Source organism: Clytia hemisphaerica, unplaced genomic scaffold (genome assembly GCF_902728285.1).
Source record: "Clytia hemisphaerica strain Z4C2 unplaced genomic scaffold, Clytia hemisphaerica genome assembly, whole genome shotgun sequence".
Taxonomy (NCBI): Eukaryota; Metazoa; Cnidaria; class Hydrozoa; order Leptothecata; family Clytiidae; genus Clytia; species Clytia hemisphaerica.
In genome coordinates, this window is record NW_027103354.1 from 45,089 (window position 1) to 333,446 (window position 288,358).

The following is a 288,358-nucleotide window of genomic DNA, read 5'->3' on the forward strand; positions in this document are numbered from 1 at the left end:
AAAGTTGAATTTGTCCAAAGCAGACATAGATGTGATAGATTATTTTTTAATGTCTTAAACCTGTTGCTCTTTATTCTCTGAGAAAGTATCCGAGGCGGCCGCTTTATAAAATGTTCACTGCGGCTTTCATCACTTTTTGTTCATTTTTGGCATTTTTATGTTGATTTATTTATTTTTTCTCCAGTCAAGGCCGCCCCTCGTATATAGCTGAGTGTGCACGGCTCCCGGAGGGGGGGGGGCATTGACCTTGACGACCAACAGGGACGGTGCCGCTGGAGTTCGAAATTTGTACCCTGTCAGATATATGAATTTTTGGCAAAATTAGGACCCTGTCTGAACAAAAAATTGAAAATTTTTCCCATTTTCGCTCTGAAAATAAAAGTAGACAAAAATTTGAAAGATTTTCTGTTTTCCACCCTGAATATTGTCCAAAATAATAAAAAATCGACCCTGTCAGATACACACGCCTAAAAAAGGAACCCTGACAAGCGGCACGTCCCCGTACCCAATTTTGCCTAAGTGCCTCCCCCGGGCACGGTTAGCTGTCTAGTATAATCACTTGAAAAGAACCCAGCTGGCACACAACGTTGTTTCGAAGTTCATCTAACGTTATATGGATGTTGTGAACGTTAGATAAACGTTGAAACAACGTTGTGTGCCAGCTGGGAATAGTCAATTGATTCAAATTGATTTAAATGGCGTGTTTAACCTAGTATATGTGAATGAATACACGTTTTTCTTTTATATAAGGAACCTTAACTTTGCTCTGAGCCTGGAGTTCCTTATTTTTACAGAAAATTTCAGCCTCAAAGTTCCTTTTGAGTTCCTTATTTACATAGCTAGTTCAAGTGAAAACTCTTACTTTTACTGTTCCTTAGAACTTGGACAACTTGTTTTCTTATTCTTAGCCTGAGCAGTTCCTTAACAATTCCTTATTTTTTGGACTACTTTCAGCCTCAAGTTCCTTATAAACGTGTTCCCTATAAAAAAAAAACGTGTAGGGCATTTTATATTGAGGGAGCTCCCTGCTTAGGAAATTCCGTCCAGTTTCGATAACTCAATCAAAAGTTATGACGATTCTAAGTTTATGTTACGCCACACTTTGACGTTCCTTTCCTTACACACACAAAAACGAACCAATCATAAAAAACTTTCTTTTACACTCTCTATTTATTTACAATGCAATAGCTTCTTTCAATTTATTGAATACACAAAAAAATAGCGTTCTTTTATTATTATGCGCAAATCTTTTAATGAAGTTATGTGTTTCTTTTCTCTTCCAAGAAAAAATATTTTTCGCGCCAAAGTTTTCCCGATAGCTTGTTTTCCGAAAATAATCCGAAAACGGAATTATAAGTTGAGTCTTGTTAAACGAAGAAAAAAATCGTGAAAGAGATTTGAAGGGTCACCGGGGCTGACCAATTATCTTCCAAGATTATGGCGCCCTTTTAGATCTTTTGTTATGGCCATCTAAAATGGTGGAAAGAGTTGCGGAAAGACAGGGGCGCCCGCTAGCTTCGAGGGTGGTAACGCCAAAACGCCTAATATGATCTTCCAACAAAAGGCAAGTTATTTACCGCGCGAGTTACGTCATACACTCCACCGCAGCACACAACGAACGGTGTTTCAGTGAATATCAATAATTATAAGAATATTTTATGTGCTTAAATTCAGTAAACTTTGAGTTCTTCATAGCCTGGATATCCAGGCTGTAAATTATTTCACAGTCTAGTTTTAGATATTTTATGTTCTGATTTACAGCCTGGTCTCCCTAGAGCGATTTGCATTCTCATATGAGAATGCAGTCCGCTTGCTTGCGCTCACTTCGCTAAAACCGTAAGGGCCAATCTACACGGCGTTGAGCAATTCTGAAGCAAAAAAAGGATAGTCCTCCAGTTGCTAGTGAAGATAGGGCTTTCTGTTACATGAAAACATGAAAAAGAAGAAAACAGAGGCAAGTTCATTTTCCAAGAAAACATGGTTGGTCATGGTAATGCATGCAAACTTTTTTATGGACTTTGGTGTAATCTTTGGATGTTTTAAATAGTTTTAGATCTTGTAAGGCTGCTTTTTATTAATTTCTGTTTTGCTGCCCTGGGTTGGCTAAGAAACATGGGTTTTCACTTTCATTCTCTAGGGAGACCAAGCTCTATAATTTAAGAACTTTGTATGTTGAGGAAAATTTTGTTTTTTCTTAAATTTTGAGCTTGGATATCCAGGCTAGTAACGTACCAGCCAAGCACAGGAAAATTACACGTACAGACAATTAAATGGAAAACTTACAGAAAACAGAAAAGTACTTACACTTTTAATAGTTAAGATGTCATAACCTCAAAACAATGACACATTGGTGCATAATTATTATTATAAGTGTATTATTATAACTAAGTATTTCAGTCTGTCGAATGAAAAATGTAACATCTGTCATGTACAAATTTAATTTGTGAAAAATTGAAATTTGCAGAATTTAGTGCTGTGATAAGATAGCTCTGATAGAAAATCCAGAGTTTATATGGTGACAGAAAAGTTTTTGGGTACACGTATTCATGATTTTAGAAAAATGCAGTATTTTTGTCATGAGAAAGAGAATTATTGTAAATTCTGACCTTTTTCTATAGACTGTGGCTATGTGCTGAAGAATTTTCTTGTCACACCAAAAATGCTGAAAAATTAACCTTACACTTTAAGATTTATGGCTAAATTTTTTTGGGAGTTTTCTTGCCACACTAATTTTACAATTTAATATATTGTATACAGTATACTTATCCGACGGTACATTTGTTAGACCGGTTGTTTGACAGTTATTAGTTCGACACCCATTTGCTCGACTGCATGGTTGTTAGACGACCACTTGTTCGACACTCTTCTCTCAAACAACTGGTCTGTTGACAGGTTGAACAACTATATAGATTGTCGAACAAGTGGATTGTCAATCAACTGGGTTGTCGATCATTTTGGCACCCATTTGTTCCACAACCCACTTGTTCGACATTCAATTTGACAAGAATTTGTTGAACAAGTAAGCTGTGGAAAAAAAATGGGTTGTTGAACATGTGACATATATACTTATCACCCATTTTTCTGTAAATTGTAAGTATGTGTACTATAAAATTAACTTCACACTTGAAGATTTATGGCTGAATGAAAAAAATGAGTTTTCTTGCCACACTAATCTGGCAATTTAAAAATATGTAAATGTTTAAAGTTATAGTAGGTACTATGTGTGACAGTACGTTTAGAGAAATTTTTGTTGCCAAACTGAGAATTCTTAATTTTCTCCATAAATTCTGCTAAATTTCCCTCTACGTAAGTATATATAAGTTTTGGAAAAAATACTAGAATTGAGTAAAACATAAGCATGGCGAAAAAATTTAATCATTTTTAGATGTAAGAAGACTTTTAATATTTCATAATTTGAAAGAAAATATTTTTTGGAGAAATTTGTCAGTGCCGCTTTACCATAACTTTATTTCTACTCAAAACTGTGTAATTTTATCATAGGGATAGATACAGTACGTATTAAACTCAAAACAACTAGGGATAACCAGGTAGATATTCACAAAAGTTTGTAGCACTTCCAATACACACGACATATTGTGTCAGTGTCGTGTAGTAGTCTCTGGTAGTCCAACAACCATATATTTTTGACTTGTGAGTCCTGGAAAATTAAAACGTCTTATGTGTTTGAATGTCAGTAAATAATTGTTAGCTACTGTACCTGGGTTATCCCTTTGATTACCACCTGCAAACCTAGGAAAAAGAAAGCTGAAATGAAAAAAAAACTCACAGTCCATAGTGTTTGCAATTTGAATACTCCATTCCTAAAATTGAATGAGTTATGAATAGGAAAAGATAACAAGTCAACAAGTTCTGATAACTGATGTTACAAGATTTTCCATCTTCTCTTGCCTCTCAAATCAAAACAAAAAACAATCAAAAATGAGCCAAAGAATTTTGCATGCAGAGAACCATGAAGAAAAGCCACATACTGACATATACACAAAGAAGAGACTCATCAATAAGAAACAAGAAACAAAACAAAATCTTTTCAAATAAAAATTTCCACTAGAAGTCAGCCATTATTTTTTCCAATCACTCCCTCCTCAAAAATCAAAACAACACGATCTGCGACTTTGACGGAAGTTTTCATTTCTCATTTCACGAATTTCTCAAAGTTCATTCATTTCTACAACGCCGAAATCTGGCGTTGTAAGATTGGGGCTTCAGCTTAGCCGTTTTTTCCTTCCTGGGGTTTCGCTCCAGTCGGGCTTTCAGCCCTCGCCGCCGACAAAATTTCTTCCTACGCTTACCTAACTCCTACGATCACTTTTCCCGCGTGATACCGTTCCAGCCCGACTGGCGTTATCTGATATTCCGATGGCGGATTGGCGGCCGCCCACGCTAAAGCTCTAAAGGGAGCGGGCCAATTTTGAAAATTTTCCCGGCCTTTAGAGCTTTAGCGTGTCGGATGAAAATTTCACCATCTGGGTGCCAGATAAGACTGGCGTGCCAGTCTACCTCATCCACTGCGCCACGGATTCATGCCAGGATAGCGTTTAAGACGGCTATTTATATTGTACAAACTGCAGACCAGACTGTATTAAGAAAAAATCACAAAAAAGTGCTTGTTTCGAGCTCCAACCCTAACCCTAACTGATAATAACCCAATTCCTAGCCAATCTGATACGTAACCACACCCAAACCACACCCATACCCAACCCTACCAAGTCGCCTGCAGATCCTGACACTATTCCCGCATACCGGATCCGAAAAATAGATACATGTCTTTCGTCTTTACGAAGAAGCCTTCACCAAATCAAAGATGGCGGCTGGAAGAGGTTCGACCTATGGCTAAATCTTCATGATGCACCGACAAGCACGGGGACTTAGAAAATTCATGGAAAATTTTATGAAACTTTTCAATACTTTACCCCGGTTCGAACCTACATGTTTCCGATTACGAAACACGTAGTCCATACCACTGGGCCACGACGGCTGCTAATTTTCCGAAATTCAAGGTTATTTATAGAGTGACGTATATAGTATATACGGGTGAACAGACCTCACCGGGAGGGTGCACAGCCGTCTGGGTGCATGTTAGAGATGAGCAGCAGGCTGGCTTCGCCAGCCTGCTGCCTATCCCTAACAAAACGCCTGTGCGCTACAATATTTTGCCCGCGCGCACCCGCGCGGTGTACTTGCAAGGCCNAAAAACAATCAAAAATGGGCCAAAGAATTTTGCATGCAGAGAACCATGAAGAAAAGCCACATATACACAAAGAAGAGACTCATCAATAAGAAACAAGAAACAAAACAAAATCTTTTCAAATAAAAATTTCCACTAGAAGTCAGCCATTATTTTTTCCAATCACTCCCTCCTCAAAAATCAAAACAACACGATCTGCGACTTTGACGGAAGTTTTCATTTCTCATTTCACGAATTTCTCAAAGTTCATTCATTTCTACGATGGCCCAGAAGTTATCTGATATTCCGATGGCGTATTGGCGGCCGCCCACGCTAAAGCTCTAAAGGAGCGGGCCAATATACCATCGGAGACCTATAGTAGTCATCGTTTGATGTACCGCATCACAGTCGTGTCTAGCCGTCCTTACACTTTTTGCTTGACTATCGGTTGCACCCGACTGAATTTAGCATGAAAATCTCTGCTGCCTGAGAAGGCTTGAGAAATATTCAAACCTTCGATTGTTGGCTGTTTTTGGTTTATTTTGGTGGATTTATTGAAACTTGACAGTTTCATTACTTTTTCAGTATTATATTTAGTACCTAGTGTAATTTCTTAGTAAGTGCACCAAGTTAAAAATGCTTGACATTGCATGATTATTGTCTTTTGTTATTTATTTGTTTTTGGTGTGGTTGACTGGTTATATTTTCAAAGGCCAAATCAAAGAAAGCATATCAGGTATGTTTTGTTTAGTTTTACCAATAATTTTTATGCTGGAATTTTAAACTGCTGCATTCCAATTTAGACCTTTAGAGCCTGTCGACCGCCCTCCATGCTCCATGCAGAGCAGCGGACCGCCCAACCTCAACCGACATCAACAAACTTGTTTATCATGACCTAGTGTGTTGTTTATTTAGAAAAGCCAGAATCCTCCTTCACCAATAACAAAGTTGGAGGGAGGTTCCCATATATTGTATCAGTATCTTGGGGAAAAAGCTTTTATTTTTTGGTAATAGGACCATCTTTGCCTGTTTCGCCAAACTCTATTTTTAGAGGCTGACATGCATATTTCAGGTAGTGAAAGATCTAGTGCAGGTGTAATTTTCATTTGGTGTGTTGAGGCAAGCTTAGTGATTTTGGAAATAGCAAAAAGTTCACATATTGCTGTATAAATTGGACTAGATTGAGGGAAATTTGGCTCATGGCCACTCTCTTCTAATTATTTGGTTCGTGACATTGCTTGTTTACTTTTTTTTAGGCAGTAAAAGATCTTGAATAGGTGAAATTGTCATTCGATGTGAGGAGACAAACTTATTTATTCTAGTAGCAGCAAAGAATTCGCATTTTATTGCTATAAATTGAACTGTAATTGGGTTTGGGTTTAGAGCCACTCTCAATAAATTTTTAGTTCCCGTCCTGCTTTGTTTACATTTTTCAGTTCGGAGCACTATTTAGAAATCGCACGGGAAATTTTTTTTGCATGTGTACTCTTAGTTCGGGGCACTAGTAACTTTTTACCGTCCCCAGACTCTTTCTAAATTTTACGAACGCGGTCAGGAGTAATTCCGTAATCCAAAGGTTCCAGATGTTTATAATTTTCCCGACCTTCAGAGCTTTAGCGTGTCGGAAGAAAATTTCTACATCGAGTACCAGATAAGCCCAGAAGGCTCATTAATGCTGCGCGCGAGAACATGACTGTGCGCGAGAAATATGCTGTGCGCGCAAGAAATATGTTGTGCGAGGGGGAAATATGTTGTGCGAGCGAGAAATATGTTGTGCGAGGGGAAAATATGTTGTGCGAGCGAGAAATATGTTGTGCGTGCGAAATGCCAGGCGAAATGTATGTTGTGCGCGCGAGAAGATGTTATCGTGCGCGAGAGAATATAGTCTAGTGTAAAAGCAAAGGAGACATATATTACCAAAGAAGATATAGTTTAACTTCCAAAAATAATGATTCGGTCCTGAAATCGTGTAGCTGGTAATTTCATTCGGGTCCTCAAAATGTATACAAAGATAAACAATCATATCCAAAATGATAGACATAGTCGCGCTAAATGTTAATAAAAGTAGTTGTTGCAGTTTTGTGGTCATGGTCATGCTGCTGGTTGGCTGTGGTCCATGATTGATTGGCAAACTAAACAATCATCATTGGCTATATATTCATCATTCATTCTGGTTGAAAACCTTTTCCCGAATAATGCCTCTACCAAATTACATTCCTTGTATTGTTGGGGGTGAAGAATCCAATAACAGAAAGTCTTTCATCGTACAATACTTCAACCAAGGCTGTTCAAATTTTGACATTTTGGGTTTTTTATTGTTACATCATAACATACAAATCAGCTTGTCCACTCTTAAAAGAGATTTAGTTGCACTTGGCCTATCCAGGCGACATCTTGCGACTGCTGAAAACCCTAATGAAATTCGTCAGTTAATCGAAGAAGAATTGGCTGGAAGTGGTGTCAATTTGGGTGAGTAAAAAAGAAGCGTGTGTCAGGACCCTTGGAATTCACGGGACATCCGGCCACATCCGGTGTTACTTTTCTGTGGGAAAATATTGAACCTGATCGACATCACTTTTTATTTTGAGGCCATTGCAGTCCTGTTGAGTGTTGAAATGGACAGAGACGTCAATCAATAAAAACGCAAACTTGTAAAAAAAGCTATTGACCAACAGAGTGATCGATCAAAAACCGTGTGATGGGCTAGTATAGGCTAAAATTTCAGCTGCTTTTAGAATATATGTTTCACCATAATTAATGATGGAGGGACTAAACAACACGGCTAATGGCTTGGTTTAAGTTTCAAGATATTCAAAAATTAGATTCTTAATCTTTCCATTTTACGGTGACAGTAGGTCAGACTAAAAGTTAAGCTATCCTATTATGGTCATAGTCTTACCGTAACTTGGTCTAATGTTGACACCCATCCTCTAATTCTCCGACACCCTTTTTATCAGCTGAAATTTATATAGAAAGGTTGAAACTGTTTTTCTTTGCTTAGTGGTCAGAGAGGAATAATCCTTTTTCAATCAGTGATCCAAGCTTTCATATTATTCCTTTCTCTAAAGGAGGGTGTGGGAATTAGACGAGGGATGTTGATATTAGACCAACTTACGGTATTGTGGCCACCCCCTTTTAAAAAGGTGTGGTTAACACCTATCATGATAAAAATTTCTCCAGTTAATAATGCTATTGTAATCTATTAGTAGATATCAAATTTACTTTGAATTTTTTTTTTACTTTTTCAAAAGTTCAAAGGTGATGAAAAATTACCCCTAAAAATCTAGAAATTAAATTTGCTGACCCAACTGCCAAGCCTTCTCAGAAGACAAAGACAAATCATTGTTACTTCTACTTTTTACAGAGCCTAACTATACTGTTGGACTACTAGTTGATTATACTTTCAATGAAAAATATTTTTTCTAAAGGGCGAGACCATCCATGTTCTGACAATGCTACCTCAAACCTATTATGGCCATGTAAGATATTTTCATTAAAATTTTGAAAAATATTTCTTTTACACAAATGAATTGACCATAATACTGGGCTACTACCCTCAAAAGAACGTCAAAATAAAATGCAGATAAATGATCTTATAGTCATAAAATGCCAAAATAGCCCAAACACGCCCTAAAGCCTGCCACACCCAACATGAAGCACAATTTGGAATTGAAAAGTTTATTGTACTGTAGAACTTGACTCATATAAGATTGTTACAAGAGTAACTCAAAAAGGTCTGAAAGCATGGTTTTCTTACATTTTTAGCTGAGGTGGCCATAATAGGACTGGGATGGCCATAATAATAATAGGTTCAGACAAACCCTTTTTTTAAACTTTTCTTTTTCATCTTCATCAACTTAAATTTTAATTATTCTTGTTTTATCATGTAAAGCAATGATGTAGCTTTGCAAAACACAAAGATTTATGAAAAAATATATTTTGTTCCCCTAAGAGGTAGGTAGGTACCCTTAAATCTATCATTTACAACTAAAATGAAATTCTTTACTTTTTTTTATAGGATATCGAAAAATCTGGAAGATTATCCAAAGCAAGGGCATTCCTGCAAAACGTCAGACTGTTATGGAGATATTACGAGAGGTGGACCCAGAGGGTGTTCAAGCACGAAAAAAAAAACGTCTGCGAAGACGAATTTACTCTGTTCCTGGACCAGACCATCTCTGGCATATTGATGGATATGATAAACTAAAACCTTACGGTTTTAGTATTCATGGCTGCATAGATGGCTTTTCTCGAAGATTGATTTGGCTAGAGGTTTGTCCATCAAATAAAAATCCACGCGTCATTGCCAAATTCTTTATTGATGCAGCTAAACAACTAAGAGGCATTCCCTTGAGAATCAGATGCGATGATGGGACGGAGAATAGCATAATAGAACCAATACAAGTAGCGTTAAGGTCAGCTGATGATGACGAATTCAGTGGTGAAGGAAGTTTTTTAATTGGAACCTCCCCAGCGAATCAAAGGATTGAATGCTTTTGGTCCCAGTTTAATAAAGAACGTCCAATGTGGTGGAGGATTTTTTTTTAAAGATTTGAGCGATAATGGTTTACTTGATATTGCCGTTCCTGCAGTAGCAGAATGTGTGCGTTACTGCTTCATGGATATTTTGAGGGCAGAGCTGACAGATGTTGCCCTTCGTTGGAACCAACATATCATTTCACCCAGTCAAAATGTATCTCTTCCCAGAGGTCGTCCTGACTCCCTGTACTTTTTACCTCAGCTTTATGAGAGTCGCTCCTACAGAAAAGAAATTAATATCGATGAACTTTCTGTTTTTGAGGACCCAGAAGTCATTATTCAACCAGAGGATAACAGTCCAGAATTTTTGGAATTTGTTTCCCAAGCGGTAGAACTGAAAGGAATAGAGAACTTTTCAAAACCTAAAACAACAAAAGACGCATTAGAACTATATTTTATTTTATTAGAACTTATTCAAGAGTTTATGTAGTTTGGATGTGATGAACGATGATCTTTCTATTTTTGCTAGATAGTCTAGTTGAAATACCCACAGTGGTCAATCATTGTTTGAAGTACCCCTTTGTAATTTGAATCAATGTTCAGAACAAGGTCAGAACAGCTATTTGAAACTAGTACAGTTGGTCTGAAAAAAAAACTGAACAGAATTTATATAAAACCCTTATACTGTAATTCATCTCACTTTATTTTACTAGGTACTTTGTTTTGTGAGAACATAAAAGGATTGAGGATTTTAATTCATACATGATTTTCATTTAAAGACTCTTTAGTGTGCACTGTTTTTTGGACCTACCTCCGGGTACCCCGGTGGAGGTCCTTTAAATTAACCCATGTCCGTTCGTTCGTTCGTTCGTTCGTCTGTTGCCAGCTTTTCTCGGGATTAGCTCATTAGTTTTTTCTGATTTTTTGCACAATGATGCAAAATGGCAATATGCCCAAAATGTGACGGAGCCCGATTTTCGGAAAAAAAAATTTTCCGGCCGGAAATATGCCGGAAAAACCTTTTTTGTTGGCATTTTCTCGAGATTTTATCATTAGTTTTTTCTGATTTTTTGCTCAAAGATGCGTATTAACAATGCCCAAAACATGGCCGAGTCAGATTTTTGAGAGCAAATTTTTTACGGCCGAAAATGCCGTAAATCGCCGTTTTTCTGGATTTCCATTGGACTTTTTCCTTATAATTCGTTGTTTTTTCATTCAAAAACATTATTAATAGCAATGCCCACCATCATGCATGTTGCAATTTTCAATGAAATTGATTTTTGAAGCCAGAACTATTCAAAAATCGCCGGAACAACCTATTTTCGCCGGAAAGACAGTATTTCTTGAATTTTTCGAGCTGTACTTTATATTTTTTTATGAAATTTTGCACACTGATGCAAAATGACAATACCTAAAATGTGACGGAGCCCGATTTTCGAAAAACATTTTTTTCCGGCCGAAAATGCCGGAAATATGCCAGAAAAACCGTTTTTTTTTTTACATTTTCTCAAATTTTCATCCTTATTTTTCTCTGAATTTTTGCAGAGTGATGCGTATTCGCAATGCTTAAAACATGACCGCGAGTTCGATTTTTGTGAAAATGTTTTTTCCGGCCAAAAAAGCCGGAAATTTCCGTTTTTGCAGATTTTCATTGGATTTTTTCGTTTCATGTCTTTGTTTTTTTCAAACAAAAACATCATTTATGAGAATGTCCACGATTAAGCATAGTTCAATTTTCAATGAAACTGATTTTGGTACAGGAACTTTCTAAAAATCGCCAGAACAGCCGAGAATCGCCGGATTCCATGAATTTCTCGAGTTGTTCTCGTATTATTCTGCATTCTCATACTATTGTTCTCATTTTTCAATTGTCTTATTACATCAATCTTCAGGTAGGTCCATTCAGCATGTAGCTTTTTTTTTTTTTTTTTTCCATGCCCATTTCTTTAGGAGTGCTCCAATTAGCCTCCGTCTCGGAAGAGGACTGGGCCCGAATTTGCGGACGTTTTCACAGTTTCACTTTCGTTTTCGGCTATACGACAGCGTTTTAAAGCAGAAAGCAGAGGAAATCTGTGAAATTATGGCAGGGAATGCTAACCTATTTTTCCAGTGTTTCTCGAGATTGGAGCAAGATTATTGTTCTAGAAAGTTCATAAAGGCCTAATAGTTTCAGATTAGTATGATTTCATCAGAAAAAACATTTACACCAAAGCTCCTTATTGATATGTGAAGGCTACCAAAAATAGCAATGTCCTCCATCAGAACAACTTTAACATAAGGGACAAGGACAGTCAAGAAGTCTACTTTGCTGAAAATTTGCACAAAATACTTAGAGAAAATGGTACTATGGAGGCCCATTCTATACTCCTAAATGATAGTTGAAAAATCAGCAGTTGAGAGGGTTGATTAAAATAGAACTCAAAGCACACAATAAAGTATACATATATATTTGTCCAGAAAGAACTGGCATGTTGTTTGCTTTGTTTTGGTGTTTAAAAATATGTACTTATCAGTCCTAAAAAAATACAAATTCGAATATAATGAGGGCAATGAGTCTGGTTAAATATTACTATATTTACAAGAAAGGATTACTGAAAAAATACTACTGTATGTACTACTGATGAACTAAACTCAAAAACTAAAACTTTACCATAAATTTACATGACGACAATTTAAAAATCTATTCTTTAATAGCAACAAAGAAAAAAACATGGCTCAAAGTTTTTAAAACAGAGCTAGTCAGAGCTTCAATTCAGTAGGTATAGAGCTTTCAAAATTTGAAAACAGACACTGCATTGGTTACTACCTACAAGACATACTATCCACACGGTTTTTTCGATTCATGAAAAAAATAAAGTATTTATCAAAAAAAGGTTCTCTTTTTTTGGTACTGTAATCAATTCCAACAAACAACAATCAATATAACAGTTTTTTGAAAACCATCCCACAGTGTAAACATTATCAACCAACTAAACCCACACCGCCTGACCGCCAAATTTGTAAAAATAAGTCAATATAATTTCTATCAACAATTTCTCGTAAAATCTTTTTTTCCAACATTCTGATACCAATCATGGCTGGAGACATCATGTGTAGAGTGACTGTGTGGCATTTCATTGCTTTTAATGATCACGATACCAAACAAAACTGCTGACGCCAAACCAAGCCAAATCTGTCGATTAAAAATTTCCATGAAAATTATAATTGAAACTCATCTCGTAAAATGCTTTTTTCAACATTCTGGAGGTGTTCAAAGTTAGAGGTATCATGTGTAGAACCAAGCAATACATGAAAAGTCATTTGCTATCCCATTTGCCATGAGATATATGAGTCAACAAATCAAACAAAAACCAACAAATCATGTCTCTTCACTTTCATGTCACATCGTGTTTATATGGGGTATCAGAAAGCCAATCCACAAGAAGAGCCATCTTCCTTTATTTGGAGTGTTCCAAAACTATTGGTAGGTTGTTTGGAAGTAAAGAAACCCACACAGTTTGTTTTATTTTGAAGATTTAACTTGAAAACAAACTGCATCTTTCCAGCAGAAACTCATGTTTCAACCTGCTACATAACATTGGTCAGTCGGGTCTGCTACTAACATGTAATAGTTTTATTATAGCCGAGCTTGAGAATCCGTAGGCAAAACTTGTAACATGTATTATGTGTATAATTATGTCAGTCGACTTGAATCATGATACATTACTCACATTTCACTGGATGCATTTTCGCTGTGAAATTATCCGCAAAATTTTCTGACCGCGTTCTGAGACGGAGGCTAATTTAAGTAAATTTTGTACCACCGTTGGAAATATAACAATGAACAGAACTTCAATTTGAAATGAAATTTCACAGGAGTAAAACTTTAATCTTTGAAAGTTATCATGACGTGAAAAAAAAAAAGTTTGATTCTATTAAACCAAAAGAAACTAAAAACATACGTCAATGAGCTGAAGTTTTGCTATCGTGTGTGCGTACCTTTAACTTTCCATTCTTTCAACTATCTATAAGGCAGGAGATGGGAAAAAACGTTTAGTATCTCCGAGTCGCGCGACAATGAATATTAAGGGGATAAAACTTGCACGATATTCCCTGAAATGATCGAGAAAATTATCTCCACTATATTAAATTTGACATATTCGAATTTAAAACTCCGTGTATGACTACATGGCTCGTATTCAATCGAGCTCCGAGCGAGAGAACAGTAGAGTGGCTTTTTTTGAGACGGACAACGTTATTTTTAAAGACACGTCTCGGCAAAACATCCCTGCGGTGCTCTATTCTCCTTGCAGATCGGGGAACGTCGCCCAGTTCAGAAGGGTATTGATGATCAGACCATATACTGAACGAAATTTTGTTCACATTGATTGAGTTTTATTCCTGTGAAAATGGTAGTTTTTACGCTATTCTTGAAGAAGTCGTTCCAAAAATTATTCCACTCACTCATTTCCAACAGTACCAATTTATTCAAATTGGAGCATTTGTTAATAATAAATGACAAGAAGGGGGCGTTTATTAAGTAATTTGCATTTAAGACCCCTTTTTCAGATTTCCCAGCTCAAATTCAGCCAAAAAAAATTTTTCCCGAAAATCGGGCTCCGTCACATTTTCGGCATTGCCATTTTGCATCATTGTGCAAAAAATCAGAAAAAACTAATGAGCCAATCTCGAGAAAAGCTGGTAACTAACGGACGGACGGACAGAGGTTAATTCATAGGACCTCCACCCCTCCCGGGGTAGGTCCAAAAACTAGTGAGCCAATCTCGAGAAAAGCTGGTAACAGACGGACGGACGAACGAACGGACAAGGGTTTAATTTAAAGGACTACCTTAGAGTAGGTCCAAAGAGAAGAAGAAAAAAAAGCAAAATCCAGAAAATAGGTTCAAGAAAGTGCCAATTGCTCCTAGTCTACTTCACTTTACAGAAGTTTTATCATAGTATCAAGAAGCAAAGTTCAGCCGAAGGAGAATCTAGTCTAGTCAACTTCTTAAAATAGGTCATGGTCATTTTGCCGATGATAGAGAAAAAACCATTATAAACACGATTAAAGGTTTTTTTTTTCTCAAAGCAATATTTACAAAGTCTTTACTTTAAAAAAGACAGTTGTGCTGATAAAATGAATAAGCTACACCAGGAAAAAAATAGATGCTAAGATACTATGTCATAAATTGTCGCAATATTTTGCCTATTTTTAACAGAATATAACGAAACATTTCATTTTCTCGGGGCAAAAAAACTTGAAAAAAGCAAGTTAAAAACTTTAATGTTTCAACGTAATAAATACAAGTAACAATTGAAAACTGCCTTCTGGGATAAATAGCGGTAATTTGATTTCGCAAATCAAGGAGTAACTTGCGAATTTTCTGTAACTGTAACTTATAGCACGAGGCCCGGAAATCCAGAGTTAATTTTTTCGATTTAAGAAAAACCCGAGTTATAGCGTCATTTTTCATAAATTTTGTCTTGATTTTGACGTCATCATCAATTTGGTACGATTATTTTTTTGCTTCCTTTAATTTTTCAAGTTGTTCTTAGAATTTTGACTCAAAAAATTTAGCTTTCCCTAGTTTTTCGAGTTGTTTTTTTTGTAGTTAACTCGGTTCTTTTAAATGTTAGAGTTATTTTTTCCTTTAACTTTTGGAGTTATTCCTATTTCACAACTCGGATCTTTATTTTTTCGAGTTATTCCTACACAATTTACGAAGAATGACGTCATAGCTCGGTTTTTTCGTAACTCTAAAATATAGATCGAAAAAAATAACTCGGGATTTCCAGGCCTCCTTATGACATGTCCCAAAATACCATAAGTTTCGCGCTAAAAACTGATGGCATTAGACTTGAAAAATGCTGATTTTGGACGAAAAATGATAACATCAGCACTTAATTTTTTTCAGAAACATTCACTCCGATTTACTCACAATAGGGCAAGAGATAATCTTAATAACAGCGATTTCTGGATTCTACATCCCAATACGCTTCTTTTGATATATAAATGATCATGTCTGAGGCCTCCAATATTTTGCGCTCTTATAAGTCAAATAAATACAAACAATAAATCTCTTACGAAAAAATAAAAATAAAAATAAAATCACCACCATATCTTTAAAGAATACTAACAAAATGAATAAACTAAAGGGTTTATTTAGCTTTCTTGAGGAATGAAAATCTTTTTTCAATAAGATCTGCATGAATTTATAGTCGTCAGGTTGTGCAGGGAGTCAATTTATTCTTTTGAAAACGACTCTTAATTTTAAAGTACGATGTCATCATAATTTTCTTTCAAAATGCTCCTTATTTTGATATCAAATTTTCAAAATCATTGCATGGTATCCTCAGGGTCTCAACTACCCCCTAAGAATTTCTTGTTCCCCCACATGAGCTTCCCCCCCTTTGGGGTAGAGCCATGCCTGATAAGTCCAAGTCCCCCCTAAGTTAAATTTTAACTCATCCCTTAAGACCCAGTAAACCAATGAGTGGTCCGGCCACTAATTTAGGACTACAGATCGAGAAGAATTTTTGGTAAAATTTAGACCCTGAAGAGCTATTATGGAAATGATGAAAAATCTTTGGTTGAAAGGTTTCTAGGCAACCTTGATTAACGCAAATCTGAAAATGCTGCCCCTACAGAATCTTTTACATATTCTCCCATTTTCTCAAATTTCCAACTCCCCACAAAATATGGGATAAAAAATTCGTTTGTCCCCCCGACACCATGCATTGTCGTTGAGAAGATATTCAATTTTGATCATCAGCAAACTTTGCAATCCAGGAAGAGAGGTTTTCTGGAAAATGATACCAAGTACTTAACAGTTATCCGAAAGTCTCAAGGAAAAAACCTACTAAAAATGTCTCCCCCATGAGTATACCAAAAGCCTGACCTCACTGACAAGCCATTAGAAAATGACTAAGGTGTAAAGTGAATAAAATCAATAACAATAAACTATGAATATAATAACAAAATCTCAATAGGCAAAAGAAAATGTACAAGGGCTCTCTAATTTAAGTCAACTGTGTTTTCCACACGAACAAGCGATCAGAAAATGACTCTGACTGTCTTGTATAAAGGGTTTATGACTATGACGTGGAAATGGAACTTTTGATACAATCTATAAATCTCTTAAATCGGCTCAGTCAAGAAAGTTTACCTGCAATGAAATGAGTATTTCTTTATACAATGGAACCTCTAATTAGCGGACACCATCGGAGAGACATCTTGGTGTCCGCTAAACAGGTGTCCAATCCCCTTTTGGAGGTTCTACTGTACTAAAAAGTCAGCCAAATTCAAAAGTCAAATTGGTAGATAGAGTCCCTTTTGGCAGCACAATATATTAGAATAAAAAAAATGTTAAAAATGTTAAAAAGTTCAAAACGTTTAATCTCAAAACCAGATTACAAAGAAGTATCACGTTAATTAAAAGCAAGTTCAATCGCAACAAATAAAAAGGTGACAAAAAAATTATCTTCCAGGAAAATTGATCATCATCAATATCAACAGTAGCTAAAAAATGAACTAAAGTGTGAACGTGTAAAAATCAATTTAATCATTACATTAAGTTGTTCATGCGTTACCAAATCCAGGCGAACATAACACGTCTTCAATGAAGTTGTCCGAAAACATTTCTCCAGTGTACCTTTCACTTAAGGGAAAAACAACTTCTGGTAAACAGGTAGACACGGATAAACGTCGCGTTGATTTGTCGTTAAATTTTACAGGTATTTGCAGGGATGGTTGGAGAAACCTTGATCCTGTAAAAAACATTAAAATATCTGCGAGTCTGAATTTCAGGTTTCGCTTTTTCTCGTCAGCAACGATTCCTTCTTCCACTTCGTCGAAGGTGAATGCCGACACGTTTTTAAACTTCTTGGAAGAAATTTCGTCAATCAGATTGTAAAGGTTGAAAATAACATTTTGTTCCGACTCATTTTGTTGTTTGCAAACGAAAGATTTTTTCAATGCAACAGGTGAAACTTCGTTCTCAAATAATAACAGTTTCTTTCCCTCAATTGGAAATTGTCTAAGCAAATCCAGGATTCCAAAGGTAGCTAGTCCATCCATAAACTGTTGTATCTCTTCGAGTTTTGAAGATACAGTAAAACTGTGAGCAACAGCTTGTATGAGCTTACTCTTATCAAGAAATTTGGGGTTGAATTCATTATAACCCAAATCGAACCTCTCAGGGAAATTGTCAACGGCTTCGGAAAATTCAGATTCAGATGCATCAATGATCTTCTTAAGCTTTTGGCATAAATCTGGGTCTACGATATCCCCTATGGTACAAGAGCAGCTTTGACTTCCTATAACAAAATCAATAAAAAAATTAGAAACTATTTGGTCATATATTTGAACCCCTTTCTGGTTGTCAAACGTGCGCAACAGACTGGGTTCAACTTTAATAACTTTCAAATTAAGCACTTGAGGCCTGAGAATAATTGAATTTTAATTGTTCAATTGAGTTTGATTAAAAAATCTGTTTAATTAGTTCGGGTAAACAGGTTCGGGGTGTAGAGCAACAAATATACAGTGTGTCTATAATAATGACTTACCATCAATAATATATTCAACCAAGCCTTTGGAAAATTGTTTCGGTGTGTCAAGTCCTTGCAGGATGCATAGCGAAACAAATTTCCCAAAGTAGAAGTAATCTTCTCTTTTCAATACTGCAGAATCATGGATGAGCACCTGAGTAAAAACAATGCAAATTCAAACAAAATCCTTTTTCTAGATCAGATACATGTTTTTTTTTTATAAGCAAGTGTCTGCCCCTACATCAGGCTCGCATTATGCTTAGCATTCTATTGTTCTCAAACAATAGAGCCATTGTTTAGGTACCAAAAACTGAGCCTGCATATGCTTATAAACGTTATGCTTATAAAAGAAAAAACATGTAAAAGACAAATTCAATTTAGGGAGTATTTTATTAGTATTGAGAGTATTTTCCAGATACCTTCAAAAGCAGAAAGCTATTCTTGTAAAACGACTTAACGACTAAAAATTTCGTCTGAAACACTTCCTTTTTTCAATAGTCGAACGTGCGCAATCGGCGCAATGCACTGGGCTCAACTTCAGTATTGTCTGAATCATTCGTAGGCCCAATTATAAAATTGATAAAAAAAGTTTAATCAATAAAATCTGAGGGTTCTTTAAGTTTAATTGGCTAAAATATTTCAACTTTTTTGACAATAGGCTCATCCCAGAAAATGAAAAAAAGAAACCCCAGATATTCAAAATTTCAGCCAAATCCAACCATTTATGAAGTCTCCAGGCTGCCCCAAATTTTTTTAGTCAAATTAGCTCGTTTTGCCTGTAAAAACCTATCCCCAAGCCCCAAAAATGAAAATTTTCAAAAAATTGAGAAAAAAACACCCCCAGGTATTTATCCAAGGACCAAGCGTACAAAATTTCAGTCAAATATGACCATTTTAGAAGTCTCCAGACTGTCCCAAAGTTTTTGGTGGACACACAGACATTCTCTGATTTGGCTCTTCCAGAAAAAAAATTGTATTTGGGGGGGGGGCTGGAGGATATATGACAATTTTCTGCAAATTACCCCCAGGACAAAGTAACTTTTGACCCCCCGGACAACAGGTTTTACCCCCCTGGACAACCACCTACTGACCCCCAAACACTTAAATTTACCCCTGGACAGAGCAAATTTACCCCTGGACAAAGAGAATTTTGACGATTTTTCACTACCCCCCAGACAATATATCATCCACCCACCTAGAAACTCTTACTGGAAAGTAATTATGACTTTACAGCATCTGTTCTTCAAAATAGTTTTGTTAACAGAGTCCAAGCTTGGAATGCATACAATTGAAAATTGTCAAAGGTTATGTAGAGGGAGTAATTTGTAGGGGGAGCTCTGATAACCACAGGCTCAAAATGCATAGAAAATGGTCTAAACATACTTGATTATTGGGTGGTCCTTGAGTTAGAACTCCATTTATCTTCTCATAAAACATTGTAACCAATTCTTTCATTGGCCCGCCATCATCGACAGCTGCCTCAGTACTTCCACAACTTAAAAAAGTTGCCTTAACAGGTTCAAGTGGTTTATCTTGAAAAAAGATTTTCATCTTTGTTAAAACATCTTTAACAACAAAACGTCGTCTAATTGAAAATTCCTTGTGTTCCCATTCAGAGCTCTTGAACTTGCTTCTGATCACTGCTAAGTTCTCATCATAGCTATCGTTTGGTGCACCTTTGAAGAAAGACAAACGTTTTTGTCTAATGTCACCAATTCCAAGACTTTCCCTTGTTTCATCTGTATTTTGTAAGTTGTGAATTTCATTGTTCTCTAACTTTCCTTGGTGGTTCTCCTGGTTCTCTTTTTCTTTTAACTGATCTGTATTCAAAGATTCTTTAAATGCTTGGTCCTGATCACAGCGAAGACAAAAGTCTAAATAAGTCCCACTACATGTGCTACAAATCTTTCTTTTGCTAGATCCTGAAATTTGGTCGATGGGTCTCAACGGGAAAGGAGCCAGTTTGTTGTCACCATCGTCATCATTATCATAATCATCTGACAAATCTTTTGTTTCAAATACAAAGTATGTCTTTGATGGGAAACATCCGTTTTCATCTAAGTATTCTCTAATCTTTTGATTGTTAGGAATCCTCTGTCCACCAGCAGAGAGAATCTTACAAACTGCATTTTCTAACTTTTCTTCAAACCCGTTTTCCCCATTTGGGTAGTAATATGATTGACCTTTGCTTAAAAGTTCAAGGAAAGTAGGGTCGTCTTGGTCGCCAAATTGGACATACCTTTGCCCACCTCCATATTCAGTTTTCACAAAAGCTTCTTCCCCTCTCTTTTGCCACCTGATTTGAATCTTTATTGATTTAAAGTCACTTGATTTGTTCTTAGACTTGTTTCCTTTTGAATTAACAGTAGCAAGCAATTTACTCATTCTATTTAATGTACGCTGCTTTTTCTTGGGTTGGGCTGGCTTAGGTTGAGTAGGAGAATCATCTTTCACAAGAATTGGTTTATCATCATTAATTCCATTTATTGCTTTCGTTACTTCTTCAACTACAACCTTCCTGATCATTGATTCCATTGTGAATGACCTTAAAGTAAATAAATAAACACAATTAAAGTAATACTGTATAATTTCCAAATAAAATATGACACAATAAATATTTTGAGTGAAAACTGATTTATTCGTCACATTTTCAAAATCTCTAGACAAACATTTCCGATATTGTATGAGTGATACTGTTTTATTTATCCTAAACTTCATTTTTTTCACACATGTTAGTTTTCCTTTCAAGGGGGTTGGTACTCAAAATTCAATGTCACATTGTCTAATATCATGGTGTATCTGTACGTAACATAATTCTTGTATAAAACTTTAACTCAATTTTTCTAAAAAATTTTTATTCACCATTTATTAGGTTCTCAAAGTTGAAATACTCTTCTTCGCAAAAGTTGTAATTTCTTTTTTATGAAATTTTTTCCTTGAGATTTTCCGATGCACAAGTATTTTTTCCAACAGAATAACTCTCTACATCATGTACAAATTGACATTAAGTGCATGCCAAATTATGAAAATTTGCCATGGTCAGAGCCCTTAAATAGGCAAAAGGATAAGAAGACACGTAGTCATGGCAGAAATTTGGTGGTCATTTCTGGTAAACTAAAACAGGAAAAAATTTGTCTCGAAAATCAAATTACATCAGATTACATCACCATTTTAAGCACTTTTGTGCGAAAATTTAAAAAATCTAATGGCACAATATTGAGAAAATCTAAAAAAACACTTTTCATTCTGGCATATCTGACAAGAATCTATTAAATCTATTAAAAGTTAAGTGATTTTGAATGAAAACCAATCCTAACATCATAGAATTCAAGAAAATCTCAACTTCAATGTCTAAACATCAATATATCTTTCATAAACACATACTCTTTTACACGCAAAAACCGGTGTTTAAAAGACCCCCTTTTTGTTTAAAATTTCTTCTAATCTCTCTTTTGTGTGACCTCATTTGCTCCAGAAAGAATCTTTTTTAAACGACTTTGTAGTAGAAAAGAGCTGTATCATAACTGATCAAAACTTTTTTCAACCCCTGATTTTTTCAATATTTCGTTACTTGATGTTTTATACGGTCTAACCATACTAGAATCCAAAACCTTGTTTTTTTTAAATAGAAATACAATGGTAGCCACAATATCTAGGTATGTGAAAGAATCTTTGTGTAAGTTTTGGACTTCTTTCCATGTGAAGAGGCCGTAAGTAAAGTTATAGTTATGAAACACGAAAGACAAGAGATATAAAAATTGTATTTAGACCATTCCTCGCTCTTTAAAGAGAAAAATGTTGTTAAATAATTCCTATTTCATGACAAGTCAACGTTAGTGAGTTAATGCTAACGTACGTACGTAACGTACTATATCTAAAGGCTAGAACTTGTTTTTACCAGTAGGTTTTTCTAAAAGCTAGCTAATCCAGTGGGAAATTGAAGTCTGAAAGCAACTGGGTCAAATGTATATTTTTCTAAATTCTAGGAGAAGTAAAGGAAGAAGAATCTTCAAGGGAACTTTTGAATCTCGCACAGTAAAGTCAAAATCAAAATAATGTCAATTCTTTTTTTCTCGATGGAATCATTTTCAGCCACAAAATTCAAGTGGCATTAGCGATTTACCCAATCGGGATGAGGACTATTCGTGGACACATTTTCCTCTGGAGAGCTGAAGCTTTTTCCGCATCTACAAATCTAGCATTTACGGTTGCTTCATCAAACTAAAATTATCACAAAAGGTCAAGGACTTACTAATCTTGTAGCTAGAAAGAATGAGAAAGTATAGGATCGAAGAAACGTGAAGAAATCTTGAAAAAAAACGAATAATTTATGTCTAGCCAGGTCTAGCAGAATCTCTTTACAAAACACTGTTTATCAGTACAGATTTTGTTTAAAAGAAAAATTTCTGTTCGTCTTTTGGAGCAAATTACATCAGAACAAATGCTTGTGCCATTCCTCTTTAAAAAACGCGTTCTCTTTAAAAACTCACTTTTATTGCAAAAAAGAGGGAGCTATACGTCGTAGAAAAAATTTTCCAACAAATAAAAAGTAACCTGAGGCACATGATATTGTCATATAATGACGATAACAGCAAAAAATGGGTACCCTAGAAATTACTTAACTTCCCCTTTAAGGGAACTAATTTACGCAAGAAGTAATTTTCACCGAACTTATTTTTGCGCTACAAGGGTTTGAAATATTTATATTTCATGGAACCAATTTTTGCACTTGACACCTTAAATTTTTCTATTTAGTTCCCTCTCACGAAAATCAGTTCCCGAAGAAACTAGTTCCCTTATGATATCTATTAATTTTATTGATTTGTTTATGAATCGATGGCTAATCTATAATTAGGTAGTCGATAGATTGTTGTAATAGATAATACAGTAATCAATACACAGAATTTTTTAGACCTTAATTATCTATTGATCACCACCTGCAACGGACAGTTCTGCAGAAAAAAACCATAACCCCCCCTGTGGACAACAGGAGTTTTGGAATTTTTTTTTCACTTGGAACTCCTGAAAAATTTGAAAAAGGTTTCGGAAATTGCAGGATTTTTTCTCGTTATTTTGTCAAAATTATCAGAAAATGCATAAAAGTTGCTTTATTTTGAGATAAGGTATCGTAAAATCCAAGGTATTTCCCTAAAAAATATCAAAAGTTACGGAAATCCTAAAAAAGTAAATTGTTGCCGAAAATCCATGTCTTCCACAGGGGGGGAGTAACAGACTATAACTGGAACTGCCCAATTGATATGTAATCAATTGATTATCTATCGATTTGGGATTACTGATCAATCGATCGATTATCTATCAATTATTGATTGCTTACAATCGATTAAAATCAGTTTTATCCAGACCCATTTATTCAAACTCATCGAACCGATTTTCTAAGCGAACACATCGAACTTCAAACCTAATTCGATGTGTTTTACTAATCAAACTTTTCAACTTTTTGTAATTAGTTCGAATCGATCAAGTTCGAGAAGGTTCAATTACATTCAATTAGTTTGATTGAAGTCATGTTCGATTAGTTCGATGTATTGATATGATTAGTTTGATGATTTCTTAGTTCCTACCCTAATAAGCACCACCCTTCAAAGAGCACGTGGTACGAAGTTCAATTAGTTCAATGACATTGATACGGTTTGATTCGTGATATTCAGAAAGTAATCTTTTATACTTAAATGGCAGTGTATGATAGTAAGCTGAATATCTATTTGCTAAGAACCAGCTGGTATGCAGACATAAACAAAAGAAAGCAATTATCAAAACAAAAGAAAATCCTTCAAACCCAAATATTTCAAGACTGCAACCATGGGTAACATGGGTTGCTATGTTAACTTCTCAGATGAAAGATCAATGTTCAAGGAAGACCACCCATAGTTGCAATGTGAAGAAAATGAAGAATGTGCTTATAAAAAAAACACCTCAAGCAGCTAAATTTTTTAAGTTTGACCTTGACAATGCCTGGTTTACATGACCAATCATTTAAAAATGGTGTCACTTGATTAGGAATGGAAACCAGACTAGTATCATGGCACATGAATTGGACACTAATGATGTCATTTCAAAACAACAAGTGAGCATGATCACACCTTCTTTACTTCTGTAATGATGACATGATCAAACAGTGACAAGATATGTTGTCTGAAGTGTTCTAAAGTGAGCCTCTTATTTTAACCAAATTACGGAAGCACCCGAAAAAGCCAACCTAGTGGCGAAGTTAAACAAAAGACTAGTGGGTAATTTTGCCACTAGTTCTAGGTTACCAGTCAGGTTTGCGTGATATCGCGGAAGTTAGGTTAGTGGGAGAGGAAAAAAATTTGGCGGCGGGGGTTGAAAACAGCGAAATATCCTTGCTCTCCAATCAATGTAGCTCTCTTTTAACGCCCCACCTGTCCTTTATATTGCTGCCCTCTGAGACAATTAATTAACAGGCTATTCAAAGGGTTATAAAAATCACCCTGTGCTTGAAAACCAAGAACTACTCTTAGGTTCCAAATAAACGGGCCCCCCCGCTTGTTAATTTTTCGAAAATTTTCCAACCCCCCCGGACCTTATTAGGACCCCCCGTTTATTAATCTCTAAGAATATTTTCAGCTGTCAAGGGGAAGGCCTCTTATTTTTGCTCTAAATAGCCTGATTTTAGCCTATTTTTACCTTATTTTTGGGTTTCAGAAGTACAATTTCCAACCCCCCCGGCAATTAGGTCCCCCCCGTTTATTAAAATCTAGAAAATTTTCCAACCCCCCCGTTTATTTGGAACCTGAGAGTAATCGAACACTGAACACATCCATTCCAAACTAATCAAACTAATGATTGAACTCATCCATCTCGAACTAATCGAACCACACTTCTACCGAAAATTGTGAGAGTTCAATTAGGTTTGATGTGGTTCGGCCATTGAACTCTAATCGTTCGATTACATTGGATGAAGTTTGATGAGTTCTGTCAGAAAATAGGTTTGATGAGTGCAGATAAATGGGTCTGGTTTTATCTGCATCATCCGTCTGCAGTCTGGGAAAAGATAGCCGAAGACATTCCCAGACGATCTCAATCGAACGGAATTGACGATCGAACCAGTCGAACCAAATCGAACTCAATCGAATATTACTGCTATTCTCAGATTCGATTGATATTCGATTGCATTCGATTGATGTTCGATTGCGTTTGATCATCAATTCATTGACCCCTGGATTGTTCATCGCATAATTTCTGCGGGAAATCATAAGTAATTTCATTCGGCTTGTGATGTTTGAGAGCTTGGATGTTGGGAAGCTGCAAGAATAAAGCCAGACAATCTCAATCGAACGGAATTGACGATCTAACCAGTCGAACACCAATCAAACCAATCGAATATTACTCAGAATTTTGACGTTCGATTGAGATTCGATTGCGTTCGACAATCGAATTTCAATCGGTCGATTGCGTTTGATTTGGTTAGACTGGTTCGATCGTCGATTCCGTTCGATTGAGTTCGTCTGGACATCAGTTCAAATGAATGAAGTCAAGACAAAGATTAAGGACCTCCAGATACCCTCAAATAGGCAAACACGAATTATTTGAGGGTGACTCGAAACACCAGACAGAACACCACAATGAAATCTTTCAAAACTTGAACCATTCAGCACCACAACTCCACAACCATCACAAAAAATGGGCCATTCCAGAAAAAAAAAATTACCCCCTAATGGATGACATTAATTTTTGAATTAAATTGTGGCACGGAATTCCAGGCAAACTTTAAAGAGAAAGTATCGGAATTCCATGAATTTTACTTAATTTTGTACTAAAGTATTGGAATTCCATGATTTTTTTAGATTACAGTAACGGAATTCCACTGTTTTGATAGGTATTTTGTAAATTTGTTACGGAAATTCCGGACTTTCTTGAAAGCAATTTGCTACGGAAATTCTATGGCAAGCGATAATCATAAATTCAAGAAAAACTAGGTTTTTCTGCAGAAAACCTGGGTTTTCGGGTGAAAAACCTTGTTTTTCTGTAGAAAACCTAGGTTTTCCCGGTTTTCCCGGAGCTTATAAATTTTCAAGAGAAAACTCAGGTTTGTCAATCGCGCTTTTAAATAATCGCTTTTAATATCGAAAAATCGTCTGCCGTAAAATTCGAATAAGTAACTTAGATTTTCTGAAAAGAAGCGTATATTGGTCTTTTTTCCAGAAATTCATGGTTATGTTTGTCTATTGCTCATTCCGACATTTTAAATTTTCCGGGGGTTTTGTTGTTTGGAATTGCTTAGGTCAGGGTTGCTAGTAACGGCTTGTCACTGTGCCGGGTGCATATATATTATAATAACATTACCCCGTCTTTTTTGTCATTCTATAAGTATTTCCAAATCTTATCGTCAACCGAGATTTCTTGTCTTTTAGTAATTCATCAAAACAACATTGACCAAAGGAGACATGTTCTATCAAAAAAATTGAATTTTCTGAGATCTTGTGTCTTCTTTAGAAAACCTAGGTTTTCTACAGAAAAACTAGGTTTTTCACCCGAAAACCCAGGTTTTCTGCAGAAAAACCTAGTTTTTCTCGAAATTGTGATTTTCGCTTGCCATAAAATTCCATGTCGTCCATTGGGGGGTAATGAATAAAAACTGGAATGGCCCAATGGTAGAGTGGTACATACGGAATCCCGGTACATACAGGTCCATTATGTACATCGACAAGAAGTGAAAAGCTTTCCATTTCATATGACAATAACACTAATTAATAATACCTACCACTTTCCACTTTTTCCTCAGCTCAAGCTAAGCCACCATCAGGAAACGATCACTCAAAGGACAGAAGGATGGAATCTTGTTAAGCTGAAATCGGTCAAAAATCATGTGTTTTGAGGGCATGTATTCTACAGACTTGAATCATAAATTCCAGACTCGAATTACAGGGGGAGGGCGGAAAGGGCGGAATTAATATAATCAAACATCTACTTTGATTTTTGTTCTCGCGCACACAGTATTTTTTTCTCGCACACAATTTCCAACTTGTGTGCGCGCACACATACTTCTTGCGCGCATAATATGTTTCTCATGCGCACAACATACTTCTTGCGCGCACAATATACTTTTCTCGCTCGCACAGCATATTTCTCGCGCACAGTCATGTCCTCACGCGCAGCAATAATGAGCCTTCTGGGCCATCGTAAATTTCTTATGTCTTTTTGAGAAAATTTTATCCAACCTAAAAATTCTTTTTTTTCGGCTAAAAAGACATAGGAGGATTTTTCGAACATTAGAAACTTAACTAGCTAACAAAACTAACTTTGAAAAAAAACAAAACATTACATACTTTCAGCAATCTCATCCCTTTTTCTCTCTGCGTCCACTAAAGCAGCCCTCAAACTCAATATCAAAATCAACTTCAGAAGGATCCAGATTAAGTCTAAGGTCCTCATTAATACAAAAATTGTGAAGTGTACACATCGCAATTATGAATTCATTCAAAGGCTCTAAGTTTCTAAGCTCCGAGCCTCCTTTGAGCCTACAAAAACGACCTTTCAACAAACCAAAGGCTCATTCAATTACCATTCGGGTAGCGGAATGTTTGTAGTTGTACCGGCTTTTCGTTCGATTCATATTACCTGTATCCTTATAGGGTACCATCATGTATGTTTCCAATTTATATGCTTAATCACCCAGTATGATTGATCCCTCAGGAACCATCGATACTGGGTCAGCAATAATTCTGCGTCGAATTGTAGAATTTTCGTAAACCCTTGCATCGTGAGTTGACCCCGTAAAACAATCCGTGAACCGTAAAACATGATCACAACAGCCTTGTAGTACAACAGACTCAAAATGTTTTCTATTTACATAAACTTTGTTGTCTTCTGTTCTTTCACTAATTGGTATGTGACTACCATCAATGGCACCAATGACGTTTTCAATGCCTTTCATTGCTTGAAAACCACGAGCTACAACTTTCCGACGATTGCCAGTTGGCCACACAATTTCCTGTTTCGTCATGATAGCAGAAATAGCCTTCGTCACTCTATCCACAACACGACCAACACTCGAATATGTGACACCAAATCTAAAGGAAAATTAAATAAATAAAGTTGTTGAAAATATTGACTATATAAATAATTAGCTAGAGCCAAAGGGCGAAGATGAAGGAACGGTTAAAACTAGTAAAATAACAATACCAAAGCTCGATAAAAAATTCGGAAATCGTTGACACATACATACCGGCTAGAAATACTTCTATTTGTTTCTTTGGTGGATGAAAACTACAAATACATACATAACTTCTTTGCCAGTTTGATCTCCTCTCTACCACCTTTCTGTCCCTTTTGCAAATATTCTGACGTGCAAAGTCTTTGACACAAAATCTCAAGGGATTCACGTCGCAACCTACAAATGATGTCAAATAAATTTTATTAATTCATTTCCTTGAACCTTCATTCCCCTCTACTCTATCAGAAATCACAAAAATTGCCTCCACCTATTCTAAAATGCTTATATCTCTGTCCTTTTATATTATAAGTAGGCAATTATGACGTAGCATTTTGCAGAAGAGAGTTTCTGAATCTTGGTAATGAGGCGAGGAGTGAGTGAAAAGTATTTATTTTACCTGAAGTGAGACTTGAAGTCGATATCTTCGTCGCCACTGCTATCATCCATATCACTATCTTCCATTGCCACAAAGAGTGACAATAACACTTTTCTCTTTCTCTCATCCGCCATATTTGTTTATGTTTACAAAAAAAATTTTCCGTGGTAATTTATGGAAACGTGGTAATTTATGCATTCGAAATCGCTGGATTAAGTACCAGTCCATTTTGCGCGAAATCAATTATTCCAAAATGGTAACCAAGAAGGACCGGTGTTTACAAACTTTGAAAACTGAACCATTCGTGACCAAAAGTGTTTTCTGCAAACCAGGTAAGCAATGTGTTTTTAAAAACATGAAAGGTTCAGGCTCAAAGACAAAACATCCCATCGGACGAGAAGTGCGTGAAGACGTTCTACTGCAAGGTCCACTTCCAACGGTCGAAAACATAATATTTGACGTCATCGACGAAAAGATGGTGTATGAAGCAGCGAAGATCACACGTGGTGGTTCGGGTCCATCTGGAATGGATGCTGATGGGTGGAGACCGATCCTAATGTCTCGCGACTATGGAGATGTTGGCTCCGATCTTAGAAAAGCGATTGCAGAGCTGATCAAGACGATTTGCATCAAAGAAGTCGACGACACATCATTGTCACCATTGATGGCATCAAGACTAGTCCCGCTTGACAAAAATCCGGGCCTACGATCAATTGGAGTCGGAGAGGTCCTGAGGCGAATTATCGGGAAGGTTGTCATGTCAGCTTTCTCCAAAGACGTCGTCAAAGCAACCAACAATAAAGCGCAGATGTGCGGGCGTCAATCAGGAAGTGAAGCTGCAATACACGCAATGCGGAAGATATATTCCAACGAAAATACAGATGCAGTAATTCTGGTGGACGCAGCAAACGCGTTCAACAATCTTAATGGAGGTGTGCTATTACATAACATCAAGTACATCTGCCCTGAGATCGCTACATACACCACCAACTGCTACACCAATCCTGCAAGATTGTTTGTCATCGGAGGGTTGGAACTCAAATCCAGAGAAGGCACAACTCAAGGCGATCCTCTTGGTATGGCCATCTACGCTTTGGGTATAACCCCCATGATGAATATCATGCTGATGGCGATTGCCGACAAACACAACAAGATGGTGGGTTTTGCAGACGATATCACCGCAGCAGGAGACATCCAGTCACTCAAAGCAAATACAGCATATTGTGAAAATCAGATGAAACGATAATGATACAATGACTTTAAGCGCATATTATGCAGTATCGGTGTCGGTGATTGTATCGAATGTTGGTGATTGTAATGAAAATTTTCAAAGCCATTCGACTCTTTGTTGATAAAGACTGAAAATGACGACAATTTACGATATTTTGAGATTCAATGAATTTAAGCTGCTTTAGGATAAGCGATTACATCAATTGTAATAATTCCAAAATAGAAATACGTATATCCACTTATATCACTATTTAACGTTTAAATAATTGTCCTTATGATATCAACCAAAATGTACACATATATAGATGAATCAATTCACTTGCAATGCACTTCCATATTTTTTCATTCCACATTTTTCCACATTGTTTATTTCTTAAATAGGAATAGATAATATAAAAATAGGAATAAATAATACAATAAATAAAATAATACATTAAATGCCATATCCCTAGGTATGTAAGTTTCCTGACGAGATAGTAATCAAAAATGAATTAATGAATGGCATCTTTAAACTAATTGTCCTTTGTCTATAGATTTTTTTTCTACCATAGACCATCCATAAAAGACACTCACACATATTTGACCCATTTCTTACACCCTCCCAACTTCACCTGCAAATGTCAAATTCAACAGAGCCCTCCTTTTGGTTAATGCAGAAAAAAAGCCTTCCTCCCCAAAGAATAAATGTCTTTTAAGAATAGTCTTTAAACGTCAGAAAACTTACATAAGAATGGACGGGGTGGTGGGATGACCTTAATTGCATATTTCCAACAGAGTTAAGCTTCAATCCTTAATGGCCTTAATTACAAAATTCATTTTATCCAGAATCAAACCTGTACTGATATCATATTAACAGATAACTTGATTGCTTTAAAGAGTATTCCTAGTTTACTCAGTCTATCACAAAAAATTTCCTTTGATCAATTCAAACTGTTCATAAAGAAGCACCTATGACAACATAAGCAAATGTATCTGAATCGTTGGCTAATTCTCTGATGATTAATTTTTAAGTTAGGTAGAATTTGCTGTAGGAGAAAAGGGATACTATACCCTTTTTATTTGAGATAATTTCTTTACTTCCTGCAATTTTGACCACTCAAAACTAATCATCAGAACGTTGAGATCATCCACCACCCCAGTTTCCAACCCCCAAACCCCCTTGTCCCGCCGGGAATCGCCTCTGACGGGTATTCTATAGCTAGCAAAGTCAGCGATAATTTGATTCCATCATGATCGGATAAGTTCATACATCTACGAATAACTTCAATACCATATTCGTGCACCAATTCCTTATGTGTCCAAATTTGATCAAGCATTTTCCCATCGATATGTGTTGGAAAGTTCGGAACTAAATCATAATCTTGGAGAATGTCAGCCAACAATTGATCATGCTCCATTTCAAAGCCGTCCATGTTGAAGTCTCCTACAATATGATATCAATTGTGTATCTTTCAATAAATTGAGCAAGATTGTAACAAAACACATCACGTTGAATTCTTGAACTTTTATAGAGAACCAAAACACAAAATTCCTTTTCAGTAAATTCAGCTTTTCTAAATTTTACAAGAGAAAAGCATGATGAATGATCATACTCATCAATGTCAATAAAAGAAGGAGAATGACAGACAGTAACACTGTTGAATTTATGCTGGTCAATATTATGACTAGAATATAAGAGGCCTCCCAGCGGATCCTCAATTCACGCAATCACGCAATTTTATTTCGAAATTCACGCAATAACCCGATTTTTCAGAAATCGGAAAGTTTTTTTGTGAAAAATCGGGGAAACATTCGAAAATCGGGAAAAATGCACATAATTGGTGGAAAAAAGGGGAAATTCACATATTCACGCACAAAATAGCCCAGATTCACGCATTCACGCAATCAAAAAGTACATTTTCACGTTCACGCAAGTTTTTTTAATTCACATATTCACGCATTTTTTTTCAATTTTCACGCATTCACGCAGCCAAAAATGCCCATTCACGCAATCACGCAAACCGCTGGGGGCCCCATATAATAAGGAAGCTTTTCATGAATACTTTGTTTGTCTTCCTCAGAATGCTCATAACTCATCTGTGTCAGACAAATCATTTCATACAAAAATCTGTCCTTTTGAATATCAACTGCATGTCGTTTTAAAGATCTTACATTCAATAGGCAAACATTTAAATTACAACTGCACCTCATCATATCTGCAACTCTTTCAACTTTGTTCTGACGGAATCGTGTGTATTCTTCACTAACTTTATCACTACAGACAAAAGCACTACGTCGATATTGACCAGTAAAGCACAAACCATTTAAATCTTTCACTCTGCTCATTGCAACATACATTTAACCAGCATTGAACTTTCTTTGCCTTGCAAGGTCAAAACTAACGACTACTGAATCCAAAGTCAATCCTTGAACTTTGTGCACTGTGCAAGCATAAGCTAGCTTAAGAGGAAATTGTGTCCGAGAAATGATAGGTGAAGTGTATTGGTTTTTTGTCAAAGGGAAAATTTACCTCACTCTTTTCAATGGGAACAGTTTCAGTGGCCTTAGCATATTAGTCTTTACTTTGAGCTTTTATTCCAGCCGTCTTATCATCTAGTTTAACATAAAATAGCTCTGCTTTATTGTTTCTGAATTTTACGTCAGTGACGGTTCCAAATTGACCATTGATCAACCTATCCTCTATATCAATATTACTAATTAGCATTACTCTTGCTCCTATTTTCAAATCAAATAGAACTGATAAGCCACCTGTATCGTTAAGTGGCAGGTTCTTAACCTTGGTAATTTGAGATTCAGTAACACCCCTTGGATAAACGTCGATAGCTTCTACACTTATTGTTTCCGAAGACAGAGTATCTAATCTTTGAATATTGTGAAGATGGAGTGAAGCATTTTCTGCAAACAAATGCAATGATTCTATTGGATAATCAGGGTGTTCTCGTGTTAACAGTCTAGATTTAATCATACTTTCATCATTACTATCCAATTCACCTACTCTTACATTGTTCAAGAGATCAATGAAGTCAGAGTCATCCTTTTGACGCATAATCACATCTAATTCAGCTAGTTTGAATAGGTGCCATAATTTGAATGCACCAATAATAGGTCCCTCAGTTGAAAATACTGGACTTTGAAATATTGGGGGTAATTGAAAGAGGTCTCCCCAAACAAAGATACTTTTCCCTGCGAATGGTGTGTTGTCATTTACACCAAAAATTTCACATAATCTTGTATGGATGTTCAAAAGCTGTTGCGATGAAATCATAGATATTTCAACAATTATTATCAATTTTACATGATGTAAATTATTTCTAATGGTAGTCCTTTGTTTGTCAGCCATATTTCTGAATTTTCCAACTGGAATACTCAATCCTGTGTGTACTGTGGTGCCAGATATATTGAAAGCTGCTATACCAGTTGGAGCCAATTTAATAATACGTGGCTTCTCTAGCTCGTCACTTTTATATGCTAGGACTTTTGAAAAACAATTGTAAATACATTTAATTAGATGAGATTTTCCTACGCCCGCACCACCTGTTAAAAATATTCTCAATGGTTCTAGTAGTAAAGGATTATTGGACTTGGAATTTTGCACATACATTTCCCCCAATTTAGTACTACATCAAAAATATCTCTTTGCTTAGAATTTAAAGATCTTATATATGGGTATTGATTTGGTCATCAGTTTGCAAGCCATGCACTGTTTGAGTAAATGGTGCAAAGTTTTGCTTGATATCATGACTTTCATCATCATTTTCACTGTCTGATGAGTTGCTCATTAAATCTTGCACTTCATCATTTTCTTGTTGAGCAAAGGCATCTTGATTATGCATAAGGTCATTGCGATAGTTTTGAAGTACTAAATCAACAAGATGACTATCATGTTCAAAAGTTTGCTTGTTCTGGTGTACAACTGCATTGACTTCGTCTAAATTGAGCTTCAGTACATATGAACCATCAAGTTTCAAATCATTTTCTTCTGATCTAAATGGGTAAAACAACATGAGAATATTGTGGGAAAATTTTTCTGGCTGTTTATTTTTGTTAGGAGTGTAGTACATCAAAACCTTTGGAACTTTACGAAGCTTGAGTTTTTCCTTACTGTTGAGTAATTTGGCTGATTTTGGAAGTGTTTGGGGTTCTTCATGATTCACTGCACTTGTTGAATCATCTAGTACAGTAGGCTGCCAATCATTTTCATCATTTGTATTTTTTCTTGTGTCTAATGTATAGTTTGAACAGAATGTGGCATAACACATAGTATTAAATTTTCCTGTGTTTGGGCGGTCAATATATCTGTTTAACATATTTCGTTTGAAAAGATCATCAGAATCCTCAGGCAATTCCTCAATTTCTTCTTTTGACTTGAAAATTCTGTACCTTTGATCAGGTAAGTTAGTGTTTACGAATGAAATAGCAGGAAAGCATTTTCTAAGCCACAGTTCAGGCATTGTTAAGTAAACTGCTTCCTGGATTGAGCATTCTCTATTAGAGTTGTAAACTTTGGCAATTTTAGACATTTGCTCAAACTGACTGTCATTTGAATCTTTGGCCTGCTTCAATGCTTCTTGCATTGCAGTTGAACACTTATCTTCACTTTTTGAAAAATAGTCGAACGTGCGCAACGCACTGGGCTCAACTTCAGTGCCTTCAAACTATTCATAGGCCCAATTGTAGAACCCCAGATATTCACCCAAGGAACAAGTGTGCAAAATTTCAGCCAAATCGAACAATTTTTGAAGTCTCCAGGCTGCCCCAAAGTTTTAGCCTCGTTTTGGCGAAAAACTCGTCCCCAGGCCCCAAAAATCAAAATTTTCAAAAAATGAAAAAATCTCCCTAGATATTCACCCAAGGAACAAGTGTGCAAAATTTCAGCCAAATCGAACAATTTTTGAAGTCTCCAGGCTGCCCCAAAGTTTTAGCCTCGTTTTGACGAAAAACTCGCCCCTAGGCCCCAAAAATCAAAATTTTCAAAAAATAAAAAAAATACCCCCAGATATTCACCGAAGGAACAAGTGTGCCAAATTTCAGCCAAATCTGACCATTTCTAAAGTCTCCAGGCTTCCCCAAAGTTTTAGCCTCGTTTTGACGAAAAACTCGTCCCAGGCCCCAAAAATCAAAATTTTTAAAAAATGAAAATAACACCCCCAGATATTCACCCAAGGAACAAGTGTGCCAAATTTCAGCCAAATCGAAGCATTTTTGAAGTCTCCAGGCTGCCCTAAAGTTTTTGTGACAGACAGACACACACACACAGACAGACACACAGACATTGTCAGATTGTAGCTCAACTGACGAAAGCATCCAGCGAGGACCTTTTTTTAAACATCTGTTTCCCAGACATAGCCTTCCTGGAAAATTTGATCTGTTGGCCAAAAGTTTCAAAATTCTTATTCCTAAAAATGAAGATCTGTTTCTCCTCAAAACCTAAATTTTTAATCTCAAAGTATCTTCCCTAGAAAATTTGGTCTGTTTCCACAATTTTCAGAATTAAAATTTTGATCTGTTCTCCCAACCTTATAAGGATAGGATATCTGTTTTCCTCTCCTGGAAATTTCTATCTGTTTCCCTTGGTTTTTGTGATTGATATCTGTTTTCCCCCAGAAAATTTAATCTGTTTCCAATGCAATATCATCTTTTTTGGAAACAGATATCTGTTTCCCAATTTATTATTTCATCTCCTAGAAATATTGATCTGTTTCTCTCTAATGACGTCATCAGCTGGAGCGGGGAAACAGATAGTTTTAAAGAAAAAGTTTTTCCTAGAAAATCGGATCTGTTTCCCCATTTTACAAAAAACACTCTCTCCTGGAAAAGGGAACAGATATTTCAGGAAAATGGGCTCGTTGGCTGCTTCTGAACTGAAGTTGAGAATAGGCACACATGTATGTAACTGCCCTGTATGCATTAAACACTGGTTGGATATCGATGTTGGCCTCCCATGCTAGGAGGCCTTCTGCAAAATAATTGTCGACAAAACAAGAATATGGGTCACGTTTTAGAAACAAATGCTGATCTTTGTCTGGTGAGATTGATAAGTAATATTCATACGTTTCATAATTTAACCCTAAAGAAGACAAAATTGTATCAATAGATCCAATTTCAATATACTCAGGCTTATCAGGATCCAAAATGTTTCTCTTTTTAGGATTCAAATTTATATCTATAAATTCTTGAACAGTTTGGATCACATTATTTCTAGCAACCAAAATGTCATGTTTTTCAGTTTCAGGTAACCCTTCAGGAAGCGGTTCAGACAAAATAGTACGCTTGCAGAAAAGTTTTCCAAATTGAAATCGGCATTCATTTTTGCGATATTTACTACACAATCTTGAATGGGAGTTTATTTGATATTTATTGACTAAATTCCATAACTCAGGACTTTCTTCTCTATCAGGAACATTAGCAGAAATAACACTATCTATGTGATCAATATACTTTTCTTTTCCGTTCTTCAAGTTTTGGGACATCTTTAGCATATAGTATGAAATTTTTCCAAGTTGGCCGTCCATTATAATCTCTTTGAAAAACAACTCTTTTCTATATTGATATTGACGCACAAGCACAACAGGATTGCTATTAAGTAGGGCACATCTAGATTGGTAATCAAGAAGTTCATGATCAGTATCAGCATCCCCGCTTAATTGTCTGATAATGGTAACAAATTCCTCCCATCGTAAATCTGCACAAGAGAGAGTCATAAAGTATGCTGGGACACCAAGTTGTTTAACCATTGCAAGAACATCAGATAAAATATGTTGCCAGTATGCAGGGGTTACTTTTATAGTACTTATAAACTTGTATGCATTATCAGATGCTACACAATTTTGAATTGTATCATTAAAATTATTTGTTAACAGTTCTGCAGTCAAGTTGGAATTTGAAATTCTCATTGCAATATTGATCTTACTTCTAAGATTAAGCTGCAGTAAAGTTTTGTGAGCAAAAAAATGTTATCTGAATCCAAAGCAAACTTTTGAGTGTAATTTAAAAGACGCTAATTAAAGTACTTTGTTGGCGACAATTTTATATCTCGCTCTACGTTATAACCAAATTTCCCAGTAGGAAAAAGATGAGGATAGGCTAGCTCTTCACAGAACTCATCTTGTGTTAATGAATTGGGGGTTTGACCTTTACCTGGAGCTAAAATTGCATTTTCGTCATCTAAAATAATGTTTGGCACTTCTGATACAATAACCGTTTCACATGTTGGTGTTCGATACACACTGAGTGGATCATCAGAATCAAATTCATTCTCTAATTGCTCTTCAAAAGGCTTAATTAAAGTAACTGTTGTATCATCAACAAATCTTATATCATTGGAAGAAGCGCTTGATACGGAATTATTATTTGATGAAACCCTTTCAACATATTCATCATTAGTTACTTGGTCGATGATTGACATATCAATATCTATATCATGATACAAAGGATTATTATTCACTAAAAAGTCCAAAGTTTCAAAAACTTTTTGTCGTCTTGCTTGCTGAGAAATAACAGGGTTTTTGTAGCTAGGATATCTTTCTTTTTAATTCAACATTTATTACACCACTACTATCACTTCCTCTAGGAAGTACTTTGCATACACCTGGTGTTTCAATGGGGACATTGCATATTACACCTTGCAATTTAGGGAATTCTCCTTTACGCATTATCATAACTTTAGAAAATAAAATTCTTTGAGCCACTAAAATTCTTTTCAGTTTTCGTATATCATTTAGAAGTTTTAGATTATCTGGGAGATCAAAAATTTGAAGCTTGTTAGTAATAGACTGACATGGGATTTCTCCCTTCATTAATTTTCTATGACAGGTTGTGCATACATGGAAGTTACCATCGAACGAGGTTACAGGATTAAAATTTTCTATTTCTTCAAAGTTGATCAATGAGTACTTTTGTTCATAAAAACCAGACACAGATTTTTTAAACATACTGCGGTTACACATTACACAGATGTAAGAAGGACCCTCCTGTTTTTTCTGCTTGAAGTTCTCAACCCTTTTTCCTGAATTAAGTTTTTTGTTGTTAATGTAAGAGGATTTTGCAACTTGCCGCATCTTTTCTTTTTGCTGTTCATGTTTTTCTGATCCTTTATTCAATTCACGTAAAGATTTTGCAGTTTTGCGCATCGTTTCTTTTTGGTGTTCGTGTTTTTCACTACCTCTAAGTTCTTCAAACCTTCTTTTACGCGAAGCTTTTTTTGCCAACATAGTACATCTTTAGAAATCACCCTTTTGGTATTTTCGTATGCGTGAAAATTGGTTTTCAAATAAATGACATTAAACAAATTTGCCCTATACTCAGATCTTATGTAATTCTTTATTTCAGTAATATTTCCAAACTGCAAAAGTACTGACGCACCGATTTCACCAGGAACTTGAGGGCCCTTTACATCTCTACTATGGTAATCAAAAACAAAATATTTTTCATTGTAATGGAGCACACCTAAACAATTTCCAGCTATTACTAAGACGGCACCAGAATGTTGCAACAAAAGTTCTTCATTAACAAAATTTACTGAAATACCTTCGTTTTCCAAATATCCTTCAACGATATTGAAATCTAGTGAACAGATATTTCCAACTGCAATAACTTTCTGGAATTCTTCAATTAATGGTGATTGTCTAGTGATGCCAAGATTTTAAAAATTTAGATCCCCTTGATTTAAAACATAATCCAAATCATGAGTCTTCCAAAGTGATAATTTTCTAAGCTGTGCATAGCAAATGGCAAAAAAACAATTGCCCGAACATTGTATACCAGCAGTCTGGCCAAACTTTGAATTTCCTTGATGAAAAGAACCTTAAATACTTTTTATCTCTTCCTGTGGTGGACCTGGATTAAGTTCTATATCACCTGACAATAGTAATGTATAGTTGACTTTAAAAGTAAACAGAACTGGCTCTGGTAAATTATACCCTAGATTTGGATACTGAACAAACATTCCATTCTTTGAAAAATGCACGAGGTTAAGAGGTGTTTGAATTTCAATTGTTTCGTAAGACTTAGGGATTGCAAAAACTAAAAGTGTAAAAAGTGCTATGAATCTAACGGGTTTCAATGATCGAGAAAAAGCATTTTTAGAAAATTTGGAGCCGATAAAAATGGACTTAGAAATTGACTTCACATTTCTCTGAGCTATGTAGGCAAAGCCTCCTATCGACACACGGTATGATTCAATGGATATCATTTCAAAACTAAAAGACTATATGTAAATCTCTGAGACTGAAATATTTTCTAATGTATCTAAATAAGATATTTGTAAGAGCTGACAATGCAGTTTGGTATTGTAATCACTGACAATGCAAGTGAGTTTCTTTAAAGCTGGTCGATACGTACACAACTGATGCCTCAACAGAATTCAGTGGCCCGTAGTGCATAAATCCGAAGGGCAAAAAAAAAAAAGCAAAAAAAATGCCACAATCAAATTCAGTGCAATTAATGAGTATGAAGGGGCAAAACAGGCTTTAAACAGTTCTGAGGAGCAGAGCTGCTAAGCAAATATGAAAGTAAATACTTACTATTTCTTCTTTAATTTAAAATGATCTTAATTTCACAAGAACTATGGACACGACTGGACTGGTACTTCACTGGAAGATTTTAATGTTAGCAGCTTTGAGCTACCATATTTGGCATATGTGAGAAAAAAAACTACCTGGATGTGGGATTGTGAGCATTGATTGGCTAAACAGAATGTTTTGATCACGTGTTCACGGAACACAGAACACCCGAAAAAACGCCCACACGCCATTATTTATGGTTGCGAGCTGACTTTCGACCCTGCCCCTCGGACCATTTGCAGAATAAAGAGGAGAAGAAACAAGGGAAATTATGTGAATTTTAATTCACTTTTTGGGACTAATTTGACCAAAATTCTATCTTTCTGGGAACAAAAATTTGAAATTTTCCTATTTTTCCGATTCTTAGTGGGACTGAAGTTTGATTTTCCGATTTTTCAAACTGTTTCAAACAAAGGCACCCTTAAGGCCGGCACATACCCATACCCTTCTCTTGCCTAAGTACCCCCTCCCCCCCCCCGGCTGCCTTTCTTCGACGAATCGCGTGTCATGTCTATTATTTCATTCCGCTTATCTTGACATCAAAGTTTTGCTAAACATCAAGAACTACGGCAAATGTAACGCGAGCGAAGCGAGAAAAAAAATCTAATTGCAGAGCCGTCTCGGACGTTGCTGGTCGCTGGTATGGTGTAATTTGGGAATGACGCCCTTTCTGCTTTCTCATTATTTTTGCCACACAAATCTTTTTCAAAATATAATAAAAGATACATCACCCAGGAGGGATGGAGTCAAACTTTGAAGAGAATCCTTCCCTTTAATTTCGATTTCATCGTGTTTAAGCCACCTTTCCAACAACCAAAGGACTTTAAATGCGTTCAGCAAACAGCTAAACCGGCGTCCGACGCCGGGTACCGGTTAGTTTCCCTATAATAATAAGAGGCAATATTTTTTGTCTGTGACTAAAGGCTTTGGGACACGAGAAGTTTTTTTCGCGTTGGTGCAATGCAACATGCATCCCACCATATTCTATCGATCGTGAACATTTGTATGATTAATGTTAGGACAATAAGAAGTGATTGAAATTGATTATATAAACATTATATTTAACAAAATCAGTTTTTGTTGATGCTCAAAATCCTACTTTCCTAATTTTTCTTGCGATACCTGTCGAAATTTCATAAGCTTATTTCGAATTAACAAATGCAACAAAATACAAACTTACTTTATTGTTATAACGTCGACAGGGAACTTCCCTGTGAACCACAAGTGGTTATTAAGCGCATAACGAATTGTCTCTCTGATTCACAAGCTGCTACAAGCTTGAACGCGCTTAGTTCAGCAAAAAGCTATCTATTGATTTGCTTGGGCCGTCATAGGATGCGTTATTCTGAATCGCAGACCTCTACAAAACCCCATGTAGTATAGGTCTGCTTAATGATCCTCTATAAGGAGCACAAATCCGTTAGTGGATGCCAGAAGCCTAAGAATGCGTGGGGAAAATTCGATTCTACTGCGACCGTGGCTTTCTTGCTCCGGATAAAATCCAAGATGGCGCCTGAAATTCACGTTTTGGCTGTTAGTCAATGTTTTGATTATTTTATGGATTTTGAGACTTTAAAAGGAAAAGTTCAATGTTTCAAATGTTGTTTAATTAGTTAAGTGTAGCCTGGGTATCCAGACTCAAAATTTTAGAAAAAAAACACTTTTACCTCAACATACAAAGTTTCTAAAATTATAGAGTCTGGTGCAACTAAAAAAGTCTGGTACAGTTTTGAATGACACAGTCTGTGAGTGAACCCTTGTTGACAGAATCTCAAAACTGTGGAAACCCAGGCAGACACACATAATCACTTACCATAAAACCTCTTTTACAAACTCAATAAACTTTCAAAACTACTTTAAACTATATCCAAACGTAAGCCACATTCATTAAGGCTCCTTTCCATCAGCCATTTTGTTTAGAAATGAACCTGCGTTTTCATTTTCATTTTGTTTATCTTTTTTTGCAAGGTCAGCTTTTTCCATAAATTATGCGCGCGCATCGAAAAATATCACAAACCCCGCGAAAATTCTGCTCAGTGACTGGGCGCGTACTGACCAATTAGCGACACTCGCATATGCAGGGACAGATATCCCTGCAGACGAGTTACTTGAACCAGACCGTAAACCTGAGACAAAATATTAAAAAAACTAGACGGTGAAATAGTTTACGGTCTGGATATCCAGGCTAAGTTAAGTGTAGCTTCGACTTACACCAACAGAAGTGACTGTTCATACTTATTGACTTAAAATCTTTGAAAGACTGTTTTGAAAGTTGCATTTTTTCACACAGATTTTGCTTGGATGTTTTCTCAATTTTGTTCAAGATGAAAGGCCCCGTACTAGGGCGAAATGAGTTACGGGGATGCAGTACGGCAGTCCCAACCTCGTCCCCATGACGATTTGCTTTTTATATAGGATGTAGCAAATCGCCCTGCGAAAAACATTAGTATTCCCTTTGATCTGTTGTTATTCGCCGACACGGGAAATTATGGCTGAGTCGGCATTTTCTTAAAAATGGTAGCCTTCGTCTTCTATATGTTTATATACATGAAGTTCTAAGCGATTTCGCAACTTCAATATAGTTTTAAATGTCTGGGCATTTGGAATGACAGTCAGAATGATTGGTACAATACCAGATTGGATCACTTTTGGGTAGAAGTAAGAACATGTATTTTCTCAAATTTCTTATTATATTGTGGTTATTTTTTTGTCTTTCATCGTAGCTCTGAACCACTGGACACCTATAAGATTAGTTATCTAAAGCAAAAGTTTAAACAAAAAAAATCTGTTTATTCCCAAGGAACTGTAATCAATTTGCAATTTCGTCATGCAATTTCATGCAATGGCAGTTAAAGTCAAGAGTAACGTACATTTGCACTGCAAATAATTGCAGTATAAAAATAATTCTACCTAAATTGAGGGAGTTTTTTGACTGTTAGTTATTGGTTCATATAGTGCGGAAAGGGGTCTGATGAAAATAAAATGACCCCTCCTTCTTGGCATCCCTACTAACCTTGAAAAATGCCTATCCCCCAAAGGATTTTGAACAAAACTAGACGTTACTAATCGATAAAATCGATAATTAATCGATTGATTAAATATTGATTAAAAACATATATAATCCATATCGATTAGCTAATCGATACTCACAATTTTTTAGCACTCAATTAAATTATCACCATAAATTTTTAATCGATAATATCGATTACAGTGTTAATAATTGACAATAACAATTAACATTAATATCGATATAATCGATAACGTCAACTGCTCTAACTTGGGACTATCTGACAAAACATGGGACGACAATTCGGCCAACATTTCACCGAACCTTCAAAGTCATTTGATTTGAGTTAATGAACGGCGTATTAAAAAATACACAATTTCTCTTTTGCACCCAGTAGGTGCATGAGTGTAATATCAATGAAACTCGGCTTAATTATCTAATTGATATAATCGGTATCTTATATCTGATTGATATAATTGATACTCGCAATTTTCTAGGCGCCAATTATTTATCGATTATCGCTTTTAATCGATGTTTAATCAATTAATTAATTATCGATTAGCTATATTGATTTTAGTCGATAATCGATTATATCGATTAGTAACGTCTGGTCAAAAATAGCTAACAAATATACAGTATGTGATGTGAAATATATTCTTTAGACAGAGTCAGAGAAAGTGAAATAATAAACTTCTTTCTTCTTTTTAACTCAGACTACTGTAACAGTTTAACAGAAAACTTCCTTTCATGAAGACCAAATTTCATAACAGTGCTTGAAAATAATCTACAATATATATGTAGTACATAAGCCATCCCCCTCCCTTTTTATCCCCCCTTTTTGATGAAAATTTCTGACTCCCCCTTCTTCATGCTAAATTTAACTATTTGTGAACTGGAGATCAATTTCAACTTTTTAAATGGTGAAAAATTCGTCGTAGACCCTAAAAAATCAAAAAAGTTTAGGGTTTCAGGATCTGGGGTCGCTGAGTTTTGGACGTCCTGCACCTGTCGCGAGTTGGGACTCCAGATTACATTTTATTTTTATTGGGCTATCGCAGAGGTTTTTAAAAGAGTTTGTATTTTTGTGATCGTTGTGCTTATATTTCTAACTATCTATTGGTTTGTTGGTTCTCCTTTTTTCACATAAAATTCTCATTTCTTGACAGAATTTAGGATTACTGTAGTTTATTACCGTGAGTATCACAGCGCGAATAAATCCGAGCTGTGAAGACAAAGTTTTTTTTTAATACAAGATCTTGTATAAAAACGCTCGCAAAGTAGATATATTTCACAGTTTGGATTCGTTTGGCTTAGAGGAGGTTGCGGATCATGTCTAATTTGCTTTTTCAGAAAAATTGTGAGAAATGAAAGGCGGAACGATTATGTCAGTAGGGAACTTTGCGATAGCTTGCTAACTCAACTAGATTTTCCTTGCAACTGTACCTAACTGACGTACGGGTCAGATCAGTGAGGGCAATTTTTCAGTCCCTTTTGATAACATTTTCATACTTTATGATAAAGACAAAAGACCCCGAGATACCAGGCTCTTTTAAACCACAAACAAGAAAAACCTTTTTATCGTTTTATACTCCTTCTCTTCATAAAAAATATCTCCAGATTATCTTTCAAGGATGAAGAGTGAACCGTCCCTATTTTTCATTTTTTTAAATGAACAGCATAAGTTTAAAGAAACAATTTTACTATGAAGCAAGATGGAGCACACTCATTGGATTTTAAATTTAGCACGAGTTGTTGCGATAAACAGACTGTACCTTTAAAAGGTTGGTGAGTTAAGTCAAACACAGATTTGATCTGCAGCGTCACGCTTCACCTTGTCTTAATAGATGAGTCAAATTGAAACAACTATCGCAAAACAAACTCTCTGGTAGTTTTTCTTAACTTTAGAAAAGAAAATACCCTATTATGGCACACAAATTGAGTGTTTTATTCCCTAGGAATGGGGCCCATAGAAATTCTTCAAACGGAGAAAAGTTTCATTCAATTTGTGATAAAAAAAGCTGGGCGATTTTATTCATTCATGCCTGCTGTAATTCTAAAATATTAAACGACTTACCCTTTTTTGCAAGACTTCATCGTTGAATGAATGGATCACTATTACTGGAAGTAAATATTCTAACTTCTTTATCGCAAACTGTACTGTATGTAGTAGTGTCAAGTGTAATAAGTTTGGAATCGAATCTAAAACATTTCCTCTCCAACTCCTCCAGGTCCAAAGCAAATTTTGAGTATTTGGATCGAGTGAAACATTTGCATCAGGGCTATGGGTGTCATTAGAAGTATTCACCCTCCTCAAAGATTTAGATTTTCTCAACTTCCACAACAAAATATCCAGCTAAATATTTTTGTCTAGCACTAGCAGCACAGCAGAACTTCAGCAACTGACTGCACTCGAGAAAAAAAACAGCTTTACAGTAGCTATTCTTCTATTGATAGATCCAATATTTCGGATCAGCCAGGATAGATATATGACAAAAAAACTTTTTAATCAGTTTGATCATATCATCACGTCCCTATCTCACTTTATTTTTTTCACTTGAAATTCTTTTGTTTTGATTCGATTTCTGTGTTATTTTTCTTTCTTTCGTGACGTAATTGTGTTCTGCGTTTTAAAAACAAAATTCGATGGACTATTTTCGAACGTTTTGCAATGCAGCGCCTTCCGATTAGAAAACCCAACCTCGTCCTCAGAGGTTAATATTTTCTCTTTGAAAACTTGACCTCTGATACTCAGGGTAGTAGTTTATATATTTAGAAAAATTCAAAAAATAGAAAAACTGTATGGTTAAAATATCTCTTTTTATGTTTTATTCTTTATTTTAATATTTTTACTGTTACAGTAGTCTGTTTTGCTATGTATATTGGTATATACCCTAATTTTGCTTGTTCTATAAAAGGCCAAGTGTTTTACAAAGTTTGATGTGAATTTTTTTAAATTGGTAGTTTTGTCTTTTTTATCTATACTGTATATTTTATGTTTATATAGTCAGATGGGGTAAAAAAGGATTGAGTAGTTTTGCTCATTGCTAATTGGTTTAATGCATTGAGTATCAAAAACTAAATTTGCTATCAGTCTATATCATTGACTTATTTTGAAAGAATTTTTGTATTTTTGAAAATGAGATGATGAACACTTACATTTTCATTTTTTGGATTTAACAGATATAGAAAAAACCCTATAATATACAGTATTATGTTTTTATATTATAACTTCATCTTATTTTATTTGATATGATAATTTCTTTTCTTATTACCCCCTGCTGTGTTAAGCTTTTATTGCTTTGGACAGTTGGGTCTATAAGAAAATCTTCTGTTTTTTGTAGGTGTCATTTTATAATACAATCATAATATAATCTATATAATATAATAGATAATATATATATTATAATCCAATCTTACTAAATGTAAATTTTTACTTTATTCAGAAAGTAATAATAATAATAGAGATGTAATTCTTGAGCCAGGAAATTCCTTGACTGATTTGGTAAATCAGATAATTTTCAGCTATTTTTTTCCTTTTTATTTGAATTGAAAGTATTAATATGTATAGGCAGTGGTGCATCTAGGGTAACCTCCCATACTCATGATTGTTTTTTAAGAATTTTTTTAAAGGACCAATACGAAAAAAACAAGAGATACCAAAATAGAAATAAAAATGTCAGAAGTAAAAAAAACACCAGATACTCCAGTTAAAATAACACTAAGGACTCCAAAGGACGTTTGCAGGTTATGTAAGGAACCTAACAAACAGTTCCAAAAATTATTCTCCAAAATAGGAGAATCGAAGAACCTATCAGTTATGATTAGGAGCATTGTAGGGATTGAAGTGACGAAAGATGACCTATTACCACTACAAATTTGTAAGACCTGTGAAGTTTTTCTACAAAAAGTTTGGAATTACTCCAATTCTGTCAAAGAAAACCAATATGAACTGCAGCAATCACTGTTAATCAAAAGAGGTATGGTATCTTCTCCATCAACTCAAAAGCCAAACAAAAAGATCTGACCTTCAAGTCGAAAGTCGCTAATTTACATCAGTAATATGTCCCAAAACGACAAAAATAACATTGATTCCGTCACCAACGACTCGTCTCTTTCTCAAGGCAACAATAACGCCGATTCCATTGAAAATGAATTATCCTTGAACGACAACGACATTGGTTCCAACACCGATAACGTACTCTTAGATAGCAACAACGTTGACATCGATTTCGTTAATAACGACATTTTGAATAGTGATTATAGCAAAATCATGAGCGACATAGATAGATTCATCATGCCAAAAACTGTGTAACATGACTACACCTTCCGTTTTATACAACAAAGAATTTAGTGGCATGAAAGATTTCGATACTGAACCTATCTGGGAGGAAATGAAGAAACACCCGCTGCTCATTGACGTTTTGATAGCTGCTTGTGGAAAACAAGAAAACAGTAGTAACATTAAATTAAAACTGTGCTTCATCTATTCCATCCTTATGCAGACTAGATAGCATAAGTTGATTCTGTATCAAAGGGTCAAAACTATTCAGATGGCAAGAGGAAAATGTAGCAAAGAGGTATTTTGCCGCATTTCATTTTTATTTTTGAACATATTGCGCTAGTTCCTTAAATCAATAAACAAATGTGTTATGGTAATCTGTCTCAAAAAATTCTCTTTCTTGTGTCTTGTGCAACATCACTACTGAAATCGGAACAGACCGATTTTCAGTAAAAGACATTGACAGTAAGTATTATTGTTTTTCAAATATTAAACGCTAGCTTAAAAATCAAGTTTTAATTTTTTTAGCTGCAGAATACCTTCAACAAACTCGGCGTATGCTTGTGTCATCAGATGAAAAGCAAATTGCTTGATCTGATTGGTGGGCATTTCAGTGACAAGGCCGTTGAAGTCATCAAGAACAAGGGGCGACTTCGTGGTACGTCTGACAACTGGGATATGAAGATCATAGTAGCAACGCGAAAACTCCATAAAAATGTGGATCTTCATTTGATGGCATCTAACCTAATTGCAGACAGAGTCAATTCTGATCATCTTGACAACACCAAACCAATTCACGACGACATTCGTAAACTAAGCCGTAGCGTTTTTTCCTTAACTCAAAATGACTGGAAAAAATACAAAGAAACAGCTTCGATCCTCATTGGAAGACTATTCGTAAAATATTTTCCCAAATTCGCTCCTATGAAAAAGGCTCTTCCAGATCACATCAAGCATGACCATAGTGAAGAAATGTGCCAAAAGTCGATTATCGTGAACATGCCAATCATCGACGCGAACGAAGCTAAATATTCTGATTGTGTAAAAGCATTACGTCAGTTTGAGAAGTGGAACGCTGAGGTTTACCATAGAGCCGGTAAATTAGAAACAATTCCAGAAACTACCGAAGTTGATATCCAGGAAAACCCATCTGCGAACCCTGGACAAACATATGCTCACACCGTTTTTACTTCTGATGATCCTATGAAAGATATGAAAATGTGCTATTCTGGTGACCAACTAACACGAGTCCGTTTTGCTGGTGCAAAGGATCTGTTGAAAGGAGCTCATACACCCACAGACAGACTGGAACATGCATCACCCTTTAAGCCAGTAATGTGGCATACCAAAGCATCTCTTTTACAATACGCTTATGCTAAGCTCTACGAAGCAGACTCCATTGATCAAATTGGCACTTTAAAGTTTTTTCGTGACAAATTGAACCGAAAGAATGCAACTCCAAATAAATAATAATAATAAATAATAATGCTATACAAGTTCGCAGGCCACCGTGCGAGCACATGGGCCTCTATGAACCGCTCTTTGTTCGGTTTACAATTTTCTTAAAATAGAGTTTTTTCCTAGGGCTCCCCCTGACTTTGAATTTAAAGTTTGCATCCTTTAGTGACGTGTTCATTTCTTTGGCTTTCATACACCACTCTTTGATTATCTTCCTTTCACTTTTCGTAAGATCTTCTGTCACACGGAAGGGCAATCTTTCTCCTTTAGTGATTGCTCTTAACACTGTATTTTTGTCTTCTTCGTTTGCAAATCGGACTCTTATTGGTCGATAGCGTTTTTCATCTTCCTTTTCCTTCGAAGATTTTCCGATTCTTTGAGTTTCTTCAATCTTTATATTCCTTAAGCTTAGTTTCTTAGGTAAGACTGTTTCATTTAGATATTCTTCGTCGTAGATTTTTGTTGACTCCTCTGAATCTTCAGTGGATTCGCCAACACCATGAAGAATTAGATTGCACGCCGTGGATTGAATCTGTCGTTCCTCCTGTTTTTCCCTTCGAAGTACGTTTTCTATGTTTTTCTCGATTTGCCTCGACGCGACTGCTGCGTAGCTTTGTGATCTATTTTCTCCTTTCTTCTCAACGATGTCTTCCATCTTCTTTTCGATCGTTGCCATTCTGGTCTCAAAGCTATCCTTTATTTCGCTGATCATTGTATTAACGTCTTTGGACTTCAGTTGAGTGATTTCTACGTCCTGGGCTTTCATTATATTTTCGCAAGCTTTTATCTCCTTTCGGAATCCTGAAACTGTTGATGTTTCACATGAATTGACCCGTTCCAATAGATCAGGGGTGATCACGACACAGTTTTGACAGACAAAAGCTCTCGATTTGTATGTTAGACATAACTGGATTTGATAGACGGGGAGCTTTGAACAAATGTAGTGTACGATTCGATTGCACTTTTTACATTCAAGTGTGCCTTTGGATCTTCCTTCTTCACTTGTAACACATTCAGATGGGCTGCAAAGGTCGTAAATTGATGCTGAATTCGGTTGTTTTCGTAGATTTTCCTGAATTTTCTTCGCCATCTTTACATCTTTTAACAACACATGAATTACTAAATAAAGTACTTGACTCGTATGAAGGTTCGGAGGAGCTTTTTCTGACCGTTGGTAAGGGCTATATTTTAACTGCCGCGCTTGACTTCTTTGGGATGGAATCAATAAAAGACACTCCAACAAAAAATAGATTTCCAGAGAATTTTCAAAGCTCAAAAGAAGATTAACGAAGAATATTTTATTGACGTACTGGGCAAATTTACAGACGTGTATATTATGCAGAAAGATTATATTAGGGGTGACCGTTCGAAAGATTATTCATATTTCCTTATGTTTATCACGGTAATGATTTTGCAGATGAAAGATACTGCAAAAGAAGGCGATGGAGAGAGAAATTACATTCACCAAAAGCTATTGCTCGTTGTCTTTCGATCATTGGGAGCCTTTAGCAGATACGCAATCGAGATGTTTTTGGCTATTGCTCAGCAAGAATGCTTATTAACTGAAAGGCTTGCTTTTGAATTTAAGTGGAGCTATTTTGTCAATTGGAGAGGTGGCGCTGGCCACAACATGGAGGAAGATTTGGCACAGGAAATTTCCAATAAAATCGGGAAAGAAATGGTTAGATCCATGGGGCCGAACAGACCATCCCTTCAATCAGCAGAGTGTGCAAAGCTGTCAATGGGGTGAAAGAAATTGTTGAAAACTTCGAAAAATTATGTGGCCAGAAGCCATCATCAGTCCAACACTCCAAAGTCAACGAGGATGACGATTTAATGGAAGTTATGGAAGATGTCATAAAAGTTGATGCATTCTCCCATTCCAACGGAAGACAACATTCCAGCTTTCCCGAAATTCGTGCATCACCTCAAAGATACCTCAGTCTCATCGAACACAACAAGTGGTTAGAAAAAAAGAAACATGAATATTACGTTCCGACGTCCATTTAGGAATATGTGCTATTATTATTTGATTTTTTCGGACCGTTCTCATAAGGATATCATCTATATTTAGGAATAAATATCATTTTAATTCGCAGAAAAACTTTTAACCCTTTGCATCCTCTAGAAAACTTTTGTCTAAACGCTCTAAAGAAAGCTTTTAATCCTTTTTGAAATTAAACATTCCAGTTGAGTTAATGTCATGACCATTACATTTTTGGAATTTCGTATTTTTTCGAAAACTTTGAGTGGGCTTAAAAAATCTGATATGATATCTAAAAAAATTAATAAATTTTTTTCATGGAGCTTGGTTAGCAATCAATGGAGCGTACTTTTCAATCTCTTTGTAAATATTTCCTGCTAAATTCTCGTCCCAAATGTTGTAATCCATCAATAAATCTATTTCAGATTGAACTTTTTCTATTGACAACAGTAATTCTTCCACCAATACATCGTTAAAATCTGGTTTATCTTGTAGAAAATAAGGCGAAAGACTTTCATATTCCTTCCACTCTTCAAAGATTTCATTGATTCTTAATGCAAGTTCTTGCATATTTTCGTCAGTCAACTCTCTGTAGATTGCATCAGTTTGCTCACAATCAATCGCAATGTCGACGATTCCATCATCTAACCTTTCGGAACAAACTGAACAGCACGAGTCTTGTGATTCAAAAGGATACCCAAAGTATTGAAGAAGGGTTTTTCTTAAACAAACTTGATCATTTTTACAGTAATCTCTCATTGCTTCGTCCAATTTTGTTTTATTTTTCGAAATATCCGAATTGTTGTAGAACAAGGTAGCCACTGACTTTTGACCTCTCCTGCCAGCACGACCGATTTCCTGAGTGTATGATTCGATATTGTAAGGAGGCCTAATGTGAATTACTTGGCTTACAGAGGGGGCGTTGACTCCCATTCCAAGAGCTGTTGTCGCAAATACAACCCTCACCTCGGGCTCTGTTTTAGAAATCTCTTGGATTATTTCTCTCTTCATGAGTGAAGTTTGTGGCGCATGAAATTGTAAAAACAACCTCTCTGTTGGGGTCTGTGATGATTTATTGCCAAATTGGTCGGATCCTAAAACTTGTTCAAATAAATTATAAGCGTAAGAGCAATATTTCAGCTTCAAGTAAATTATTGTCATTGGATAATTCTGTTTCATAATTTTTAACTTTTTGGCGATTGGGAGTAGAATCTTCTCATAAGAATCAAAAGCCTTGTCACTTCCTCGCATCACCTTGGATAGATAGACATTTCTTCGATTGGGATTAACCTTGATTATTGTACAAGATCGAAAACATAGGTCTTTTTTCAATTGATCGATTTTCATTGGTGGTGCTGTTGCAGTGAGTGCCAGTACAGGTACTGATGGAAAGATAGATCTCAATGCAGAGATCTGTGAAAAGTCTTGACGAAACTCTTCACCCCTGGAAGCAAAAGCAAATTAATAATCATTTATATGCAACCTTTACACTGAATACCCTCAGTCCAAATGAGACCCTGTACTGTAACTGTAACTGTAACCGTTAGAGGATGCAAGCAGCCTACTGAATCACTGGATGAAAGATTTATTATTATTATTATTATATGCGTTCGAATGAGATTATAATCATGCTAAATTTGAAAAAATGTTGTGAAATGAGAAATCTCCACACCATAGATTTTATGAAAAAAGCTTACCACATTTCAATGCAATGTGCTTCATCAACGATAATTGCAGCAACCTTTTCTTGATACACTGAGGTCTTAAGTAATTTTCTACCATCTTCACTAAGGAACGATTCTGGATGAGCAAACAAAATTGATATATTTCCATCGACGATACGTTTTGGGATTACAATTTTTTTGATTTGCAATCATTTTTTGGGAATAGCGTATAAAAGTCTGATTTTTCGTCACATTCTGTGTTCAATACATCTGCTGAAATGCTTCGTTCGTTTAAATCCTTGATTTGATCGTTTATTATAGAAGTCAAAGGAGTGATAACTAAAACAATATTTCCAGTATTCGATCTTTTTGGCAACACAAATGGTGATAGGTGGAATATCAATGATTTTCCAAAGCCAGTTGGTAAAACTGCAATAACGTTGTTTCCTTTCACAAGTTCTTCAAGACATTTCACTTGTTTCGGTTTTAAATTAAAGGGATATTTTTCTGAATAATTGGGAAATACTTTGTCAACAGATTTAAGTAGATTTAGCCAGGCAGGGCTTGCCTTTTCCTCCATTTCATTACTTTTTGTTATTTTTATTTCAACTGTAAGTAACAAAACAATGTTATATTACGTTTTTTGAAAACACGATTTTTATAAGCTTAAAAATTCATGATAACACTAATTTGATTGTCGAACGTAAAGAATTCCAAAGAATTTATCGATTGACACCTGAAAGTTAACATGAAAATTATAAAAAATTATACATGATTTCTCTGTTAGAATTCCGAATTCAATCAAACAGAACATACATTTTTATTGCAAAATATTCTTTTCAAAGTCACCCTCCTAGCATTCTATGCGATTTTAGCCCTGTTATTAATTCCTGGAAAACGGTTTTCGTTTTATGTAGCTTTTTGTAAATTTTGCGTATATATAATGTGATATATAATACATTGTAGATAATTTTATCTTTTTGTCAATAATAAATTTCTTTTTATTTTCCCCTTTGCGAATTTGACATTTTCAAAGGAGATCATAAAAGAAATCGCACATTGACATGAGAAAAAATCAAAGATTTATGATAAATCTAGAGACAACAAACTCAGTAAAAACACTAAAGTAAAACTGATCTGCCTGAAAAGATGATTGAATTTTATACCCTCTCCTAGGAGAATGGCCAATCAGATCCATGCAATTTTAATTTATCTTAGTGGTACAGGTGGTAGTAAGGATTCTTCAGACTCTCTTCTACCACACATTTATTTTTCAAATAAGCAACCAGGTTGCTAAGGCTCGTTCCCTCAAATCAGCTAGCTTTTTAAAAGTGTTTTAGATAATCTATCCATGACAGACATACGCCTTTGACCCAATAAGCATAAATATGGTACAAATTCAGGGGTGGTAGAAGTAAATTTTTCAGAAAAAGAGCTAGAATGCTAAGCAAAAAGACTCACTGAAATAATGCGCTCGAATTGTAATTGTTTCGGAATCTTGAAAAGCAAGTATTTTACGTGTTATCACTTTTGGGAATTCTCAAAGAACAAATGATAGTTGAAACTATAATGGATTGACATTTTTCAACAAAATAATTGTAATCGATACACTCCATAACATAAAAAAACATGATTAAAAAGAACGTGTAGATATGACCTGACTGATGTCCTAACGATATCAAAATTTAAAAAAATCTACCTTAAGGGAAGAAATTTTGGCGGACTTGTTTGAAATCCACCAAATTAATTTCCCAACAAATTTGACTTTTTCGGCCAACCGCCAAGTTTATCCTAGTATTCTTTAGCTTCAAAAGAACGTGTTCACTGCGTGCTTTCTCAAATTATTAATTGCCAAGAAAAAATTCATTCTTTGGTAAGACTCGCATAAAAAGGTCCATAAAAAGGACAATTGAATGAAATTGATATAAAGAAAAATCCATAAGGGTACACGGTGTAAGAATATTTTGGAGAAAACAAGTAATATAATATTTTCAACTCCCGTTCAAAATTAGTCCAGGGTCTGGAGCTCAACTATTTTTTGCCTTTGATAATCTGATGGTGGAAAAAATAGAGAAAAAATAGTCCTATCGCAGCGCCATCATTCAAATCAGAAAGCGAAGATAGTATACGGCAGACTTTCTGACTGACTAATTCAAAATAGTCTACCCTGAGCTTACTAAAATTATTCTGGGGATTTAGTTTGACAGATTGATTTTATTTGTTAAGAATTCTAATTTATGGCAACTGAGGGATTCAAATTTTATTCAAATTTGGTCTTCAGTATTTTGAAGATTTTCAAAAGATTTTCAAAAATTTTTACCAAGTCAGTGTACTAGACCATAGGGTACTAACTTGATTTTTGGATTTTTTTCCAAAAAAATTAGACCACCACCCTTTTTAGTACACTGTACTAACTTTTTTTCATGGTTGTGGCTTTGACACCACCCTTTCAGTACACTGTACTAACTTTTTTTCACGGTCGGGGCTTTGACACCACCCTTTTAGTACACTGTACTAAAACTTTCTTCCACAGCCGGAGCTTTGATACCACCCTTTTAGTACACTGTACTGAGGTTTTTCTTTAACTAGATTTTTATTACCACCCTTTCAGTACACTGTTCTAATTTCTTCTTGGCCAGATAAGTTTAATTGCCAGCATATACAAAGGTTTTGAAGCATTTTGCTAAGAAAAGCACCAAAATAAAAAAGGAAAGATTTGAATATTAAAATACTTGAATCCTTACAAACAGTACAAACACTGAAACAATGAAACAGACAAAGCAAAGTCAATCAAATAAGTGAAATTAGCTGAAATTAGCTCGTCAAAACACTCAAAACCAACTTTGAGTTATTTCCCTTCTTGTGACTTGATTTCTGATTATCTGGCAAGCTGTAGCAGTTTTTCTTTTTTGAAAAATAAAAATAAAAGACTTAAAACATTGTACACAAACTGAAACGGAAAATCTTTTATCAAATGTAATATTATACAAAATATATAAAAAGGTGCTTTCCCTGTAAAATTTTATAAAATATCAAATTTTGAGGTAAAATTTGAGAAATTTCAAAAGATTTTGCCCTGAAAGGGCAAAAAAATTCGAAAAATTACACTTTAAGGGTCGCTTTTCAGCCAAATTTTTCCTGCACTGTAAGGGACCAATTTTAGAGACCTGATTTTTGGCCGAACGTATGGTCGTTTTCACCCGGTGATTTCACTTATATACAGATTTTTTTCAATTAACATCAATCCAAAAAGGTTACTAAAAACATAAAACAATAGAGCGGATTTTTTTTAATAAAACTTGAAAGCTTCGATTCGAACGTTTACACAAATTCTTGTTGTTGCCATAATGTAGATAGGGCCTTAAAGAAAACGTAAACAAGATTGAACTTAAGGCCAGTCTCCACTTGCGCATGCTGCGAATCTGAAACAAATCCAAACCAATCAAGTAAACAGGAAACATTGGGAGAAAATCAGTGTACCAATTTGTATAGCTTAACCAGCCTTGACTTTAAGGTCTTGGACCAGCTTGGACCTAGCAAATTAGGGAAAATATACATGGGAATTCACTGGGTTTGTGTGTTTTTACCATGAAATTAGTACAATGTACTAACTTCTCAGTGTGTATCAATTCAGAACACCAACCTTTCTAGTACACTGTACTAACTTTTTCATTGTATTTTTCTCAGAGGACCACCCTTTTAGTACACTGTACTAACTTTTTCATTGTATTTTTCTCAGAGTACCACCCTTTTAGTACACTGTACTAACTCAATTTAACCTAAAAAATACACCACCCCACCAGCTATGGGCCAGTACACTGACTCGATACCCCCCCCCCTGCTGGGTACTACTTCATTTTTGCTGTAAAAAATAGGGACACCACCCCTAAAATCTTAAATTTTACAGATTAGACCAAGAGAGGGGTACTATTGTTAGTTTTTCAGACTGAAAATTTACAGATAATTCAAGCAAACTATCAATGATGGAGTCAGAAGCTTTCGTCCTTTGATTCTCATCAACACTTCTTGACCATTTTGGAAGTTTTGTCTTCAAAAAAATCAAAAAATTTCTCAAATTAATAAAAAAAATTTGTCGATTAAAAAAATTTCAAATCAAAAAAATTAATATTTGAAAAAAGTCAAAATATTACAACAAACTACTTTTTTTATTGAAAAACAGCAAAAATCTGTGAAAAAGTACCCAAATATTATCCTGTATATACTTGCTTGAAGAGTGAAAAATGCACACCCCCACCCCAAAAGTAGTACCGGGTACTAACTTTTTTGAAATGCAAAAATAGACATCACCACCTAGCTATGTAATGGGTCAGTACCCTGTGTCTGTACCCCCCCCTGTGCAGTTTATACTGACGAAAATTTGAAATCGATTGTATATAATCACTTAACCGCACACATTACAAGCTTTAAATGACTTTTATTCTTATTTGCATGCATATCCCCCCTGAAAGAATTTCACGAAGACAATCTCCCTTCAATCAGTTTCAATAAGGTGAAAAAATACCATTTCGGCACATATTTGTTTTCAATGGTCACAAGAATAGTCTCTCACTAAAAAGTAATTACTTATCATTCCATAAACACAAAAACAGTATTTGTTCACTATCCTCAAGGGTTTCTTGCTTTTTCATTTTCATTTTTCATTTTCACAGCACTTGTCTGCAAAAGTAAATCAAATATTACTATATATACTACGCAACCTTATCTAAGCCAAAAGCTGAAATATCTAATTTGTAGAAATAACATCTAATTCAGTCTATCTAAATGTCTAATTTCTAGAAAAACCCTATTCTCTTTACAGGTTTTTATTCAAGCAGTGATACTCCAGGTGCCCGCACCCCAATTTGGAGAAAATTGGTATTTTGGCACAAATTTACACTAAATTTTTTGGGGTTATTTTGACACAGAGACCACCCACTTTTGGTCTTCTCACCAGACTGTACCCTTATGATAGGCCTTTAGGCTAACGTTAAGTTCTATTGAATAAGGGAAATTACCTCAGCACAATACAAATATGTACACGAGTTGTTCTCAGTCAAAACAGGATAAATTATTTCATGACAGGTGACAACAGCAGTCTATGCTCGCTTACCCGAGCCGCACTGATGAGAGACGAAACACGTGTCAACAGCTGTAATTTTATACTGTGGTGATTAGCTATTCAATGGACCATCCTGATCACCTAACGTCTATCATAAAGGTTGGTGAGTCCAGTCTAAACACAGATTTGATCTGTAGCATCACGCTTCACCTTGTCTTCATAAATTGAAGAACATATAAAGGCTACCTTTCATTAATATCATTTTTTAAAACAATTTATCTCAAAAATAAAAATCACATGGCTTTTACACAAAATCTCCAAGTTTTTAGAGGAACAAATTAACAACTCCAACTCCTGTTCTTGTTCGGTTTTTACCACCTCTTTGATATTATAGATACATGGACATATGAAAAGTGTTGAATGACTTCAAGTACTTCAAGTATGAAAAAGCATTTTGGATTTACCTTCTTATATACTATAAACCATCCATCATCTGTATGCCTCCTTCTTCCCATTTCTACCAGCCTGGTGCCTGGCTTATCAATCTTTCCATTACCATTGGCATCAGCCATTTTTTCAACTTTTTAGAGGAGGGCGAAAAATGCATGAACAGAAACTTATAGACCCTTACAAACATCTTCCATCGATGAGCTAATGTTTTTCGATTAAGGTATGTGATTGGTTCTTAGTAGCTGTGACGTCAATGCAACCACGGTAACAGCAGAAAAAAATTATCTTCCAGAAAATGAAAGCTTGCGAAAAAATAGTTGAAATCCAACTTTTTTTTCGCTGACGTCAGCGAATTTCAATCCTTTTTTGCCAGGGCGATTCGAAACGACCATCAAAATTATAAAAAAGTGAGAATCAGGCCCTGGGAACGAGGTTGGGTTTTTCCGGCATATTTCCGGCATTTTCGGCCGGAAAAAAATTTTTCCGAAAATTGGGCTCTGTCACATTTTGGGCATTGCCATTTTGCATATTTTTGCCAAAAATCAGAAAAAACTAATGAGCCAATCTCGAGAAAAGCTGGTAACAGCAGACGGACGAACGAACGGACGGCGGACGGACAAAGGTTAATTTATAGGACCTCAGTGGGGGAATTTCTTAAAACAAAACGTCATAAAACAAAAGATCTGACATTATTTGATTATTTTCAATGGGGGAAAAAATCGGGGTTAATTTCCCACCGGGACGATATTTTGGACAATTTTTCCAGTGGGAGGGGTTCCCAGTGGGGTTGTGGCTGTGAGAAGGGGGTGTGCTATCAGTAAGCATATAAAAAGCTAATAATACGCAGGGAACGAGGTTGCTGGGTTACCAGACTCCTCGCTGCAAAATCCTTTACGCGGTCTTGCAAAATTCCGTAATCTAAACCTTTCAGATGTGAAAATCTTTCCCAAGATAGCTAACTCGAAAACTTGTGCGCGAAAAATAAATTCCTAGTTAACTAACTCAAAAAAAGGTTTTGTGAAAAAAAATCCGAGTTAGCCAACTCGAAAATTTTTTTTGCGAAAAAAAAGATTCCAGTTAATTCTAACTCGAAAAATCTTTTTTGGAAAAGAAAAATCCAGTTAGAATTGAGTATACGTCATAATTTAAATTTTTATGACGTCATAATTTAGCTAACTCGAAAATTGCTAACTCGAACTTTTCTAACTCGAATATACGGGCCTCCCTTCAGAGCTTTACCGTGTCGGAAGAAAATTTCTGCATCTGGGAGCCAGATAAGGGTAAACCATAGGCTACGATTTTATGTGAAATACCTTTGGTACAGGGTAATATACAAACTGTCGACCATCTACACTGTCGAACAACTGGGCTGTCGATTATGTGAACGATCACTTGTTCGACGCCCACTTGTTCGACATTAATGTCGAACAAGTGGGTGTCGAACAACTATAGATTGTCGAACAAGTGGGTTGTCGATCAAGTGGGTTGTCGATCAAGTGGGCGCCCATTTGTTCGACAACCCACTTGTTCGACAATTTTACGAATTTGTCGAACAAGTGAGTTGTCGAACAAATGGGTTGTCGAACATGTGACATATCACCAAATAATCGATAAGTAATCGATGGATTAGATATCGATTAACCGATAGAATCGATAGGTAATCGATACTCAAGATTTTTTCAAAGCTTGATTATTTATCGATCATTTTTGTCATCGATTGTTTATCGATTATAGATCGATTATACTTCAATTAAATTAAGTATCGATTAAAAATCAATCGGCTATCGATCACAGCTTTTGATCGATTACATATCGATCAAAAATTGATTAATCATCGATCAAATAGTTAATCGATCAACTATCGATTTGTGATCGATTATTTATCAGATTTTAGGGAGTGGTACTTTAATTGGATTAATTTTCGCCATTTTCGCGAGATTAAATTTCTCGATTTCTCGAATTTTCGCCATTTTTGCGAAATTAAAAGCAACATTTTTCGCTGATCTCAATTGGGATGTACTTTTGAATTGAATCCAATCCCCTGGTAGCATAGGGCCTACAAAAAGCAACTACACTCATTTTTTTTATAAGCATACGGTAAATTCCGGCTGAAGCATTCTCAAACCCTCTGAAAGGCTGAACAAAAAAAACGTGATCGAAGATAAGTAAATAATTGATAAGTAAGCAATGCATGAACAATAAGTAATCGATGATTGTTAACAATCGATACATGATTGATAAGTAATCGATAGGTTGTATGTAGTCGATATGTGATCGATAAGTAATCGATAACTTGGAAATAATCGATCGCTGATCAATACTCAAGATTTTTTGAAGGTCTGATTACCTATCGATTCTATCGGTTAATCGATATCTAATCCATCGATTACTTATCGATTATTTATCGATTACTCAAAATTATCGATTATATCGATTAACTACGCCTGGATAGTACCATCAATTCGGGGGGGGGGCACTCCAGGTCCAGGTAAAGTGACCTACCGAACGTGCAGCCCTTACTTAAGGGTAGGTTTTTTGGAGTTTGGAAAGTGTACTGTAAGGGTGTAAAATGTGAGAAAATACCAAATTTTGAGAAATTTAAAAAAATTTTGTCCTAAAAAGGGCAACAAATTTCCAAAAATTTCAATATAAGGGTCGATTTTCAGTCAAATTTATCCTGCACTGTAAGGGTCCAATTTTAGAGACCTGATTTTTGGCCGAACGTACAGTCGTTTTCAAAATCGAGTGCCCCCCGCCCTGGGATCAATTGAATGTGTGATTATTCGATTGTAGAACGACGAAACTTTAATCGAATGATACCCATTTGGGTCGTTATAGGCTATGGCTAGCCATTCCGGGTTTGCTTGTTTTTTATTTGACGCTTATCAAAATCTTCAATTTTAGGTCAAACTTTGACAAGCAATTGTTCTTTGTGTAGTTGAGCTTTAAAATTAATTATTTTTGAGTAATTTAGAGTTTTCTTTTAGCTTTCCAACCATATATAATATGCAGGTGTAATATTCTATACTTTTGTTTAAAAATTCGTTCCAACTAAGGCCATTTTTAGAAAAATTAGATCTGCGGGACACAAAAAATTTCACAACTCATCTTTGATTTCAAAGCGCTGCGAAGGAAAAAATGTTCAGACAGTGAAACTTTCCATATTTATCAGAAAATACCTGAGAAATCCAATGGTGCTACTTTCTGAAATTAATTCTTTCATTAAAGTTATAAATTTTTACTTTTCATACTTTGGCAAGCATTTTCAGCCTGAAAATGAGGACTAGAATTATAGAGAGTGATACCACTGAAAAATTTGACCATTTTTTAGCCTAAAACAGTTATTTATATGCCATGGGGAATTTTTCCTCCACAGCGCTTTGATTTCAAAGATAGGTAGGTTCAGCAATTTTAGCTTCCGCTTTATAACGTTTTTATTGTTTTTTGCAATGCAATGTCTTCTTTTTCAAAAGAATGTCTTTTCATTTCTTCCTTGAAGTGTTAGCAAGCAAGCCATTACAAAAAGAATTTGATAAAAGTCTGCAGTCAAAATGAAGATATCTGGAATATCTTGACTCAATGCAAAAGCTTGAATTTTCAATTTTCGCAGCATATTTCGGTGCCATTTCATATGCCATTTCTGGGCTAAATTGTCAACCTCAAATGTCTAAAAAGGTGCTATTTTTAGCAGAACCAAAATCTCAATATCTCCGGAACCGCTTATCATTAAGAAGTGTATGACCCCTCATTTTTTTTCTTTTTTGAAGCTCTACAAGGTGAACTAGGTTTGATTGCCACCAGAATAGTTTCAATTTGACCCTGGAATGGCTACTATGGCCAGTGTAGCCTGGATATCCAGGCTGTAAACTATTTCACAGTCTAGTTTTTTATATTTTATGTTCTGGTTTACAGCCTGGTCTCCCTAGAGCGATTTGCATTCTCTTTAAGAGAATGCAGTCCGCTTGCGTGCGCTCACTTTGCTAAAACCGTAAGGGCCAATCTACACGGCATTGAGCAATTCTAAAGCAAAAATAGGATAGTCTTCCAGTTGCTAGTGAAGATAGGGCTTTCTGTTACATGAAAACATGAAAAAGAAGAAAACAGAGGCAAGTTCATTTTCCAAGAAAACATGGTTGGTCATGATAATGCATGCAAACTTTTTTAAGGACTTTGGTGTAATCTTTGGATGTTTTAAATAGTTTTAGATCTTGTAAGACTGCTTTTTATTAATTTCTGTTTTGCTGCCCTGGGTTGGCTAGGAAACATGGGTTTTCACTTTCATTCTCTAGGGAGACCAAGCTCTATAATTTTAGAACTTTGTATGTTGAGGTAAATTTAGTTTTTTCTAAAATTTTGAGCTTGGATATCCAGGCTATGGCCAGTGCCACCAAAACGTTTCGCTTTTTTTCAAAATGTCTGTGACCAAGCTTTTAGGATTGATTTTGGTCAATTTGAGGGTGCTGATTCGGAATTTGAATGTTACCAAGCTTCAAAACCCGCAGTTTTTGCGTAATTTGTGATTTTTTGCGTTTTTAGGCAAAATTGTAAGCCCCAAAAATTCATGATTTTGGGAGGGGTCTTCAAAATCAAAAAGGACCTAGTATACCATGTTGATAGAGCTCTTCAAACAGTGTAGACCTAAAGCTCTAAAACAACATGTAATAACATGAAAACCAGAATATGATTCTTCGATGGGAATCAAAACTATAAAGTGCACTTACAAACATCAATTTGTCAGATCTAACAAAATTAATAACCGCACTGTCATCATTGACAATAAAACAAATGATTTTCTTTCAAGAGCCTTGTAAACATTCCAACAACTTCCATCTAAATTATCTATCACAGCTCAGTCTACCATTTTTAGTGCGGTCCGAGGATGTTAATGTTAATGTTAATGTGTATATTCTTTAAAGTCGAAAAAAGTGTACAAATATGTACTAGCTTTAAAGCTAATAGAGTTCGACTGCCTATTTACAAAATGATTCATTCATCATCATCTGTAGACGAATAGTCTACATCATCTGTTGATGCCCAATCGCTGACGATTTCTTCTGTAGTGTATTTTTGTTCATTATAATTTGAAGATATATTTGTTTGATTTTGTAATTTTTTAATGATTCGTAGTTTTGTTCTTGGGCTCCCTCTAACGCGCCAGTTGAAGTCTTTATTCTTATTGTCTTTGTTAAGTTTCTTTGCTTGTTTGTGCATCTCCTTTATCTTTTTCCGTTCGTTGATTGTGAAATCTTCCGTGATACTTACCTGAAAGAAACAAGTTTCTTTCAGCATTTGTAAATTCTTCATGATAAGATCTTTGTCATGCTGACTTTGTAGGGTGACTTTAAGAGGACGGGCGTTTTTTGTTTTTCTGTTTCCTAATCTGTGGTGAGTAACATTTATTTCTGGAACATTGATGTCCTCCAGGAGTTCTCGGAACCAAAATATGTCATATTTTTCCCCATTTTCTTCTTTTTCCTTATCTGGGCCTGAATATTCGAGAAGCCCGTGAACGATGATATTCAGTTTTCTAGAGTCTATGTCTTTCTTTTCACTTTCTTCCTTCCGTTTTTGTTGTTCGGCAGATCTTAAGTCTTCTTTGTGCTTTTTAGTAATTTCGGCGTATGTTTTCTTTGATGTCTCCGTCATTATTTCTGTTGTGTGCTTGATTTCTTCCTTTATCATGGTTCTTGTCTTTTCTTCCATTTCTTGTAGCTTTCCTGCCAGAAAAATTTTGAGATCATTTTTGATGGAATCACGGGTTTTGGTGTTGGTGTGTGTGTGTGTGTATATCGGTGGACTTGTGTCTTCTCCAAGGAGTTAGCTCCTCTAGAGGAGCGTGCTCCTCGCCAGAGCGATCGACTTGGACGGGCATTTCGTTAGTAATGCCAACCCTTCCCTCTGTTCCTCTTGGTTGAATAATTCGTCTTTTTCGCTTTTGGTGTGTGTGCATCTAAGGAACCAGTGTTCCAGATTGTGTTCTTCTCCGCTAGTACATTCCGTGCATATCGGAGATATTGATTCGTCAAGCATATGTTGGTACGTCTTGAATGCCTTGTGTTTGCCGCTTCTTATTTGGGCTAGCAGCACTTGGTCTGCTCTTGATGTTACTTCTTTCTCTCTTTCTTTGGAGTATTTTTTGTATACTTTTTTGATTATTGGATGTGAAATTTCCTCTTTTGTTTGGCTTCTGATGACGGTGCAAGCACTTCTAAAGGATATAGGTCTGCTGTCTGTTTCTAGTTTTGTTGCTTCTTTGGCCGCTTTGTCTGCCAGTTCGTTGCCTTCAATGTCAGAGTGGCCAGGGATCCATTGTATCGTGATTTTGCCTCTGTGATTGCTGAGATTTCTTCCGATAACTGCCACTTCTGCGTTGTAGTTTTGTAATGCCATACACAGTGATTGGCTGTCCGTGCAAATCAGAATATTTTCGTTGCCATTGCAGTTTTCTTTGATCCAGTTAGTAGTTTCTATCATTGCTGCGGCTTCCTCTTCGTAGTATGAGCACGTGTGTGCTGTGCCTTTTAGTTTGATTGTTTCAATTACTTCTGGATTTCCTGGGTCCCCTTTTGTCATCACAATTGCTGCTCCTCCATCTTCTGTTCCTGATGATGCTGAGCCATCGGAGTAGATGATGATGTCAGCGTTTGTGTTTCTTATCATTGTGTAGGCTGCTGTTTTCTTTAATTCCTTATCATCTTCACGACTTGCGATTCCTTCTAGTACTGATGCGATCTCCAAGTTGGGTGTTGATTCCCAGGGTTTGGTTGTGAAGTATTCTAGTGGAGCTCTGTTTTGTAGAGAAATTGGTAAGGTTGACGACAGTTTATGTGATAGTGCTCTCCAATTTGTTTGTTTACGCTTGTGTGTCACGGGGCCATTGAGAGCAATTCTTCTTGGGTGGTCTTCTGGCAGGCGCGCTGCTTTTTCCGACGATCTTAGGATCGATCGTTTTAGTTGTGTTTGTAGACTTGGGAGGCCACATTCCAGTCGTAATGCTTCCTTTGGTTGTTGGTGTTGGTGTTGACCTCGTTGTTCAGTTTTTGTATGACGTCGTCTTTCTTTTTAAGTTCATTTTGCATCATATGTTGAGTGTTTTTTCCCACTTTATTTCTTAGGTTCTTCTTTATTCGGACGCAGTTTAAACATAAGTAATGATCGTTATAGGATGTCACGAATATTTGTAGTTGATACAAAGGTAGCTGTGTGCACTCATAATGAACTGATCTTTTACATTTTTTGCATTCCAAGCGATCCAGGTCTTCATCATTGGTACATTTTGACGGCGTGCAAGCTTGAGGTGGTGAGGCTGCTTCGAAAGGCTGATCTTTATCCATTTTGATGTTATTTTCATGAATTTTGATGTTTTTGTTTGTTTTCAGCCATTTTTCCGAAGAGCGTTGCAAAAGCGTCTTATCTAATTAACGTCAAATAAAAAATTGAGGATTGAGCCGAGAACGCTCCACGAACTCCTGTGCGGGTGAAAAACTTCAATCTATCAATCATTTTCTCAAGCGAAGAGTACGCGAAGCGATTCTAGCTTTACGATAGTGCCGCAGGTCATCAATGGATAGTATTCAATTATCATTATCCCTTTATTTTCATTCCTAGAACTTTTGCAAAAAAAAGGAAAAATAGAAAATTTGAAAGATTTTCTATGTGGTGTTTATTTGCAAACTTCAAAAAACTGATTTTTGTCCCGCCTTTGCGAGACTTTGGCTTAAGTGTTTGAGTGCAGCATAGGGTACAAAGTCCAAAAATGTGTTTCCCGTAATTTTTGTGTGAAGAGTTAGGTCTACACTGTCAAACTGAGCAAAAAAATGTATTATATCAAAGTCTCCTCAACTTTTCTAGATCAAAAGTTATGGATGTTTTTTTGGTAAAAAAGTGCTATAATTTTGCATAAATTATGCAGATTGTGGGGAAATTCCCTGTTTTCAATCAATTTTTTACCATCAAATCGTCTATAACTTTTGATCTAGAAAAGTTGAGACTTTGATATAATACATTTTTTTGCTCAGTTTGAAGAGCTCTATCACGTGGTACTGTATAAGGTCTTTTTTGATTTTGAAGACCCCCCAAAAATCACAAATTTTCCAAAATTCGCAAAATATAATCCTCGCGAAAATTAACTTTTTTTAGACATAATTTCCCTTTGTTTTCAGAAAAATTATACCTATTAAAGACATATCAATCGGTACGACAGAGAGTTTTCATCAACAATACTTTGTTATATCATTAGACAAAAGCAAGTTTTTTATTGGTCTACTGTTCGATTTTTTAGTTTTGAATTTTCGAAAAAGCCCACTTCTCGCGAAACTCGCGAAAATTAATCCTCGCGAAATTTAATCCTCGCGAAAATTTAGAATTCCCGTCTTCGCGAAAATAAGTCCCGCAAAAATTAAACTATTTCACGAAAAAATTGTCTCGCAAAAATAAGTTACTGCGAAAATTAATCCCCTTAAGGTACGCAAAAACTGCGGGTTTTCAATCTTGGTAACATTCAAATTTGGAATCAGCGTATGAGCATGAGTCTGCTAATGTCACCCATTTTCGGTTTTGTCAACTTTTCAACTTTAAGGCCCCAGTGAAAAATCTAGGTGCATGTAATAATGATACAAGCTGATGTTTTTTATCAGTCTTGATACTGGCAAGCTTAAATAGTCATTTTTTTCACTTTACAAAGTACGCAATTTTTTCAGGACAGCTTTTTACATCAAAATGTGAACGGAAAATAAGGTTTTTGGACACTGTCATTTAAATGGTACAAAAAATAGCTGTTTTTGCACCATCTTTACACCCCTGACTAGTTATGAAAATTAAAGACTCGTAAATGTCTACTAGGCCCTACACTGATACCTGTGGTTAAGTTAAAAGGTCCGTTTTCGGACCCATGTTGGTCCCGTAACTGTAAAAGGTATACTTAAAGAGATATAAGGTTTTGAACTGCGGTCCTAAAAAGGACAATGAATTGTCCTAACTGAAAGGATAATGAGTTATCCAAGATCAATAAGTCTTGATAGGGTGCTCCGATCAAGTCGAAATTTGGTACACATGAAGAACCTTATCCTACAACAAGATTCCAATTATAAAATCTTGTAAAAAGGTCCAAAAATGGACAATAAATTGTCCTAGATGTTGTAAAGTATGGGCAATTAATTGTCATCAAAATCAACTTTAAAACAAAAATTCATTCAAGATCCTCTCAGATCAGGCTCTAAATATCTCAAACATAAGATGATTAAAATGAAAATCGTTGAACGGCCCCTCTGATGGACAATCTGTTGTCCTAAAGGCAAATGTATTTAAATTAACCACTTTTTGTGCTCTAACGCTAGGGATTCAACCATTTTTATCTTTTCCAAAATAGTGCCAAAACTATTAGCTTATATAAGCTAAAATTTTGCACAAAACTGTATGAATGGTTTACAATTAGTGTCCAGATAACAAATTTTGGTTATTCGGGTCCCAAAAATGACAATAAATTGTCCTTTTTGTAAAATATAACAGTTAAAGTATGGACAATTAATTGTCCTAAATATGGACCATTTAACCTACATCTGACTCTAAAACAGCTACAGCTGGTACTATTATACCCCAAATCATGATAAAAACACGAGGGATAAGTCAAAACGGGCCATTAAATGGACAAAATGTTGTCTTGTAGTTGCGGTAAAAATAGATAGACTATGGAGCTTTTAGATATCATTTGCAGGACAATTTTTTGTCTAACTTTGGACCCTTTTACATTCAAACTAATTTAGTATTTCTTAGTTTACATTCTTACAGTATAAATTAGGAGAGTTGTTTCACTCTTTTTTATTATAGCTCTACCTTTTTCTAAAGATAAAAGAAAAAATTCCTCTTTTGAAGAGCTAAAAGACAACAATTTGTCCAAAAATGGATCTTTTATCTGCCCATTTTACTTTTCACATTACAGGTTTTATGTTTAACCATAGTGTTTTTGTGTTAAAGATCACTTGATAGTTTCAGTTTTGACCACTTTCATAATTTAGATACTAAAACTAATGTAAAATTAAGGACAACTTTATTGTCCTATTTTGGGACCCAAGAACGTAAAAAGTGGGCCTTTTTACTATCAGGAGTTAAAACAACCATTCAGCTTTAGTTTAAACTAGGTTTGGTATAGACTAAGCTTAAATGGCCCTTTTAGGACAATCTTTTTGTCTGGACAACAAATTAGCCATATTTGGGCCATTTAACCCCCTGGAGTGATTTTAACCATCTTTTACCCTTTCTAATGTTAATATAGAGGTTTTCTGAGATTTTCCCTAATTTTTGATGTAATTTGGGCAAGTTATTACAAAAACCTTATTTTAAGCCATTTTTGGCATGGTGCATGATTTGTACCATTTAAATGACAGTGTCCTTTTAGCAAATTGTCTAAATTCATTAGTTAATAATCTAGGCCAATCATCTCTGATCATACTTGATTTTTGTTTTTATTACAGCCAATGGATATAAAAAACAAAATCTACAAAAAGATTTTTCAAAATGAAGTTTTTCCCAGAATAAATGCAAAAAGTTGCGGACATAACTTTTTCCGTTCACAAAGTTATGTCCGCACACAATTGATTTTCTAGAAAAGTGAAAGTGTTAATATCTATAGTTATTTGATTTTTAACCCTTCCCATCCATTAGAGAACCAAAGCAAGTAACACTAAAATACCAGTTGTCCTTCATTGAAAAATAATCCATTTTGAAGTGAACAGGGTATGATTTCCGTTCACAATTTTGAGTTATGTCCGCACATTATTTTATCCTTTAAATTTTCAAAGGAGTTATCCTTACTCAGCTGAATCATTTTTCTATATCAAGGGTCATATTTGGGGTCATTTTATACAAATTTGAAGTCTCAAAGGCTATTTGTTGGGAGACGGTGAAACAAAACAGTTTCTCCAAAAATTAGTTATGTCCGCAACAAAAAGTTATGTCCGCAACAATTCATGAAGTTTTTTCAGCCCCCAAACATCATTTTTAGGTTTCTTTGACAAATTATTGCATTTGAGGTCATTTTAAGTTGGAAAAAAAACAGAAAAAAGTCTGATAATTATCCATTGGCAAGATTTCAGTTTTCCACCTCATATCATATGTATTTCATGTTGCGGACATAACTATTTCATCTAAAAATGTTGCTGATAAAGTGTTTTTGCAAGCTGGCATGATGTTTTATCATATGGAAGTAGTGCTTAGGCTATTAGAAATAGAAAACAAATACTCTGATGCCAAGTTGAGGTCCAAAATGAAAATTTTAACAGAAAAATAACCTTTTTATTTCTTTGAAAATGATGGTTCTGAGCCTGCGAGCTTGAATAAAGGATAAATCCTTCATTAATTTGCATGTTAAATTCATTTTGTAGTGTTCACACAACATAACCTACTACACATTCACTTACAGACTGGTTAGAATTGCTCCAATAGTTCAAAACAGAGTCATATTCTGTAGCAAATTGTATGTTGCGGACATAACTATTTAAAGTATTTATCAGATTTTTAACCCTCTTTAGCAGTTATGCTAACACCTTGACAATACTAAAGAGTTACATTTGTAAAAACCATGCATTTCCTTGCTTTTTTCATTTTTTTTGTGTCCTCTAGGGTCGTTCTTCTATTAGAAATATGAGAAAGCTCTAATATCATTAATAAGTCTTCTTTTGTTCTTTTCGAAGAAAAACATGTAATAACTGACATCAAACCAAACCAAATCTTTTGGTTTTATATTGATTTAGTCTCTATAATATTCCTTAAATTTTGGCAATAGAAAAAGACACTCCAAAATTTTAAATAAATGATGTATAATGTCCTATGGTTCTACCCTGGAAGAAAAAAAGTTATGTCCGCAACACAGCATTATTATACATTTAATCCTTTCTATCGAAAAAGTTGAGTGACTCTCAAGGAAAAATCATATTTAATGATTATGAAGATGTACAACAGTTGATGTCAAGCTCAAATCTTAACTTTTTAAAGAAAAGATTTTAACAAAAGATTTTATATGATTGGATTCTCTTTTACAAATAAATCTTCAATTTTCAGGAAATCATAGTTACAAAGATCTTTCAAGACAACAAATTTCAATGATTAAGTTTTGGTTCAAGTACAGCAAAGTATTAAAAGCCAGATATAAACTCAATTTAATGTTTATTGCTTATTTTAAACCAAATTTAACAAAAAGTTATGTCCGCAACCAACAAGGTTTCATTTTCTAATTTTTTATTGACTAACTGAATTATAGAAAACTTTTGGTTTTTTGGAAGGCTTATGATGAGTCCTTCAAATATAGAATAAAATTACCTGACCATAGCCAGTTTTCTTTTCATGAAGTCAAACTTTATGGGAATATTTTTTAGTATTTTCGATTTTCTTTTGAAAAAAGTGTCATAATTTGAAAAATATGCTATACTGGACGGTAAAAATTGCTTTCCAATGCAGCTTAATATATTAGCCATGAACTGAAATCTAAGACAAGCATTAGATTATGCATATTTTATCTCAAATGAAGTGTAAACTACAAAGAGTTTTTTGCCAAATTTGTCTGATTATAACTACTCTAGGTCAAATTTCTGGACCAAACCAGTTTGATTAAGCCCTGATACTTATGTTTTCTGAAAATTGAGGTCATTAATAAAAAAATTATCCAGGAATAAAACTGAAATTCAAAACTTTATTTTTTCCAAAATTTTTCACCTTTTTGGGTGACATTACCAGACTCGTGCTCGTATATACCCTCAAAATGTCAAATTGTGTAAGAAACATATCAAAAAGTTGGTCACAGACATTTTGAATTTTTTCTTTAAATTTTTGAAACATTAACAATCCACTGGCCACGGCCTATTAGTATTAGATTGTGTTTGATAGACCTTTTCATAAATTATGTCACAAACATCACTTGCCTCATATTCAAACAATTACCATGGTGATTATGTCCCTTTAAAGACATTAAATGATTGTTTTATAAAAAGACCTTTTCGACTTTCCATCCGCCATATTGAATTGTATGCAAAAATTATGGTGGTCGAATTGTCGTGGTGAGATTGCATTGAAAATATGCAAAACTTATGCAAAAAGAAAGTATTAATATAAAACTTACATGCATAATTGGCATTATATTAAAGTGTAATCTTGTAGTTTAAGAAAGATTAAATTTGCTTCTTTTGAAAACTAAAAATAATTAGATTTGCTGATCTCTTAGAACAAGCACTTCAAAAAACCATAACATTAGACATAAACTCAAGCTGAAAAATCCCTTGCGAAGGTACAAAAATAATCCTTATTCAGCAAATTATTCTCCTGGCTTGGGAATAGAACCGCCAAACGATCAAATCAAAAGATTGATCTGAACCCCCTGATTTACAGCAGCTTTTACTAACATGTAGTGCTTGACCTTGTATATAAAACGGGGGTTTTAATTACCTTTTTCAAATCGGAGGTGTAAGCTTTAATGGCCAATTTTTCCACAGCAGCCTCGGAAAGAATGTGTGACATCATAATTACTGCTTTCAGTTTGCGTGTTTTCAAAGTTTGATGTGTGTACTCCGTCTTCCTGGAATTTTTTAATGGCATGAAAACAGAATATGGTATGTCTTTAAGAACAAATTTCTAAAAGGCTTTTGTTGTTCTGTAAATATTTCTTTTTGGATTAAGAAATTCCATCTTGTAGTAATAATATTTCTTTATAAGATGCTTTGTTGTCTTTTTAATCTTTGTGTAAACTTGCATATGTTTTGCATACTTTCCAACTAAATCCAACAATGGCTTTTTTGTTCCTCTATTTTTGCATACAATTCACGATGGCGGATGGAAAGGCAAATCAAATATCATGACCTTTTGGAAAGATATGGTGTCCCGTAATTACCCCCAAAAAATGGGTTATAATTTACGGGACACCTTTAAAAAATAAATTTTAGGAACATCTACATTTCAAGGAAAAGTAATAAATCTTGTGTAAAGGTCATACTTTGATAAATAAAATATCAAAAGATTGAATCTCTCGGATTAATACTTTCAGAGTAATGCCCAAAGAAATCAAAATTGTCCCGTAATTACCCCAGATGACTTTAATATTCAATTACGATTCAAATTAGTTTGACAATGAAATGGCTATTATCCGATTGTGTTTGATTGTGTTCAATTGATTTGGCATTCGAATTGTTCGATTGACACCCTCTGGTCCAATCTCAAGTTTTCTCATCTGGATTTATATATCTATAGGAATATTCTGACAATCAGTGACAATTAGGTTGGGATATAATTAGACAGCTCACATTTTATCAGTATATTGATTCCAGCCTAACTATCCAATAATTTCTACTTCAAAAATCTATTAAACTTTAATGATAGTAAAGCTCAATTACGATTTGCTAGATGAAATCCAATATCTTTTAATGCTTATTTCAAGAATATATATTTTTCTAAGCTTGCGCTTTCTGTTTATTTTCACTCATATCTTAGCTCTAATTACTCTTTTAGACTTTTAGATCAATTTAGAAACTTATTTTACCAAGAAGACACAGTTGCACCAGTTGTGTAATCGTTTTGTGTTGAATTAAGGAAGGTCACATAGAACTATCTCTATATCCAAGCTTTCATATGCGATACCATTTTAAACTTTCTTTATGGCACTCTGAGCTTAACAAAACTGTTTTTTAGATTGAGATGCTACTGTTTGATCGCCATCTATCTTTGTAGGGCTTAGAAAATCATATAAGAGCTAAAAACATGACAAAATCAATCATATTCCTTTTCTTGCAAAGTTTTGAATTGTTTCACAACAGAGTCTATTTTGGTCTGTTTATATTTCACCACAACCGATAAAATAGCATCGATTAGGTAGTTCAAGACTTTTTATAGTAATAATATTACAGGTGAATAAAGTTAAGTTTTTAACGTCCTTCTACATTTATCTATCAGCGAAAAGTGTTTTCAAGGTAGATGTTTAGCAAAATTCCAGACTAATTTTTTGCAATTTCAGTGACGTTCTAGTATGGGCAAGTTTCAATTTGTAAATGATCATTTTTGAGCAAAACAACTCGTACCATTTCTCTATCGATATTCCTTATCTTGAGAAAACACGTATCACTAGCATTTCGGGGTGACCTTCCCGCGCAGCTGATTTATTTCACTCCCTTATCTTTGCACCAAAGTTTTTCAAATTATAGAGAGTTTGACGACAAAATTAAAACCAGCAAAGCAAGAAAGAAAATTGCAGCAGAGTCGTCTCAAACATACAAGAAAATAATAGTGTATAGTTGAGAAAGATTTCTTATAAAATTTGTTGTTTTGATGTTTTTAATTATATTAAGATCTTTTTGATGAATTGATAAATTGAAGATATTACCTACATACCTAGCTCACCACATCTTATGTATTTACCTTTTTTTGTGCACCTAGTAGAAAATCCAAAAGAAAGTATGGCGTTGACTGCTGCTCAACTCCTGGACGAATTGATGGGACGGGATAGAAATTTGGTTCCTGGTGAGAAATCATCACAAGTACCCTGGGACCATGAAGATGTAAGCACATAATATGTTTGCGTCCTGTTTCATATTTTGTTTTAATGCTGGATATTGCAATATCCCCCGCTAACACATTAGTAGTCGTAATTTATTCATTTCAATATTTTCTCAATACCTCTGCAGGCTTCAACGTGTCATAATATGCACAAGTGGTCATGAATTTAGATTATGCTCCTAAATAGAAACGCATTGTGTTAAGGTGTAGAAAGCCTCTGAAGTCTGCTTTATTGTCACCAAATATTGAGCTTTAGAGTTTTTAGATTACACTTCTGAGACAATTAAAGTCCTTAGACAATTACATGCAACAAGTAATTTTTAATTTTCTTTTCTTTTCTTTTTCAGGTCTGTAGGAGTTTTCTTTGTGGTTTTTGTCCCCACGATTTGTTTGTCAACACTAAAGCAGACTTAGGTAATCACACTTTCGAAATATAAGTGTTTATATTACCCTTTATCTAGGCATCAGAATAAGGTCATCCTGTTGATACCCAATTTGATAAAAAGGAAGAACCAAAAGGATTATAAAAGACATTTCCTAGTCATAATTTGTTGAATCGATGCATCCTTTTGTAAACATTCTTTGCTTGAGAAGGGAAAAGAACATGCTACACTGCACTGAACTTGGAATAACATTCTTCCCTTTTTACGGGTGTTCCCTCGCCCTTTTTTGACTTCAATATTATTTAACCAAACCTTTTATTCCAACCTCGTTGTACTTTTTTGTCCTTTTAGGAACTTGCACTAAAATCCACGACGATCAATTGAAATCAGAGTAAGACATCAAATTCTCTAAACCGCTTATTCATGAAATGTTCCATTGTAATGTCTTCTGACATTACATCACAGACCCAACAGCTGATTGGTCTCAAGTGACGTAAAATCAATCAATACGTCACTTGCAACCAATCAGCTGTTGGGTCCGTGGAAGACATTGCAATGGTGCATATCATGAATAACACAACAGAAATCATACTACTACAGTTGGCTCTCTCTAACTCGATCTTCAAGGGACCGAATAAAGTATCACTTGTTTCTTTCAGAATCTTCAAACAGAATCTCAATATCTTTATTGCTTTGACTGTGAGAAACATTTTTGTAAACCAAACCTTCTTGCTTTTTTCCGACAGGTGGAAATTTTGTGATGACGTCATCGCTTTTTAGATGACGTCATCAATTTTTTTTTTATCCTGGAAGTTTGTGTCATGATGGAGAACATCTGTACTAATTTTCATGGTCATAGCTCTTCTAGATCAAAAATAATCGAGGGTGGTAGATTCTACCCCCCCCCTGGGGCTACAAAAATCAAAAAAGGTTGGGGTTAATAGGGTTAAGCGTGGTATCCCCCCGTTGTGTGGTGACATGCGAGGAATAAATTTTGGTTACTTGAATTGACTTTTCGTTGCCTTTCGAAGAGAAAGTTTTAGATTTAAAAAATACATTTATGACATATATAATTAACCAGCTCTTTCGAGGCACCTGTTTAACTTTCCTTTTCATGCGTTAAAATTTTGTGTTTTTGTTTTCATTATTGATCTCGCACCAAGAGATCACAGTGAGAAAACGTGTGATAAAATTATTTGTGATTGTGTGTTTCAGACAGACTGTCTCTCATACACTATCGCGTGTTAACACGCAGTGTAAACCAAGCTTTAGCCTTCCCCCATCCACATTTTTGTCTTCATCATTTGCTTGGAACATTTTCTCATGATTGCAATTTTTTGAATGATTTGATTTCCCATACATGGTTGTTGGTAGTGATTGATGACTCTCCATTTGTTTAGTTATGAGAAGAGCAGCCGTTATGGGAAAATGGGTTTCGAGGAAGATTTCACACGATATTTAGGTAGCATACAAGGTGACGTTGATCGGAGGATACGCAGAGGGCATGAACGTTTACTAATCAATCAAGCAAGGGAACAGGTATATCACGTTCACGCACTGCCGTTATATTGGTTGAATTCATTTTATTTAAACTCAACCTTAAACCAATCAAGCAAGGTCTCACGACTATTTAGATACCCCCAACTAAATTTTTAAACCAGAACCCTGTTTCTCCACCTTCCACTGAATGCATGGAACCCAAATTAACTAAACTAAATTAGTGTAGAATTTCATTCTGAAAACTTTTGTCCATACATTTAGGAATTATCAGAGAAAGACAGCGAGAAAACGAAAATGTTGACCGACCACATCAACAAGCTTCTGGAAGAGGTACAAACATTAGAAATATTTCACTAACAAGTAACCAAGAAACTTGAAGTAACTTAAAAATACTTGCGGTCAAATTTTTAAAATTTTAAGGAGAATTCTCCCTTTTGTGCCAAATATTATGATGATGATGATTGTTACACAACCAATAATGCTAGGGAAGTTTACCCGGTAAGCAATCATGGTTTGACCACTATATTATACATTTTTTTAGGCTTGTGGGCTCAAATTAGTCCTTCTTTTTCACTGTCTCATAAAAGTAAAAGCTTTTTAGATAAGCTTTTTACCCGTTACCCAATGGTATTAAATCAGGGGCGGTCAAATCAAATTTTATCAGACAATGAGCTATAATGCTAAATAACCCGACGGCTAACCCGATAATTGAGGTTGCTTTTTTGAATCGCTTTCAAGCTGATGGGACCAATATTTAAGTTCAAATTCCAGAAAGATTTAGAGAGAATTGACTAAAATATTTTCATGTCTGTTTCTTCGTAGATCGAGCAACTAGGATCAGAAGGGAAAGTAGAGGAAGCGCAAGGTGTCGCTCGTCTTGTCGAACAACTGAAGGAGGAACGAGAACAGGTACTCTCTCTAACACCTTTTCCATTAGCGAGTTTATGTATTTGCACTTTTGAGGACGGTAAAGTGACTGAAGCGATTTGGAATAACCCGCAGTTCTGACCCGCAAAATCGAGGACGGTAAAAGTGCTGATTTACCGTCGTCCTCAGCTAGTTAGGATCTAGTCAAATTCGAACCTTACCGTCTCCGTCGCTGAAAAACACACATACATAAACTCGGTATTCTTTCCATGAGAAGGGTTGAAACAAGAATTATAAGAATTCAACCTTTCAATATGTAAAGTGCAAGGAGCCTGGATCAGTGTTTACTCCAAATAAACACGAGGCTCTAGTTTCAAAATTTATGTGTTTGATTACTAAAATCTGTTGTTAATCATGGAAAAGCTATTGCGATTGCCAATTTCAAAATAAAAATTTGATAGCTCGATTTTAAACGTTTTCGTGCACTTTCTTAAAGTTACTTTTTTATTCAATTGAGTCTATTGTTTTTATCTAATGAACCAAATTTAATAAATGACCCACCAAAATTTAAGTTTATCTTTTTTCTTTCCGATGAAAAAGGAAAATTTACTTTAAAGAGAGAAACCTTTTGTGGCGCACCCGCATTGAGGTTCACTCTTCAATGCAAGGAGGGTATCTTACATTTTTCACAAAAGCGCTTCTACACCTTGTGTATTGGATACAGTCCGGAGAATTTTCCTTGTATTTTCGTTACCTGTTTCCTCAAAAGCTAACCGCGCCAATAAGGTTTGATAGATGTATTCATTGTATAGCATGCTTCTCTACTTCATCCTAAAGAAGAAATTGGCCATAGTAAGTAAGTAAATTTGCGACCGCAGTCGGAGGCGACCCAAAGGCTCCTCTTTCCATAGCTATCTACTCTCGGGTACCTAATAGCCGTCCCCTCCCCCCGCTAATTAATTTTTCGAAAATTTTCCACCCAAGAAATTCTTATTCCAACCCCCCGCTTATTAATTTTTGGGAATGTTTTTGAAATTTCCCCTCTTTTGTCCTAATTCTGCTGTATTAGCCTCCTTTTCAAAAATTTTCCACCCAGCACATTTTTATTCCAACCCCGCTTATTAAGTTTTGAGAGTTTTTCCAATCCCCCCGCTTATTCCAATCCCCCCGCTTATTCCAATCCCCCCGGCTATTAGGTACCCGAGAGTACTCTCTGGATTTCTCCACTTACCCTTGATCCTTCTCTTAATTGCTGAGCATCAAGCAGAGAGGCATCAAGCAGAGAGGCATCAAGTACCATTTTGAGAATCTTTGATATGACCCGACTAGGGGTTGAACCCACAACCTTGCGAACCGTAGCCGGATGCTCTACCACTGCACTACGGTCACGCAATGATAAATGGCCATAGTAATTGTATTAGGAAATTCAATATCAATATTCTGTATCGTTGTTTCCATATTTTGTCTTACAGAGTAAACAAAACCATTCAGGCGTTGCCTCTCAAGAGAAGCAAATGGAAGTTTGTGAGGTCTGTGGAGCTTTCTTGATCGTCGGCGACGCACAATCGCGCGTGGACGACCATCTACAAGGAAAACAACACGTTGGGTATGCCAAGATCAAATCCACACTTGACGAAATGAAGGTAATTACCCAGCTGGCACAAGACGTTGTTTCAACGTTCATCTAACGTTATATGGACGTTGTGAACGCTAGATAGACGTCGAAAAAACGTTATGTGCCAACTAGGTAACCAATCAAACCAATTATTCAAATATAACATACACCTACCCCTGTCGTGGAGATTTTCGAAGGTCCTTAAAAGGGGCAAATAATTTTCGGAGGGTGGGGGCAATTTACACAAGGAATATCTTGCATTTGAAAGCCATGGGAAAATCATTCCCCAATCTCTGTATGGGCATCCATATAGAAAGTACAAACGGAAGGAAAAGATTTCTATTGTTCTCTGGTAACAAACAAGGGGAGAGTTGTCAAATATTCGGAAAATTTTTGCCTTCATACTACCGTATATGGACGACCCCTGGGAATGCTTGGAGCTCTTTTTTAGAAGAAAAAGCACTGATGCTGATCTCAAGATTGATAGTTGAATATTTCAGCTTAATAAATCCTTTCTTCCCGCTTCCCGTTCTTTAGAACCGGTCATGGGAGAGACGTGGAAGAGAAAAATCAGAGAAAAGCGACCGCGATCGGGATGAACGGGACTCGGAACGTTCAAAGCGGAGAGAAAGATCTGGCGAACGAAAGAGCAGTCGGAGAAGTCGATCAAAGAGTCGGGATCGCCGACGTGATAAGAGCCGTGAACGTAGAAGAAGTCGGGATAAGCGTGACGAACGTCGTTCAAGACACGGCAGTCGTGATCGGGATCGGGATAGAAGTCGTCGGGATTCGAGAAGAAGTAGTCGTCGTAGTCGTAGTCGGAGTAAGGATCGTAGGCGAAGAAGCAGAAGTCGGGAACGAAGCAAGGATCGTCGCTCAAGACACGGTAGTCGGGACCGCGATCGCCGTGAACGAAAATCGTCAAAAGAAAAGGAACGTCGTACGGAAGATAAAATGGACAAAGGGACAGCGATGGTTGATTCGACGGAACAAAACGGGACGGAAGAAAGACGGGTAAATGAAGGGGAGGAAAGACCAGTTTCGGCCGAAGGAGAAGAAAAAGGTATAAATTCTACTGAAAGCATAGATAAGAAAGACCAGACGAACGAAGAAGCTATCGACTCAAACACCATCATGGAATACTGAGATGTACACAAACATGCTGAAGGTATGTTGTATTAATGTATATCGCAACAGACAAATCAAAACAATTTGGAAAGTCAGTGAATTGGTCATAATAATAACAGACAAAATGTCTGAAGAGAGAGAGAGTAACAAAATTGGTAATTCTTTCCCTATTTGGATCAAAAAGGATGAACTTCTGCATGATGGTTTAAGTATTTTTTTCAAACGAGATTTTTAAAGAGTTTCGTGTCCCCCTAGCAGACCTTCAAATCACACAATTATTTTTTGAAATTCACGCAAGGTTTTCCAGTTCATACAGCTTTTTTTTAATTTTCAGGCATTCACGCAAGTGAAAAAGCCCATTCACTCATTCATGCAAACCACTGAGGAGGGGACCTTTAAAGGGAAAATCTTTTCCGCTCTTTCATTTTGAAATTTTCGCTGACTTTCCAAAACGATTTTGTTTTTTTCTGTTTTAGTTGATTTGTTTTTCTGTCAAATATATAACCCATTGATTTGCATTTCAGTTTATTTTCACTACCCACAAAACTTCTCAAATAGTGTATCTTGCATCTCGCTATAAGTTTTTAAAAAATGAGAAGTTTTAAAAGGAGTGAACATTTCACAACGTGTTAAACAACGGGAACAAACAAAATCGAGGTACCGAATTTTATTTTACAAAACGTAAACAAAAGTGTCTTTCACAAAGCAATTTTCACTATTTTTTCTTTCATAATTTGCAAAGCTTCTTTTCACATCCGTCAAATTTTCGTCTACACTTTTTTCTAAAAAAAATGGCAGAAGGTATGGCCAATTTTACTAAGATAAAAAAGGTGTGCCCCATGAGAAATCATGGTGTGGCCACCCTTACTCAGAGAAAGTTCTTGGAGAATAGCGGAAGTGTTTTTGGTAAAGTATGACCACGACTCAAGCATGGTACAATACAAAAGCGAAAGAGAAAAAGAAAGGTACCGTTTAACATTTGAAAACCTGAATGTTTTGTGTTTCATATGTCTTGTTCATGTTCCGAATGTTATGATATTTTCCGTATTTTTTCCGTTCCGTACCAGGTCACCACTCAGCGATACCTATTATCCTGTATTATCATGCTATCACGCAAAATTTATAACCAATATTTTATAACCGTGATCACAAAAAAATGTTGATATAATTCATTTTTTTTATGCATTGCTTCATTCCTACTTTGTTTTGTTAACCTTTTTATCATGTGATTGAATCTTAAACCAATCCCAAGAGGAGTACTTGGTAACGTGATCAAAAACTGAGCAAATCGATTTTTATCTTGTGATGTTAACAAAGGAAAAAGTTAACAAAAAGTTAAACAACGAAGCTTCCGGACCAGGGTTTTATAAGGATTACAGTATGTTAGGTTCGGTTCAAAATTACAACAATTTGGATATCTTTGATTGTTTTCCATAGTTTTGCTGTTTCTCTGTCTTTTGGCCTGTGCTTCTTGTCTTTTCTTTTTGGTTTCATTTTACTTCAAAGTTGAAATATGATTATTTGAAATCGCTGAAAATCAGTTCTTGTACTGTCTTTTTTTTGGCTAAAATTCTGAAATTTCAAATTTTCAAAATAATCTGACGAAGCAATTACACTTCTGAGGTTTCCCTTAACTATAAGTAGCCGATGCCACTTGGGCATGGAGCGAGAAATGATAATTATATCTTAAATTTGGACTATACGAAGTTTCATCATATTGTAATCATTCCAAAAGTCGATAAGATAAGTGATTTTTACAGGAAACTTGAAAATGTGTTCGTCAGACATATTTTACCTTTGTGTTTCAAATGATGAGTATTGTTTGTTTTGTCATTATTGATGTTCCCTCACCGTATTTCTTCAAATAAATAAGCTTCTACCTTATCGGCCTTTTTTTACACCGGCCCCTTTTCACACCGGCCCTTGTTACACCAAGCATATTTTTTTCCATTTCTAGCCCAACCTAAAGTTAATTGCGATTTCTTACACCGGCCCTTATTACGCCAGCGACGAAAAGATAACGCCGACGTGAAAAGGGCCGGTACAGGTACCCGAATTAATACGGTATTAGCCGGACAGGACTATAGAGCAGGTTTTGATGCTTCTCCCGTGAAAAGTCTATTCAACTTCTCACACCAAACTAAAACATCACCTTACAAATAGTTTCACTCTCCTTTTTTCATCAAAGCGGATTTGCTCCATCCTCGTGCTTCTTTTCGAACTTGCCTAAGGCTTTTTTCCATTCTAGTGGAAATGTTTTATTTGGGTTGTTGAGCGAACTTTTAGATTTTTAGCCGTACTCTCATAATACGGTTTATATGAAAAGTTATCCTTAAGACCGTACCGGAGCGATGCGAAACCATAGTATCTGCATATGGTATACGACATACGACGAGTTTGTTGGGATTCCCCGTGGGTCTATTCTTCCGTATACTTTCTCGCAGCTATTGGTCTGTACGTTGGAAGAGAAAATAATAAAAGGAAAGTTGTTCCGGGGGTCAATAATTAAAAACTTTTTTTAACGACTATCTTACTTTCTTTTTAATCTTCAGGTTTTGGATGTTGCGTGTCTGGTAAAACTTGATTTATGGGAAGAATCAATCTTGTACATAATTTACCTTCTGATTAAGAGTAATTTTGATGAATATGTTTTTAAAAATGAAAAATAATCGGACTCTTTTTCTCGTGTCTTTTCTGCCACTTTACACCCCTTTGTTATAAGAACTGGTATATTTTTGAGATTGACTGTTTTTATTGAAATTTAAATGAGCCTGATATTTACCCTATTCTTTTGTGTAAAAGTGTAAAAATATCACACGCTGTGTTTCTTCCTTGCCGAATCGAAGTGGAATAATTTTGCGATATTCAAATTTGGCATTTTTTTTCTCGAAATCTCGAAAAAGTAAAGCATTTTTAGATAATCTAACCATAGCAAACGATAGCCTTTGGCCCAATAACCATTAATGGTGTAAGCGAATTTGTCAGAAAATGAGCCAGAATATTAAGCAATCCCAGGACAAAGTAAGTTGGAGTTGCTTATAAAAATTGTGTAATATACTTCATTTAATTTAGTAAGTAAAAAAGGATGTCATGTGATTTACCTTTTTGTATCGGCCAAGTCTAATTTTGTGCAGGATCACTAGTGTGGAAATCAGCTGTCACTTGCACATAATGCTATAGTTTTTTCTGTGTTACACGTTTTTTATAAGAACATCCAACATTTTTGAAGCCTTTGAATGTTTTTTAACTTTTTGAATTTTAGCCCAAAATTGTTCATTTTTCTGCAATTTTCTAAGTAATTGGATGTTTTAAAAAATTCTAAGAATGTTATTAAATCTTTCGTCCGTCGAAGGCCTTTGTTCTGATATGTTTGTTCTTATTAAAAAGTCTTAGTCTTTAGGAGAAAATTGTAGATGACCCTGCTTTCCCCTTGTTCGGTTAAAATGTTGAGTATCAAGGCTGGTCTCTAAGAGAAGGTGATTTTGTAGGTATGACACTCATTGAAATTAAAGCCTCGAAGGGGCTAGAGATGAATCTTTAACCTTTTATAAGCAAAAAAAGAGAGAAACCTAATCATTTTTTTAAATGAAGTTTCCGACGAACGAAAGGAGTTAGAAACGAATTTCCTTTCGGTTTGGGAACGAGTAGAATAGAAATTTTTCCAATTTGACGAGTCTTGCCTCATTTGAACAGTTAAGTTTCACACACAAAAAAAGTCAACTACCTTATCGGGGAAAATAATGTCGGGTTTTAATTAGTCGGGGAAAAATTTCGTCACCCAGAGCATCGATGCCCAGAGGTATTTTTGGCACTTTTCAAATTTCAAATTTGTCACTTTCACCCGACTAAACTGTCCAAAAGAAATGGTTTACTTCACTAGCTCGAAAATGGATTTTGTAATTCGACGCTTAGAGTACTAATTTCGGTAAATAAAGGTGTAACACATTAGATTTGAATTTTCGTTGTGGTATAAAATTTCGGGTAAATTTTTTGGTCGGGGATAGAAAAATCGGGTACAAGTTTTGGTCGGGTGATAAAATGACGGGGAAATATTTCGTCAGGGAAAAATTTCGTCAACACCTCAAAATTTTCGTCACTTTCCCCTAACATTTTTTCCTCCGATAATGTATAATATTCTTCGAAATTACTTTTCCGGTTTTCCTGGCAAAAGACGTTACACAGACGACACGAAAAAAATGATGAAACGAAATAGCGAGAGACGTTAACGAAAACACAAATAGACGAGATAATGAAATCAAAGGACGTACAAATGAGGATTGATTATACGTTGTATCCAGGCTAACACCTAAAGTCCATTCCAAATTAGCTGGCAGTGTTTTTTCATACCTTAATAACTTTTGATAGAAGTTGAATTAAGTAGCGATTTTGTGCTCGTTGGAATGGAATATGATTTTGATAAAAAGATTGACGAAATATCGAAAATCAAGAAGAAAAACGATAAAGAAAAAAACTTCTTGTATATTTATGCTATGGACATGAATTTCACACACGGGAAACTTCAATCTTAGCTCAACTAAACTGTGAAAAAATTTTTTTTTAATATTCTTGCAATTGGAAGATCGTGGCAATTCCTGAAAAACCTTAAAAATATATTATTCGAGTTTGTACTGATTCGTATAAATCTGTATATATTTCCTAGCTATTTAGTTATGAATTAAATTCCAATATGTAAAAGGATGCTATTCCATAAATAGTTTGCATTCGTAATAAAATATATAAACAATTAATATTATAATATGCGTAAAATCTCTGATATAATATATTCCTTCACAATATTTATGTCTCTATTTTCATAAATAAAATTGAAATTCTGCTTGATAAAATTATAAAAAATCCACATCTAACTTCTTAGATTTTCTATCAAAACCCACTTCAAGGAAAATTACTTTTTGAAATAATTTCCATAAAATTTTTGAAAATCGTGACCCTTTGAGGGAAATTTCGATTTTAGAGATTTTTCGAACCCTTTGGAAACTAAATTAAATTTGTACCCCTTTGAAGGGACTTTTGAGGATTTGCCTAAGTACCCCACCCCCAGGAGCCTTTTTTTTTTAGTCGAAAAAAGATGTATCCTTGCTTCTTGGGGATATATCTTTTGACCTAATTCTTTTTTGCGTGATAACTTTTTCGTATTTCGAGTTCGTGGGATACCAGCTGGCACACAACGTTGTTTCAACGTTTATAACGTTCACAACGTCCATAAAACGTCAGATGAATGTTAAAACAACGTCGTGTTCGTGGGATACAAGTTAAAAACCGCCCATTAAATAAATATTTTGGAGGCCCAGTGTGGTCCGTAGGTTATCCACAGAAGGGCTAGATTAAAGCAAGTTGCCCTTAAGCTTTCTCCAGCAAAAAAAAGTGAAGCAAAAATTTGACTTTTTAAATTTCGTGCCGATGGATAGGATCTAGCATTTTAATTGTTTTGGAGCGCGAAATCAAAAAAAGTAGGCGGCAAACGCTATTTTCTCAAACCAGTGAAATTGCTTGTTGTCACGTGATTTCTTTGGTAGGAAATCCTACCAAAACTTGCTTCACTTTTCGATAAAAGCCGCGGATCTAGCCCTTCGGGCTATGATAAATCATTGAGGTTACCCCATCTGACACACGAAGCTGTTTTTTGGACGTCCCAAACATTTGATAAGCGTCGAAACAACGCTGTGTGTCAGCTGCAAGGCGTAAGGGGTAGAAAGAAATCATGACCTCGTAATCACATGTCTTGGTCTCGATCTTCAAAAAGTCTAAGATGCTTTTCTATTAGGCCAATTAGAAGTAATGCAACTGCAATAGAAAAATTCAATCGGATAACATCCCTTTGTAGAATACTCGACACAAATAGTATGCTATAAAAACGGCTAGATTGTTTTAAGCTCTTTAAAAGGCTTAAAACTTATAAATTTTTAAACTGTTATAAAATTAAATATCATTTAAAATTTAAAATTTCAATAAATTATTACCTAAGGTTCCCTAAACAACAATTGTTGTGAAGATGTTGCTAAAAAAACGGGGAATTTGTGTAGGAGAGCAGATTTTTATGACAAAGTAATTATCTATCCCTATTCATAACATTGAAAGATAATTACTTCGTAACAAAATTGCACTTTCTTACACAAATTTATATATTTTGCAAGAGAGACAGGCTTCTGAGGTTAATAATCCATTTATAGCCCTGCAAAAATAAAGTAATAAAAGTAATTAACAAGTGTATTCTATTGTTTTACATCGTAAAAATTGACATTTTAATGATGCCAATTTCATAACTGGTCACTATGGGGAATGCTTACAAAACATTTGCATCTGCTAACTGGGATTTGAAAAATTGACCCTAAGTCGAATTCTTGATATTCATGACGTAATCTTTTATACGGAAAACACCGGGCGTTTGCCACCAGTTTCATAGGTGGTTTAAATTCAAAACTGGTGGCAAACTCCCGGTGTTTTTCGGGTGTTTCCGTAAAAAAATTACGTCATGAATATCAAGAAATCAAAACTCATGAAAAGGCCCTAAATTTAGCACTAAATTTCTTAAATAAAAATTATTTTCCTTTTTTTTCATCACTGATATTGAACAAGAAGGCAATACTTACGTAAACCCTTCCGTCCGCTGACGATGTCAGCATTTCTTAACCTGTTTGAGGAAGTGGCAAGCGAATCAGGTCCGCATCCACAGCCTGATAAAGATACTAGAGTAGAGAGAAGAGTCACAAATTTACTCATGTGGTCTACCTGTGTGATTATCACACAAATGCCAGATTGAAAATAACATTTACCTCTCGTCTAGACCCTTTAAGTGCCACGGTCATTTTTTAAAGAAAATGGCTAGTTCAATCTTTAAAGGCTTATATCTCCGGACCTGCCTGAATGATAGAAAGGTGCCCAGTAGTAAAACTTCAAGCTAATTCGCCGGAAGCTTTCTGGAAGACAGAATCAAGTAAAGCAGGGCCAAATTTGGAGCTTCTTGGATCAGTTGTTGACTAAAAATGGTCAAAAACCGGTCAAAATCTTAAAAAAGTGGATTTTTGTCAAATTTTTGCATTTTTTTAGACTTTTTAGCTGAAAATCTTGCTGAAAAGACTCACTTTTGATTTTTTTTTTGCTTGACCATGAAGCCCAATCCAATTCTTACGAGTTAGACCAAAAATGACGATTTGTAACTCAAACTGGGCATTACAGGAGTGCATAGTCCATGACCAATATACTCGTCATTGGCACTTAAAGAGTTAAATTCAGTGCAAATTCTATCGCATCACGTGATTGTATTATCTTATCTTACCTGAGTAGATCAAACTCCATCAACTTAAATAACCATTAGGTTCAATTCTTTTAACTTCCGATTTCGGATCCGGTGATTTGGAACTCCAGTCTGTATTTGAACAAGATGGTAGCTGAGCTATACATTTATTTTTGACACCAGTGCGCTCAGAACTGACGCAAATACCCACAAACTTCCAATGTTGTTGCATAATAGAATCGATCCAACCCTCCAAAGATGACCCAATAGATTTTGAGTTTTTCGCAAACTCCACTACCCGCTCGCTCGTATCATTCGCCGCGCGGTCAAACTCAACCACGTAATCTGACGCGTAAAGACCAGCAGGTGGACCATTATTTGTTGCGATCACGTCGTTCAAAACGCCTTCTTTACCGTCATAATAGTTTTGAGGAATGACTAAAAACTTTGTGAGACCAAGAGTGATATCATCGTTAAAGACAATTTTGACCGTCCAAGTCCCAGGGCGCAATGGTTTGTTGAATTTTGGTTTATGGAAACTGATGACCCAAGTTTTATCGACTTTCATCTGGTACATACCTGGAATGAAGGGTGAGACGTGTGAAAATATATTTTTTTCTTTATAATATAGGTTACACGGTACAGTAACGAACAAATAAGACGAACCACTACCGACAAAACATTATAGCCTTATCCCCCCGCTAGGCACCAAGTGATATTGCCAGAGGTACAAGGCTACAAAATATCATTTGAATATGAAAATCATTTTGCGTGGCTTTTGCTTTGATCAGTAGCGTGGTGGGTCGACTAAAATTCGGGCATGGGGAGGCAATTTTAGAAGATTTAGATTTTGGCGCCCTCTTTGAAGAGTAAATTTTTTTTAAGTAACGCGAGCAAAGCAAGCACGGGTATTTTCTCTCTTTTTGGCCGAAAACTGCCATATCTAAGGTGTAAAAGAGCAAAGGGGCGCCGAGATTAGTAATTAGAGGCGTCTTTTTGCACCCTTTGTATTTCGGCTCCCCTTGAAAAAACCTCCGTTGGGGAGGGGGGCTGCCACCACGCTACTGGCTTTGAACCCATGTAATTTGAATGAAAAAAGAAGTCAAGTAAACAAAACAGTATGCAATTATAGCTCATTATTCTATATTTGGCATACTGTATGGGTCACTATAACACAGCAAAAAAGACATAGAAATGATAATGCAATTGTAAAATCTTATTTCTTTTATTGACTTTTTTCACGTGTGTAGTTAAATTCGAATCCCGTATATTAAATGAAGAGTGAATGTTGTAATAAGTAAATTATGTTGAATGGTATGACAATAGTTGAGATAAGAATATTCAAAGTGGAATTTTTTTAATATTAAAAAAAGAGACAATGGTTAGTTAGTAGGAGGAAATTTGTTCGATTTTTTGAGGTAGCTCGACTGTTTTAATCAAAGCACTTGTTATACATTTTTGGAAAGCTAAGGGGTAGGGGAATCAAAAAATAACATAGGTTCCAATTTTTTGTTCGGACGCTTTGGTGTGTTTTTCGGACAAATATGTCCCAGGCAAAAATCATAGGGTTAAAATTTAATGAAAATTTAGCTTGAGAAAAAAGAGACCTGTTGTATATTTTTGGAAAGCTCTCAAAAAATTAAGATTAGAGATATATTGCGAATATAGGTGATTTTTGTACTTAACTCAAGATATTGACCCTTAAAAAATAATAAACCATAATATATACGTTATATGTTATTTTGATTCCCCTAACCCTTACCTTTCCAAACATGTATAACAAGTGCTTTGACTAAAACAGTCGAGCGATTTTACAAGTTTCCCCCTACTAAGTTACAAAATGTCAAACAAAACTGTATACCTGGTGGTTCACGCAATTTTAACGTTTATATTTTACTATCATCATTATTATCATCACTAAACAGACACTACAGGGTGTCCCGAAAAAAAAGTATCGAGTTCGAACATGATTCTGAGTAGAAGGTTGTTGCGTGTGTTAAACATGTAAGAAAATATATGATAAAAATAAATTAACTTTCTTTACAATTTTCATGACGTTTAAGTTATTGGGTATTGTTTTTTGTAAAAGTTATTCCTAACAAATGTCTCATGACAATTAATATGACACAGATAGGAACTTTGATAAACATTGCAAATTTAGTGAAACACACACAATAACTTTCTTTCTATAGAAGTGGTACGACGCTCGGTATTTTTTTCGAGACAATCTGTAATTAACAGGGGACGTTTGTTACTTAATTATCTTAAAGTTAATTGATAGGACAGTACAAACCTGCTATGACATTCAGCGGGTCTTGCCATACTATGCGAACATGGAATTCAGGACCGTGCACCCATCTGTGGACCAATACAGGTTCGTCCCTTGGCCCTATAATGCCAGCAATGTTTCGAAAGATTCGCTCCTTTTGATCCCAACTGGTGCCCACCTGTGCGTAATGAATGAAATATTTTTTTTAATATATATTTTTTAAGGTTTTTAAAATTCGTTAAACATCAAATATATAACTTCTTCGATGGATTGTTCTAGACTAAAACTAAACCATACCCTCTAAAGGAGATAAATTTGAGGTGTCTTGAGAAATGTGACATTCATAAAAATTATGAAATCTTTCACAACATCCACGTAAACCCAAAGATTTTGGTCTGTGATTGTTTCTTGTCATTATAAATTAATATATTTTGACTCGTGTACTATTTAACTTTCGATTCATGTAAAAATCGTGTAGCACCTTTCTATCAAAAGAAGCAAATTTTCTTCTTCGTTTTTCTTCACTTTCACGCAAAGATTTTTGAAAAACTAAGTTGTGGAAAGTATAAGCGCAGTTAAATATCTTTCCAACGATACCAAACCTTTTATTATACGACAACTGGTTTGATAATAATGATCAAAAGTAAAAACACTGCGCACCTTTTGGACACTGGCTTTAATCAATTTAGAATGAGAAGTCATTCGCGTTACATTACAGATCAAAAAGTTTCAAACCACCTTACTATCCCCTTCAGTTTTGTCAACAGAACGTTTTGGACGGATGTGTTAGTGCTGAAGAAGAAATAAAAAATGGTCCTACCGCCAGTGACTGCAGGCGATTGGCTGGTTCACTCATATTCCCATTCTTCATTTCCAAGAATCTGATTGGTTGAAAATATGTTTCCATGGGAATGGTTTCTCTCAAAGTTCTTCCAGCGATCACTTTATATTCTTGTTGAGATAGCACGCCATGGAAAGTATCATTCAACATGTAAAGTGTAGCTTGCTCGGGGCGCCAAATAGGAAAAAATTCGCAATCGTTGACTGTTTGTTCTTTAGAAGCAACACGACTAAAGGATTGAAGCGCTGTTAGTATCATATCAAATTTGCTCCCGTTGTCATGACGACTGTGATACACATTTTCCCAGTAAACATTACGTGCGATCAAAGGAGTTTCGGGTTTTCCGAAAAGCCATTCGTCCAGCAAGTTGATAATTTCTTGATTGACTATTGGCTCGAATTTCCGCGCGAAATGATTGATGGTCTGACTCTACAAATACAAGATATTATTGTTTAAAAATGAAGAAAAAAAGGATCCGTAGCAGCTTCGTGGGCCTCAACCGCATGTGATTGGTTCGAAAGTAGATAGGATTTCAAGACTTTCTTGAGAGGGGGCTTGGGAATGAGGCCTGGAAAGAAGTTTTTATGGCCAAAAAACTGACGTTGAAGGAAAGACTCCTAACCCTGAAAACGTGTAAAAAATTAACGATTTTTCAACGGCTCTACCTTTATGCTACGGCCGCTCCAAAAACATCTATTTAAGGGCTCTTACCATAGTGAATTTTTCATAATTGCGGTGTTTAAAATGTGTTTTCAGACTGATATAACCAACAAAACTATGGCATGTTATACATTTTCTGTTAGAAAAACTATTCCTGAATCTGAAAATTCAAAAATTGCATTGAAAAAATTTGATGAAGAAGAAAATGAAGACTTTTGCGAGGAAGAGTATTTCAACTTTGAAGAGCTTAGTTTCGGCGAAGAAAAAACAATTTTGAAAATTTTTTCGCATTACATGGTGTATCTTTTACCGAACAATAAAAATTTTTGCGGAAAATTTTGTAAATGCTTCTTTGTCTCGAAATCTTCAAAATAGTGGTTTTTTCATCAATTTTTCATCTGGATGTTTGCTTTAAAAAACAGTCATAACTTTTGACACATCTTTTTAGAAAAATTTTCCGCAAAATTAAAATAGTTCAATTCTTTGCGGACAGTATAAAGAAATTTTGAAACAAAAAGTTAATTACCCATTAAACTAAGCACTTTTTGTAAAAGAGGTGGTGATGCAACATATTATTAACATCTTTTTAAAGTTCATAACGTCATTTTTGCAATTAAATTCTTAATTACTCTTAAGGGATTCGATTAAAAAGCAATTTATAAAGGCAATTCTTTGTTAAAAGTGTTAAGGAACCTGAAATATAACTTTTATGTTCAAATACCAAAATCAACTTTTGGACTATGGTCAGAGCCCTTAAGACAATAGAAAGAAAGAAGAAAAAGAGAGAGTCAAACCTGTAACCGAACAAGATCTTCAGGTTTGAAATCATTGGGTGAACAACCGCACCAGTCCACGATATGTTTATATTGACATCTACAGCCCAACTTTCTTTTCCAATTCGCCAACCTCATGTTCCCTTTAGCAAAGCTCGTGCAATAACGTGAATTACGTAACACCACGTGGAAAAAAGACTGGCAAAGAAGAAAAAGAAGAAGAAAAAGAAAGTTACGCATATTACGTAATACAACGTGCAAAACATGATAACTTGTCGAAAAATATTGAATAAAAATGCCACTTTTCTGCGGTAAAGCGTACGAAAGTTTAGGTGGTCAATCAAGAAATCTATGTACGCTTTGCAAATTTCTTTAATGCAATTTTTCAAATTTTTTAGTTTTTTCTGATCTTCTATTTGAAAAATAAAAAAACTTGCAAACTCTTTTCTTCCATTTGATAGCTAGAATTAGTCGATTTATTTGAATTTTCAAAATTTTCTTTCTTAGGGGAGGGGGTTCTATCAAAGCGCATGAGAGTGTACAAGGGGAGTCGAATTTTGCCTATTTGAGCGTACAGATTTTATGAAGGGACCTGTCAAGTCCATATGTACAGACGAGTTAAAAGAAATGTTCAGAAAATTCTCTAATGAAAAATGGGCCTTTCAAGAAAAAATTTGAATATGTGGTGGAGGGTATAGCATTTTTTGGAAATTTACTCTCCGGACATCGTAGATTTTGACTCCCCCAGGAAAAGCATCAGTTGACCCCCCGGGTATTCAAAATCACCCCTAATCAGAGCAAGTTTGCAAGGCAAATTTTTCAGATTTTTCACTACCCCCGGACAAAATATCCAATATATCCTCCATCCCCCATGTACAAAAAATTTCTGGAAGAGCCCAATGGTTCGTTAAATCTAAAATAGGAATAATGAAATGAATTTAAATCAAACCCGGTCACGTACTTCTGCGGGTAACAAGGCATAACGGTACATGTGTTTCATTCCAGTCACCAGTGTGTCATCAGAGTGAACTAAATAATCCACGAATTTTCGATTCAAACATATCCAATCAGAGCCTCCATCAAAATCGATATTCGAAGGTAAGTCTCGATCACCCAAGCGCCACATGTGTTCATCACATTCGTAAAATATTCTCGATAACCCTTGCTTCTTTACAAACCTGAAAAAAAATCAAGACAACATTAACTGGGGTTATGACTGAGCGACCATAACATTCATTAGCTCCAGAATATAAATAAGTCGTACTTTTACTTTTGACCAGAAAAAGTTGTGGTTTGAAGGTTATTAGCGAACACCTCACCAAAAACCTGGATTTTTCATCCAGTCTCTTGGTGAGTTACAATTTGATGAATTCATAGTGGGCAGAGGGGTATCAAGCCCCGCCTTAAAAATGGCACCCCCCTCTTTTAGATCAACCCCCCTCTTAAAAATGAAAATTCCTCAACCCCCCTCTTTTTTTTCGACCTTTTACGCACAAACTCTTACAATCTCTAACTATAAAGGTTGAAAAAGCAACATACTCCATCAAGAGTTGTAGAAACAGAGTTTTTGCTTCATTCAAATAATTGTTGAGAAATTTAAAAATGAATGGAAAACACTCTTTTGCAAATTGCCAAATCTTCCAAGCCCCCCTTAAAAATTAACCACCCTCTTTTTGTCCAAGCCACCCCTTTTATTTGAAATTTTCACAAGCCCCCCCCTTATTTTAAATTCAGTAAAATTCTCAAACCCCCCCCCCCCCTTTAAAGGGGGGGGGGTGCCCACTATGGAATTTCTGAAAAAAGAAGCCTTGATTGCGTAGAAAAAAACGCGCGGGCGACGTTATAAAGTAACTCCCGGCTTACGAAGGTAACCCAGAATGACGGTATTTAGAACTAGAGATAGAACCTTACAAAATATATATTTTTGATTTACGTAAGTCAAGATGACGTCATATTTTGTAACGAGAGCACCCGGAACTTTTTATATAGTCTAATTAGTCGAAAATCGAAAAAAACGTCTGAATATGTTTGCTGATATTCTGATATGTTGGTTTCTCACTCCAATCACTTCTCTCGTTATTTGGATTTTAAGTATTTTTCTTTTTTTTCAAAATGGCGACCTCGTCAAATGCTTCTAGTCTATTTCACTGGAAATTATCAAAAAGCTGTAAAGTTGTAAAGTCAACGTGTACTTCGAAAAAACAAACGAAGCGTTATTTAAGCGCATCTAAATTAAATGGTAAACATAATACACCTTTTCGACCGTAGTCAAGCGGGCATTATTTTGTCCGCGTTATCCCACTAAAACCGTCCCAATCCTTTTTTGACGCATTTTTCTATTGTCTATTATTGCGAAAAAAGGACTGGGACGGTTTTAGTGGGATAAAGCAGACAAAAAAAAGCCCGCGCGACTACGGTCAAAAAAGTGTATTCTTTGAAATGAAAAACAAAACATTGCTATACCTTTCAGTTTTGCCACCGTGAGGCTTCAAGAATTCTCATCACGATGCGAGCGCAAGAAGCGGAGAGCTTCTCATTGTGTCTGAAAAAAAGAAAGTGGTTGAATGATTAAAGATTTTGTTTTTTGCTTACTTCAATCAATTTTTATTTGCAAGCATTTTATATTGAATTGACACAGATGTGGAGCAGATTGGTCAAAAAAAGGAAAAGAAAAACATTTTTTGTTTATATCAGTACAATATAACAATAAGCAAACACTGTCGTCCTGATATAAAACATGTGCCTGATATGAAACGGGAACACTTATATAAAAATGAAACCTTTAAAGTCCATTCTTAAGTGTGAGCTCTTCTTGTTATCGATTGGAAACCGTTATCAAGGAATTTATTTATCCGCCCAATCAAATTCCCGCTAACTGGAAATTCATTCCCCTATCTGTTTTATTTCAGGCCTTAAACCCAGTTTTTTGCTTTTTCGATATCGTTTTTTGGCCCCTTTTTTTCAACCATCCGCCAAATTAAATTCCCTCTGAAAAAACTTTTTCGGCCATCCGTCAAAATTCGCCTGAATGTCTAATTATGCTGCCATTGTTTCCGCATGTTGAAACAAAGAGTTCATTTTGTAAGCGAACGGATTCCAAAAAAATATGGTACTAAATTCTGTTTGATGTTACTGTTGGAAGGGAGAGTCCGAATGTTTTGTAACGTGCATCTAATGCGGTACGGTACTTCTAGTTAAAAAATTACAAGTATGAATTATAAAGATACTCTCTTTTGATAATAGCAATGAGACGCATCTTTTTTGCTGACAAAACAGAATATGAAAAATAACGAAAAAAACGACACGGAAAGTGAAGAAAGTTATGTAAGGAAATGGCAGTTAAATAACGTCCTTTTAACCAAAATGATGACAATAAAAATATAAAATGCTGACTCAACAAGAATTCTCTTACTGCACAGGATAATCAGCTGCACTAATGTTTAAAAAGAAATCCCATTTCCAATCCGCCATTCGTAATACGTCCGCCATCATCCGTAACAACATTTGTAACAAACTTGCACCGCCCCAAATCGTCGCCATCCGCCAGGGCGCCACAGCCACATTATCGAATCTTTTCACAAACGTATTTAGTTCTTCATATAAATAATCTGATCTCTGAAACGATACATGTTAGCAGTGGATTTATTGAAATTGTAGTCTCGACAAAAAGAGCCGTGAGAACTACACGTTTTTTTTTATAAGAACAAACTATATAAGAACATAAGGCTTCGAGGCCCAAAAATTTAAGAACATTCTAAGAACATTCTAAGGATTTGGAGACTTAAAAACATGCATTTTCTTAAGAAATTACATCAAAATGCTCAAAAAATGCTGAAAATAAGAACATTTTAAGAACATTTTCAGGCTTCAAATCCAAAAAACTAAGAACATCCGAAGCTTCGAAAATTTTTGACGTTCTTATAAAAAAAAAACGTGTATATTAAATGGTCTGGTCTCAAACATTCTAGTAATATTGAACATGATAATATGATCAAAAAATAAAATCCCATTTCAAGACCTTTAGCCTGGTACTGTTGAAGCGTTGTCAAGCTGGCAGAAGGGAAAATATCTTAAAAGTTCAGAAAATATAAATAGCAATCCATTAAGAAAACGTCAAAAGTCAAGTGACCAAAATCACATTTTAGGGACAGAAATAAAAAATAATAAAAAGCAGTCTTACCGAGTCAACGTGAATATAAAAGTAATGATTTTTATGATAAAGGGCTTTGAAAAGGCGTTTAACTTGTCTGAAGGCACGCCCGTGAACGACCATGGCGTATAATATCCGTATGGGCGGACCATAGCCCATTTTGCTTTGAATGGAATGTGCTGGTCTTTTTCCAGCCGGTACCTGACACATCCTGGTGATGTTTTTCCAAAAAAGTGTTTTTTCTTGTGCAGCACAAATTGTTTGATACAGCTCATTTTTACATTGTTCACTTTTGACACGTGAAAGTGCTGATTTGGCATCTTTGTGTTTTACATCACATCTCACTGGTTCTGTTGTCATTGTCATCAACTAGACAAAATAATACAGAGAGAAGTTAATTTTCGTTTTTGTTAAAAATAATGTTTAAAGAGCCTCCTTATAATAGCAGAAATTTGCCTTTGAATGGCTGAAGAATGTTGTTGTCTAAGCTCAATGAAAGACTGTTGGCAAAAAGTCAACACTGGTTCTCTTCTTTTGACTAACTGACGTGAAATTACTTCTTTCTATCTTTTACAAAAGAAAGATTTTAATTGTCATCTTTCTGGCTATTTTACTTTTGTGATGACAATTTCGGTAATTTTAATACAATGCATGAAAATCAGCAGCAAAGGTGTGCAAGAGTAATCCTTATTCAACTGACGGTGAATTGGGCTTTTCCAGAAAAAAACCATATACCCCTGTTGAGGAGGTTCTTTTCCGTTGCAAGGGGGTGAGGTTTGATATATGGCGGAATTCCATAGGGAGATAAAAAAATCTGTCAAAAATAACTGGAATTCCATGTTGGTAGCTTTTTAAATCCTACTAAAATTCAGAATTCCAGAGGGGTTTAAACCTGAAATTGCCTGGAATTTCAGGGGGTTACAGCATTTCCAGCCACGTAGGGATGGACCTCCTCAACAGGGGGTATAGGGTTTCTTTCTGGAAAAGCCTGTTATTCTCTTAGGAATCGAACATCAGAATGATGTCATGTAATCAGATGTAATTTCAAAACATGAATTTGCACCCCTTATTGTTTATAGCAGCAAAATATTTGTTTTTACTATATTGGAGTGGCACTCTTAGATCAAAATGGGGATTTTATCAATATTTTCTTGCACCGAAAAGAGAGCATGACGTTATCAATGTGCGTGTTTTGAAAGTTCGGTGTGTACTCAGTTTTCACCTCGGGCAATTTAAGGCATGTCCAAATTTACTGTAATTTTTTACCACCGTTCCCACTTCATACATCGAAAGTATTGGAGTGTAGATCACTGGCTGTTTCATGATTAATTTCTTGACCTAAAAAAAGATATTCGGGCAAAAACCAAAAAATGCTGACGTCAGCAAAACTTGTTTTTTGAATAAATCCAGTTTGACTGGTGGTATAAACATGAAATTTGGACCCAAGTTGCACATCACTAAAAGATTCATTTTTGCATAATTTTTTTTTCAAATCTTGCTGACGTCAGTAGAAATCAGCAAAATACGAAATTTTGCAATAAAGTGCAATATATTTGGCTTAGAGATACTTACAAAACAACAAAACCTTTTTTAATTTTGTTCTTAAAGGGATTATCAGATGAAATCTCTAAAAATAAGTCTTTACACAGTCTTTACGTTGAATTTCTATTGTTTTCAAGTAAAAATTTGAAAATTCAAAATCAAATATTGCAGCTTTCGAAAACAATTGAGTAAAAAACTTGTCCAAGGCACTGAGAGGCCACGGGTGCCAAAAAGAAGGGCCGTTTGAAATGTGGCAACCTCATTGGTGGAAATTTGATAAACAACTGCAAATGAGTGCCTGGAAGCAATCAGTAGAAGAGATCAACTTTCATTTTTGTTGCAGATTTCAATATAAACTTCTCATACAAGGATTACTTGTCAATGTGTTGTGTCAACTTGTCAGCATTGTATTGTTGTAAAGGGAAAGATAAAAGAGGTAAGACTAGCCTAGTTTCTAATCCTGATATAGGAGTTTAAGTTTAGACTGACACAAATACAATGCGGCTGGAACTTCGATATTTGAGGATTATAATTTTACCAGCTTTTTAGCAATTTTTGCCTCCCTAACCCAAATCCCGGAACCTCTTTAGCTTAAGGAAAATTGAAACTAGAGTTTTTCAGGGTTCCGAAAAAATGGAATGCCAAAATTTTTTCATCTTCATAAAATCGATTCTCATAACAAAATACATCTTTTGGTCAATGGGTTTTTTTAATGTGCGAGAAAAAAATTATTAGTTTGCGTTCTTGCGCGGGCGAATAAAGACGAGGCGGCAATCTTTGGCCAAGGGCGCTACTAAGTTCCACCTTATTTTGCGCCTACGATAGAATGATCCAAATATGGGGGCATTGCAATGATAAACTCATCTCAATTTTGTAAGTGTTTATTTTCTGTATACACAAATAGTTAGTATATTTAATATTATTTACTTATTCATTTTAAGCATATGATAGCATACATTTAAATATATTATGGCTAAATAAAAAACAAATGATGGCAGTTCTATTTTTTCCTCAAACTCCTGGGAAAAGTTTTTTTGTTGACTTACCTATTTTTCAAATCTCGGAAAAAAACTCCCATATACCGGGTGCACCAAAAAAAAGTATACAGGTTTGTCGAGATATTATGAGCTTTAGGATTTAAATTTTTTGTTCATTCTTTATTCATCCTATAGAGGATGCTCTAACTTGAATTTTGAGCGATTATATATTAAATTTGAAAAAGTAGTTTGAAAGTTATTTTTATTTAAAAAACTGACTTTTTTTCCATGTGGAAATTTCAAAAAATCATTAAAAACAGCAATCACACTATAAATAAGACAAAATGACAAAAACACAATATTGTTTTTTGACTCTTCTTTTTTCTCTTCAACGTTTATTGAACATCTAAATCGGATAAATGCTAAGAAAAAAGCACAAAGAATTTCTACCTTCGATTTTGCTACACTTTATACCACTCTTCCTCATGAATTACTTGTAAAAACAGACAGATATCATTAATTTCGTTTTTGATGGGGCCTGTCGCAATAAACTTGGATTTTCTGCGAATTCAGTCTATTGGACAGCAAAAGGAAAAGATAACAGATTTTTTACCAACATTTCTTTATCAGAGTGTGTTGAATTTTTAAACAAGAATTGCTATTTCAAAGTTGGTAATCATATACTCAGACAAAACATTGGTATCCCGATGGGAATAGATCCAGCTCCATTTTGGGTTAACCTTTTTCTTTATTATTACGAATCTAAATATGTACAAAATTTGATATCTACTAGTTCTCCGAGAGCAATCAATTTTCATTCAGTTGGTAGATTTATTGATGACCTTTGCGCTATTAATGATAGAGATGATTTTTTCTCATGTTATAATGATATCTATCCGGAAGAGCTACAATTGAAAGTTGAACATCATGGAACACATGCAACGTTTTTGGATCTTGATATAAGCATTGAAAATAACATCTTTCGCTACAAATTGTTTGACAAGAGAGACGCCTTTCCCTTTTTCATTGTGAGAATGCCATGCATAAAGATAGTAATTTACCATCAATCATCTTTTACAGTTCTATATATTCTGAGGTCCTACACATTGCTAAATGCACTCTTCTTTTTGAAGATGTTCTGCCCAGAATTTCAGAACTTTTCAAACGCATGCTCAATCAGGGAGCTGAAAGATCTTTCTTGCGAAAACAAATTGTAAAGTGTTTTGATAGATTTCCAGAGGCTTTTCTGAAATTTGGAGAATCTTTAAATGATTTTTTAGCGCAACTGCATTTTTGAAAAATTGAAACATCTTTATATTATGTATTGTATGTTAGTTTTCTCAGTCATTTTCTTTTTCGTTCTTTCCCGTGCGGACGGCTGCATGGCATTTCGGACTTTAGGTATCGAACCGGGTTCTGGGTCTACTTTTTGAAAATTTGTGTTTTTTGGTACTTGTCTTTTGTTGTTTGTCTTTTGTTGTTTGTCTTGTTCTTGTCTCTTTGAACTTGTTTATTTTGTCTATTTTTTAACCTCTTTTTTTTCTTTGTATTTGTGTGTGAGTTTTTGTTTATCTATGTTTGTTAGTTTGTTTGGACTGCGGGTCAGTTCAGGGTTATGGAATCTGGGGGAGGCTGAGTGTTGGACGTCCTTAAAACATGTTTAAAGCAGCCGCGCCTGTCGCAAGTTGGGGACTCCAGATTGCATTTGTTGGGTTTTTTGAGTGGTTTTTGGTGTTTGTGTTTATGTGATTGCTGTTTTGTTTTTCTGCTTGGCTTTAAACTTTATGTCTATTGGTTTGTTGGTTCTTTTTCACATAAAATTCTCATTTCTTGACAGAATGTTTGATTGGTTTTATTTATATTTAGAAAAATTCAAAAAAAAATGGAAAAATATGTATAATTATAAAAATATTATTCCCTTTTTATGTTTCATCTTTATTTTATTTAGTATTTTCAACACTTTCTCTCCTTGACAGTTAGTCACACTAGCGTCCCGCCAAAATGCGTATCAAAGATTAATGCTGCGAAAGCGCTATATCATTTTACTTGACTCTCAACCAAAAAAATGCGCCGCAAAACTTCTAAAGGGATTCATGAAAATATAATAAATATAACGCGGCGCTTTTTAATGAAAATAACATTTTCAAAAACTTTGAGAAATTGCCTAAAATTTGAGCCATAGATGAAAAAATTCGAGCCAAGCCAACATTGAAAACTAATTTGAAGAGCAACTTCCCAACCCCTTCATTTGCCAATGGTCGCAAGTGAAAAATACCCCGTTCATTTGCCAGGATGTGCCTGACTGCCGGTATAGGAATTCAGATACATTGAAAAATTGTTTTGCTCGCGTCACCACCCACCCCTGAGTTACTGGCGTGATTAAAAAAAAACCGGGAATGTTTTTGAGCGCCCGTCTGCCCGCATGCATTTTTAACACCTGTTGCGACACGCGAACAGAGCATTTTTTCGATGACCGCCTTAGCCTCCACTGATGCAAGTTACCAATCTTACGGTACAATGTATCTGAATCTACAAAACAAAATAATGCTTACATTAATGTGGTCATTCTTTTTTGGATAATTGTTGTCAATGTTCTCCTTTGTCAGTGCATTTGGCAAATATGTTTCGTCGTAAATAAAATCTGTTTCGTGTATCTTAGTATGATCTCTTCTTGCACGCTCCTCAAAATTATCTTGTGATGTTATAAATGAAACAGTTATAATTTGAACAATAACTATCAAAATTGTTATCAATAAGATTGTTTTTACAACACCAAATTTTGTTTTCGTGGCTGCCATTTCTGATTCTCATTTGATATATCATTTGATTCTTCATCTCATTCAGTCGCGGGCTCTCGGTCGGGTTCAACGTTCAGTTAAATCTGCTATAATGTTCGCAGCGCAGCATACATGTCTACAGAATAATACGAGATCCCAAAATCCAGTGTTTCCAGGTTGAGGCCGACTGTTTCCATCTTTTTTTCGACGTGGTAGTTTGTTTACATTTCGCAAATGAAAGTGAAAGTCAAATTTGATATTGATAATGGCGGGAGGGTGTCAAAGGCGAGGGGTAAATCACTTCGAAAAAAGCGTACGAAGTGATTTTTGATTTTTGATTTTTTTGTGATTTTTTGATTTTTCTGTGATTTTTTGATTTTTTTGTGATTTTTTTGTGATTTTTTTGTGATTTTTTGATTTTTTTTGATTTTTTTTTGTGATTTTTTTATTTTTTTGTGATGTTTTTGTGATTTTTTTGTGATTTTTTTGTGATTTTTTTGTGATTTTTTTTTGATGTTTTGACTTTTTTCTGTGATTTTTTTATTTTTTTGTTATTTTTTTGTTATTTTTTGATTTTTCTGTGATTTTTTTGTGATTTTTTGATTTTTCTGTGATTTTTTTGTGATTTTTTGATTTTTTCCTGTGATTTTTTTGTGATTTTTTGATTTTTTTTTGATTTTTTTCTGTGATTTTTTTATTTTTTTGTGATTTTTTGATTTTTCGGTGAATTTTTTGTGATTTTTTGATTTTTTTGTGATTTTTTTGTGATTTTTCTAAGAAGTGTACGAGATTTTTTCGAGTAATTTACCCCTCGGTCAAAGGCTGCATCAGAAGCTAAAGCGCCCAATTCCAGTGCAATTTCCGTACTTGGGCGGCGATGGAAATTTTCATTCCTTAAATTTTTTAAAAAATCCCGACCCTTAATTTTGACGGCGATGAACCTTGAACCTTCTGAGTAACATATGCAAGGATGTTTGTGTTGAGCCAGCTCTTACACTTCTCACTGGAGAGGAGTTTAATGAACGCTCAGCTATTGTTTCAGACAATGCACGTTTAGACATTAAAGCACGGGGTTTCTGGCAAGCAAGGTTGGCCTTTTTTTATATAAGGGTAATTAACCCACTTGCTAAGCGATACGCCAACCAGAGCCTCAAAAAGTGTTTTGAAATAAACGAAAAGGAGAAAAAGAAATCTTATGGTAAACGCATTCTTCAAATTGAACACGGTTCGTTTACTCCCCTTGTTTTCTCCGCTACCGGTGGAATGGGGCGAGAGACAACAAAATTTTACTTTCGTTTAGCAGAAGCAATGCGAGGAGAAAAATGAAAAAAATCAGTCAGAAAAAATAGCGTTTAGCGAAAATGCATAAAGCAATTAATTCATCATTGATTGTTGTATGTTGACGGGGGAGAGGGAAGGGTTGTAGGGAAAAAATAAATAGAAAGTTCCGGTCGCAAAAATCAGTTTTATTGACAATTGAATCATGCTTGACGGTGAGCAGTGTTATCAATAATGTTTTTGTGTGAAAAACATTAGAAATAAAAAAAAATCCAATGAAAATCTGCAAAAAAGGCGATTTCCGGCATTTTCAATTTTTTCTCAAAAATCGAACTCGAGCATTGCGAATACGCATCTTTCTGCAAAAAATCAGTAAAAACTAATGAATGATAAAATCTCGAGAAAATGTCAAAAAATCAGCTTTTCCGGCATATTTCTGGCATTTTCGGCCGGAAAAAAATGTTTTTCGAAAATCGGGCTCCGTCACATTTAAGGTGTTGTCATTTTGCATCAGTGTGCAACATTTCATAAAAAAAGATAGAAAAAAGTAATGAGCCAATCCCGAGAAAAGCTGGTAACAGACGAACGGACGAAGTACAGCTCGAGAAATTCATCATTTTACATTATGAACACGGGTTAATTTAAAGGACGTCCGAGGTTGTTTTCAAAAAGGAACGGAAAAAACTTTTAATCTCAATTTTCAGAATGACTTTGTATCACCAAAAGCTTCAAAAGTATCAAGTTCTCGTTTCAAACTGGAGAGGTCGAAAAAAATCAATAAACTTGGGAAAGGTGTATTGGGCTCTTACAGAAAATTTTCGTACATGGGAGAGGATATAGTGTCCGGGGGTAGTGAAAAATCTACAAAATTTGCCTTGTTTTCGGGCGGGGGTAACATTGAATATCCGGGTCAAAAGTCACAATGTCCAGGGGATAAATTTCCAAAAAATGTTATATCCTCCACTACCATATTCAATTTTTTTCTGGAAAAGCCCATTCCTGTAAAAAGCTGACGTCACTCTAGTAAAAAATTTGTCGGTAAAAAGTGATAAACTTATTGACAAATTGACAAGTGACAAAACACTGATGAAACTTCTGCCGATATGTAAATGTATCATAAATGAAAATTGCAAATAGTTTCACTTTTGTTTGTCTTCTTATTTGCTTTTTAAAAACAATAATTGAAATATGCAGTACAATGGTCATGTCAGAAAAAGGATACAATAAAATCTTCTATTAAAATAAAATGCATCAAATTTTCAAGATTTTATCAAAAATTATCATAACCTATATACCCAAAAAGAACTATCAAACAGTATGACTCGTGACTGACGGGTACATGTTTTTTTTATAAGCAAGTGTCTGCTCCTTGGTCAGGCTCGTGTATGTTTAAGTTCTTAAAGTATCGAGGCATAGCCCATTATGAATTATTATGCTCATAATGGGCTGTTCCATTAAATTTCCATACATGAGGGTGGACGAACCTTTTGAAGGCAAAAAAAGATTTTTAGAAAATGTGCGGATACCCCCTGAAAAATGACAAAATTTACAAAAGCCTTGGATAATTTTTTTTTATACCTTAAAAGTAAAGGTGGACGAACAAATACGAGTCTATTACCCCCTGGAAATTTTAGAATAACCTTTTACCTACTGGAAAAATGAAAAAATACTCCCTGGAAACTCTTCTCCGAATACCCCCTGGAAATGTGCGTCCACTGTATGGATGGAATGGCCCAATTCAGCTGGCGTATATGCTTATGTTATGCTTAGGAAATCTGCAAATGCAAGACTTCATATGCTTATAAAAAAACATGTATTCGCAATTTTCCTAAATATATATTTCATATATAAATTTCAAATTTTGGATTTGAAGCTGGAGGAATTTCAACCTAAAAGCTGTTCATGAATTTTGAATTTAAATCCAAAAGTGCTACATAATATCTTTTTCTAACCATTTTAACTACCAATCTTAGCCATTAAGCCATATGCAAGCTTTTAGCAACTTTGTTGCTGTAGTGGAAGTCGTACCTAGATCCTTTGTTGGTTTTTACGATCCTGCCAGCAGTGTGAGAAGTCTCAAAGGTGGCTTTGGGATACGGTAAGATCATGTTTGCACGTAACGGTTCCGTTTCGCTCTGAAACGAAATGGTCTTCTATTGGTCAGAAGTGACGTTAAACTTAAATTTAAACAATAGAATGGCTTCATTTCGCTTCGGAGCGAAACGGAACCGTAGCGTGTGAAAGTTTTCATTATGAAAAATACAATATGAAAGAGTAGAAAATAATTCTGAAATGTAAAAAAACGAAAAAAAAAACGTGAGAAAATCTTTTACAAAAAATTAAGTGATTTGAAAATGATACAAAAAATATATGTACAAAACGTTAGAAAAATAATCGAACTAAACCATAAGATAGAACCCCTCCTCCCAGAAGAAAAAATGGGCCATTCCATTTTATATCCATACAGGGTGGTGGCCGAACATTTCCGGAGGGTTATCCGGTAAAAATTTCCATAGGGTCTTTTTTCATTTTTCCAAAGGGGTAAAAAGTTATTCTAAAATGTTTCCCCGTCCATCCCCTGTATGGTTTTTTAATGGAACAGCCCTCTATAAAATGGAAACACATAAACATTTGCAAATTCGAGCTTCTATTCGAGCACTACAGCAGTGTAGGTCATAAATCAATTTTTGGAAACACCAGAATGTCTCTTCTTCAAACAATGCATATGAAATAAAAAGAAAACATTTCTGTTTTGTTGGAAAATAACAGAAACGATGTATATGTATAATTCTAGAATTCTGTCAGCTCGATTTCTTTTGATTTCAAGTGTTATCATATTAGAACGAGGCTGTCAGTGCTCACGAAAATAACATTTTTAAAGAACTTTTGCATTTATTTGGGTACCTGATATATATCATCCTCCATTACCGGTGTACTATCAGGAACGGAAACATAACCGTCCGCATCTTTATCAATCTCTTTATACTGTCCAGTAATGACGTCCCCAACAGCATTGTAGCCTACCGGTGCTTGATTCAAACTTGTCGTAGATTGACCGGTTGTCGAGTTCGGAATATCGTAAACGTCATCTCTAGCTCCGGAAGGTGGATTCGCAAGTCCTTTTTCCATGTTCCGCTTTTTGAGTTGCATTATAAGGTCATTTGAGGCACCCGCGCTAGCACTTAAAGAAATTGGTTTTGGAGACGGTGCATCTGGCGTAGAACGCCCGGGCGGTACGGGCGCAGCTCGTTGTGGGCGTGAAATGGGTTTTCGCATGCTTGGTTGGGGAGCTTTGGGTTTATTTTTTAGTTGCTGGTCATGTGATATGTCACCGTTTGATGGTGACGGTTTAAGTGGAAGGTGAGGCGTAGGGGTGGGATTATAATTCAAATGACTGTAGAAATTATCTTCAGTTGGAATGTGTTGTTGTTGTTGCACTGTGTTCTTATTGAAAAGCGAATCATAATCGCTGTTTTTAGAAGTGATTTTCGTTTTATGGTTCGGTGCATCATAAGTGTTTTCCTCTATCGGAGACGATAATGATTTCTTTAGCGGCCTCTTCACCCGTCTGCTGGTATTACTCCACGGGGCGGCGGTAAGGGGCGTGAAGAGGGCGGCCTTCGTTGATCGCCCGATGATTTAATGACGTCGTGATGTTTAAGGGAAGCGTTCATGTCTTCGTACATTTCCTCATCCTCGTTTGCTTGTGCAGCGTGCTCGTTTGAAAACTGACTATCAGCTGTTAATTTACGCGCGTTGTGATCGAAAGGAGGTGCTTTGATTACAGGTTCAGAGCGACGTTTTTGTTGAAAGCGATCTTTGTTGAAAAGTAAGTCGTATTCGGTACTGCTCGTTGCTAAGTTTGGTTTATGCATATGTTGGTCTAAATGACTGTACTCGGTGTTGGTAGAAGCCACCCTTGCAGGTGGTTGCATACGCCCAACGCCCGAAGGTGGAGAAGGAAAAGAGGGCGCCGTGTCTGAAGAAGGTGTTAATGTAGAGATTTCGATTCCTTTGGCACGTATTCGATCTTTCACGGCTTTATCGAGAACATCGAACAATTCGATTGGATTGACCGTGTCGAAACGGAATTCACCTTCACCCGTGGGCGCCTTCCGCCCGACCTCAATAACAAACGTTTCCGTCTGTGACTTATAGCGTCTTATAGTGGAGAACTTCCAACGGATCTTGATTTGTCCTGCTGCAACGACGATCACTTCCGAATCCGTCACCATTAACTGACACGTTCCGCTAAAGCCATTCAAATGTTTTCGTACTAAAGTTTCATCAACGAGAGCAACATTAAAAGTCTGTATAATATTTTGTATACTGCTATCGTTTAAAATGTCTTTTGCGCTGTTTAATTTGTCAATCCATTGTTTACGTAAGGCCTCGCTGGGAGCACCTAGTTCGTACGTGTGATCAACCGTTTTCAGTTCAAACACGAAACGTTTTTTAGTTGATCCTACCACGTAAGACGCCTCATAACTGGACAGTAAATTACAAACAGCTTTCGGCTCGTTTTTATTCCAATGCGAGTCTTTATAAAATTCTAACACTTTACTTCCGGTTGTCGGATGTTTCCGTAATACGGCGTACCCGCGTTTCCATTCTTTGCCACTAAATAGATTGGAGCGTTCCAATTGACCTTCGAATAATACTTCCATCGGGTGCCAACGCTAAAGATGTAAACAAAAATATTTTTTACAATGATAATGTTCAAGTGAAATCATATCGAGCGTTTTCCCCCCTATTCATGATATGCACCACTGCAATGTCTTCTGACATTACATCATGAACCCAACAGCTGATTGGTTGTAAGTGACGTAAAATCAGTCAATACGTCACTTTGAACCAATCAGCTATTGGGTGGAATCAAAGACGTTGCAGTGGTGCATATCATGAATGCTTAAACTGCTCTCATTAGTGATTAGTCTATAATTTTTTTCAAAGGATGAGAATTTACCAGAAAAGGAAGAAATTTTGACGGAAAGAAAATGTGTCGGAATTGTCATATTAAGTTCCCACCAAAATTTTTCTCCCTGCTAACAACCGAATTAAATTCCCTACATACGTATATATATGTGATCTCTGGCGCTTTTTAGTTTTTTTTGTGTCATTTGATAATGATTCTTGATCAAAGAAATCCTTTCTCCAAAAAAAATTATTTTTTAATTCATCCACCAAATCTAATTCCCTCTAAATAAACATCTTCAAATTCCGGCAAACACTTTTTCCTTTAAGGTAATAAAAAAGTAGCAAAATTTCTCTCTTTTCTTTTCTCAGTATTTGTATGGCTGAGGGATATGATTTGACATTTGTTATCATGAAAAAAGAATGGGCCATTCCATTTTACATCCATACAGGGGGCCTTTTTTCATTTTTCCAAGTGGGTAAAAGGTTATTTCATATTCCAAAATTTCCACTAGGTAAAAGAATGATTTCAGTTTGTCCACTCTCACTTTAAGGGATGGAAAGAATCTTTCCAAGGGGTATTCTTGCAAATTTTCCAGGGGGTATCGACATAATAATTTTTTTTTGATTTGAATAGGTTCGTCCACTCTCCTGTATGGTTTTTTAAACTTGATTCGCATATTAATTGGAATTTCACTCACCTTGTGTTATAGAGAGAAAACATCAAAAGTACCATACTGAAAACAACAAGCTGAAGCCATTTCCATTATCGTCAACAATGTTTGTACTGAATTTTTATTTCACTTGAAAATTCTTTTATTTTGTTGGTATTTATTCATCTGAAAAATATTTTTAAGAAAATATAATATATGAATTGATGGATATTTTGTGAAAACAAATTCCATACTACAGCGTACCCCCCAAAAAAGCCGACAAAAATTTATGTAAAGAAAAATCCTTAAAATTCATATCACTTTTGATAATACATGTTTTTTTACATGCGTTCTCTTGTACAAAAAATGAGTTAAATAACTATGCGTATACCTTATCGGGGAAAACTTCGTCGGGGAAAGTAACGAAATTTTGGCCAAGTGACAAATATTTTTCCCCGACGAAAATTTCCCCCCGCCTTAATGCGTTTACCAACTACCAGCAAGTGACGAATATTTTTCCCCGACGAAGTTTTCCCCGATAAGATATCCCCGTATCTTTTGAATAATTAAACTATTCCCGAGCTGTAGTAATAGACGATATCGGCTTCACATGAAAACTCAGATTTGACCCCCGAGAATTCCCCAAAATGCTTTGTGCGGAAAGAATTTCACTGTGAACTTTTTTCCGCGCAAAGCATTGTGGGGAATTCTCGGGGGTCAAATCTGAGTTTTCATGTGAAGCCGATATCGTCTAAGTCAAACGAAGAGAATGTTTTTGAGGATTTTATTTTATATAAACTTACATAAAGTTTTTGCCTTTTGGGACACACTGCATACAGTGGATTTTTCAACTTCTGTAATAAATAGCATGCGCACCCACGTTCAAAATAACACTCCTTTCCACAGACCCAATGGAAAAATTGGCCAAAATATCGTCCCCACTGAAAATAATCAGAAAAGCAAATCCTCACTGCAAAATGATGTTTTATTTTTTGCATCCCCACTGAATTCTCCAGCCATAAAAAACATGGGAATATCGAGTAGTAGGGTAAACCCTACTGGCCGAAAAAATCCTACCGGGTCTCCTGTGAGAAACGTGAGTAAATTAGTAAGAGTCGAATGTGTATCAAAAATACTAACTAAATACAATCTCGCAAAAATACAAAACTTCGCAAAAGTGTGATTGGTAAAATGCCAGACCATTTCAATAAAGGACAAGTCGAAAACAAACTATCAAATTTTTTTATTTCCTAAAAAAACACATTTTTTATAATGATATTGGATTGAAAAATATATATAGCTTCTTTCTATGAATGGTGCACAGGCTGTAATATTGTATAGGGTGGCTATCCGAAAGTCTGAGACCCCACATTGAAAACACTGTTATTATTAAGAAGGAATTCCGATAACAGAACGAGGATATAAAGGAACTTTGAATTCATCAAAATAAAGCGACTGTGCATTCCAGGCCTTATTTACGTTACTGATGGACGCCAGAGAATACCCTGGTGTAGGCTAACGAGGTTACAAGGAATAAAGAAAATGCACTGACCATCCTATCTAACTGAAGAACAACAAACGTTGAATGCAGTAAGTGCAATGGACTCTCCCTAGTTCGACCTCGAACGGGGAATTGTATTTGTTCGAATTACAGAGAGATTCGAATCATAGAAAGTATTTTAAGAGGGTTTCTCCTTGGCGAGGACTGGAAATAAGTTCGGATGATAGAAAGATTCGAATGATTGAAGTTCGAATAAGCGGGAGTTTACTGTAGTACTAATTCTCTTTACTCGTTTTGGTAAATTCATAATTTATGCGCCATTGCAATGTCTTCTGGCATTACATCACGGACTTAACAGCTGATTGGTCGTATATGACGTCAAAGCCAGCCAATGCGTAACTTGCAACCAATCATTTGTTTGGTCGGTGGAAGATATTGCATATTAAAAATTAAACTTTTCTCGCAATCCTCTCAAAATGAATGAGCTTTTGTCATAAGTGTTTTGAGAAAACATGTGACTAAAATTTGTAAAGTTGCGTCGAAATTATCATCCTATATCGAAATCTATCTCAAGAAGGATATTAATCAAATCTCTCTGTTATTCGAATAAAGCATAAGTATCCCGTTAGGTTTCGAATTAGATCTAGCCGACTGTACAAAAAAATCTAATCAATCAATCTATATCTTCTGTTTCCATGACGATATCTTCTCCCTCGGTGATAGCCTCACTCCCAGGCCCGGTAAACAGAGATTCCATGAGGTTACCTATGACAAGAAAATGAAGAAGTTTTACTGTTTATTTTAATTAACACTTGACAAAATTTCCAATGTTAGATCTTAAACATTTGAGACACTATTCCTGATATTAGCTCTACAATCAAGGTCAATATGCTAAGAGTTTTGGATATTCTAACGATACTCAGAATTTAAATTTCGGGCGAGAATGGCAATTTCAGAGCTACCACTTTATTTCATTGGATATTTCGATTTTAGAGGGGTTTAGTGAACTCCAAGCTATTCTCAGCCTTATTGGGAAGTTCAAAAACTTTTTAATCGCCAGATCCTAAGCTTTTACGATTTTGGTACCAATCCCTTGAAATACTTGACTCATTTACGCATGTTAGATCCAGTCCCCTTCAAAAGAGATCGGTAAAGATGTATTAACTTACCAATCATACCATCCATACCGGAACGTTGTGGTGGCGGTAGTCCGAAAAATAACTGTCCAATCTTGTCCAAATACTGTCCGAAAAAATATTAAATAAACATCAAGAAAACAAGAAAAATGTTAAACATTGTACGGAATGTTTCTAAAACTTAGACATATTTTCGGCCCGCTCTTTTGCGTTCGAGCTATTCTTTGCCACGGAAAGTCATGTGACATCTTTTTCAACCAATAAGATTTAATAATTCCGAGGGTAAAACAAACACTATGGTTTAACTCACTTAAAGATTATGTTTAGTGAAAACACATAATTAATCTTTAGTAAGTGTTCTGTTGTACCCCAGTTCTGACGTCATGCCGTGGCGAAGAATTGAGACTTCACTAACTGTGTACTGCACAATTAATTTTTTTCATTTAAAAAAAATCTTTATAAATAAACGATCTTAAATTTGTATGAAACAAATCATCGATCAATCGATGGCTGTATACCACGTGACACGTGTAAAATCCGGTTAACCGGCTCTTATTGTGTATCTCAATATAATCTAGCATGAGAGACGACTAATTCAGACATAGCAGGAAATCAGCAAAAAGGGACAAATATACAAACAATATTATCTCGTTACGATTATTATATTATAACACCAATAACTATATGACTGATTTTATTTAGGTTGCGCGCTATTATCCTTCCGCGGAGTGTCATTTTGAATAGCCCTCACTTCGTTCGTACTATTTCAAAGTATTTCAAAATGAAACTCGAGGAATTAATCCCTAATCTCCCTCTGAGCCTGAACCTTTCATGTCTTTAAAAACACATTGCTTACCTGGTTTGCAAAAAGACACTTTTGAACACGAATGGTTCAGTTTTCAAAATTTTTAGAAACACCGAATGTCCTGTTTAATCAATCCGACTGTTAAAAAAAATCCCGACTGGCAAAATTTCCCGATTTTTTCCCGATTTTCTAACCCGATTAACCCGATTCTTATCTTATTGTTTCCGACAGGACAATGCAAGAGCTTCAAAATCGTCTTGAAAAACACCTTGAACACCAGAGAAAACACTGAATGGTTCAGAAACTTGCCGGTGTTTCAGGTAAATGCATTTTGGGAGTTGATTTATGGAAATCCCAGGAACACAGGAAATGCTGAAAACACACCACCTCGAGAGGTAAGGTGTTTCTGGGAAATGATTTTTGCCAAAAACACCCCCAAAAAGCATGAAAGGTTTAGAAAAAATGTTTCAGACAAAGTGTTTTCAGGGTTTTCGGGACTTTTTTGACATGAAAGGTTCAGGCTCTATGGCATATCATTACTATTACTAATACTGTATTACACGGATAATCAACGACTCTAATTTTGTCTAATTTAAAATAAAGCCATAATTTGAATTGTTGTACCTAAAATTTTTCTAAAGAATAAAAGGGTTCACTCACAGCGCTGTAGGTCGGGTCACGGTGTATCGATGGTTGATATTTTTCGCATAGTAAACTGAATTGCTCGATATTCCCTCTGAAAAGATACAAAATGAAAATGGACGACATTAAAAAACAGTGGAAAAAAAGAACACCAATCCAGTGAAGTAAATAGAAATCAGTGATCAACACATAAAACTATAGTGGAAAATATAAGAACAGAGCACCAATCCAGTAAAGTAAAAAGAAATCAGTGATCAACACATAAAACTATAGTGGAAAATATAAGAACAGAGCACCAATCCAGTAAAGTAAAAAGAAATCAGTGATCAACACAAAAACTAATAGTGGAAATATAAGAACAGAGCACCAACCCAGTGAAGTAAATAGAAATCAGTGATCAACACATAAAACTATAGTGGAAAATATAAGAACAGAGCACCAACCCAGTGAAGTAAATAGAAATCAGTGATCGACACATAAAACTATAGTGGAAAATATAAGAACAGAGCACCAATCCAGTAAAGTAAATAGAAATCAGTGATCGACACATAAAACTATAGTGGAAAATATAAGAACAGAGCACCAAACCAGTGAAGTAAATAGAAATCAGTGAACAACAAATAAAACTATAGTGGAAAATATAAGAACAGAGCACCAATCCAGTAAAGTAAAAAGAAATCAGTGATCAACACATAAAACTATAGTGGAAAATATAAGAACAGAGCACCAATCCAGTAAAGTAAAAAGAAATCAGTGATCAACACATAAAACTATAGTGGAAAATATAAGAACAGAGCACCAACCCAGTGAAGTAAATAGAAATCAGTGATCAACACATAAAACTATAGTGGAAAATATAAGAACAGAGCACCAACCCAGTGAAGTAAATAGAAATCAGTGATCGACACATAAAACTATAGTGGAAAATATAAGAACAGAGCACCAATCCAGTAAAGTAAATAGAAATCAGTGATCGACACATAAAACTATAGTGGAAAATATAAGAACAGAGCACCAAACCAGTGGAATAAATAGAAATCAGTGATCGACACATAAAACTACTATAGTGGAAATATAAGAACAGAGCACCAAACCAGTGAAGTAAATAGAAATCAGTGATCGACACATAAAACTATAGTGGAAAATATAAGAACAGAGCACCAAACCAGTGAAGTAAATAGAAATCAGTGATCGACACATAAAACTATAGTGGAAAATATAAGAACAGAGCACCAAACCAGTGAAGTAAATAGAAATCAGTGATCGACACATAAAACTATAGTGGAAAATATAAGAACAGAGCACCAACCCAGTGAAGTAAAAAGAAATCAGTGATCGACACATAAAACCATAGTGGAAAATATAAGAACATAGCACCAACCCAGTGAAGTAAATAGAAATCAGTGATCAACACATAAAACTATAGTGGAAAATATAAGAACAGAGCACCAATCCAGTAAAGTAAATAGAAATCAGTGAACAACAAATAAAACTATAGTGGAAAATATAAGAACAGAGCACCAACCCAGTGAAGTAAAAAGAAATCAGTGATCGACACATAAAACCATAGTGGAAAATATAAGAACAGAGCACCAATCCAGTAAAGTAAATAGAAATCAGTGAACAACAAATAAAACTATAGTGGAAAATATAAGAACAGAGCACCAACCCAGTGAAGTAAATAGAAATCAGTGAACAACACATAAAACTATAGTGGAAAATATAAGAACAGAGCACCAACCCAGTGAAGTAAATAGAAATCAGTGATCAACACATAAAACTATAGTGGAAAATATAAGAACAGAGCACCAACCCAGTGAAGTAAATATAAATCAGTGAACAACACATAAAACTATAGTGGAAAATATAAGAACAGAGCACCAATCCAGTAAAGTAAATAGAAATCAGTGAACAACACATAAAACTATAGTGGAAAATATAAGAACAGAGCACCAACCCAGTAAAGTAAAAAGAAATCAGTGATCGACACATAAAACTATAGTGGAAAATATAAGAACATAGCACCAAACCAGTGAAGTAAATAGAAATCAGTGATCACACACAAAACTATATGGAAATATAAGAACAGAGCACCAACCCAGTGAGTAAATAGAAATCAGTGAACACACATAAAACTATAGTGGAAAATATAAGAACAGAGCACCAATCCAGTAAAGTAAATAGAAATCAGTGAACAACACATAAAACTATAGTGGAAAATATAAGAACATAGCACCAACCCAGTGAAGTAAATAGAAATCAGTGAACAACAAATAAAACTATAGTGGAAAATATAAGAACAGAGCACCGATCCAGTGAAGTAAATAAAAATCAGTGACCAATATATAAAACTATAGTGGAAAATATAAGAATAGAACACCGATCCAGTGAAGTAAATAAAAATCAGTGATCAACACATAATAGGAAACACATCAAAAGGTATAATTGCTATATACTTTTCAACAGCCAACAGTAAAAAAGCGATAAAGTTAAGCAGAGGCTGGTTGAATGGATGGCTTTGACGTTTGATCCCAGGATGCTTTGCAGTGTAATTGGAAAATGTGGCGTTTGCTATCAAGATCTTTCGCAAGCATAAAAACCTGAAAAAGAAAATGATATCAGTGAAATCAGTCACAAATACAATTCGCATGAGCTTTCTTTGAGAAAGATCAACTGATAAAGTGCTTCGAAATGACAATTTCAAATAGGTTGACAGAAAGTCCCATATAGGCGATTTGGAACAACCCGTAGTTTTGACCCGTGAAATCGAGAACGGTAAAAGTCGTCCTCCGTCAGTCACTTTAATGGGATAAAATTTCGCGGGGATTAAATTTCGCGGATTTCTCGAAAATCCGCGAAATTAAGTCCCAATGGAAATTTGGAAGGGCCCCATCCACGAAATTAAGTACCCGGGGAAATTGAAATCTTTCTTCGATCCGCGAAAATTTCAAATTTCTATCGTCAGTTTTTCGTCCCGCAAATCAGAATACTCAAACCCCGCTTTGAAGAAAATCTCTGCGTTATTTTTCGAATTTTCACAAAATATAATATCAAAATTTTGAGAGAAGTTCTGTTTGCTACTCCGATTTTGTAAAATTTGGAGTCACCTTAGAAAAATTAGATTTAATCCTGATCCGCGAAATTACACGAAAAATCAGGGAACTCCTCATCTGCGAAATTAATTCCCCGCGAAATTTTATCCCATTAAAGTAGACAAATCAGAAGAAAACCGTCTCCATCGCAGTAAAAACACAGATACATAAAGTCTACTACTTACTGTAATACAGCTTGAGTTACGAAAAGGTCGATTTCACCAGGGAATCCAACCACAACATGATATTCAATGAGAAAGGACGCGCACAAGCTACCATTTGTGGTGTGGATGATATGTTGTCGCGCGCTCGAATAGTTCTTCTCTAAAGATGAATTCATGATTTATGCACCACTGCAATGTCTTCCGCGGACCCAACAGCTGATTGGTTGTAAATGACGTATTGACTGTTTTTACGTCAATTACAACCAATCAGCTGTTGGGTCCGTGGAAGACATTGCAATAGTGCGTATCATGAATAGAAGAGAAAGAATTACATAACTGCCCAACATGGCCAACTGCCTAACATGCTAGCTGCACTGGCTCAACTTTTGTATTTTTCAAATCATTCAAAGCCCCTTTGTAAATTTTAGCAATTTTATAAGATTATAAGGAGCAAGTGTGTTAGTGTGCAGATTTTGCCTCCAGTCTTCCCCGAAATTTTAGCCTCGTTTTGGCTCATCCCCAGGCTACAAAAATCAAAATATCAAAATGAATAAGTCCTATATTCAGCCAAACTCAACTATTTTTGAAGTCTCAAAACTGCCGTAAAGTATTTAGGACATATACAAACAGACATTCTCAGATTCTAGTTCAACTGAAAGTTCAGAACAAAAAATATAAAGGTTTTCAAGGTTTTGGGACTGATTTATACCAACCTTCCCAGTATTTCTGTGCGACTGCTTCATGTAAACGAACATGACCGTGTTTGTGATCTTTCGTGGTCCAACTGGAAAATAGAAACGAAAAATATATAGACCTTTCCATAAATTACGTCACGAACATCACTTGCCTCGTTTTGAAATTATTGCCATTGTGATTAACTCCCAGCGGATTTTATTAAAACTACCTTCTATTCATAAAAAATCAATTAATGTCTCAAGGGAAATTGTTTGAATACGAGGCAAGTGATGTTCGTGAGGTAATTTATGGAAAGGTCTATCATTGATTTTATGAGTATTTTCAATTGGATAAAGAATAACTTAGTGTGTGGTGAAAATCAAGCAAAAAGGGTTGGTGCGTTCACACGATCAAAATGTATGAACAAACAGTTAGTTTTCTAGGTGAGTGACGTCACATAGAGTGACTAACTGCATTCAGCAATTTATTTTTAGATCATGAAACCTAAAAAACTAGCTAAATTTAGTGATAGTTTAAAGCACCGTTTGTCGAGACTACTTTGAAAACCACAGGTCCGATATCTCATTGCCGTGTAACAACTACCGACGTCATCGGGAAAGTGACGTCAAAATTGAATGATTTCGTCAACCCTTCTGTAGAGACTACTAAGACCTTGACGAGGATTGTAACCAATCAACTCCCTCGGTTCTTATAGTCCAGGCCCTACCACGGGCGATTTTTACTTTTATAAAAAATCTAGACGTGTGTCGATCCATAGTGCGGAAAGAGGTCTGATCCCACCCCGGTCTGTTTACTAGACGCCATGGCCCTTTTGTCTACTTATTATAACGTCTATTCCATTTTTGCGACTTCTTCATTTGATTTTAAGACGTCACTTTTAACTCGAATGACAAAATCGAATGACAAAACACTTGATGAAAAGATTCTTTTTTCCCCAAATGACAAACTCCCCAAAGCAATGGATAAACAATGCCAGTTTTTGCTTACTCTGTACCAGAGTTCATATCACGTTTATCGCTTCATAGTACACTCTGTGCGCATTGTTTGTTTGATAAAATATTCCCGTACGGAGACCTCTGCGATGAAGTATAATTTGTAAATAGCAACACTTCTCTGATCGTCTCCCCTCTCTCACCAGCAATCCTTTGCAGCGGTTGGCTTGAAAAATCTCAGATGAGAAAAGACAATGACAACAGGCCCTCTACGGCAACGAATTTTGAAATTAGCCGTAGATATTAGTGAGGTTAAGTATACCGGGATAATCACGACGACGGACGAAAAATGTAATAGGCTAGTGGAAATACGAAATTTGATTGGTTGAAACTCACTAGCCTGTTAAATTTTCGTTCGTCGTCGTGATTTTACCAATTTACTTAACCTCACTATTGGATCTGTGGACAGAGTTTTTGTTGAACTACTCTTTATGGTCGGTTTCTTTTAGAGAATTTCTTATGCTTCTCTAGTAACTTTCTGGTGCTAAATCATCGATAAGGAAGCTTTCATAATAACAATAAAGCTATACGCTTCTCCGCAGAGGCAACAAACTGTGACACGGGATAGCGCCCAACCGTAACAAACCGTATTATTGCGGTTCTTTTCCTGCGAAGAAGAGTCTGGTACATGTTACGGTTCTCAATCAGTCAAGAACACCATCAAATTGTTTAGCCTACCATAGGCTGTTTAGCCTATCATAGGGTATAATTAGACTATTTTTTATAGTATAATAAGCCGAAAATCGACAAAATATCGATTGCTGACGGAATATCAATAGTCACGTCTATTTTTCACTTTCGTTTCATTGCCTAAAGCCAAAGGAACTTTTTCATCTAATCTGATATAACATTGAACTTTGAGAACAGAAATATGAGAATATGTTTTTTCATTGGCTAACTAACCAATTATAGGCTACTTTTCCGATAATGAAGTGCCGCCATTTTGGATGTTTATGTTTATGCAAATTCTGCTGACTTGACAAAAAAGCCCGATTTTCTGACTTCTACGCACGCACAGGTATGCGCAGTAGCAAAAAGTGGAATATATCCTCAACAAAAGCTGACACAAAGTCAAAATTTAGCATAATAATTTCTCTGGCAATGGGAAACCATATATTCTGTAAAGAAGACGCGACTATTGATATTCCGTCAGCAATCGACAATTTTGTCAATTTTCAGCTATTTATCGATCGATCGATCTAAAATCAGCCACATGGGCCATGGCCCCACTACTTTTTTGCAGACAATGCCATATAAAAACTTATGTACATTAGAGCAACTTTTAACAGACCAAATCAAACCATAAACACTATTATTCTCCCCAATTAGATAACGTTTTAAGGTGTTTTGAGGGTGTAAAAACTTTCTTTGTCGCCCCCCCCTAACTCAAAATGGCTCGCCGGGGCCGATGGAGCCATCAGTCATTTCTCATTATCTCGCAAAAAAGGGGTAAAATCTCCCTAGAGAAACAATAGAGCATTGTTTTATACTATAGTTTATACGAATTGATTAGAGAAACATCTAAACATCTACAGAAAACAAAAACCTAATAAATGCTAAACCACAAAACATATGTAGAAAACATAACAGACAAATGGATTGTCTTCAAAATCACAAATGTCACTTCCAAGCGAAGGAGTGAGAGATAGAGAAAAACATAATGTACACATAAAACGTTATATGAAACTTGATATCCCAAATCCATACTGTATCATATATGAGAAAAGGCATTTTTTAATAACCCTGCCTGAACACTTTAAACAAATCAAAATTATCACAGTTGAACTGACCTTCCTTGGTAGAGAGTTTAACAGGAGAATAAATTCTTAATTTGAAATGAAAGATGTAAAAACAATTCTTAAACACGTTTTTTATAAGAACAGAAGGCTTTGATGGAAGATCCTTTTAAGGCTTTTTGGACTCAAGATCACCCGATTTCTTAAGAAAATGAACAAAAGTACTAACAAAAGTGTGAAAATAGGAACATGTCAAAAACATTTTTAGGGCTAAAACTTAAAATGTATACCGCCATTATAGGCCGACCCGTCGACCCGTCGACCCGACCCCACTTTTGTTCTCAGTTTTTGTTAGACCTATCCGTGATTAGGATAAAGAAATATGTTGAAAAATTGAAAGAAACTTTGCCATGGAAGTTCTCTTTTGTAACGTTTTAGTATCTTTTCAACGTTTATTATACTTTAGAGTAATATGGCAAAGGCAGTTGACTTTTCTGTCGGGAAAGTAGTATTCGGGAAAGCATGCCGCAACTAGAAAAGCACAAAATATTCAGCATGGTACCAGATAAAATATAATGCAATAAACGGATTGAAGTATGTATTAGAGTGTAGGCGTTCATTAAACACTTTTTATAAGCATCATGTTGTCCCATGTTGAGTCACTTACAAAGGTGAAGATTGTGCATTGAGCTGACGTCAGCTCTTTATTTTCATGACAGCAAGTGCATAAATTGTCAAATGACGTCATTTCACGGACGAGGGTTTTCTTGCTATTCAACTCACTCGAGCTCGAACTTCTATTATTCGAATCTTTCTATAATTCGAACAAATATATTGGTCCCCTCAGCTGGAAAGTGGTTTAAAATACTCTCTGTAATTCGAAAAACACATTTGGTTCAATGAAGATCGAATTAGAGAGAGTCAATAGTCAGTTAAGGAGCAAGAAAAGGTTGCAGATTTTTGATAGACCACAACATCGTGCAGCAGTTGCGATACCAGATCTGGAGACGAGATATTTTTGGCAATTCTTTATACAGAAAACGAGCAACTAAGTAGATAAATATAGCTTAACTTCAAACGCTGGTAACCGATTCATTTTCAGAGCATTTCTATCATCATTTAAAAATATTCATCTTTTTATATATACATCTCTTGTACATTTGAACAAGTGCAGAAGCACGAAACTTTAAGTTATGTACTGAATTATTGAAAGGAACTTTTAAATTTTACTTGCTGGCTCTGGTATCTTGTTTGTTTATCATCGAGCACTATTCAACATGATTTCATGACAATGAGTTATAGATATTCTTATAAAAACACATATGGTAGCGTAATCTGTAATGCATACACAAGTATTTCATTTACTTCCACGACATCATTCTTCGCGTTGAAGCACGCTCGTCTCTACAAACTACTTTCTCTTTTAATCTCAACAAAAAGTTCTCTTTCAAAAAAAAATCGATTTCTCACAGTTTCCCTCGACTAAACACCATTACATCATCAGCTTTAAAATGTACTTAAAAGAGGATACATATTTCCCAAAACCACTTTGAGTCTAGAATCAAACAAATCGGTTGCTTAGAGCAAGTATTATATTACTAGGTCACAGTGTGGATCTAAACCACACTGAAACGACCGCCTTCCATCACGCATCTTATCTGATATTCCGATGGCGTATTGGCGGCCGCCCACGCTAAAGCTCTGAAGGAGCGGGCCAATATACCATCGGAGACCTATAGTAGTCATCCTTTGAAGTACCGCATCACAGTCGTGTCTAGCCGTCCTTACGCTTTTTGCTTGACTATCGGTTGCACCCGACTGAATTTAGCATGAAAATCTCTGCTGCCTGAGAAGGCTTGAGAAATATTCAAACCTTCGATTGTTGGCTGTTTTTGGTTTATTTTGGTGGATTTATTGAAACTTGACAGTTTCATTACTTTTTCAGTATCATATTTAGTACCTAGTGTAATTTCTTAGTAAGTGCACCAAGTTAAAAATGCTTGACATTGATTATTATCTTTTGTTATTTATTTGTTTTTGGTGGTTGACTGGTTATATTTTCAAAGGCCAAATCAAAGAAAGCATATCAGGTATGTTTTATTTACTTTTACCAATCATTTTTATGCTGAAATTTTAAATTGCTGCATTCCAATTTAGACCTTTAGTTAGAGCCTGTTGACCGCCCTCCATCATGCAGAGCAGCGGACCGCCCCCAACCCCAACCCACATCAACAAACTTGTTGATCATATCATGACCTGTGTGTTGTTTATTTGGAAAAGCCAGAATCCTCCTTCATCAATAACAAAGACTAACAAAGTTGGAGGGAGGTTCCCATATATTGTATTAGTATCTTGGGGACAAAGCTTTTATTTTTTGGTAAAAAAGACAACCATCTTTGCCTGTTTCGCCAAACTCTATTTTTAGAGGCTGACATGCATATTTCAGGTAGTGAAAGATCTAGTGCAGGTGTAATTTTCATTTGGTGTGTTAAGGCAAGCTTAGTGATTCTGCAAATAGCAAAAAGTTCACATATTGCTGTATAAATTGGACTAGATTGAGGGAAATTTGGCTCATGGCCACTCTCTTTTAATTGTTTGGTTCGTGACATTGCTTGTTTACTTTTTTAGGCAGTGAAAGATCTTGAATAGGTGAAATTGTCATTCGATGTGAGGAGACAAACTAGTAGCAGCAAAGAATTCGCATTTTATTGCTATAAATTGAACTGTAATTGGGTTTGGGTTTAGAGCCACTCTCAATAAATTTTTAATTCGCGTCCTGCTTTGTTTACATTTTTCAGTTCGGAGCACTATGTAGAAATCGCACGGGAAATTTTTTTTGCATGTGTACTCTTAGTGCGGGGCAGTAGTAACTTTTTACCGTCCCCAGACTCTTTCTAAATTTTACGAACGCGGTCAGGAGAAATTCCGTAATGCAAAGGTTCCAGATGTTAAAATATACCCGACCTTCAGAGCAAAGCGTGTCGTAGCATATTTCCACATCTGGTACCAGATAATCACGCATCACGCTCGCAAAAGAGCGCGCGCACATTATTAACGCCTACATGTCATCTCCAGTACATTTTAGATTATTCATTGAAAGCAGATTACAATAAAGTCATTTTTCATGTCTCGATTATTCAATTCCGAATAAAAGACATTCAGCGAAAAAAAAGAAAAACACCTGGGTAATCTAGTTAAAAAAACCGAAAGTAAATGGTAGACAAAGTAATGAGCCAAGGCAAAACGAGATTAGCGTACCACTATGAAAGAAACCGCCACCGGCGGTCGAAAACAACTTGACACAACCACACACAGAAAAATTCCGTGTACTTCCAGGGGCGAACACTGTCTGAATTCTCATTTAAGGAGAAAATTTCCTTTCATAGGGATAGGCTAATTCTCTACTGTATTTTAGCCATCAAAGGTAACCTTTGTTGACAACATGTTGATTGAATCTCAAGAAAATCTAACAAAAAAAACTTTCCAGAAAAAGACAAATTATGGAGGAGGTAAAACATTCCCGGAATCTTTCCACTGTTTTCTCTGGCCATACCGCGTCTATGTGGACAACAGTCTGCGGCCTATCGAACTGAAGTTATTATTTTACATAGCCAGCGTCCTGGCTGATCAAAAGTGGCGATAGGAAAGGCGATGGGAAAAATTTGGCTATCATACGGAAAGGGACTTTCGCATACCTTAAAGCAGACTCGATGAAATCAGCTCGACTTGGTGAGCCCTCTGTGCTTTTCTTGATAATTTCCAAAATTTTTCCTGTAAATAAAAGCAATGGAGTAGTAATGAATTCTTCATTTAAAATATTTCATTCAAAACTTTTGACGAGAGAGTGTTGTGATATTTCCAGTCTTAACTCGCCTTTAAATATCCATCCAACTAGTTAAAAATTGAAAGGCTAAAATATACTTTAACCAATACATGTCTTACCTAACAAAGACAACCAACCCTTCTCATGGACCCGTTAGGATTTATTTCAGCCAGTAGGGGTAAAAAAAAACGGACAGAAAACTCGATGGGGATACTCCCTTGTTTTGAATGGATGGGGATTTGAGTTCCATTCATTTCGAGCCAGAAAATTCAGTGGGGGTAGAAAGAATAGCACAATATTTAGCAGTGAGGTTTTGCTTATCTGATTATTTTCAGTGGGGACAAAAATTAGAGTATATCTTCAACAATTTTTCCAGTGGGAAGGGGTCTTAGTGGGTCTGTGAAAAGAGGGTTTACAAATGATTTCAAAATCAATGCTTTTCTTGTTCTCTAATCAATATCTCAAAGATAATACACCTACCTATACCAGTTTCTATATCATGGTCTATAGATTGATAAAGTTCGATCAATAATTTCCCTAGTTCGTATGCGCTCTCATTCTAAACAAGATGATAATGAAAATTGGAATATACAGTCTTACATAGCCATTTGCATTGTTGGAGAACCAATACCGTAAATCCTCGAATAAGCGCCCCGCTTGAATAAGCGCCCTGCTCGAATAAGCGCCCCCCCTTTTAGTTAAAATAATATTATAAGCGCCCCGCTCGAATAAGCGCCCCCTTTGAATAAGCGCCCGCTCCAGGGAAGGGCGCTTATTCGAATATTGTTATTGATTGAATAAGATATTGAGTAGATACTCGTGTCTTAAAAAGAAAGAAAACGATTAAGAATAAAATGATAGAAATTGTCAATTGGATTTTTCCAATTTTTCTTTTATTCATCCTTTTTTGAAAAATCAACCCTTTGAAACAGTTAAGTTTAAGCAGATTCCGAATTTGTTGATATACGAATTTCTGCAATAAAAAATAAGCGCCCCGCTCGAACAAGCGCCCCGCTTGAATAAGCGCCCCCCTTAGAGCCTGAAAAATTAGGCGCTTATTCGAGGATTTACGGTAGGGTCCTTTTTTCAATAACCCTCAACCTCAACATCAGCCATAATACTGTTTCTTGTCGTTGTAAGTAAACTCTCTTCTTTAAAGATCATTGAAATCAGTTCATTTGGAGGATAGTAGCCATTGATATCTTATATAAAAAACTAGATAGAAGTTCTCCAACTTTATTTGAAACAACATAATTCGCCATCTTGGATGAAGTGACGTCACAATTTTGCTAGCACAATCCTCGAAATTTTGAAGTCCCCCCTTCTTGAGAACCTTTACAAACGCCTATCCCCAAGGAGTTTGGACAAGAATAGCTAACAAATATATGTGAAATATTTTTAGAGAGAGAAAGCGAAATAATAAACTTCTTTCTTCTTTTCTCAGACTGCTCTAACAGAAAACTTCCTTTCATGAAGACCAAATTTCATAACAGTGCTTGAAAATAATCTACAATATATGTGAAGAAATTCATAGAATTTCTGTCCAACTATTTTCTTTCAGGAGATTTGGGTGGCAGAGCAGCATATGCATTTTGTCCTTATTAGGACTCGTCAGCACTGCATACTGCACCCTGACTAGGCAGATCGAATTGCCTAGCATCTCACGCAATAAAATATGTAAGCCCCCCTTCTTAAAACTATCCCCCTTTTTTATGAAAATTTCTGACCCCCCTTCTTCTTCAGGGGGGGGGTCCGAACCATGGCATGGACCAGGGATTTAGGTACCCCCTAAGAAAATAGGTACCCCTGAAACAACAGACGTTAGTAGGTACCCCCAGTGATTTGTACCCCCTGTGACTTGAGTATATGTCAAGAAATGAAAAAATTGTATATTTTTATAATTAACCTTTTTTTAGCCGTTTTTTAGCTGAAATTTACCCCAAATTTTTTTTCCAAAAATCGAGCTCCGTCACATTCGAGGGTTTATAGTTATGCATCTTTGTGCAAAAAATCAAAAAGAATAAAAGAACCAATCTCGAGAAAAGCTAATACCTAAGTAAGCCCTCATGAGGAAAAAAAACATCTATCTCATAAAAAAAATTGAGTAATTTGAGTAAGAACATTAATGTATGCTTATTAATAGTGATTTTTATAGATAAACATGCGTTTTTTGAGCCAACTACAATTTTTTTGCAAAAATCTGCTTGAACCGTATTTTACCTATGATGGTAACTTACTTTCCTGCAAAAAATCAGAAAAAATTAATGATCTAATTTTTCACAAAGTCCAAAAAACCCATTTTTTAGCCGTTTTTTGGCCCAAATTTGCCAAAATTTTTTTTTTGAAAATCGGGCTCCGTCACATTCGAGGGTTTATAGTTATGCATCTTTGTTCAAAAAATCGTAAAGAATGAAAGAGCCAATCTCGAGAAAAGCTAATACATAAGTAATTGATAATGTGCTTATAAAAAAATATCGAATTTGGCCAGTTTTTCTATAAAAACACGCCAAGCAACCAAAATTTCATGTCTAAACACACATATTCTTTAAAAGTAGGCCCTCCTGAGCAAAAAAAAACATTTATCTCATAAAAAAATTGAGTAATTTGACTAAGAACATTGATGTATGCTTATTAATAGTGATTCTTATAGATAAACATGCGTTTTTTGAGCCAACAAAATTTTTTTGCAAAATTCCGCTTAAGCCATCTTTTACCTACTTTCATGCAAAAAATCAGAAAAAAAAAACCCATTTTTTAGCCGTTTTTTGGCCCAAATTTGCCCAAAAAAATTTCTTTTGAAAATCGGGCTCCGTCACATTCGAGGGTTTATAGTTATGCATCTTTGTGCAAAAAATCAGAAAAAACTAACGAACCAATCATGAGGAAAGCTAATAACGAACGAACAGACGAACAAAAACGAATTTATAGGACCTCCGCCGGGGTAGGTCCAAAAAGAATAATGATAGTTAGATAAAAGCAAGATATAAAATATAGTTCCCCAGCCCCCAGACCTACTGTATAAAAGTTAGGTACCCCCAGAGATCATAGGTACCCCCTGAAATTAAAAAAAAATCAAGCCCCTAGCCTTTTTTCAGGAAGATTTTGGTTGCGGGCTGGGGGGGGGGTTCATTCCATGCGAACTATGTTATCTAGTGTTATGTAAGATATATGATGGTAGCAAGCCCTCCTCAAGGTTCATGATAAGGAGGTGAAATACAGAAAGGTATGAACTAACCTGGTCATGCTGTAGAAATGTGATAATGCTTTCGTATAGAACGTTCTCTGCATCTTCGTTTTTCTTTTGTGATTTGTACCTGAACGTAAAATAATAATGTTTTTTTAACTATTACATAAAAAGGAAAAAGCTGTAACCTTTGATAGAATTAGAAATTAGAAAATTTGTGGTAAAGATATTTGTGATTGAATAGTTTAGATTGATTTTCGAGGTAAAGCTTTTTCAGTTGTTTTTGGCCTTAATTAAATTTGCCCAGAAGATATTAAATTACATATCAATATTAGTTGATAAAAGTGTATTTTTGTGAAACAAAGTTTATATTGAAAGCTGAAACGAGAACAATTAGGATATATCAATTAAAATAGGTTGGGAGGTTGTTTTTTTTAATAGAGATTGATTTAAACTTTTAATAAAAGGTACGAAAGTGTTCGAAAAGGACACGCGAACACACGTATGTTTGTAATGATAGGGTGTAAACTGGATTTTGAGTTTTTGGATTTAATAAAGAGGACAATTTATCCTACTAGAAGACTTCTGGCTCAAATTTTACATCCCTAGTCCAAAATCCAGTGTTCGCCCCAGGGGTAGCTGATTTGCGGTAGTGACATAAAAATGGAAAAAGCCTATTTTTTAACCTTTTTTGACTCTGAAAGTGTTTTTGTTGAAACTTTTTTATTTTTTACCAAAAACTGTGCAAAATAATAGTATAGGGTTAAATAAAGCCTAGAATGGCCATCCAGACTTTTACAGAACTCAAAATTTACGAAAAATAGGTCAAAAAGCTCTCAAAAATGCCTTTCTGGGTAGGAAAAGTGACTTTTTGTCTTGTCACTTTTTTTTCGTTTGATTAGATGTCATGAGATTTTGGGTTCATATTAAGTACCCTAAGAAGTTTGGGAAAATCAAAGCATAGCCCCTCTTTCAATTTCAAAATGATACTATCTTTTTTTTAAATTATTTCAAAGTTTTTGACAAAAATGAAGCCACTTATTTCCCATCCAAAACGTGTGACCATGTAGTCTTCGCACACACAGCTAGATTAAAACCCATCACCAGATATTATGAAAATATCCTGCTTAAAAAACAAAGAAAAGGCCAGATTAAATCCGTCAGTTCTAAATGTCGCGCGAATCTTGTTCTCTTGCTTTACATGGCTTCACACCCCCCTGCTCGCAGGGGGGGGGGGGTTAAAAGGTCTCAGGGCAACTGGTACCTACAAATAGTCTTTGGCCAGGGGCCACCTACTGAGCTAGGGGGGACCTAGTAGTAGCTATTTTTAAAACTGCTGTATTTAATTACACTTGACAAAAAAGAAAGTTTTTCTAAAAGTATATCTACGATTTCAATTTTTAGCTTTTTTCGATTTTTGAACTTTTAGGGGCCACCTAGAATATTTTTCCAATAGGAGGCCACCTAAATCCTAGGGGGCACCTAAATTCTTAGGGGGGACCTAGGACCTGCTTATAAGCCATGCTTTAGAAACAAAAGTTACAACCCCTTAACTCATGAGCGCTCACCTCTAGATGTCTTCCCGGACTGTCTTTTAGCCATTCCGATTTCTGCTTTTTATAGGCAGATAAATCATGTAAAACCACAATCACGAAAAGACACTGCCCAAAACACTTTCTTTAAAATTCAGAGATATTTTGAATAATCGAGGCAACATTGAAAATACAAAAACACCCAAGCATAATAAGGGGAGCCATCCAAACTCAAATTTGGCTCGGAAAAGTCTTTATTGAGTCAAAATTGGACAGAAAAGGCTTTTTGGGGCTGTTTGGCTTGGGGTGTCAACCTCAAAAAACGCTTCAATAACAATTCGAATCCAATTCCATAGTTTTTCTGTCTTAAGGACCATCTCAAATCAATGTCGCCTAAAAAAAAAAGGTTGAAATTTTGAGGGGTGGAAGAAAGGGTTAGCTATTTGAGGTTAACACTTATTGAAATCAACACTGAGCTAGAAATGCTATTCATAAGAGGTTCAACTTCGAAGCTTAGTTGGTGCAACCTAAGAATCTAAAGAAAATTCATTTATTAACAGATATTAACCTCATTTTTTCTACCTTACCTTGTTCCTCAACCATTGAATAATGGATCCCACTATTTTTATCACACAATTTTCCCTTTCTATGTAGGTTATCTGAAAGCTTAAAATTAACCCCTTTCTCAGGTACTTGTGTCTCTCAAATTTGATATACCACACCAGTTAACCTCACTTTTTATACCAAAATATAATTTTCATGTTTAGTTGTTTTTAATAATAGGCTACTGTTTGTCTGAAATCCAAAATTAGACTGAAATATCATTGTCAACCTCACAAACTGGATGTTTTTCTGAAAAATCCTCAAATTTTACACCCTACTTGAAATATTAACCTCGTTTTCCCCGCCTTACTTTGTTGCCCAATCATTAAATAGTAAAACCTAATCATTTATTTTGCTTTAACCTCATATTTTATACCAGTTTTAGCCTATCTTTAAAGGACCATTAGCTTAACCTCAGAGCCAGTTAACCTCATATTCTTAACCCTACTTTGACAAATAATATCTCTTTAAATTCAACACTTAACCTCTATGAATGATAAGGAAAAAGCCCAATTTAAATCTGCAAAAACGCCGATTTCCGGCATATTCTGGCATTTTCGGCCGGAAGAAAGATTTTCTCAAAAAATCGAACTCTGTCATGTTTTGAGCATTGCGAATACACATCTTTCTGCAAAAAATCAGAAAAAACTAAGGATGAAAATTTGAGAAAATGTCAAAAAACCGGTTTTCCGGCATATTTCCGGCATTTTCGGCCGGAAAAAATGTTTTTCTGAAATCGGGCTCCGTCACATTTTAGGTATTGTCATTTTGCATCAGTGTGCAAAATTTCATAAAAAAATATAAATTACAGCTCGAGAAATTCAAGAAATACTGTATTTCCGGCGAATATAGGTTGTTCCGACGATCTCTTAATAGTTCCGGCTTCAAAAATCAATTTTATTGAAAATTGAAACATGCTTGATGGTGGGCATTGCTATTAATAATGTTTTTGAATGAAAAAACAACCAATTATAAGGAAAAAGTCTAATGAGAATTCAGAAAAAAGGTGATTTCTGGCATATTTCCAACATTTTCGGCAACATTTTTTCTCAAAAATCGAACCTGCGGCCATGTTTTCGGCATTGTTAATACGCATCTTTAAGCAAAAAATCAGAAAAAACTAATGATGAAATCTTGAGAAAATGTCAAAAAACCGGTTTTTCCGGCATATTTCCGGCATTTTCGGCCGGAAATTATTTTTTTTGAAAATCGAGCTCCGTCACATTTTGGGTTGTCTGTACACAAACCCAATATCTACGGCTAATTTCAAAATTCATTGCCGTAGAGGGTCTGTTGTCATTGTCTTTTCTGGTTTGAGATTTCTCAAACCAACCGCCGCGATGGTGTGCTGTTGGAGTTTGGCGAGAAATCGGAGGCGATAAGACAAAATGGCCGTCAGAGTTGTCAGAAACTATAGAAGTTTGACGATAAAAAGTGTTTTCATAACAAAACTCTTTATTTTTTTATAATTGGAATAAAAGAGAGCTCTAGATGAAGACATTCTATTGCAAAATAACTCTTTTTGCACAAATTTTGTTAATTGTCAGAATCGTTTACTCAGTGGAAATACGCAACTTTCTAAAGTTTTGTTTTTTTTCGGTTGTGCTTCATTTTAAAAATAACGAAGATGAAAAGTTACCATCAATCCCGCGAGTATTAAAAAAGTATTCCGACTAGTCTATGAAAAGTGCGCTCACGCGGCGAATAGAATATCTCGCAAATTAATATATGCATAAAACTGACGAAATCCTTTCTTTTTTATGCTTAGGTGACGTCACCATCGATCCTGACTTGACAATGGAGAACCAAATTTGGCAATGCATAATTATTACGAGCGGCCGAGAAAGTTTGTGTGACGCAGAAATCGCACGATAAACGAAGACCTAGAAAAACGCCCACTGAAAATTGAAACTACGAATTTATTGAATATTTCACTGATGAAGTATCAAACTTTTTGTTTTTTGTAGTTATTATAAATTCATAATTTTTAGATACTATTTTTTGAAAGTCAAAGGACAATTAAAGTGAACTTAAGCTGATTGGGTGGATATTGGGCGGACGGGCGTTTTGCACGTTCCGAGATCGGAAATTAAACGAGAGTAAAAAACGGGGGCGTCTTAGTAATATTAATTTTTTTTTTTTTCGCGAATGAAAAATGAATTTTAGATTTTTGAATTAAGGATATAATATATAATATAATTTATTTAATTTCTTTATATATTATTTGATTGTCAATGCCAAATGATATTTCTTTATTTTGCGAATAATCTGCTGTGTTGCTTCGCCACTTACCCCCCGGATTGTTTTAGTAGACACTTCGGTCACGTAAATAAAAACACGTGTATATGTTGAACCCGACTGTGGACTGACCGAAATCGCAATTTACATAAATTATTGTGGAAGTGAACGCTTTAGGCGAATGTTTGGGAAATCAAAAAGACCACTTTTGTGAGAATGTTGAATTTTGTTTATATGGCGGTTTGTGACGGACTGTTAAATAGATGATTGAGTATTTGACTGATGGTTATGATTTTTTCACAGAACATAGTAAAAACTATTTAGGAACTTAAGACCTTTTTACAGAATTTCAAAAAATCTGTTAGTTCTGGAGATATATTGAAAAGTTTAGACATGGGTAGTTCGCGTTTGTGTTTCGCGTTCCCAAACCAAACGCACGTGACCACCCTGAAAATTTTTTGCCTCCTATCCGGATCGTTAAGTAATCCATCGATCACATATCGATCCGTCATCGAGCCGTTCCAATGATCGATCCTATATCGAGCGCGGACGTCTGGATTAAAATAAAACACCCTGAAAATACCAGTATGGATTCCACAAAATCTTGCGCCGAAGATATTTTTCCGTACAGCAAGCCTCACGCCAAGCAAAATTTCTTTTGTACCAACATTCAATTTTTCAATAAGGGTGCAAGATGGGAAGAGGCGCATGCGCCAACATAATTAATAAATTGACGCAAGCGTAAGCAAGCAAAAGCAAATTTAGCCAAATGAAAGCTAAAAATCAATGGATTATGGAGTCATGTACGCCGAGCTGGAATTATTACTTTACGCTAACTGAAAATCAAAAAATCTTTGTAAGTACCCTTACGCCAATGTGCCAAAAACATTTCAGTTGTACGCCAAAGATCTTCGACGTTAGTTCCAGACGGTGTCAATCGAACGAATCGAACGCCGAATCAATTGAACGCAATCGAACACGATCGAACAATTGCGATTCGATTGTCGAACGCAATCGAATCGCAATCGAATATTACCCAGAATTTGCCGTTCGATTGCTTTGATTACGTTCGATTGTATTCGATTATGTTCGATTGCGTTCGATTGATTCCATTGTATTCTATTTTATTCATTCTAGTACGGTTACTTACGCACTTGGCCGTCCACGCTAAAAAGAGCTTTAAAGGAGTGATCAAATTTGATTAAATCGCAATCAAACTTATCGAAAATAATCATAATCGAAGATCAATCGAAGGTAATTTACAATCAGTCGAACCAATTAAACATAGGTTGACTATCAATCGAACCAATCGAACGTTACTTTGAACGCAATCGAACACAATCGAATATTACCCAAGAATCGGCCGTTCGATTGAGATTCGATTGCGTTCGGCAATCGAATCGCAATCATTCGATCGCGTTCGATTGGTTCGATTGCGATTTCCGTTCGAAGTTGTTCGATTGACACCGTCTGGTTTGGTTAGTTACACAAAATCCATACTGGTGAAAATACTAAGATTAAACCAGACCCCCGCGCTCGATAGGATCGATCATCGGAACGGCTCGATGACGGATCGATATGTGATCGATGGATTACTTATCGATCCGGATAGGAGATCGATAGAGGATCGATACTCAAGATTTTTTAAGCTTATGATTAGTTATCGATCTATCATCGATCTATCATCGATCTTTTATCGATCTTATCGACCCTATCGACTCTTTCTAAAAATCGAGCTCTAATATTAATCGATTCTTTCTCGCTATATCGATTACCTATCGACACCTATCGACACCATCGACCAGTGGTTATAGTTGTTTAAATTAAAAACTGCAATTATTGCTCTTTTCGGAAATTATTGCCGAAAAACGGTAATTTTTTAAACGATGAAATGCTGAATCAGCAAAATGTGTTGTCCTTTTAAGGGCAAAGATGTCAGAGGTGTTTGAAAATTGTAAAATTGCATCGAGAAAAAGGTTTTTCGGGTTTTTAAAAGTGATTTTTTCAATTTTTCGTTGCTCAAAACATGAAAGTTCTAAAATAATATGTTAAAAGATCCTGCATCGATGCCGAAACACAGCCAGAAAGAGATAACAAAACCCCCGTTGTAAATTTGTTTACATATGACTCGATTTTGCTATCTGCATTTCCAACAAAAACCAGTTGAAAACAAAACTAAACGAGGCACAGTGGGCCTACTTATCGTGAGGGTATCAAATACCACGTGTTCAATAATAAAATCAACTTTTATTTCCAAAAACGGCAATAATTGCCGAAAACGGCAATTTTCATTTATTTACTTTTTTTACTTTTCTGCTGATTCAGCATTTCATCGTTGAAAAAATTGCCGTTTTCGGCAATAATTTCCGTAAAGAGCAATAATTGCAGTTTTTATCTTAAACACCCGACTGATTACCTATCGACACCTATCAATTACCTATCGACACCTATCGATTACCTATCGACACCTCTATCGATCCAATCAAAATATCGACCGTTTTTTATATTGATTAATCGATCCATATCGATCTAATGGCGTCAAACCGGATTTACTTATCGGTACTTATCTGGCACCCCGATGTAGAAATTTTCTTTCGACACGCTAAAAAAGCTCTGGGAAAAGGTCGCGGAAAGTTTCAACATCTGCTGGAAGGTTTAGATTACGGAATTTCGCCTGAGCCCTAGCTCCGAACTTAAAAAAGCGGTGGGGGCCGGCTTAAAAATGGCCGATATGGTACTCTCGGGTATTTATAATCGATGCATAATCGATTTATAATCGATGACGAATCGATGACAAATCGATTAACGATCGATGACGAATCGATTAACGATCGATGACGAATCGATTTACGATCAATGACGAATCGATTAACAATCGATGACGAATCGATTAACGATCGTTGACGAATCGATACATACTCGATTGAAATACTAGCTCGATAATGGATCAACGAAGGATCGATACTCAAGACTTTTTAATGGCTGAATCTTCCATCGATCTCCTATCCGGATCGATAAGTAATCCATCGATCACATATCGATCCGTCATCGAGCCGTTCCGATGATCGATCCTATCGAGCGCGGGGGTCTGGATTAAAGAATCTCAGATCACAACTAGATCTGGACAACAATATTACCTGTGAAAAAGTGTTTTGATCATGTGACTTGCTTCGTAAAAGTTACCACCATCTACTTTGGCTTTAAACTTATGGTGAATCCTGTCTAACCTCGATTTAGAATTTGAAGTGCTCGTAGTTGTGGACGCCATCTTTCGCTTTCCCATTTGATTTTGTTTTTTTCCGGAATTTAGGTGGGTGGTGTTGTTTATGGGTGTTTAGAAGGGCAAATATCACGCCTATTCCTCCAATTCAATAAATTATGAATTTATAACCATACCAAAAACTTTCATATCAAATACCCTTTTTTGAAAAAGCATTTTTTTAATATTTTTCTCTGGAAAAAGACTCTTTTCAGTTATGTAGCCTTAAAAGCTTGAACCGCCCACCCTATTTTGACTGCTATGGCTCACTAGATGCGCCCGAAAAAAGAATTTATGACGTCATTGCGAATCACGTGGAAAAATCAAATGGTAAGAAACATTCGCCTCGAACAAGTCTTTTAGATTTCGTTGGAAAACTAAATACACGTAAGTTGCCCTTACCTTATGGAATCCTATTTTATCTTTGTGATAACCCCTGTAATTCCCCTTATGTGCTTCATACATCTTCCAATGGGTTTGTGTTGCATGCTTAGTAAGATAGTTCGTTTGAATTACACCGCGATTGCATGTTAAATCAGAGTTTCTGGCAGTTCTTTCAGTCTTGATAACTCCCCTTTCGCCCTATTAAAAATGTCAGTTATCACTTCAGGATTGCCAGAAGCTCTGATTTTGGGAAGAGGATCTATAATGTCGGACGCATTTAACAAAGCTGCAGAAGAAGTGAAAACTTTGGCGGGAGATCCCACCAATGATGAGAAACTGAAAGTTTACTCCCTTTTCAAACAAGCCACTGTTGGTGACTGCAATACAACTCGTCCAGGAATGATGGACTTCACTGGTAAATCAAAATGGGATGCGTGGAATGCTCGCAAGGGTGCTTCAAAGGAGGACGCGGAAGCCGAATATATTACCACTGTTGAAGAGTTGAAGGGAAAATACGGCACTAAATAAATATAGACATTGGGGATTTGTGAAGCACATTAGAATTTTCTATTTTTATACACAAGCATGATTATCATCTAATTTTCTGAATAAGCATTTGTATATCAACCCAATCATATAATATATAAACTTGTTGTTTTATGCTCTGTTAATTATGTAGCAGGATATGCTGTTTAAACTTTCCATAATATTTTCAGAGAATAATTTTCATTTTATTATAAACATTATGAATTTAATTGAGTGCAATATATTCCATAAAAGTTTTTATTCCACAGGTATTATGCAAAATTGATCTTCTATTGTCAGTGAATGGCAGTTTTTATGTCACATCCAGGCCATATTTTAGAAAGTCAAGGCAGTGTCCGAAAAGGGCACTTTTTCTTATGTTTTTCCACTAAAAAGGCTGTTTTTATCAAAATTTTAGTAATTTCATGAGGGGCAGCGTCCGATAACCCAAGGCTTAAAGGGCATGAAAAATGGCCAAATGAAGATTTTTAAACATACTTCTTGAATAGGGTTGGACCTTAGGTTATCATTTTGTAAGTCACAAGCAAAATAACTTAGGAATCCTAGGCCCAAGTTTTAACAGGCTGAAAGGTGCCATAAATCTTTTCTTCTTCAATATAGAAGCTATTTTGTCAGGGATTTTTTGTGAGATTGACTTGGTTGGCGGTTGGTTGAAAAAGTTTTTTCAGAGGGAATTTTATTTGGCAGACAAAGGATATTTTTGACTGAAAACACCATTAAAAAAAAGGAAAAACCTGTTTTAAGCACACATTTGGGGAATGAATAAAGCCACTTAAATTTGGTAGATAACTTAACAAAATTAATTTTCATTTAAATTTTCAATTTCCCTAAAGGTTTTCATGGAGTAAAAGAAACCTATTGCTTTTGTAAACAAAAAATAGCAAAGTTACAATATAATGTTTTAATTATAAGAGAGAAAACCTTCTATTTATTATAAATTAAAGTGTCAGTATCAATATTTTCATTTTTCAAAACCTTTTCTTGTCACACTTGTTTTTACTACCTTAAAGGAATTAATTTACGCTACAACCTATTTTTGCGAGACAGCTACCCTCGCATGAAAATTAAATTTTAAGGACTTCTTTAGTGATCAACTTTCGACTGTAAATTTTTGCGAGAATTTAATTTCGCGAATTGGCTAATTTCAAGAGACTTTAGCTTAAAAAACTTAATTTTCACAAGGCTTAAATTTAGCAAGAGATGAGTTTTAAAATATTTGTGAAAAAGGTGAAATTTGCGAAATATAATCCCCGCGAAGATTTATTCCCTCAACCCTATTAGCCCCTATTCTTTTGCATATATCTCAGAGAAAAAATTTTTAAACGACTTGAAACTTTATACTTTTAACAAAATCTTATTAAGAGTATATGTGCAAAATTTGAGGGTTATAGCTTGTCCAGATCAAGTTTTATGACTTTATTGTGAAACATGACATAAAACCCAGCTAAAATCGCTTAAAACTCAAATTTTAAAGTGCTGATAACTTTTGAACTATTTATTAATCATCTTCAAATTTTGACACATGATAGGTATTGACAATATAAATTTCTTTAATTAAAAAAAAAATCATCAAGTTTTGAAAATTTTACTCATATTCAGCACAGATTTTAAGATAAAATCTTCATGGAATTTGCAAAACCGGTAATTATGTTAAAGAACATTTTATCTTTCAGAATTTTCAAACAGAATCTAAATATCATTATTGGTTCGATTGTAATACTTTAGGCATAGAAACTTTCGCGAGCAGAAACTTTCGCGAATTTTGGCCCTTTTCGCGAAAGTAAATGTCTTTAAATGCTAGGAAGGGCCATTTGCGAAAGTTTATGCTCGCGAAAAATTCTTGACAAAATAGAGTGCTAATAGGGTTTTAAGGTACACCAACATCTGACCAAGGTACATCAACATCTGACCTTTCAAAACCAACCTTTAATGTATTTCCAACCATCAAAGACATTTCTGTCTAAGGAAAAAAATATGCGGCAGGGTTTGGAGTAAGAATGTCCTGGGTAGAAAAGATCACAATATTTCTTGCTTTTATTATTTAACTTTATATGTTATAGCAATGGCAGACTCAGGATCAGCCGGTGCCCCAAGAGGACGAGGAGGATTTGGCCGTGGAGGTCGAGGTGGCCGAGGCCGTGGTAGAGGAAGAGGCCGTGGACGAGGAAAGCCTGAAGATAAGGAATGGACTCCAGTCACCAAGCTTGGAAGATTGGTTAAAGATCTCAAGATCAAATCTTTGGAACAAATTTACCTGTACTCTTTACCCATCAAGGAGTGTGAAATTATTGACTTTTTCTTGGGACCTTCGTTGAAAGATGAAGTGTTAAAAATCATGCCTGTTCAAAAACAAACCCGTGCTGGTCAGCGTACCAGATTCAAGGCTTTTGTTGCTATTGGTGATTTCAATGGACATGTTGGTCTTGGTGTTAAGTGCTCAAAGGAAGTTGCGACTGCAATTCGAGGTGCAATCATCCAAGCTAAACTTTCCATCATTCCAGTCAGACGTGGATACTGGGGTAACAAACTTGGAAAACCACATACTGTACCATGCAAGGTTAGTTGTTACGAACATGGTCAAAAATACCCCCTGTTTTTGTGACATTTTGTATATGATATCTTTAACCAAAGGTTTTTAGGTGATTTAATGTGGCTGACACTAAGTTTATATATTCCTCAAAAGGGGAAAAGATCGAATTTCAAAGTGCAGAAAAAACGGTTACAATATCTCTTCTAGATATCCCTAAATTTCACTCTAAGCCAGGTGATTTTTTGTGGCTTACATTGTCATGTGGCAGTCACAATTTTTAGAGAACAATTGTGGCTTACCAGGTATGTGTAAAAAAAAACAGCGGAAATTTCAATGAAACGATAGAGAATTAATATTTTTATTAATGGGTGATGGATCGTGGTTAAAACTCGACGTGAAAACACGTGGTTGACATTTCCAAGTAGTCAACTGTAAATGGTTGTAAGCCACAAACCATCACCTAACAGAACTTTTCAAACTACTACAAGCCTAGGTTAAGCTTTGAACTTGAAGTGTGTAAATTTTCAGCTGTCAAAACAAATGTCAGCCACATTTATCACCTGAAGTGTAAAATTGAAAAATTGAATTAAATTTTCAAATGTCACACTATTTTTGACCATGATCTTACATTATTAGGATCGATCTAGGGCGCTGTGGTATAGTGGTCATTGACCTGGGTTGCTGCACAGGTGACTGAGGTTTGATTCCCACTCGGGTCCACTTGAATGAACCTTCGCCCAGGTCAACCCATGCCATGTGAGGAGAATTGGGTAGTCAGTCCAAGGTTTTGACGGGGCGCCCATTGAAAGTGTCTATAGTGGGGAAAATAGGCCTCAAATCCTCCTGCAACCCGACCAAATAGAAATAGAAAAACTTGTGTGGTTCTTGATTTTGATTAATTTGCAATATTTGTATCAATATTCTTTTTGGGTGCTGCTTGTAAGTCCATGAATATCTTAACTGGCTCGTATTTTACACATTTGAATAGAAAATATTGTTCAATAGTAAACAGGGCCAAAATAGATTGACCACTTCAAATCCATTTAATCAAAATACTGGTTCTAATGGCTCCACCGTGGTTGACATCTTTGAACATAAATAGGTTCAAATCTGTGAGGGTGGAGCAAAATTTTACGTTTGTGTCAGGTTGAAATTTGAGAAGTTTATACGGGTATATGGGGGAAAATGATATTTTCAGAATTTTCTGGGGGGAACTAAAAAACTGAAAAGTCATAGGGGGAAAAAAGAGGGGAGATTAAAAAAATCAAGAATTTGGTGGGGGAAACAAACCCTGGAGGACACTATGAAGGTCCTCATTTGATCTCCTTTCAATTATAACCTTTTAATTTTCTTGTTTTCTTTGTTCAACATTCATAACAAGGATTGAAAATGAAAAGGAAAATCAACGATCATTTCAAATCCATGCAATAATAACTGTTGTTGATATGGCTCCACAGTGACCTACAGCTTATTTAATTACTGCCATTGTAAATAATGTTGAATTAAATTTGGGAACTGAGGTTTTTTGTAAAGAAAGTTGATAATTTTTTGAATCTCGTTTGGGCAAAGGACTTTGATTACTCTTTAACTTGATATGCTTTCAGGTAACTGGCAAATGTGGATCAGTCACGGTGCGTTTGATTCCTGCTCCACGTGGAACCAGCATTGTTGCTGCTGGTGTCTCCAAGAAATTGTTGATGATGGCTGGTATTGACGATTGCTATACATGTGCCTGTGGTACAACCGCAACTGTTGGCAATTTTGGTAAGTTAAATTGTAGATTATTTATTCTTATGTAATTAATAGCTATCACACTGAACTGAGTACACTATGGGATATATTTTTCTTGTTCATATGCCTGGCTCATCCATTTTGTGATCGTGATGGCGTAAATTAGCAAAGCTCATAATGTGATCAAGCTTTTCAAGAAACGTTTTCAAGATTATAGGCAAATTTTGGCTGAAAACTCCCTAAAAATAGGGTTGATCATTGTCTTTCCTTTTCAAGCCCTCGACCTAAGCATCTCAGAACCGTTTTTTAATTTTTGTATGCTTATAAAAAAACATTTTTCAAGTAGGTTATTTTGACAGGTAGCATTTAAATCATCCACTTTTATCTGGTATTTTATTCTTGTTACAAAATTCCTCTGATTTTCTTTAGAAAACAGCTTTTCACTTCTAAAAAACATACTGCTTCGTTCGTAGTCAATTATGACGAATAAAAATGAGATGTATGAATTTATGTTTTGTTTTCTTACAGCTATGGCAACTTACATGGCTATTGCCCGTACCTTCTCATACCTTACACCAGACATGTGGCCAGAAACGCAATTCAGCAAATCACCTTACCAAGAATTTACCGACTATTTGGCCAAGAACCACACCCCTGGTGGTCGCCCAGCACCCGTTACCAGCGCCTAAGCAAGATTTTCTTACATTTTAACTGGTATTTTTTTATAAATAAAAATTTCGGTTAATTATCCTCATATAATAGCAAGACCTTATCCCCTCTCTTGGGTTCAAAATATGTTTTGATTTATACTTATAGTAGTGCCTTAAGTGGATTAAATTTCGCGTGGATTAATTTTCGCGACTTTCGCAAATTTTGGCCATTTTCGCGAAATTTAATCCTCGCGAAAAGTTTAAAATCAGGATTTTTGCAAAAACCCCTAGGAAAATGAAAGAAATTAGATAAAAAAGAGGCCGATTCGCGAAAAAAAGTCCACGCGAAAATTAATCCACTTGAGGTACTGAAGAAAAGGGTTTCGATGACTAGAAATATTAGATCACAAAACAATGATTTTTGTCGACTCACTCACGCCGCAAATTTGATCCAAATCTTGTGCTCTAGCCATCAGAATCCTAGAAACAATACCATTTTCAGTTATTGTCGATTATTTTTAAGGCTGATGATTCTGAATTTGGGTGTTCACTAAACTTGGAAAAAACTCACGTATGTTTGAGTTTTCAGGCAAAATTCTAAGACCACTGTCTTTCAATCATTTTGGACGCGGAAAACTAAAAAACAAATGTCTAAAAATTTTATCAGTGTTAAATGTTCATTTTTCTCCGAGTCGAGAAGTTGCCACTTTGGGCGTACAAACTTTCGCGAATCAAGACGTAAAATTGAGAATTTTCACACGAAAAAATGGTTAGAGGGGAAAATACTTCTTTGATTGGCTTGAAACATTTGTCCTTTGACTTATTCTTTTAGCAGGCTAAACAGTATAATTTCATTAAAGTTTGAAGTTTAAAGATTTTCTTTTCTTTCCCGAATGGTCCTTCCTATAATTTTTAAAGACATTTACTTTCGCGGAACGGGCTAAAATTCGTGAAAGTTAATAATAAAGTAACTACTACAGTATATGGCCCCCAAAACGGAGGTTTTCATTAAAATGAAGATTCTGGCTTGTAGATTTATCAGAATTAAACGATTTTTGTTTATTTTGAATGAATGATGGTTATACTCGAGAATGAGCATGTTTTTGCTAGTTTGAGACAGATTCAAAATAACATATTTGCGTCTAAAGGAAGTATTTTAACACCAAAATTAGATAAAAACTGCATATAACTCACTCTAGCTCCTTGGATATTGAAAATAAGTTATGAAAACGGGGTATAGGAAACTTTCTACACCTAATGCCGTTTAGAAAATGCCAATACATCTGTGACATTAGAGGCTGGGTAAAAGATATAGCATCTTGAAGGTCAACCAGTATTTTGGAGCCCTAGAATCAGCATTGACAAAACCGAAAATTCTAAATATGAGAAAAAGCAAAAAATCTTGGAATCCTATTCCTTGATACCTTGAGCTAATAGTTTATAACAAAAAAATAACATTATATATAAAAAATTTCGCTGAATCAGCAAAAACGGCAAATTCTGTCATTTTTTTGCAAAATATAGGAGAAAAATATCTTTAAAGCTCAATATTTTCAGTTTCAATTAATAGTATAGGGGAATTAGGTCATAACCTTAAAAAAATTGATATAAAGGTCTTGTTAGACGATAACATTCGGTAACATTTTTGTGTAACATTTTCTAAAAATAGCAAATGTTGTACAAAATGTTACTGTGTAACATCGATTAACATTCAGAAACATTCAGAAACATTCAAATGTTAACGAATGTTACGCGCAGATAGCAAATCAAAAAAAAATGATTTGCTCTCGATGGTTAACATTTTGAATCAAAGGATGCCGCCATTTAAAGGGAATTTAAAAGGATACTTCAAGTGCGCACGTGTTTTTTCGCCGATTTTTCTCTCTTTTTCTCTCTTTTTCTCTCTTTTTTAATAAAAAAAATCAAATGTTACTCACAAAATGTTTGCGTGTAACATATGTTAACATTTCTTGAGCACATTTTTGAAATCTTCTATTTTTAGAAATGTTAGCAAATGTTACACAAAAATGTTACCGTCTAACAAGACCTTAAAGCTGAAAGTTTGCACAGAGTTCATAGTGAGAGCTACAATGTTCTTCGTGTGCACAGACTTGTTAAAAGCAAACTAACTTTTTTAAATGATCAATTAGGTCTCTAAGATCACAAAAACGAGTGGTGAGAAAAATTTTGACCATTTTGCTGGTCCCTATGTGACGTCATCACTTTTGCTTGGGCTTGAAAATGAAAGTTAAAATTAGAAGCTCATATATAGTTCAGATGAAAGATATTTATCCAAGGATTCCAAAAAATATCACAACATTAGCCTCCGTCTCGGAAGAGGACTGGGCCCGAATTTGCGGACGTTTTCACAGTTTCACTTTCGTTTTCGGCTAAACGACAGCGTTTTCAAGCAGAAAGCAGAGGAAATCTGTGAAATTATGGCAGGGAATGCTAACCTATTTTTCCAGTGTTTCTCAAGATTGGAGCAAGATTATTGTTCTAGAAGGTTCATAAAGGCCTTATAGTTTCAGATTAGTATTATTTCATCAGAAAAAACATTTACACCAAAGCTCCTTATTGATATGTGAAGGCTACCAAAAATAGCAATGTCCTCCATCAGAACAACTTTAACATAAGGGACAAGGACAGTCAAGAAGTCTACTTCTTAGTTGAAAATTTGCACAAAATACTTAGAGAAAATGGTACTATGGAAGCCCATTCTATACTCCTAAACTAGCAATTAGCTGTCGCTATGAATGCCCCGCCGATAGCAGATATTAGCCCAGAGGAACTTAGTCATGAAGAGAGCAAGGGAATCATAATCAGACTATAAATTGGTGAAATGAGTCTTCATAAAAAAAGTGCTCAATGTTACTAGAGCTGTTTAAAGTTAAGAAGCACGAGCCGATGCGGTTAAAATTTTCTCAGTAAGATCCATACATAACGAAAGTGTCAATCCAAAAAAAAACATGTTTAATCTACCCTCTCTGATGCAAAGTGACTTAAATTAAAACCATTACAGGTTTCGCAACATATTAAGAACTAGAATGATATCAAAGTTGATTTTCTTCAATCACCAGATAAAAATCTAATAAAAATCCCTTTTGAAAACCCAAACATAAGAATGTGTACTGTGAAACTGAAAGTGCTTCCCTTTCATAAAGAATATACATAATGCAGATTAAAAGGTGAATTTGAAAATGAAATTGAATATAATTTCAGTCATTTGATTTGAAATTTAAAAAGTAAGTAACTTTGGACTGGTGGCATACTGTAGATATAATTTATTTGTATCAAAGGTTACTGAAAATTATCTGAAAAACTTTAACAATCTTTATACGTGTTTCTGCAAAAAGTTTTCAGTTAGAATAAAATTTCTTCATGGTTACTAAAGATATGAATTTGATAGTTGCTCTCAAAATTGCCAGGGGAATTTTCAGATACCGTGTCCTGTTGTAACCACCGTCAACATGGTTAAAAACTTTTCACTTCACAGGTAGGTACAACATTGTGTTTGTATTTTATTGGACGTCTGGTTCTAAAAAGTCAAAAAGTTTGTTCAGTTTTGATTTGAGCAAAGTATACTCCTGCGTTCAACATCAATACGGTACAATGTGCCGTGGTGGTATTAGTAGAGAGAGTGTTCGAGTCTGTTCATAATATGAGGCTGAAAATCTTCGGCGTACATTACATATCGAAGTACCGTTCTGACAGTGACATAAACAGCATTTTCAAAGTTTGCTTTTTAAGCTTCAATATTGGCGTAAAGAATTATTCACAAAATAGCATCAAATACTTCATAATCCATCGTTTTCGGCTTTTTTTCCGCTTCTGTTTACATTTTTCTGCTCGCTGCTTCCCATGCACAATCATTTTTTTTGCTGTAACACTGTGTGCTTCAAATGTCCACGAGAATGAATCAGTTCATGTTAGTCATAGTATATTTTCATTGGCATGTCTCACTCACTAAACCTTTTGTAAGAAACTCGATGTTGGTACCAGTTTTTGGCACGTTTTGGCGCAAGGCTTACTCTTTGAAAAATTACTTTCGGCGCATGCAATATCCATATAATTATAGGGTACTCTGGGTTTTGTCTTTCCACCAAAAATTTCAATTTAATTTCCTTCAAAATGAAATCACTATATAGGTAAACAATATGAATTAACGGTCAATTTCCTTTTTGTCTATGCCTTTATAATATCAGCAGGGTTTCGTTAGAGCAGCGCATAACACTCTGTCTGTGTGTGTGTGTAACAAACTGTCATTGAAGATGTCCATCGTCCATTCTGACAATTGTATAAGGTTTGATCTAATATCAGTAGTTTGATAGTTATTCATTCAGTAGCAAACAATGTCCCTCAAGTAAATCCAGTTGAGCAAATACGTTATAACCAAGCAAAAATCTTGTGTGCTGTTTGTTGTTTGTGAAAGCTTTTAGCTGTGTGGACTGGCAGTGCAGACGGGAAGCTAGTACCTTCTCTGTCCGTGCATAGCTAGGAAATCAATACAAGTAGCAGCAAAAGAGATATCGCGCGCGAACATTTTTTAACCGCGCGCGGCCCGCTCAGAATCGGAAGAAACAACATGAACATGAATCTGAATCATGAATATTTTTCTGGTGAGCAGGTCCGCTACGTGAAGCAACAAAAGCCCCTGCGGGGCAATGATAGTTGAAAGATCAGCAGTTGAGAGGGTTGATTAAAATAGAACTCAAAGCACACAATAAAGTATATACATATATATTTGTCCAGAAAGAACTGGCATGTTGCTTGCTTTGTTTTGGTGTTTAAAATTATGTACTTATCAGTCCTAAAAAAATACAAATTTGAATATAATGAGGGCAGTGAGTCTGGTTAAATGTTACTATATTTACAAGAAAGGATTACTGAAAAAATACTACTGTATGTATGTACTACTGATGAACTAAACTCAAAAACTAAAACTTTACCATAAATTTACATTACGACAATTTAAAAATCTATCTTTAATAGCAACAAAGAAAAAAACATGGCTCAAAGTTTTAAACATAGAGCAAGTCAGAGCTTCAATTCACTGATTCAGTAGGTATAGAGCTTTCAAAATTTGAAAACAGACACTGCATAGACCTTTTTTTAAAGAGACAGCCATGTTGAATAATTATGTACTCCAGCATAAAAACAATGATACAGCCATGCATAATTACTGTATCATGCATATTTTAAAAATTATGCATGGCTGTATCATTGTTTTTATGCTGGAGTACATAATTATTCAACATGGCTGCCTCTTTAAAAAAAGGTCTATTGGTTACTACAAGACATACTATCCACACGGTTTTTTCGATTCATGAAAAAAATAAAGTATTTATCAAAAAAAGGTTCACTTTTTATTTGGTAATCAATTCCAACAAACAACAATCAATATATACAACAGTTTTTTGAAAACCATCCCACAGTGTAAACATTATCAACCAACTAAACCCACACCGCCAAAATTGTAAAAATAAGTCAATATAATTTCAATCAACAATTTCTCGTAAAATGTTTTTTTCCAACATTCTGATACCAATCATGGCTGGAGGCATCATGTGTAGAGTGACTGTGTGGCATTTCATTGCTTTTAATGATCACAATACCAAACATCAACCAAACAAAACTGACGCCAAGCCAAATCTGGTGATTAAAAATTTCCATGAAAATTATAATTGAAACTTATCTCGTAAAATGCTTTTTTCAACATTCTGGAGGTGTTCAAAGTTAGAGGTATCATATGTAGAGCCAAGCAATACATGAAAAGTCATTTGCTATCCCATTTGCCATGAGATATATGTTCCAAAACTATTGGTAGGTTGTTTGGAAGTAAAGAAACCCACACAGTTTGCTTTATTTTGAAGATTTAACTTGAAAACAAACTGCATTTTTCCAGTAGAAACTCATGTTTCAACCTGCTACATAACATTGGTCAGTCGGGTCTGCTACTAACATGTAATAGTTTTATAATAGCTGAGCTTGAGAATCCGTAGGCAGAACTTGTAACATGTATTATGTGTATAATTATGTCAGTCGACTTGAATCATGATACATTACTCACATTTCACTGGATGCATTTTTGCTGTGAAATTATCCGCAAAATTTTCTGACCGCGTTCTGAGACGGAGGCTAATATACCTGAAAATCAATATTTGAGAAGCTATAAAGGAAAGTAGTTGTAAAAATGACGTCATCGATGACGTCATCGGTACTTAAAAATTGTCGAAATCGAAAATTTTTTGTTTCATTTGAAAGAGGACCTGCTTGGGAACAAAAAATATTACACGTTTTTTTTTTTTAAGAAACACACTTTTAAGAAACATGAGGCTCAGAATGCCTAAAAACTAAGAAACATGCTGAGGCTGAGAATGAGAAAATAAGATTTTTTAACTCGTTTTTTTTAAGAACCTTCCAACCCAGCCTTCCATGAGGCTGATTATGTTAAAAAAGTTTAGAAACATGTAAGAAACATTTAAGGCTCAAAAGGCCGATTTCTTAAGAAACATTGAGGCTGCGTGGTGAAACTAGTTTCTTAAAAAAAAAAACGTGTTTTTTTTTTTAAGAAACACACTTTTAAGAAACATGAGGCTCAGAATGCCTAAAAACTAAGAAACATCTAAGAAACATGCTGAGGCTGAGAATGAGAAAATAAGATTTTTTAACTCGTTTTTTTTAAGAACCTTCCAACCCAGCCTTCCATGAGGCTGATTATGTTAAAAAAGTTTAGAAACATGTAAGAAACATTTAAGGCTCAAAAGGCCGATTTCTTAAGAAACATTGAGGCTGCGTGGTGAAACTAGTTTCTTAAAAAAAAAAAAACGTGTACTACGGAAAACCTTGAATTTCACTTGATAGGAAATTATCCTGTGAAATGCGTTTGACTTGACTCTCAAGCTTTTTAAAGAGTCCTGGGCGTGCCCGAAGCTAACCTTTCACAGGCAAATTTAATGAATTACAATTTTGCTGACAGGGGCTCATAGGGAGAGATTCAGATTTTTTTGTAGTAATATTTTTTGTTCACTAGATGATCCTCTTGCAAACGAAACAAAAATTTTTCGATTTTGACGATTTTTTCATTGTCGATGACGTCATCGATGACGTCATTTTTCGAGCTATTTTCCGTTATAGCTTCTCAAATATTGATTTTCAGGTATATGTTGTGATATTTTTTGGAATCCTTGGATAAATATCTTTCATCTGAACTATATATGAGCTTCTAATTTTCACTTTCATTTTCAAGCCCCAGCAAAAGTGATGACGTCACATAGGGACCAGCAAAATGGTCAAAATTTTTCTCACCACTCGTTTTTGTGATCTTAGAGACCTAATTGATCATTTAAAAAAGTTAGTTTGCTTTTAACAACTCTGTGCACACGAAGGTAGCTTTCAGAACATAGTGGCTCTCACTATCAAGGAAGGTGTCAGGAAACTCACATTAAAACCCCCCACCTTCAGCACCTTGGCATCCCCAGTTATGACGTCATAATCGATGATGGCTGTCACATATTTTGGTCAAAATTCAAGTTATCCAAATATGCAAGTATTATATATCAATCGATCGCAAATTGAAAGCTGAACAACTTTTTAGCTTATGAAAAATCCTGAAAATGTACTGAATGTGAGTAAATTCAGAGACAAAGTCGATGACGTCATCAGGACAAAAATCCTAAAAATTCCAGTTGGCCAAACATACAAGTATTATATATCAATCAATCGCAAATTGAAAGCTGAACAACTTTTTAGCTTACAAAAAATCCTGTAAATGTACTGAATGTGAGTAAAATGGAATATTGCCTCTGACGTCATCAGGGTAAAAATGCAAGGATAGAATTCGATGCGATGCTTTAGTTCGTCTAATGGCTTGTACTTTGGTGGGCTTTTTCGTAAAAGTCTTTATTATTCTCATAGCATGGAAGGTTCCTTTTCCAGTGAGTGTACGAATGTTGCGATCAGCGTTATTCGCGAAAATTGTTCCAAATTGGGTTTGTCACTAACTTGGTTTGTTGTAAGTTCATTGGGTAAGGATTTCGTTTCGGATGTCGCTTGGCTGGATGACAGAAGCGTATCGGGTGTTGTTTGGTTGGCTGACTGAATTTTCTTGGTTGTCTTTTGATCAGTTGACGGAATTTTCTCGGTTGTCGTTTGATTGATTCATGGATTCGTCTCGGCTTTCGTTTGATTGATTGATGGTTTCGTCTCGGCTGTCGTTTGGTGTTACTTGATGGATTTGTTTCCGTTGTCGTTTGGTTGGTTAACGGATTTGCCTCTGATGATATGGATGCAATAGCAGATTCTTTGAACAATTTAACTTCTGCAGAGGATACGGAAAATCCAAATTTCGCTAAATGATCAATAAACCATCTAGTGGCGAAAGATTTGTCAAGATCTTCACCTATTCCTAAAGCTATCGGAGCAATTGATGACCTGGCTGGCCGATGTTGATTTGTTTGAGCTTTGAAGTGAATAATTGTTCGAGGAATTTGCTCATGTGTTTAAAACCAATTATATCGCTTCGTCCTCAAAATTAAATACTACCGATACAGTAGCTGCTGTCTAAAAACAACAGAAACCTAAATAAAACTTCCCTTTGAATGAGATATCTATGATCTTTATATTTTTGCATTAGTTTTGTTTTCAAATAATTTCTATGGTAGTAGTCAGCTTCTTTACTCAACTTGACCATCTTGTCACCTTCGTCAAGCCATTGGCATAACTTTTTGAAATTTTCAGTCTGGATTGCATCGGGCTTTCTACCTGAAGATTTGTCGTTATTGTCGCCATTGGATTTGTTCAGACGGAAACCAATCATACATACAATGTGGTATACAGCTTCCGCTGCAACTAGGTCAATGTTGAGTTTGCGAGGGGATATAAGCTGTAATTGAAGAACTATGACCACACCGTATGTCTGAATCGCAGATCGCTTAGAGAGCCGAAAAACCGAGAAAAACAAAGAAAAAACGACAATATCAATAATCAAGTTTATTTATATGCGTATTGATATAAAGCATATAAAGTACGACAATTATTTTTTTCGAGCGACGTGAAAAGGTCTATTTCTGATACACCTAAACCTTTCTTAGCCTTAGTATAATTCCGCGTCTACACGTTTTTTTTTTTTAAGAAACACACTTTTAAGAAACATGAGGCTCAGAATACCTAAAAACTAAGAAACATCTAAGAAACATGCTGAGGCTGAAAATGAGAAAATAACATTTTTGACACGGTTTTTTTAGAACCTTCCAATCTTTGCATGAAAAATAGGCTGATTATGTCAAAAAGTTTAGGAACATGTAAGAAACATTTAAGGCTCAAAAGGCCGATTTCTTAAGAAACATTGAGGCTGCTTGGTAAAACTAGTTTCTTAAAAAAAAAAACGTGCATAAGAAACTCTTTTCGCTAGTGGATGAGATGAGCAGAGGCCTACCCTATGTGAATTTCTTGTCAATACAACTCTTTGATCCCTTTCACACTTTGCCTCATTTGACAATCACGCCCATCTACTCGGGCCTTGGGTGGCAGATAAAGGTGCCACCGCATCGTTATCCGCCCTGTAGCTGTACTTCTTCTCTTCTTCTCCGACTTTCCGCCGGTCATCCCAGCAGCAGGTCATCATCTATAATCTCATACACGTTTTTTTTAAGAAACACACTTTTAAGAAACATGAGGCTCATAATGCTTAAAAACTAAGAAACATGCTGAGGCTGAGAATGAGAAACTAACATTTTTTAATTCGGTATTTTTTTAAGAACCTTCCAATAAAGGCAAAGTTCCAGAAAAATACAAGTATTTTTATGTAAGTTTACATAACACAGGTAGAAACACTTTAGAAAGTCAGAAAATCAATAGAAGATAGGAAAGTACCGTAGATTAGTCTATTGGACTAGTGCATTATCGACATGCATCCTTTAAGCTTGACAAAGTTTAGAAACATTTAAGGCTCAAAAGGCCGATTTCTTAAAAAACATTGAGGCTGCTTGGTAAAACTAGTTTCTTAAAAAAACGTGTAGCCGATCAGTAAGGCATATGCAGAACCATTGTGGAGCACGAAGAGCCTACCGTGAGTATCACAGCGTGAATAAATTCGAAGCCATCACAGAGAGGAACTACCATCAGGAACGATCCAAGAACCAGGAGCATGGGCTGATATAAGTGCAATGCGGTTCTGGACTAAAGGCCAACGAGCATTTTTTGACATACGGGTTTTTCAACGCCTACGCTCCAGCAGTACTCTAGGAAGAGCCTCCCCAGCTGGCACACAACGTTGTTTCAACGTTCATCTAACGTTATATGGACGTTGTGAACGTTAGATAAATGTCGAAAAAACGTTGTGTGCCAGCTGGGTCAGAAGCGCTTTTGAAGCTAATAACGAGAGAGAGAGTAGAAACACCAATACAACAGAAGGATCATCGAGGTTGACCAGGGATCGTTTACCCCTCTAATATTCACCATTAACGGAGGTTATGGAAGGGAAGCCAGTCATTTCATAAAAGCTCTTGCAATCCTATAATTAGACAAACGTGATGAACTACTGTCTGTCACCCTCAACTGGTTGCGGACAAAGCTAGGACTTGCCCTTATAAGATCCACCGTTCTCTGCCTGAGAGGAAGTAGAACTTTGAAAAACAAAATCACAACAAAAGACTTTGAGGATATCATAATCAGTGAGTCGATTGGGTATTTATTTGTCATAAAATATATTTTATAAATTTACTAATTGAATTCATTCATAGTTATGTGGAAGATTTGGATATCTCTGTAAATTTTGTTGATTTTTGCGCCCGTCAAGGGCGCATTAATGAGTAGTAGCTAAGGAAAATCTCAGAAAATCGTTCTCTAAAAACTTGGCTCGATGGTTCGATTTTATTAATCTTACGTTTCTCGGGTGGATATTTCAGACAGCGAGTCAAGCTTTAATCTCGATAACCTGATATCATTGATAACGTCTCGATTTTAGAGGCGTTGCTAGGAAATGCCTCAATATACTGTTTTTTAATGAGAAAAATCAAAACAAAACATCCAGCAGAAAAAATTACACACCAAACACGTTTTACTCTCACTTGAGAAAAAAAGTTAATCTTATACTTCTATACGGCACAGGTGTGTCTTTTTATTTTTAATTCTTTTTATAAGAAAACTTCATCTAAGAATATCATGAATTCTCTATAAAAGTACAATCCATTTAAAAACATAGATAAAAAGATTGAAGCGATTTTACTAGTTTCCTATAAAAGATGAAACCCTTGTTGTCGAAATGTAGGCCTTTATTAAACAGGTGCTCTGATAAAAAATAATTGTTTCAGGAGTTTTTAATTGCAATGCATCGTATCCAACATTGAGATAGAGTTCTTACTAGTGGGGGGCGTACGGGGGTCGCAGACACCGAAATACCGACGCATATTTCTTGAATTACCGTCAACACCGATAGCAAAAAAATACAAAAATCCTTATTTTGTCACCGCATGGCATGTTTGACACCGAAATACCGTCACTTTTTTCTTCAAACACCGAAACACCGACAGAAAAAAGGGTTAATACCGTCACACCGTCAAACCCGTACGCCCCCCCTTACTATATCCGGTAATGTTATTCCAGAATAATACTTTTAGCAACGGGCGCATCATAGCCTTGGCTATTAGCTAGTATAGTTTATTCGAAATAAAATTTCTTATTGTCTAAAAAAAAGAAAGAAATTCGAGGTAATATTTTCTCTTTGTTGAAAACTTGGCCTCTGATACTTAACTCAGGGTACGAAGAGCCGCTTGGAGGTTAGCCATCATCCAGTCATCCCGTGGGGTATTTAAAATAAAAACGCCAATTATTGCTCTTTTCGGCAATTATATTGCTGAAAACGAGAATTTTTTGAACGATGAAATGCTGAACCAGCAGAAAAGTAAAAAAAAAGTAAATAAAATGAAAACTAATTGCCGAGAAGAGCTATATAGTTGCTATTTTTATCTTAAATACCCAACTGTCCATCATCATCATGTCTGTTGGCGAAGGCTTCTTCATAAAAGCGAAAGACATCATTTAGGCACAGATATCAATCTATTTACCGCGTAGCCCGGCGGAAACCCGGCGGTATTTCTCATTCGTCAGAACTTGTCTAAAATTGATAGCAATTTTCATTAGAATAATTTACCGCCGCCGCCGCCGGGTTTCGCAGTGTTTTGCGGCAACCCTCCGGTAATCAACATTTTTCATTAGAATAATTTACCGCCGCCGCCGCCGGGGTTCGCGGTGTTTTGCAGCAACCCGCCGGTAATCAATATTTTTCATTAGAATAATTTACCGCCGCCGCCGCCGGGTTTCGCGGTAATTTGCGGAAACCCGCCGGCAAATGTCACTTTTTCGTACAGAATAATTTACCGCCGCCGCCGGGTTTCGCGGTAATTTGCGGAAACCCGCCGGCAAATTTCATTTTTTTATTAAAATATTTAGAGTTTGGTCAAAAATAATCGTTCAAACCTTTTTACGTTCATTTATGACATAGGTGTACGTTTTTTCAGAGTGAGCTTAAAAAATTTCAAACACATTTAAAATAAAGTTATAAAATAGCTAACATGATTAGTATTTAAACTCGATATAAATCAAATATTAAAAAAAAACGTTAAACCATTTAGAAGACGCAACTAAATACAAAACTTACTGCAGTGACTTAATAAAACAAAATTAAACCTTCACTTAATACCCTCATCCCATCGTACTTAATCTCAAAAAACCCTTCTATATAATAAAAGCGATCCTTCTCTTCATATGCGCGGCGATCTTGCCGCGGAAGTTTGATCTTGAAGCGAAAGCATTCTGTAATTTATTCATAGCGGAAAAAAGTGCTGACACGGCAAAACATTACTTTAGGATGAAAGCGGGAAGCAAGCGTTTGAAATTTCACATCGCGATATGTTTACAGTCGGGACAAACTTGAATGTAGCATATAAATTACATAATATTATATTATGTTTGTGACTGAGAATTTCCTATCGTCTTCGATACTATTAGGGTAATATCCACATAGTTTGATTTACGGTATTAGAGTTTATTCCAGTGGAAATCAACTGACTACATTCTGACATTGGCTGAAAGAGACGAAGAGAAAGATGGTTTCAAGAATTGAAAATACAACAGATTGCTACAAGCAGCACTTTAATGATTCTTGTAGCCGATTGAAGAAAGCTGTGTTTAAAAAGCTAAAAAGCCACAACAATACTAAAAGTAGTATTGTCAATCCACATTTCAAGACAATACCGATCACCGATATACACCGAGTAACCTTTGCCTCTGTATTCGGCAGAAACTTCCAGGATTATGAGCTTTCTGAACGTTCTACCAGCTTTAAACAAAGTCACAGATTTCATGTAACTACGCTTCAAAGACTGGTGGAAATCTTGCCTAGCGATGCTATATTCAAGCATCATTCATCGGGTGATGTCACCATTAACACCCCTTGGTGTCAATTTTTAGAGAATCGTGAAATTACTGTTGATGGGAATATGGCTTTTTTTGAAAAGGGACGCTTAGGTATCCCAATTAGTGTTGACATGTCCACAGAATATTTGAATGTTTTTGTTCCATGTGCAGGATTTGAAATGGATGATGAAATTCCAAGCTGGGCTGGCACGTTTCACTTGGAAGACATAGGTCTTCATATACCTCTTCAAGAATTCCATGCTGAAAAGGCAGATGGAACGATCTCTCTTGACAAACAATTATTTGATAACACAACCATTCCCAATAAATATGCAGGTACAATTGAAGAAATTACTTCCTACTACAGAACACCTAGTAGGGAAATTGATATAAAAGGTATTGAAACATTGGCTTCAATTTGTAAGAAATATAAAGATAATCCTGTATGGATTGGGGGAGATTTTAATCTCCCAGACATTGATTGGGCATCCAATAGTATAGCTGATCACCAATATCCCAAGAAACTAAATGAAGCATACCTTGAATTATTTGATAAAGGTAACCTTGTGCAACTTGTTGATTTCACAACAAGGGAAAACGCTACTCTTGATATTCTCCTGACTAATCGTCCAACATTCCTTGAAAATTGTGAGCAGTTGGCTGGCTTTGGTGATCATGACACAGCAATTCTAACTGACATCATCTGTCATCCACAAAAGATCAAACCTGTCCAAAGAAAGGTATTTGTATGGAAAAGAGCTGACATTGCTTCCCTCCGCAAAGATATTACTGACAACCTTGCCAAGATTACCTCAATGGAAACTGTGGAAACACCCATCAATGAACTCTGGGAAAATTTCAGATTAATCCTTGACAATGCTCGAGATAAACATGTCCCATCAAAGTTCACATCTACCAGATATAGCCAGCCCTGGTTTAACACCGATTGCAAAAGAGCAGTTAAAAAGAAAAAGAGGCGTTATCGTGTGTACAAGAGGACCAAGCTTGAAAAAGACCGAGAGAAATATAAATCCGCTGAAAAGGAAGCTAGAACCAAATGCAAAGAGGCATATAACAACTACATCAAAGAAAACATTCTTGATAGTGATGGTGATTCAAAAAAGTTATTTGCCTTTATTAAATCTAAAAAGTCAGATGTCATTGGAGTCAGTCCCTTATTAGATGAAGGTATTATCCACACTAACGATAAAGATAATGCTGAAATTCTTAATAAACAGTTTGCTAGTGTTTTTTCAGTTGATGATGGAACTACCCCAGAAGTTAATGGACCAAAAAGCGCCGCAATCATGCAGATCCACATCACCAAAAATGGTCTTCTCAAACTTCTCAACGATCTCAACCCATCCAAAGCCAGTGGTCCTGACGGTGTTTCGGCAAGAATCTTAAAAGAATGTGCCAATGAAGTAGCCGACGCTCTCATCTTAATCTTTTCAGCCTCGATGAAACAAGGCAAAATCCCTGATGAATGGAGGAAAGCAACCATTTCTCCTCTCTACAAAGGGGGTAACAAAAACAGAGCTAAGGCAGAAAACTACCGTCCAATCAGCCTCACTTCAACTACTTGTAAGGTTTTGGAGCACATAGTTCACAGCCATGTAATAAACCACTTGGAAAGTGAGAAAGTTCTCATTGAATCACAGCATGGCTTTAGAAAGCGCAGATCCTGTGAGACACAACTTCTGCAAACTGTACATAAACTTGCTAAAAGTATGAATGATAAAGAACAAGTTGATAGTGTATTGCTTGACTTTAGTAAGGCTTTTGATAAGGTGGTTCATAGAAAACTCATGATAAAGCTAAGACACTACGGTGTCTGTGGAAACATTCATGACTGGATATCAGACTTCCTTTCTAATCGCACCCAAACCGTCGTCGTCAGAGGAGCTACATCTAGCTGTAAAGCTGTGACATCAGGTGTTCCACAAGGTACTGTTCTGGGCCCACTGCTTTTCTTAGTATACATCAACGATATGCCCCATGTAACAAGCTCTAAACTTGCACTTTTTGCAGATGATTCTTATCTGTATCGCCCAATATCAACCAGTGCTGATGCAGAGGAGCTACAAAAAGACCTATCCAATCTAACAAAATGGGAAAACGATTGGCAGATGGAATTCCACCCAGACAAATGTAAGATCCTAACCGTCACTAACAAAAGACTCACTGTTGTAGAATCCTACAACATACACAATATCAACCTTGAACTGGTAGAGAAGGCTAAATACCTAGGAGTCACTCTAACTAAACGTCTTACTTGGAACTCTCACATTAATAATGTATGTGCAAAAGCCAACGCTGTTCGATTCTTCCTGCAAAGAAACCTTGTTAAAAGCAACTCCGAAACTCGCTTAAAGTGTTACAAAATCTTTATTCGCCCAATCTTAGAATATGCAAGCACAGTTTGGGACCTTCCAATAATAATGCTCTACGAGATAAAATCGAAATGGTTCAACGAAAATCGCTGCGATGGATTTATAACTCCTGGGATTATGATGTCAGCCCCACATTACTAAGAATCAAATCTAAATTAAAGTCACTTGAGGATCGTAGGTCAATTGCCAAACTAAAGATGTTGCATTCCATTTATCACAGGACGAAAGAAATAGATCCAGAAAATATCCCAAAACGTCAACGCTGCTCTACCTTACGATTCATCCAACCACACGGCAGAATACAAGTATATAGCTCATCATTCTTTCCAAGTTCAATTTGCTTATGGAACCGTCTACCTGATGATATTGTAAATATTGTAGAATGTGATAAATTTGAAGAGAAATTATTATCCCTAAATTTTAACGAATTTTAAGAGTTACTTTATAGCCAAATTTAGGTCTTTTTCTTTCTTGTTTGAAATACTTTTAGTTTTTCTCGCAATGCATCGTTCTGTGCGTCTCTATTCTAATCCTTATTATTCTTTAGTCATAAATCTTAATCCTCTGATTTTTAGAACGAAGTTTTTACTAATACCAAGTTGTATATTTTTTATAAATATATATTTTATTTTATACCTTTTTCATATTTTTTCATATAATCTATACTTATTTATAGTATGCCTATAACAATTCATATCTTTAGTTAAATCCCGAGAAATCACATTCAGCTTCAATATACTACTAGACTTCTCGAATCTGCCTAAATCTAGCTCTTTTTGATCTTAGTCTTTTGATTTTAGACTTTTTAATTATTGAATAAAGCATATTTTATTTATTTTATTTATTATTCATTTACTACTTTTTATTCAATTTAATATTGTTATTTTTTTTATTTTTTTTTTTATTGAATTGTACACTATAGTTGTTTTATAATCTGTAAATTACTTAATATTTTTTCATTTATTTATTTTTTGTTCCATTAGCGAAAATAACTTGTAAAAAGTTCATGCTAATAAAGAAATAGAAATAGAAGAAGGCAATTTCTTACGAATAAGAAACCAATTTTATGAAGTGAAAGCAATTGGACCAGATCCAATTATGCGAGATACACATACAATGGTCAGATTTATGAACGACCTGACCAAAGATGCAAAGAATGCTAAATTCGCAATTATCGTCAAGCCCATTTTGAGAGGAGCTATGATATCTGTGCCGTTAAATCAAGTTGAATATTATAATCCGGTACAATTTCAGTTGAATGAAATTGATGCAAATGATAATTTTGGTACATTGAACATTAAAGTTCAGAATGCTGTTTTTAATGTGCTAGGGTTTATCTGCCATGATGTTGCAGTATAAATTTTGACGCTTTGCTGACATTGACAACCCCAACATCTTAAATTTGGTTTTTTAAATGTATATAATTTTAAATGTAAATAGTTTTACTTTAGGTCAGCTTTAAAAAAAATGTATATAATACTCTTCACTTTTTGATTTTTTCCTTTATTTTAGGCTGAGCGTATATCTTTATTCTGCCAGCCTTCATTTCCTGTCATTTTGTTTATTGAAAACTTATATTATGTTATAGTAAAAAGTAGGAAATCGGACGTCTTAGAAATGAAACAAAAAATTGCTTATTATTGCAAATATCCAATATGAGACGATTCCACGTAGTGTTCTTATCCTAACTATTGTTTGCAATTTTTATCGAATTTTAATTGTTTCTATTGTTTTTATTCTGACAAAAAGATTTTCATGTTTGAGAAGAGCACCTTTTTTATTTTCCATTTATATAGAGTTTACAAGATTTATTGTGTTACCGCAGATTTCTTGATATTTTTATGATAATATATAGTATATATAAGTTAGATATTTTATTAGATTTATTAGATATTGGACTTACTGCAGAGAGTTTGATTTGAAATTTTAAGACTTTGAAGGAAATTTTCAAAACATGCCATTGTTTTTAGGTTTCTGCACTAAGATTCAATTGCCGCTTTTCTAGGGGAAAAAGACGAGCATTTTGGGTAGTTGAAAAATATGCTTCGGAAAGTTAGGCAGTTTCACGAGGAAACACAAGATTTTACGTACCGTTAGAAGCAAACCTTTTCCAACCTTATGCTGGTTATCCCAGGAAAAACAGTGAAAAGTTTCCGGAAAAGTGACAAGAATCTTAGCGTGGAAATGGTAAACTTATAAAAAACGATGGTATATACCTTTGCTTTTGGAATTTTGAAGCTTTTTTGTTTTTTTTGGCTATAATTTTCTGGGGGAAAATAGACATGCATAAATTTATTTCTTTGCTTTGAACATTTCAAACTCTCATTTCATTTTTTTTAGTTTAGAGTATATTTTATTTAACTTTGGCTTTCTTATATTTTTTGAGGATTAATGAGGATAAATCTTCTGGAAAAAGCATAATAGATTTAGAAACATTTAAAATTTAATCCATGGCTGAAACATTGAATATCCTTATTCTATTTTTTTCCATCTTCCCCATTTTTCCATCTTTTTTCATAGTATTTTTGTGATATCTCGTAATTATGTTGCGGCTTCATGTCACAATAGAGTTGCCTGATATTACAAATTTAAATGCTTAAAAATGGAAGTCTTAAATCATAACAGGATTTATTTACGTGTCACTGAAAATTAAGTACTCTATTGGGCTTAAAATTGTAGGGGTGATTTTCATGAATTTAAAAAAGAGGGGTGTCTATAAAGTGGGGGGGGGGGGGGTTTAATTAGTTTTTTGTTATTTTGCCACTAGTTCCGGGTTATCTCGGGTGCTTCCGTATAAAATATTACGTCATGAATATCATGAATAAGACTGACCCTGAAAATAAAAACTTTCGTTTGTTTCGTCATTGATGAAGGGGGGGGGGTGAGTAAGGGAAAAATAAACTGTACGCTCGAGAAAATCAAGAGAAACCGTTAATCCGGCGATTCTCGGTTGGTTCGGCGAACTTTAGAAAGTTCCGGCTTCAAAAATTATTTCTATTGACAATTCATAATATTCATGACGTAATCTTTTATACGGACGCTAGCAAGATAACCCGGAACTAGAGGCAAAATAACAAAAGACTAGTGGCAAATTTTGCCACTAGTTCCGGATTATTTTGTGTGCTTCCGTATAAAAGATTACATCATGAATATCATGAATTGAATCATGCTTAATGGTGGGAATTGTTATATCAATAATGTTTTTGAGTGGAAAAACAAAGAAATGTTAGGAAAAAGTCTAATCAAAATCTACAAAAACGGTAATTTCCAGCATTTTCGGCCGGAAAAGAAATTCTCAAAAATCTGAATCGGCCACATTTAGAGAAAAACGAATATTAAATATAGAGTACAGCTCGAGAAACTCAAAAAAACCTGTTGTTCCGGCGATTTTTAGAAAAGTTCGGCTTCAAAAATCTGATTTTACTGTTTGACGGTTTAAACATGCTTGATAGTGGGCATCGTTTTTAATGTTTTTTTACGAAAAAAGCAAGGAAGTATATGAAAAAATTCCAATGAAAATCTGCACAAACGGCGATTTCCGGCATTTTCAGCCGGAAAAAAAATTCTTCTCCGAAATCAGACTCGGGCATGTTTGGAGCATTGCTAATATACGCATCTTCGTGCCAGAAATCAGGAAAAACTAATGAGCCACTCTCGAGAAAAGCTGGTAACGAACGGACGAACATGGGTTAATTTATAGAACCTCCACCGGGGTAGGTCAAAAAAACTTGGTCTGGGTGTCTATTGTTAATAACCTTTTGTTAACTTTTTCTTTGTCAAAAACAAAAGCTCCTACAAATACAATTAAAAGAATTAATTACACTTAAATAAAAGTGGTGAGGGTAAAATAAGTAAATTGATAAGAGCTTCATGTATGTGTTTTCTAGAAGAACAGCTTTTTAAGAACACAAGACTGGTTCTTGGCCAAAACCAAAGAACAAATTAAAATCAATCTAAGCCTCAGATTTCAGAAGTTACCAAAACAGAGATTTCGAACCCATTTTAATGATCTGAAGTAAACAAAGAAACTCAGTGTATCAAGAACATGGTAAGAACAAAAGAACTAAAAAAAATTGAGAACAGTCTGTAGTCTGAACCAAAATTTAATGGTTCTTATAAAAAAAATATAATAAACAACGTTATGAATGATAAATGAATAGAAATGAATCAATCTCCTTCATTGTCACTAAGTTGGAATTCCAAATTAGGGTGGCTTTCATGCATTGGACAGCTTTTATTTTTCTTGTTATGTCCAGTTTCACCACAAGCTGAACATACAATGTTTTTTCTAGAAGGTAAAATACTTTTTGTGAATTGAAGTTGCTTCACACGCATTAAATGAATGATGGTGTAAAATCTCTTCTCGTCCAAGTTAGTGTCATGCAATTCACAACATTTGATGCGTTTATTAAGATGCTCACCAGCACAGGTAGAAAACACACCGTAGCCAAAACCAAATAAGTCAGCAAACAATTTCATCAAAGTACTAAGATGGTTGCGCAAATAGTGTAGGTATGGCATACCATGCAATACGTCGGTATTGGAATGGATCAAAAATTTCTGGAAGAAATTTTCAGCTCTTTTGCCAAATGAATCAATTCGAGGTTGGTCAACATGAGTGCAACGAATATCCCTGAAATTAAAATAAATCAAGTATATAATACTAGTGAAAAGTACATACCCCGACCCCTAAAGTAGTACCAGGGTACTAACTTTTTTGAAATACAAAAATAGACACCACCACCACCCAGCTATGGGTCAGTACCCTGTGTCTGTTATAAATAAGTCACAGCATATGAGATTGCAGGCTTATTTACACATATTGAAAAACATTGGTAACCTTCCGGAGTCATAAACAATTCATACCTTGCTAAGTCTCTGAAACTGTAGTATAAGTTTAGAATTTGTTTCAATTTGATATTCTTTTGCGACTCCCATCCATTGTCATCAACAAATACATTCAAGAATGAATCAATGTTCTCTTCCAATCGTTTACAATCACTGCCTATCATCTTAAGGGTCTCCGAACCATCATAAAATCTCTTCTTGCTGCAAAAAATAAAAAAGTTATTTCTTGTATAATACTTTCATTTTAGTTTGGATAGTAATTTTTATAACCTTCGATTAAAACAGTCTGTCAATTACCAAAGCACTTAAAGATCTTTTGATCCTCTTTTGTTTTGATTAGAGTGGAAAAATGATTTAAAAAGGAGCTTTTAAAAAGCGTTCTGTTTCATTACTTTTGTTACATAAAAAAGACAAAAAAACAGAGAAAAAGAGAAAAATCATTTTCTTAATCATAAATTTTACATTTGAATGATCTAGGCCTCCTTCCTGTATAGCAATGAATAAAATAATGTTATAATACTAACCTCTTTAAGTAAGAATCCAACTGATAAGCTAAATAATAACAACCGATTTTTCGCATGGCAGTTGAGACAAGATTTTCTTGTTTACGTTTCACTATTATGTCATGAAGAAATTTCCACAGGTAGCGATGGACAGCAAGAATGAGGTGCAAGGAGCAAGGTGCAACAAATTCAATAATCAAACCATCCAGCAAAACAGGACCCTGAAAATCAAAATATTTACTTTAATAAGATATTATTATTATTTATCAAATTGAGATAAGGCTGGCGTTTAGCCTATGTTGATAGAGCAGATTTATCAAAATAATGTTTTTGTGATTTTGATTCCAACAACCTTTTCTCGAACAATTAATTCTAGTTTTTCATGACAAAAGGCAAACAAGGTTTTACTAATACACCTCAAGATAGCATAGATTTTGGTGGCAAAAGTTTCTCAGCCTATGCCAAAAATCGGAAATATGAAATAACATTAACTATATCCAAAAATTTTAAACACTCACCCATTGGCCAAAAGACTTTTGGGTAAATTTTTTGTACGCTTGTGAATTCTTGTCAGGGGATTTTCCAAGAGTCTGCAATGCTTCGTTTCTAAGTTTTGTCATGTCATTAATCGATTGAGGGGTACCAGTATTCAATCTCTTTTCGGACCATTTCTGAATTGGAAGTTTACAGTGATTACATCCATAAGTGTGCGTACTTGAACAACGCCCTAAAATTTCCTTTGTGAAGCTAAGGTCAGCCACAAGGAATACAATTATATTAAACGAGACCATCTCATTTCCAAGCTCAACAGTTAAACCATTTTTAACCATTTCATTTAATTCTTTATAATGTTCCATAACGTGAATTTCCAATTTCTCTCTGCTCTCTTTCCCTCTCCATAGTGTCGTTATAAACTGTCCATAGGGGCAATTCACCAGTTCAGAAATATTCATAAGAGAGAATGACGTCTGTTCAGTTGGATATCGCATAGCTGCTCTAAAGTTGTCACCTGTATCTCTGAGGAGGATTGTTTTCTTATTTGGATCAAAACATCCATACAATTCTTTGTTTTTATCACTTAAATAAGATTTTAACCGACTCTGTTGCTCAAATGTTAAAAAGTTCATTTTTGACCAAAGCTCACTGTTAAATATCAATTTAATTGTATCTGTTACTGAGCAACCATACCCCATACATTTTGGATCACATAATTTTTCATTAGAACCCTCTTGATGTAGCATTTTGATTTCACCAACATTTAAAGTCTTACAATATTCACGAAGTTTATCATATGTAGGAATAGTGACGTTCTTCAGCGAAAGTGCTTTTTTCAATGCCTTGTATGATCTCTGCGAAAGATCGCAATTACCCATCATCAAAGCAGCAGCATCATGACAATCCAACTCAGCTGGTAAAGTTTTCAAACTGAGCTCAGATACCAAATGGACAAGATAGTCCTCACTATCGTCAATTGCACCGTCAACAATATTTGGCACTTCCTCCAAAAGGTACTGCACAAAGCCTTAAAATAAAATAAAAATCAAACAGCTTAATATTAAGGTGCTTTCTACCTTAAGTGAATTAATTTTCGCATTTTTTGCCAATTTTGGCCATTTTTCGCCAAATTTAATCCACACGAAAATTTTGAATACTGTACACGCAAAATTTTTGGAAAATTTACAATCGCAAAAAATTTTTGTGCTTTATAAAGAAGTTTAAGGTTTGTCACACACCTCTTTTCTAAAATTGTTTGATTTTTGAAATTTATATAGTCGCAAAATTAAAGAAAGAAGGCCTAATTCGCAAAATTTAATCCACGCAAAATCTTTAAATTCTCATATTGCGAAAATTACTATACACAAAAATTAATCCACATGAAAATTAATCCACTTAAGGTAAGTTGGGAAAATAAAATAACAACCTAGACACTACTTTAAATCTAATCTTTTTGATTGTTAAATTTGCTGTGACCTTACTGATGTAAAAGCCTGGCCTTAAAAAGTTATTGTGTTTAAAACGCACAAGAACGTATGTTTTAAAACATAAAATAATGTATGTTTTAGCGTAAAGATTCCTTTTTGCAAGCGTTTTGTGAAAATCAATTCTACTAATTCTACTAAAGTGTTAAAATTATTCTTACTTTTGACATCTCCAAATGATGTTTGATTGACCATTTCAAGAATCGTTTCGTTTCGTTTTCTGGCCGCTTTATGGCAAAGATTGCTAGTTGGCCCTGCATTTCTTTTTAAAATATTGTTTACTTTGGAGAGGGTTTCATTGGAAGAAGATTTCCAGTCACAATCCATAGTTTCGACACTCTTGGAGCTGGGTTTTTTTGTGATTTCTTTCAAAACTTCAGACTTTGTTAAACCAAAAAATTCATAGCCAGAACATTTATTCTTTTTAGGTAGTTTGAATGTATCAAAGACTTTATCCTTTACCTCTTTGATTGAATGTGAGTGATATTCAAAGTCATATTGATGAGGGTTTGTGACACCGTGAAATAAGGGTCCGTTATTAGTTTCAGTTATCTTTAAGTGAATGTTGCATAAACTTTCTAATTGTGGGATATAAATTGATCGTAAGGCTTCATATCCAGGTCGAAGATATATTTTTGTTTTTGAACCTCTTACTTGATATGTATATAATGAATTATCCAAAACTTTTCCAAAGGATAAAACTTTACCCCAATTGTTTTTTCCTTTTCCAATAGTCAACGTTTGAAAAATGCTTTCAGTTGCTACAGATTCAGGTTCAAATTCACTAGGAGTCTCGATATTCTTGTCATCAAAGTTACTTTCATCCTCTACGTATTGCTTCTGCTGTGTAGTAGATTTGAGTTTTTCTATCATGGAATCATAATCTTTAGTGTATATTCCAAAAAAACGATTACCGACAATTGTCCCTTTAATTCTTAGACCAGTTTCAACATAGACATCTTTGGCAAGACTTGTTGGGTTTTTTGCACTTTTTCGCTTGCATGTCCAAGCTTTTTCAAGTTGATTTTCGTTTCCATTGAGACGTCTAATTTCCGCACGAAATGATGGCAAACAATCAACACCTTTCACTATACTTAGCGTAACATCAAATTCATCATTATCAGTTTCAATTTTTCTTTTGGCAACATATCCATTTGAGTAAACAACACCCGATTCTGTGAACCAACCAGGAGAAAAAATGCCTTCGTTTCTGTCAAACCATTCTAAGCAGCCTATGTTGACGATTCCATGCCAAATGTTACTGTTTTTCTTATTCATGTTTTTCTTATCTATTAATGGAGATTTTCTAGAAATGATCAGTGTTATGGTGGTAATTTTTTTAAAGATGCCCAGCATAGCACCTGACCTGACCTGCCTGTGCTGTGAGCTTCCTCTACACAAATGTTCTCACACTACATACAGTGCCATTTTTGAACTCAGAAAAAATCCGCCATTTTGAATTCAAGAATCCAAAATACAGAACGAATTTCAGTGATTTGTATATATGTTTAACAATTTCATAATACCTATGAAAAATAGTGCCTAACATCAATAAACCTGTTATATTTAACAAGTAGATAGATAGGTGCAATTGATAAACATGTAATATTAGGCTTAAAATCCTACCATAACCGTAAAAAGCTTGTCAAAAATATTCCCCCTGAAAGTATACACATTCCCCCTGAACGTATACACTAACTTTACAAAGACATTTTGACTTCAAAACATGCTCATTCCAAGCTCAATTGGCTTTATTTTGAAATTCTAGCTCCTCACTACAATCCCTACCATTTTGAATTTTTGAATTCGCTTTCCTATTGGTAGAATATCAATGTTTATCAGGTCCAGACCTATTGTTGCTGGAGTAACCGGTTTTTGCCCCCGCAGGAGCGCAGCGACGAGGAGGCACTCATAGCTTCACGCATAGATATTGGACTGGAATCTCGAATCTTTGCGTTTGTTTGTTTGTAATTTGATTTCCGGCCAATTAAGTGTTCCGCAAAAATAAGGCGGTAAATTATACAGCGGTAAATGTTATACACATTTTCATATTACGTTATAGGCTATTACCATTATTATATATTACATTTCATTAGTTTTGATTTAGTATTGAAAAGCTGAAGCGAGTGTTATAAATGCAAATTATAGAAAAAGTATATAATTACACCATAACACGAATTACAATATTACTTTTGCAAATCAAAACAAACAAAATGGCAGACTGGTTATGATGATGAGCTGATTCTTTCGTCTTTGACTGGAAAAAGTGTTTTGTATATGGCTAATTTTGTTTCTTGTCTTTAAAACTGAATAAATACTGTAATTTAGTCAGAAGTTCATTTCAGCAATGATTTCAATTCTTTTTCTGGAATCTTTAAAGAAGTTTGCTCAAGTTTTCAAATGTACATTTGTATACATTTTTGTTCAAACTGTAATTTATCTTTGTCTGTTATTTTATTAATAACTACCTTTATTGTTTATAGATCTTCTTGAGCTTTAAAGACCATTATATGGTTGTAACTCAGGAATGTCTTTCTTAACTTGGTAAAATAAGATACCGGCAAAGTACAAAAAAGTAGAATGTATGCATATGAATCCAAAATTGAATGTGAATCAATGTAAACAAACTTTTTTTTTGGTCTTCAAAATAGATTTACCTCACTTAGAGTGTTTTCACTGTTTGTTCAGTGTGGTAAATCTATTTGGAAAACCTGAAAAAAGTTTGTATAGGCGCACATTCAACTTTTGCAGTTGTGATAGCCTACGTACCGTGAGATTGGGTAACTTGCATCAGTGGAGGCTAACATGCATAGCCCTCAAATGAAAGACCTGGCTGGTCATTAAAATACAAATCTCGCAGCTCTACTCTATACCATTTTTGTTTTGATTTAACTTTGTATTTTAATGACCAGTCAGGTCTTTCATTTGAGGGCTATGCATATTAGCCTCCACTGATGCAAGTTACCCAATCTCACGGTAATAACTTGCGCTCCAGTAGTTTGGTGAAATAGCTCCAATTCTGGCTTTCCAAGTTAGGAGGGACCTTCCCGAAGGCATTTAACGGTGGTTAGACTAGGCACACAGACAGTCATACAGAAACACCATAAAGTGAAAGTATATAGCTATAAAATCAAAAAGTCTAGCTTTCTGAAGGCACGTCTCTTCATTGTCTGCGCTGCGATCATCTTAATGGATTCAATCCTTTCAGCTTGGAGAAAAGATTGCATCATGAAAAAGTACTATGCACTTTAAAAGAAATTAGGCGCATTTCAACTTTTCTCGACTGTACGTCTGAATGGACCACAATGGCATTCCTTTATTTTTTTTTGACCAACAACATAAAAGATTTTGCTTGAGAAGTGCAATCACAGCGTAGGCGAGTGGAGTCCGGGCCTTAGCTAGGATTGGTGTCTATTTCGCCCTATTTAAGATGGCGCAGAACTTTTTGAGAAATTTTATCCGCAGTATCCTCTTGACTATTTTTTATTAGGCAAAGTAGCAATAGAGAATCAATCAATAAATCAATAATCAAATCAATTAATTATTCCCGATTATTTTTTATGTTTCAATCTTTAAAGCATTAAAAGCTTTATGAGTGCATGACATGACCTTTCAGTGGGGGCATTTAGTGAAAGCTATGACTAGTTCATAGTTCCGCAGCGTAAGCCAAATCGCGGGGTCGCAAGATCGCCGTGATGATTCTCAAGTTCACAGAGGTGAGACAGGTGTGTAATTCCACTACTTTGTCAGCCTTTTGTTATGACTATGATCAATAAATTTAAAAAATAATAGTCTCTTGCAGTAACTCATTTTTCGAGTAGAATATTTGAATCGATTCAATTTAGAAAACGATTGTTCCGCCACTTCGGTGTTCATGTCAATGACCTTTTGGAATTTATCGAGATAGGGATGATATAAGCAATTATTTCATTTTTCAAACTCAAGTTTAAGTCTATGCGCTGCCAAACAATATCTATTTTCGATTAACAATAAGATGGATTTTGATTTTTGATTTCGTAAATCTCTTTCATTGAGGCTAGAATCCTATTGTGGTTGTGTCTAAACTCTTTGCTTGAGCCTATGATCATATTGTTGTAGGTGTTTGTCTATTACTATTGCGGTAGTCTGCGGGTTTCCGCCGGTGATCGTCTATTACCGGCGGCGGCGGCGGGTTTTGAATCTAGAACTTTCTTTGAGAATAGAATCCTATTGCGGTAGTCTGCGGGTTTCCGCCGGTGATCGTATATTACCGGCGGCGGCGGGTTTTGAATTTAGTACTTTCTTTGAGAATAGAATCCTATTGCGGTAGTCTGCGGGTTTCCGCCGGTGATCGTATATTACCGGCGGCGGCGGGTTTTGAATTTAGAAATTTCTTTGAGAATAGAATCCTATTGCGGTAGTCTGCGGGTTTCCGCCGGTGATCGTCTATTACCGGCGGCGGCGGCGGGTTTTGAATTTAGAACTTTCTTTGAGAATAGAATCCTATTGCGGTAGTCTGTGGGTTTCCGCCGGTGATCGTATATTACCGGCGGCGGCGGCGGGTTTTGAATTTAGAACTTTCTTTGAGAATAGAATCCTATTGCGGTAGTCTGCGGGTTTCCGCCGGTGATCGTATATTACCCGGCGGCGGCGGCGGGTTTTGAATTTAGAACTTTCTTTGAGAATAGAATCATATTGCGGTAGTCTCCGGGTTTCCGCCGGTGATCGTATATTACCCGGCGGCGGCAGGTTATCTATGACTAGAAATCTATAGCGGAAATAGCACAATACCGGCGGCGGCGGCGGTAAATAAGTCAAAATCTGCGTGGTATACTCAAAGACATATATCTATTTTTCAGATCCGGTATGCGGGAATAGTGTCAGGACCTGCAGAAGACCTAGTAGGGTTGGGTATGGGTGTGGTTTGGGTGCGGTTACGTACCAGATTGGCTAGGAATTGAAGCCACGACCATGTCTGTCCGTCATCACCATTGCTTTGCTTTAATTTCGATTTAAGTTTTGCTTTTTCTGCTTTGTTCACTTAGTTCCTCGGTAAGTATTTATGGTCAACCAAGGCCTTTACACCTAGCTAGTTTGTAGTGAGAAAATCTGCAGTATACTTTCTTCTTCTATTCTGTTCTTCGATTTCCTTGAGTTAGCTGGCGCTGGGAGACCCGTCTTCCTCTGGGAGCCTCTGGGGTGGTACTGGTTGGCAAACAATATCATCCACCAGGATGCATCCTCTCTTATTTTCCCCCTTATTTTCTACTTTCCTATTTTCTACCCTGATTTTCTGCGCTTCTCAAGTGTTTCTAACTGTTTTCTAAGTATTTTTCTGAAATTTGCCTGTACCGGTGAAATTAATATATATAGGTCTCCGACCCCGGCTCAAACCACCAAATGCAAGCAAGCTTGGTTTACACAAACTCAATGCCTAACCGCTTGCGCCATCAACGAAACACGACAGAAAGCTGTCATACTGTAGACCTTTTTGCCTTTCCATTCGCCATTTTGAATTGTATGTAAAAATTGTGGCCGAATCGCTGTTGGTGAGATTGTATTGAAAATATGCAAAACTTATGCAAAAAGGAAGTATTAGTAATGTCTCCACGGGATTAAGGCGGGTTCGTGGAGGTCAAAATCCTTGCAACGTTACAAATCATTTTCAGAAGCTCGTTTTGGGCTCAAACGAAGCGTATAACTAATTAGAATAAGATTCAGTCTAGGCAGATGTTTTTTCATTTTGAAATTTTGCGTAATTCGCAATAATCCTCAATTTTGCGCTATTTTGATGACGTCATAAAAATTGAAATTCCAATAACTTTTGATAGAATCATCAAAATAATTTCAAACTTTCACCAAAGATGCATTTCAATGCAAATTTTCAAAAGATTTCAAAAAATTTTCAAAATCTTGATGACGTCAGCATTTTTTAAGGATTTTAGTTTTTTGGCTGAAAAGTGATGACGTCATCAAATTTTATTAAATTTTTTTTCTAATCCTAAAAACATTAATAATATGCATCTTTGGTCAAAATTTGAAATTATTTTGATAATTCTATCAAAAGTTATTGGGATTTCAATTTTCATGACGTCATCAAAATAGCGCAAAATTGAGGATTTTTGCGAATTACGCAAAATTTCAAAATGAAAAAACATCTGCCTAGACTGAATCCTATTCTACTTCGTCATACGCTTCGTTTGAGCCCAAAATGAGCTTCTGAAAATAATTTGTAACGTTGCAAGCATTTTGACCCCGCCTTAATCCCCTTGAGGTATAACTTTACATGCATAATTGGCATTATATAAAAGTGTAATCTTGTAGAAAAAAGATTAAATTTGCTTCTCTTGAAAAACTAAAAATAATTAAATTTGCTCATCTCTTCAGCGATCGAATTAGCCTGGGAATCCAAGCGTTAAACTTTGTTCACAGTCTAGTTTATGATATTTCTGCTGCTTGTTTAACGCTTGGCGCAGGTAGGGGCCCCAGGTAACTTGCCTGCAGGGACATTTTTCCCTGCAATGATGCAGGTTCGGCATGATTGGCCAGCTTTTGGCGTATTACTTAGTAGGCTGCATGCATCCCCAAATTAGTTTTGATATATAGGGCTCTGATATCGCTTCCGAGAAAATTACCGAATAGGAATAGCTATGTATTTTGCAGAATTTTGGCGACTTGTATTTTTCAAAAAACTCGATGTGTATTGTTTGAGTTATTTGATGACGTAAATAGAAATCAAATAAAGATTCAAATAAAAAGAACAGATGGCTAGAAATCTCTCTTTCTCCTCTCTTTCTTTTTGTTTATCGAAATTAATTGAATTAGTAAACCAAAACTCTCAAGATAACAAAAGACGTCAAACTGTCAATCAAAGTTCTCTATCATTCAACTCTCTTTTTGGTTAGCAGATTTTTTGCTAAGTTCGGAACGGTTTTGTGGAGGCACATAATCTTCGAGTTATATGATCGAGTTATATGGCTTCGAGTTAAGAAATCTTCGAGTTAAGGCCCGTAACTCGAAATAAAAATGAAGCATTTTTATTTCGAGTTAATTTTTTAACTCGGTTTTTTTATTGACCATTTTAGTCTCGAGTTAAATCAAGGAAAATAACTCGAAATCATTTATACAGCATTTTGATTTCAAGTTAAATAACTCGAAATGAAAATTTCGTCAAAATGATTTCGAGTTATATAACTCGAAATTAAAATGCCATCAAAATGATCTCGAGTTATATAACTCGAACTCAAAATGTTACAATATTGGTTTCGAGTTACGTAAATAGGGTTAGTTGTGTCTGTCAGTTAGGTACATGTCGGATGGCAAAATTGACTTTTCAAATAACAATTTCAGCCGTTTAAAACCATGGAAGCAAATGAATTTTTGCTGAGTAATCAAGCAATGTTGCGGATTTTTGGCAATTTTTTCAGCCATTTTAGGGTTCTAAAGAACGAAGTTTTACAATTAACCCCAGTTTTGTCATACTACTACAGAATTGCCTTTCGAGAACATTTTGAAAATCTTATTTACAGCGAGGGGTAAATCACTTGAAAAAAGGTGTACGATACTTTTTGACTTTTTGAATTTTCATTTGACTTTTTGACTTTTTTTTTGACTTTCTGACTTTTTTTTGACTTTTTTCAAACTTCCATTTTGACTTTTTCCCGACAAAAACGCCCACCGCCTTCGGGCGCCTAAGACTTTCCGCCCAAATCTGTTCAAAAACGCCAACCACCCATAAATTTTGCTCCACCCATTCGCCCATTCAAGAAACTTTTTGACTTTTTCTAGACTTTTTTTTGACTTTTTGACTTTTTTCTAAGAATTTTTGACTTTTTCTTTGACTTTTTGACTTTTTTTTTGACTGTTTGACTTTTTTTTTGACTTTTTTGACTTTTTTTCGACTTTTTTGACTTTTTTTTTGACTTTTTGTAGAGGTGTACGATAATTTTTCGAGTGATTTACCCCTCGATTTACAGGAATTTGTCGGAATTTGTATTAAAAAGTGGCGTCATCAAAAAATGCCCCAAAACCTTATCAATCGACTATGCTTTCTGCATTCTGGTGGTTCTAGAACCGTTAAAGCCTAAGTACCCCCACTTAGGCAAAATGGGTGCCGGGTATGTGCGAGCCATAATAAGGGTTCTTTTCAGACGCCCTCGAAAGTTCCTCAAAGGAGTACAAAAACCATTAACAAACAATTGAGTCTCTGTGAGTGTTAAAATTACCGAAATAAAAAAAACCGACTCCTTCAAAGGGTCATAAATTCTTGAAAATTTGAAATAGTCTCTCTCTTCTCTAAGGGTGAGAAAAAGTCCAAAAATGGGCCGAATCTTCGAAAGGCAGTCTCTCTAAGAAAGAGCCCATGGGGTGTAGTCGGATTTTGGACTGACGGTATGTGCGGGCTAAAAATCGCAGTGGTTTTCCCGAAAAATACACACTTACAGTGCATTTTTCGCCTCTACTACTATAAGAAAGCTATAGCCCATCCACAATCTGTGGAAATCGACGACAAAAGAGCCTGTCATCATTAACTCGATGGAAAAATTTGCCTTTTTTCTTTCGAGTTAAAATACGTTATATAACTCGAAGATTATGTGCCTCGGTTTTGTGAGCCTGATTCGCATCCCCTATATCATAACTTATCAGAGGGGATGTGTGCAGCCTAATTACTTAGCAGTACTTTCGCGCGCATTTTGATAATTTCGATGCGCGCGCATAATTTATGGAAAAAGCTGACTCTGCAGAAAAAAGGAAAACAAATGAAAATGAAAACATAGATTCATTTCGAAACAAAATGGCTGTTGGGCTGTTGGTTGACAATACATGTGGCTGATGTTTTGATGTGGTTTTTAGTAGTTTTGAAAGTCTTTAGAGCTTGTGAAAGAGTTTTTATGGTAAGTTGATTATGTGTGTTTGCCTGGGTTTCCAAAGTTCAGAAAGTCTGTCAACAAGGGTTCACACACAGACTGTTTATAACATTCTGTGTCAGACTACAGCACCTGACCCCGAGAATGTAGTAAACCCCGAGAATGTAGGTTTCTCATTTTTTAGCATTGTAACCCTAACGATAGTTCAACTTCATAAAAATTTGTTTCAGAGCATACTGTTACATCTTACTGATTATTTCTGGACAGAAAATTTTAACTTGAATTAATTTTTTCCAACGAAAATCTGAATGGAAGTTGATTGAATATTACCTGAACTGAGACATTCTTTAAATAAATCCTCTCTAAATCTAAATCTATTGGAATTAAGTTATGATGATAGGGTATTTTCTTAGTCCTAATGAACTAAGGAAATGGCGAAAATAGTCCATTTCAATATTTACTGTTCTGTGTTGTTAGATATTTTGACGAAAATGTTTGACCTAACTTTTGGGGTTAGTTGACCTACAATTTGGGGGCCTTTATAACCCGACATAAAAAGTCTGTCAAATTATATAAAACTTGTTTGTTGTACTTTTATAACATGAAAGTACTACCTGAGAGATGATTAATGTTGAAATTTTGAGCTTTTACGACGTGTCCCAGACCCGTTGGGGCCCCAGCCCAATCAGAAAATTTGGAGCAATATAATTTCGATTCTAATTTGGACTTTAGTAGAAATTTTTGGACCCGATGTGGGAAAAAGTTCCACCGGGGCTGTGAGGCAGGGGTGTTGTTACATTATTCACATATTTCAACACAAAATTTTCAACCTACAAAATAAAAACAACTTTCTTGTCTCTTCTTTTCGTCCTTCCTTTTACTTTTCCTCATTTGTAGTACGATGAAATTAATATATTTGTTAATTTTTTTGTCAGTGTATATTTCTAAAGTATGAATTTCACTTAGATATCAATAATTTCCGATGAATACCGAAATTCCATTCTCGACAACCGAATCTTTTCACCTACATTCTGGGGGTTGAAAAGTGAAAAAATCCAATTTTCAGAATAACAAAATGCTCTTTAGAATATTGTTTTCGCATAAAACATTTCTAAAATTAGTTGTTAGAATTAATCCAATTGAAAAAATATCAACATTTTACTATTACTGGATTTAAAGGGTTGGTGTAATTTAAGATGCACGATCTAACGATTTACGATTCACGATGCGCGATCCATGCATAAAGTATGCTGATTATTCCTAATAATTATCATAAAACTTAAATTATATAACATAATTCTAAAACAATGGCATAATCTTTTCTCGCTTTTGTTTACCACAGTAAATTTATCCAAAAAAAGGAATAAGTAAGCAATGGAACTACAAATAATTACGACCGTAAAATTATGGAAAAATTAACTTACATAATCTTACAATAGAAAGAAAGTGAAAGTAATAAAACAATGCACAAGAAACATTTTTGCTCTCAGTTTTAACAATCAATAATCGAATATAGGAATTTCTTTCTTAAAGCAAATAAAAGAATATATTGGAGAATGATATGTTTTGCGAACCGTAATGTACGAAGCAAAAAACGGATGCTCTATTATGAGAAAGAATTTTCTTTCGGTAAACAATTCCCCTATATTGATTCAAGTTATGAAAAAGAGAGAGTACAGAAGGTGAATGCACGTGGCTTTCACTTTCTTTTAATCTATGAAAACGCACTGAAAACTTTTTTTAAATATAATTTGTATAATCTTACATAAATTATGTTTTTAAAAATAATTGAGTTTCAGCGAATGAAAGTTTGTAAATTGCCTAAATATTTTATCATGATTAGTATAATTACGCATGAATTAACATATTTTATGCACGGATCGCGAATCGTGCATCGTAAATCGTTAGATCGTGCATCTTAAATTACACCAACCCGGATTTAAAGCCATAAAACCAAACCTACATTCTGGGGGCTATAACGAAAATGGGAGTCAACTTCAAGGACCAAAAAAATTGGTCTATCTATCAAAAGTAATGAAACTAACACCTGGGAAAGGATTTTGGGAGTTCAAAATTTCGTTGAAAATATTTAATATCTTTTAAAATTCAAATCTACATCTTTTAGGTCTGATTCAAATTTCACCTACATTCTCGGGGTCAGGTGCTGTAATCTACCTGCACCAAGCTCTATAATTTTAGAACTTCGGGAGGTGAGGTATTTTTTGTTTTTTCTAAGATTATGAGCTTGGATTCCCAGGCTAGGATTAAATATATAAGCGTATCGCATTTTGCAATTCCAGTTTTCAGAGCATGTCATGGTTTTTGCCCACAAGGAAAATTTCCAACATAAAACTCTGCCCCTAAGATCTGTTTCCCACCACAAAAAAAAGCCAGAAAAACAGGTAAATATACCGTGAGATCGGGTAACTTGCATCAGTGGAGGCTAACATGCATAGCCCTCAAATGAATGACCTGGCTGGTCATTAAAATACAAAGTTAAATCAAAACAAAAATGGTAGAGAGGATCCTGCTGACGCACCGGACTGTCCGGTGTATTTGTCCGGTGGCAAAAAGTATCCTTTCGCTACACCAGACGCAATAAGTCCGGTGTCAGTCCGGTGTTGCATACAGGGAATTTTGGACACCGGACATTTATGAAACAAAAAATTAAGAAACACCGGATGCACCGGACTGGTCATGTCCGGTTTTTTGATTGTCTGGTGGAAAAAATATCCTTCTCCAACACCGGACATGTGACTTTCTTAAGTCCGGTGTAGAGATTGTCTGGTGGTAAAAAAAATTCTCATTTTACACCGGACTTTCGCGTGTCCGGTGTTCGTTAAGTCCGGTGTGTCGGCAGGGTCCTTGGTAGAGTGGAGCTGTGAGCGAAGCTGCATAGTTCATTTGTTTTGAAATTTTGCTGCTTTGATTGGTCATTCATTTGATGGCTATGCACTGATGCAAGTTACCAGACTCCACGGTAGCCAGTTTCAATGATTTTGCCCCTGGACTGTGTAGATATTATCAAAATTTTGCCCCTGCACTTGAAAAGTGAGCACTTTAAAAAACCATAACATTAGACATAAACTCAACCTGAAATATCGCCAGCAAGGTACAAAAATATCCTTCTATTTGTCTGACGGTAAATTATTCTCCTGGGAATAGAACTGCCAAATCAAAATATTGATTTGAACCCTCTGATTTACAGTGGCTTTTACTAACGTGTTGCGCTTGACTTTGTATATATATCAAAACAGGAGTCTTAATATTTTCTTGCATGGGAAAGAATGTGTGACATTATAATTACTGCTTCAGTTTGCATGTTTTGAAAATTTGATGTGTGTACTCCTTTTTCGTGGAATTTTTTAATGGCATGAAAATAGAATATGCTACCGTGAAGTCGGATAATTTGCATCAGTGGAGGCAAATTTGCATACCTAGCCCTCAAATGAATGACCTGTCTGATCATTAAAATACAAACTTAAATCAAAACAAAAATGGTAGAGTGGAGCTGCGTAGTTCATTTGTTTTGAAATTTTGCTGCTTTGATTGGTCAGTCATTTGATGGCTATGCATGTCAGTACAGTCAAGTATCAATATTTGAGGTATTACGAAAATTGCTACTTTTTGCCGTAATCGCTTTCGTTTTTAACATAAGGTCTTAGCAACGGGTACCCCGGGCATAGTTACAGGGCATTGAGAAAAAATCCTGACATAGAATTTCAAAAAGATTCACGCTATCATATTCTACATTACAAAATACACCTGTTCTATGTTGGGTTTTTTTCTCGGTGTTTTGTAGGCTTAATTATCGTCATGCAAAGTAAATAAAACCCCCTGGAAATCTTTAGGTTTTGATAAGCAAAATACTTACATACTATTGTTTACTTTCAGGTATTCATCCAATCAGAATTCACGCTCAGAAACTTTCAACCAATCAAAATTCAACCGTGACACGGGAAATGATCCAATCAGAATCCCGAAGCTAAAGACTTACAGCCAATCAGAATTTGTTAGCGAGCGGTATTCATCCAATTGGAATCGCGTAACACGAAAGCGAAAGTGAAAGTAAAGGCGGAAATATATTCTTTTTTCGACGTGATTTGCATATATTAGAACAGAAAGAAACGCCAATTTGTCAAAGATTTGTTTAAAACCACCTTATTTTTTGTTGAGTATCGCCTAAATTTATCGAAAAAATATGCTTTTCAACATTAATCTTAAAATCTCTTTTATTGTTAAGTATCCCCGGGGCGCTCAACGCCGAAAGAAAAATAAGCGGGCGGAACCGCCCTCGTAGTTTAATCCCGGGATTGAAAAAACCTGGAGAAAACCCTTTCCCTACATATAATGTAGCTAAGGAATTTTAAAACACGGCATTAAAAGTGAAACAAGATGGCGGAGAAGTAGTGATTGGAGGTTTTTGCAATTAGACAGCATGACAAAGGTTTGTTATATTTTAGCATAACAAAGACAAACTCAGGAGGTAAGGTAAATTGCGTTTTGACTGCTTTTAACTGTTTTTCTAATAAAGAATATCTTCAAACTTGACTTCACTGCATGTTTGCCTCCACTGATGCAAGTTACCCGACTTCACGGTATGTCTTTAAGAACAAATTTCTAAAAGGCTTTTGTTGTTCTGTAAATATTTCTTTTTGGATTAAGAAATTGCATCTTTTTATTGTTCTAATGATTATATATAATATTTCTTTATATTATATATATAATATTTCTTTTATTTTCAAAAATTAAGGGGGGTTTTGTGACATTTTTTTGACTTTCTTATTTGATCCACATTTTTCTTTATAATTTTTTGTGAATGTGGGTTACATTTTTCAAATAACTTTAGAAAGAGAGCCTGATTGTTAAGCTTTCCAATTATATAATTATTAAGTTTTGTGGGTAACTAGGTATGATTTTATTCAAGTTTTTCACAGGTAAAGTTTTGTTGGTTACAATGGTAGAGGGAGGTCCCCAGTGCACGAACGCCAAACTTATTTTTCACTTTTTTCACTTACTTTTAGCTTTTACATAAATCCTATTTGACCATCTTGTAGACAAGGTTGAAGTCCTTCTTTCAGTTGGTTTTCACTTTATTTGAAGGCTTCTTCTTGGAATAATAAGTCGTTAAAGCGAGCTCTATTCGAACCCAGTTCGCGAACGAGGAACCAATGCGCGAACGATCTTTTGAAAGAAAAAATTAGAGCTCCGCTCGCAGGTAATACTTTAACTCTCTTCCGAGATGATACAGGGGTATTTGAACTTTTCAAAACCACGTGCTTTTTCACTAAAAAAGCGTCTCTTTTATAAGAACTTTAGCGTTTTACTAACCTGTTTATTTTTGTAAATATTTTCTTGTCGTCCATTTTTTTGTTTTCTTTTTCAAGTTTTGCTCATCGAAAAGCGTGGCAATGTAGTGTCTTCTTTTTTAATTGAGATCGACAGCGCTGTCGAATGTTTTGACGTTGCAATGTCTTCATTTTGAATATGGTGTTCGGATCGTTCGCGGACTGGAACCTTTTTTATATCAACTACTGGTGATGTTTCTATTGATTTTGAATTAATGAGCTAACATGTTTCAATTAAATTTTGTGTGATGGAAGATAACAGGTTTTTAAAAGAGGGAAGTCATTTTCAGAACTCTTCTTGCGCACATTTTCTTATAAAAAACATTTTCTCTCGCGATCAGGCATGTTTACAAAAATCCCGAATTTCATGATTTTTTTACTTGGCCTCGTTCAAAATCGGTTTGGTGTTGTTCTAGTGCTCCGTTTATTTGGAAAAAAATGGTGAGTATTGTTAAAGAATGCCACAAATATGATTTAAAAGCAAGTGTTGTGGGTAACATTCTTCCAAATAGAAGCAAGAAATGTGGGTTACATTTCTGAAGAAGGGTCCCCTTGGTTTACCATTGATATTTGAGCGTATATTTTTGTACAGACATTTTCCAACCTATCAACAGCTTCCTCAAATAAAAAAAATTGCTCTTTGTCAAATATTGTGGGTTACATTTTCGATTTCATCTTATGATATTAGTCGTGTTTGCCATAATGTCTTCCTTGCTTATACATAACTACTAAGAAATTTTTGTACAAATTGTTCTAGGAACAGTTCTTAGAAATAGTTTTTACCTTAAGCAAACACATTTTATCTTTTAGGGAATTAAGGCAAGAATTGTGGGTTACTTATGCCACTTAATACACTGAAGCTAAGTTTTGAATGCTTAACCAGTAACCTATTTCTTTTCTTTTTTTCTCCCAATTGTTTTTTAGTATTGTTTTTCTCTCCAAGTATAAAAATATTGAATTAAATGAGGACATGCATAATAATGTTTCGTTAAAGAATCATGGGTTACATTCAAGGTTACAAAGCTACCGTAAGTTGGTCTAATGTCGACATCCGTCTTCTAATTTCAACACCCTTCTTTAGAGATAGGAACAATATAAACTGAGGAAGGTCGGAATCGCTGATTGACTTTGATTAGCGTAATGTCGACATCCGTCTTCTAATTTCGACACCCTTCTTTAGAGATAGGAACAATATAAACTGAGGAAGGTCGGAATCGCTGATTGACTTTGATTAGCGTGATGAGAGGACAAATCTTTAGACCATCAGTGATTTCGACCTTCTTAATATTCCTATCTATAAAGAAGGATGTCGAAATTAGAAGATGGATGTCGACATTAGACCAACTTACGGTACCTTTCTTTCTTTTTTTTTTTACAGAAGACATTGCATAGCGTTTTTAGAAATTAGAATGTTTAGAATTTTTTTGAAGCGTTTTTTACTAGACTTTTGAGAAAGTTTTGTTTTGCAAATGAATCAGTAGTGAGAAAGGTTCTGTGGGTTACAGTCCTACAGTGGAACAGTTTTTTTCAATTCTGGTTGCTGAAGACCAAAGCATTATAGTTTTAACATTTGTTACACTTCTTTTTTTAAACCTTTTATTCTGTGTAACCCACAAAAGTTGCTCAGAAGATAGTGTTAATGATAGTGTTAAGCACTTTTAATCTTTGTGTAAACTTGCAAATGTTTTGCATATTTTCCAACTAAATTTCCAAAAAAATTTGTTTCTTCTATAATAATAGAAAATGGAAAGCTATTCCTGTTTTTGTTCTATTATGAAATTTAATAATAGCAAATCTCGAGAGACACTTTAAATAAATCTTCAATAGGTCACAGAGAACCTTCTGGAAAAAAGGAAATTTTTTTGCCAAAATTTTTTTTTCTGACATTCTTTCTTCGATGAATCAGGATCACTTTTGTTTTCCCCTTGAGCATGCGAAAAAAAAAACTGATTAACTCCTGTTCTTGCGCAGGCAAATAATAATCAGGCGGCAATCTTGCGCTAAGGGTGAGCTATATAGTTAGTCTCCGCCTAATTTTATACTCAAAATTTATGATAAAAATAAGGTCGTTACAATGATATACTATCTCATTTTGTAGGTGTTTATTTTCTGAGAGATACAAATAGTATACTGAATATTATTAACTTATTCATTCCAGATGGTCGTAATTGATAAAATTGATCATCGATTAAGATCTATAATGGATAGATAATCAAGGTAAAAAAGATTGGAATATCGATTAGTGATCGATAAGTCAACGATTGATATCGATGAACAATCCATTTACAACAATCTATTTTATTTTTTTTATTTTCACTTTATTTAACGTTGGATAGTTTTCCATAGTTATAGTGAACTATCGATTGTTATTGACAAGTCTCTCTAAAAGGAAAAAATCAGTTGGGAAAATTGAATTAATTTCAATATAAGAAATGCAGAAATCAAAAGTCACAGCGGCACTTTCCTGGAATGCGGTTTGGGCGAAAGAGATGTCTCCAGCAAAATAGAATTTGATTCCAAATCGATGGTATCAATTGATAAACGTTAAACAATAATCTAGTTGAGATAAAAAAAATTGTGAATATCGTTAGCTATCGATTATAGATTTTGATCGATAACTGATCGATCAATTGATATTGGTTATCTATCGATTTAAAACAGTAATTGATTTTATCGATTACGACCGTCTGGTTAATTTTTAAGCACTTCATAGCGCAAACTTAGATATATGGTTAAATAAAAAACAATACCCGAGACAGACAAATACAAGATTTTCTCTACTCTGTGCACTATTTCATAACCTTCTGAATCATTTTTTATTATAGAAAAAAAGAAATATTCCATTTTAATAACAAGTGGGTTGAAAAATACAGCAAGACGGCGAATCGAATTAGACCACCCTATTTTTCCAAAGCCTCTTATTTTGGCAAGTCTACACCTCATGGGAGAATGGGTGAAAGTAACATTGTTATATTTTCCCCCAAAGGAAGTGATCTACCATTAGCTGCTAGCATTGCAAGGTAATCAATATTTTTGTGTTTGTTTTAAATCAGTATTAGTGTTGCAAATTTTTTCTGTGTCACCTATAGATCGGCTCTACCCAACATTTGAAAGCTAATGAGTTTATATCTTTCAAAAAAACCTGTAAACTAAAATTCTAAAATTCTACTGGACTATGACAACGAAATCTTACCAATTTGGTTTGATACACAACTACATTTTTCAATCTTTTTTTGATGGGGAGTTCATAGTCATTTGGTAATTTAGCGGCCAGTGTAATAATATTGTTGGCAACAGTAAACAAATAGTAAGCTAATTATTACAGGCAAAAACAAGAGTTTTAGGTCCTTTGAATATATATAGTAAAACATATAAAATATATATATATGGTCAAAAAGTTTTAATTTTGTTTTTCTGTAAATTGGTTTATACTAATTAAGCTGATCTGGTATAAAATAATGATTGAAATGATATTGCAAAGCAGTGTCCCCTTTTTTATTCAGTATTTTGTTTTACTCTGTCTTCTACAGCTTGGTAAATCTTTGTTTTTAAAGTTTTTGCCTGGATGCTTTCAGGAGACTGGAGAGACTGGAGAGGAATTATGTATTTTCTATTTTTAATTATCTTTTTTTTTAATTCATTTTCTTTTGAAACAACATTTATACTACTTCTTGCAAAGTTCTCGACATTGTTTCAGAATTATTGATCACTTTTATTTTCAGTCGTTTGGGAGTCACACTTGGGGAAATGACATGTGGAAATTTTGCCAACAAAGGTAACAACAACAATGCTGTTTTACTTTAGGCTATTTCCTGGACATGCGTATTAATAAGTTGTTGGTAGACTGTTTTACCTATAACTTTTTCTAGACAGTATTTCATTGAAGTGGGTTTTTTACCAGGATTTCACTGAGTTTTCCCCGGAGCTCCTTTTTCCAAGAATGGTATAAATTCTTGCTGAGGAATACCTAAAAATCAAATAATGAAAATGAACTGTGAAAAAACTTGACATGCTTATATCCTTAAATCTCACCTTTCCAAATTTTGTCTTTTAAAAAGTATTTGAATCTGGGTATAGTAAACAAGAATACCCCACTTTTTTCTACATTTATTTGCAGAAAGTAAAGACTGCCCTAACAGGTTTCGTAAATATTTTATTAAAAAAAATTATTCCCTTGTTGTTGGCTCAAAGAACTTAACAGCCGGCTTTTTTTGTTTCATTTTCACAGAGACAGAAATGACAATATCAACATCAGTTCGAAACCGTGATGCGTACATTTTGCAAGTTATGAAGGAGTAAGACCTTTTTTAAAAAAACATCGGACAAAAACACATTGGGCTTTACCCCCACTGTTGAGGATATTGAACCCCCTGGATATCCTACTTTATTAGTAAAGACTCCCTGGATATCCTCTCTTGAAAATAAGCTCAACCCCCTGGATATCCTCGCTTATAAAGATGCTTACCCCTGGATATCGTATTTTTTACTTGAAAAGACACTTAGAAAGACTACCCCTGGATATCCGCTCCCTTGTAGATATTTAAACAAAATATTTTTGAACAAAATATCGTTAACCCCCTGGATATCCGATATCCTTAACATGGGGGGGGGCACGGACTATTTCTGGAAAAGCCCATTTCCATCAAAACATCTCACAAAAATAATAGTGGAAGATTTTTGAGTTATCGACTCCTCATGAAGACGTTACAATGCTTCTTAATCAGTCATTTTAATTAAGCAACATTCTTTCACACATTAATTATGCATGCGAATCACTCAACACTGCCAGTCTTATAAGTATGATTTGAATTGTCATTTTAAAGGTGGATAACCATGTCTAGAAAAAAAACTGGATAATAAAATTTCCATAATACAAAAAGAGGTATCTTAATCCTCTCCCCTATTGGAACATGGCTTGGCAGCAGGTTTTAGGTGCCCCCTAAGAATTCAGGCGACCCCTAAGATTTAGGTAACCCCTGGTTGCCAAATATTTTAGGTGACCCCTAAGCCAATGACAAGTCGTGAAGACGTGCTATTGCACAATTCTTTAGAAAACAATATGAAGACGTGTATTGCACAAATTTTTAGGAATAGTTCAGCGCACACACAGTTTTCTCAGAAACACACTTTTTTAGACAGAAGACATTCCATATAGTGAAGTTTATGATGAAAGAAAAACAAGTTCAGAAAAAAATCACCATAGAATCTAGCCCCCAGGTCCATCTGAAAAAATTTAGGTGACCCCTAACATGGTTAGTCCCCCTAGCCACAGGTTAAAATCAGGTACCAATTGCTGCTCGACCTTTTAGGGCCGGGGGTGGGTGCTTCCAGCCATGTGAAAGGAACGTTGGAGGAGTTTCTGATGTGATTTCATCCTTTTAAAATCATTACTGTCCTACCTTTACCCATAATGCAGAATCTGGTCAAACAATATAGCTTTAATAAACATATTAAAGGTTTTGTTTTTAAATAAGAGTGATATCGTTTGCTCACTCATCAATTTTAATTTACAAGCTTTTTCACATTGAATTGACACAGATGTGGAGCAAGATTGGTCAGAAAGAGGAAAGGAAAAACATTTTTTGCTTATATCAGCATAATATAACGATACACTGAGACACTGCCCTCATATGAGATATGTCTGATATGAAACGGGAAGGCTTGTATAAAAATAAAACCTTTAATATAATAAGAAATCCATTTTATTATTCAGTGACCCAAACGATTGTATCATGGAATTGCTGATGGTTTGTTATGCACTGAAAACTTCCTGTTGCCGCAAAGTTATCGGTGTTGTTCCCTATCTACCTTATTCAAAACAAAGCAAGATGAGAAACCGTGGCTCAATACCCGCAAAATTAATGGCTGATCTACTTTGTAGGGCAGGTAAATGGGCCATTCCATTTTACGAACATTTCCAGAGGGTAATCCAAATGTCCAGGGCGAGAGTGTTTTTTCATTTTTCCAAGGAGGTAAAAAGTTATTCTAAAAATTCCAGTGGATAAAAGACTGATTTTAGGGGGTATCCACACATTTTCAATTCTTTTTCAAGTTGTCTCAATATTTGGCTGGCCTTTTTAAGTCTTCAGCCGGCCCTAGATTCTAAATACTGTTGAAAATATTTCTCAATTTGATAGAAATGATGGTATATCATTTGTTAATACCGAAACACTTAGATCATGCCTTTTTCAGTATTATACAGCTAAACAGTACGGTAAACTCTCGCTTGTTCGAACTTCTGTTATTCGAATCTTTCTATAATTCGAACTTGTTTCCAGTCCCCGCCAAGGAGAAACCCTCTTAAAATACTTCCTGCCTTTCATACGAATCTCTGTAACTCAAACAAAACAAGATTTTTCGTCCCATTTCGAATTTGCCAGAGTCAACTGTATATCTTATATCATATTACCGAGTTTATGTATCGGAGGATATCGAGGGTGACGGTAAGTGAAATGATACAAAACAAAATGGATAGTTGATGTACGGCTCTATATCGCCTTTGCTCACCTAAACAGACGACGGTATTTTGTGTTTTTTACCGTCGTCGAGCAAAGTGTCAACTTTGCTTTATACCGCCCTCCTCGATTTATCTCGAATACAACTCGCTATTAATGCAGGTCTGGACCACATGCTGACCATGGATTTACATTCCAAAGAAGTACAAGGTTTCTATGACTGTCCTGTTGATAATCTTCGTGCATCACCTTTTCTCATCCAATACATTCAAGATAGGGTATGGTAATATGTTTGTCGATGCACCACTGGAGAGTCTTCTGTTTTGATTTCTACTTTATCATTCAGATTACAGTGATGCCTTCATTTTTTATTGATTTAAAAACATCATTATGATATAATCGACACATCTTTGCCGATGTCTCAGCCATTCTAGTTCAGATTTATTTGTGTCGGCAAAAAATTAGAATGGCTTCCTACAGGGGGGGGGTCTTGCAGTTACTCCTTGACACTATGTGGAGTAACTGCAATTTTGGACATTTTCTACAGACACCACCACCCTTGCAGTTATTCCATAGTGTACTAACTGATTTTACCCTCAAAATTGGTGTATACCACCCCCAAAAGTGCCAAATTTGGCAATTTTTCATTGAATTCCTCATTTTTGATGCCATTTTACTGGGTTTGTCTTATTAACGACCGTTCAAGAGTTAAATATCTCAATTATTTTCCAAGTTTGTTAAAATATCTTTCATGCTTTGATTGAAGAAAAAATTTTGTGATTTTTTTTGACTTTTGAAAAAAATGTTTTGAATTTTTTTAATTCCGGATTTTTAAAAACCTAAAATTTTAAGTGAAAAATTGAAAAATGTGCTCACTTAGTACACCATATCCTACCAAAATCGATAATTTTGGGCTTAGGCACCACCCATGTTGCAGTTAGTCCACTGGTGGAGTAAGTGTTTTCCCAAATTTTGGTTTATATACCACCACGGTAGTAATTGTCATAGTGTTTATATAATAACTGCATGACCACCCCCCTGCTTCCTATAGTATATTTTGTATATTGGGTATGACCGATTTCTGTTTTATTCAGATTGCAGTAATGTAATCTATGTTTTCATTGATAAAACTATACCCCCTTGTTGATGAGGTCCCAAATTCACACTGATCTCAAACTCTTTGACTGAATCAAAATAGGAAGCTTATCCAGTTTTAGAGCTGACTAGTCCGCCATCTTGTTTTCAATTTCTAAGTTTTTATATGAAGTTTCCTGTCCTATTTTGTTTTGAATGTACTTCAATTTAAAGCTATGCAAAGAGCTTGAGCATAACATTATCTCTTTCAACTATTTTGTTTTGATTTTACAGATTCCCGGTTACAAAGATGCGGTCATAGTTGCACGCCACCCTGGTTCTGCTGCTCGGTAACTATACACCCTTCTTGCGCCTCATAATCCTCCCCTGACCTCCTTAATTGCGTAGAAAAAACGCGGGTGATGTGTAGTATAGGAAAAAATATTCAAAATCACGTAATCACGCTAAAAAGAGTCCCTCTATGACGACATTTCGCTAACCTCTTGGGGGTCTCATATATTATAAAATATAACACCTTGTTCTTTGTAACGAACTCTTATGTGCCTTTTTCATATTAATAATCACATACGTATCCTAAAAAGACTGTTATTAATTTGATACAAAAATCCAAGTTCTCGCAAACAATAATCATGCCTATAATGACCTTGAAATATCTTCACAACAACACTTTGTAACGATACTTGCTATTTTGAGAAGAGTATTTATTAAAGCAAGTCATCAGATCTCGATTTTAATGTCAAAGCCAGATCTGGAAATCATCAATGTTAAGAATGAGGGAAAGGTCAAAAATAAAATCTTTGATTGCGCCATTGTTGGTTTTGATGCAATGAAAAAAAGAATTTGAAAATGTTGTCTTACTTTGATCTCATTGTTGATGCATGAATAATGATTCTTTCATTTCTGATAAAACATTTGACTGTCTGTACTGAAATTTTCCAGAGCATGCTAGTAACACCCCAAACTTTTTTATTATTAGTGAATATATCTTACTTAGGTTTCTCCCCCGATGTTTTTAGAGCAAATGCGTTTGCTGAACGCCTTCAACTCAATATCGCAGTTCTTCATGGGGAGCACAACCAAGAAGATTCAGAGATCTGTGATGGGCGGCACTCACCACCGCCCGCACGCAGATCTGTCCGCCAAAGAGGTTTCTCAGAATGCGCCAATAATGAAATGTTAGTCTCACTAGGTAAGCGAGATCAATTTGTTTGCGTTTTTTTAACAACAAATCTTTCACCATATCCCAATACATTATCATATCCAGACAAAAATATATTATTATTACATAATCACTTAAAACGATCATTTTAAACCACGCATAACCTTCATTTCCCATCCAAGAGTATCCCGCGCCCCTTTAGAGAATTGAACTCACTGATTCTTAACTTAAAGTTAACCAACCTTGTTCCCTGCGTATTATCAGCTTTTTTATGCTTACTGCACTATATGATACCGACCCTGGGTTTTCTCTTGCGTCAATCAGTAACGTAAATAAAGCCCGGGATACACGGGGACGAAGTTTACTTGTGGATTCTTGATATGCGTAAGTCAAGATGACGTCATATTTTTTAACGGAAGCACTCGAAAAAAGCCGGATTTTGACCTCCGTGTTTCTATTTTTAGTAACAGAGAGTGGTCAAATCCCGGATTTTTTTCGGATGTTCCCGCTAGAAAAATGACTCACGCATATCAAGAATATTCTTGACATCATCGAGTCTTAGCAATTTTAACGAAGTTGAAGAACATAGCATTGGTGGCCCTACATACCCGTTGCTAATTTGCTTGACTTCCCTTAGGAATTCCCCATTAGGTAAGATGGGGGTGTTGGTGTAAAGAAAAACAAGGGTCACGTGGTAAGTCATTGACTACCGTAAGTTGGTCTAATGTTGACATCCCTCCTCTAATTCCGTCACCCTGCTTTAGAAATAAAAATGAAAGGAAGGCCGGAATCGATGATAAAAATAGATTTTTACCTCTCCGAGCGCAGCATAGAAAGATCAGCTATTCCGACTTACTTATCATTCCTATCTCTCAAGACGGGTGACAGAATTAGAGAAGGGATGTCGATGTTCGACCAACTTACGGTAATTTTCTTACAAAAGCTTTTTGTTGTATGATAATTGCGCTACTTCGTTTGTCATAGAGGATGGGATGCGTTCTACACCGCCCACCGCCCACACGGCGCCCTTCAACAGCTCTCTTCATCGTCAGATCTCCAATCAAGGGTTGTTCGATATCCCACCTCCATCGCTGGGTAAAAACAACAAAACTCATTCCGCAAAATATACACACAACACATAAACACAACACATAAACATCTGCATGCATATATACAATCCCCTCTTAGTATAGAAACCAAAACCAATTTTTTCATCATAGACCCAACAGCTGATTAGTTGCAAATGACGTATTGACTGATTTTACGTCACTTACAACCAATCAGCTATTGGGTCTATGATGTAATGTCAGAAGACATTGCAGTGGTGAATATCATGAATAGCTTTGTCCAGGGTATATAAAGGTCAGTGGACGAATGTCATGATGAAAAACTTATATTATTTTTTAACACATTACACCTTCAAAGCACTTTGCACATACAACACCAAGCAGCATTCTTATAGGGTGTCGGAAAATTTGTGTAGGAGAGCACATTTTTATGACAAAGTAATTATCTCCATTCATAACATTAAAAGATCATTACTTCGTATAACAAAAATGTGCTCTCTTACACATATTTTCCGACACCCCTGAGAACGCTACTGACACCCCTATTTATGAAACAAATCTTACCTTTAATACACGTTTTTTTATAAGAACAAACTATATAAGAACATAAGGCTTCGATGGCCGAAATGTTAAGAAAATGTTAAGAACATTTTAAGGCTTCGCGGTCTCTAAAACACCCTATTTCTTAAGAAAATAGACAAAAATACTCAAAAAATGGCGAAAATGAGAATATGTTAAGAACATTTTTAGGCTTAAAACTCAAAAAGTTAAGAACATCCGAAGGCTTCAAATATTTTGGATGTTCTTATAAAAAACGTGTATCATTTGTTTCTGTTAGCCTCTTTTTGGAAAGATGTTAGGGTACTGTAATTAGAAATTTCAAAAATGAAAACATTTTTTCACTGTTGGATATGGAGTTGATGCCTGCAAAAGTTCCTATTTCCAATAGAAAAAAGCTAAAACGAATATGGAAATCCAAAAGGGGTAAGACATGACTAATAATCATGTGACCAATCGACTCAGATGTCTTTGAATAGACACAATTTATTATAGAGGCTTTGATGTTTGTTAAAACTCATAATTCCCGCCACTATGGATGCAAACGTTCGAACTTGTAGAGGTGGCCGTCCTCTCTTGACTCGATGAGTGAATATTTATTATTTTGTCCCTACTATTTAAGATCTGACCCGTTGCTAGAAGACGGGGACGACTAAAAATGTACAGTCGAATTCAGAGTGACTGTAGAACAAACTAGACACATTTTTTTGACTCTTGGAGTGTATTTCCATCTCAATCAATCCAAATGATAAAATAAAGTTATAAACAATAAACGGGGACGAATTGAAATATCAATATTTCACCGCTTACTGCGCTAATTGCGACTTGGAATTGAATAACTCTGCGTGAGAACCCCATGACTCCACAGTTCACCTTCGTTTTATTCAGCGCCTACCTCATTCTAGCGAGCACCTCATTAAAAACCGGGATTTTTCATCTCGTTTCTTAGTGAGTCCTACTTTGATGATTTTCGAAAAATAGAAACCTTTCAAGTGCTTTGACGCAAATTCGATTTTTTGCTACTGCAGGAGCTTCGAAAGTTAAAAGTGACCTCAAAAATCGAAATCCCGGACTCAAAACATTCGAAAAAGTCGGAAAGTGGAATAGACGTTAATTGCGTAAAGAAAACGCGGGTGACGTCTAGTATAGGCTAACCTCATTTCGATACTTTTTTCCCATCAACCCTAACGGTTCAAGATGTGTCTACGAATCTACCACTATGGTTTTCTGACGTTTGATTAAATTTCATATTTTGCATCCCTTTTCCGAGACTCCAACATTCTTTTGGGATGAGCATGGAAGTGGCTAGCGTAAATAGGGTTCACTCACGTGAGTTGGAAGGCTAACCTAGGTCTGAACATTTAGTTTAAAACCCCGAAGGGGCTAGAGATGAATCTTCAACTTTTCTCAAGCAAGAAAAAGACGGATGACGGATTAAATCAAGTCCTTTCTTTGTTTTCACGCGGCATATTTTTCGAAATCTGACAATATGTTTTACTTTCAATCTAGCGTTTGTGTGAATGCCACGCGCGGGTGGTTTCATTTCCCATCCAGGAGTCTCTAGTCTAGCACTTCGGGCTTGGAAGTCAATGGGTCTGAAGGCATACAAACCATGATTCCTCAATACTAATTTCAGTTTAAGAAATCTGAATTTCTATATCGAGTTGAGATGTGTCGATTTTATGCATATTTACAAATATTCAAACATGCAAAATTCTATTCATAAATCCCTCATGACACCCCCGCAGATATCTTATATAAAACACTAGATATAGCTACTGTACATCTCAAATCACGACAGTTTGGGCAAAATAATGCGCCATGTTCGAACGCTTGCTTCCATGATGGCGAAGAGGCAGGGTATTTTTCGAATCCAGAAGTCCATATTGCCACTTTCGAGTTGGGAAGTTGGAGAGATATCATGAAGTCTACGGCAACCGAAAGTTTTAAAATTTAATTAATGTAGCTCAAAAGTACAAATACCAGATTAGCCAGTACCAAACATATTATTACTGAAAATGGTAAGGTGCTGGCTAGCAAAGCCAAAATAATTAGTACTGCTATGTCATCGTCATTGACTGACAACATGACACGTTTTTATAAAAATATTGACAAAATCTTTAAATACAACGATTGTCAAACAAATCCCCCGAAAATAATGATCATACTGCAAGTGATGCTTATTGTAAAGAAGGATATAAGTTGACAGTCATCTTAGCCTAAAAAAAATCGTAAAGATCGAAAGCTGGAAAAATAATGACACTTTCTTTTGTCATTTCATCATTGGAATTGACACTTTTTAATAAGAATTTTGATGGTATTATAAAATACAATGATTCTAAGGTCAATTTAATCAAGAATTATATTTATACTCAATGTGATGCAGGAAATATAAATGGATATGAGTTGGAGGTGGGAATGGCTTTCCATGCTCTCAGAGCACGTGTTTAAGGGAAATGAGCATATGACAGCTGTTATATGTATTATACGTATTATACGTATCATTATGTGTTATATATTACTCTCATGTTACATTTACATTTCAAATTCGTACTTTTGATGTATGTTTATTCTTATTCGGTAGCCGGTAATTTTTCAACTTCCAACTTTCAACTAACAACTTCCCAACTTCCCAACTCGAAAGTAGCAACTAGCAACTTCTCGACTAGAATTGTTCCCTAACTCGATGGCGAAACCTCTAAAGAATGTAAATAATAATTAGGAACATTGTCACAGCTCAAAAACAGAAAGGTAATTGTGAAAAACTACATAAAAATTATTTAAAGTATTTTATACACACACACACTTACACTTTTTTTATAAGAACATGAGGCCTCAAAACCTCAAAATTCAAGAATCATTTCTAGCCCTTGGATATCCTTTGAGGTTATTGTTCGATTTTCGAACAACATTTTAGATAAATAGTACCAAACCCGTTTACAGACAGGCTTTATAAGTATTTCTGAACCAGTCATAAGTTTTTTCGATTTATACTTATTTTGTCATACAATCTTTTTTCTTGAAGTCCCCGAGTTTTCAATTAAAGAACAATGTGTAGTTTCAAAGCACGAGCATGAAATTTTGACTGTTTCTCACATTTTTTGATCGCAAATCTAACCAAAAAATGTATACTAAAAACCTTTACCCAATTAAGCTGGAACCCGGTCTCCTCCAAGCAGTTTGAGATCGTATTACAGATCTCCTTGCCCATCACGTTACACTCACATCAACAGAAATCCAAGCTAGGAACGTTTTTAGGATCCATGTTTAGTAGGAGTTTGTGTTAATTCCACATGATGAATATTTTTCTCTCCCTTTTTTTCATTTAGGTCTACCCACCAAAGTAAAGAAACCGTTATCGATTGTTGGAGATGTTAACGAGCGTGTCTGCATCATAGTGGTATGTACAAATATTATACCTTAAGGGAACTATTCTTTCGGAGAAACTAATTTTTCAGTGCGAAAGAACTAAATTGGCGCATTTTGCGTGACTAATTATCGCGGTTGACACCCACTTTTTGCCTAAGTCCTTTTATATTCCTAGGGTTTTTGAGGATTTTTAGTAAAATTTGCATTTTGCGGAACTAATTTTCGCGGTAGACACCAAAAAACGCGAAAATTAGTTCTCTTAAGGTATTCCTTTGCAAACTAGATCTAGGTTTTTCATTTGCTGAAGTCGTGTGAAAAGTGTATCCAGTTTTAAGCGACTGGCATCCGCCATGTTGTTTTCTGTCTCCGTCACCAAGTGGTTGCAAAATTATATTTGGAATAAAAATGTCCAGGCTGGAAAATAGTTGAAAAGGAGACTAAAACAGCAGAATTGTGGCAAAAGAGGGAATTTTAAAAAACATTTTGCCAAAAATTAACAAGCGGGGGGAGGGAATTGGAAAAAGAATGTCTGGGTGGAAAATTTTCGAAAGAAAATTAACGATGGGGGCGCTTATTAGGCCACCACGACTCGCATTTGAACCAATTAAAACAAAGTGTTTCAATTTTTATTAACCAACAGGAAGACATTATCGACGATGCGACAATGTTGGTTCAATCAGCCAAGATTTTACGCAACGAGGGCGCTACAAGTATATATGTAGTGGCTACCCACGGTTTGTTCGCCGGTGACGCTTGCAAAATCATCATGGAGTCTTGCATTGATGAGGTGAGAGTCACAATTTCGTATTCATGATATGCACCACTGCAATGTCTTCTGACATTACGTCATGGACCCAATAGCTCATTGGTTGGAAGTGACGTAAAAGCAGTCAATACGTCACTTTCAACCAATCAACTATTGGGTGGAACGGAAGACATTGCAATGGTGCATATCATGAATATACAGTAAAGTCTCCGTAATTCGAATGTCACCTTAATTTAAACAAGTTTCATTGTTCCTTCAAGCAACCCATGTAAACAGGTCTTTATAATTCAGAGGTTTCTATAACTCGAATAATATTTCAACCCCGTTGTGTGTTCGACTTATGGAGATTCTGCTGTATATTGCGTGTTCCAGTTATGGAGACTTCACTGTTATATTCCATAACTGGAACACGCACGGGTACACAAATTTGTTCAATTTCTTCACTGTTATAATACAGTGAACTATCCCTAATTCGAACATCTATTATTCGAATCTTTCTGTAATTCGAACTTAAGCATTTGTCCGCTCAACAGGAAGGTCATATAAAAACACTCTCCGTAATTCGATTCTTTTTCTTATTCGAAGAAAATTCTTGGCTTCTTGAAGATCGAATTAGAGGGATCAACTGTAAATATAAAAGCTTTGAATTCGATTTTTTCTCTCCTGCAGATCATTGTGACGAACACAGTTCCCGTTGAAGAAAAGATGAAACAGTGTCCGAAAATTAAATCTGTGGACATCAGTGCACTACTGTCCGAAGCTGTCCGCCGTATCCATAATGGTGAATCGATGTCTTATCTGTTTCGAAACATTTCTTTGGAAGATTGAGTATTTTTCTGATCTCTTGCCAAGTCAAGATTTGTATGCTAACCTAATAACCAGCTCTAGCTAGACTAGGTTCCAATCATATGAAGAACAAAACTCGTCTTAAACCAAAACTCTTGACTTTTTCACGATCATAACCTAGTCTAGTCTAAAATCAAACAAGGCACCATTTCCAATTTGGAAATCAATCTTTGGAGCGTCATAGAAATGCTGTTTGAATTTTGTTTTGTTGGTTGGTTATTGGTACATGTGTATTACTATGGTGTGTTGTAGGTAGAAAATCAAAGGTTTTAGTTTTTACATAGTTTTTCCCGTTTCATATCAGACACATTTTTTATATCAGGCTGTCGTCTCCTATTGTTATGTTATGCTGATATAAGCAAAAAATTATTTTTCTCTTTCTGACCGATTTTAGTCCACATCCGTGTCAGTCCAATGAGAAAAACTTGTAAATCAAAATTAATGAGTAAAAAGGTATAACTCTTATTAAAAAGCTAACCTTTTTAAAGATTATCCGTAAGGCTTCAGTATTATTCATGTGAAGTCGAAGTTACAGTCGCCACTTACTAATTCGAACTCAAACGGAAACTGGCTTGTTCGAATTACAGAAAGTTTCGAATTATAGTAAGTATATAATAAGTGACTATTTAACAATAGGAAGACATTGTCCTGATATGAAATATGTGTCTGATATGAAACGGGAACACTTATGTAAAAGTAATACCTTTAAGAATGCAATAGATAAGCACTTATTATTTTTTTATTTCTCAGGTTAGAATATGCTCATTAGGTTTTTGACAAAATTTAGGTTCATGTTCTTATATATAGTACTTGCTTGTGTGGTATGCTGTTCGCTTTTAGTTGTTATGTTTTTTGATTTTTGATAACAAGATTTATATATAATCAAAAACATTTTTTTTATTTTACACTTTATTTTATAAAGGAGATCTTTCAGACTTGCAAGCACCACATCCAACAAGGGTAAAATATCAGTCAGAGATACTCGTTTCGGCTATCGTTTTGACAACTTGATTTATTGAAAGGGTTAATAAAACAAAGACTTTTCTTCAGAGATGTTTCGTTGGTCTTTTGTCTGAGCTGACTTACCGTCGTTTTGTATTGTATAAGATTCCCGTTTCCGCGCTAAGATTCTTGTCACTTTTTCGAATTCTTTCCGCTATTTTTCCCGGGATAACCGGCATGAAATTGGAAAGGGTTTATTTCTAAAGTTACGGAAAATCTTGTGAAACTGATTAACTTTCCGTAGCTTTTTTTTCAACTACCCGAAATCCTGGTCTTTTTCCGCTAGAAAAGTAGCAAGGGGATCTTAATGCGGAAATGGGAATGTTATAGAAAATGACTTTAGGTAATGGTGTTAGTCTTGTTTGTCTGAAATTATTAAGATTATATGTAGCATATACATTAGATGTTATAAAACCCTAATTACATTAAAGAAAATATTTTTCGTTTTCGGCTTTTAAAGCCACTACCGTGTAGGATTTGCTAAACTTTCTCATTCCTGGCGCATTACTGGGATCCTTCCACCACTTTCTCCGGGCATACCGGTAAAAATATTTTTTCTACTGCGTACAATTGTGTGGACAATACATTGTGTTCCAAGCCCGAAGGGCTAAACTCGAGACTCCTGAATGGAAAATGAATCCACTTATTTCTCATCCAGAACGCCCGCGCGTGATTTCTACACAAACGCCGGGTTGAAACTAAAATCTAAATTTCGCTAAATTTCAAAAAATGCAGTCTTCAAAAACAAAGGAACCCCTCGATAAAATCCGTCGTCATGATTGTGACGCGTTCTGGACGCGTTCTGGATGTGAAATGAGTGGTTTCACTTTTTCTTGCCAGGGAAAGGTTAGAGATTCTACTCTAGCCCGTCGTCGGGCTTTAAACTCAATGGGACAATATACTATAGCCTGTGTATTGCTTACAAGTTGAAATAACTATCATAGTCTTCTTCCACTGTGAAATAGTAAAAGGAAAGTTTTGCTGGGAATGAGAAAGTTTAGCTGTCTATACGGTAAGTACTTACAAATAGAATTTTATAGTAAAATCTTACGTTGATTTTTAAAATTAATAATCTTCATTGTTTTGTTTCAATCTTCTGGAGGTACGTTGAATCATGCCAGCCTCGTTTTCGTACAACATAATGACATTTAAACATTAAGTATATTTTGCCAAAAAGCTGTTATTTGGTTTTGATCCGTGTGGTGTAGGACTTAAACACCAGTACTTTTGCCAGTAGTTTTATTTGCTTACTTATTCATGTCTTCTGACATTACATCACGGACCCAACAGCTGATTGACGTAAAATCAGTCAATACGTCACTTTCAATCAATCAGCTGTTGGGTCTGTGGAAGACATTGCAATGATGCATATCATGAATAGACGGTAAGCTATGGTCAACTTTGGCTTACAACCTCCTTATTTTGTAATAAAATCTTTCTTCCTCAAAAGTCTAATTTGTTACCCAACTGGTGGCTAGAAAGTGTTTTCAATGTTCACATTACGTTATAGGTGATTGCAGACAACTTGTCGGTAGGTTAATCTCCGAGTAGATGCTTATTACTTCTTACACGACACGCATGCGCTCTAAAGGACATGGTGTTGTAAGAAAATCTAACCATATTGACGTACCGCCATGATTTTTTTTTCATCCAGATTTGGGATATTAGATATTAATAAATGAGCTTTTGAGGATGGTGATCAGCTAAAGCAGAACAATCACTGTAATCATAGATAAATATAAACATTACAACCAAGTCCGCTTTCGTTGTCGTTTTTTTTTTGAGTCAAAAGGCAACGCGGGTTAAAAATGTTTTGGCTAGATAACCAGGCAGACCCCTTTAGAGCAAAACGTGGCGTGCACAATATAGATCTCTTATGAGATTAATCAAAAAGCCTAATACACAGGGAAAGAGGTTGGGGACACCCTTTTCGGCGTAGTCTTGATTGGTCCCCTTTGAGGTCCCCTACAGTGTTCGTTAATTTCGGTCGGAAGAAATGAATACACATATTTCCTATTAGCAGATTCATGGAAAAGTCACGAAAAAACGTCGAGTAAACAAACTTTTGATTGGCGGAGGCATGCAAAGATTACCTCATACTCTGGACATTTTGAAAAAATATGCTTGTATGTGCAATATTTCAGCCAATCAGAGACTTTCTCGACATTTTTCGTGACTTTTTTACATGAATCCGCTAATAGGAAATAGGTGTATTGAGATTGAAAGAGTTCTTCTTCTGGTCGTCCGATGGCTGGGCCCATACTCGTACTCGATCCCATAGTCTCTATGAGACTCTCTCTTGATAATTTCTTTTTCATTATTCTTTTAGAAGAAAAAAAAAAAAAATATTTGGTATGTCAATATCCTGCTGGATAATTCACTCCCTCAGCTGGAAAAAGGTATAAAATAATCTCCATAATCCGAATCATTCTTTCGTTTTCTTCAAGATCGAATTAGAGAGAGTCAGCTGTATGCATTGTTTGCCAAGTAGACTTTTTCACTCTTGCACATTTCCATTCTATTTTCACAATCGCCATCGAATTATATCGATTTCGAACTGTGATGATAATCATTTTACTGAAGATCATAACACACTTCTACATTTGATTTTCTTTTTCTTCATTTTTCATCTTCATTTTTCCATCTTTTGATTTCTTTTTCGATAATATTCTACTCTTTTAGCCTTTTTTGTCACCGGTGAAGATTAGATGGAACTTTACTTACATTCGTAAGGGATAGGACCCATTTCCCAGTGGGGAGGGCTCATATTATCATAATCATAGTTGGTGAGAAACTCTTCGGTTTTCTAGAAGTTAACGGCCAGTGATGAGTCTGATTCCCAGACCCCTCTACTCTCAAGTGTCCAATAAACGCTCCCTCCCGCTTGTTAATTTTTTGATTCTCTTCCAACTTCCCGGACCTTATTAGGACCTCCCGTTTATTAATTTTTGAAATATTTTCAGCGGTCAAAAGAAGAGTTCCTTATTATTGAAATTATAGATTTTTCCAATCTCCCCTGTTCATTTCAACCCCTTTCTTTATTAGACACCTGATAGTATTTTTGCAAGAAAGTTTTTCGGTAGAGGACGTGTAGTAGCATAGTTACAGAACAATCTCGCTCAAAATAAATTGGCAATTTTGATTAATTCTTCGTTTTCAGCAATTTAATGTTTGGACGAAATCGAATAATTCAATTCGGGAAGGGTTTATAGACTTCCAGGCTATATTCTGAGCCCTATTGGACCATTCTTGGACCCTCAGATCCCAAGTCTTTAGTCTAGCGCTAAAACTCAGAGTTAAAACTATACCCGTCCAACCTAATTTAGAGCGCTTCCAAATCGTTTGTGGTCGTAAGATTTCTTTTTTCTCAAATATTATGACTTGGTTGTATGTTTTTTTTTGTTATCTGTACAAACATGTGCTCCCCAGGCTTTATTTACGTTACTGATGATGGACGCCAGAGAATACCCTGGTCTTCCAAAACCAGGCAATGCCAGGGTATTTTTGATCGTTAGAAGTAAGCAGAAAGCTGATAATACACTGGGAACAAGATTGTTTCGAAATCTTCTTGCTATCTCCCAGCTGGCACACAACGTTGTTTCAACGTTCATCTAACGTTATATGGATGTTATGAACGTTAGATAAACGTCGAAAAAACGTTGTGTGCCAGCTGTCTTTGATGACCACATTCTTATACGTTTTCATTGCTTATTAGAATAAAATGGCTTGCGTCAATTGCTACCCAGGGGGGATTGGTGATGAATAATACATATGGTTGCTATGGCGATGTAAAGGTTGGTTACCCCATAGCAACACTGGTACCAAAAGAACAATGTACTGAGTTATGTGTGAATGGTATGGTATTCTTTCTCTTCAATACACTCTTTTTATAAGAACAAAGTTTATAAGAACAGTAGGCTTCGAGGCCAAAAATTTTGAAACACTCATTAAACAAAATTTTCTCACAAATACTTTAGGAACATTTTCAGACTTTAAAAACCCAAAAACTTGGGATTTAAAAATTTTGAATGTTATTATAAAAAGATTTTTATATTGAAAAATATCATTGTTTATTTCGATTTTAAGCAAGCTTCTTCATATTATTCTTGGGCCCAGACCTCCAAATCAACATTTCAATATTGAAAAATGCTTGTGTTTGTCACACCTTGTGTTTTTTTTTGTTGTTTCTTATAAACCCAATGATTCTTACATATTTAAATTAATTTGAGTTTGTGTCAAATGAAAATTCTGAATTCAACTTTTCTTTTATATTTCGTTCAATCGGATAGTTTTGTTACAAATATACTTTAAGCTACACATAGAAGTGTGCTGTAAGAAAAGCGACCGGTTGACTGATTTAAATTCAATTAGAAAATTGCGCAATGACTACAAATAATATATATAATGGTTTATTGAGAGTATTTAGAATTTTTTGACTTCATTTTAGAATTTATCTCTAAATTTGCTTCAATTTTTTTTCTTCTTCTTGTTGAGCCTTGAAACAGGTCAGTTATGAATTGATTTCAAAATTGGGAGTTCTTTCTTTTAACTTTAATCTTTGTAGGCAAATAAAGTTTGTTGACGATTGAAATCTTACAACTATCCTATCAATAGCGAGTTTATTTATTTGTATTTCTCTACAACGGATACGGATACAATTTCTTAAATCCTGGTCGACTGAGGACGACGGTATATCAGCACTTTTACTGTCCTCAACTTGACGAATCATAACTTGGGTACCTTATCGGGGAAAACTTCGTCGGGGAAAAATTTGTCACTTGCTGGTAGTTGGTAAACGCATTAAGGCCGGGGAAAATTTTCGTCGGGGAAAATATTCGTCACTTGTCCAAAATTTCATCACTTTTCCCCGACGAAGTTTTCCCCGATAAGGTAGTTCCCCATATCGTTTGAGTCACTCCACCGTCCTCAAAAGGGTAGATACTTGAGCTTGAAATTGTTGAAGTAAGGAGATGAAGCAAGGGGCTTACTGAATGATTGCCTACTACGCACAAATTTAGTCTGCGTGTATCTATATTTCTAAACTCTCGAAAAATCTCTCAAAGGATAATAAAATTCACGGATTCCAAATTATTACACTTGGATTTAATTTTTTTTTTAGTTTCGATTTATGAACACCTTCAAAACATCCTTTCGATGTTTGAAATTTTGAAACTCGAACTAGAAATAATTGGTATCATATTCCACTTAGAGTTTTCTTTCCGACGTTTTTTATTTATTTTTTCTTTAGTTTCGACATTCAAGGAGTCAATTGGAGGATCTTTGCAAAATCAGTTTGCAAGTAACAAGCCTTTGTAGCAGCCATGTGGCTGTCCACATTGCTATGTTATCTGTTGTCATTGGCAACAGGTGGGTCTGGTTTGTAGAATTACAATGGACTCTCGCTTGTTCGAACTCGAACGGGGAATCTTATTTGTTCGAATTACAGAGAGATTCGAATAATGGAAAAAATTTTAAGATGGTTTCTCCTTTACGGGATCTGGGAACAAGTTCGAATGATAGAAAGATTTGAATAATAGAAATTCAAATAAGCGAGAGTTTGTTGTCCTTCTTAGTTAACTGATGAACAGAAGCTCTATTATGTATAACGGTTTATTTAGCTCTAGTTTAGACGGCCCATTTTTGCCCTGCATTTTCTACAATATCGGTCAAAATATATTGAGAAATTTGGTTGATTCCTCGTTTTTAGCATTTTAAAGTTCGGGCGAGAAAGTGGTTTTTGGGCTATTTGTTAGATTTAATCGAATATTTCAATTTGGGTGGGGTTTATTAGACTCTCAGGCCATATTTTGAGCCCTATTGGACCGTTCTTAAACTTTTAGAGCGCTTGCAAATCGATTGTGGCTGTAAGATTTCGTGGGAATTTCACTTTATTTTTTTCAAATATTATGGCCGGTATTCTAATTGTTAGAGTAGGCAAAAAATGGGCTGTCTAAACTTAATCTGTAATAGAGTGTGTAAGTTTATCACTAACACTATCTATGGTGATAAATGTTGAAGATTTTCGTGGATGTCGCAACTTCAATCTCCCTTTTTCCACCTAGGCCGGCTGATTAGATCTCTACATTTAGGTGTGAGCTACAAGAGGTGGTCGGGACAACGCCCCTTGTTTCATTGGAACAATTTATCACCCTCCATTTAACTTCCAGTACTAATAATAAACGTGTAAAAAAACCAGTTGACGCTCTCAAATTCGATTTTCAAAGGGAATTGGATTTCTTCAAAAAGTTCATCGTATCGAATAATAGAGCATCGTTTATGAGAGTTTTTTGTTGACGGTGATTTTTAATATTCTCGAATAGAAGAATGTCAAATCTGAGAGCATTAACTGTAATGTAGTTTTTTATAATCTTTATTTTCTTTCTTCAGTGACTTTGTGTTTATCCGAGGTTTCTCACCTCGAAGCGACGAAAGGAAGTTTGAAAGGTGGAACATACCTTATCATTCACGGTGAAGGTATGAAAATTCAGTCTTTATAAACTCAAACACTCACATTGAACACAAATCTGTTCCAGTTATAGAAATAAAGTTTTTGAGGAATTGTTAACTGAATGGACGAAAAAACGAATTAAGGAGACATTCGTATTATAGAGGCTTGAGTCAAAGAGAGACTCTACTGTAGAGGAGTTTTTCGTACAAGGAATTCATTACATGTACAGAAAGAACAAACAGTCTTAGCCCATAATGCTCAATACTGTTTTCCCAGCCAATTGGATTTTTATTTAAATGTTTTGGCTCTTGTTGTTTGTAGAGTGATCGACTGGCGTTTATTTTTAACAATCAGGGGACACTAAAACTATGGTTTAAAGCTCCGGCCGTAATCGAGTCTTGTCTTCTTATAAAAAGAGGTTTATCATGTTTTGTTAAATTACGTAATTTCCACCATTATGGAAGCAAACGTTCGGTTTGCGTAAGGAATTGACACTACAGATTCGAACGTTATTCCATGACGGAAATTAACCACTGACCTTTATATACCATGGGCCAAGTTTCTCAATCCCGGCCAAGCTAAATCTTTGATAGGAGTTTTTTGAAAAGTGGTACCCTAATGGCGGCACTACTCAATAGCGGTGAAGATGCATCGAGAGCGCTAGGTCTACTTTTCCACAAATACTTTTGATGATATTCATGATATGCGTCACTGCAATGTCTTCTGACATTACATCATGGACCCAATAGCTCATTGGTTGGAAGTGACGTAAAAGCAGTCAACACGTCACTTTCAACCAATCAGCTATTGGGTGGAACGGAAGACATTGCAATGGTGCATATCATGAATAGCGCCGTTAGACGTTAATTTTTAACACTGCAATGGCTTCTTTACGGGTACCAATTGAAAAAAGTCTTCGATCAAAGATGGCTGATATAGCTTGGTCCAGGGATATATAAAGGTCAGTGGTTCGAACATATTATTCCATAATGGCGGAAATAACATAACTTAAGCATAAAAAACCTTTATTCTTTATCTCAGGATTTTCTGACGACCAATACAATAAACCAAATAAAGTGTTTTTGAAGAACGAGAAGACGGGTGTTATTGTTGGTTGTAAAGTTGTCATCACTGACTCCACTGAACATCGCATCGCATGTGAAACAATGTGAGTGCCCAGCTGGCACACAACGTTGTTTCAACGTTTATCTAACGTTCACAACGTCCATATAACGTTACATGACCGTTGAAACAACGTTGTGTGCCAGTTGGGTGTGTTGTTCTTATCGGCAAGAATGACTTAAATAGTCTGTACTTTATTTTCTACAAGGACAAAGAGAATTTTTATCTAAGAACATTCACGTTTTTTATAAGCCCAAACTATGCAAAATCATTAGGTTTTGATGCTCAGAAATATTGAGAACAAGTTAAAAACATCTTACGGCTTTGCGGACTTTAGAACAACCGATTTCTTATGAAATTGGACAAAAATACTCACAAAATGGTGAAAATAAGAGAATGTTAAGAACATTTTTAAGCTTAAAACTCTAAAAGTTAAGAACATCAAAAGGCCTCAAAAGTTTTGGTTGTTCTTTTATAAAAAACGCCGAGAGACAACAATTTTAGAACATTTTTATAAGCTTGGCAAGTTCTAGAACATGCAATTCCTAGAAAATCAATTCACTTTCCCTCAAAATACTAAAAATAAAAAGATTCGAAGCATAAAGTTGAACATCTGATGGCTGTATTCTTTAGCGCTTTTATAAAAAAAGATAAGCACGCCAGATTCGTCTAGATAATCATTTTTTTAAATCTTTTCTGTACAATCAGGGCTGAGCCAAACTTCGAAGATGGAGCAACATATTCAGTGAAAGTGAAAGTTGGTTTGGATTTTTTGAATGATGATAAAGAGGGTACCTTCTGCGGAGGGAAATGCATTTTCCAGGTAAGAATTCCATATTGAATATTATTTTCCGTAATAGTTGTTTTGGAGAACGCGACGGCCTATTGAATAACTAATTACTCCACAACAATTACCACCTACAGGCAAGATAATTTTATCACGTTTTTATTGGCTGAGGGAAAGTAATATATGTGGGAGTAATTTGTTATTCAACAGGCCGTCGCGTTCTCCAAAACAACTTTTCTTCCGTTAATGTTCTCGATAAATCGTTGAGAAATCGAATATATCTCTATTCATGATATGCACCACTGGAGAGTCTTCCGAGAGCCTTTAAAATTTTCCATCCAATGCGTCACTTCCCCGTCACTTAAACAATAGAAAAAGTGACGTATTGAGTGGAACAAAAACAGAAAAATTGCATAATTTCGTGAAGTCATTGCAGTGGTGCATATCATGAATATCGTTTTTTGAGAGCTTTCGATTGGTATAAGTGTTTTTGGCTTTTATTCATAATTTCTTCAATTTTAGAGGTCAAGGGGTTTTGCCTGTTACATCAGTTTTTGAGCCCTAAAAAACATAAAAAACCTCTAAAGCTGTTTAAACCTGTGAAACATTTTCCTTGAAACTTTTTATCACAATCCAACTGGGATAAAAAATTTATTTTGTTCCCAGCTCAAAAAATCCAATGGATATTGATTTTAGAGTGTACTTTTTCCAATTGAATTTGACACTTGATGATATTTTTCCGAACGGGGACGAAATTTTGGCAAAATTTCCCAGTGGGGTGGGAGTCCCACCGGGACTGTGAGACAGGGGTTGTTACATGCATATATTCCATTCACTATCATATGGATAATGGTTTTTTACGAACACTCAATTTTCATTGTTTTCGATAATTACACATCCCATAATGAAAATGAATGTATATATTGCAGTTGAGTCTCTATAACTCGAACCTGCACTGGGAACACCAATCTGCTCGAGTTAAGGAGTAAGGTTTATAAGGCATTGTTAAATAAAGTGAACAGACCATAAAACTTGTTCGAGTTAAGGAGACATTCGAGTTATAGAGGTTCGATGAAGGGACCATAAAACTTGTTCGAGTTAAGGAGACATTCGAGTTATAGAGGTTCGATGAAGGAAGCATAAAACTTGTTCGAGTTAAGGAGACATTCGAGTTATAGAGGTTCGATGAAGGGACCATAAAACTTGTTCGAGTTAAGGAGACATTCGAGTTATAGAGGTTCGATGAAGGGACCATAAAACTTGTTCGAGTTAAGGAGACATTCGAGTTATAGAGGTTCGATGAAGGGACCATAAAACTTGTTCGAGTTAAGGAGACATTCGAGTTATAGAGGTTCGATTTAAAGAGACTCCATTGTATATTTATGGAAAGTTTGACTTGCTCATCGCACTGATCTATGTAAAGGAATATGATATCTGTGGTTTAACGACATAAATCTGTACTTACTTTTTCAGTATAAAGATGATAACACTCCCAAAATTTATCACATCTCACCAAACGCTGCCCTTCCAGGTAATTTGAAGATAAATAATTCCAAGGGAGTTTTATTAAAGTTCTTTGATTATTCTAAGCCCAATTAAGATAATAAATTTTGAGAATTTTACTTTTTTGGGACATACTGCATAATGTATTTAAGACAAAGAAATTTTAAACCGGCAATACTTCTAAACATTTCTTCGTTTCTTCAGTCAGATTGAATCGCAATTCTTCGGGCAAAAAAAAACTCTGTGTGTTATTTGTTATTTCCAACATGTTCTGAAAATTTGAAGAAGTGAAGCCGTTAATATTTCACATTTCTTCGTCTTTTCTGCTGGAAACATACGTTACATGGTGTGGAGTGAATACCATATCAACTCTCTCTAATTTGAACCTCTATTTTTCGAATCTTTCTGTGATTCGAACTAAAATTTTGGTTCCCTCAGCTTGAAATTAGTATAAATTAATCTCTGTAATTCGAATCTTTCTCTAATTCGAGCAAAATTCGAATAAGATTTATAGAAGATTGAATTAAGGAGAGTCTACAGTTTCATAACTTTTATCTGTCTGTTTTCTTTTCAGGGGAGACCATCCGTATTGACGGGCGGCTATTGACGCGACAGATCAGCCGTGATCAGCAAGATATTTTTGACCCCAACAATGCAGAGATAAACAAGTAGGTCTTTCACCATACAAATCAACTCTCTCTAATTCGAACCACTTTTTTCACCATACAAATAAACTCTCTCTCTAATTCGAACCACTTTTTTCACCATACAAATCAACTCTCTCTAATTCGAACCACTTTTTTCACCATACAAATCAGCTCTCTCTAATTCGAACCACTTTTTTCACCATACAAATCAACTCTCTCTAATTCGAACCACTTTTTTCACCATACAAATCAGCTCTCTCTAATTCGAACCACTTTTTTCACCATACAAATCAGCTCTCTCTAATTCGAACCACTTTTTTCACCATACAAATCAACTCTCTCTAATTCGAACCACTTTTTTCACCATACAAATCAGCTCTCTAATTCGAACCACTTTTTTCACCATACAAATCAGCTCTCTCTAATTCGAACCACTTTTTTCACCATACAAATCAACTCTCTCTAATTCGAACCACTTTTTCCACCATACAAATCAACTCTCTCTAATTCGAACCACTTTTTTCACCATACAAATAAACTCTCTCTAATTCGAACCACTTTTTTCACCATACAAATCAGCTCTCTCTAATTCGAACCACTTTTTTCACCATACAAATCAGCTCTCTCTAATTCGAACCACTTTTTCCACCATACAAATCAACTCTCTCTAATTCGAACCACTTTTTTCACCATACAAATCAACTCTCTCTAATTCGAACCACTTTTTCCACCATACAAATCAGCTCTCTCTAATTCGAACCACTTTTTTCACCATACAAATCAACTCTCTCTAATTCGAACCATTTTTTCCACCATACAAATCAACTCTCTCTAATTCGAACCACTTTTTTCACCATACAAATCAACTCTCTCTAATTCGAACCACTTTTTCCACCATACAAATCAACTCTCTCTAATTCGAACCACTTTTTTCACCATACAAATCAGCTCTCTCTAATTCGAACCACTTTTTTCACCATACAAATCAACTCTCTCTAATTCGAACCACTTTTTTCACCATACAAATCAGCTCTCTCTAATTCGAACCACTTTTTTCACCATACAAATCAACTCTCTCTAATTCGAACCACTTTTTTCACCATACAAATCAACTCTCTCTAATTCGAACCACTTTTTCCACCATACAAATCAGCTCTCTCTAATTCGAACCACTTTTTTCACCATACAAATCAACTCTCTCTAATTCGAACCACTTTTTTCCACCATACAAATCAGCTCTCTCTAATTCGAACCACTTTTTTCACCATACAAATCAACTCTCTCTAATTCGAACCACTTTTTTCACCACACAAATCAGCTCTCTCTAATTCGAACCACTTTTTTCACCATACAAATCAACTCTCTCTAATTCGAACCACTTTTTCCACCATACAAATCAGCTCTCTCTAATTCGAACCACTTTTTTCACCATACAAATCAACTCTCTCTAATTCGAACCACTTTTTCCACCATACAAATCAGCTCTCTCTAATTCGAACCACTTTTTTCACCATACAAATCAGCTCTCTCTAATTCGAACCACTTTCTTCACCATACAAATCAACTCTCTCTAATTCGAACCACTTTTTTCACCATACAAATCAACTCTCTCTAATTCGAACCACTTTTTCCACCATACAAATCAACTCTCTCTAATTCGAACCACTTTTTTCACCATACAAATAAACTCTCTCTAATTCGAACCACTTTTTCCACCATACAAATCAGCTCTCTCTAATTCGAACCACTTTTTTCACCATACAAATCAACTCTCTCTAATTCGAACCACTTTTTTCACCATACAAATCAGCTCTCTCTAATTCGAACCACTTTTTTCACCATACAAATCAGCTCTCTCTAATTCGAACCACTTTTTTCACCATACAAATCAACTCTCTCTTATTCGAACCACTTTTTCACCATACAAATCAACTCTCTCTAATTCGAACCACTTTTTTCACCATACAAATCAGCTCTCTCTAATTCGAACCACTTTTTTCACCATACAAATCAACTCTCTCTAATTTGAACCACTTTTTTCACCATACAAATCAACTCTCTCTAATTCGAACCACTTTTTCCACCATACAAATCAGCTCTCTCTAATTCGAACCACTTTTTTCACCATACAAATAAACTCTCTCTAATTCGAACCACTTTTATTCGAATCTTTCTATAATTCGAACTAAAATGCTGGCCCTGTTTAGCTAGAAAAGTGATTTGAAATATTCTCTGTAATTCGGATCTCTCTCTAATTCGAATAAAATGTTTGGTCCTTTGAAGATCGAATTAAAGTATTAAACGAGCCTATGATAATTAAATCTGTCCTGTAATTCATATTGTTGGTCTTGCCTTTATATTCGAATGTGAACATTGCAGTTGTATGAAATCTTATATTTTGTGGAAGGTTAAGCGATACTTCGAAACTGCTCTACAAGATGGAGGAGTATGATACAATTTTCAGAAAAAAATACATAATTTCTTGCAAACATACACGATTTGCAAAAAGTAAAATCGAAATCTTATAGAAAGATTCAAGTCATTCGATAAATAAATACCTTCGTTGCTTCACCTTCCTAGTACCGTACTTCCAACCTCGTTCCCTGCGTAAAATCAGCTTTTTGGTGTTTCCTGATTGCGCCAGATTACATTCTCTGGCGTCCATCATCAGAAACGTAAATAAAGCCTTGAATCATCCAACATTTCATAGTGAATTTGTATCACCAAACGAACATTGCTTTCCGTATCTCGAATCTGGCCAAATCTTTATTCTTGGTCATTCGAACTAGAGAGGGTCAGCTATAGAAGAATTTTCCTCTTTAAAGAAGTATCTAAGAAGACTTTTTAAGGAAAGACTTGGATTTTGGGAAAGTGATTCACCGATACAGAAGGTCACTGAACTTCATGAACTAAATTTTCCTGCAAAAAAACCTTTTCTTAGCTTACCAGTTGGAATTTTCTTCTCTCTTTTGTTTCAGGATTTTCGTTGGGAATGATCTGTGTGAACCTTTTGATAAAGACACCAAAGAATTGTAAGAAAATACTTTTTTGCCATTTTCATCGATACTCAATCTACACCTCAAGTATTTCCTTTGGTTTAAAGCTTTTATTTTTACATCAGTGTTACCGTTTCATATCAGACACATATTATTTCATATCAGGACAGTGTCTTGCAATTGTTATATTATGCTGATATAAACAAAAAATTGTTTTTCTTTTCCTCTTTCTGACCAATCTTGCTCCACATCCGTATCAAAAAACTTTAAATTAAAATTAATGAGTAAGCAAACGATATCACTCTTATTTAAAAACAAAACCTTTAAATCAAGTGTGTTTTAACCATTGAGTTTAGAACAGGAAAGAAACTTCAACTTTGTCAAGAAAGAAAAACTAAAGTTCTAGGCTTGCACCGCTATCGGATCTTGGATTTCTTTGTTTTTATGAGGCATATTTTAACCTATATCTAGTGTTGAACTCCAATAGTTAGAGAACTAAGTGACTTCTCCCATCCAAGAGTTTCTTAGTTCCTTTTTAACTTTTTCTATTCATGATATGCACCACTGGAGAGCCTTCCAAGAATTTCATCCAATACGTCTTTTCACTTTTTTTATTTTTTAAGTGGCGTATTGCTTGGAAAATATTTTTTACCGTGAATTAAAATAAGATTTAAGAAATATGATTTATCTTTACTTTTTTCCTGAATCATCTGGAGTGAAATGAACGGTTTCCCCTTGGTAGGATTCAAAAACCGCTTTAGACCAGTAATCCTAGTTATATAATTCACCTGGGCCGTGAAATGGCCTATTAAAATCCACTCATTTCAAGCCTCGTTTCAAAAGTTTCTCCATTTTCATTTTAGCCTGGGTTCTGGCAATGACGGGGAATACGAAGACTGGTGGCGAATGAAATGGGTCAAATGTCAACCTGTCATCAAATCTGTCGGTTAGTTTCCCTCGGTGATTCATTGATGGACTGTGGTTTGACAGATTTTCATCCGGGGGGGGGGGGGTACTAGGGTATGTCCGAGCCGAAAAATCGAAAATCGACCCTTAGGGAGACTTTTCTCAAAATTCTTATCGATCTCCACTCGATTTTTGTCCAAATTTTGGAAAAGAACAACCCTTTGAAAGAGGAAATTTTGAAATTCTCTTTCTTTTTAATGGTTTTTGTACCCCTTTGAGGGAATTTTCGAGGGTGTGAAAAATGGACTCTTATGGTTAGCACATACCCGGCACCATTTTGCCTAAGTACCCCCCCCCCGGGGGATTTTCTGTAATGTATTTCCATTGAATGAGATCCTTTTTGTTTTGTTTTGGTTGATGTGATGATCCTGTCCCATATCACCATTAGTACCATGCTGCAATTCGCGACCTTAGATTTTTAATTATTTTTACGAACGAATATTCACTTGAATACCGAGTTTATCGTTCTACATCTGCAATTTGAGCTTTACTAAGGTAGTGTGAAGGTTTCGATCATAGACTTGGACCGCAATGGACTGTGTTCGAATGTTAGGGAAATATAGGGATAGACTCTTTGCCTTCATTCGTGAATGTAGTAAAATACTTAAAGGTTTTCCAGCTGTGACGCTGTAAAAGTCTTTTAAAATGTATTGAACTTGTAAAGCTCTTATTATGAGATGTTAAATGTTTGTCACTTCTAATCAAAGACATTATCTTGACATGATATATTTTTGCTCGTTTATTCAGGTTCACACGTGGTTTCATTGCTGACGTCAAAAGAAGGTGGACGAAGTTACCGACCCCCGTCTTCTTTCTTTTTGGGAGCTGGTGACAAGAGATACAACTTCCAAACTTTTGCAGGTAAAAAATTCTCTCTATGACACATAAATACTATAACCCATTTTGTTAAGAACGCTGAGAGAATACACCGTTTCGACCGTATCCGCCAATTGCCGCGCGGGCATTTCTTTGTCCGCTTTATCCCACTAAAACAGTTCCAGTCCGTTTTTCGAACCTATAGACAATAGAAAAATGTGTCAAAAAAGGATTGAGTTGAGTTTAGGAGGATAATTAAATAATTAAGTGGCACGCGTCTGACCGCGCGACTACGGTCGAAAAGGTGTATTTTAATTGACATTCTAAGAATTCTTTAACCCAGTAAGTGCCACCACTCCGTAACTTCACGTTCTAACGATTCACGATCTAACGATGCACGATGCACGATTCGCGATTTTCCTTTTTTTTTTGAAAGCCACCGTCATCAAGAAACTCTCATAAACGACACTCTCTTATTCGATGAAAAATTGAATTTCCTTTGAAAATCGAATTAGAGAGCGTCAACTGTAGTTGTATTCGAATTACAGAGAATCGAGTACACGTTTTCATATAAGAACAAACTATATAAAATATAAGGCTTCGATGCCCAAAATATTAAAAGACATTTTAAGGCTTTACAGATTCTTGAACAAAAATACTAAGAAAATGGTTAAGAATATTTTTAACCTTAAAACTCAAAAAGTTAAGAAGGAAGGCTTCAAAAATTTTAGATGTTCTTATAAAAAAACGTGCAATGAAGACTTTCCGGCCTTAATTTATGGTCTTCCAATCGTGACTTTCTACCCCAGCTGGCACACAACGTTGTTTCAACGTTTACCTAACGTTCACAACGTCCATATAACGTTAGATGGACGTTGAAACAACGTTTTGTGCCAGCTGAGACAATGGAGTCTCCATAACTCGAACACGCACTGGGACAAACACCAATCTGTTCGAGTTAAGGAAATTTCGAGCTATGGAGTAAGGTTTATAAGGCGTTGTTAACTGAAGTGACCATGGAAACTTGTTCGAGTATAGGAGACATTCGAGTTATAGAGGTTCGAGTTAGAGAGGCTTTACTGTATATTTTTTCGCACAGACATTACCTCCATTCAACCATCTGCCGGAAGTCGAAATGGTGGAACAAAAATTGCTATCAGTGGAAATTTTTTCGGTACTGACAAAACGAAAGTGAAAGTTACCGTCGGTGGATCGGATTGCAAAATTCTGAGCGTGACACCTGACCTGATTGAATGTCTTACTTCTCCAGTGGATACTCAAGCGGAAAGTAAAAGCCTAAAACCAGGTAAGGATAATCATGATAAAGATGATTGTACAGATTTATAAAGCCCGAAGGGTTAGATGTCGTGCTTTGGCTGGAAAGTGTGCCGTAGTTATGTAGGAAATCCTACCTAGATCACTTGACATTACAATAGAATTTCAGCGCTTGACTAGCCCTTCGGGCTTTATAAATCTATGTGATTGACTAGTAATCGGATTTTAGTTCCCTGAGGCGATTTGAAGTAAGATTCGTTAACGCTTAACAACAACATTATAGTTAGAAAATTAAATAAAAAGGCAAGTGTAAATAAATGATGGAAATCAAATTTAATTGGAAGCTTTTTTCACTTAAATAATAATAGTGACGTATTGGGTGGAACAAAAACAGAAAAGTTGCATAATTTCGTTAAGTCATTGCAGTGGTGCATATCATGAATTCGTATAATATGAAACCTCAGACGCCGCTCTTTTTCCTCTTTTTCGAGTGATTTTAGTACTTTAACTTTTTTCATAGGATATTTCGATTCTGAAGAATTTAGGCTTCTAGGCTATATTCCCATTGATTACAATTTTAAGCTTGTGCAGGGAATTCCCCTTTTATCAAAAGTTCTGTCCGTGATTATAGTGATTGATTACTAGGCTTATAATGATTGATTAGTGGAGTGATCGTATTTCTTTTTCTTCACTCGACAGGTGGCCGTGGTTTTGAATACATGGTTTGGGAAACTGAGACAAATTTGGACGAGTTAAAAACAACATACACGGAAAGTACACCCGTGCAATCAACTAAAGGAATCTCTTACGGAGCTCTAAGCGTTAGCAGTGACTACAAATTCGATGAGCGTTATGAAAAAGTTGGCTACAAATTTTGGGGATTTTTTAAGCCGCCTTTTTCAGGGGATTTTCAGATTATGGTTCGATCTGATGATGCCAGTGAAGTATTGATCAGTCAGGACGCCTCAAAGAGTACCCTGGTATGTCATATTTGATATACTGTTGACTCTCTCTAATTCGATCTTTAAGGGGTCCAAAAATAATCTTCGAATTAGAGAAAGATTCGGATTACAGAGACTATTTTAAACTACTTTCTAGCCGAGGAGACTAATACTTTAGTTCGAATTATAGAAATATTCGAAATATAGAGGTTTGAATTAGAGAGAGTTGGCGGTATTATATGGTCAGCGTTTATTAAATACGTTTTATGCGTTAGAGGCACGTAATAACGTGTTGATATTTCAAAGCAGATATCCTTATAATCTAGGACTTTTCGATTATTTTATTTGGTTCTCGGCCAACCGGCTTAAATATCAATGAGCTGAACGGAACACTTGAAGCGCAAATCAACTATGTCGCATTTTGGGGGTACGAACCGAGAAACCTTAATAACTTAAACTCACCTTCGGCTTTAAATAATAGAAGTTGGTTGATGGCTATTAACCTCTTAATTATTGTGCTGACAAACCCACTTCATTCGGAAAATAGATCGATAATTCTTTTGAAGCAGATGTGTAGATGCAATTTAATCGGAATTTAATCCAGATTTAAGCCTAATTCTTTTCGAACAACAGACGGTCCTTTGCTAATCGGCGCTAATCGAGATTTAATCAAAAATTAACTTAATCGGCCGCTAATCCACTTTTAAACAACCGGGCCCAGTACACTAGTACTTATTCTTAGGATCGATAGGCCCTTTTGTAAATTATTTTAAGTGCAATGACGAAGGAGGCGCATCCTCTTGAAATCCATTACCAAGGCTATTAAAACCCTTGAGACTTAAGGGTGTTACCTTTCATATACTAGTGAACTTCTTATGAGCTCCTCCCGGAATCAATAACCATAGCCATATTTTTCAAAACGAGGTAAACGTTTCTCGTGGCGTAGTTTAAGAAAAGGTCAATTGATAACATTCCGGAACTCGTTAGTATTTACCACCTATATCACGATGATATGCACCATTGCAGTGTCTTCGGTGGACCCAACAGCTGATTGGTTAAAAGTGACGTATTAACTGATTCTACGTCACTTACGGTCAACCAGCTATTGGGTCCGTGATGTAATGTCAGAAGACATTGCAAAGGTGCATATCATGAATTTCCCTATTCTTTTCAGACAAAAGTGGCATCCGCGTCCTCTTTCACGAAAGGGAACTGGTTCGAGTATTCCAGCCAATCATCGGACAGTATTTCGTTGGATGTAAACAACCCAGTTTATTACGAAGCGTACTTAGCGGATCAAGGAGGTTAGTATAAAAATGTTTTCGTGAGATGTTCGTAGTCCAATTACTCGTTGAAGACAAACCATCGAAACGTGGTATGCACAACTATGTCTTCAATGTTCACCTTATATAAAACACTAGATAGAGTTACTCTGTATATTCCAAGCAAGGGTATGCGAAGCAAAATAATCCGTCATTTTTGCTGAAAGTAGGTCACAGTAGGTCACAGTAGAAACGTTTGTTTTCACTGTTCAAATTATTCCTTTTCATACGTGATTTTGTTTCAACTTTTATTTTCGTTTTCACATTTCATTTACTATTCATGGTTCATTGTTTATTTTACTTATTAAGACATTACGTGATCTTCACCATTTCCTATTTGCAGGTGACTATGAGTTCATGCTCGGTTTGAAAACTGACCAATCACAATACACTTCGGGCGAAGTCCAAGGAGCGATCGACGAAATACAAAAAGTGACCGTTTCTTCTGTCTATCTGCCGGACATCCAGGTTGGTGAAATACACATGCATTTAGTTTATACGTTTTTTATAAAAAAGAAGCTGTGTGAGAACATAAGACTTCGATAACCAAAATATTAAGAACAAATTAAGAACATTTTAAGTCTCTGCAGACTCAATTTCTTAGGAAATTGAGAAAAATACTCACAAAATAAAAACATGTTTTAAGAACATTTTTGAGGCTTAAAACTCAAAAAGTTAAGAATATCTAAAGGCTTCAAAAAATTTGGATGTTTTTATCATAAAAAAACGTGTATAGCCCTATCCCAACATGCGATTTTGGTAATCATTTTTGGTGTTGTCGGAACGCTGTCGACAAAAAAACCTTTGGTCGTCTGCTGCATACAAACCTGCGGATTTTTTTCTTTCGTTTTTGACAAAAAACTTTAAAGCAGGACTTTTTAGACTTGATCTGACTAACACAACAGGTTCAAAAATGAAATTTATTGTATCATTTATTTCAAAGGAAATCGATTTAAGCTCTATTTCAACATCAACATCATTTCAACTGGAATTAGATGGTCGTGTAAGCCAGCCTTTAAAATCCTCAACCGAAGAACACCAGTTAATGGACATTATTGAAGACTTGTTGACAGAAAAATGTAATCTCAATCCACCAACCGGAGGTAAAGTGTAAATTAACAGCAAAAATAAATAACTTGATTATTCGTATCGTTAATTTTAACTCCAGAGCATCCACTAACGGAATCGTGCTCCTTATATGAACGAGATTCAGTCTGAGATTCAGAATAACTCAATTCCGGCTAACGGAAATCCGTCTTTCTATGTGTTGATTTTTCAAATACTTTATAGTCCCAGGATGTATCAAGATGTGTCTTGAGTTATGTCTACAATTTTGTCAAGTAGGCTTTTTTGATATTTGATACGTTCTGATTCAGAGGAGGAATTTATTTTAACAGTTCAACATCTTAATTTCAAAATATCAAACATATTTTTTTGTGCAGCGGATACCTTCTTGTTCGAAGACTATGAGTCACCACAAGGTTCTGGATACGAGGATGGTGAACGTGTGTCCAGTCAGCGCGTCCCGTGCGGCCGCCACATGTTGAAAGTTGATGGTGACGTTGGGAGAGCGTTTGAAGGCGGTAAAACTCATTTTCAAAACAATGGGGGCGTTACTCCCTCACATTTTGACGCCCGAGTACACCCACAGGTATATGTTTAGAAGTATAACGCCTGTGATTTCTTTTTTTGGAATTATAGTAGTTCGTGGACGCATTTTCAAAATAACTTTTTTGATGTTTCTTATTGGAGTGAATTCACTTTAACTTTTTTTATCTGACTTTTTGAAAACATTCCGAAATAGTCTTAATTCGTTTCTTTTCTTTAGACTTGTTTTTCGTTGCGAGGACCTTTTCAACCGAAAGTTCGAGTTCAACTTTCCCATCAATACGCTTTAAACGAAACACACGATTCAACTCGAATATCGACTGTCACTTTCACGATTGAAACCGATATTAAATCGAATCGAATCGTGTGCTTTGATTTATTATACCACATCGAGAACAGTGACTACCTAAAAGACAAACGTGAAATGAAAGTGCAAAGTTTTTTACACGTCAAGCGAATCGAGTTTCTTCGAGATGATTCGATTCAACATATCGATTTCACCGAAGATCTGTTTATCGATAATTTTTGGATTGGGAAACCATCTTGCGTGGACGCATGTCCTAAAGAACAACCTTTAAGTCAATGCCCTGGTCAACCGTGTATGGGGATCAAAGGTAAAATTCATATCTTTTGAAATATCTGTTGAGATTGCCATTTGAACTTGAATTTAAAACAAGAAAAGCTGGTTGGAGCTTAAATCTTTGCTTATTTCTTGCATAACTTCCGGAGAATTTCAAATGACTCAGAAGTGAATTACTCATTTTATTGGTTATGATTAAAACATCATTTTTAAATTAAAAGCAGGTGTCAATGCCAAATTAGGTCAATCTTTCTTTCGTTTTAATTACCTTATCGGCCAAAACTTAGTCGGCCCTAAGTGACTAAATTTTGGCTTGGTGACTAAAATTAGGGCCGACTAATAATTTGGGCCAAATTAAAAGTTTATAATTATAAGGTATTACTTTAAAAAAGAATTTACGAAAATCATTGAAAACCTTTAGTCGGTTAATTATACGATAAACAAAATTATTAGTCGGCCCTTAGTGACTATATTTTGACGAGTGGCTAAAATTAGGGCCGACTAATAATTAAGGCCGACTAAAATTAAGGCCGAATAAGTTTTGGCCGATAAGGTATGTCGCAGTGATTCTCTTGAGAGCGGCTTCCCTTTGCAACCTTCCCAACCGTTACCTGTGTATTATCGACTTTTTGATGCTTATCATTAGCGCCAGATAAATCGATAGCGTCCATTAGTAACCTAAAAATGTCTGGAATACACGGAGACGAGGTCGTTCCATAATGGATGATGGTGTTAAAAAAGAGAGCACACTTAAAGGGACATTAAAGTAGTAAAATGTAAACATTGCGCGAACCACGTGTCATTAAAGAGAACAATTAAAATCACATGTCTAAAACAAACTTGTTTTGAACAATCAAAATTAGCCATATTTGGTTTGATTTTTTATTTTGACATGTGACATTTGTTTTGATTTTGTATCTCGCTGCATACAGTTTGTTTACAAATTTCGCAAGTACTGTTATGTCCCTTTAAAGCGAACATCACAATTGTGCTAAAATACTAAATTTTGAATTTCTTCCATTCTAGAATCAAACGTCGATCCAGCTCCTGAAAAATATTGGGTCGAAAAATTCAACGTTACCAAGGCAACCAGTCCTAATAAACTATATGTCCGTTTTTACGTTGCCGACTGTTACCCATACATCCCTATCGTGTCCATTCATTCTTGGGTGCGTGCAACCACTGTCAATTTAACAACAGCCAATGAAGAGACCTTTAGTTTGAATGGTGAAAGCATCATGGTCACACGCAATCAAAAAGCAACTGGATCTCTTAGTGGAACTTTCGATCTGAAGTTCCCTCTTGATGGAACTTTAGTGGCGGCCAAAGGTAAAAATATCTTTGTTGCCCGTATTTGATACTAAATCTTACGGATCATCAAACGTCACAATTATTTGGAATGATAAAGAAGAATTACAAGGAGGTCCAAGGAATTTTTCTTTAATTTTCCAGGTTTTAAATTTCCATTTTACAGGGGGGTATCTACACATTTTCAAGAATTACTTTCAGCCAATTCTAAAAATTTATGTACTAAATTTTAAGCTTTCCTTTCTTTGTAACAATGACAAAAGAATTCATTAAAAGTTCACATTATTTTGGACACAGTCAGCCATCAAATCTTTATACTTTTTTCTAGGTCACTCGGTTTTTTCCAGGAGGATATCTACACATTTTCAAGATTTATTTTTGGCTTTAAAAGGTTCGTCCACTTCCTGTATGGATCTTAAATGTAATAAATTTTCTAACTGTGAATATTCTTTCAATCCACAGGTCTTGATGCAAATATAAGTTCTATTGATCTTAAAAAGAACATCGAATCACAAATTGAAGGCATCGGCGAGCTCAAAGTACAAAAATCTTTCACGTGCACTGGGGCTGAGTTTGAAATCACGTGGATTAAAAATGGCGGCAATAAAGGACAATTTGAGATTGATATCACGAATCTGATTGGGCACGAAAAAGCTGGTAGCGTGGAGACACTCCAAGATGGTGGAGTGATTTACGGACCACTGTCTGGCGAATTCTTGCAATTAGCAAAATCTACGTCACAGGTTTGAGAAATTCTGCAAAATTTCGATTTATGAAATGCATCCCCAGGCCCAGAGAGTTGTCCGAGAATATTCAATGTTCTTTATCCAAAAAGGTTAATAAACATATGAAAAAGTGACGTATAGGGTAGAGCAATTTGTGTAGTTTAGGAAACCCTTAAGAAGTACACTCTCAAAGGACTCTCAACTACCTCTTCTTATAGTATTGACTTTCGCTCAATAATTGGCCCTTTGAGAGAGGAATTTTAAAGTCTTACCTTAGTGAGTGAAACCCTTAAAAGGGAAAGATAGTGGATTAGCTTTTTTTAACCGTTAGAATATGATTTTCTGGATTTTCCCCGGATTTTCCCGGTATCTATTTTACCTAAACTCCGCTCCTCTGGGACCATAAAGACGGATTCGATAAATGAAGTTTCGTATCAAGAGTTTAGTTTTGCAACTAACTAAATTTAGCGGCAGAACTTCAAGAATTCTTATTCAAAATTTTACAGGTTGTTGTGGAGGTCAATGGTATTATTTCATCTTGCCAATCCGATTCATGTGCGTTCGAATACAGAAATGAGGACACTCCTTCCGTCACATCCGTTTCACCGACATCTGGCTTTGGCGGGATATCACCCTGTCAATCACCAGTAGTGGTTGAATGTGCAGGTTGTGGTGATTCCCTGGAAGATTTGCAAGTCTTTTTCGGAGACGTTGAAGCTTCTATTGAAACTATTTTAGGAAATCAAATTACTGTATGTCCAGGTGAGAAATTTGTTTTTTTCGGCTGCCGTAATTTTTTATTTGCTAAATATTCACGGAACTTTCAGTTTTCTTGAAAAAAAAACTATTCTTTGTAAGTTTTTATTGCCTTTTCTGTTTCTTGATTTTTTATGCAGGAATTTATACTTAATTGTCATTTACAGTGTTTGTTTACGCAGTCAAATATTTCAAATATGTTTCATTTGATCTAGGAATCTCGGCTGCCGGTTCAGTAACCGTTCGAGTAGAAGTTGCTGGGAAGGGTTCATCCACTGGTGCCCATACATTTACGTAAGCTGCTTTATTGTTACTATTATCGTTTCTTCTTTATTATGTTGGCAGTGTTTTTGGCTTAAGGTTCAAAGTATTCTCATCAATTCGATCAGTAATTTTTATTTATCTCTTAAGTAAATGATGCCGAAAATGACCAATTTTGGAGACAGTTTAAGTAGAAGAGGCTTTATTTTAGCGTTTTAAGCAATTATTTTGATAGTGCAAAAACAACTTTTGGTCGAGGATTTATGGGAAATATTTTTCAACATTTTCCCTTTTCCCATCCTTCTGATTTTCTTATCCTGTCATTTTAAGTTACGACATCGAATTGGATAACATCGAGCCATTAACCGGCCCCTTGACCGGTGGTACGGTCATTCAACTTAATGGGAAAGGCTTTGGAACTATTGTTGATGACGTCAGTGTTACTGTTGGCGATAACGATTGTAACGTCATAGAAGTGACATCATCGACAGTGAGATGTTCGACACCTTCGGGTGTTGTTGATGGGGCAGAAGATGTTAAAGTAGGTTTTTTTGGGGGAGCACAGATATCTTATAAAAAACACTAGATATAGATGCTCCGTTCCTAGCTGAAACAAAATAATCCGCCATCTTCAGCGAAGTGACGTCACAATTTAGCTTGCGTGATCCTTGAAATTTTTAAGTCATCGCAGTGTCAAATACAGCTAGTGTTTTATATAGTATATACGTGGGGGGGGGTACGGGAGACACGATAGATAGATTATGTGAAGCTTTATGTGAATAAAACAAATCATGTTTAAAGACCGGACTGGAAATGACGTCAAAACGCAACTTATTTCCTCGAGTTACTTTGGGAAATCGAATATATCCACTTAAAAGTCCTCTATATCGTTTTTTGAGAGCTTTCGATTGGTTTGCCCCCTGCTATTGGTTAGTTTATTTTAATATTCTTCATCGAAGCAAACGTCCGCAGAAAGTCCAGTAGAAATATATTGATTTTATCTTCATCTACAGCATGCCAGTGTAACCGTTCTACCTGGCCATAATAATTTTCTATGAAAGGGGGAATTTTGTTACGTTAATTTACTTAGATCGTCTTTACTTCAAATCAACAAATTTTTTTCTCTTTTAGATTTCTTTAAATGGTCAAAGTGCAAAACTATCGAATATTTTCACATACGATTCAAACATCGGTCCTACCGTGTCCTCAATCAATCCAAATGCTGTGTCCGGATCCCAAATAACGGAACTCACGATTACTGGACAAAGATTTTCGGATGGAGTTGAAGATCCGACCGTACGCTTCGGCGATTTCGATTGTGCAGTGACGTCATTCTCATCAACAGAAATCAAATGTTCTTTACCACCCATGGGTCATTCCGAGGCTAGTGCAAAAATCATTATCCTTGGTATAGGGGCTAGTGATTCAACTTTAGAATCTGCGAAAATCACTTCCGTTCTCGAAGTAACCGGTATTTCACCTGATTCCGGCTCCATTCACGGAAATACGGAAATCAAAATATCCGGTAAAAACTTTGGTATCGTGAAAGAGAAAGTAAGCGTTGCCATTGGTGATAAAGAATGCATAGTGAGTGACGTCACAAATGAAGAGATCACGTGCTCCACACCTTCGTCTTCCAAAACAATAGAACTGAAAAATGACGGAAAAGATACTGGTATGTAAACCAACTACCAGAATTTCAAAATAAAAAGCACATCCTTAAAAGCCATTTCACAGTCGCAAAGCATAATGGGTAATCAGGACCACTGCGCGCTAATGACGACTTACTATTGGTCTAAAGTTTTGAAAAATCTTGAAGATTTTTGCGTCTAGCCAATAGATCTTATATAGCTTGGTGAAGTTGTCACAATGTTGTTACATATTATTATGTATGTTAATTTTGGGTCAAAATTGATAGCTCTTAAATTCATTGCGATTTTCAGCCTTATTCTTTAAGATTTTCTTCATGATTTCTAATAACCATGACGACAATCCAAGACCTTGGATTAAGTTCAAAGCTGATATTTATATTCGCGTCGTTGAAAACAAAACTCATAAAATATCTTCAGTGCTAGATCTACTATAGTGATAATGTAACGTAGTTTAACCTTAATTTTTAACACTGAAATGGCTTCTTTGCATATAGCACTACTCCCATCAAATATGTTGGATATAGCCTATTCAAGGGCTTGATAAAAGTCAGTGTACGATATATATGTGAAAAGAACAATAAGTTTGCGTTAATTCCATATTATGTAATATTAATTTCGCTTTTGCAATATTTCCACATTTCTTGCCATAGAAAACGGAGAAGGGTTGGCATGGAGTAAATCATTTGTACATCTCAAAGTCGGTGATACCATAAAGGTATGGTTATTTCTATTCATATTTTCAATTTACATTCCTAGACACAAGTTGAACTGACCTGATGATCACGTAAGCTGGAAATGTCTTTCAATAATGATATTTTTTTGATTTGCACATCTTACCTAATGCTGTTCTGTTCCCATGGTGCTGAGAGATAAGTAAAAAGTGTCAACATACTTTTGAGACGGACAGACTTTTTCCCAACATCTTTCATTAATATTGATTGAAAGATGTTGGGAAAAAGTTGACATTTTTTACAGCATTATCATCTCATTATATGCTATGTTAAAAAGTGTCACGTCATGGGTTTTTAATCAGTAGTTCTTCATCTTTATTTTTCTTCTCTAATCTTCGGTTATATTAAGCCTTTTAGAAAAAACCTACTCGATGATATCTTTCCAATGGTGTATTACTTTTTAACATGGCATAAACGGGTGTTTCGAAATCATTTAAAAAGTAAATTGTGTCCACATACTTTTGAGACAGCCTTTAATAACAAGAGGGCTTTACATCAAAGTAAAGCAATGTGATACAATCTTAAAAACTTTGAGTCGAAAAGTTTAGATTTCAAGAAGTAGAGGTCAGAATTACAGTTTCAAATCTTCAATTCGTCGTTTTAGTAAGAAATTAATATAAATCGGATTGACAATTTAAGCACATCTTCCCCTAGAAAATTTGATTACAATTATAATTACGTTTTTTTATAAGAACAAACTTTATCAGAACATAAGGCTTCGATTGCCAAAATGTGAAGAACAAGTTTTTAAGGCTTCGTGAAATCGAGAACAGTCAATCTCTTAGGAAAATGGAAAAAAATACATGAAAAATGGGGATAATAACATTTTTAGGCTAGAAACTCAAAAAGTTAAGAACATCCGAATGCTTCAAAAATTTTGGATGTTCTTATAAAAAAAACGTGTATTACTTATCCTTCTTTCTTTAGTGGTCATGGAAACGAGTGGAAGATTCGGACGCTAAAATTGGCGTTATTCGGACGGCCAAAGTTAACGATTTAGATGATGTCATCCGTATTGTTTGTCAACAATCATCTCAGGGGGAGTGCTCTTACCGATTCGACGCAGAAGGAGAGTTTTATTTCTCGAGTGGACTGGTGGAGGAGGGTGCAGAGACCTCTTTCGCGGTGACGGTTAATGTTGGTTCTCCATCAGAGAGTGTATCAGTCGAAATGAAAGTTGAAATTGACGGTTCGTATTTTTGGACTTTTTGAAATACACACTTTTTTTTTATTAGAGCCAAATTTTCTCAACTTCAGTTGAGCTAGAATCTGAAAATGTCTGTCTGTGTATCTGTCTGTCTGTCACCTCACAATTTTGGACATAGGCTGGAGACTTCAAAAATGGTCGGATTCGCCTTGTTCATTGGGTGAATAACTGGGAGCTTTTTTTTCATTTTTTCAAAATTTTGATTTTTAGGAGCGTGGTCACAAGTTTTAGCCTCAAAACGAAACTAAAAACTTTGGGGGCACGCTGGAGACTTCAAAATTTAGCACACTTGTTCTTTGGGTTAATCCCTGGTGGGTGTTTTTTTCACTTTTTCAAAATTTTCATTTAAAGGGTGTGGTCGCAAGGTTTAGCCCAGAACAAGGCTAAAACTTTTCTTTTATCAAAAACTTTATTTTTTTATTTTTTATTTTATATGTTTACAATTGGGCCTACGAGTAATTTAAAAGATACTGAAGTTGAGTCAGTTGGTTAGCACGTTCGACATAAGAACATCTAGGCTGAAGATCTAACATTCTAAGAAAAAAATAATACCATCGTGAGTTCATGGTTCATCCCCAGGGAGCCTAAGAATTGAAAAAGTGAGCCAAATTTTCTCCAAACTAATCTGCATCCATAAGAAACTTTCACAATTGCAGTAGCTCTTTTACTTCCCAACTTTAAACTAGAGCAGGTTTTAATCAACTGGAGGGGTCATTTTTATAAGCCAATTTAGTTTTTTTATATTTAAGTCAATTGATTTATGTAAGAGCACCGATGAGACTAGACTCAAAATAGTAAAAGAAATAAGCACGTCGATGCTCAGCCAAAATTACAAGACGTTCAATCAAAATTAGAAAACAACATGGCAGACTAGTCGACTTCAAAACTAGACACGCTTAGACTGGCTTAGACGGGAAATCTGTGAGCAGTAAGCCTATCTAGTGTGTAAAAGAATACGATATGTGTGGACAAAAACCTTATTCATTTTTCATCACTTCTCCATCCTCAGGTCACGAAGCTTTTCACAACGTACAACCAAATAGAAAACGTAAGAGACGTAACACTGATGACAACAAAATTGTTTTCAACTTTGCAACCGCCCAAACGCCCGCCATCAGTCAGATCAAAGATCGTAAGGAATCGTATATAACTGATGACGTCATCGAAATTCTTGGCACTGGCTTTTCAGAAAAACCTACCGAAAACAAAGTCAAATTCTCAGGTCACGAATGTACCGTCACTGATTCAACTACTACTTCGTTGAACTGTAAAATGGACTCAGGGGAGGTCATTCCAATGTACTTGAATCTAGAGTTGAGCTTTTCAGTAGATGGCAAGGGTGAAGGTGGTGTTGATATTTCGAATGACAAAGAACGTTTTATTGTGTTCAAACCCTCGATACAATCTATTACACCTGATACGGGGTCTTTTTCCGGTGGGGCTATTTTGACCGTATCCGGATCAGGCTTAGACCGGGAATCTTTGTCAGTTAACCTCGGTGAACAGTCATGTGCAATAGAAGTGGACTCACGTACCTATAGCTCTCTCAAATGTGAAACACCCGCTAACCCAAATACCGGTAACCTAGCAACAAAAACTGCTGACGTCAGCATGTGCGATTCACAGGATGTAGACGCATGGGGCGCATGCGTGAAAATTGTAACAAGTCAACAATATACATACAGTGCTTCCAACACTCCAACTGTTTCTGCTGTTTCTCCAAGTACAATTGACCAACTTGGTAAAACCCTAACTCTCACAGTATCTGGTTTAGTTGGTGGTGATATCACCAAGTTGTCAGCTACACTACAGAGTGAAGATTCAGTGAAAGATGAGTTCACGTGTGATATCGATGAAGGAACATCAGACTTGATGGCTGATCCCGGTCAGGTAATAATGCAATCAATGATTTCTTATTATATGTCCGAATTTATCTGATATTCCGATACCGTATTTAAAGGTTTTCTTTTTACATAAGTGTTTCCGTTTCATACCAGACACATATTTCATATCAATACAGTGTCTTGCTATTGTTACATTATGCTTATATAAGCAAAGAAATGTTTTTCTTTCCCTCTTTCTGACCAATCTTGCTCCACATCCGCGTCAATTCAATGTGAAAAAGCTTGTAAATTAAAATTGACGAGTAAGCAAACGTTATCTCGCTCTTATTTAAAAACAAAACATTTAATTCCGCCCACGACCCTTTCCAGTCAGTGTCAAAATATTTCAGTTGAACCCAAAAATTCCCAAAAATGAGGGGTGGAGTCCAGACCTATTTTGTAAAACACTACAGTGGGACCTCCAATTAGCAACACCATCGGAGAATAGGGTTAGTGTCCACTTGCCTTTTCGGCCAAAACTTAGTCGGCCTTAATTTTAGTCGGCCTTAATTATTAGTCGGGCCTAATTTTAGTCACCTCGTCAAAATTTAATCACTTAGGGCCGACTAAGTTTTGGCCGATTAGGTATTAGAAGCGTCCGCTTTTCAGAAACTTTTTAATTCAAGGCTCTTATTTTTTTATTTGGTACTATTAAGGAGTTAAGTAAGTCAAATTTTGGTCTGAAGTGCTTTTCTAGAGACACTAGGACATGGAAGAACAGGAGAATGACTATTCAAATGTAACTTTTTAGTTTTTGTTAATCTTAGTAGTCTTGAGGTCCCTGTAATTTATCATTTTTGGCCATTTCGTACAAAAAAACTTTGTTTGCCACCTGAGTATCCACCTTTAGGTGAAACTTTCTATGAGCATTTTACTAGGAAATGACCGGGAAAAATAGAATTGTCCGCTAATCAGCGATATCCGCCTTTTTAGATTGTCCGTTAATTGCATGTTTTACTGTATATGGAGTGTCTCTGTCCCTAGCTGAAACCAAATTATGCACAATTATACCTTCACAATATTGCTTGCGCGATAGCTTTGAAATTTTAAGTCATTACAGAGTGTCAACACTAAAAATGGTCTTTTTCTCAGTAAAAATGTTTTGCTTCACTTGCCGTGGCTTAAAGAAAGATAGATATCTGTGAGAAATGGTACGTTCTGCCAATTGTTCCTAACATGGAAAACAGCCCGTCTGAATGATAAAGGAACAAATATGAATCAATCTAATCAATCTACTATTAATTAAATTAATAATTAGAGATACTGTCTGTTTTGACCGGAATATTCCGAATAGAATGACTTAAATATGAATTTATGTTTTTCATAGGTTGTCTGTAACACAGAAAGATTACCTGCGGGTAGTTACAAATTGCTTCTCCGCCACGCATCCCACGGTCTTTTCCAATCAAGCACTCCGTCAATCACGAGTGAGAAGAAACTAACTAAGATCGAACCAGACTCAGGTAGCAAACATGGCGGACAAGTTGTACGTATCTATGGCAATGGTTTTCCAAAACAAATATCCGATCTGAAAGTGATGTTAAGTACAGGAGAGTGCGTGATTGAAGGTGATTACGGATTAAATGGAGAAGTGACATGTAAGACACCTGCACACAGCACTGGTTCAGCCTCCATTGATATTTTGGTGAATGATGTCGTTGCGTCCTTCCCAGGTCTCTCATACACGTATGATGACAATCACTCTCCCGCAGTGAGCGCTATCAGCCCATCAAGCGGGGAAAGTGGACAACAGATTCAAATCACCGGGTCCCTTTTCACTGACGGAAAAATGGAGGTTACAATCGGAGAACAGTCATGTCAAAATATACAAACCATCTCTGAGACGTCAATAACTTGTGTCGTTCCAGAAACGGCTGCTGGAGACATGAACGTCCGTGTCCGTAATTCAGACCATGGGTTTTCAAATGATGACATACAGTTTACTAATAACCTTCTACTGGATTCTGTATTGCCTCTTGAGAGCAGTTTTGCCGGTGGCCGAGAATTAGCGGTTTCTGGTAAAGGATTCAGTAGTGATTCCAAAGTGACGGTTTGTGACGTTGATTGTAGAGTCACGGCAGCCGGTTATGCTGAAATAATTTGTATCATACCGAAATACGAGTCTTATGTTGCTGGTAGTACGGCGGCGACGGTCGATTGTGACGTCATCATCGATGGATCAACTTATGGAAATAAATTTGTTTACAGGGACTCGCTTACTCCAACTTTGAGTGATGTAACCCCTCGACGTAGTGGAACAGGAGGTGGTGTCTCGATCACCCTGACCGGAACTAAATTTGACGTCGATCAAAATAATGTCAAAGTTTTCATGGATGGAATCGCTTGTGACGTCAGTTCTGCCTCGCTGACCCAAATTGAATGTGTTACCAGGTCAACAAAAACAACAAATATGGAAGCTAAAGTGAAAGTGGAAATCATTGGGAAAGGGGAAGCTGTCCCTTCACAAGACGGAGATGACCATTTTGAATATATTGATGTTTGGAGTTCACCTTTCACATGGGGTGGAAATGACCCGCCCGTTGAAGGTACCACCCTAGTAGCGAATATATGTTTTTCTTTCAAAATTACGATGAATAGTGTTCTTTGACTCATCCCAGTTGGTACACAAGCAAAAATATTTTTCCGACCTCCGTGCTCCAAATGTTTACCCAGCCTGGCACACAACGTTGTTTCAACGGTCATCTAACGTTATATGGACGTTGTGAACGTTAGATAAACGTTAAAACAACGTTGTGTACCAGCTGGGATGTTCTTTACTGCGTCACAATTTAACCACTTCCACGTTTTTACTGCTTTCAAATCGAAATTCACTTTACACTGTACAGTCTCTTTAACTCGAACCTCTGTAACTCGAATGTCTCCTTAACTGAAATAATATCCATGGTCACTTCAGTTAACAATGCCTTATAAACCTTACTCCCTAACTGCATATGCCGATTCGAGTTATGGAGACTCCACTGTATTTGAGTGATTTTCAGTGTTATTGCAATCGATTTTATTACCTGCAAAAATTAACTCACAATCATTTGCCTCGCTTAGAAAACGAGCCTAGTTTTGTCACTAGCGTCATCCAATGAAAAGGTATATTTTTTATCAAAATATTATATCAATTATAAAATGTTACTTTTCCTTACGTTTCAAAGGCGATTTTGTTGTCATCAATCAGACCATGCTACTTGATCAATCTACACCCATATTGAGTATGCTGCTCATCAAAGGCGGTCAATTAATGTTTGATCGTAAAAATGATATTCACCTAAATGCAGAGCATATCTTAATCACGGAGAACGGGAAATTCACGATCGGTTCGCCCGACGAGCCATTCGAACACGATGCTTACGTCACCCTCCACGGTCATGTACGTTCGAAAGAGTTGCCTTTATACGGCGCTAAATCTTTATCCTTACGTCACGGTCATTTAGGGTTTTACGGGAAACACATTGTCAATACGTGGGCCCATTTGACGGCTACGGCGGAAAAGGGAGCTACTTCAATTGACGTCTCTTTGGACGTCAGTGATTGGAAGGTCGGCAGTGAAATTGTGATAGCCTCGACTTCGAAAAGTCAGCGTGAGAACGAGGTTAGTGTTATACAAGCGATAAACGGTAAAACCATCACACTTGAGAAGCCTTTAGAACATAAACATATTTCGCTGACTCAAACGATTGGCGGTCGTACCATCGAAACGAGCGCTGAAGTTGGATTGTTGTCAAGAAATATCGTGATCTCAGGTAAGAAGCCTTTAAATGGAATACTCTTGTTTTTTTTCTGGTGTTCATTATTAAGGCCGAGTAACTCGAACCTCCGTAACTCGCTCCATCCACAAAGTCGAATCGATACTACAAAAGTCGAATGTTTCCATAGATCCATCCTCTATATCCCCAAAATCTACTATTTTCACAATTGAAAATTGATAACTCGGAAGTTTATTTGGTCTCTTGTGAGAGACTTATTTATATACGTAGTACCTTTTTGATTGAATAAAAAGCTTGAAAAATTAGTTTTAAAGTCTCTCTCAATATAATCTGCAGTGTACACAAAAAAGGCTGCAACTTTTAAGAGAATTCGAATTAGATAGCGTTTTTGTGCTCGTTAAAAAGATAATCCGGAGTGGAATATAATCACAAAAGAAAAAAAAGAAGATGAAAATGAACTTCTTGTAGAAAAATGCAATGATCTTCTTTTTTATTTTAGAAATTCTTTAATCTTGGAACGTCATAATGCGAAAAAAAAAAATGAAAATTTTATTAGTTTTTTCTTCGTGGTAATATTCCACTCCTGTTTGTCTTTTCAATAAGCACAAAACCGCTACTTAATTCAAATTCTATCAAAAGTTGTTAAGGTTTGAAAAACACTGCCAGCTAATTCGAAATAGACTTTAATATGCTATAAAAATGGTTAGGTTAGTTTTTTATAAAAGTTACAGCCTTTTTTGGCTCCGTTGCAAGTTATATTTAGACAGACTTTAATTAATGTTATGCTTATAAAAGTAATTTATTCTCTAAAAGGCTCAAAACATGATGAATGGAATGACATCACAATCGAAGCTTGTCCGGAAGAGTTTGATCCCGGACAGTTCTCCACACAAAATTGTTTTGACGGAAATTTTGGCGAGGAAAGAGGAAGTGGCGAATTTGGTGTTCAAATTATGGTAAGTCCAGCTCCAGGGTACACTACCTCAACGTCCGACGGGGACCCTGTCACTACACGTTTTTTTTATAAGAACATCCTAAATTTTTGAAGCCTTCGGATATTCTTAACTTTTTTAGTGTTAAGCCTGGAAATGTTCTTAACATTTAAACATTCCATTTTTCTAAGAAATCTTAGGTGTTTTAGAATCCCCGAAAGATAAGGAAAGCTGTTGATTCGGACAGACAAAAGTTCGGGCTATGTCTGATACAATTTGTGACATTGTGATATATTTCCTAAGTTTCAAATGTTCAAATGTTCAAATTAGATTTATTCAGAAAACATAATCTGATACACTTTTCGAAATTAAGAAGAAATTTGAGAGTGCGTACAAATTTAAAGGCGCGAAGAAGTTTAAAGGTGCGTATAAAAAAAGATGGTGCGTAAGGCGTGTGATTTAGCTGACGTAATAATCTGTTCTGAAGCACAACAGCTCACAGCAATTTTTTCATTTCACTTTCAGGTGCACTCACACCAGCACAGTCAAGGCCTCGCCACCGCCCATTTTGATCACATAGAGATCACCCATGCTGGTCAAGGCGGCCGCTTAGGGCGTTACCCTATTCATTTTCACTTGGAAGGCGATGTACATGGTTCCTATGTGAAGGGTTGTGCAATCCACCGTAGTTTCAATCGAGCGGTCACAATGCACGGTGTACATAACCTGGTCGTGGAAAGGAATGTGATTTATGATATTCTCGGTAAGTGATAATTCAAAAACTAAAAGATCTACAGTGTGTCTCGGAAAAAGGTGGAACAGAGTTTCTGCTAATGATATGATTCTCAACACATTCTAATTCGAACCTCTACTATTCGAATCTTTCTGTAATTCAAACTAAAATATTGGTCCCCTATGCTGGAAAGTGGTTTAAATTACTCTATGTAATTCGAATTTTTCTCTAATTCGAAAAAAATTCTTAGTTCCTTGAAGGTCGAATTAGAGAGATTTAACTATGCTAAATTTCCCGCGGTCACTTTTGGAATCTCAAATTTCACGAGTGAAAAGAAGCTCCGGATAAACCACTCTAAAGAATTATCGATGGTTACCCAGTGCGATCCTCAAAACATTAGAGAAAAGTATGACTGTATGAGGTTACTGTATGAGGTTAAAAGTATGAGGTTACCCAGTGCGTTACTTAAACAATAGAGAAAAGTATGACTGACAGCAGTTTCGAAATTCTCACAAATTGGTCAATTTTACAACGTGCTAATTTGAACCTGATTACAGAATAGAAAGTATATACTAAAAAGTGTCATGTCATAAATTTTAAAACCATCGACTTTGACCAAACTGTTTTGACCAATCACAATCCTTGACCAAACTGTTTTGACCAATCACAATCCTTGACCAAATTGTTTTGACCAATCACAATCCTTTGACCAAACTGTTTTGACCAATCACAATCCTTGACCAAACTGTTTTGACCAATCACAATCCTTGACCAAATTGTTTTGACCAATCACAATCCTTTGACCAAACTGTTTTGACCAATCACAATCCTTGACCAAACTGTTTTGACCAATCACAATCCTTTGACCAAACTGTTTTGACCAATCACAATCCTTGACCAAACTGTTTTGACCAATCACAATCCTTTGTCCAAACTGTTTTGACCAATCACAATCCTTTGACCAAACTGTTTTGACCAATCACAATCCTTTGACCAAACTGTTTTGACCAATCACAATCCTTTGTCCAAACTGTTTTGACCAATCACAATCCTTTGACCAAACTGTTTTGACCAATCACAATCCTTTGACCAAACTGTTTTGACCAATCACAATCCTTTGTCCAAACTGTTTTGACCAATCACAATCCTTTGACCAAACTGTTTTGACCAATCACAATCCTTTGACCAAACTGTTTTGACCAATCACAATCCTTTGTCCAAACTGTTTTGACCAATCACAATCCTTTGACCAAACTGTTTTGACCAATCACAATCCTTTGACCAAACTGTTTTGACCAATCACAATCCTTTGACCAAACTGTTTTGACCAATCACAATCCTTTGACCAAACTGTTTTGACCAATCACAATCCTTTATCACAGGAAACGCTTACTTTATGGAAGATGGTATCGAAACTGGGAACGTAGTCCGTTACAATCTAGCTGTCTTTGTCAAACCATCAAGCTCCACTTTGAATGTGGATATCACACCAGCCGCTTATTGGGTCACCAACGCTGACAACACAGTCAGCCACAACGCAGCCGCTGGTGGCAGCCACCAGGGGTATTGGTACCAAATGTTTGAACACCCCGAAGGACCTTCTTTCACTAAAGATATTTGTCCACGGTGAGTTTTTCCTTTTGATTTATCGTGTAACTCATACAGTCAACTATCCCTAATTCGAACCTCTATTATTCGAATTTTTCTGTAATTCGAACTAAAAGATCGGTCCCCTCAGCTGTAAAGTAGTTTAATTTACTCTCTATTATTCGAATATTTCTATAATTCGATGAAAATTCTTGACCCCTTTGAAGATCGATTTAGAGAAAGTCATCTGTATATGACAGCTCGGAAAATTACTTATAATCACAGTGCTGCGAAAATTCGCTGCTTTTCCAATACGAAATTTGACGATGCCTTCCTTTTGACCAAGATCAAAATCAGGTCGCAGAACGACCCGATTTTACCTAGATTTAAAGTACATTTAAAATTAGCTGGCGGTAAATTTAATTGCGTATTACTTTTGATAGATTTCGAATTAGATAGCGATTTAATCCCTTTAGTAAAATAACATAAAAGTAGTAAAATGTAAACATTGCGCGAACCACGTGTCATTAAAGAGAACAATTAAAATCACGTGTCCAAAACAAACTTGTAAAACAATTGAAACAATCAAAATCAGCCATATTTGATTTGATTTTTCATTTTGACACTTGACATTTGTTTTGATTTTGTATCCCGCTGCATACGGCAGTACCTTTATGTCCCTTTGAAAAGCTTCCCTTCTTTATTAAAAGATTTTCTTTTTATATGATATAGAAAGTAGATGCTCCTTTGCTAGACTAGAGTCTACTTTTGGCTGAACTTTGCTTTTTGATAATTTTTTTATGACGCTGAGTCCAGTGAAGTAGACTAGGAGCATTTGGCGAGGTCGCCATTTTGAAAAAAAATTTTGAAAATCCAAATAACAATAAAACTCCTTTGATCCCTAGAAGAGCAAATTAGAGATAAGCAACTGTAAAAACAACTCTGAATTAGTTTCATCGCCAATACATTCCATTCCATTCTGAAAACTTTTCGATCATTTCAGAAATGTGCCGATGTTGGAATTTAAAAACAATACAGCTCACTCCATCGGTCGGTTTGGGTTATGGATCTTTCCTGTCTACCACCCAATGAAGGGCGGAGATTGTGACGCCAAAGAAGATGAACCCGCCCATTTTGAAAGTTTGACGGTATGGAACACTGGAAAAGGCGCCGAGTGTGTGGAATGTGGCTCTGTAAGGTAATATTGCCAACTGAAAAACACGCTTCTTTTATAAGAACGATTTTAAAATAACATGAGGCTGGAATTTGGCCAAAACCTAAGAACAAGTTAAGAGGAATCACAGCCTTAAATTTATGAAATCTGTAAGGCAATTTAAGCCACGAAACCAATAGAGAAAAGATTGCAAGTGTTTATAAGAAAAAAATCAGGGCTAAACCTGAAAGCTAGGAAGATAAGGCCATGCTACGCGGTTCATTTTTTTTTAGGTTCGTAGATTTCGTGATGTTGGATAACGACTTATCAGGGATTGAATATATTGATGCTGACTCCAAAAACGCCCCATGGGGCGGACCAATGATCAAGGTAAGGGCGTTTAGTATAACACCACGCCTGCTTTCGGTTAAGCTTTCTTCACCGTATAATATCGTAAGAAGTATTTGGTTAAATCATACATCAAATTTATACGAAAATTTATGTACAGTGGACTCACGCTAATTCGAACTTCTCTCATTCGAATCTTTCTATAATTCGAACTATTTTTCAGTTCCCGCCAAGGAGAAACCTTCATTAATTTCTTTCTATCATTTGAATCTCTTTGTAATTCGAACAAATTATTTTTCCTGTTCGAGTTCGAATTAACGAGAGTGTTATTGTTTTTCCGTATCAGTGAAGTATCAAAAGAGGCTTTTTCCGTCTCTAAATCTTACATATTCACCAAAGTTTTAAGAATATTTGCTAATTAGCTGTGTGAAATTCATTTTTCATCTCAGACGAAAAATTTTGCTTTGACCCCTGTTCTATCTCTTGCATTTACAAAGATGGTAACCTGAATTTCATACTTTTCCTCCATCAAAAATTGCAACCCTCAATGAATAGAAAAAATGTCTAGAATTGTTGTTTTGAATTTTCTTTTCTTTGAAATTTTGCCATTCCAAAAGTTAAATTTAAAGAAAAACAACAAAGTTTTATTTTAAAATTGGGCAAGAGTTTTTCGATTGAAAATCATCTTCAGTGCTACAAGCGATGTTGTTTTGAAAATCTCAGTGACCCTCATTCAACTTTTTCTCAACAGGATTCACTGATTGTGGGTCAGTCTGACTTGGTCAACCATTATGAATTATCGAACGGTCGCCAAACAGATTGTACGTCAAACGGATTGATGTTACCTTTCTCCAATCGCCTCACCATATCGAACGTCAAAATGGTCAACTTTCAAAACCCTGGCTGCATTGCTTTTGGTATGTTGAATAATGGAGTTTCCATTGAGTTCAAAGCATTTAAGGGCCTACAATGGGTGCCGAAATATTTGGCAAAAAAGGGGAATTCCCTCAAAACTTTAAAACCGCAAATGGTTTTAAGTGCTTTGAAGTACAGTTCGATAATAGAGTTTTAACTCTGAGTTTTAACATTAGACTTAAAACTTAGGATCTCAGGATCTAAAAGCTACAAAATGTTCCAATAAGACTAAGAATATAGCCTGGAAGCCACTTAACCCCTCCCAAATTGAAAAATCCGATGAAGCCAAATATCCAAAATTGACAATATATTTCGGTGCTGATTGTAGAGAGGAAACTCTTAGATGGCAAATAAAGCCACTTATTTCCCATCGAAAACGCGCGATCCGCGTGGTATTTCACACAAATGTTGGATTGAAAGTAAAATCCATCGCCAGATTTCAAAAAATAAAATTTTGTGTGTTTTGTCTTTATTGTTTCCATTTTGAGTAGTTGAAAGTTTTATACTTCTAGACTATATATATATACTGCGTAAAAACAAAGAAGTGCTAGATTCAATCTGTCATTCTAAAAGTGGCGCAAATCACCGGTTCCTTTGCAAATCGACAGCGATAACTAAAGGGAAATAAACTTAAGTCATTTCTAATTTCATATTTATTCAGGTACGTGTGCCCACTGCAAGCCAGATGATGGTGGATCTGTGGTCAGGTTTGAAAAAATGTCTTTCGAAAATGCTCCGAATCGTGTCAGCTTCCCTTTCCCGCACGCGTCCCTTCTTGAGGATATGGACGGTACTCTGACAACCCACGTAGGTGGGTCCATACTCCCTACCATGGGGACCCTAGACCCCAACCATTGTGACGACTACCCTGCTGGAGGACATGGGTCGGCAGCTGCTTCAGTATGCAGCCAAGGTAAATTTAGACGAATCACATGGAATAAGATGCATCCCTCATCGATTGATGGGAAAGACGCATTCCTCACTAATGATCATGGCACGGATACAGTTAAGTGGCGAAAGAAAGCAAAAGCAGGCTTACCTGAAGGTTATACGAGTTTTCTTGAGGTTGATGATACTCTAGCATTGACTTTCGCCAACTCCCCACAATTCACTAATATTTCATTCGATATGAAGATCGCTGGACTTGAAGACACAGATAGTGCTTTATTACAGGTAAGTACAGCTCAAAATTTAGTTTATATCCAGTCTTACTTACGTCGTTTTTCCAACTGTTACGTCAGATCGCGCTAATGGAGCTGCTTCATATTTTTCTTTCGACCAATAGCGTGGAAGCTTTGCTCGAAAAAGTGTGATTGTAGCGCGAACGTGTGGAGACAGGCCTTAAAATAAATTCGGACTCGAATAAATTCTGTCTTAGAAGTATATTTTTTATCTAAGATTCAATTTGCACAAGATCCTGACCATATTCAGACTATTTCTGGATCAAATAAGAATAGTACGGTAGCTGTTCCAGACGCATCCATGGACCACGGAGAATACTTCCTAAGTACGGAAAACCAAATGACCGTATTAATCAACGGAAAGAATAATGAACCGGAACAACCGACTGAAAAGATGATCAATTTGAGAGTACATCGTTGTTTCTACGAAGGGTGTATTACACCCACACCACCCTCGCCGCCCTCTGAACGCCCAAATGTTACCAGAGTTTGGAGCAAGCTTGAAGATTGGGAAGGTATGTATGTTTTTTTTTTAATTTTGAGAATTTTTCAAGTTTCTGTGATAAAGAAAAGCAGTCTTCATTGATGTAGACCAGCGTCTGAGATTCAGAAAATTCACTCAAAAACTCCAGGAGATTCGAAAAAGTCTCGAAAATTTTTGTCAACTCTACATTTGGAGTGTTATATCAAAAATTTGGGAATCACCTACGCTGGTCTAACATTGCGTGCGGGCAAGGATGAAAATTTGAAAATTTCGAATTTCCTACCGAAAAAAAACCGTCTGCCAAACGGCCATTTACCATCTTCAGAACAAAATCTATACAGTGGACCCTCGCTAATTCAAACTTCTATCATTGGAATCTTTCTATAGTTTCTCAGTCCTCGTCAAAGAAGAAATCTTCCTAAATTTCTCTTTCTATGATTCGAATCTCTTTGTAATTTGAAACAATTATTTTTGCCTTTCGAGTTCGAATTAGTAAGCGGCAACTGTAAATTGTAGAACAGTTTTTTTCGGCAAGAGAGTTCAGCGTTACAATATTTTGCTGTTGAGGACTCTCCGAAGTTAAAAAAATGTTGAACAAGAATCGAAATAAATATTCTACATTTTTGATTAATCTAGTGAATTATTTGCATTGCTTTTGCAAGGTCAGCAAAAAGATTTATGTAATTGACTTCAAGAACACTTTTTTTATCACAAATTTTAAGAGCTATCAAGATTAACAGTCACTCTAAAAAAATAAAAACGGAATTCATGATATTCATGACGTAACGTTTTCTACGGAAAGACCCCGGTTTTTGCCAGTAGTGGCAAATTTTGTACAACTTTATTTGTCTAGTTTAAATTTGCCACTACTGGCTAAAACCGGGGTATTTCCGAAGAAAACATTACGTCATGAATATCATGAATCAAAGTTGATGTATTTTTTTGTAAATTTCTTTTCATTTTTTTCTTCAACACCAGGAACGGAAGAAGGTTACGGTGGTTTTCAAGTATTACCAAGATCAAATGAAACGGTCAACATTCTTTCTGATTGGTGGATGATGATTGACAAAGATTCTCCACGCGTGCATGTCAAGCGGTTAAACATATACGGAACGCTAGAGGTAGATGGTGATGATGGGATCGACCATGAGATCAAGGCGGAGATTATCTTCGTCTCGGGAAGCTTATCACAGTTTATCATAGGCTGGCCTGACAAACCTTACCCTAATAACGTCATCATTCAGCTTGTTGGTGACCACGCGACCGAGGATTTACCGCTGACCAGTAGTTTGATGCTTGGCTCAAAAGCTATCGGCGTGTTCGGTAAATTACAATTGTATGGTAAACCACGTGGTGCCACGTGGACCAAATTATCCAAAACATTAAACAGTGGCGAGACGACATTGATGCTCACTGAGGATGTGACATGGGAGTCTGGTGATGAGATCCTTGTGACTACGTCATCATTTGAATCACGTGATGCGGAAACGTTTGTGATTGGCTCCATCGCTAATGATAAACGCACTATTACCATGGAAACTGCTGCTAAAAATACACACAAAGCCTTTGAGGTAAGACGATTGCAAGACACGTGCGTAGGATTTCGCATCTCTAGTCTTTTCTGTGTGGTTGGCTTGGGTGGGGTTGGTGAGAAATTTCAGGTTGCTACTATGTAGGGGTTGACATTTTTCAGATAGGGTTCTGTCAAGTTTTCTGTATTGAAAACTTCGGTTTTCCACTTTTCAGTGTTTTTTTACACGTACTAGTGTGAAATAAGAAAACGAATGTCAAAATATATAATCTAACTAACAGCCCAAGTGGAAGTTTTTACCACATTAGGTATAAAACTTTCCATCTATATTCCAATGGGGATAAAAACTTTATTGTTCAAAGCTCAAAAAATCCAGTCGGGATGCATTTGAGCTCAATTTTTTCCATTTAATTTCGAACGAGGAATATCAAAGTCAATTTCCCAGTGGGGCCGAAATTGTAGGGTATTATATCCAACGGGGACGAAATTTTGCTCACGCTTTCCAGTTAGATGAGGGCCCTTATGGTCTGTGACACAGAGGTGTAATCTAGGGTAAAAGACTGAATGGACGAGAAAACTTGTTCGTGTTAAGAGATTCGAGAGATTCCAGAATTCTTATGTATTTCAAACAATTTAACTTTCAGGTGGAGGTCGACGGAGAGAAGATCGAATTCGCCGCGAAAGTGGCCTTGCTTTCGCGAAACATCCTCATTGAAGGTGTCAACGAACCTGAAGGATCGCTCAATGATCAACATTTCGGCTGCCGTATACTTGTCGGTGAGTATATTGTTCACAAAAATCATTTCCCTTTCTATACACTAGACATTATTGGGTCGATCCAGTTAAGTAGTTAGAGATCAGTGAAACTAATGTAGTTTTCTTCTCATTTTATAAACGGGTTTTAATTGAATTTTCTCGACATCAACACTGACTTTAAATGATTAAAGCCACCATTTATATGATTCGTTAAAATTTCTTAAACTCATAAAACTCTCTCTAAATCTCCAAAGGGGTATTTTTATGTGAGCCACCTGGTATCTTATGTCCAACGATTGATCAAATTCTGAAGCTAAAAAAACTACGATAACGAATATAGTATTTACTAGAGGGGGTGAAAGGTTTAAGGGGGAGTGGGATAGAGTGCGAGTCTTTTTTGAATTTTAAGAATAAAATCCTCCATTCTTCCTTAATAGATATTTTAACAACACTCCCTTGGGTAATTTTTTGGGAATATGAGTAGCGTTGAGTAGGAGTCTTTGTTAATTCTTCTTTCAGTTCTACATTGTGTACAGCAAAAGCTTATCAAAATGTTGAAATATCATCAAATTCTGCCCCTGGAACCCTAGGTATCCATAAATAGTAAAACGACGTAAAAAGTAGTGATATGCTACTACGGCGATCTTTAATTTGCTTTGTCTTTCTATAGGGAATTACCACGGAGGTCATGGTAGTGCAGAACTTTCGAACGTTGAAGTGAAGCATTGTGGACAATACGGATGGAACGAGGAATATGATCCGAGGTGAGTGTGGATGGATGTTCAGGCCCGGTGTTATTTAGGCCCGGCGAACGGTGAATTTCGCCAGTCCGAGGCATAAAAAAAAAGAAAGAATTTGTCGGTCTCAAAATTCGTAATTATTCAAACTAATCAATACACTGGAATTTCTAGAATTTCCTGGCCTAGAATCGGGAAAATGCAAGAGTTAATTTTTCATCCCTATCAAAACAAAGAGCAAAGCCTCTGGATGTTAATTAAGGTTTTGTTGATTTGATTACACTTCAGTTGATTCTCGCTACACGTTTTTTTATGAGAACGTCCAATTGTGTTAAAGACTTTAAATGATCTTAACTCTTTAAGTTTAAAGTCTAAAAATGCTCTTATTTATTCCGTGTTGTGAGTATTTTGTACAATTTTCTAATAAATTGGGTATTTTAGATTCCGTAAAGCCTTACAATGTTCTTGATATTTCGGCCATCAAGGCAGTTTAAAGCTTTTTCCACATGTACGTAAACTCTTACTTTAGACCTTACGAAAAATCGTACGTAAGGCTGTCTTTTGGGAATTTCCCCGCCCTTACGTACAGTTTTTGTCCCGTAAGAGGGTCTTAAGTGACTTTTCCTTGCGTTCAAAATGTTTTGAACGTAAGCAAACTCTACTTAAGACCGTAAAACACTGCGTATGCGTAGGGAAATTCCCCGTTCTCGACATATTAAGTAAAGTTTTACGTGCATGTGAAAAAAGCTTAAAGCCCGAGAAGCTAGAGTTAGAGAATCTCTAACCTTTTTTTGGTAAAGATCATGTGCAGGCGTTCTGGATAGGAATTGAGTAGCTTCATTTCCCATCCAAAAGTTTATACTCTAGCTTCTTGGGGGGGGGGGGGGGGCTTAAACTCAATGATCAAATCCCTATTTTCGTCTATCGTTTGTTGGCTTTAATAAAAGACTATATTCGAGCCACCTGGTTGAGTCATTAGCAGTATAGGAAATATAGCTTATTTTTCGATCAGGTCTGCTATGGTAATAGAAATAGAATGGAATTATCAACAGATTTGAAAAGGCTTTTTCTTTGACGGATGGTGAGACAAAACCCTGCATGAATGTTGAAAAAAGCTTGAATGAACGCTGGCAAAAATCTACATGATTTTGAACTTTTGCTTTTCATTTCAATTCCAGGTTTTCTCTTGCTTTCCTGAACCTTGGTGACGTCTCGCCTCGTGGCTCAAAATCATCGTTCGTCCATGACTCCTCCATTCACCATGGTTACAATGTGGCCATTGGTGCGTTTGGCACTGACTTCTTGGAAATTTCAAACACTGTTGTACATCATACTGTAGGACCAGCAATTCAAATGTCTGGGATGAGCCATCGTTTGATTGACAACTTGGTTTCATATTCAATTGCTGAAGCTACTTTCTCGGTATGAAAATTTAGCTCCTTCAATATGAACAGAAGTCTCATATGAATAGAAAACTAATTGTCTGCGTTATATGTAACTTTGGGCTATTTTGTCTTAATACTGTTTTAAAAATGCTGTGTTTTTGCAACGTCAATACTTTTTATAGCGATTCAGACCTCACTTTTCATACCGTCAATCTATCTGGCTTTTGATGTAATACACTCATTTTTTTTTTACAATAGACGAAGAAATATGGCTTCGATATCAAATGGCCAGGAGCGATCGATATCGTTAAAACTGAAAACATGACCCTCATTGGGAATACCATTGCTGGTAGCGAGAAAGATGGATTGCATTGGCGCGGACAGAAATGTTCAGAGGCGGCCGAAGCAGACAATTTGGTCCGTGACAACGAGATTCACGGTACTCTATTTGGTATGCATGTTCCCGCTAAAGGAAAATACGAGGAGTGTGTTTTGTTGTCTGGTTTCAAGGTTAGCGTGATTCGTATCATACAGTATCGGTACTAAATTTCATTTCTTTTCTCTGCATTTTTAAAACGTTTGTAAGTCAAAATACAGTTGAACATCTCTCATTGAAAGTCACCGTCAATGAGAAACTCTCCACAAACGAAGCTCTACTATTCGATAAGTTTCTTCAATTTATGTAAATTCAATTCCCCTTGAAAATTACTAGAACCTATGTATTTTTCTTAACGTTTTAAGAGAAACTTTAAAGAAAGTAATTTTTTTGGTGCCGTTTCCAGTTTTCTTTGGGTATCATCGGCGTCGGACGAAGAAAAGAGAACACTCGTTGAAAATTAATTCTTCTTGTTTCAGTGAACCAAATATCTTTAATCAGTTAAATGAAATCTCAAAGATATCAATTAAAAACTTTCTAGATAAACAAATTGGTGAAATCAAGTTCTTTATTTATTTACACATATATATTGTTGTTGAACACCGTTTCATAAGAGTGCTCGGTATCTCTGTAGAGCGAATTCACAAATTTATTTCAAAATTTTAAAGTTAGAAAAAATAATGTACAACTTCAAAACTGTTGAAACTAATTTATAAATTTCTTTATTTACAAACTCAGATATGGATGAATTATGATTACGGAGTTTACGCCTGGCCAAGCCAAAGTATCATTTTAACCAATTCCATTTTTGCTGACAATAAACTTGCCGTCAGTCTTAACGTTCACGGGGCAAGTTCCATTGGTCACGCGATACGTGATGATGTCATTACAATCAAAGACAGTGTTTTGATTGGTCAATCTAGTGCATTCGATTGTGCTGCAGGGGACTTGGTTCCATGGCATGCTGAACAGTACCCTGATTCAAGACCTCCGAAACACCCTAAAGGTTGGACTTCTAGAATATCACTTTCAGTAGCATGGTTGATTTTTTTGGAGAGCCTCTCCGCTGGGAGACAAGGATGCCTGAATGGCGCCCCTTTGCTATTTTCGGCGCCCCTTTGCTATTTTCGGCGCCCACTTGCAATTTTACACCCTAACAGTGGCAGTGTTTAGCCGAAGGAGGAAAAATATAGCGTAATTTTTCCTAACATATTTTCTTTGATTAGGAGGGCTCCAAAATAGTAACTTTTTTAATATTGTCTCCAAAGCTTTGGCCGACCCACCACGATACTGATCGTTTTACTATTTTATGGTACAGATTTTTCTATAAAAACCTCTCCAAATTGCTAGACTTAGACGTTGTATTCTTAATTTATATAATTTGTCTCAATCTCTTCTCCTGAAGAGTAATGTTAAGGATCGTTACATATTAAGGTTTGATATTACTCTGATATTATATTGCTTGACGAATCCAAACTTTCCCGTTATAATGGCGATAATTCTTAGGCTAGGCTATCAACAATTATTATGCAGCCGATAATTTTATCATACGGTCAATATCTGCCGTGCTCCTCCCGCAATTATTTTTCTCTCTTCCATCGCGTAAGAGAATTTAGGGGGAATTTTACTTTAATAGCATGAGTGGCCCTCGGCATTTGACACGTTAGGATATTTAACTCGATATTTTTCACCAATAATGATTTCTTCTTTTATCCATAGGTGGGAATATAGGTATCATGACGAGTCTCTTCAGCAACGGTGCTGCAACCGGACCACCAATGTCGTGGCAGGATCCCATGTCGTATCCCTCACTCATCGGTATATATTAATGTTTTTTCTGCTGTATTGAGGGATATCTTTTCTTCTTTCGATACTTGTTCATTCTAGAGAAATACTCTAGGGGCTGAGTTAGGTCCCGTACGCGCATCGGCGTATAGTCATTTTTTCTTTTGATCATGAAAGTATAGTCCTTGAAGAGTCAGAAAACGTGTGTGGCGTTATTTGGATCAGGCACAAATTTCCATAATGCCGGATTTAAGATTTTCAACCCTTTTCAGCCCTCTTGATTGAAAAAAATATTTTTTTGACTTTAAACATAGACATATTATATACCAGTCGATCACAAATTTTATGCTGATTAAGAAAAAGATCAGAATCATGGTCTGAAAATTTCGTTATCTGGAGATATGAAGCACTTTCGATTTCAATTTTTTGAAATGACTACTTTTGGTTCCAGATTTGCGTGGCTGTAACATTTGATTGGCTTACTTAAAATTTACTTGAAATTTTCGGAGGGTCTTGCCTACCGTTCAAATAATAAAATTCAGGAAATTTTTTTTTCTACATGAATTTCGAAATCCATAATGGCGGATTCAAAATTTTCTTTCGTCACATGGGCTCTTAGGCTCTGCTAGACTAAGAAAAATATTTTTTGAGCTTAAAACCCTGCATATTATATACCAATCGATCAGAAATTTTATGCTGATTAAGAAAAAGGTCAGAACCATGATCTGAAAATATCGTTATCAAGAGATAGGAAGTACTTACGTTTTCTAAGTTTTGAAAACGAAAGTACTTCATAGCTCGAGATAGCAAAATATTCAGACCATGGTTCTGACCTTTTTCTTGATCAACATAACATTTCTGATCGATTGGTATATAATATGTAGGGTTTTAAGCTCAAAAAATATTTTTCTTAGTCTAGCAGAGCCTAAGAGCCCATGTGACGAAAGAAAATTTTGAATCCGCCATTATGGATTTCGAAATTCATGTAGAAAAAAAAAGATTCCTGAATTTTATTATTTGAACGGTAGGCAAGACCCTCCGAAAATTTCAAGTAAATTAAGTAAGCCAATCAAATGTTACAGCCACGCAAATCTGGAACCAAAAGTAGTCATTTCAAAAAATCGAAATCGAAAGTGCTTCATATCTCCAGATAACGAAATTTTCAGACCATGATTCTGATCTTTTTCTTAATCAGCATAAAATTTGTGATCGATTGGTATATAATATGTCTATGTTTAAAGTCAAAAAAATATTTTTTTTCAAGCAAGAGGGCTAAAAAGGGTTGAAAATCTAAAATCCACCATTATGGAAATTTGTGCCTGATCCAAATAACGCCACACACGTTTTCTGACTCTTCGAGGACTATACTTTCATGATCAAAAGAAAAAATGACTATACGCCGATGCGCATACGGGACCTAACTCAGCCCCTAGAGTAAAATGCAAATTCTCTATGAAAATCGAATACGAGAGCATCAACTGTATAAATGCTTCTCAAGCAAGAAAAAGTGATACATCAAGATTTGGCTGCTTTTGGATTGGCGGATTTAAGTGCCGCTTTCTCTGTTTTCACTCGACATTTTTTTTCTTAATTTGAAAATGGATTTTATTTTCAATCTGACGTTAGTGTGAAAACCACGTGTTTTCACTTCCTCTTGGATGGGAAAGAGTGGCTTCATTTGCCATCCAGAAAGATTTTCTCCCCAAGTGAAAGTAACATTCGTAGTTCTTTTTTATGATAGTTGAAGTAGTGAAAATCATTGTTTCATGTCTTATTCAAACAATCCTCAGGTGAAAATCCTTAAAATCCTTAAAATCCTTAGTTCTTTTTTATAATTTGATAATTGAAAGACTATTTTCTTTGACTCTTTCTAACAAGGTGTGACACGTATTGAAAACGTCCAAATGACGTCTTTTGAAGACCAAGAATGCGATGGAAAATTGAGAGAAAGTCATGGTTTGATGACACATTCTTCTTATGGTGATATCATTCACCCAATCACATTGGAGAAAATTAAACTTGAAAATGTCGGAGATACCAATAAGGTACACGTTTTTTTTTTAAGAACAAACTATATAGAAATATAAGGCTTCAATGGCAAGAATGTTAAGAACAGGTTAAGAACATTTTAAGGCTTTGCGGTCTCGATAACACCTGATTTCTTAGGAAAATGGGTAAAAATGGTCACAAAATGGTGAAAATAAGAACATGTTAAGAATATTTTTAGGCTTAAAACTCAAAAAGTTAAGAATATCGCAAGGCTTCAAAAAATTTGGATGTTCTTATAAAAAAAGTGTATTGAATTTGCAATTTGCAATCATTGATCTTAAAGCTTCACTAGTAGCTTCTTGGAGCTTATTTTGAGGGGTCATTATACAAATTGAAATCCACGCCAAACAGAGTATCTTCTTTTCATTATTTGATAGATATTTCACCATCAACCCATCACGCGTTGGATTAATCCCGCTGACTGTGTCGATATGGATTGCGATGCGCGCAGGTAAGGAAATGATCCATTTTTTTATTTGAGCATATCATTTTAATAATTCTTTGGGAGCTCGAAACATGTCGGCAAAAATCAAATTTCTTTTTTACCGTTCAACATAATAATTCTTTGGCAAAATTATATGAGGAATTGTGTTACACTCAAATATATCCAGCTAACACACAACGTAGTTTCAACGTTTATTTAATGTTCACAACGTCCATATAACGTTAGATGAACGTTGAAGCAACGTTGTGGGCCGGCTGAATTATCCCTATCACAATCACGCGATTTTTCTATTACTTTTTTGGTAACACCATAGTATAAGAAAGCCGCGGCTGGAATATGTACCGCATTGTCTTTTCAGTTAATTGCTGTTCCATCTCTGTCTCCGAGCTTTATAAGAACATCAAGATTGTCAGTTTATTATTGGTAGATAGTTTTTGAAATTTTTCTCTTATTTTCCTTCACAAAAAGTTTTTTTGCTGCTAGATATCTTTGAATTTGTACCCAATAGAACATTTGAAATAATTTTGGACATATTTTAGGGATCTTTTGCGGAAACAATAGTTTTTCGCTAAAATTGAAATTATAAGAACTATATCCAAGATGACAACTTTCCTGTCAGTTTAAATGATAAATTTTGAAGGTGCTGGCTTGATATTTTCACAGTGTTATCTTGATGTACTTTTTCATTGATTTCTAAAAAGATTTCACTGAAATATTGCGAAGGCTTTTCAAGGCACCTCATTAATTTTTGAGTTCTTTCAGCCCAGCCATTTTGTGCTTGTTTCAATTTCTTAGTGTTGATTTTTCCTTAACAATGATTTTATAATGCAAGTGTATTATCAAGAGCATATCATTAATGTCTAAAACGCACTGGGAAGTAAGTATTAACGACAAACCAATAAAATTTACCATTAAAGATGCTACATTACTGATTTCTTGATCAACAAATAGTCATCAAATACGACAGAGATAGAATAACAGAAATTCAGATGTTATCATTCCAGCCGCGGCTTTCTTATACTATGGTAACACCACACTTGTTGAGAACGCGTTAAAATGGTTTCGAGAAAAAAACCTTTTACGTATATTACAATTTGGATATACACAATGTTGTTTTAACGTTTATCTAACGTTCACAACGTCCATATAACGTTTGATGAACGTTGAAACAACGTTGTTTGCCAGCTGGGTTGACTCTCGCTAATTCGAACTCGAACGGTGAACGGGGAATCTTATTTGTTTTAATTATAGAGATATTCGAATCATAGAAAGTATATTAATAGGGTTTCTCCTTGACGGGGAATGGTATTAAGTTTGAAATTATAGAATGATTCGAATGATGGGATTCGAATTCATGATATACACCATTGCAATGTCTTCCGTTCCACCCAATAGCTCATTGGTTGAAAGTGACGTAATGACTGCTTTTACGTCACTTCCAACCAATGAGCTATTGGTTCCATGACGTAATGTCAGAAGATATTGCAGTGGTGCATATCATGAATAAGCGATAGTCAACTGTAAAGCCTCTTTTACACTCTCGCGTTCTTATTTAGGAAAGTTTTGATTGACGATCTCGATGGATCATTCTTCGGGAATATCGGAACAATCATTTCAAAATCGGAATACGGATGGATGGGCCTTCCTAATGAAGACAGAGTTTGGGGACTGGGTATGATTATTACTTATAGCTATAAGGATCTTTCAGCGACCGCAGTCCAACGATGGAGCGTTCGGCTATGGTGGGCATAGTGTCGTGGGTACAATCCCTGGTCGGGTCATACTAAAAAGATCCCCAAAGTGTTACTTGATGCCTCTCTGCTTAATGCTCAGTAACTAATGAAGAATGAAGAATGATGCCTTCCCTACATTAGGGTAGATAGCTTTAGGAGTCTTTAGGTCGCCTCCGATTGCGGTCGCAGTTTTACTTACTTAGGGGTCTTTCAGGTTTGGCAAGTTTGCGAAACTTGGCAGAAAATCCAGCACTCAATGGAAACATAATGTTTTTGCAGCAATGAGTTCAATTTCACCGAAATCCATTCTTTGCTGGATTAATTCTTTTTACTGTTGCGCTCAGTCTTCGAAAAATGTTTCATCAACGCTTACATAAAGTTGATTAGATTTGCTAACACCCGGTGTTGTGTTTACGTATTTTTTTGTTTAACATCAGGTGATTTCCGCATTCCAAAGACTATGTTATCAAAACCAGATGATATGGGCACAAAAATCGACCCTGCCGTCAAATACCCTCACAAAGGGATCTACAGAGGGAATTCGGGAGAATGTTCAGAAAAATATGGTGCTTATTTCTGTACTAATATCAAGTACAGGATGTTGAACATTGAGAGCCTGGACGCGGATACAGAAACAAGGCGATTGTCACCTGTTGCCATAGCAACTGATTCGTATGTTGATTTGATTAACGGACCACAAGATCATGGGTGGTGTCGTGGTTACACTTGCCAAAAACGTCTTTCCACTTTTAATGCTATCGTTGCCATGGGAAAAGATTACGAAATTTATCTGACGTCATACAATCCTAAAAATATGCGATTCATGATGGTAGATGCAGATGAGGAAGACACCATCTTGATTCAATTGTATAACCCAAAACCTCAAAGACTGGATGTTTATTTTGATGGTGAGACTCTTGTTTATACTTCATCATGCACTGTTTATATCATGGCGGGCTACTGTTCATACTTGCTCTCTAAGTCCCTCATTTTTAAGGAGCAATGGCCAACTGGTCAAAGGCGTCAGTGTCTCCAAACAGGGATCGCGATTCGAATCCTCGCTTCTTCCAATGTTCCATTCAAAGAGGGGATCCGAATGGACGTGGACCCTGTGGAACCAATCGAAACGCTGCCAAATTTCGCGAAATTTATCTCGCAAATCATTTTAGCTATAAGACTATTATGACCTTGATAGTAAATTTGAACTTGTTTTTTGTTTTATTCCAGGAAGTTACGTCCAACCTAAAAATACAGAAGAGATAAACGGGGAAATTAAACGTCTCTCTAATGATCCGAATAACCCGAACAAATATCTACCGGTGTTATCGGATTCACCGGGGTCAAATTGGTTCGACACACAATCTATGTTGCTGCATATGGTCATCAAAGGAAAAGGCGAATTCATTATCAAAACTCAAAACGTTATCCTAGTGAGACTTTTTTCCTTTTACTTCGACTAAAACCTAATTAAATTCTTTCTAAGACCATGTTCGCACGTGACGGTTCGTCTCGCTCCGAAACGGAATGAAGCCATTCTATTGGTTAAAAGTGACGTAACATTTGAATGTAACCAATAGAATGGCTTCATTCCGTTTCCTGACTGGATCATACCAAATCTTTGTACTTAGCGCAAAAAAAGGTACTTGATGTCTCTCCGCTTGATGCACAGCATTTAGGAGAAGGATCAAGGTTAAGTGGAGCAAGCCAAGAAAAAAAGAGTAGCGTCTTCCCTAACTTCGTTAACATCCAGATTTATAAATGAATAAATTCAATAAATTTAAATTCAATAAGTTCCACTTTTTTCAAAAAAATTTTCAAAAGTATTTTACTTAAAGTTTACTGATTAATAATCGAGACTAAAGAAAATGTTAACCTATTTCTGCTTAGGTCAATTTTGCCTTTTCACAAGAATCATTGACGGAAGATGAATTTTTCGGCGAAAATATTGTCAACAATTTGGCTGCATTCCTTGGTATTCCGAACGAGAAAATAAGAGTCATGGAAATTGTGTCCGCTTCATCTGAACGGAAAAGAAGAACAACAGAAGACAGTCAATTAACCACGATTACAGTTCGTATACTCCTTTCTTTTCTAAATACATAGTTTATGTATGTTATGTATGTTTTCTGCGACGGAGACGGTAAGGTTCTAATTTGACTAGATTGTGACGAACTGAGGACAAAGGACACTTTTATCGTCCCATGGCCTCGTCCTCGATTTTGTGGATCAAAACTGCAAGTCATTCCAAATCTCTTTAGTCACTTACCGTCCTCAAATATGCAAATACATAACCTCGCTAGTACCGAGTAAGCCCGGAGGGGGGGGGTGGTACAAGGGTTGGCGGATGAGGGGTATGTGCGGACGGGACCTCCGAAAACCGACCCTTAAAGAGACTGATTTTTGCTGAAAAGGTGACCCTTAGAGAGACTTTTTATACATTTTTTTTCACTTGAAATCAAAAAAGTTTCCTAAAATCGTGAAGTTTCCGACCCTTAGAGAGATAAAACCGACCCTTAGAGAGATAAAATCGACCCTTACCGTCTGCACATACCCAGCATCCATTTTTGCTAAATAACCCCCCCCCCCCGGGCGAGTAAGACAAAGCAGAATAATCAAAACATTTAGACTTTCTTTTTATTTCGGTTCAACAGTTAGAGATTGGTGACTCGCCTTCATTTGTGAACACCACAGCAAACTCTACCGAAGAACTTCTCCAGACAAATGATACAAACGGTTAGTCTTTCTTTTGCAGAAGCAGTACAGAATGTTTTATAAGAATTCTATTTATAAGAATCACAAGGCTCAAATTTACAAAATATGAAGATTTTTTTAAGAATCATTCCTTCAATTATTTTCTTCGATTTTTTATCTTTAAAAAACCCTTTTCGGATTTTTGAAAAACGAAATCTTTGTTCTTTCCTCTGTTTCAAACATTTGAGGCGATACTTGAAGAGAAATATGAATTAATACCTATATTTTGACTATCAATCCCCAACATATAAAAAATTCTTGCTCTTTTTGTTAAATTTGAGAATAACGAGACATATATTATGCTTATAAAAACTGTGTATTATGTCTAAGAGTGTTATGAAAAGATTATAGAGACCCTCCTCAGCGGAGTCCCTGATCAAACGATCACACCAAAGAAGTTCTAACCATGTTCACAAGGCTGACAATAGCATAATGCAAACCACCCGGGGGGACTCAATGGTATTTCATGTACTCCCAACTCTATGTCATTTATGTTTTTATATATGTTTAAGATTTAAAGACGATTTCTCACGAATAGTTTTTATAGAAAGCACTTCAGTTTTCTTCGTGGTCAGCTTTCTTAAAACTGTGAATTTTTTACATTGGCAGTATACATTTCCATGAGTTATGTGTCCGCACGGTGGCCTGCACGTTTGTAAAACTATATTATTATTATCGCATTGTTATGTTGACGTTAATTAGTGTGCGTTTTAAATCTACTTTTTAACTTCAGGTTTCACATACGACCATTTGAAGAATATCTCAAAGTCATTGATCGAGTCCACACAAACAGGTGGTCTTGGATCATCGCTTAATTTGACCATTGATATCATTAAAGTATCAGAACCAGTCAAAGATCCGCAATTTGTTATCTATAACCTCAATGATACACGTAAGAACTTTGCCCTGATATGACTTTATCAATTCAATTAAATTTCATGTCCTTTTCCACTTATGAATAAAATACCTTAATGGGATCAATTTTCGTGGGAATCAAATTTCGCGGATTTCGCTGATTTGGTTGTCATCCGCGAAATTAAAGCCCAATGGAAATTTGGAAAGGTCTTATCCGCCCAATATTTTTTAACAAAACTAAAAAAATGCCAGATGGTTTTAATAGTATACACAGAATATATACTATAATACTTCCAGGGATTTTGATAGCGTGGGGAGATCTATCTTGGAGCAGATAGGGGCTGCTTGAGAATGAGCTTGGAAGGAAATAGATGCTTTTATTGATGATACAGAAATGTTATTTTTCTGTTGGAGTGGAGACAAAGTCATGCGGCTGTCTAAGCTTTTTGAATGGCTGTAAAGGAATAGAGTTGTAGACAGTTGTCTAGGCGAGAAGAAGAGAAAGCATTCAGAACTTCCCCTAGAGCTAAATGTGCCAGCATGAGTAAACACTCTTTGCTTTGTTCAATATCTCTTCTCCTCTTTCTCAATAATCTATCCAATCTCCTGGTGGCCACACTCAAGCACATATCAGTCTTTGAATCTCTCCAATAATATGTCATGCTCCACGTCTATAGGGTATAGGTTAAAAGGGATATGACGCCTGATCGACTTCATGTCTTTGCGTAAAGAAGGTTGGTGGTTCTAGAAAAGCAAAGAGTGTTTACGCCTACCGGTACACCTAGCTATTGAATGACGATGAATGATGACACAGAAAATTATTTTTCAACGTCTTTCCTGAAGGGAACATATGCACATTTGTTTGTTCATTTTTCCCAAGTAAATTGTATACACGTTTTTTTTTTTTTAAGAAACACACTTTTAAGAAACATGAGGCTCAGAATGCCTAAAAACTAAGAAACATGTAAGAAACATGCTGAGGCTGAGAATGAGAAAATAACATTTTTTCATTCGGTTTTTTTAAGAACCTACCAATCCAGCATTCCACGAGGTTGAGTATGTCAAAAAGTTTAGAAACATGTAAGAAACATTTAAGGCTCAAAAGGCCGATTTCTTAAGAAACATTGAGGCTGCTTGGTAAAACTAGTTTCTTAAAAAAAAAAAAACGTGTAGAAAATAACATTTAACAGATTCTCAAATCATATGAAATAGGCCAACCTCATCCTCGTGTATCCCAGGCTTTATTTACGTTACTGATTGACGCCAGAGAATATATTATCTAGCGCTATCCGTAAGCATAAAAAACTGATAATACGCAGGGAACGAGGCTGGAAATAGGCTAATGAAACGCAATGAATGTTATTTCTTTCACGTGTTTTCCCATAGTCAACTTATCCGGCAACGAAACAAACACGACATATACCGAACGCCAATCAACAGACGAACCGACAATCACAAACGAATATTATGTTCCCAGGGTCATCAAAATTACCCAATCACCTTCTTCGAAATCCAATGAGTCAGTACCAATCCCTCAACAACCGAAAATCCAACTTTATGATGTTTTAAATCGCTGGTGTATACACCTCGGTTCAGATCTTGCACCGTGGTCAGTGACAGCTTCACTCGTCCCAGGTCTCGAAAACCCAGACGCAAAGCTCGAAGGACAAACGACGGTCAATTTCATCAACGGAACAGTTTCGTTTACAGACCTTCAAATAACACATCAAGGGGCTGGGTACAAGTTGAAATACCACGTCTCTTACCCAGATGACGTCATTTTTGAAATCGTAGGCGAAACTCTTATCGATATTCAAGAAAGAGAGCTTGGATTCAGGTTTGAAGCAAATATTGCTGATGCAGTCGAAATGTTTAGTTTTGACAGCCAACCCATGGCTTTTGTTTACGATCTGGCTACGGGGAAAGATGTGACAACCCTGGGTGCACAAGGTCGTAAATGGGTTCTGGAAGCTGAGCTTGTTAACCAAGGCGTGGATTTGATTGGCTCAACCAAAATCTATTTCAATCAATCGGCAGCCGTTTTTACTGATCTTGGTATCAACAAGGCTGGCACAGGAAACCAGTTTTCATTGCGTGTGTATACTGAACCAAGTAGTCGATACAACTCTGAACGATTCATGTCGAATGTTTTTGAAGTGAAAGAACGAACATATCATCTGCATGTTGCACAGCAGGTACGCACTCAGCTGGCACACAACGTTGTTTCAACGTTCATCTAACGTTATATGGATGTTATTTATGAACGTTAAAAATAAACGTTGAAACAACGTTGTGTGCCAGCTGGGCACATTTTTATTTCGATTCTCAAGTAAAATCCGGGGGGGGGCTCCCTTCAAATTTATTTTCTCTCTATTGAAAGGTACTTTGTACTCGATACTGGAATATAGCCTAGAAGCCAACACACCCCTCAAAATTCGAAATATCCGATGAAGTACTAAAATAGCAATTCTTGCACTGAAAAACGTTAAAATGCAATAAGATCTTAATATATTTCTACCAAGATTGTAAGTAATATCTCTTCTTCTTCTTTTTCTTAACAACCAGATAAGCGATTGTAACGATACCATTGCATGCGGGAAACAACCAATCATTCACGTCCGCTCCGCCAATCAAATGGCAACACAAATGAACTGGGATAACCATCAGTGGCACGTGTCCGTAACATTATGTCAAGGTGATCAAAGGCGAAATCCGATTATCGGAACAACCAAATTACCGGTTAACGAAACCGGAATTGTTGAGTTCACAGACCTGAGTTTTGAGAATGTGGGACAGAATTATAAATTATGTTTCAAACTTGAAGTCAATCCTACTGAATCGAAGTATTCGAATATTATTGCTGAGTCAGCACTTTTCAACATTGTGGATAGGAAGTATTACTTAAAGATACACACACGTGCAGGTTAGTAAACCATATGTTTGACTTTTTCCCTGATCCGGTGACATGATGAGGTCATACCTATATTTTTTAGTTTCACTGATATTCATAAGTCCCAGAAGAATTTTCAAAAACTAGAGTTAAGTAAAATAAAATATATTGAGCTTAGCATTAGTATATATCCTCTCCATCTTCGATCTTCGATTCTTTGAATAGCAATGTGATTGAGACATGCCTGCGCGTGATAAAATTATTTTGTCCCTCCTCACAGGTGAAATTTCTAAACTGCTTGTGAGTAAATGTACCTTGAAGTTTTTCTTTTCCTTTAAAAATTCAAATTTATTCCATACTCAATTTACAAGGTGACGCTGAGGAGCAAAAGAAATTCGGTCAACAGCCCATCATCCAGTTGATGGTAGTCGGTCAAGATACACCAGCGTTGAACCTCAAATCCGCCATGTTTGTTAATGTCAAGGTGACCACAACAATCAATATGGCTGAGTTCAGTGGTACTAAGCAAGTCCAATTCATTGACTCGCTAGCCTCATTTTTCGATTTGGAATTTTCAAAATACGGAAGTGGTTTTGTGCTGGAGTTTTACACAGATTCAGGCTTGAAGGTAAGTTTTTCAATTGACTGGGATTTTAGAGCGTAAATTAATGAGCGATATTTCCAGCGTCTGGGTTACAAAAATTAGAAAAACCTGAATGTATGTCCGATTCGAGAAAGAAGTCTTCGAAGTAGAAGTCTCTCTTAATCTTAAGGTTACTTTTTGGACCTACCCCGGTGGAGGTCCTTTAAATTAACCTTTGTCCGTTCGTCCGTTCGTTCGTTATTAGCTTTCCTCGTGATTTCAGCTAATAAACGGCTAAAAAAAGGGTTTTTCAAAAAACGCATCTTTATCTGTAAAAATCACTATTAATAAGCATACATCAATGTTCTTAAAATTACTGAGTTTTTTGATGAGATATGTTTTTTTGCTCTCGAAGTCTTGAATATGAAAGAATATTTCAAGAGCATGAAATTTTGGTTTCTAAACGTTTTTTATGAGAAACAAACGACTAGTTTTAATAGATCGTCATTATTGTGTTCTGAATGATTGTTTAATGGTCATGCTCACGTAGATATCAATTATATATGTGTTAAATGCATAACCAGGTAGGTCCATAAAAGTATCACTTGTTCATTTAAATTTGATTCTTCAAAAGGTCAAAGATTGGAGTTCAGATATAGATGGGCGGTTTTTCATCACAATAATCAATAACATTAGAACACCTGTCTAAATAAAAACTTGAGATCAACGGTTTTGAAGAGAAAGAACTATAATACATTTACTACAAATTTGAAAATCATGCTAATTTTGAACAAGGAAAAAATGCCCATTTTCAGGGAAAGTTTCCTTTTCTCAGCTTTTGTTAAGGGAGAAAGGGAGGAGTTGCTGCGATTCTCGGGCTGGAGTAGTGACGTGAAATAATCCCAAGTATGAAGGGTTCTGTATGCTCCTTATATAATCAGAGTGACAAAAACATCCCCTTTTCACCCGGGGGTGGGGAGTACTTAAGCAAAAATGGGTGCTGGGTATGTGCGGACGGTAAGGGTCGGTTTCTTCACCCTTCAAAGTCTATGTAAGTGTCGCAAAAATCAGAAACATTTAAATCAGTTCCTCTAAGGGTCGGAAAATTCACGAATTTTGGGAATTCTTTTTGAAAAAGTCTCTCTAAGGGTAGGGAGTTTTTCAAAAATCGAAGAAAATTCAGCAAAAATCAATCTCTCTAAGGGTCAGTTTTTGGAGGTCCCATCCGCACATACCCCTCATCCGCCAACCCTAGTACCTCACAAATCCAGTAGGATTTTTTCAAGTAGTAGGGGTAGAAATAACGGACTGAAACTCGATGGGAATAGATATTCCCATATTTTCTATGGCTTGGGATTTAAATCCTTTTGTTTTCAAGAAATTCAGTGAGGATGGGAAAAGTAGCATAGTATATTACAGTAAAAGGATTGGTTTATTTGATTATTTTCAGTGAGGATAAAAATTGAAGTACAATTTTCAGCCGGGGGGGATATTTTGGCCAATCCTTACAAAGGTAAGGGCTCTCAGTATATATGTGAGAAGGGGGTGTACAAAAACACGCAAGCAAATCATTCTATATTCCAGGTTGTTTCCGCTCCTTTTGATGTCCGCTTTAAAAACGATTATGCACCGGTATTCAATTCGGACTTTAAACTGGACACAAAAACAGTGTCTGAAGATATTGCAGTCGGAACTAGCCTCACTACTTTCAAAGCGACTGATCAGGATCCTGGAATCCAGTCTACCATCACTTATTCTGTGACGTCAATCAATGATTGCTTGAGTATCGGTTCAACGGATGGTGTTTTGAATGTCGCAAAGGGCATAGACCGAGATTTGAACAATCAGATAGTAGCCACAATTACGGCAACCGATAACGCTCCTTCGCCATTTGAAAAATCAACAACACACTCCTTCACATTGGTGTTATCAGATTTAAACGATAACGCGCCTCTTTTTGATGATAAAACCTTTTATGAGATTGAAGAAACCGTTGCTATGGACCAGGTTGCCATGACGATAACTGCTACAGACATAGACGAGGGAGAAAATGCGAGAATTGTTTATTCAGTCATGCATACAAACGATACGCATAATAAATTAACATTGGATTCGACCACCGGAAATTTCATCGTCAAAGGTAAACAAAATTGCATCATGAATACACCTTTTCGACCGTAGTCGCCAATTGCCGCGCGGGCATTTTTTGTCTGCGTTACCCCACTTAAACCGTCCCAGTCCTTTTTTCGCACCTATAGACAATAGAAAAATGTGTCAAAAAAGGATTGGATTGAGTTTAGTGGAATAAAAGTGGCACGCGCCTGACCACGCGACTACGGTCGAAAAGGTGTAGAATTGAATGGCGGATGGTTTTTTGAATAAACTTCGCAGGTCTGCAGGTCTGTAGATGTGTAGATCTTGAAGCCACTTATTTCCTACATAAGTTGCGCGGCCTGCGTGGTCATCATAAAAATATTGGTTTAGAATCAATATCTACTGAAAAATGAACATTCGTCTGGACCCTCGGCTTGAAACTCAATGGTCTGAAGTCTTTAGTAATTAAAATTAAAATATGTCCCATCTGGCAAAACACAGGTTGCAAGATTTGTGACAATTAGAATTGAACAGAGATTAAAAATGAAAAAAATGAATAAATAAAATCTCGCCTCAATATATTACGTCTTCCCCGATTTGTTCACATATTTTTGCCCGATCTTGTTTATTTGTTTTTTAAAGATTTCGTATCGGCCGTCAAGTTCGGTGTGTAAAGCACCCTTTAGGTTAGAAAACGTCTGCTAATGAAATATATATATTTTATTTTAGGTTCGTTAGACCTTGACTCGTCACGCGAGTCCACGGAACAAATCTACATGTACGAAATCGAAGCAAGAGACCATGGTCCAACGCCCTTATCAAGCAAAATAACAATTCATGCGAAAATTATTCAAGTGAATGAATTCTCGCCGGTTTTCGAGACGACCTCACAAACCATTGTTCTCGATGAAAATGAACCTTTGAATCAGAATATCGGAAAGGTATGCTAGAGTGAAGTACACGCTTTTTTTTAAAGAATGGTGTTGTTTAGAATTCATCATTAATATTCCTAACTTTTTTGGAAAAATCATCCTGAAATATTCTTACAGTATTCTTAGCTTTGGATCCAATCCCAGCCAAAATCTAACATTTTTCATAATCCATACCTCCAGCAAAAATTTAGCATTCTTGTGGAACCTTTTAGCATTGCTGGGGGATATTTGGCAAATTAAATGGTTAAATGCTCTAAAAGTGGCACTCTTAGGTTTAGTTGTTAAATTCCATGACGATTATCAATTCAACTTGGCATTTATGAAAGTAAAATTAACAGTCTTATTAAAGCAATCGGCTAACGGGGAAATATGTGGATGAAAAAATTGTTCTTTTGGGAAATATCAAAATACTTTAAAAAAGAATAAAGCATCTAGGTTCTAGAAATTATCCTTCCCAGAACCTCTGATTTTACTAATGGACGTCGTACAAAAGCACTATTATTAAAATCATCAAACTGCGAAAAAAAGGGATTGGGAAAGAATTTAGGTTCCATTGATCCTTTGAACATTTTTATTTACATTATGTCTTACTTATGATGAGTTCTGACTTCTCCGTCATATAATATGACTTCCGTGTTATATATTGGAGCGGCACCTGCAACTAAACTATTTTTTTTACTATTGAAGGTGCACGCGACGGATGTGGATACAGGTAATGATGGCGTTGTGACTTACGCCCTCACTTCTGGAAATACAGATGGCGTGTTTATGGTACACCCTTCCTCCGGTGAATTATCAATCGTCAAAACGTTAGATTACGAAATCACCACCCGTTACGATTTAACCATCACAGCTCAAGATAACCCAACCAAGGGCGTTCCAAGAACCGCCCATGTAACATGGCGTGTCGACATTCAAGATGTTAACGATAACGCGCCATCTTTTGGTGCCGTGAATTCAGACAACTGCAATAACTACATCTCAGATGATACCAGGATAGGAGCAGTCGCGTTTACAATCACAGCCACTGATCGAGACAGTGGACAAAATGCGGACCTAACGTACGAAGCAGCCATTGTGGATAAAAATTCAGATTTCCTTGATTTGTTCAGTTTGAACGAACAGAGTGGATCATTCACCGTCAAAGCCGATTTGAGTTTAGACAAAAGTTTCCCTGAAGGCCGTGAAATACCTTTCCGTGTTATTGCCCGAGACAACGGACTGGTTCCTTTATCAACGGAAATTCAATGTTCCGTATTTATAACCGGTGAGAATAAACACCCACCTGTTCTCGCTCATTCAGATGTTTTAACAGTTGTTACTTCAAGTATTTTCAAAGGTTATCAAGTCACGACGATTTCGGCTTCCGACAAAGATTCAGGTCCGGATGGAACACTCCGTTATTCTTTCCTTACTGGAAATGACGAATCAGTCTTTCAAATCTCAACTTCTGGTCTTATTACCATAGTAACAGAGCCGACCAAAGGTTACTATCAGTTGCATATCAAAATCTCAGACCAAGCCTCCGAAAGCAAACAGAAATCTATCGAGTGCGTCGTCCATGTTTATTTTAGTACGTTGCCAACGACAACCAATGGTGACGTCATAATTGGTGATGTCACACAACCTTCACAAAGTGTTGCGTTATCAGCAGGAGAAACGAAAATTGTTCCAGTACAAGTCCAACTCGGTTTACATAATATCGAGGGATTAGATGTGGAGATTACGGTACCGGTTGAGAAAGGATATATCTCAAGTGTGACCACGACTTATGATTATGTTCAAATAAGTCCAAACAAAATACGTATCATTGGTCTTACAGATCCTAATGAAAATATTTTTGGTGTGCACGAGATTGGTGAAATATCGGTGACAGGTATACTTTCTTCTTCAGAAAGTGTGACCATTGATGCAACTGTGAAATCCCTGGTCAGCCAAGAATTGCAGAATGTAAAAAGTGCTGATGAAGATGCACCGCAAATATGCTCGCAAGAACTTTCCAACGACATTGTTTCAGATTGTGAAATCAACATCAAAGATGCAGCCTTTATTCAAACTTATAACCGAGAACAGTCTAATGGTTTCGTAAGCTCACTCGGCAACCAATTACAAAACACGTCACCTGACATCAAAGCTGCCATGGATACCGACAAAAATGGCGTCATTAATTCACAAGATGCTGAAATGATACTTGGCTCGTTACTTGGGAAAACCCTTACAATTGAAAGTCTCGATTACACCGAACCGAATCCTGATGAATGTGAATTAATAATCGAGACTAAAACACTGTTGTATTCTCTTGATAAGTCAAGTAGCTTCAGTGATTTTAATGTATACCTTTTAGTCTCGTTCCCAAGTGATGTTGTGTTAAATCAAATCCAAGCTTCGAGCATTGGTGTGGTGGATTCAAGTATATCACGGAACGAAGGCGGTATGAAATACACGCAAGTTCTCCGAATGACAGATGCGAACGATGGAAAATTTGTTTTCAAAACAAAGTCATCTGAAATCAAAGGAGACAATATTGGGTTATCTTTACTTATAATCAATAAAAAATTATCAAACGAGTATTCAACAACCCTACAATCAACAAAAAACCAAGAAAATCCGATTCTTTTAAACGTTGAAAATCGGGATATTCCAATTTATGCTCAAGATCAATCGCAAATGAAAATCTCTTTACAAATGACGTCACAGAAATGTGGAAATCCTTTGGAAGTTATGCGCATGCGTATGAAATTGGTTGGTGATTTTGACCGTTATGTAGCCGAGAATAAAGAAAAGTTTGGAAATGAGTTTAAGAAATATTTCGAATCGCACATGCTGACTAAACATAACCACGTGGTCGCTGTATCGAATATCCAGCTCAGTAAAGGTAGGGACTTTTTTTCATTTGTTTACAAAAATCCTCATAATTTTAAAACCTAGTCACTAGATTTCTTTTTTTTCTTCTAAAACATGCTTAATAAACCTTTTTTGAAATCTACATCAGATTTCCGATCCAACGATGTATAATATGACCATTTTTATGGAGGCTCAAATTTCACCTTAGCTTGACCACCCTGATGACGTCACAAAATCTTAAAAAGGCCTGGAAACGAGCAAAGTAGGTGGATAGAAAATGGCCAGTAAAACTTTTCTGAATCCTTAGGTGTTATATAACAAGTTCCAAAAGGTTTTAGATTTTTCACATTAAGATTTCTAAAAAAGTGGTCCAGCAATCTGACTATAAATGGTCTCAAGAGATTATTATTTATCGATTGATCAAGGAATTCCAATCTTTCGTTCTAAAGTTGTCACTGTAATGATTATTTTGATTCGTTTATCTATAGGGAGTGTTGTTGCAGAGTTTGATTTGCAACATGGATCAAGTGCAACTGATCAAATTGTCAATAGTGTTGTTGACGATTTAGAAAACAATCGAATTAACGTACCCTTTAATGATCTCGATTATCCAGCTCAGAAAACTTTAATGGTGGGTAATCGAGAAAGGATCAATCAACCGGTCACCGAAAATGAAAATCCGATGTCTAAAGCTTACATCGCAATCGGGGTAATAATCGGGTTGGTTCTGATAATCGGGATTATTGTTGTTATCTATTTATGTCAACGAAAAGAGACACCTTATCGAAAGGAGAAAGATGACTACGAACGGAAATTAAGTCAAGAGAAATACCCATCCATGTCCTCACATACTAAGAAAGAAGGTGTGGTCAATAACGCCTATGAATATTTCAAGACGTTAGACCACGCTGGTGCTCATACTCCACAAACAGCTCACGTGGTGAACTCGCTTCGTAAACAACCACAGTTAGGGGAAGATGCAATGGCTGCCTTGGTGACGTCAGATGATAGACCGTCATTGAGACGACGCATTACACCAAAATCGTTGGAAGAAATGCAGGCTGAACTCAAGGTTGGTGCATTGTTTTGTCGTCATTTTCTGTTGAAACAGCTTGAATGTTTTTTGTTTTTTTTGCCAGTCTCTTTTTTGTCAGATCGTTATGGATGAAAACTTTGATTTGAGCCTCAATTAATCTGCAGTACACGCAATCATCTCAATCAATCATCATTTTTATTTTCTTATAAAAAAACGCATGATACATCTCCCACCGAAGAGAGTACCCATCTAGGCTGTAAACTCAATGGATTAGCCCTAACATTGAGTACATTCACTTGAAATATTTTAACTTGTATCATTTTCAGAAATCTCAGGAGAAAGGAGCTGAAGAAATCCCCATGACAACCGGCGTAACTAAGGAGCAAAACCAAACTACTAATTCTACTGGTATGTAGTTGAAATCATCTCAACATGGGAATGAAAAATTGAACTATACTAATAATAGCATAGTTTAGAGGTTGCCATTATAGGTAAAATGGCTGATAGTCATGTAGAAAAGCATACAGTGTTGCTTCGAAAAAACGCCCCCTTCTTTCAAACCCCCCTTTCGAATTAAGGCCTCTCCTGAAATTTAAAAAACTTAATAAACGCCCCGTAATATGGTATCTACTGCGACAAAAATGGCTCAAAGATGGAATTTGGCACAGAGGTTCAGGAACATGTAAGGAATCGCCAAAATAAAAGTCTCTACCCAAAAAAAGACGGAAACACCCCATCATTTATAATGGCGGACATATTACTAAAAGCTTTCAAAATTCTGAATAAGGCGTAATTTCCCCACAATTTCTGCCTTGCTTTCGACTTTAGCCTTTAGAAAAGTTCCGTAACGTGAACGAAGGATAGCGAAATTTTGATTTATTTGCCGATACTTACATTGTTAATCCCTATTCATGAAGTATTTGAATAAACTTTGATTTGAGTATCAAATAAGGTGAAACTTTTTTACTATAGCAACAAAATGCCTTACTAGAAGGAGAGCCTGATAACAAAAATTCAAAACTTCATTTTTTGTAGAACTTTGTAAGTTTCATTCGAACAATCATCAGCTACATACAAAATGATCTAATCCATCCCTTTGTGCGCGCTGTTTTTGTTTTGAAAAAATTTAAATTTTTCTAATTCTTTTTTTGAAACTCAAAACTTTAAAGTGCCATAAAAGTTTGTAGTTTTTGATTTAGAAGATGGTTTTGGTACCATTAGAAAGCTATTTTTATACTCTTCCTAAAAGCATTCGGTTTATGCCCCTTTAAATCAAGTGGTCAGGAGCTATGGCTTCAAGTCTGAGATTCAGTATTTTGGCTTGTTTTTGACGCATATACGCGTCCCTCGTGGTCCTAAGGGTTAAGCTTTGTGTATTACAGTGTGTAATGAAGAAATTTACTATGTTGTTTTTTTCTTAACAGTGACCTCCATTCGCTTGCTTTCCAACTCTAATGAAATCGAAAATGAATTTGAGATCGACACTCCATCGCTTATTAAAACATTGGCTGACCTGAGAAAGATGTTATCCGCTTCACAACATGCGGCGGGAAAACGCTTCGGATTTATTAACGTCGATATGAAGTTTATACATCCCGAAAGCGAGGCTTCCATCTCCATTTTGAATATTTATAAAGATTTCGTGTTGATTAAAGAATTCGAAGAAAAAGGTAATAATTTTTGTCACAGTTAAAGCTTTTTATAGGTTCCAAATAAAGGGGGGTTGGCAAATTTTCAAAATGTTATTAAACGGGGGGAGGCTAATTGCCGGGGTGGGGGTTGGAAATTGTACTTGCGAAAACCCCAAAATAAGGTAAATATAAGCTAAAATTTAGAACAGAATAAGGGACCCTCTCTTTGAAAGCTGAAAAACTTTTCGAAAAATTAACAAGGGGGAGGCGTTTATTCGGAACCTAAGAGTACTTTTCTTTCATTTGATTTTTGAAACTTTCTAAACCTGACAAAACCGTCCGACAAATATAAGTACCGACTAGGATCGAGCAATACCCTCGGATAACTCCAAATGAATGCCACACTGGTGTTTTTTTTTACCTTGCCAATAAAGAATGTCGTTTTTTAAGAAATCAAGAAATATACTTTGATTGAAATTTTGTTTTGGTGATCCAATTATCTATCACACGTCCCACGCCGTGCGAGCCTGAAATCATTGCTAAATCTTCCTTGCCAGCATAGGGCAATAAGATGCGCCTGCTTTGTCTATCATGAAACCAAATCTTAAACGAAACCTTTTAAAAACACGAGGCTAAAAGACAGAATGCTATCTACAGCTAACTACAGATATATTTAAATCACTAGATAGTAGAAGTGCAATTTAGTGTTTTATGTAAGATATCCCCGAGGGGGGGGGGGGGGGGGGTACTTAGGGAAAAAGTCTCTCTAAGGGTGGATTTTCTTGAGCACTTATAATTTTATTTATTCCACTGTATAATTCTCCTTTACTTAATTTATATCACTTTATGACAAATCTTTGGGGAACGAAATTCAGTCTCTCTTAAAGGGTCGATTTTCAAACTTTGGCTCGGGCATCTTGCAAACCTCCCCTGGGAAGATATCTGTACTGTTAATCGTCTTCCATTTTAGCTGCTGATTCCTTATTTTGTGCATGTGGTGATTTACAAAAAGAGCTTTGCCAACGTTGTCTACATCCAATCTGTCATTCACATTGTATCCAACACAAATGTACATTTTAAAGACCAACTATTGTTTCGTGAGACGGCAGTTATTTTCAAGTCATTGAAAAAATAAAATATTTTGGATCTTAGAATTACTCCTGTTTTTACTTTACGCTAAGTGGAATGATGCTGTAAACTTTACGGACTTCAATTTTATACTGTCAGAAAGTAGGCGAACTGATAATTAGCTTTTAAGGCTTGGGGAAACGAGAAGGTTTTTTTTCGCGTTGGTGCAATGCAACATGCATCCATCTCACTTTTTCTTTCTGCCAATAAAAGTGAAATCTCATTTTTGTCCCTGGGATAAAATCACCGTGTCTTTTGGGTATTTCCCTCACTTTTTGTCCCATGAAACAATTTAAAAGAAACCATGGGACACACACTTTTTTGTTGTGTTGGTGGGATGGAGTATGTTGCATTGCACCAACGCGAAAAAAAAACTTCTCGTGTCCATAAGCCTTGTGATACAGTATCATCTTCACTTTTTTCATAAGAACAATGAGGCTCAAAATCTCCAATAAAGAATGTCAAAATAGTAAAAATTGGTTATAACGCCTAAAATACCTCAATTACATCAATTACATCATATGAATAAGAACAGGATAAGAACAATTTGATGCTCAAAGTGCCAAAAAGATAAGAACAGCCTAGCCTCGGCAAAATTTTAATGGTTCTTTTTAAAAAAAGTGTACTTAGATTATTTAAAAGCAGTAATTGTATATATAATTTTTTTTTCTTGTAAATTAGTACTTTATTTCTCGATATTATTTAGCTTGGATTTTCTTGAGCACTTATTTATTCCACTGTATAATTCTCCTTACTTAATTACCACTTTATGACAAAGGAGGTTTCTAGGCAAAGGCAAACCTTTCAAACTGTGACCTGGATGAAAATACCAAATTGTTATTAAACCTTGGGGTCCGAGGGGGGGGGGCGATGGGTATGTCCCAGCCAAAAATCGACTCTTTGGGAAAAATATATTTTTGTGCAAGGAAAAGCCTTAAAATATTCTTAATTTGTTCTAACTATTTTGTTATTACAAACAAACGTGTGTTGGATTTTTGGGAATTTGTGACTCCATAGAGTGGAATAGTTTCGGTAGCAGATTTCGCCAGTTGTTTGAAAGGCTCAAAAGTTTTTAATAGAAACCTCTTGCATCTGATTTATCGGTTCATTTTATTCACGGGTTAATATTTTGATTTTTCCAAATTTCTTTTATATAATTTGTCTACGAAATGTGTGCTTTTCTTTCATGGTACCCATTGAGTTTCAAGCCCGAAAGGCTAGAGGCGAGACTGGATGGGAAAGGAAACCACTTATTTTCCATCCAGAACGCCCACGCGTAGTTTTTACACAAACGCCGGATTGAAACTAAAATATATCGCTAGATTTCAAAAATGTACTCCTCCAAAACAAAGGAAACGCTAGATAAAATCCGTCGTCATGATTACGGCGTGTTCTAAGCGCGCTTTGGATGGGAAATAAGTGGCTTTAGTTTTTCTTGCCTGAAAAGGGTTAAAGTTTCGCCTCTAGCTCTTCAATGATAGTACCACGTGGAAACCATGTTAGTGTGATCAGAGTAACTTCCTTTGAGAATGGTTTTCACATTATGGCGAAAAATAGAGCACACTTATCGTTGGCAGAATTTAATAGACGATATCGGCTTAACGAAATTCTCCCCGAATGATTACCCATGATGCATTGCGCAAAAAAATTCAGTAAGTCAATATTGTCCGTGAATTTTTTTGCGCAATGCATTATGGGTAATCATTCGGGGAGAATTCGGAAAGCCGATATCGTCTATTAGTTTTTTTTTGTACAACTTTTTTCACTACTATGCATTTCATACCGCAAACATTTATTGAATTTTTTTCATCAAAAAAACGAAAAGTCTTTCTGATTTTATACCCGGGCGGAGAACTTAGGCAAGGAGTACGGGGACGTGCCGCTGGTCAGGGTCTCTTTTTAGGCTCTGAACAAATCTGACAGGTCCCAAATTTACTCATTTTCAAGATGTGTATCCAGCAGGGTCGACTTTTTGTAATTTTTCACATTTTTCAGGGTAGGAATAAACCTTTTCATAAATTACGTCACGAACATCACTATTGAAACGATTACCATGGTGATTATGTTTCTTGAGACATTAAATGATTTTTTATGAAAATGAAGTAGTTTTGATAAAATCCACTCTGGAAGTTAATCACCATGGCAATAATTTCAAAACGAAGCAAGCGATGTTTGTAACGTAATTTATAAAAAGGTTTATTAGAAATTTTTTAATTTTTTGTCTACACGTTTTTTTTATAAGAACATCTAAAAGCCTTCAGATGTTCTTAACTTTTCGGGTTTTAAACCTAAAAATGTTTTTAACGTATTCTTAAGATTTTGCCCACCGAAGCCTTATGTTCTTATATAGTTTGTTCTTATAAAAATAACGTGTATTTTTAGTCATTTTGACCACTATCCAGGGTGTGATATCTGACAGAATGTTAAAAAAAACCTTCCCCAGGTTTTAAAGTACAAACATGGCTCATCAAGGCAAAACCTGTTATGGGGGCCGTCTTCGTTTTGGGGGCCATATACTGTATGCATGTTTAGAAATACGTGCAAGTGATTTTAAGTGGCCTGGTCTTCATATAACTTTACATGTTGAAGACATTTTTGATATAGTAGTTCGTTATATCAAACTCCGTAATAAGTTTTAATCTAATACTAAATCATATGTCAAGAAGGTAGCCCCCCTGGCGGAGTAGGGCACTGACCTTGACGGCCGACAGGGACGTGCGGCTGGAGTTTGAAAAGTTGGCCCTGTCACATATGAATGTTTGGTAAATTTGGAATCCTGTCGGAACGAAAAAAATTTCCCATTTTCACCCTGAAAAGTGGCAATCAAAACAATGGGGTTGATGCGTGTTTTATACTTTATAAAGTTATAAAATATTTTCCTTACGAATTGACAACAAACCGTTTCAGCTTATAAAAACTCCAGCTTGAGTATCCTTCTTCAATTGTCTAAGAAATTGGATGTTTCAGCAAGAATATATACGAGACCATATATTCTTGGTTTCAGAGTCCGAGAAGCCTTAAAATGTTATTAAACTTGTTCTTGATATTTTAGTCAGCGAAGCCTTCTGTTCTTATATAGTTTGTTCTTATAAAAAACGTGTGTAAACGAAGGGAGTTAACTTTCATTTTGATGCAAATTCTTGCAAAGTCATTTTTCTAACGGAAATACCCGAAAAAGCCGGGATTTGACTCCACTCTGTTACATAAACAAAAACATACGGTATCTAGAAACACTGTGGTATTTTACGTATATCAAAAATATCTTAAAATTGCACTTTACTGATCCTAATTTTGAAAAGTTTAGTTTTCATTATATTGACTGAAGGACCCAAATTTTACGACAATTTGCCTGTATAACAACCATTGCAATTAGTTTCACTCATAGATTTATTAAGCCCGAGCGACTAGATGTCGTGCTTCGGCTGAAAAGTGTGCCGTGGTTAGGTAGGAAATCCCACATAGGTCACGTGACATTACAATAGAATTTCAGCGCTTGGCCAATCAAAAGCTACGCTGGTTTTCGAAAACAAAACCAGCAATATTTTTTTTTGCCTGTGGTGGTTTCAATTTTAATTTAATTCAATTCAAAAATGATTTATTTGCCTGCATAATTTAAACTAAAATTTAAAATTTGTGAAAATTACTAATATAATTAGGTTGGGGAGCATGCCAAGCTCTGGCCATCCATATAGAGGTTACCCGACTAATCAATGGGGTGACTACCTGGTAGTATATGGTTGGGATTCTAATAATAGGATAGGGATTATTACACAACAACATAAAAATAACGATAGAGCAAAAAGGTATGCTGTTTAACAAATAGTACTGTAAAATGAAAAATAAAATTCTAACTTTACAGTAGCCGTGTAAAAAAACAATTGTGGAATTTAAAAATTTTAAATTTAAAAAAATTACAAAATATCTTGAATATATAACAGCCCTTATAAAATTACCCATAAAACGTCTTTTCAGAAAATACCGTCGTTTTACATAAGATTCCTCTTCCCGCACTAATATTCCATTTGTCTATCGGAAAAAGACCTGGACAGGAGACCCTTTGAGCTGTGAGGTAGATTTCTGCCTCAAAAAAATTACAGTTGGAACCAAAGTTAAAACCAAATTTCGGAACTTCCGTTTTTTTCTAATAAAGGGTAACCAGTGAAATAATAACAAAATTTGATCGGCTGTGTTGTCAACCGTCATTAGGATCTGGGAAATTCCAAACCATGCTATTAATTTCGACATCAGTATATAAAAGAAGAAATCATTGCAAGGATCTCCAGGCTAAAATAAGGCCAGGACTCCATATATTTGAAAAATGAGCTTCGGAAAGTTTGGCAGTTTCGCAACTTAACACAAAATTTTCCATACCTTTAGTAGAAAAAACTCATTCCAATCTCATGCCGGTTATTCCAGAAAGAATAGTAAAAAAATCCGGGAAAGGTCAGGAGAATCTTAGAAAGTGAAGTGGAAACTTAAACAAAAATACGGTATTTTGAGTGGAACGACCACCTCGTTTTGTAGCCGTTACTAAGGCGATTAAGTCCCTTGAGTAATCAAGTGTTACTTGTATGAATCCTCTGGGAATCAACTACCATAGTGATATTTGAAAACGAGGTAAGCGTTTCTCGTGACCTAATTTCTGAAAAGGTCTTCAAGCCAGACCTTTCATTTGTTAACTAGAACAGATACAAAAACTGAATGTAACCTAACTGAACCCCAACGGGAATTCCAAATTTACACTATAGATTTGTGTACTGAAGCAATCAGAAACCCTGTCTCATGGCCCCTATTGAATTTTAGATAAGGATAAAAAAAGAGGTCGGATCCCACCGGTTCTGTGACACAGGGGTGTACTCTAAGGTTCCAAATAAACGGGGGGGGGGTTGGAAATTGTGCTTCTAAAAACCCCAAAATAAGGTAAATATAGACTAGAATCTATTTAGAGCAAAATACCCTTCTCTTTAACAGCTGAAAATATTCTTGAAAATTAATAAACGGGGGGGGGGGGGAGGGCTTCTAATAAGGTCCGGGGGTTGGAAATTTTTCGAAAAATTAACAAGCGGGGGGGGGGGAGCGTTTATTTGGAACCTAGGAGTAATCAATCCCTCAAAAAATATATATCTTGCATTCTCTCTGAAGAGATTTTTCAAAGAATATTCTTATAAGTCTTTCCCCAGCCTTTCAATCTCATCCAGGATAAAGTCCATGTCTGAGAAAGTTTGTCCTGGGTTCGAATTAATCATTCGAAAGAAATTGACATGTTCTTTTAACGGTTGATAAGCGACCATCATTGAACCCTTCTCTGTCATCTTCTTCTTGATTTCCGGAGCTACTTTTGTTAGTTCCTTCTCTCGTTCGGCTCCTTCCGGCATTCTTGCTATCCGTGGCGGTGTGTATCGGAAACAAACATTTGTACACTCAGGCTAGTGATTGAAATAACAAAAAGAATTAGCCAGTATTTCTTTCGCACTCTTTTTTTCTTTCCCCCCACGCCAATTTAACAAATTAAACTGAAATTTTGCAAGTGTAAATAAGAATCTTTGGTAAAAGTTTCGGCATCGTTAATGACGTCATCGCTGACTAATGGCGTCATCATCCTTTAAAATTAACAAATACAGGTAGGATTCTCGCAAACTTTTATGTTGTTTCGGCATCGTTAATGACGTCATCTGTAACTTTTTTTCACTTTCATATTTTTCTCAAATTTTGTGGGGCAACTCCATGTGATGTGTATTGAGGCCCCAGGATGATTTTTTTGCCAACTGCTGGTAAAGTCACATCTTTTGTCGATATTGAGATGAGGGGGGGGGGTTCGAGGAGTGACGATAAAAGTCTTTGTCTTTGAGAATATCAATGGAACGAGACAGTTGACATCAATCCTCCCTGGTTAACTCAAACCCAGACCCTTACATTTTAAGGATTGTTATTTATAGGCTTGGAATCTCATTTTCTGAAAAATTTGCTTTAACGACCCCTGATTTTTGTAATATAATTCAAGCTGATTGGTTCAAGGGCTATCCATCCTTTGCAATGGTTAGTTGCAAACGATAGCCCTTGAACCAATAAGCTTAAATTTAACTTTATGAGATAATGAAGAAAATTTGAGCCCTTAAGCCTTAGTTTCTTAAAAAACGTGTAGTGAGGTTTATCAAATAAACCGATTGCGCCTTTCCCATTACCCAGTTGGGTTCAACGGCTCTAAAATTGACCCGAAAATCCACGAAACCGAGGGCTCGGGCTCAGACCTCCAACTGCACTGTCGCGGTCTGGCGAAAAACCGTAATCTAAACCTTCCAGATGTTAAAAGTCAGAGCTTTAACGTGTCAGAAAAAAATTTATACATTAAGTGTCAGATAGTACTGTGGTTTAAGGCCGGTCTCTACTTGCGCGCGCTTCGATCGCACTTTTTCGACAAATGCTATTGGTCAAAAGAAAAATGAAGCAACTCCATTGGCGCGATCTGACGTAGCGGTTGAAAAAAGTTGAAATATGTTCAACTTTTTTTTCGAGCGCGCGCTACATTTTTATGATGTAATCTTTTTTCCAAGCAAAAAGGATTAAAGCCAAAAGGTGCAATCGCAGCGCGCGCAAGTGGAGACCGGCCTTTACTCTTAGTAAAAATGGCCAAAGTTTTGCTTCAACTCTCGTTGCTTAGAGAATATAAAGAAGTTCGATCTAGTATTTTATATAAGATAACGGTGACAACGCACTAACCTCTCTTAGCAGGCTGAAATTTTCTCGTTCTTTTATCTTCGAGGTCAAATACCTAAAAGAAGTTAATGGGATGAGCTGGAAAACGGTATCTTGATACAATGGAAGAAATCAAGAGATAAAATCCAAAGTAGGGAAATGAGGGGTATGCTAAAATGGTATGCTCGATTTTTGGAAAATTATTTGAGATAAAATTCCCTTTGTCCAAAATCTACCAAAAAAAGCTAGAAATGATTTGAAACGCAAAAGCATGCAATTACGCAATCACACAATGATGAATTAATTGTCATACTTAGAGATCCTATTACACAACGTAGAGGGTACAGTAAAGAAAATATATACAGTTGACTTGCGACAATTCAAAAAAAATCTTATTTGCTCGAATTACAGAGAGATTTGAATTAAAAAGAGCATTTCAAGAAAATTTCTCTTTAAAGAGGACTTGGACTTGGACTGGAAACAAGTTCGAATTATAGAAAGATTCGAATAACAGAAGTTCGAATTAACCATACCGTGAATTTTCGAAGCATTTGTTAATATCATTTTCCACACCTTTTAATCCCTGAGAGAAAAATTAAAAAATTTATAATACAGTTTACTCTCTCTAATTCGATATTCGAAAAAGAGAAAGATTCGAATTACAGAAAGTATTTCATGTGATTTTCCACCTGAGGGGGACTAATATTTTAATTCGAATTACAGAGAGAATCGAATGATAGAAGCTCGAATTAGAGAAAGCTGACTGTAAAATTGAGTCGTCAAAAACTCGAACGCATGGAAAACACAAATTTATTTGCGTTAAAGAAATTTCGAGCTATGGAGTAAGGTACATAAGGCATTGTTAATCGAAGGGACCATAAATTATTCGATTTAAGGAGACATTTGAGTTAAAGAGGTTCCAGTTAAAGAGAATCTACTGTGTGAGGCACGAATATTCAACCTTCCCAATCAAGAATAGGTGAAGCCTTAAAATCTTTCCCGTGTAATAATTGGATAACAGTTTGAATCTAAAATTTTCTAGTTTTCGCGTATGACATTTTTCAAATTGTGTCGGTAAATGCTAACAGCTCCTGACGCTCTAGAGGTTGATAGATATATTATACGAACCTTAGCCTTGAAATACATCCACAGTTTCAAAATATCATTTCTTCGTCCACACACAAAGGTTTTATCACCAGAGTCCCAACTGACATCATAACTTTGTTTATCTTTTTGGAAGAGGTAAGATGCATTTGCAGAATTACATTGTTGAAGTAGACCCTACACAAGAGAAAGCATCATTCATGTGAACCGCAACACGGAAAGAAATTTTTCTACCCGATGTTTTTTTTCTTTATAAGCATTGCACCTATAAGCATATCTAGGGCTCAGATATGGAAAAAATTTAAGCACCTACATTTATGACTTTCTAAGATTGAAGAGTTTCTTATACAAAAATGAAGATCATAGCGTTTTTCTACAATAAGTTTATTTTTTTCTTCTTCATTTTTCATCTTTGTTTTTCCATTTTTTCTTTTTTTTTCTTTTTTGATAATTAGTGTAAGCCAATGGTGCAAGATTTTGAAGGGATTGTGCACTTTTTGCAAAAAGCATGAAATTTTGCACAGACCTACTTTAGACCTAAATAAACGATTTCAGTCCAGGAGCCCAAAAAAATTTTGCCTTTTTTCCCCCTTTTCAGCCGATTTTCTGCTGACATCAGCTAAAAAATTTTGGCCTAGAGGTCATCTCTGAAAATATGGTCATATTATATATCGTTGGATCGGAAATTGTATGTAGATTCCAAAAAAGGATTATCTCATACCGTAAAAATCAAGCCAATAAAAGTTATTCATTCCCAAAGTGAGTGATGACGTCATCAATTTTTTTTCCTAGCAGCTAAGTCTGTAAAAATGGTCATATCATATACCGTTGGATCGGAAATTTTATGTAGATTCCAAAAAAAGGATTATCTCATACCTTGAAAATTTAGAGAAAAGAAATATTAATGCTCGATGTGAGCAAGGTATTTCCGACAAAGAATTGAATTTTTGGTGTTAATGGGGGGGGGGGGTGCAAATGTTGAGGGATGATTGTAATATCTTTATTGTACTTCATTATCTTCCTTTATAGGTTATTTCACAAATGATTTTAGGTTGCTCTTCTGGCTCTGACTAAGTCTTTAGCTATGTTATTGGATTGCGATTACCATTTGAACTTATCTTTGGAGCAAGAGCAGAACATAAGTACATTTTTACATTCTATTTTTCTTTCTTTTAGGAGCTAGATAAAGAAAAATGTAGATACAGAAATAAACAATAACAATGTCAAAGAGAAGAAGTGTAATAATTGCTGATCCTGGTGGATCAAGCCCAAAGAGTTCCAAACGCGATGAAAGTGATGGTAAAGAGGACTGGAGCAGTTGCTTTATTTGTCAAACTGACACAGATGAAAAACTTCAGTCATCATCAAAAGCTTTGACAGCTGATAAAGAACAAGCATACAAAGAACTAGCAAAGTTTGATTCAATAGACATGTTACCAACGCCTCTAGACATAGACAAATTGAAAGAAGTAGTTGCATTGGGTGATTCACTAATCAGAAATGAAGCTAATTTTCATTTTCATTTTTTCTTATTCCAACGATAAGCTTAAAACAAGGCGATTCAGAAATACCAGAAATCTGACAAGACAGACAGAGGTACTAATTAACTAAATGAAGTACCTAATTTTAAATTTTCTAACCTATTTTGACCGTTGTTTTTTAGCTTTTCGAGTTTATTAGGGTTAATTTTATTTTTTCTGCACGAATTTGTCAAGTTTTTATAATGTTTTTTATCTTTAGTAACACGGCAAAAGTCTCAATCTCTCAATCTCAACAACCATCTCAAATTGCCACGTGTTTCTTTTGCAATGAACCGTCAAACACAGAAAAAGGGGCGTTGCATCTGGCTCAATCATATAGACTTGACCATCGTGTTCGAACCAGTGCAAAGCTACTCGAAGATTCCATTCTCTACGCAAAGCTTCAAAATGGTGATATGATTGCTCAGGATGCCATGTACCATCGAAACTGATCTGTATAGAAAGAGAACAAATAAACAACTTGGTGGTTGTTATTCAGAACTTCATCTATCGCATTCGCTGAAGTTGTAACTTTCATAGAAGAAACTCATCTGACTGATGATGAAATACCCACATTCAAGTTGTCTGATATGGTAAAGCTTTATACTACACAGCTTGCCAAGCTTGGTGTAACTGTTGAAACAAGAGAGCACAGCACTCGCTTCAAGGAAAGGCTTCTTGCTCAATTTGAAGACTTGACAGCTTATAATAGCAGGAGTCATTATAGCGAAGATCAAAAATGGCTTAGACAATCCTAGCAAATCATCATGGGCTGTTTATCATTCAGTAAATCAAGAGCCACCTACATGCAAAGATACGTCCGCTATACTTCTACGAGACGACTCCAAGTCACCAGCTACAATCAAGCATTTGCTGAACATTTTAATGAAGTCAATCAATTTCTTAAACCCTAGACAAGCAGCAGTGATTGGTCTTGACCAGCCTTTGTACGCGATCGCAAAGAAAATCCAGTGGCAGCATCCTTCACTATATGGTGAAAAGAAACTGGTATTGATGCTTGGGGCATTACACATCGAGACGGTCATGATGGGATGTATAGGTGATTTTCTAGAGAATAGTGGCTGAACAGAAGCTCTTTCAAGTAGTGGAGTGACATCAGCAGGAAATGAAGCAATGTTATCAGGTCATGATGTCGCTAAAACAAAGTATTGTCATTACAAGACCGAAAGAAGATTGTTGTTCGTGGATACAGATGTTGCAGTCTCCGTGTTCGCCCGCTTGAAAGAGCAGTTGGAAGAGTTATGGGTCGATTTTGGAACGGGGAAGCATCGGCAATTTATTCCAGCTCACAAAATATTCTCTAAAATTGGTCAGTCGAGCACTTCTATTTTTCCATGCCTTTACAGGCTGCGATCAAGTATCTTTTTTCTCACGTGTTTCAAAGGATTCAGCATGGAAAGTTTGGGAGTCGTTCGAAGAAATTACTTCTGTTTCCGAAAAGCTGAGTAACCGACCATCACTATCCGACGTAGAGGAGTCACTGCCTATTATCGAGCGCTTCACAGTACTACTTTACAACAAAACATCAAACTGTCTCACAACAAATGAATGCAGTAAAGATCTCTTCTGCAAAGGACGCTCGATCGATTCTATCCCGCCGACAAGTGCATCTTTGTTAAAACAAGTTATGCGTGCGTGCTTTATGCCTTGCTATGCATGGTATGAATCAATAAATCCTTATCAAATGCTTCCATCTCCGGAAGATTGGGGATGGAACGTGCGAAATGGAAGTTACATCCCGAATTGGACAGATCTTCCTGTTTTAAGACAATTGATTAAATGTTCGTGTGATCTAGAGAAAGGATTAAGGGACGTTGTAAATGTGTATCCTCTGGATTCTTGTGTACTGAACTTTGCAGGTGTAAAGGTGAATGCGAGCGAGATTGACTGCAATTATAAGATGTGTTTCAGTTTAGGTATTTGAGGTTTGTTTACATTGTTTTAGGAAAAAAGATATACCCTTCTAGGTTGTTCGTTTTATCGTTTGTTGGTTCTCATAGGGAAAGTATATTTGTCGGTTTAGTCACCCCTTCAATCTTTCAGTGGTCTTGAATCGACTCAGTCGTTGGTCTACCAATGAAAATAAATTTGTTCTTAAAATGTGCATATAAAAGCTTTTATGACTATGTATTAAAGGTGTTTCGAAAGCAGCCGGCGAGGCAACCTTTTTTTCCGATGTGTTCTGAGAGCGTATTTCAGCTAGAAATTGTGATCTGTTCTAATAAGTTCTCGAAAATTAATCGTTCTGACGAGACAGGGGCATAATCAAGGCCATCTGTTCTTGTTGTCTAGGTAACCCAGAACACATATTTTAAAGAGCCAGGGGTATATAATCGAGAGAAAATAGATAATCTTGTTGCCTAGTAACCCTAGAAATTTTCAGAACACATCTTTCGTGGAGAAAAAGAAAGATCTTACAAGTAAATCTTGGCAAAATATTTTACCTAGATTTTAGAACACATCAAGCCATAAAAGTAGTAATAAGTTTAGGGAGACAAATGTTGCGATAAAGGTTTCCTAGAAATCAGAACAGATCATCTGTATAAAAAAATTGAAGGTCGTAACATGTGGTCTCCTAGAAGATAAGAACACATATTTCCAAAAATTCTCTCCGCCGGCTGCTTCTGGTGTTTATCTTAGTTTTTACTTTGTTTATATATCTACTCTAGATTTTAAAAACGAAATTTTTAATTACAATGAAGTGAATACAGTCGCTCTCGAAATTTTTAATATATTTTTCTAACGTTATATAGATCAAAAGATGAATCACGATCGACCACGATCGTCCGTTATTTAGACATAGAAGTGTATAAAAGATCGATAATTTGCCCGTTAGCATTTTGTATAAGAATTACTGTATGTAACAATGTTTCATATTCTTCAAGAAGCTTAAAGTGGGAGTTACAAGTCTTAAGGCCAATTACTAACAGAAATACTGTGAGCATTAATATTTTTTTTTCTCTAAATTTTCAAGGTATGAGATAATCCTTTTTTGGAATCTACATAAAATTCCGATCCAACGGTGTATGATATGACCATATTTACAGACTTGGCTGCTAGGCAGAAAAATTGATGACGTCATCACTCACTTTATCTTTTTTAACGAGCACAAAACCACTACTCTCGGGTACCTAATAGCCGGGGGGGTTGGAATAAGCAGAGGGGTTGGAAAAAATCTCAAAATTTAATAAGCGGGGGGGGGGGGTTGGAATAAAAATGTCCTGGGTGGAAAATATTTGAAAAGGAGGCTAATACAGCAGAATTAAGACAATAAAGGGAAATTTCAAAAACATTTTCCAAAAATTAATAAGCTGGGGGGGGATGGAATAAGAATGTCCTGGGTGGAAAGTTTTCGAAAAATTAATTAGCGGGGGGAAGGCTATTAGGTACCCGAGAGTAACTAATTCAAATTTTATCGAAAGTTATTGAGGTTTAAAAAAACCCTGCCAGCTAATTTGAAATAGACTTTAAATATATACACTCGACTTCATTTTTGGACAAAGAGTACCTTTTCTTTGACCACAAGGAATGAACATTGTTGAAGAAGCCCCATCATTTTATGGGGATCCCATGTCAACGAGTCGATTCTAAAGAGAAAAAGAAACATTGAACGTTTTTTATATAAGAACAATTTTATAAGAACAATTTTATAAGAACAATTTCATAAGAATAATTTTATAAGAACAACTTTATAAGAAAAATTTTATAAGAACAATTTTATAAGAAGAATTTTATAAGAACAATTTTATAAGAACAATTTTATAAGAACAATTTTATAAGAACAATTTTATAAGAACAATTTTATAAGAACAATTTTATAAGAACAATTTTATAAGAACAATTTTTATAAGAACAATTTATAAGAACAATTTTATAAGAAAATTTTATCAATTTTATAGAACAATTTTATAAGAACAATTTTATAAGAACAATTTTATAAGAACAATTTTATAAGAACAATTTTATAAGAACAATTTTATAAGAACAATTTCATAAGAACAATTTTATAAGAACAATTTTATAAGAACAATTTTATGAGAACAAGAGGCTGAAAACGTCATATTTGAAATCGTCAATCTTCTAAAGTGAAGTAGTCTACTTCGCGGCACCATAGGAAAACTATCAAAAGACAAAGTTCTGAGGAAAATAGACTGAAGTCTAAACAAAAAGGAGAAAATCTTGAGTAGTTACCTGTGACAGCCGTCCATGAACTTTTTGTATTTTTCAGATAACAATACGGGACCTCCCCAAGCACCCTGAGTAAAGAGAAAAGAAGCAAACTATGTACAGTGTGTCACAAAAAAAAAGCGGACAAATTTTTATATAAAATAAAATTCTTAACTCATCATCTAAACTGGGCTTAGAATAATTGAAATAAGATTAAAATTCTCTGTCCAAACAATAGATATTCAATTCCAAAGGTGATTGTTTAGGTTTTGAAGATTGAAATTTTATATATACAAGTCATGCTTTGTGTTTGTGCCAAAACCAACAACACTGAAGATTGCCATCCTGTGGCATGAAACTTTGAGTATGAAATTAACTTAAGTCTTTGAGTTTGAAATTTAGATCGTTTTCTTTACTCAAACTAGTATATCTACAAGTTATAAAATTTCGCATAAATCATGAGGATTTTACTTTATATAAAAGTTATATTCGCTGTAACACTGAATATTGCCATCCTGTGTGGCATGAAACTTTGAGTTTGAAATTAACTTAAATCGTTTTCTTTACTCAAACTAGTATCTACAAGTTATAAAATTTCGCATAAATCATGAGGATTTTACTTTATATAAAAGTTATATTCGCTGTAACACTGAATATTGCCATCCTGTGTGGCATGAAACTTTGAGTTTGAAATTAACTTAAATCGTTTTCTTTACTCAAACTAGTATATCTACAAGTTATAAAATTTCGCATAAATCATGAGGATTTTACTTTATATAAAAGTTATATTCGCTTTTGAGACACACTATACATACTTATCATTAACATGAAAAAATAATATAAGTAATCTGATTGGCTTAAAACGCGTACATGAATGCTGTATTTCATATTGTACCGTACAAATACAAGACTACGTTCAATAAAGTCTGGTACTAGTAAGCGAGAGATCGTATTTAGAACTTTCTTGCTGTATCTTTTACCGAAATTTATCTGATTTATTTCCAGAAGTGTTTTCGTTTTCCTCTAAAATCACAAAAAAGTTGCAATTAATAAGAGTGTTTTGATCTTTTAATGAGCGTTCGAATCATTTTCGAATGTTTTGATATATGTTGATTTCACCAAAATACATGAAGTGAAAAAAACTAAACACAGAGAAAAACAAAAGACAAATGGATAGAGAAAGTTTGTTGATATTTTTCATGTTGATAATAAACCAGTTATCACACTTTGACTCGTACAACAATATGGGATATATTTTTTTCTCATTCAGAGTTTTAAATATGACGAAAAATCTGAACTCGAAAAATATATCCCATATTGTACTCTGTACACGACTCATATGAGCGTAACATACACTTTAAAAAAAGTGATCACGTTTTATTTAAATGTTTTGATCACTGAGCTTTATATAAACCCTGGAAGCAAGTTTCTCAATCCCGGGCAAACAAAAGTCGTCCATTCATGGCGTTCTAAAGGCCGGTCTACACTTTCGCGCGAAATGAGTTTTTTAACCTTTTTGTAAAGTTATTAGCTGATTGAAAAATGAAGCAATTTTATCGGACAAATCTGACGTAACGGTTTAAAAAAGTTGAACTTCTTTCAACTTTTTATTTTCTCGTTCCAAATTTTTTAATGACGTAATCTTTTCTGCAGGCAAAACGATTGACAAAAAGTTTTCGCTCACTTTTGCGCGACATGAGCGAAAACTTTTTGACGTTTTTGTAAGGTCATTGGTTAGTTGAAAAATGAAGCAATTCCATTGGTCGAAATTGACGTAACGGATGAAAAAAGTAGAACTTCCTTCAACTTCTTTTTGTTCGCGCGAAACCTTTTTATGACGTAATCTTTTCTTCAGGCAAAGAAGGTTAAGAAAAAAACTGTCGCCCTTTTCACGCGAAAGTGGAGACCGGCCTTTAGATCTTAATTAAAACAGCACTGTAATGACTTCAAGTGACGTCATTCTCCCCCCCCCCCGGATCATTAGCGAGATTATGTATCGGAGATATTCTACGGCTACGGTTGAGGGGCTGCCCATTCGGGTCGTCACCAAAGGTGACATGTCATTGTCTACTTTGCTCTGTACGGGAAAAACACCAAAACACCGTATAAGCAAAGTCGACATAATGCCGTACGTCAAATATCGAACTTGCTCTCACCCGCCTTACTCACTATTTCCCTCGCTGCTTTAGCCGTAGCCGTAGAGAATTCCAGATACATAATCTCGCTATTGGTAGATTATGTGTAAAAGGTCACAGGTTATTACGGAACGGTGTCAAGAAAAAAGCCGTGTTAGTCTTGGAAGTTGCAATCAAAATAGTTTCTCACATCGACATGTAACCATATGTTATATTTGTCGGTGACATCTGCGATTTGATTGATCGGGTCGTACGCTCCTCCAACGGTTGTCCCCGCTGTCGCCACCACCATCATTGGTTGTTCACCCTGTCGCAAAAATAATGAAATTCTTTTTGGATAATTATATTGTTGTCGAAAGTGAAAGAGAACGCCATATTGGTCGTAATTATTTTATATTTGATTAGCTAACATTTTTATTTTCTCGCTAGTTCCAGACCTTTTTTGTAGATATCGTGTGACCACGTTTTTAGCTCACTCTTTTTCTTTCTTGAACTAGGGAGACATGTTCAGACGTGTTTAAAACTTTCTAATTTCTTGTGTCTTATTTCTTTGTCCTAATACCATTTATGTCTGAGAAAGATAAAATGGTGTAAAAACCTCACCTTTTACAGTTACTTTTTCTTATAAATAATTTTCTATTTTTTCTTTATTTTTGGTACGCGCCTTAGCGCTCGCTTCGCTTATTGGTTAATTTTTCACTTATAACGGCCTCGTGTTTAGAAGGTCGCTCTTTTACTTCAGTAGTTTAAAAAATTCAAAAACTGCATATGCTGGCAAATATTAAACCGTTTGAAAATACAGTGTCTTTTCTCTTTTCGTAAATTCTAATTCCATCAACGTTTTATATTGCTTTGGAGTTCAACTATCAATGTTAATGAAAAAACTTACTTGAAACTAAGAATAAGAATTATTTTTCTCAGCACTTTGATCTGAGGAAAAATCCCTTAGAGAATCAATGAAGGTTAGGCTACAATAATATGAGATCGAAATATTTGAAACTAAAGCTAATACCTTTGCAATAGATTGCTGAATCTTTTCATCCAGATCTTCTGCTATCATTTTGCCTCTGCAAAAACAAATTTGAAAGACATGAAGTACACACAAAATATTTGTTAGACAATGTTCGAGATTTCTGGCTATATGGAAATCAGAGAAATCAACTACAATCAATTGATAAATTTGAATGATTTGAAACTAGACACTGACCTTGATAAACCCTGGACCAGGCTATATCCACCGTCTTTGATCGGAGTTTTTTTTAAGTAATACCCGTAAAGAAGTCAGTACAGTGTTAAAGATTAACGTCTACGGCGCTACATCATCAAAAGTATTCGATGAAAAGTAGTCCTAGTACTCTCAATGCGGGGATACCTCTTTCAAAAAAACTCCGTTCAAAATATTTTTGTTTGACCGAGATTGAGAATCTGCCTTCTGGGTCTATGTAAAGCTCATTGATCCCCAGGGTATTTTCCAAGCACTTCCCTTTCCACCGTTTTGGTCTGAAATTTGCAATTGCAAATTTCAATGCAGTGGTATAAAATGTCACCACAATGGTTCGGCGATGAAGAAAATGTTTGCACTCTAAATGTCCAAAATAGGTCTTTCTGTGCATTTTAATAGCCTTTTAATATTTTACTTGGCTCTGGTTTCATTGAACAACATCGATCACAAACAAAACTGCATTTTAATAGCCTAAAATTCAAACTTGATTTTGAAAAAAAAAAAAACAACCTTGCTAAATTGTTAGAATCGTTGCAATACATCGAGTTGATTTTCCCTCAAGTTTTTATACCGTCATTTCTCCATTTAAGAAAATTGAATTAGAACACTCAATTAGAAGTTGATTTTTTGCTACCGAATAACGGGGTAAGAAGTGCTTGGAAACTACTCTGCCTAGATCCTAAAAAACCAGGCTTTAACAAGTGATACTTTGATGGACCTACCTGGATTATGCATTTAACACGTTTATAAGTTAGGTCACGTTTTTTTAGCTGAAATATACCCCAAAATTTTTTTCTCCAAAAATCGGGCTCCGTCACATTTGAGGGTTTATAATTATGAATCTTTATGCAAAAAATCGTAGAAAATGAAAGAGCCAATCAATCTAATACCTAAGTAATTGATAATGTGCTTATAAAAAAATATCGAATTTGGCCAGTTTTTCTATAAAAACATGCCAACAACCAAAATTTCCTGTCCAAACACTCGTGAGAAAAGAAAAACATCTATCTCATAAAAAAATTGAGTAATTTGACTAAGAACATTGATGTATGCTTATTAATAGTGATTCTTATAGATAAACATGCGTTTTTTGAGCAACCAAATTTTTTTTGCAAAAATCTGCTTAAGCCATCTTTTACCTATGATGGTACCCTACTTTTATGCAGAAAATTAGAAAAAATTAATGATCCAATTTTTCACAAGTCTAAAAAACCTGTTTTTTAGCCGTTTTTTGGCCCAAATTTGCCCAAAAACATTTTTTTTCGAAAATCGGGTTCTGTCACATTCAAGGGTTATTAGTTATGCATCTTTGTGTAAAAAAATCATAAAGAATGAAAGAGCCAATCTCGAGAAAAGCCCAATACCTAAGTAATTGATAATGTGCTTATAAAAAAATATCGAATTTGGCCAGTTTTTCTATAAAAAAAACGCCAACCAACCCAAATTTCTTCTGTCTAAACACATATATTCTTCAAAAGTAAGCCCTCTTGAGCAGATAAAAAACATCTATCTCATAAAAAATTGAGTAATTTGACTAAGAAAATTGATGATGCTTATTAATAGTGATTCTTATAGATAAACATGCGTTTTTTGAGCCAACAAAATTTTTTTGCAAAAATCTGCTTGAGCCATTTTATACCTATGATGGTACCCTACTTTCGTGCAAAAAATCAGAAAAAATTAATGATCAAATTTTTCACAAAGTCCAAAAAACCTGTTTTTTTAGCCGTTTTTTGGCCCAAATTTGCCCAAAAACATTTTTTTTTTCGAAAATCAGGTTCTGTCACATTCAAGGGTTTATAGTTATGCATCTTTGTGTAAAAAATCATAAAGAATGAAAGAGCCAATCTCGAGAAAAGCCAATACCTAAGTAATTGATAATGTGCTTATAAAAAATATCGAATTTGGCCATTTTTTCTATAAAAAAACGCCAAGCAACCCACATTTCCTGTCTAAACACACATATTCTTCAAAAGTAAGCCCTCTTGAGCAGAAAAAAACATCTATCTCATAAAAAAATTGAGTAATTTGACTAAGAACATTGATGTATGCTTATTAATAGTGATTCTTATAGATAAACATGCGTTTTTTGAGCCAACAAAATTTTTTTTTTTTGCAAAAATCTGCTTGAGCCATTTTATACCTATGATGGTACCCTACTTTCGTGCAAAAAATCAGAAAAAATTAATGATCAAATTTTTCACAAAGTCCAAAAAACCTGTTTTTTAGCCGTTTTTTGGCCCAAATTTGCCCAAAAACATTTTTTTTCGAAAATCGGGTTCTTTCACATTCAAGGGTTTATAGTTATGCATCTTTGTGTAAAAAATCATAAAGAATGAAAGAGCCAATCTCGAGAAAAGCCAATACCTAAGTAATTGATAATGTGCTTATAAAAAAATATCGAATTTGGCCAGTTTTTCTATAAAAAAACGCCAAGCAACCCACATTTCCTGTCTAAACACACATATTCTTCAAAAGTAAGCCCTCTTGAGCAGAAAAAAACATCTATCTCATAAAAAAATTGAGTAATTTGACTAAGAACATTGATGTATGCTTATTAATAGTGATTCTTATAGATAAACATGCGTTTTTTGAGCCAACAAAATTTTTTTGCAAAAATCTGCTTAAGCCATCTTATACCTATGATGGTACCCTACTTTCGTGCAAAAAATCAGAAAAAATTAATGATCCAATTTTTCACAAAGTCCAAAAAACCCGTTTTTTAGCCGTTTTTTGGCCCAAATTTGCCCCCAAAATTTTTTTTTCGAAAATCGGACTCCGTCACATTTTGGGCATTGCCATTTTGCATCATTGTGCAAAAAATCAGAAAAAACTAATGAGCCAATCTCGAGAAAAGCTGGTAACTAACGGACGGACGGACAGACGGACAAAGGTTAATTTATAGGACCTCCACCGGGGTAGGTCCAAAAAGAAGTGTGGAATGTGATTCGTCTTACGTGACGTCATTTGTTCTGATTTTGACAACATTTTTTGTACCGATGCCACACAGAGCTGCTCCTTTCGTGATCGAATAATGACTCTATAAAATAAATAATAGATAGGGTCCACAAAAGAATAAGAATTTACCAGTATGGAAATTTTGGAAAAGGAGGCTAATACATCGTAGTGTAGTGGTCAATGGCCACGGCTTCTGTGCGGGCGGTCGGTATCCGATTCTCTGCGTGTGCTGTGATGATTCGCTTGGCAAGTGAATGTACCTGGGCCAACCCATGCCATGTGAGGTGAATTGGGTAGACAGTTAGTAGGCTGTCAAAACTAGTCACGAGAGAGTCACGCCCATCTAGTCCTTCATGTCAGTGGAGGGAGGGCTCGTTGTGTAAACGCCTAACAAGTCCTCGGCTAGTCAGGTACCGAAGCGAGCGAGTCATCGTCTGTAAAGGTCTACTATATATAAATAGTTTTTAGTATGGCAAGGGAGAAACTTTGAATGGTTAACTTACTACCTCACTTTTGACAAAAGTCGAGAATAGAATTGCTTTTTAAAAAGTTAATTCGATAGCATGTTTTGTTATACATTATATGACTTCTTCGGATTTGAAATTCTCACCATTCTACGTAGGCTACTCGCATCCTTAGAATTGATTTAATATAGGGGATGCGTATCGTGTATAATGTTCCCATCCAAGAGTTATCCCAATTTTGAAATAACCTGTTTCTATTTTCTTAAGAAGCCTCAGAAATTCAATGATTGTACTAACCTCTAGCCATTCTAATTTTTGATTAAAACTAAGATCTCTCATATAAACCTTACTAATCACAAGCTAATCAAGTTTCTAAAACTCGAAAACACAAAGGCGCGTGGGTAATTCTCGGACGAGAATTTTATACACAATACGCAGCCCCTATATCAAAACATTTCAGAGGGAATGCGCGCTGCCTACATTCACTGTCAATCTTAGCAGAGTCAAAGCAGAAAATCAATCATTTAATAAAAGCTAAGCTTTGATGAATTGAGTTATTCTATACCTCCTCAGATGTATAAATGATCAATTTTTTCATCCCAAAGACACCATCTTCTTTGATATTTGGACAACATCTAAAAAACAAAAGAATTTCAGGTTTTTTTTAAACAGCGTACAATTTTCTTTTGGACCAACGAACTTTAACTACCCACGAGATTTTCTTTCGGACCCACGAACTTTAACTACCCACGAGATTTTTTTTCGGACCCACGAACTACTAACAAGATTTTTTATGGACCCACAAGACGCACGAAAGGAACAAAGGTAGAATCCATGAGGGCACGAGGGTAAGTTAATCACACAAATTATCACAATCTTTTCTTTTTAATCTTTTCAAATTGAACACACCTAGAAATTGAACATCATAAAGACTTACTTGAAACGTGCAAGATTAATCGCTGCAATATTGCATAGCGAACCTCCTAAAAAAACAATGGTAGTATTTCAACAGACTGTAAAATTCTAAACATCGAAATGCTTACCGGTAAATGATTGAAAAATCTGTATACTACCATACTTACCTATAACAATCCAAAAGTTCCCTTTAACAATCATATCGATCTGATCGGTTTAAACTCAAATTTATGATTTAATTGACCTAAATGAACCAATCAATGCTCAGGAAAAGCGTTTGATTGTTAAGGGAACTTTTGGATTGTTAAGGGAAATTTTGTATTGTTATAGGTAAGTACAGTATACTGTAAGGAGGGTGTTGAACCATCTAGAAACAATGTATAGTACCCGAGCCATAAAACAACGAGGATATATCTCGTAAGATAAAGGTCGGTTTTAACGTAAAAATGTTTTTTAGGATTTTTTTCGAATGGTCAAATTTTCCCACTTGCTGCATAATCGAAAAATTTCGAAAAAACCTAATTTTTTGGCAAATTTTCATGATTTTGATGACGTCACAGAAATAACTTTCAGTAGGAGAAAGCTTTTGACTTCATATTTTCACCAAAGGTGTGAATCGATGAAAGGAAGCGATAACTACAGATAAAAAAATTATTTACCTTTTTTGCTGATGTCAGCCAAAACGGTTTTGCAATATTTGCTGACGTGAAATTTTTTCCGCTTTAGTTTATCGATTTAAACCATTGGTGAAATTTCGAAGTCAAAAGCTTGGACCTCATGCGGTCATTGGGGAATGCTTTAGATACGCCAAGTGTTAAGATAACTGATCTCTAACTAATTGACTGGATCTAGTCTCCAGTAGAAAGGAGAAGGAACATGGTAGGGACGCAAATTTTTTTTCTGTAAGCGATCAAAGACCTTTAAAACTTATTTAACGCAAAATCTAGCTATCCAAGACCTGATTTAGCTACCTGATTTGCCGCGCGGAAGTATTTAGCAATCCAAGACCTGATTTAACGATTAAAGACCTGTAAGACTTAGAAATCGATAAATTTTTAGCTATCCAAGACCTTCAACTCAATTTGCGTCGAAAATTCTCTATACAAGACCTACCTGTTTTGCCGTGCGAAAGCATTTAGCAATCCAAGACCTGATTTAACGATCAAAGACCTAGATTTTGCGTTAAAAAAGTTTTGGGGGTCTTTGATCGCTTACGGGAAAAAAATTTGCGGTAGGGACATCATACCTGGAAAAAACATGCCGTCGCCATCTTTAAATCCAACTTTTTGATTGATCAATTCCCAAATAAATTTTTCCATAATTAAGAAAACAGGTGCAATTTCATAAGTGTACCTATTTAAAAGAGAAAATCATTTCTATCATCTCATTGGTAGATAAAAAAACAAACACGACAAAATAGTTGGTTTTATTTGTAAATCGTTGAATACACAACTGTGTTTTATAATGTTCACTTATATAAAGGTCCGTCGGGGTTTGATTCCTACTCGGTGCTGTGATTCACTTAGCAAGTGAATGTATCTTCACCCAGCCCAACCCATGCTATGTGAGGAGTTTGAAACTCAAGAGGTGACTGTGCTAGGTATCGATTCCTCAATACACCGTGGTAGAACACGTCCGAAATTCAGAAAAGACCTTAAACTTAAAACAGGTTAAATACAGAAAATGGGGTTATTTGTCAAGTTTCGACTACCTGGTGCTGATAAATGGCATTTTTAAGGCGAAAAATCGACGTTTCGTAGCTTTTTCCGATAACGTCAGCATTTTCCTAGGAGCATTTTCAGAAAAAAATCATTCCCACAGCTAGATAGCTCTGGGTTTGTAGCATCCAAAAATGGTATGATTTGTTAAGTTTCGGTGTCTAGATCACGAGATAATTGAATTTTAAGGTGGGTTAATATGCTGAAAAACTGCTGACTCAATAAAATATCGATAATTTTCAATATTTAAACCAAAATATCTCGAGATCTAGAGCCTGAAACTTAACAAACTATACCATTTTTACGGAGACTACAAACTTAGCCTTAAAAAATGCCATTTCTCGGCACCAGGTGGTCGAAATTGGAACCTTGATAAGTTCTATCGATTAACTAAAAATCAATTCACTGGAAAAATACAGGGGTCTAAGGGGTGCCCTACAAAGTGACACAATTCACTACCTCGACCGCTGGTCTATGGAAGAGTGCTGGCATTGTTCCCTAGTGGTTCACGCCGGATTAACGCACTTGATCTGAAAGACTGTTTGTTAGTGTCTCGCAAGCTGGCAGACAGTGTTATAAGCTACAGAGTAAGATGGTTCTAACGAGAAGTCTCATAGACCGCTCAATACAGAACCGGGCATCCTCTGTAAGGAGAAGCAAGCCATCAGATAAACCTACTGTGTAATTCCCAAGTAACGGTAGGTGAAACAATAATAATCCGCCATCTTTGCTTAAAGTAGATCACAGTGGAAACCTTGGTTTTCACTGTTGAAGTTTTTTTGACACTGCAAAGACTTCAAGGATCACGTCACTTTGTTCAAAATGGCGAATCATTTTGCTTCAGCCAGGGACGAAGTAGCTGTATCTAGTATTTTATGTAAGATATCTGTGCTTAGGATCTGTGAAAACATTGAAAGGATGTATATAGAAGCTTTTTGAGAGGGGGTAAACAAACAAGGCCACGGGTTGTTGTCCAAAGGTCCTTAAGCTGGGTGTCCACTGAAAAAAAAATAAGTTCGTCGCAAATACCTGTTGACAATTTAAAATAATTCCAGACATCTGTCTGGATTTATTTTTTGCGACAAACAAATTCGCAATTAACTTATTTTTACCAGTGGACACCCAGCTTTAGGTTTGTTACTAACATAGAGGTATTGGTTGCAGATGTTAACCATTCTCCGGCAACAGCCATTGTATCCACACCAGCCCATAATGGATTGAAGAATCGTGGATGTGCTTAAAAATAATATTATAAATATTATAATTATAAAATTATAATAAAGATAATAATAATAATAATAATAATAACGGATGTTTTAAGTGGCTGGCTCCGAAAAATTCTAGAGCTTAAAAGCTTCGCAAGCTCTACAATTCCTATCTGGAATAACCTACCCAGGGAATGCCGTGATGCTGAATCGATTGTGTCTTTCAAGAGTAGAGCAAGAAAACATTTCTTCACCTAATTCTCCAATTATTTAAAATCCAATTTTCCTGTTCCTTTTTGTTACTGTTCTTGTTCTGTTCTAAAATTAGACAGCTCAAGAATTGTTTCCACGAAGGGCCACTACGAACAGAACAAGAACAGTAACAAAAAGGAACAGGAAAATTGGATTTTAAATAATTGGAGAATTAGGTGAAGAAATGTTTTCTTGCTCTACTCTTGAAAGACACAATCGATTCAGCATCACGGCATTCCCTGGGTAGGTTATTCCAGATAGGAATTGTAGAGCTTGCGAAGGTTTTTGCTTCAAATCTGTTTCTGTTTTGCCGTACTGCTAAATTATTTTGAGCGGCTAATCTAGTGTAGTGGTCGTGAATGTTTCTAGCGAGATTTACACGCTCACAAATATATTCGGGAGCAAGATTGTTAATAGCTTTAAAAGTCATCAATGCAGAAGAATAGTCACAAAGCTGACGAAAATCTTTATTCATTGTGTGGACTTGATTTATCTGCCGAGAAAGAGAATCAAACTTTCGTAATACTGCAGCAGACACCTTGCTCCATGAATTAAGGCAGTAGTTGAGATGCGGAAATACAAGAGCGTTTATTAGTAGATTTTTAGTACTGTCATCAACTAGATGTGATATTCTTCTAATCTTGTTTAGACTAAGATAGACTTTGCTACGAACATTGCTAGCTTGTTTTTCCCAGGACATATTCTCATCGAATATGACACCAAGGTACTTCACGTCACTTTTACATTCAATTTCAGCGTCTTGAAAAACAACTGGTGGAAGAGTTTTGCATTCGTTAACCTTTTTGTTTCTTCCGAAAAAGATAACTTCAGTTTTATCAGTATTGACTGAAAGCTTGTTGTTGTAAAACCAGGCACTGAGATCCTGAAGCTGTTGTTCCAGTCCTGTTTTTAAAGAAATAGGGCTACAAGCACTTTGAACAATGATTGTGTCATCAGCATATAAATGGCAAAACGTTTTGGGTTGGTCAATACAGTCAAAGATGTCGTTGATGTATAAAAGGAAGAGTAAGGGCCCAAGGACAGAACCCTGTGGTACCCCATAAGCTTCTTCATTTGCCATTGAGGATTGAGTTCCATCTATTACAGAGCATTGTTTTCTGTTACTCAAATATGACTGGAACCAATCGAAAGGTGTATCTCTCATACCATAACAAAATACCTTTTTCAAGAGAATTTGGTGGTCGACAGTATCGAATGCCTTTTTAAGGTCGACAAGAACAGCCCCTACATATTTTCCATTTGCTAACTCGTCAAGAATGAAATCGGAAACGCAGATAACTGCAGTGTCCGTTGAGTGTCCGTATCGAAATCCTAATTGTGATGGATTCAGGATCTTATTGTTGTCAAGGAAAGTCGAAACTTGTTCATGAACTACTTTCTCAAAAACCTTCATAGTGATTGGGAGGATGGAGATCGGTCTGTAGTTATTGACACTGTCCACTTCACCTTTTTTGAACACAGGGGTTACCCTTTTTTGTTTCCAAGTTTCTGGGACAGCCCCTGTTCTAAGAGACAGATTGAAGATGTGAGAAAGGTAGAACGAGAGGATAGGAGAACCAAGCTTCAGTGATTTGACACAAATACCATCTAGTCCTGTAGATTTATCATTATCTAGCTCCTTAATCAATTTTTGTACAGTCGCCAGAGAGACATTACTGAAGATGAAGGAATTAGGGCAGACAGACGGACAGATGTGATCAGTACGACAGAAGTTAAAAGCAGCTGCTAACTTTGAGCCAACTGAGACAAAGAAGGAATTGAATTTTTCAGCAATTTCTTTACTGTCAGAAATTTCGACCCCTTTATCATCTGTGATGAATTGGGGTGAGTTGTTTGATTTCTTGTCATTTGGGACAAGATTATTTAGAGTTTTCCAAAGTTTCTTGGAATTTGACTTGTTTTCGATTATAGATCCTCCACCGATTATAGATCCTCCACCGAACGAAGACAAAAGAGGTCGATGTCGTCATTTCGATTGAATTTAAATTACTGTGGCCAATACGATGCTGCATAAGAAACCATGGAGGTATAAAGAAAAACAGGAGTTGAAGCTGTCGGTAACTGGTCGTTATAGTCTTTTGATTTTTTTACAAAATGTATAAAAAGATATTCTAAGGCTCGCCCTGTGAAATAAGACTTTTTAGTAGAACTTAAGTTTGCTCTATTAGTATTGAAGATTTCTAGCATTCTATTTTACAAGACTTAAAACTAGTTTATGTTTCATTTTGTTAAATCCGTTAAATTTTGTTTTGAAACTAGATATTTTCCAGAAAATATCTATGCCCCTTCTTAAAGGGGCATAACAGTACTTGCGAAATTTGTAAACAAACTGTATGCAGCGGACACAAAGTCAAAACAAATGTCACATGTCAAAATAAAAAGTCAAACCAAATATGGCTAAATTTGATTGTTCAATTGTTTTACAAGTTTGTTTTGGATTCGTGATTTTAATCGTTCTCTTTAATGACATGTGGTTCGCGCAATGTTTATATTTTACTACTTAAATGTCCCTTTAAAAACCACAACCGATTTCGGACTGGGAGAATTTTGGAGGAAAGTATCAAGCAATAGAGTTCCCTTCGAAGGAAACTTTGCTCTCAAAATCTTCGCATTTTATGAAGGAAGTTTACAGGGTTTTTTTAGTCCAAATATTTTTTTACACCGATGTCAGAAACAATTAATCTCGTCTCATCTAATTTCTAACAGTTGAATAAGCCAATGATACAAAAGCAGCTAATTACACGATATATCGCCGTGTCAATTCAAGACAGCCATAAATCCATTTTTTCCATTTTGAGATAATTGACTTTAAAGGTTGAGATGTGTTGGACTTAGGCTACACATTCCATGTCAATGCTTCATAGAAAATAAAATTTGCACTAAAATTTAGGACTTAAGGCTGTTTATGGTTGATATACAGTGGAACCTCTAATTAGCGGACACCATCGGGGAAAGGGGTTAGTGTCCGCTAATTAGAAGTGTCCGTCTTTTAGAAACTTTTGATCTCGGAGCTCCAATTTTTGAATTAGGCCATCACAGGGTGTCGAAAATACAAAATTTAGAACCCTAAAGTACTTATCTGCAGACACTAGGCCATAGAACAACAAGAGAAAGGTTATTAAAACGCAACAATTTAGAAAGACAAGAAAATCTAGAAATATAACACCAAAATTGAAAATACAATTCATTGAATGGGTCAAGGGAAAACTGGAAATTTGTAGAAATAATTTGAATAATAAGACCAATAAGTGCTTGAAATAAAAATATCTAAAAATTTTTTTCGATTTTGGACGTCTGTGACCCGTTTGATATTCAATGTCCGCTAATTGGAGAGCTAAAATAAGGGTTTTGGCCATTTTGTGCGAAAAAAATTGTCCGCTAATCAGAGGGTCCGCTAATTGAGTGTCCGCCTTTTAGAAACTTTTTTATGAGGATTTGACTAGGAAACGGCCGGGGAAAATGAAATTGTCCGCTAATCAGAGGTGTCTGCCTTTTAGAGTGTCCGTTAATTAGAGGTTTTACTGTATTATGGAACATTCTAAATTCTTTTTTTTTATTTGAATTGCAAAATACACCTCTTTCCCATTATAATTCTGTGGACTTAAGGCCGTTTTTGGAAAGCGCGCATGCTGAAATAAGGGGTTATGGTCTTATGTCAATTTTGGAAAAAATGTAGGGTGAGGGTGGTTATTATATATAACATACATCTCCTGTTTTTCTTTATACAGTAAAACCTCTAATTAACGGACACTCTAAAAGGCGGACACCTCTGATTAGCGGACAATTTCATTTTCCCCAGCCGTTTCCTAGTCAAATCCTCATAAAAAAGTTTCTAAAAGGCGGACACTCAATTAGCGGACCCTCTGATTAGCGGACAATTTTTTTCGCACGAAATGGCCAAAACCCTTATTTTAGCTCTCCAATTAGCGGACATTGAATATCAAACGGGTCACAGACGTCCAAAATCGAAAAAAATTTTTAGATATTTTTATTTCAAGCACTTATTGGTCTTATTATTCAAATTATTTCTACAAATTTCCAGTTTTCCCTTGACCCATTCAATGAATTGTATTTTCAATTTTGGTGTTATATTTCTAGATTTTCTTTTCTTTCTAAATTGTTGCGTTTTAATAACCTTTCTCTTGTTCTTCTATGGCCTAGTGTCTGCAGATAAGTACTTTAGGGGTCTAAATTTTGTATTTTCGACACCCTGTGATGGCCTAATTCAAAAATTGGAGCTCCGAGATCAAAAGTTTCTAAAAGACGGACACTTCTAATTAGCGGACACTAACCCCTTTCCCCGATGGTGTCCGCTAATTAGAGGTTCCACTGTACCTCCCTTAAGAAAAGGAGGTTCGCGATGACCCTTTATAAATTATTTTTATA

At 35.7% G+C, this 288,358-nt stretch overlaps 10 protein-coding genes, 2 long non-coding RNA genes and 1 pseudogene across 13 annotated transcripts in view; 6 read left to right on the forward strand and 7 right to left on the reverse strand.

Moving 5' to 3' along the window:
• Nucleotides 1-7,077: 7,077 nt before the first annotated feature.
• On the forward strand, nt 7,078-10,423 carry LOC136820733 (uncharacterized). Its single transcript, XR_010848638.1, has 2 exons — nt 7,078-7,654; nt 9,204-10,423. It is a non-coding gene; the product is annotated as an uncharacterized lncRNA (long non-coding RNA).
• A 4,405-nt stretch (nt 10,424-14,828) lies between these two features.
• On the reverse strand, nt 14,829-27,018 carry LOC136820740 (uncharacterized). The gene is made up of 4 exons (XM_067076965.1): nt 26,934-27,018; nt 19,574-20,735; nt 18,209-18,344; nt 14,829-17,959 (listed from the first exon to the last, which is right to left on the reverse strand). The coding sequence occupies exons 2-4, from the start codon at nt 20,723-20,725 to the stop codon at nt 17,223-17,225; spliced, it is 2,025 nt and encodes a 674-aa protein (XP_066933066.1). The 5' UTR covers nt 20,726-20,735; nt 26,934-27,018; the 3' UTR covers nt 14,829-17,222.
• Nucleotides 27,019-50,594: 23,576 nt separating this feature from the next.
• On the reverse strand, nt 50,595-63,098 carry LOC136820670 (ATP-dependent DNA helicase RecQ-like; annotated as a pseudogene).
• Nucleotides 63,099-72,830: 9,732 nt separating this feature from the next.
• Nucleotides 72,831-81,147, forward strand: LOC136820748 (luc7-like protein 3). The gene is made up of 9 exons (XM_067076975.1): nt 72,831-72,982; nt 73,328-73,394; nt 73,715-73,754; nt 74,764-74,902; nt 75,125-75,193; nt 75,686-75,772; nt 77,203-77,373; nt 77,883-78,513; nt 81,026-81,147. The coding sequence occupies exons 1-8, from the start codon at nt 72,833-72,835 to the stop codon at nt 78,489-78,491; spliced, it is 1,332 nt and encodes a 443-aa protein (XP_066933076.1). The 5' UTR covers nt 72,831-72,832; the 3' UTR covers nt 78,492-78,513; nt 81,026-81,147.
• Nucleotides 81,148-84,790: 3,643 nt separating this feature from the next.
• Nucleotides 84,791-99,747, reverse strand: LOC136820758 (xylosyltransferase 1-like). Its single transcript, XM_067076985.1, is given in 10 exon segments — nt 84,791-86,304; nt 88,019-88,172; nt 88,815-89,264; nt 90,290-90,466; nt 91,230-91,446; nt 92,732-92,768; nt 92,771-92,797; nt 93,667-93,883; nt 94,449-94,787; nt 99,490-99,747. Coding segments are annotated over 10 exon segments (2,382 nt in total). The 5' UTR covers nt 99,736-99,747; the 3' UTR covers nt 84,791-85,786.
• A 4,804-nt stretch (nt 99,748-104,551) lies between these two features.
• Nucleotides 104,552-106,773, reverse strand: LOC136820768 (docking protein 2-like). The gene is made up of 2 exons (XM_067076995.1): nt 106,608-106,773; nt 104,552-105,671 (listed from the first exon to the last, which is right to left on the reverse strand). The coding sequence occupies exon 2, from the start codon at nt 105,657-105,659 to the stop codon at nt 104,553-104,555; it is 1,107 nt and encodes a 368-aa protein (XP_066933096.1). The 5' UTR covers nt 105,660-105,671; nt 106,608-106,773; the 3' UTR covers nt 104,552.
• A 1,014-nt stretch (nt 106,774-107,787) lies between these two features.
• On the reverse strand, nt 107,788-132,021 carry LOC136820775 (Golgi to ER traffic protein 4 homolog). The gene is made up of 10 exons (XM_067077006.1): nt 131,841-132,021; nt 124,382-124,460; nt 121,627-121,705; nt 121,019-121,094; nt 114,613-114,683; nt 113,921-114,059; nt 113,100-113,243; nt 110,662-110,737; nt 109,230-109,302; nt 107,788-108,825 (listed from the first exon to the last, which is right to left on the reverse strand). Exons 1-10 carry the CDS (start codon nt 131,984-131,986, stop codon nt 108,734-108,736), a joined length of 975 nt encoding a protein of 324 aa, XP_066933107.1. The 5' UTR covers nt 131,987-132,021; the 3' UTR covers nt 107,788-108,733.
• Nucleotides 132,022-132,264: 243 nt separating this feature from the next.
• LOC136820786 (small ribosomal subunit protein uS5-like) lies at nt 132,265-137,948 on the forward strand. Its single transcript, XM_067077016.1, has 4 exons — nt 132,265-132,349; nt 134,953-135,449; nt 137,027-137,186; nt 137,682-137,948. Exons 2-4 carry the CDS (start codon nt 134,955-134,957, stop codon nt 137,840-137,842), a joined length of 816 nt encoding a protein of 271 aa, XP_066933117.1. The 5' UTR covers nt 132,265-132,349; nt 134,953-134,954; the 3' UTR covers nt 137,843-137,948.
• A 19,468-nt stretch (nt 137,949-157,416) lies between these two features.
• Nucleotides 157,417-162,309, reverse strand: LOC136820797 (uncharacterized). Its single transcript, XM_067077027.1, has 5 exons — nt 161,104-162,309; nt 159,482-160,485; nt 158,985-159,184; nt 158,479-158,661; nt 157,417-158,245 (listed from the first exon to the last, which is right to left on the reverse strand). The coding sequence occupies exons 1-5, from the start codon at nt 162,296-162,298 to the stop codon at nt 157,780-157,782; spliced, it is 3,048 nt and encodes a 1,015-aa protein (XP_066933128.1). The 5' UTR covers nt 162,299-162,309; the 3' UTR covers nt 157,417-157,779.
• An 11,053-nt stretch (nt 162,310-173,362) lies between these two features.
• LOC136820725 (uncharacterized) lies at nt 173,363-174,006 on the forward strand. Its single transcript, XR_010848636.1, has 2 exons — nt 173,363-173,393; nt 173,683-174,006. It is a non-coding gene; the product is annotated as an uncharacterized lncRNA (long non-coding RNA).
• Nucleotides 174,007-177,964: 3,958 nt separating this feature from the next.
• LOC136820804 (phosphoribosyl pyrophosphate synthase-associated protein 2-like) lies at nt 177,965-190,878 on the forward strand. Of its 2 annotated transcripts, XM_067077048.1 has the most exons (11): nt 177,965-178,156; nt 178,859-178,911; nt 179,365-179,431; nt 180,850-181,022; nt 181,754-181,869; nt 182,960-183,015; nt 183,703-183,875; nt 184,830-184,940; nt 188,800-188,870; nt 189,480-189,626; nt 190,275-190,525. In XM_067077048.1, exons 1-11 carry the CDS (start codon nt 178,086-178,088, stop codon nt 190,431-190,433), a joined length of 1,197 nt encoding a protein of 398 aa, XP_066933149.1. In that variant the 5' UTR covers nt 177,965-178,085; the 3' UTR covers nt 190,434-190,525. The 2 variants fall into 2 exon arrangements, with proteins under 2 accessions (XP_066933149.1, XP_066933142.1); XM_067077041.1 differs by lacking the exon at nt 184,830-184,940 and having other exon boundaries at nt 177,966-178,156; nt 190,275-190,878.
• A 4,871-nt stretch (nt 190,879-195,749) lies between these two features.
• LOC136820821 (fibrocystin-L-like) lies at nt 195,750-259,601 on the forward strand. Its single transcript, XM_067077058.1, has 61 exons — nt 195,750-195,958; nt 196,702-196,820; nt 197,841-197,927; nt 198,943-199,069; nt 199,732-199,846; nt 201,284-201,341; nt 201,888-201,981; nt 204,939-204,992; nt 205,820-205,902; nt 206,670-206,783; nt 207,838-208,044; nt 208,713-208,993; nt 210,129-210,258; nt 210,620-210,744; nt 211,220-211,379; nt 211,719-211,927; nt 212,105-212,498; nt 213,491-213,793; nt 214,235-214,515; nt 215,004-215,259; nt 215,469-215,547; nt 215,845-216,055; nt 216,646-217,189; nt 217,817-217,881; nt 218,825-219,086; nt 220,114-220,994; nt 222,315-223,533; nt 224,152-224,739; nt 225,517-225,659; nt 226,161-226,398; nt 227,751-227,994; nt 228,959-229,153; nt 229,402-229,498; nt 230,208-230,373; nt 231,033-231,544; nt 231,770-232,067; nt 233,015-233,607; nt 234,212-234,344; nt 234,994-235,087; nt 236,239-236,482; nt 236,704-236,955; nt 237,560-237,827; nt 238,541-238,639; nt 240,485-240,651; nt 241,033-241,106; nt 242,657-242,772; nt 243,271-243,741; nt 244,061-244,263; nt 244,721-244,903; nt 245,485-245,566; nt 246,318-246,476; nt 247,826-248,634; nt 249,005-249,362; nt 249,701-249,957; nt 251,497-252,052; nt 252,736-252,947; nt 253,626-255,813; nt 256,271-256,854; nt 257,145-257,226; nt 258,243-258,488; nt 259,420-259,601. Exons 2-61 carry the CDS (start codon nt 196,775-196,777, stop codon nt 259,527-259,529), a joined length of 17,406 nt encoding a protein of 5,801 aa, XP_066933159.1. The 5' UTR covers nt 195,750-195,958; nt 196,702-196,774; the 3' UTR covers nt 259,530-259,601.
• Nucleotides 259,602-264,658: 5,057 nt separating this feature from the next.
• LOC136820830 (acidic amino acid decarboxylase GADL1-like) overlaps nt 264,659-288,358 on the reverse strand; it is a 27,611-nt gene continuing 3,911 nt past the window's right edge. The window contains exons 3-15 of the mRNA XM_067077068.1: nt 283,640-283,730; nt 282,023-282,129; nt 280,799-280,844; nt 280,427-280,496; nt 279,397-279,479; nt 276,230-276,284; nt 275,408-275,524; nt 273,107-273,171; nt 272,424-272,502; nt 267,399-267,551; nt 266,804-266,853; nt 266,295-266,346; nt 264,659-265,003 (exon numbers count right to left, since the gene is read on the reverse strand). Coding sequence (XP_066933169.1) covers nt 264,740-265,003; nt 266,295-266,346; nt 266,804-266,853; nt 267,399-267,551; nt 272,424-272,502; nt 273,107-273,171; nt 275,408-275,524; nt 276,230-276,284; nt 279,397-279,479; nt 280,427-280,496; nt 280,799-280,844; nt 282,023-282,129; nt 283,640-283,730 — 1,232 coding nt within the window. The 3' untranslated portion in view covers nt 264,659-264,739. The remainder of the gene's footprint in view (nt 265,004-266,294; nt 266,347-266,803; nt 266,854-267,398; nt 267,552-272,423; nt 272,503-273,106; nt 273,172-275,407; nt 275,525-276,229; nt 276,285-279,396; nt 279,480-280,426; nt 280,497-280,798; nt 280,845-282,022; nt 282,130-283,639; nt 283,731-288,358) is intronic.

Coding starts and splice junctions, on each gene's coding strand:
- LOC136820740 (XM_067076965.1), bottom strand. CDS start 20,725: ATGGAATCAATGATCAGGAAGGTTGTAGTTGAAGAAGTAACGAAAGCA. Junction 18,345..19,573: donor AAGGACCACCCAATAATCAA/GTATGTTTAGAC, acceptor GTTTTTACTCAG/GTGCTCATCCATGATTCTGC. Junction 17,960..18,208: donor GGTTGAATATATTATTGATG/GTAAGTCATTAT, acceptor ATTTTGTTATAG/GAAGTCAAAGCTGCTCTTGT.
- LOC136820748 (XM_067076975.1), top strand. CDS start 72,833: ATGTATTTACCTTTTTTTGTGCACCTAGTAGAAAATCCAAAAGAAAGT. Junction 72,983..73,327: donor TACCCTGGGACCATGAAGAT/GTAAGCACATAA, acceptor TTTCTTTTTCAG/GTCTGTAGGAGTTTTCTTTG. Junction 74,903..75,124: donor TCAATCAAGCAAGGGAACAG/GTATATCACGTT, acceptor CCATACATTTAG/GAATTATCAGAGAAAGACAG.
- LOC136820768 (XM_067076995.1), bottom strand. CDS start 105,659: ATGGAAGTATTATTCGAAGGTCAATTGGAACGCTCCAATCTATTTAGT.
- LOC136820775 (XM_067077006.1), bottom strand. CDS start 131,986: ATGGGAAAGCGAAAGATGGCGTCCACAACTACGAGCACTTCAAATTCT. Junction 124,461..131,840: donor ATCAAAACACTTTTTCACAG/GTAATATTGTTG, acceptor TTTTACGTTCAG/GTACAAATCACAAAAGAAAA. Junction 114,060..114,612: donor CGCACAGAAATACTGGGAAG/GTTGGTATAAAT, acceptor ATTCATCTTTAG/AGAAGAACTATTCGAGCGCG.
- LOC136820786 (XM_067077016.1), top strand. CDS start 134,955: ATGGCAGACTCAGGATCAGCCGGTGCCCCAAGAGGACGAGGAGGATTT. Junction 135,450..137,026: donor CACATACTGTACCATGCAAG/GTTAGTTGTTAC, acceptor ATATGCTTTCAG/GTAACTGGCAAATGTGGATC. Junction 137,187..137,681: donor CGCAACTGTTGGCAATTTTG/GTAAGTTAAATT, acceptor GTTTTCTTACAG/CTATGGCAACTTACATGGCT.
- LOC136820797 (XM_067077027.1), bottom strand. CDS start 162,298: ATGCTGGGCATCTTTAAAAAAATTACCACCATAACACTGATCATTTCT. Junction 158,662..158,984: donor TTGGATTCTTACTTAAAGAG/GTTAGTATTATA, acceptor TATTTTTTGCAG/CAAGAAGAGATTTTATGATG. Junction 158,246..158,478: donor AGTTTCAGAGACTTAGCAAG/GTATGAATTGTT, acceptor TTTTAATTTCAG/GGATATTCGTTGCACTCATG.
- LOC136820804 (XM_067077048.1), top strand. CDS start 178,086: ATGGGTGAAAGTAACATTGTTATATTTTCCCCCAAAGGAAGTGATCTA. Junction 183,016..183,702: donor CACCCTGGTTCTGCTGCTCG/GTAACTATACAC, acceptor CGATGTTTTTAG/AGCAAATGCGTTTGCTGAAC. Junction 189,627..190,274: donor TGGAGTCTTGCATTGATGAG/GTGAGAGTCACA, acceptor TCTCTCCTGCAG/ATCATTGTGACGAACACAGT.
- LOC136820821 (XM_067077058.1), top strand. CDS start 196,775: ATGTGGCTGTCCACATTGCTATGTTATCTGTTGTCATTGGCAACAG. Junction 223,534..224,151: donor AAATGACCCGCCCGTTGAAG/GTACCACCCTAG, acceptor TACGTTTCAAAG/GCGATTTTGTTGTCATCAAT. Junction 255,814..256,270: donor GAATATCCAGCTCAGTAAAG/GTAGGGACTTTT, acceptor GTTTATCTATAG/GGAGTGTTGTTGCAGAGTTT.